General features: G+C 39.6%; 27 protein-coding genes and 4 long non-coding RNA genes across 55 annotated transcripts; 16 read left to right on the forward strand and 15 right to left on the reverse strand.

Moving 5' to 3' along the window:
• The first annotated feature begins 4,056 nt into the window (after nucleotides 1–4,056).
• mrpl52 (mitochondrial ribosomal protein L52) lies at nucleotides 4,057–6,528 on the forward strand. Its single transcript, XM_055060145.1, has 5 exons — nucleotides 4,057–4,112; nucleotides 4,370–4,439; nucleotides 4,775–4,842; nucleotides 6,185–6,249; nucleotides 6,335–6,528. Exons 1-5 carry the CDS (start codon nucleotides 4,079–4,081, stop codon nucleotides 6,482–6,484), a joined length of 387 nt encoding a protein of 128 aa, XP_054916120.1. The 5' UTR covers nucleotides 4,057–4,078; the 3' UTR covers nucleotides 6,485–6,528.
• Nucleotides 6,529–15,147: 8,619 nt separating this feature from the next.
• On the reverse strand, nucleotides 15,148–31,101 carry mmp14a (matrix metallopeptidase 14a (membrane-inserted)). Its single transcript, XM_055060276.1, has 10 exons — nucleotides 30,615–31,101; nucleotides 20,860–21,008; nucleotides 20,498–20,620; nucleotides 20,031–20,338; nucleotides 19,785–19,946; nucleotides 19,062–19,201; nucleotides 18,769–18,907; nucleotides 18,535–18,685; nucleotides 17,594–17,709; nucleotides 15,148–17,441 (listed from the first exon to the last, which is right to left on the reverse strand). Exons 1-10 carry the CDS (start codon nucleotides 30,684–30,686, stop codon nucleotides 17,134–17,136), a joined length of 1,668 nt encoding a protein of 555 aa, XP_054916251.1. The 5' UTR covers nucleotides 30,687–31,101; the 3' UTR covers nucleotides 15,148–17,133.
• Nucleotides 31,102–33,026: 1,925 nt separating this feature from the next.
• Nucleotides 33,027–41,533, forward strand: lrp10 (low density lipoprotein receptor-related protein 10). The gene is made up of 10 exons (XM_055060307.1): nucleotides 33,027–33,072; nucleotides 34,579–34,752; nucleotides 34,856–34,888; nucleotides 35,311–35,455; nucleotides 35,908–36,101; nucleotides 36,171–36,721; nucleotides 37,201–37,637; nucleotides 38,008–38,202; nucleotides 39,362–39,491; nucleotides 39,663–41,533. Exons 2-10 carry the CDS (start codon nucleotides 34,704–34,706, stop codon nucleotides 40,335–40,337), a joined length of 2,409 nt encoding a protein of 802 aa, XP_054916282.1. The 5' UTR covers nucleotides 33,027–33,072; nucleotides 34,579–34,703; the 3' UTR covers nucleotides 40,338–41,533.
• A 1,169-nt stretch (nucleotides 41,534–42,702) lies between these two features.
• Nucleotides 42,703–47,608, forward strand: LOC129379419 (ciliated left-right organizer metallopeptidase). Its single transcript, XM_055060193.1, has 13 exons — nucleotides 42,703–42,750; nucleotides 42,882–43,008; nucleotides 43,402–43,604; nucleotides 43,805–43,930; nucleotides 44,041–44,122; nucleotides 44,681–44,841; nucleotides 44,892–45,075; nucleotides 45,146–45,215; nucleotides 45,639–45,735; nucleotides 45,921–46,025; nucleotides 46,297–46,428; nucleotides 47,227–47,333; nucleotides 47,470–47,608. The coding sequence occupies exons 1-13, from the start codon at nucleotides 42,703–42,705 to the stop codon at nucleotides 47,606–47,608; spliced, it is 1,581 nt and encodes a 526-aa protein (XP_054916168.1).
• Nucleotides 47,609–47,805: 197 nt separating this feature from the next.
• On the reverse strand, nucleotides 47,806–50,860 carry LOC129379542 (uncharacterized). Its single transcript, XM_055060378.1, has 5 exons — nucleotides 50,773–50,860; nucleotides 49,985–50,088; nucleotides 49,684–49,778; nucleotides 48,722–48,892; nucleotides 47,806–48,638 (listed from the first exon to the last, which is right to left on the reverse strand). Exons 2-5 carry the CDS (start codon nucleotides 50,079–50,081, stop codon nucleotides 48,186–48,188), a joined length of 816 nt encoding a protein of 271 aa, XP_054916353.1. The 5' UTR covers nucleotides 50,082–50,088; nucleotides 50,773–50,860; the 3' UTR covers nucleotides 47,806–48,185.
• On the forward strand, nucleotides 50,824–55,921 carry LOC129379541 (ubiquitin carboxyl-terminal hydrolase 47-like). 2 transcript variants are annotated; one of them, XM_055060376.1, is made up of 12 exons: nucleotides 50,824–51,027; nucleotides 51,928–52,078; nucleotides 52,160–52,256; nucleotides 52,384–52,502; nucleotides 52,588–52,658; nucleotides 53,292–53,417; nucleotides 53,507–53,602; nucleotides 53,688–53,816; nucleotides 53,896–54,024; nucleotides 54,102–54,142; nucleotides 54,255–54,289; nucleotides 54,980–55,921. In XM_055060376.1, exons 2-12 carry the CDS (start codon nucleotides 51,982–51,984, stop codon nucleotides 55,633–55,635), a joined length of 1,596 nt encoding a protein of 531 aa, XP_054916351.1. In that variant the 5' UTR covers nucleotides 50,824–51,027; nucleotides 51,928–51,981; the 3' UTR covers nucleotides 55,636–55,921. The 2 variants fall into 2 exon arrangements, with proteins under 2 accessions (XP_054916351.1, XP_054916352.1); XM_055060377.1 differs by lacking the exon at nucleotides 50,824–51,027 and adding an exon at nucleotides 51,035–51,129.
• A 4,905-nt stretch (nucleotides 55,922–60,826) lies between these two features.
• LOC129379483 (uncharacterized) lies at nucleotides 60,827–62,939 on the forward strand. Of its 2 annotated transcripts, none has more exons than XR_008608185.1 (3): nucleotides 60,827–60,875; nucleotides 61,455–61,696; nucleotides 62,441–62,939. It is a non-coding gene; the product is annotated as an uncharacterized LOC129379483 (long non-coding RNA). The 2 variants fall into 2 exon arrangements; XR_008608184.1 differs by having other exon boundaries at nucleotides 60,858–61,226.
• A 2,667-nt stretch (nucleotides 62,940–65,606) lies between these two features.
• LOC129379461 (uncharacterized) lies at nucleotides 65,607–69,153 on the forward strand. Of its 2 annotated transcripts, XR_008608183.1 has the most exons (4): nucleotides 65,607–65,689; nucleotides 65,964–66,198; nucleotides 66,553–66,713; nucleotides 67,892–69,153. It is a non-coding gene; the product is annotated as an uncharacterized LOC129379461 (long non-coding RNA). The 2 variants fall into 2 exon arrangements; XR_008608182.1 differs by lacking the exon at nucleotides 67,892–69,153 and having other exon boundaries at nucleotides 66,553–67,381.
• Nucleotides 69,154–73,720: 4,567 nt separating this feature from the next.
• LOC129379471 (ubiquitin carboxyl-terminal hydrolase 47-like) lies at nucleotides 73,721–77,284 on the reverse strand. 5 transcript variants are annotated; one of them, XM_055060274.1, is made up of 12 exons: nucleotides 77,189–77,284; nucleotides 76,996–77,098; nucleotides 76,385–76,497; nucleotides 76,127–76,197; nucleotides 75,916–76,041; nucleotides 75,635–75,730; nucleotides 74,799–74,930; nucleotides 74,594–74,722; nucleotides 74,455–74,489; nucleotides 74,243–74,373; nucleotides 73,942–74,038; nucleotides 73,721–73,808 (listed from the first exon to the last, which is right to left on the reverse strand). In XM_055060274.1, exons 1-11 carry the CDS (start codon nucleotides 77,196–77,198, stop codon nucleotides 73,959–73,961), a joined length of 1,026 nt encoding a protein of 341 aa, XP_054916249.1. In that variant the 5' UTR covers nucleotides 77,199–77,284; the 3' UTR covers nucleotides 73,721–73,808; nucleotides 73,942–73,958. The 5 variants fall into 5 exon arrangements, with proteins under 5 accessions (XP_054916249.1, XP_054916247.1, XP_054916248.1 ...); XM_055060272.1 differs by lacking the exons at nucleotides 73,721–73,808; nucleotides 73,942–74,038 and having other exon boundaries at nucleotides 74,120–74,373; nucleotides 74,799–74,903; XM_055060273.1 differs by lacking the exons at nucleotides 73,721–73,808; nucleotides 73,942–74,038 and having other exon boundaries at nucleotides 74,120–74,343.
• A 2,059-nt stretch (nucleotides 77,285–79,343) lies between these two features.
• LOC129379475 (E3 ubiquitin-protein ligase RNF144B-like) lies at nucleotides 79,344–81,793 on the reverse strand. Its single transcript, XM_055060279.1, has 4 exons — nucleotides 81,534–81,793; nucleotides 81,299–81,399; nucleotides 80,437–80,592; nucleotides 79,344–80,351 (listed from the first exon to the last, which is right to left on the reverse strand). Exons 1-4 carry the CDS (start codon nucleotides 81,607–81,609, stop codon nucleotides 79,767–79,769), a joined length of 918 nt encoding a protein of 305 aa, XP_054916254.1. The 5' UTR covers nucleotides 81,610–81,793; the 3' UTR covers nucleotides 79,344–79,766.
• A 3,154-nt stretch (nucleotides 81,794–84,947) lies between these two features.
• On the forward strand, nucleotides 84,948–87,377 carry LOC129379494 (uncharacterized). Its single transcript, XR_008608187.1, has 8 exons — nucleotides 84,948–85,196; nucleotides 85,282–85,383; nucleotides 85,479–85,591; nucleotides 85,806–85,876; nucleotides 85,962–86,087; nucleotides 86,273–86,366; nucleotides 87,057–87,188; nucleotides 87,266–87,377. It is a non-coding gene; the product is annotated as an uncharacterized LOC129379494 (long non-coding RNA).
• Nucleotides 87,378–87,753: 376 nt separating this feature from the next.
• LOC129379473 (uncharacterized protein DDB_G0292642-like) lies at nucleotides 87,754–90,266 on the forward strand. The gene is made up of 5 exons (XM_055060277.1): nucleotides 87,754–87,807; nucleotides 88,013–88,111; nucleotides 88,246–88,346; nucleotides 89,043–89,198; nucleotides 89,288–90,266. Exons 2-5 carry the CDS (start codon nucleotides 88,036–88,038, stop codon nucleotides 89,912–89,914), a joined length of 960 nt encoding a protein of 319 aa, XP_054916252.1. The 5' UTR covers nucleotides 87,754–87,807; nucleotides 88,013–88,035; the 3' UTR covers nucleotides 89,915–90,266.
• Nucleotides 90,267–92,294: 2,028 nt separating this feature from the next.
• Nucleotides 92,295–96,552, forward strand: LOC129379454 (ubiquitin carboxyl-terminal hydrolase 47-like). 3 transcript variants are annotated; one of them, XM_055060237.1, is made up of 10 exons: nucleotides 92,295–92,476; nucleotides 92,567–92,669; nucleotides 93,157–93,269; nucleotides 93,456–93,526; nucleotides 93,612–93,737; nucleotides 93,923–94,018; nucleotides 94,717–94,848; nucleotides 94,925–95,052; nucleotides 95,156–95,190; nucleotides 95,272–96,552. In XM_055060237.1, exons 1-8 carry the CDS (start codon nucleotides 92,467–92,469, stop codon nucleotides 94,970–94,972), a joined length of 699 nt encoding a protein of 232 aa, XP_054916212.1. In that variant the 5' UTR covers nucleotides 92,295–92,466; the 3' UTR covers nucleotides 94,973–95,052; nucleotides 95,156–95,190; nucleotides 95,272–96,552. The 3 variants fall into 3 exon arrangements, with proteins under 3 accessions (XP_054916212.1, XP_054916213.1, XP_054916214.1); XM_055060238.1 differs by having other exon boundaries at nucleotides 94,744–94,848; XM_055060239.1 differs by lacking the exons at nucleotides 92,295–92,476; nucleotides 92,567–92,669 and adding an exon at nucleotides 92,830–92,975.
• Nucleotides 96,553–99,734: 3,182 nt separating this feature from the next.
• LOC129379387 (ubiquitin carboxyl-terminal hydrolase 48-like) lies at nucleotides 99,735–105,718 on the reverse strand. 3 transcript variants are annotated; one of them, XM_055060150.1, is made up of 14 exons: nucleotides 105,507–105,718; nucleotides 105,314–105,416; nucleotides 104,670–104,782; nucleotides 104,412–104,482; nucleotides 104,201–104,326; nucleotides 103,920–104,015; nucleotides 103,079–103,210; nucleotides 102,874–103,002; nucleotides 102,746–102,780; nucleotides 102,627–102,664; nucleotides 102,154–102,252; nucleotides 101,919–102,019; nucleotides 101,084–101,239; nucleotides 99,735–100,994 (listed from the first exon to the last, which is right to left on the reverse strand). In XM_055060150.1, exons 1-14 carry the CDS (start codon nucleotides 105,514–105,516, stop codon nucleotides 100,533–100,535), a joined length of 1,671 nt encoding a protein of 556 aa, XP_054916125.1. In that variant the 5' UTR covers nucleotides 105,517–105,718; the 3' UTR covers nucleotides 99,735–100,532. The 3 variants fall into 3 exon arrangements, with proteins under 3 accessions (XP_054916125.1, XP_054916124.1, XP_054916122.1); XM_055060149.1 differs by having other exon boundaries at nucleotides 102,459–102,664; nucleotides 103,079–103,183; nucleotides 105,507–105,716; XM_055060147.1 differs by having other exon boundaries at nucleotides 102,459–102,664; nucleotides 105,507–105,716.
• A 2,030-nt stretch (nucleotides 105,719–107,748) lies between these two features.
• Nucleotides 107,749–109,725, reverse strand: LOC129379420 (uncharacterized protein DDB_G0292642-like). The gene is given in 6 exon segments (XM_055060194.1): nucleotides 107,749–108,604; nucleotides 108,607–108,757; nucleotides 108,847–108,917; nucleotides 108,920–108,955; nucleotides 108,958–109,000; nucleotides 109,660–109,725. Coding segments are annotated over 6 exon segments (786 nt in total). The 3' UTR covers nucleotides 107,749–108,185.
• Nucleotides 109,726–123,254: 13,529 nt separating this feature from the next.
• Nucleotides 123,255–126,015, reverse strand: LOC129379514 (uncharacterized). 3 transcript variants are annotated; one of them, XR_008608190.1, is made up of 6 exons: nucleotides 126,003–126,015; nucleotides 125,722–125,817; nucleotides 124,898–125,029; nucleotides 124,693–124,821; nucleotides 124,554–124,588; nucleotides 123,255–124,472 (listed from the first exon to the last, which is right to left on the reverse strand). XR_008608190.1 is itself a non-coding variant. In XM_055060326.1 (5 exons), the coding sequence occupies exons 1-5, from the start codon at nucleotides 125,827–125,829 to the stop codon at nucleotides 124,319–124,321; spliced, it is 558 nt and encodes a 185-aa protein (XP_054916301.1). In that variant the 5' UTR covers nucleotides 125,830–125,975; the 3' UTR covers nucleotides 123,255–124,318. The 3 variants fall into 3 exon arrangements, 1 of the variants encoding a protein (XP_054916301.1); XR_008608191.1 differs by lacking the exon at nucleotides 126,003–126,015 and having other exon boundaries at nucleotides 123,255–124,442; nucleotides 125,722–125,975; XM_055060326.1 differs by lacking the exon at nucleotides 126,003–126,015 and having other exon boundaries at nucleotides 125,722–125,975.
• A 4-nt stretch (nucleotides 126,016–126,019) lies between these two features.
• Nucleotides 126,020–131,298, reverse strand: LOC129379515 (potential E3 ubiquitin-protein ligase ariadne-2-like; the record flags this gene model as incomplete). The annotated part of the gene is made up of 8 exons (XM_055060328.1): nucleotides 126,020–126,129; nucleotides 126,214–126,284; nucleotides 126,497–126,612; nucleotides 126,711–126,813; nucleotides 126,899–128,352; nucleotides 128,451–130,286; nucleotides 130,376–130,531; nucleotides 131,218–131,298. Coding segments are annotated over 3 exons (699 nt in total), but the record flags the coding sequence as incomplete, so codon positions are not given.
• A 2,775-nt stretch (nucleotides 131,299–134,073) lies between these two features.
• On the reverse strand, nucleotides 134,074–136,855 carry LOC129379453 (uncharacterized). Its single transcript, XM_055060236.1, has 4 exons — nucleotides 136,702–136,855; nucleotides 136,447–136,556; nucleotides 135,617–135,790; nucleotides 134,074–135,543 (listed from the first exon to the last, which is right to left on the reverse strand). The coding sequence occupies exons 1-4, from the start codon at nucleotides 136,790–136,792 to the stop codon at nucleotides 135,088–135,090; spliced, it is 831 nt and encodes a 276-aa protein (XP_054916211.1). The 5' UTR covers nucleotides 136,793–136,855; the 3' UTR covers nucleotides 134,074–135,087.
• Nucleotides 136,856–137,907: 1,052 nt separating this feature from the next.
• Nucleotides 137,908–140,169, reverse strand: LOC129379474 (uncharacterized). Its single transcript, XM_055060278.1, has 4 exons — nucleotides 140,007–140,169; nucleotides 139,740–139,840; nucleotides 138,705–138,878; nucleotides 137,908–138,603 (listed from the first exon to the last, which is right to left on the reverse strand). The coding sequence occupies exons 1-4, from the start codon at nucleotides 140,095–140,097 to the stop codon at nucleotides 138,148–138,150; spliced, it is 822 nt and encodes a 273-aa protein (XP_054916253.1). The 5' UTR covers nucleotides 140,098–140,169; the 3' UTR covers nucleotides 137,908–138,147.
• Nucleotides 140,170–140,940: 771 nt separating this feature from the next.
• zgc:194655 (uncharacterized protein LOC794380 homolog) lies at nucleotides 140,941–142,279 on the forward strand. Its single transcript, XM_055060280.1, has 2 exons — nucleotides 140,941–141,151; nucleotides 141,915–142,279. The coding sequence occupies exons 1-2, from the start codon at nucleotides 141,007–141,009 to the stop codon at nucleotides 142,037–142,039; spliced, it is 270 nt and encodes an 89-aa protein (XP_054916255.1). The 5' UTR covers nucleotides 140,941–141,006; the 3' UTR covers nucleotides 142,040–142,279.
• A 914-nt stretch (nucleotides 142,280–143,193) lies between these two features.
• On the forward strand, nucleotides 143,194–150,929 carry LOC129379383 (uncharacterized). Its single transcript, XM_055060144.1, is given in 14 exon segments — nucleotides 143,194–143,281; nucleotides 143,364–143,433; nucleotides 144,942–145,044; nucleotides 145,121–145,236; nucleotides 145,437–145,507; nucleotides 145,612–145,737; nucleotides 147,422–147,517; nucleotides 147,630–147,761; nucleotides 147,860–147,991; nucleotides 148,111–148,151; nucleotides 148,885–148,922; nucleotides 149,023–150,057; nucleotides 150,060–150,320; nucleotides 150,323–150,929. Coding segments are annotated over 13 exon segments (2,466 nt in total). The 5' UTR covers nucleotides 143,194–143,281; nucleotides 143,364–143,405; the 3' UTR covers nucleotides 150,610–150,929.
• A 977-nt stretch (nucleotides 150,930–151,906) lies between these two features.
• On the forward strand, nucleotides 151,907–157,766 carry LOC129379452 (ubiquitin carboxyl-terminal hydrolase 17-like protein C). Its single transcript, XM_055060235.1, is given in 15 exon segments — nucleotides 151,907–151,985; nucleotides 152,068–152,123; nucleotides 153,526–153,628; nucleotides 153,710–153,825; nucleotides 154,014–154,084; nucleotides 154,187–154,312; nucleotides 154,599–154,694; nucleotides 154,817–154,940; nucleotides 155,038–155,177; nucleotides 155,298–155,338; nucleotides 156,050–156,087; nucleotides 156,185–156,364; nucleotides 156,367–157,096; nucleotides 157,098–157,702; nucleotides 157,705–157,766. Coding segments are annotated over 14 exon segments (2,460 nt in total). The 5' UTR covers nucleotides 151,907–151,985; nucleotides 152,068–152,095.
• A 15,616-nt stretch (nucleotides 157,767–173,382) lies between these two features.
• On the forward strand, nucleotides 173,383–177,624 carry oxa1l (OXA1L mitochondrial inner membrane protein). Its single transcript, XM_055060207.1, has 11 exons — nucleotides 173,383–173,500; nucleotides 173,913–174,047; nucleotides 174,347–174,445; nucleotides 174,525–174,783; nucleotides 174,908–175,051; nucleotides 175,141–175,226; nucleotides 175,714–175,878; nucleotides 175,959–176,063; nucleotides 176,155–176,317; nucleotides 176,403–176,483; nucleotides 177,395–177,624. The coding sequence occupies exons 1-11, from the start codon at nucleotides 173,390–173,392 to the stop codon at nucleotides 177,496–177,498; spliced, it is 1,452 nt and encodes a 483-aa protein (XP_054916182.1). The 5' UTR covers nucleotides 173,383–173,389; the 3' UTR covers nucleotides 177,499–177,624.
• Nucleotides 177,625–177,685: 61 nt separating this feature from the next.
• Nucleotides 177,686–191,133, reverse strand: slc7a7 (solute carrier family 7 member 7). Of its 4 annotated transcripts, XM_055060203.1 has the most exons (11): nucleotides 190,819–191,133; nucleotides 190,025–190,167; nucleotides 187,931–188,548; nucleotides 182,265–182,390; nucleotides 181,980–182,124; nucleotides 180,380–180,503; nucleotides 180,195–180,298; nucleotides 180,019–180,115; nucleotides 179,265–179,414; nucleotides 179,006–179,189; nucleotides 177,686–178,295 (listed from the first exon to the last, which is right to left on the reverse strand). In XM_055060203.1, exons 3-11 carry the CDS (start codon nucleotides 188,421–188,423, stop codon nucleotides 178,225–178,227), a joined length of 1,494 nt encoding a protein of 497 aa, XP_054916178.1. In that variant the 5' UTR covers nucleotides 188,424–188,548; nucleotides 190,025–190,167; nucleotides 190,819–191,133; the 3' UTR covers nucleotides 177,686–178,224. The 4 variants fall into 4 exon arrangements, with proteins under 4 accessions (XP_054916178.1, XP_054916179.1, XP_054916181.1 ...); XM_055060204.1 differs by lacking the exon at nucleotides 190,025–190,167; XM_055060206.1 differs by lacking the exon at nucleotides 190,819–191,133 and having other exon boundaries at nucleotides 190,121–190,180.
• A 2,435-nt stretch (nucleotides 191,134–193,568) lies between these two features.
• On the reverse strand, nucleotides 193,569–200,089 carry si:ch211-212k18.5 (sal-like protein 2). Of its 5 annotated transcripts, none has more exons than XM_055060339.1 (5): nucleotides 199,760–200,089; nucleotides 197,371–198,159; nucleotides 194,819–197,295; nucleotides 194,579–194,723; nucleotides 193,569–193,831 (listed from the first exon to the last, which is right to left on the reverse strand). In XM_055060339.1, the coding sequence occupies exons 1-5, from the start codon at nucleotides 199,830–199,832 to the stop codon at nucleotides 193,686–193,688; spliced, it is 3,630 nt and encodes a 1,209-aa protein (XP_054916314.1). In that variant the 5' UTR covers nucleotides 199,833–200,089; the 3' UTR covers nucleotides 193,569–193,685. The 5 variants fall into 5 exon arrangements, with proteins under 5 accessions (XP_054916314.1, XP_054916312.1, XP_054916309.1 ...); XM_055060337.1 differs by lacking the exon at nucleotides 199,760–200,089 and adding exons at nucleotides 198,256–198,331; nucleotides 198,425–198,524 and having other exon boundaries at nucleotides 194,819–198,159; XM_055060334.1 differs by having other exon boundaries at nucleotides 194,819–198,159.
• Nucleotides 200,090–202,571: 2,482 nt separating this feature from the next.
• Nucleotides 202,572–205,799, forward strand: LOC129379545 (E3 ubiquitin-protein ligase CCNB1IP1). Its single transcript, XM_055060384.1, has 6 exons — nucleotides 202,572–202,670; nucleotides 202,751–202,806; nucleotides 203,682–203,988; nucleotides 204,073–204,219; nucleotides 204,431–204,605; nucleotides 205,221–205,799. The coding sequence occupies exons 3-6, from the start codon at nucleotides 203,683–203,685 to the stop codon at nucleotides 205,385–205,387; spliced, it is 795 nt and encodes a 264-aa protein (XP_054916359.1). The 5' UTR covers nucleotides 202,572–202,670; nucleotides 202,751–202,806; nucleotide 203,682; the 3' UTR covers nucleotides 205,388–205,799.
• Nucleotides 205,800–205,921: 122 nt separating this feature from the next.
• Nucleotides 205,922–209,469, reverse strand: ttc5 (tetratricopeptide repeat domain 5). Of its 2 annotated transcripts, XM_055060383.1 has the most exons (10): nucleotides 209,403–209,469; nucleotides 209,126–209,221; nucleotides 208,304–208,436; nucleotides 207,982–208,193; nucleotides 207,747–207,897; nucleotides 207,576–207,667; nucleotides 207,295–207,495; nucleotides 206,653–206,867; nucleotides 206,325–206,469; nucleotides 205,922–206,244 (listed from the first exon to the last, which is right to left on the reverse strand). In XM_055060383.1, the coding sequence occupies exons 2-10, from the start codon at nucleotides 209,186–209,188 to the stop codon at nucleotides 206,137–206,139; spliced, it is 1,320 nt and encodes a 439-aa protein (XP_054916358.1). In that variant the 5' UTR covers nucleotides 209,189–209,221; nucleotides 209,403–209,469; the 3' UTR covers nucleotides 205,922–206,136. The 2 variants fall into 2 exon arrangements, with proteins under 2 accessions (XP_054916358.1, XP_054916356.1); XM_055060381.1 differs by having other exon boundaries at nucleotides 209,126–209,421.
• A 168-nt stretch (nucleotides 209,470–209,637) lies between these two features.
• Nucleotides 209,638–214,115, forward strand: mettl3 (methyltransferase like 3). Of its 2 annotated transcripts, XM_055060142.1 has the most exons (11): nucleotides 209,638–209,910; nucleotides 210,444–210,634; nucleotides 210,722–211,171; nucleotides 211,273–211,448; nucleotides 212,276–212,489; nucleotides 212,573–212,760; nucleotides 212,914–212,952; nucleotides 213,030–213,138; nucleotides 213,230–213,295; nucleotides 213,377–213,489; nucleotides 213,911–214,115. In XM_055060142.1, the coding sequence occupies exons 1-11, from the start codon at nucleotides 209,805–209,807 to the stop codon at nucleotides 214,020–214,022; spliced, it is 1,764 nt and encodes a 587-aa protein (XP_054916117.1). In that variant the 5' UTR covers nucleotides 209,638–209,804; the 3' UTR covers nucleotides 214,023–214,115. The 2 variants fall into 2 exon arrangements, with proteins under 2 accessions (XP_054916117.1, XP_054916118.1); XM_055060143.1 differs by lacking the exon at nucleotides 212,914–212,952.
• Nucleotides 214,116–214,716: 601 nt separating this feature from the next.
• si:ch211-237l4.6 (uncharacterized protein LOC446130 homolog) lies at nucleotides 214,717–222,380 on the reverse strand. The gene is made up of 3 exons (XM_055060229.1): nucleotides 222,183–222,380; nucleotides 216,186–216,285; nucleotides 214,717–215,695 (listed from the first exon to the last, which is right to left on the reverse strand). Exons 2-3 carry the CDS (start codon nucleotides 216,268–216,270, stop codon nucleotides 215,523–215,525), a joined length of 258 nt encoding a protein of 85 aa, XP_054916204.1. The 5' UTR covers nucleotides 216,271–216,285; nucleotides 222,183–222,380; the 3' UTR covers nucleotides 214,717–215,522.
• Nucleotides 220,029–235,847, forward strand: LOC129379446 (uncharacterized). 2 transcript variants are annotated; one of them, XR_008608178.1, is made up of 4 exons: nucleotides 220,029–220,172; nucleotides 221,802–221,868; nucleotides 227,667–227,767; nucleotides 235,622–235,847. It is a non-coding gene; the product is annotated as an uncharacterized LOC129379446 (long non-coding RNA). The 2 variants fall into 2 exon arrangements; XR_008608177.1 differs by lacking the exon at nucleotides 221,802–221,868.
• Nucleotides 230,482–237,676, reverse strand: tm4sf5 (transmembrane 4 L six family member 5). 2 transcript variants are annotated; one of them, XM_055060228.1, is made up of 6 exons: nucleotides 237,322–237,676; nucleotides 235,636–235,716; nucleotides 234,739–234,878; nucleotides 232,043–232,235; nucleotides 231,715–231,772; nucleotides 230,482–230,716 (listed from the first exon to the last, which is right to left on the reverse strand). In XM_055060228.1, the coding sequence occupies exons 1-5, from the start codon at nucleotides 237,493–237,495 to the stop codon at nucleotides 231,764–231,766; spliced, it is 597 nt and encodes a 198-aa protein (XP_054916203.1). In that variant the 5' UTR covers nucleotides 237,496–237,676; the 3' UTR covers nucleotides 230,482–230,716; nucleotides 231,715–231,763. The 2 variants fall into 2 exon arrangements, with proteins under 2 accessions (XP_054916203.1, XP_054916202.1); XM_055060227.1 differs by lacking the exon at nucleotides 231,715–231,772.
• Between the last annotated feature and the right edge of the window lie 16,168 nt (nucleotides 237,677–253,844).

Consider the following 253,844-nt stretch of genomic DNA (forward strand, 5'->3'; position numbering starts at 1 on the left):
TCCTCCCAGCATGCCGGAACACCTTTTTACGGAGCCCAACAAGTGCCGGGATGAAATAAAAACACAGAGGAGAAAAAACACGGCAAGTCACTTCAAACTGTGAACAGGGAGTTAAAAAACGTGCTCCAATGGCTCTCGTTGTTTTAATAATATTCTCCATGTCAGTAAATATTTAGTGTTTTACCACAACAATGAGCTGAGACCTGTTTTCAATTTTAAAGCAGGTGATTCAAGAGTTATTGATGATTTTTGTTGTAATATCTTCTATTTTATTAATGCCATACCACCACAGCTATTGCACATCATTGTGTTGAGTTTACAGAAGTAATGGGCTGCCCCAAGATCATTTGTTTCTATCTTCTTCTTCTTCTTTTTTTTTTTTTTTTTTTGCACACTGGCACTTATTAGGCTCCACATTCTCACAACTTTACATTTGTGCTTGATCAAAAACTTTCTAGAGAATGTAAATAAGTACAACTGATTGAGTTATTAATTGTTCAGCATATAAAATAAGGCACTTCCTCATCTTTAAAGTCAATATGATGAGGAGTATCCTGGAAAGGGGAAAGCTTTATTTCAGGTGAACCAAAGGCTGACCTGGCTGGAGACGGCTGAAGAGGAAGAGTCCGAGGATGAAGATTACTGAGGGAGATCAGCCAAAGCCGTGTTATTAGAAAGCAATGTAGTTTATCTATAAACTACGTGGCAAAGTCTGGAATAGAGAGAAAAGTGAAAATCTGTGCTAAAAATACAGGAACCACCATTAGCTTACGGTGGCAAGAAGAAGAAATCCTTGTATTTTTCAAACTGCCATTCAATTTGGAAGAAAATTCTCCTGTTTTGAACTGATTCATCTTTGTAAATAACTTGAGGATAGGTTCACTAGTTGCATGTTCACCGTTGCTTATCTACATTTGGAAAACAAGCAGCCATTCGAGAGCCCACTGCTTCACGGTCAATGTTACGATTGTGATTCATCTCAGGATATGTGGCCTATCGACTCATTTCAAAGCACAAAATAACTACCAAAGCCAGACCACCATAAAATACATTTGGACTTTGTTTACCTCATGGAACTATTTTCTGCTGTCTTGGCTGTTTACTGTAATATAAGAAACTTCTGTTTTAAACAAATGGTTGGCTTTCTCTAAACATCTCTACTTGAAGGAAAAAAAACGTTTCCGGCCATGTCAACCGCTGACGCAGACATTTTCTGAAACTGAACATTTATTGATTGTTAGTGTTACTAAGAACCTTAAGGAACTTTTTGAAAAAGGTCTCCAAACAGATCGAAGGTCACAAACGCCCTCTGGGAACCTCTGAACAGCAATAGTTCCCAGAAGGTCATCCTATGAAGGTTTTCTAAAAGTTAGAAAAAGTTCCATGTTTTAAATATTGTGAAGGAAACGTCCATGTTTTGCAGGCCTTTTTTTCAATAAAGATTGGGGCTGGGAGATTGAGCTCTTTGTGGATGTTCTTCACTGAATGTTCCTGTAAAGTTTCTTGCTGAGAAGTTACTTATTTACATTTCTTAAGTTGTTGTTAAACATGGCACACTGTCATTTTTACACTACACTGTTGTGAGTGGTTCCAATTCTCTATCTAATAAATAAAATACACAATATATTTATGCTAAGTTATTTTACTAGCCATGTGGGTTTTATTTAAAATTTAAAGCAACTGTGATAGACATTTCAATTGAAATAGCTTTAAACCTGCTATAAATGTAAAAACAAAAAACACAAAAAAATAAACAGGTTCAAACTGTAACTTTTTCTGTTTAGCCTATTAATTAAAATAAAACACACACACAAGATTTGAATGTGATTCCCCAGAGACATGGCGTTGTTTAGGCAACGGGACTACTTTATAAGACCAGGCTGTGGAATGCGCGCAGGGACACAGCGGGGCGTGATGGGACTTGTGGATTTTTGCGGCGTGTCTGAGTTCTCCAAGGACGATTCAGAGTAAACATCCCGCCACTGTGTGAGGGCCACCCGGCATTAGTCAGGCCCGATTCCGGCCGTTTGGTGGCAGTTAACGGACACGCCATAACTCAGCAAGCGCCGATAAAGCGAAACTGTGTCCGGCCTGGCGAGTCTGAATAAGACTCGCTGGCTCTCCGCGTCCCCGGAGCCCACCCTTCCAGAACGGGCCTGCGGTTCACCGGGGAGGCTCGCGGCAGCCTCCGCCGGCTCGGGCGCTCCTCCCCGGGCTGCGAGTGGGAACTTGTCTGAAAAGCTAACAGAGAAAATTCTTCAGGGCTTAGCCCCGGAGCTGCTCATTCAAAAGCAGCACTTTGAAGAGCTTCGAGAGCGACAGACCTCTGTCAGTCATTGTTCCAGCACCATTCACTCAGGAACGTCATATTTGCAGATGAGGTGCAGGCCTCTTCCACCTGCCAGTGGTTATCTAATTATCTTCAAAGGGCAGTTATGCACGCACAATTTCACCACACACCCTTTCCATAATTAAACAATAGGAATGTTGGCTGTTTTGAAAGAGACATTCATATTTCAGATTGCCAATCAAAAATAAAACCTGCTTTCCATGTGCATTTAAACTCCAAACAAAGTACCATTAGATCAGACTGAGCTTTTCGTGCTGTAGCTCAGTCAGGACTGGCTAAGTTATTTCTATCTATTTGTCTAGAACCTTTCTATGGGACAGAGTTTCTGAGGCCTAATACAATCCCAAGCCGAATTGGAGTTATTTTTGCAGAAAGTTTGGGGTTATTGTCCATTTTAAAAACCCATTTCGGACTTAGCTTCCACTTCTTGGCTGATGTTTCATTATGTTTACATCATGTTCTTTCCTCATGTCGCCGTCTATTTGTTTTTTTACAAGTATAAATTGATAAGGCCAGCACACGTACTGCAATAACATGCAAGGAGTAGAGATCATGTTTTTTTCCCCCCAGTAATTTCTCCAACATTAATCTAAGAAAATGCAGCATGAGTGTAATGTTAATAGGTGGATTTACTTGTTGGATGCAGGTAAATTCAAAACTTGTTCACTGATAAGAAAATAACCACAGATGTGGCACACACCATGCTCAGAGTTATTCATGCTTCGTTATATTGATGAGACAACTGACATGTTTGAGGAGGACAGATGTCAGAACTGGTTTAACTGTGATCGTCAGGTTGTGGTCTCAGACAGTGTTGAATCATATAGGTCTAAATGTGCTAAGACAACAAACAGTTGTTGTGTTTTCTGTTATTAAAAAACAGAATAACAGTGTTTTCTCGGGTGCGTCTTTAAGCCCCAGTCTTCACAGAAGAACATTTGATCTACTTTTGAAAAATGTAGATCAAAAATCAAAGGCTGTTAATGTTCCCTTCATCAACATTGAGTTTGGCCATTTGATGATATTTTCATCTCTCAGTGGAATGAATGTACAACCTACGGCTTCAAAGAATTTGCATTTAAGTATGTTTGAATTTAATTTATTATTTTTATGTAAATTTCCCTTTGTGAGAAGCAGTGAAACCATGCAGAATTGGGTTCGAAACAGATAAACAGACTATTGTTATTCTTCTGGATTGTTCTCAGTTCACAGTTTAAATTTGTGTGCAAATACAAACTTTTGCACACAATTCTAGGTTTTAAAAACAATTCTTGAAGTTCCTTGTTGTGTAAAAAAAAAAATGTAGTAATAAAAATGGTCCAAATGCTAAATTATGGGCCAAAGATTACTCAAGAAATCCATGTCTCAACGTAGCTATGTGTGATTATATTTACAGGGTACGATTTTGTAACGAGATAAAGTACTGTAGATACTAAAAGAATGCAAAGAATAAAAACAATAAAACAGTAAAAAATAAAATTAAAAATAAGAATGGGGTAAAATTGTGTCACAAAATTGTTTGATTTGACTGAAAATTTGTGCAAACTAAGAAAATAAGTTAGGTAAGAACCGAAGACAAATGATGTAAACAGTAACAAAAGGACAATACTGTACAGATATTGATAAAAACCGATTTATTTTCTCCGATTTGATGACAAATAGGATCAAATAGGACCTGAGCGAATCTTTAGCGGCCCCTGCTGGTCGGTACTGAGTAGTACAGACAACATGGCGGCGCCCATCAGAACTTTGTGCTGTTCAGGTGAGACAGAGGTTAAACTTTAAATCTCTCGTATGCGCTGTCAGCCCAACATAGAAAGAAGAGATTTGTTACCGTAAACAGTTTTGCTCGTCGGTCGTTGCTTTTTCTACTATTATCGACCAACAGTGCTGCTTAATTGCAAATGCTAACGTCGATGCTAATCGTTAGACAGCAAGCTTCTACTCAGTTGTGTTAACAAAACAGCTTGTAAATGGTCTTAATTTGGTAATTCTGGTTTCTTCTTGTTCTTTTCGAAGCCCTGAAGCTTTCAGGAAGACACTTCAGCTCCACATGTGGAGTACAAGCTGGACAAAAATGGAGGCTCGAGTAAGTTGTGCAACCTCTGCCAAACTTAATTGAAATTTCCTTCATTTTTAAAGACAATAGGTTCAGATCTTCAGCAACATTTAACAATGTCTTTCTTTACCCAGTTCATTACGTTTAACCAAATTCGGCCTAGCAATTGCTTTGTAATCTCGTTTTGAAACTCGTTGAAAACGCCACTTAGTAGGTACACAAAATAATCTGAAAACCTAATGTTAGTCTGTTGACACCTGTGGATTCAGCCTCATCACCAATTTAACTTCTTTGCAATAATATTTAAGACATTTTCTGTACCTATGAATAGTTGTGTTTAGTTATTTGCGTGCTTGTGCTTGCAGACATGGACTGGCCAGAAGTGGGACAGAATACGGACCATTGACAGATCTGCCTGACTGGTCTTTTGAAGGTACTTTATTGTCACTGTGTGTCAAATGGAAGCTGCTTCCTTTGCTACTGAGCACGTCTGCAATTTTGGGCTCTGAACCAAAATGATACATCTTTGTGATCGAAAGAACAAGCCGTGATTTCTGTGTATTGGAAGTCAGCATTTTCAAATCGTTGTTTAGTGTTTTAAAATGAATTCGTATTGATTTTACTATAAGCTAATGTTGTTGTTAGTTATTTCAAGTAGCAGTCACTCAGCCACAACTATGCAAGTAAAGGGAATTATTGGATGTCCAAAGCCTTGGAAAAGTGTTCATGCCTCATGAACATTTTCAGACTTTGTCTTGTTCCAACCGCAAACTTCAATATGCAGCTCTGGGGAAAAAAATGAAGAGCCCACTTTACTGAACCCCATTAAAAACCTCCTGATTGTTGATCTCTGAACTCTTCCTGAGTTAAAATGTTAGTATTGTTTTGTTTTCTTTGCATTATTTGAGGTCTGAAAGCACTACATGTTTTCGTCATTTTGACCATTTCTCATTTTTTGCAAATAAGTACAAAATTTTTGCTTGTAATTTCAGAGACATGTTGCAAGTAGATCATAAAATAAAATAACAAAATTAATTTTACTCAAACATTTACCTGTAAGGAGTAAAGACAGAGAAACTGATCATTTAAAGTGGTCTTTTGATTTTTTTTTCCAGAGCTGTATCTTGTTGGAGTTTTATGTAATAGAGCAGAAGTTAGGGCTTATTTAATTTTTTTCCAGAATCAATCTGTGAACTGTTTTTGTGTTCACTCCCCTGAGTCAGTACTTTTATAGAACCGCTTGCTGCTGCAGTTATGGCTGCCAGGCTTTTCTCTACCAGCTTTGTACATCTAGAGTCTGACGCTTTAGAGCAACTTCTCCATGCAAAGAAAAAAAAAAAGAGCTTCGTCTCAGTCAGGACAGACTGAGAACATCGGCAAACATCAATTTCTTAGCTCAGATATCTCCACATATTCTCAATTCCATTTCAACACATAAAGAGTTTTTGATAAAGCATTTCATCGAAGCTCTGACTGTATCAGGACATTGTGAGGTGAGCCTAAATACCAGTCTCAAGCTTCTTTTCCAATCTCCTAAAGGTTTTGCCCTGATTTAGTTCTATTCAACAGTGAAGCTAACTCTACCCAGCTGCACTGTCCCCTCTGAAGAACAGCATCTGTTCTGCATGATGCTTCACCGTGAATGGATGACGTGCAATGCCAGTTTCTGCCCCTTTTGCAATATGTTCTCCTTGTCCCTCCTTCTTGACTGACATGTGACAAGCCGGCTTCACTTTGTTTCCCGTTTGTGCTCAACATGATAATTCTGCTGACAGACGGACGCCCAGCACCTCCTCTGAAAGGCCAGATGAGGAGAAGACAAGAGAAAGAAACATTGGCTGTGAGCATCACTGTTCAAGTTTCTCTCATTTGCTGCTGTTTAATTTGACCTTCGCACTCACGGGTTCTGCGCCGTCTCTCCTCAGAGGCGCATCGTGATGCTGAACTCGGAGGTGGATCACGGAGTAGACGCCTGGAACAAGAAGCAGGAGGAGGCCAGACAAACGGAGGAGCACAGAAAGTCTCTTTTACTCAAACCTAAAGGAAAGCTGTTAATGAAGAAATCCAAGAGTTAAAAGCCGATTATTCATATAAATAAACCTTGCCTGTTTTGTTACAAGTGGCTGTGTACATTTTTTATGTTTTTGGGGGAAAACAGAAATGATGCAACATTTATTAAATGTTTGAAATATACTCTGAATCCACCAGATGGCAGCATTCCTCCTTCCTGAACCAGATTGAAACTATTTGGCTCCAGAGGAGTTTTTGTTTTGCTGGAATACGAACCGATGGACATAAAGAATCTGATTCACTTCCCAGCTCAGTGCGTCACGTGATATCTTCTGGACGAGATTGTATTTTACAAATTCCTAGTTGTGTAAATTTGTGTTGTCTTTATTGAGGATTTAGCTAAAAAAAACAACACAAAACCAAAGCAGCAGAACGGAGCACTTCTTCTGACTTGATGTCTGCAAAGACGCTTAAGTGCTGCTGGCAGGAAGTTCAATCTGACATTTTCTGGCGTCAATGCGACTCTTTCCGTGCATAAACCCTGACTTAAGCTGGTAAAAAGCATTCGAAGAAACCAACCGCATAAAGGTGGTGTATAATGGGATCGGATCAGACTTTGTGCCCTTTCAGAGTTTTCCCTAATCGTAAAATGTTCTGTATTTCTGCATCACGCCTAAACGTCTGCGTTTCACGTAAGTCCCGAGAAGATGAAACAAACTAAGTGGGGCTATTAAAAGCAGACCGAACCCGGCCACGTTGAGCTAAACAGAGTGTGATCTTTGCAGCGTGCTTTTATCGTTCCCTTGAGCAAAATGAATTTCTAAGAATCTTAGTGTCCCAAAAACTGTTGGAGGTAATTGGTTCATCATTGAGCGTTCAAAGTTTTTCCTCCACCATCGTGCAGTCAGACCGATGGAGCACAAATGGAGCAAAACTTTGACTCATGTTTTTCCTGGGACTAAATCAAAACGCTTCAATCCAGGAGCATGTTGTGTAACAGCTTGAGCACAGAGAGAAACCCTGTTAAACCTCTAAATAAAACCCTCTCTCACACCAAGTAGTAGTAGTTGTTATCAACTATTAGCAACCAGCAATATACTGCAGAACTGCAGTCTACAGTTTGGCCAACTGTAAGTGTTTTGGTTTCAGAATGCCAACCCCTTTCCAGCTTTGAAAACACGGTGGTGGTTGTATCATGACATGAACTGTTCCACAGACGGTTCATGAACTGAATCTCAGCAGAGATTTTTGAGTTCATTTGTCACACAAAGGGTTTCTGAAACGGTCTGCGTCACATTGGCTCCAATCTGATGAAAATTCCCTGAAGTTGTGGTTACCAACATTTTCCACCTTCTGATTCCCAACAGTGGAGGAAACAAGTGGCTCAGACTTGTTTTATATATCGTTTGGTTTGTTTTGTGCTGGTTTCCAAGCATTTTCCCCCCTATCATTCTCTTAGCAGCTGCATTTCCCCACCGTTAGATAAATAATGTCTCATCTTTGTCAAAGAACGGTTCGAGACTCCAGCATTAATTACCCACAAGTCAAACGTAAACAAAAATAAAGCCTGCAACATTTCCTGATTTTTCTGATCAGGAAATGGGATTTAATCTTTGTAAACCAATTAATACATGGAAAATACGTGCTGTCGGTTGTTTCTCCTTTTTTTTTGGTTTCTCTCAATTGTTTTAGATGATAAAGCAATTTTAGTGTTTGGCAAAACTAACCCGACTGTTTATTATTGCGAATAAGAAAATAATTCTGTAAAGAAGAATGGATCAAAGTTCCTGAAGGGTCAGTTAGTTTCCACATTAAATCAGGTCTTTTCTCATTTTCCTTTAAAACCTGCTTTGTTGCATTATTTGTAATAATATCTTGAAATGAGTGCAATGACCAAAAGCAGGGGAGTCAAACTCAGTTTTATTTTGGTCCGAATCAAAAATCTGAATCTTCTTAAAGGTCTGTTGTGCCAGAACACATTGACGAAACCCATTGAACTGTTAAAATGACAATAAATAGATGTTTGTTTCAGCACTCAGTAAGCGTTTCTTGAAAATAAATAATATTGAACATCTCACAGTCCATCCAGGATTTTGTGATTGTTTTTGTGTTTGTTTTTTTCCAATCAAAATCACAAATTTTGTGCCGCTCATTTAGGAATATTTGTAGGGAATTTTTGTAATATTTGCACTAATGTATGATGTTAAACATGACTTTTTATTAATTGTCGTAGTGACTACTATCAGACTATCAAGTAAGGCTGAGGCAGCAATCACTTTAACCCAATGTTTTTGGCCAATTTTGTGTAAAACGCGCAGTAAAAATCAGAAAAAATGTGGGAAAGTGTAGATTTGGAGGGACGTGTTGTTGTTATTTGAAGTGTAGAGGGCCACATAAAAAGCTACACCGGGGCCACATTTGGCTTCCGGGCCTTGAGTTTTGACACATGTGACCTGCAACATGAAGGTGCGAAACAGAAGAGATCTTGTGGGAGGTGGAACCTCCACACAGCTCTGGATTTTTAAAGTTCAGCAGAGAACTCAGGGTTTCCTTTGACCCTCTTTCAGGGTTTCTGTAAAACTCAGAGGAGGGTTCCTCGTCATGTTGTTTGCCTCCAGCAGCGTATCAGCAGTTTGTGGGATGTTTTCCTGCAGTCAGCATCAAATCGGTGTGATTTTAACTAATAAACCGAATGTTTACAATCTAAACTAGCCCTCTGCGCCCCTCTGCCCACTGACTCTGCTCACCCCGGCTTTCAGGTTCCTTCTCCGTTCCTCGCGGTTTTCTCCCTCTTTGCCCTGACTTTTTGTTGCAGACTTCAGCAAAGCCTCACTGTAATTAGGGCCGCTGCAGCCGCTGAGTTGCAGATTCTTTCCTGTGGATATGGGAGTGTTCTTCCCACCTCCCCTGCCCCCTTATTTCAGTTTTTTTCTTTCTTTTTGCTTAAAGAGTTGACCTAAAAGAGCTTGAGTGTCGCGTTGCAGAAATGGAGACAGTGATCCAACGTGGGGGGAGAAAATATGTTGCCTTCAAAGCCAGAAGTGCAACTCCTCGTTCTCTTCTCATGCGAGCCACCCCCCCCCCCCCACCTCCCACCCGTCTTTCTTTTTCCTCCGCTTCTTGTGTTGTTTTGGTTTTTTGGGGAAATGAGAAGCAGATGTTGCTTATTGTGCAGAAGTCAGCGCTGAAGGGAGGCGTAAGGGCAGGGGGAGTTAGGTGAGGCCGTTCCTCCCCAGGATGAAGTGTGTGGGGTGGGGGGGCTTGAAGGACGATGTGGTTGCATCCGCGGATCCAGATGCAGGGCGGCTTTCCTGGCAGATCTGACGCTGTGTTGTGCCGGAAGTGAAACGTTGTGGGGGGTGCAGTGAGGGGGCTCTGATTCAGCAGCCTGGTCATAAAGGCCTCTTCCTGACCTGGGTGTTCCTAGAATAACCATGGGGTAGCCTTTGTAGCTCGTCTGACGAACTGCAGTGTCTGAACACTTTGAACTCTATGTGACTTTTGAGAACTGGCTCTGCGGCCTATAATTATCCCCGTTTGCTGCTTTGTGCACAAAAGCGCGGCGTCAAAAATCCTTATTTCGATCCACAGAGACGAGAGTTTCTTCTAAATCGTCTAGCAACGTCATCAACGCCTTTAGTCTGTAACTGAAAAGGCTGCGGCTACGACAATGAGAGTCGAACTGAAGCTAAGGGCGCCAATAGAGCAACAGTGGAAAAGCATGTGGTGCCAGAATGTAGGTCACCCAGTCAGAGACCCAGGTTGAATTGCAAGCAGCCCATCCCGGCCACTTCCTGCCCGGCGTGGAGGAGGCGCTGCGGTTCCTGCACCGCCCAGCCACGCCGTACGACGGGCTCTGAGGTAAAATGGCCGACAGTGACAGAAAAGCAGAGGATGGAGGTGAGGGAGGATTAAAAAAGAAACTGGATTGCAAGTTTGCTGCCAAATGTCTCACTTGTGAGACAAAAAGCAGAGCAGATCAGTTCGGGAGGATGGATACGAGTCCAGATGAAAACAGACGGACTGAAGCTGGACGGCGTCACAGGAGTTTTTCTGTAAATCATCTTTCATTGCTGTGATATAATAAAACATCACCTCGTGTTCGACTGCTGCTCTTTAGATGTGAAGGGCTAATTTGGAGCTAATTTGGTAAACATGGAGATCAGTTTTGAGGAAGGAAAGTATCTGATAGTATGCAAACCCACAATTTCACCCCCATTAAAGTCCATAAAGCACTCATAACGCCATCTATGAAACATCTTCGATGCCTGACCACTTTCTGTCATTGTTTGGGTCGACTGTCAGATGTATGGGACAGTAATGCAGTCGACTTCACACACCTCCATCACAGCTGTGTCTGTAGATCACAGCCAAGCCGAACCGTCTCCTCTCTAATTGTTTAACTTTATTAAACCTTACATTTTAGATCTCACTCATATTTATTATCCCAACTTATATCGGTTTGGCTCCTGATTTCCATCACATTTCAGTGCTTTATTGTGATTTGACAAATGACTGATAGGCAAATTAGCAACACAAACAGAAACTTTTATTGTCATATACATAAAATCATCTATCCAGAATGATATTTGTTCATTTCTATTTGATGTTGCTTGAATCGTATTCTGGGAACAACGGGGCATCTTTCCTGTTGCAGTTAATTTAAAATAGATTTATTAAATATTAACCAATGATAAATGGTTAGATGTGGGGGTTTTCATATTACCAATTGTAACTATACTCTTACAGTATCCTGCAGTCTTTGAATTGCTCGAGTTTTATACAGTATTGCTCAGAAATGTCCCATGAGAGACATTCAGTGAAACAAATGGAAACTCCAGGTGACAGAGAGACGGAAAGAAGGCAGGAAAGAAATAAACCAGATGCTGAGAGAGAGAGAAAGGAAATGAACTAAATGTGGTTTAAAGCAAGGGCGTAAATCCCATCTCATTTTTGGGGGCAGGGGGGGGACCATAAACAGGAAAACTTCTTAAGACTAATTCTGGGGGCATCAGCAAAGTTACAGTAAAATGTAACTTAAAATTCAAGCTGCAGGACCAAAAATGACTTGTGATGCACATCAAACGCTTTTTATTCTCAGTAAGCAAACAGTTGAGAAATAAAAGTGAAATTCAAATGTTGCTTATATGTGAGTTTTGTTCAGTTTGACTGATCTAATCTCTGCCGCACCTTTACAAACATTTAAGGTTCTAAGTAAAACTCCTTTAATGAGAAATCCCTCTCTGTAAAATTCCTCATAAACATTGACTCCCAATACGAGTTATGGCCTATTTAATTTATAGCTTAACTTGCTTTATTTTTAGGCCTTTTTTAGTTTTGTCATGTCATGGGTGACAGAGAGCAAACAAGTACATAGAAATGAATATCTGGGGAGTATCATAACTTAAACATAACATTTAAAGCACCAAGGTTTAAATAGAAAAATATTCAGATTTGATTCTGTGGTTTTAAAGGCTCCAGATCCCACTAGATACAAGGGTGTTAGAAAATGGATGGATGGATCTAAAGGCTCTACATTGAAGACAGTTCTCAGCTCCCAGACTCTAAGCTGGGCCCACTTGCTCAGCCCATCTCTCCCTTTTCAAACTGTTCTAACTAAAAGTTAAAGAGCTAAATATGAATGTTTGCTACCTTTGACAAAAAAAGTTTAGGTCTATAACAGCAGTGTAGCAGTTTTGCTAATAAGGCAGTTTATGATTCAGCCAAAGTAAGAAAATAACAAACTGCGGGCTGATTTTTATTGTTAATGTGTTTCACTCTATTGAGCAGTGAAAGTGAATAAAATGTTCACATGTCTTTTGCTGTGAGTATTTACTTGCTGGAGGGGTTTTGGTTTGTGCTACAGAGCAACAGCTAACAGCTAGCTCCTCACTTCTAGCCTGTGCAGTTCAGCGCTGCTGTTGCTCCGCCCACACTTTGGACTGAACCATTGTTCTAATAATGGTAGGGGGGGGAACCTAAAATGTATTCTTATTTCTTTCTGAAATAAATGGCAGATTGTTTTTGTTATTTGTTTCTTTCGCCTTTTCATATTGATTTTATTTAATTGCAAAAGTTTTTATTTGTTATTCAATTGTTATTATTATTATTTTTTGGTCGGAGATCATTCGAGTCTTTTCCAAGAGTGGAGGGGTCCGGGCAGCGCTTCGCTGAGTTCACACGTAACCTCTGTGGGTTTTAGAACCGCAGCCCACCGCTTCTTTCCTGAGGAAGCAAAGTAGTTTCAGGTGGTCTGACCGTCAACAGGAACACGGTCCTTATTTGTGTCCGTCTCATCTGCGTGGGCAAATGGGAGGAAGTTGAGTCAGCCTGAGCTCAGCCAATGGGAGGACGGACTCATTTATACAGACTCAGCGAAAAAGAGTTTTGTGAAGAAGAGAAAAAAAAAACCCCACACATTTTGGGGGAAAAGAAAAAACTTAAAATACTTTGACTGGAATTTTTTTTTTATGTCTTCTTCATAGTTGGAAGAAGAAACTGTCATCATGAAGCTGCGTTTGAGCCGTTCTGAGGAATAAACCAAAAGTGACCAAAAGTTGTCCAGATTGATTAGAAACACCCCAAAATTAAAGTATTTATAGTCATTGGACCACAAATTCCCGTGAATTTCCATATTACACTCACTGTTAAATGAAACACAACTAAGAAATGGGTTTAATTTTTTGTCTTTCCAATAAAAAAAGTGTTTGATCCCCTGTAAAGAAAGCCATGTTGACTCCAAAAGTCACATAACTGTGAAACGAAGTCCACATAAGAATGCATGACCTCTTCAGAATGAATCAATAGAAATGAAGCTCTCAAAGTGTGGGATCAGGACGGCCATCAGAGAGCAGGAAACTCGAGATTTGTTTCTGGACACAACAAACAATATGCCACTGAAATGAAATGGGACGCCGAGCCACAGCCTCATACTTTCCTCTTCTGTTTGTAACTCTTCACTTGGAGTTTGTGGTTGTTTATTGCGCAGCCGGCAGCACATCAGGAGTTAAAGCGGAGAGGAATGAAGGGATGGAGAAAACAGAGAGCAAAAACAGACAAGACATAGTTGCGGATGGAAGGAGTGGTTTGAGGCCGAAGCTCATAAAGAGAATCGTTTCGCAGAGGGTGAGGAAATAATGGAGGCAGGGAAAAGCCTGAGCTTCGCCTGTCATCGTCTGATTCTGCAATATCTTTTCACAATCGGTTTCGCTTGATGGTTTTTAGCCATAAGTTTCAAGCCACCACACAAAAACTGTCTATACAAACACAAGCTGCAGCAGGCCCAGCTGAGGGGGGAAAGATGTTTCTAAAATACCAGATGCTTGGCCGGAGCACATTTTTCTGGATGCTGTTGGCGTTCCATCACTTTTTCCAGCTCGGCTCCTCCGACACAAGCCTCTGGCTCGGAGCGGCCCGCGGAGTAAACCGTGTCCAGACCGCTCCGCTGTGGGTCAGCGTCACGTGAGCGCCGCAGGAAGAACACCTGGAGTCAAGCTGCTGCTGCTGCTGCTTGTTTATTCATGCCACTCGGTCAAGATACTGTGATTTTCCTCATTGCAGCTGAACAAAAAGTATATTTTTCTTCTCTGTGTCTTCATTTCGAGATGTAAAGCACCAACATAGGCTGTCAAATGAGCTCTGAAGAATTACTTTTATGCATGGGCTCAATGTTTTTACTTAAGTTTGATGTTAGTGAATCGTTCACCTTTTGACCTTTGCAGTTTTTCCCCAGATTGATATCTACCTGGAGGATGTAAACTACTTTTTTCTCTCCTTCACCTCTAAGTTTAAGTAATGTAAATAATGTCAAAACTGCACCTGAGGTCATTTTAATTGAATCACAGAGCCAACATAGTTTAGAAGACACATTTTATTTTATTTTTTTAAATAAATTAATTAACTAATGAAAACAGTCAAGGTGATTTAAGTGATTTGATTTATTTTCTATTTAAACAAAATAAGCATGCAACATGGCTGTCCTTTAAACCATATAGGAATGAATGACAAACTATCTGGGACGTTTTTACAGCTCTGGAAAATTTTCAGTTTCTCTGATTTGACTTTTTAGAGGTAAATTGAACATTGTCCTTTTATTCTATCGGAATGTCTCCGAAATTCCAACCAATGATTTAGTATTTATTAGCAAAAAATGAGAAATGGTCGAATAACGAAAAAGATGCAGCGCTTTCAGACCTCAAATAATGCAAAGGAAACAAGTTTATATTCATTTCTAACTCATGTTATGTTAATGTTTTAACTCAGGAAGAGTTCAGAGATCAATGTTTGGTGGGGTAACCATGAGCTTTCAGTGGAGTGGGTTCTTCTTTTTTTAAGTGGATTCATTCATGTTGGAAGTAAAATCTGCTGGTTTTCTGGAAATCTGCTCTTTCACTTCTCAGTCCTTCCGTTGGCTTCGTTTTGTTGGAATAAGAAAAAAGAAAGGGAAGCCGGATAAAAACAAAACTGACCTTTTTCAATGCAGTTTTCCCTTTTTTTGAGCTGTTCATTATTTCTATAACCGCAGCAGTCTGAAGCAGATAAACGATCCGGGCGGAGCGAGAAACGTCCCCCAGCTCAGATAAACAGCAGATGTTGATCCCACACTGAGGAGGGAAGCGAATCAGGGATGGCGTCATTCCCCAAATTTGCTTTTTGTTTGTTTTGAGCTGTTAAAAAGTAGTTTATTTTTATTAAAAAAAAAAAAAAAATCACAACAAAAACAGACAAATGAAAAATCTCATTCCGTTTTATTTATAAGATCATCACAAATATCATCACCATTATCACTGTCATTGATCGCTGAGCGCCGTCGGAGCTGAAATCTGCCTGAACTCACATTTCTCTGATCTGATTGGAAGCTGGGCTTCATTTCCCTCATTGCCATGGTAACGCCTCTGTCCAGCAGGACACCTAATGACAACACATAAAACCAAAACAAAAACCGGACTTTCCCAGCACAACAACAACAACAACAATAGCAATCATATTTATAATGACAATTTAAAATGAAAAAAAAAATAAAATAAAAATTGCACCGTATCGTGGAAACCATTATTAGCTCATGTTTAAGAAAAAAAGCACTGGATGTTCAAGTTAAAGCATCACATTTGAAAATCAATTTTCCATCTGACTGCTTGCACTGAGTCTGTTTTGATGCACATTTTAATGCCTGAAGTTTGAAATGGGTTTTTACAATTTACAGAAGTCAGGAAGGATTCCTGAACTGTTTTATTTTATTTATATATATATTTTTAGACATTTTGTTTACTGGATCCATTTCATTTTCTCCAGCACCTCACATGAAGTCTGACCGACTGATTACAAAAGTTCAAGTCTGCATAAGTTAATACCAATGTCCAAAAGTGATAAGCTGCTACACACAACTCCATCAGTCCCATCAATCTTTACAAATAATAATATTTATCACAATGATGATAATAAATGAGCATTTTTATTCAGTAAAAAGAGAATGGAGTAATAAAAAAAAAACACGTCAGTATCAAAAAACTAAAAAAAAATAAAAAAATTAGTACCTTCTTTTTTTTTTCTTTCTTTTTTAATAAAGCTTCTTTTTTAAAACATTAATTGTTGGAAAACTTACACTTAAATTTTGGATCAGATACTTACAGTTGAAGCCAGATATTTATAACGTTTAATTATTAGTGCCTGAAATGAAAACGTTCCTCTTATGTCAGTTCTAATAAGCAATAATATTTATACTAAGTAGGTAATAAAATAAAGGGAGATCTTGGCCGTTAATCCAGTGGGACGAAAGTTCAGTCAGTGACGAAGAAGAAATATCTCTAGACATCGGCCAGGAATTTAAAGTTTGATGAAAGTTTTTGACTGAGCTCGCTTCAAAGTGGATTTAAGGAAAGTAAAGTAAGAGTTTTGAAACGCGATCGACCCGATTCAGCTCAACCGGGTCAGTCAGGAGGAATGGGACAAAATTCCTGCAAACTAGTGTGAGAAACTTGAGCAAGTCATTTATTTCGAATGACAATCCGAGCAAATCCTAAGAAAATGTATTTAATCTCCTGAAATGTAACACGTTAAAAACAGCAAACAAAAATGTCCCGCTTTCGGTTTATATAGTGCATGTAAATATCTGGTTTCAGCTGCATCTCTGAATCTGATTGCATGAAAAATACTGGCGTATTTTTGGTGCTGATTTTGTACTAACTGTCTCATTTTAAGCATTTTAGCATTAACTGTAAAGCAACAATGTGAAGATAAAATGTTTTGTTGCAGAACCTAAAGGAAAACAATGTCAAGACGTTTAACCTCTGAGGAGAGCTGAAGAGAAACAAAAGTAAATTGAGAGTCAGAAGAATCAGGCAGCAGTTCAGCTGGAGTCGTCAAGATAAAAATGAAGGAACGGGTCTCTGATCGTTTCCCTTGTTATGCAGGTCTGAATTTCTCAACACAAACAAGAACATGTAAATAGTTAAAATACAAATATACTTTTTCCTGATTTCAGTTTCATGGGCGTTTTTTTTTTCTTTCTTTCTTTTTTTTTTTTTTTTTTGTGGCACTTACAAACCTCCCAACATGTCGTCTCCCTTCGATGCCCCCCAGTCGGTCATCCTCTCCCCACAGTTGCATCGCTCTCCTCGATCCTCGCTGCGCTCTCGGTTCCTTCAGACTCCTCCCGTTCGTTCGCTCTGTCCCTCTTTGTGCAGTCTGTCTGTCCGTCGGGCCCCCGCTGCGCCGCCTACACCTTGTCCAGCAGCGATCTCTGACAGTAGAGGAGGCGTCGGGGCGTGCCGTACTTCCTGAAGAACAAAAGCGCTCCCAGCGTGAGCAGCACCAGCACCAGCAGGAGGAGGGGGATGACCACGCCCGCCACCCAGGAGCCGCCCTCCGCCTCCTCGATGATGATCACCGTCCGGCCCTTCTTGGGCTCCTCGCTGTCGCAGCCCATCCAGTCGCGCAGCACCGACTTGGGGTAGCCGGACTCCACCTTCATGTGCTGGTTGTTGAACTTCCAGTACTTGTTGGCCTTGTAGAAGTAAGTGTAAGCTGGAGGAGCAGGCAATGCAGAAGAGGACAAATCTTAATTTCCATACATTGCTCAGTTGTGAAAAGTCAGGAAATTGGTCAAATGAATTACAGCATCTTCATATCTGAGGAATATTTAGCTCATGCATTGACAGTAAAACGTCTGCACTCACATCCATCTCCACTCATGAATGTAGCTTTAATGTTATCTGGGGCTCCGCTCCACTTGCTGATGGGCTTTGGGTAGTCGCTGTGCACTCTGCGGGTCTGTTCGTTGAACCGGTAGTACCTACATGTGATGGAAACAACAAGCTATCAATGTAAACAGAAACAACCGCAGCAAATTAAAGACATGACACATTGAAGAAACAGCTGTTGTTTTTTTAAGGTTATATGAGTTTTAAAGGAGTAATGGGACACCTAGTGGCAAAAATGTATATTGCAATCAACTAAATATCATCCCAAAGGTTAACTCTGTGTCTGGTCAACTATTTTGGTCTTGATTTAGCCATGTGTTTTTGATCTTAATCATGCTAAATGACCAACACATTTTAATGGAGAGCCATTTTGTTTTTTTTAAAAAATATCTTCAAAAAGTTTGTGATGAGTTTTGTCCTGATTGGGTCTTTGGGAAGGAAACAGACCCACAGCTTTTTGAATCCACCATGAAAAGCTCAAAAAGCCAAGTTTTTATTACACTAGGAATAAGTCATTTACGTTTGTGATGGTAGTAAATCTGATGGTTAGTACGAATACTTGCTAACTCCAACTTATTGCTGCGGATTTCTAACAACCATTTTATACTAAATCTGACCTAAAACATGGAAAACCATTCAATGCTCCTACTTAAAGAAAGGTCGAAATTATTTAGCTACATTTCATTTTAAAGGGATTGTTAGGTGTGTCAATAATGTGCAGAGGGATTTTGTTGAAAAATTACATTTCAGGCATTTTTCAGCGATTGAGCAGCTGCAAAAAAAAAAGGATCAATTCATCAACAACTTTATCAGGGAGGGCAATACATCTGTACCGATGTATTATGTTCAAAAAGTGGAAATGAGGAATCCTGAGCTTAGTGAAACTTCATCTTAAGTTCAACAGAAGCAAAACTCACTGAGTTCCCTTAAAGAAGTACGTCTGTCCTGTTGGTGTGTAGAAGAGAGCGGCGTCGATCTTGTCTTTGGGGAGGCCGGTGCCCAGGTCTTTAATGCTCTTGGGATAACCCTTCTCCAAGGTGGACTCGCTGTAAACCCAGTATCTCTCACCTGGACACAAATGTAAACGACAACACAATTGTTCAACTTGCAATGAAAGCAGCAGAGGTAAGCTTATTCCAGGAAGAACTTACCCTTAAAGAAGACAAACTTCCCATCATCCCTCTCGTACGCGGCGTTGATGTTGGAAGGAAGGCCCTTCCAGAACTGACCGGCTGGCCTGGGATAGCCGGGTAAGACCTTGTCGTTACGCAGACGCCAAAACCACTTGTCCTGCAAACAGAGACACGAAGGTTCATTTCACTCCTCTTCTATCATCAGACATGTTGCTACAATTGTTTCAATGACGACTGACGTCCAAAAATAAAACAGAATAAATGAGCTGATGCAGTTTGAGGTTGCAAGGCAATGACTTCACTTCCTGTACCTTGAACACAAATTTTTCCCCTCTCAGAATGGCGATGGTGTCAAAGTGTCCCTCGCATATGTCGGGACCTTCGTCGGGTTTGTCAGGCTTGGACGGCTTTGTGGGACGAGGGGGAGGAGGGGGAACTCCAGATTTGGAACCTGAAGGGAAGATTTAGAAAGAAATGAGAAATAGTTGGTTTGATGGCAAGATATTTATACGCAAGGCTGGTTTTACGTGAAACATGACCGACAGGAAGAACTTAAGGAAGGAAGTAAAGTAAGAAAGGAGACATGGAAGGAGGAAAGGAAGGAAAAATAAGGAAAAAGAAAGAAAGGTGACAGAAGGTTGGATCAATTTAAGGAGAGAATCACACAAGGAATGAAGAAAGGAATGTCAAGGAACAAAGGACACAAGGCAGGAAGGACCCAAGCAGACCGTTTACAAATTGTTAATAACACCGGGGGAGATGAAAACAAGGAAAGAAGAAATTCAATATATAACGAACAAATTAGAGGAAGTGAGGAAGAAATGACTCATGGAAGTTAGAAAATTGTCTTTGTAATTCAGTCTGGAAATACAAATATTTTCCACGCTTCCCCCACCCCACCTCGCTTCTCCAAACCAGGGAAATACTGAAGTCAAACTCCGGACTGAACCCGGAAAGTGTTTTATTTTAACGCTTAATTTTCAGATCCTCGTCATTAACTCATCAGCAGATCATCCTGGAAGTGAACCACCAACCATAAATAGCCTGGATGCCGCGGCGGTCATCGTCCGGCAGCTGGAAGTTTTCTGTTTCAAACCACTGGTAGAAGGGGGCCATGATGGCTGAAGGGTCGTCGGAGTGCTCCAGACCCAGAGCGTGGCCCAGTTCATGGACCGCCACCAGGAAAACATCATTTCCTGCAGAGAGATAGCGAGACAACAGGTGAGAAATGCATAGGCAGATTCAGAGTTTCTAGCAGCAGGTCCTCGTTTGCATCTTACCTCCCTGATCCACGGTGCCGGTGGTCCACGGTTCGGCCAGGTCGAAGTGCGTGTCCCCCCCGATGCCGTTACCAGGAAAGTAAGCGTGTGCCAGGAAGCCGCCCTCTCCGTCGAATGGGGTGCTGTCGCCGTGAAAGCCGTCGGCGAAGGACAGCATGATGTCGGCGTACTTGTCGACCTTCCCTCTGATCTGGCTGAAGGGAATCTCTCTGAAGGTGAGCGGGATGGCGCTCTCCCAAACCTTAAAGGCCTTTCGGATGGCGTCATGCGTGGCTCTCTCGCCCACTTTGGGGGTGTAGTTCTCTATGCTGCCGGGGAGAACGGAGGAAAGACCGTTTAAGAACAAACCAGATCACTGACCTGAAAATGTGTAACTTGGTATTTGTTGGAGCAAAAGCCATTAAATCGTCTTCATTTGCACCAAAAGACAGTTAATAAAGGAGAAGGAAATAAGTGGAAATTCTGACCTGAAGGTGACCTCGGACTTGTCCCACTTCAGACCTTGCCTCGCGTATCTCTTCCTCCTCAGGTTGGTTTTCAGCTCTGGACCGAACTTGTCCGGGACGCCACACCGCGGCCGACTCATTGCTCTGGAAACATTTTAGTAAACGTTATATCTAGGTTTAAAAACAGGAGTAGCTATAAAGAAGAAGAAAAAACTCTTTATAGTTACATTTCCTGCTATTTGGAATGCAGAAAATAGCTATTTATCATTTTTGAAAGAAAAGCAAAAAGCCCTAAAGTATAAAGGACTTTTTTTTAAAAAAAACAAACAAAAAAAAAAAAACACATTTCTCTGAATGACTAAAAGTTCAGAGTCAGAACTCACTCTAGAGTGTTGGTATCTATGGTTCCAGTGACGGTCAGTCCGTAAAACCTCTGCATGGCTGAGATCGCCGTCTCAATCGACTGCGGTGAGCGGATGGCCTGCGCTCTGACGTCACCTGGAGGCAGGTAGCCATACTTCTGCAGCCACGCCTACGAAAGAGAAACATCAACAAAGAAGAAGAAAATAAACACTGATTAGACAAATTCTTGTGCACCTCCTTACATTACAAATTTAGACTTATTTCATTGATCTCAGTGGGGAAATTCATTGCTAAGGCAGCGCACACCACAGAAGGAGCTGCAAGTGAATGACACACATGGGCAGGAAATAAATTGCCTTTCCTCTTGGCGTTGGCTGAACATAAATACCTCAACTTGTGTTTGAGTCCCTTGTAAAATCATGAATTAAATGTTTTTATTTTATTTTTTTTAAATTAAATCTTACTAGTTACACCCAGAATTAAGAAACCATCCATCCAGCCGATGCAGCTGCCTGTCTCCAGTGATCACTGGCAGCCCGTCACAGAGCAACACGGAGACACACAGGACATGACTCAAGAAGGCACTTAAATATATATTTGTCTGACAAAACGGAGGAGACCAAAAAGCCTCAAAAGGCAACACATGACATTCGACAAGACGACGATCTGTCCGTTTGGGGTCATGATGTCATTTCTACAGCTTTGTGAAGCCACTGTATGCAGATGGAAACATATGATACGTTAACATGAACGACCAGCCAAACAGGAAAAACTCAATGAGAGTCCAGAAGGTTGAAAAAGTACCAAGAACAACATCTGAAGCACTGCAGGCCCCACCGGCCTCAGTTACAGTCAGAGTTCATGTTTCAACAATACGAAAGAGAGACGGAGTCAAAATGGCAGATTGAGGCCAAAGGCCCTGCTGACCAAAACAAACACAAAGGACACGTGGATCTTTTTGAACGGCTTGTTTCTTCTCACTCGACAGAACGTGACACAGATTAGAGGCGGTGTGATGGTCTGTATTCTGTTTGCTGCTTCAGGATCTGAATGACTTTCTGCAACTGCTGGACGAACAAATTCTGCTTTCTCTGCAGAGTTTTAATTATTTCAAACTGTAAAAGCAAAACGTACGCTGGCGTGTGTCACTATAAATGCTCACATAAAACAAACACAACATAACATTTGGAGACGCAAGTCAAAAAGTGCTCCAAATAAGTTGATGGCATCGATCAACACCAAGCAATAGTGTTTTTGGAATGCCTTGATCAATCGTCTTTTAAGCGAAAACTCCTGAAACATAGCAATTATGTGATTTTGCGTAAAACAGAAGGGCTGGGCCTCATAAGTGAGAAGCGTGGGCATTTGTCTGATCTGCCTCGGTTCTCAGAGTTTGCCTGAACCTGCTTCTCTCGGCTCAGACGAACATTACGAAGATGCTGGGAAACAAAGTGTTTGTGTCTCTGTGTTGAAATAACTGGTTAACCAACGCCAGCATATTAACTATGCTAAATTCCAACTCTTATTCCTTTCTTGTGATTCATTGCCCCGTTTACAAACCCTTTAAAGCGAAACCAGCTCCTAAAACGGCCCTGTGATGGATGCTGAACTCGTTGAGGGAAACTTTATTGTGGGTTAGAACGAGACAGAAGAACGAGAGCCAAATTAGACACACACTCTGTAAACACTGATGTCATTTTAGTCACCATGACCCAGAAATCTGTCTAGACGATCCTTGCCAAAGACAACTGGCCGCTCCGATGATGGAAAAAGTAACATTTCAGCAACATTTGAGTTCTTCAAAGCTTGACCTGCAGCTCGAGCTGCTACCATCTTTGTCTGCTGTCCTCTGTCGACGTGTCAGCCAAAGCCACAACTATTTGCGTTAGCACATTAAATGGTTAGCCCTCTCTTTCCATCGTTTACAGCTGGTGGTCTACCAACACACTGTAAAAGAAGAAGAGAGTTTAAGATTCAAAGACATGTAATTATCCAACTCCTGGATCAGTCAAGACACAGTTAGCTTAGCATGAGGGCAGGTCATGGGCAGCTAGGCTAATTCCCTTCACCCCCCTTTTTCTTAAAGTCTCAGAGAGAGATATTGTATCTGAATTTCTCCTAAAAGTAAAACACGGGGTTTAACGAGGGTTTGTTGAGAAAAAGATTTCAGTAGGACAGATTTAGCTAGGCTAAAGATGCTAACGACAATGCAAGGTCTTTCAACATCCACAAGCTACAAAACAGCAGACTTAGAAACTTGCACTTTATTGTCATCGCACAAAGACACGGCAGGGAAGTTGACAACAACATGTAGCTGCTCTGCTAACAGAGTAGCCGTTAAGAAATATACTGAAAAACTATAAGTGGCTACACACACACGGCTACACGGTGTAGGGACAGAAAATGTCTGTCTGTGTGTCAATAGAAGATCAATATTCTAATATCTATGTAAATATAGCTAGATGTAGAACTACCGTTTGCTCTGGTTACGGCTCCAAGTCTGTTGGGATAACTATCGGTTTGAACGACTGGAAATGCTTCGCTCGTGCCTTATTGAAAAATATTAAAATCTCAGTCAGATTGGATGGAGAATGTCTGAAAGGCATAAGTTTTAAAAGTCTTGCCACAGATCATCAATACTTTGATTTTGACTAGGCCACTCTTCCAGTATAGTTAGATTTTTTTCCGAAGAGTTGACACACATTTGCTTCTCTACCGCAAATTATCCAGAGCTATTCCGACGGATTCCTTCTTTAGCATCCTCTAAACCTCAGCTATCTCTCTTTTTCCACCATATGTGCTGCTTTTCTCTTCGGGCCCAGGAAACAAGGAAGGCGAAGCAGAAGGATGGAAATGTAGAAACCGACTCGGACTACCGGGCCGTAGAGTCCACAACCTGTGCACACACAGCCATGTGACAGTGGTGATGAAGGTCATTTAGACAGGCTGCACCACCTCCCCCCTCTCTCACCTCTCCTCACTCAGTCTAACAAGTTCTCCGGGATTTCTCAGGATTATTTAAGCACCTAGTAAATTTATTTCATCCACTGACTCGCACAAGTTTACTTTCTCTGTCTCCAGGCTGACTGCACCTAGTGTGCCCTGTGGCTCCAGTCTGATGACGTGTCTGCTTCTATAAAAACACCCTTCCCACAAACCATCAAGACCTCCACTTCTCTCCACTGCTCCCAAACTACTCTGCACACCGCCGCCACCTCCGGCTGGCCATCCAGGTATCCCAGCATGCCCGCCCCTCTCCCCTGCTCTGGGACTCCCAGCAGCCTCCATCAAAGCTCCTATTTATCCAAGCTTCTACATGGCGGCCTTTGTTGGCCAGATAGCTTACTACACGACCATCTGTGGTCAAAGGGCTGGCTGCTAGTTTGGTAAACACAACGCCGGGTCTTACTCTGACGTGTGGTCTAGATATATATAATGCACCAGCAGCGAAAGAAGACCAATCTGATGAGCAGATGCTACAAGTCAAGCAGCTACGATATGTATGGATCCTGTAGCGCCACCATGACTGCATTCTGGGAAGAATAATTCAGAATCATCCTTTTCTTGTCGCTGAGCAGGAAAACCTGAATCACAGCAGCAACAATGCACAAAAAAAAAATGAATTGTACAAAATAGAAGATAGGAAAGAATTCATGGAAAGGTGGAAAATGTAATTTGGATTAACGTTAAGGAATGTGTGCAGGTTTTCTTGTAAGACAGAACACAAAAAACAAGCTGTGAGGTCTAAGAAAGTAAAATCTGGTGCCTTTTACAGGTTGTTTTTAATAAAAAGTCTAATTTTGACTTGTTTCATGCAAAACATGCTATGTTTGCTTCCTGACGCTTTTGCAAGATGAGTAATTCTTGGGTGTGGACCGACAACAGCAAAACTGTTTGTCTGCTTTAGAAAGTGGTGTCCAACACCAGTCCACCATGTTGGGAGTCCTGTCTGTTTTATGTGTTTATTTGGTGTAGCAGAACTAAATCAATCCCATGGTTTATTACCAGGCATTTGAAGAACTTGTTGATGTGGAAAAGAGGGAGTCCAGTTGTGTGAACCAGCTGGATTGGAGCAGAATCATTTCTAAAACCTTTGGATTCAGAAACCCAACACTTAGGATGCAAGTCAAACAATATACTTATATTTACACAAACGTTTGTCTCACTTATAAATTCAATACAGGTGGTTTATTATTTAAACCACCATTTTTTTCCCCATTTGCCTAAATATATCATAAGCAACCATAAACAGATATTGTTTATTAGTTTGTTATGCTTCCAGAACTACTGCTTATGAAACATGTCAAAGGTTTCATTCAGTAGCCACTTAAAAATGAACACTAAATTTAGGATGTTGTTATTTGGGCAAAGTCAGTGTAAGCATGAAGGAAACTATTGAACTGATTGTCGCTACATGCTGATCAACTTAATCTAACAAGATTGTTTTATAACTAGTGTGATTGATCTGAATGAAATATTTCTGTACATAAATTGAATTTTGTGTTTACTATTTTTGTATTGTACCTTTAGACATTTGCATTGAGTATTTTAAAAATGTATCAAATTTAAATAACATTTTTTTTAATGGCATCAAATGACACCATGGAAAGCCTTATAATAAATATAATAATCAGTGTAAACAGTGAACAACTGGTGCTTTTCTGTTCTATATAATCATGTTACAGACTTTTAAACTTTACTATACATCATTGTGATTCTGTTACTCAAAATAATAATTCAATGGAAATTTGATACTGACGAGTGTTTCATCATTTTGGCTGTTTAGACGCTAACAGGCTAATTTTACTGCAAGTTCACTACTTATCTATTGTTAATGCATTCAGAGTACTTCAGCAACATTTTATGACAGAAAAAAATCTCAAGCATTTTTGTCACCAAAGTAACAACAAAAATTTGCCCCCTTGTCCAGCATTGATTGGTGCGATAAACCAACGTCGCTCCACCAGAGTGGCATCTTTCACACAAACAAGCTGGATGTTTCCAACAGGTCTACAATTAAAAAAGAAAAAAGTGAAAAAAACACCAACCCTGAACCACCAAATTGGTATTGTGACCATGATGTCGTGCATGACAAATGTTATTCCCCCGTTGGCTGTCAGCCATCACAGGACCTGCAGGCGGGCGCTACGCCGCTCTACGAAATTACTCACATTCTTATGAGAACGGCTTGTTTTCCTGAATCAGAATAACACAAAGTCAACCACAAGTTCCTGCAAGTTCTATGAATTAAAAAAAAATCCCAAGCACTTTTATAGGTCTTACTGAAAAAGGCGACACGTGGGAGTTCGCCATTTGTGCAAGAGGAACCATGAGAATGCGACTGGAGATGAGATAGAGATTAGGTAAAGGCTTTTAAGATTTCTTTTTTTCTCCTAAATGCCGTTGAGAAAACAAGCACAGACAGGGAGAAGATGATCCAAAAGACAGATTAAAGGCGGAAAGGCGCAGAAGTAAGAGTATTTTAAGGAAGAGTGGACAGAGACAGAGTTGGGATTAGTGTTTAAACTGACTCAGTTGTTCCTCTCTCTCTGTGCCAGTGGAAAAAAACCCACAGGATTCAGCTCATGAGTGCCCGACTTTTATATTGCCCTCGTTTCTTGGCATCGTTCGGCCAGTTAGCACTCACATCAACACTATCCAACATGGTTTCCAGTTTATATATGTATATATATCCTGGTCAAGCTGGTCAAATAGTTCAGTCTATTTGATGATTCGTTCCACATGATGCGCAACTGGAAATATTAAAAATACCACAAAAAGTCGGTTTATTGAGTCTCTGACCTTTTCACACAAATACTGCATTTAAACATAAAGAGATTTACCCTTTAATTCACTTTATGGAATGCCTTTTTAAAAGAAATACACGTACTGATTTTTTATGTACTTTCACTCAGTTTCACCATATTCCATCACAAAAACTCTTCCTTTTGACAAATATTCAAAAATATTCCAAAAGTAGATTCAAAGTGATTCAATTTAAAGAAATAGTCTTAAATTTGACCGCTAATTAATTTGATTTTTCTGTTAACAAATTGCTGTAGTTTTAAAGTTTTGCTTAGAGTTTAACGCCTTTTAACGATGTGTAGCTTCGCTCGTGTGTGTGTCGTGTTTCAATGTCATTTTGAGTGATTCCCTTGTAAATTTGATTTTTAATTTCTCTCTGTCTTTCCTGGTTAAATAAAAAAAAGACATGGTGGGGAGAAATAAAATGAAGATGTGAGCTGTTAGGAATTTCCCCTCTGTGTGACTCTATTCGACGGTGCTTTATGGCATTTCATCATCACAGAACAACTACAAATAACTAATATTGCATTATTACTGATACTGACAGCTAGAATGTTGCATATGTGTAATAAGCTTTTCGCCAATATGTATTTAAACACACGAAAGTGGGCGTTACATATTAGTATTGGTTTCACAAAACTTCATTTGAAATGATCTATGTTTGTTTTTTTGCGTTGTATGAAAAACGCCAAAAATAGCACTTTAACACATCGGTGATTTCTTTTGGTCAGTAAAATCTTAATAAAGGAACAGAAAGAAGAATGAGTGAAATGATGACCTACATGTGTTTAGTTGACTTGATTATTATTCAGCAAAGGAAAAACCTTCCTAACAGAAACCTTCCAATCTGCTTCTACAAGCTGTTATTTAAAGTAATTTTCTATAATTTACTCGTGTTCTACTGTAAGTAAACGCGGTTATATTTCTGCAATAAGCAAAACTTAACCGTAAACATTTGTGCAGTTACTTTAATTTGATCAGGAGCAAATGCACTATGAGTTCAGAACCACAATCTGTAGAAATAGGAAGCAATATAAAGACTTTGGAAATCGATATATTGCTAATTAAATGTCTGATTATTGAGAAATAAATTTAAAAGCGGAGTCAACAGACATTTGTTGTTAAACCAGCGCACTCACTTCTTGTTGTGCATCTCTCTGTCCTCGTCAAGCAGTGTGTTATTCTAGAAACTGAAGCAACTGATGGATCATTTTTATTTTTCAATTAGGACTCACTTAGACTTAATTTGGTTTCAGATTTGTGCATTAAATTATATCTATGTGCATTTAGGCCAGATGCTGCGTCAGCAGATCTGGACCACTGATGCAAACTCAACCAGCTGAGAACAAAAACCCAAAACCCCCTGAATGCAGCTTTTAGTCAAAAATCACCCAAGAATAAACGTCTAGATATATTTTTCATGTATCCATGCTGGACCTGATCCCTCCTCCCCCAGCAGCTCAGATATTGACGTCTCTTCCTTGAAGTGCATCGGTTTCCAATTAGCCCAGCTCCAGATGATTATTTTCACAAAGTGACAGCAGCTGCCTGTCAAATCAGCAGGCATCAGGCCCTGAGCAAAGCTTTCCTTTCATGCGACATCACCAGTTGTGATAAAAGCAACCCAGTCCAGATGTGGTTTGAACAAATCTCCTATCCCAAGCCGGGGTCGTAACACGTGTCTCCAAATGCTATTAAGAAATCTCAAAACCTCTTTTTCTAGCCAGAAAGCAAAGTTCCTGCCGTGTAAGACGTGTTGTTTTCACGACTGACCACTTCCTTTGCCCACCAGCTCCAACTAAGCATTTTATTTAAGTCGAGAAAGCTTACAAAGGCAAAACGGGTGAACAAAAACAGATGCTGGAGAAACCTTTTTTTTTTTATTTTCTGAGAATCTTAAAAGCTTGCTCTCTCTCATGGTGGCTCCTCCTTTTACTCGGCCTGGATTAAGCGTGTCTGCTCGTCATAATGAAGTCAGAGAGGGAACGTCTGATGTTGAGAAACACAGATAAGTCACGCATCTTTTCTGCCACTTCAGCTTTTTTCCCCCCTTAAGTCTAAATTAAGAAATTTGTTCCTTCAAAAACAGTTAAAAAAAAAGAGAGAGAGAGAGAGAGAAAAAGAGAGAGAGAGAGCATCACTTCCCTTCAGCTGAACATTTATTTTAGCTGAATTGTTGTGTTGTCGTCGTTTGGTCCAACCCAAACAGGAACGCATCTAACTTTTTGGATTACAGGTTTTGTGCAATGACGTAATCCTAAAGTCATAATTAAAGCCTATCTTCATTCTGCATCAACGCTGAGTGAAGCAGCATCTGCAAACAACAAACCCCATTCTGATCTGATTCGTTCTTGAAAAAGAAAAAAGAAAAAGAAGCAACAAAAAAAACACAACACATTCCCTCCAGCGTTATCGTCCCTCAGAGGAGCTGTGTTGGTGCAAGGCCGGCTCCAGGTGCCGTCCTGCAGCCCTCAGCTGCGTTGTTCTCCCCGCTGTGTTTACAGATATTCATCAGTGTGTTAGTGTGTGTGCTGCAGGCCTCTTGTAAACCGGCTGACTTATCCACCTCGTCTGGCTTGACTCACACGCCAGCCGCTTGCGGTCAGTGACTAAAGTCTTCGTTGGCTCTTTCATGCATCCTGTGTCCAGCAGGAACTGCACAACATACGTCTGGTGATGTTGATGCTTAATTTGAATTTTTTTTGTTTTTTTGAGGGGGTGGAAATGGAGGGATATGCAGCAAATGAAGTGTTTGGTTTGTGAGATGGATTGTTGTGACATGTTATTCCTAATTTGTGCTGAATGCTGCATATTTCAGCAGAAACAGCTGCCAAACACTCCTCCACTGATGCTGACCCACTTTCACGTTTCCACATCCATCCATCCATCCATCCATCCATCCATCCATCCATCCATCCATCCATCCATCCATCCATCCATCCATCCATCCATCCATCCATCCATCCATCCATCCATCCATCCATCCATCCATCCATCCATCCATCCATCCATCCATCCATTTTGTGTTTAAAACCTGACCACTGTGGGCTGCATATTTACATTGAACTCTTGTATTTATTCATCAAAAATGTGCAAAAAAAGGTGACACTTTCATGAATGACTTTATGAATGCGATCATGAAGTGTCGTTCAGTAAATACTAACACTTTTAATGCAAAGTTGTGCGAAAAGTTGCATTAAAAGTCCATTAAAATTGACAACTTTGCATTACTTTTTCAATGCAAAGTTGACTTTTTATTGGACATCAACGCATGTTTTAGCACAACTTTGCATTAAAAGTGTCAGTATTTATCAAATGACACTTTATGACAGCAGTCATAACCATTCATGAAGACTTCTTTATGTTTATGTCAATCTTATGTACATCCCTATAATTAAATAATTGAAAAATCTGGTTGTTTGAGTCTGGAAAAATACATAAAATCCCAACAATATAACATATGTTTGACTTTATTTCTACTTGTGTACCTTATGAACCGGGAATGGCAAAACAGAGAACCGATTGGTGACGATCGGGATGCCCACAGTCATTTGCAGGAGAGATTACAGATTTAGGTTTATTGAAGGGGAACCAAACTGCAGCCTGGAGTCTCGATCCTGTATCCATATATTTGGACTGTATCGTGTTCACTTTGTTGCTTTGCTGTGAATTCGGAGCAACTTCCAGGCCTCCAGTTTATACAGTCTGGCAGATGAAACCCATTACACCCCTCCTCACACACACACACACACACACACACACACACACACACACACCACACACACACACACACACACACACACACACACACACACACACACACACACACACACACACACACAACACACAAAGCAGCTCAGCAGAGACTTCCTCAGAGACATTCAAAACCTCACTGAGTGCAAGATCCCAAAGAAAAACTGTAAATGTAACAGTTCACAGTTTAAAGAGAACATATGACATCTTCACTTACCTCAGCTTTTAGTACATTTGCGTTGACAGAGTGCAAGCAGAAGAGACAGCAGGCCAGGCCGAGCAGCTGCATTCTGGAGACTGCGAACTAGACTAAACCTCCCAGAGACACAAAGTTCTGGAAAGTAGCGCCGAGCTCCCCTCAAGACCCAACGACGATGGTTGAAAAAGAGAATAAAAATTTGGGGAGGGCGGAATAAAAAAAAAGGACCGACGTTGCGTCAAAACGTGGCAGGAAACTTTTGTCGACTCCGAGCGGACACTTGAAGCAACCGCTGCACAGTTTTCCCTGCGCCAAAAGCCGCTCCGCCGCAGGCAAAAACGCTGGGAAAACAGACGAGTCGCTGATCGACCTAAAAGCGTAAAGTGAGGCGCTGGAAGTGCCGCAGGTTGGCCTCAGCTCTGCTCTCTTTGGCTGCCAGCAGCTCGTGTGGACGCCGTCCGTCCACAGAGAGAAGACCCAGAGAAGACCGAGAGATGAATTTTCCCTGAAGGTCCTCCTCCAGATGTGCGCACTTCGTTTGCGCATTGCACGTTTTTACGGAATCGCTCTGTTTTTCTTCATAACAACACCCAGCAATGAAATGCTGAGTGAAACATTATATATAAATATATAAATAATGAATATTATATATTAATAACACTCACTATTAATAGCGTTTTCACTCTCATACTTTAATCAGTGGTCTTTAATTAGGTCAGCTGTGAAAAGACAAAATACATTTCCTATTATTTAGCAGTTTTTTGATCAATTTTCTCATTGATTTACTAGCAATGATGAAGTAGTACAGGAAATAATGTAACATAACATTATGTGTACATCATGTTTAAATAATGTTTTAGTTTCACACTTTCTCAAAGTCATTATGTGTCTTTAGCCATCTATAGATACTAAGTTTGTGTATTAGACCAGGCCTGGAAGAGACTGTTGTGCTCAGCCTTTAACTGCTTGCCTGATGTCTTTAAATGTTGCTTTATTATTTCCCCAGGAAATTGTTTATTTTCTGAAGAGCACCTCACAGTTTCAATGGTGTTTTGAAACTTTCCAACTTCCTCCCTGCCCCCCCATTTCTTCTAAATAAGCTATTAGTCATTCTGGTCTCACACTTCAAATTTAGTTTGATCACTTCACGGTGCAGATCTACGCAGATTAAGATGCCTTTTTTCTTTCCGTGCATTTGCAGACTGTAATCCGGCTTTTTGTGCTGATTTTGGAGCAATGGCCTCTTCCTCTCTGAGTGGCGTTTCAGCTTATATAAGTACAGACCTTGTTTCACTTTGGACATTGAATCTTTCTCACCAGCTTCAGACTATAACGTTGCAAGGTCTCAGACTGATCGACACATTTTGCACCAAAACACTGGGCTTCTTGCTTCCTGAGCAGCTCAGTGGTTTGACTTCTGCTTCTTTTTCGTGCTTGTAGGCTTGTTTGAACAGGTATGCATGGCACATTCGGGCACCTTCAGGTATGAGGTTACCATTTTTTAAGAATGAAGGAGATTCGTGGAGGTCCACAGATCTCCTCCTGACATCTTGATAGATTTCATTTCTCAAACAGAATACAGTGTTTAACATTTTCTGCATGTTTTATTCAGTATAAATATCTACATAAACATAAAGTTCTATCTAATATTTCGATAAGTAATAACAGATTGAGATGGATGTGATCAATCAGTATTTCCCTCTATAATGCATAAACAATGACATCATGAGAGCATCAATACATGAGAAAACGAACCAAGGGTTGTTTCTCTTTGACGGTTTTATTTTGTTGTTTGCTTAAAGCTAAAAAAGAAGAAGATGAAACAACAACAACAAAGTCCAATTTCTGTTTTGGCCACAAAACAGCTTGTATTTCAATTTAATATTCTGCATTTCGAAAAGGAAAACCAAATAACTCCTTATTTTGTTGTCATTACTGGTTTCTGATGGGAAAGAACAATGACCAAAACATGCCCAATTATTATATATAATAGAAAAAGGCAAAAGGTCGTTAGAAGGCAAAACAAAGAGTTTATATTTATTTTAGCTATAAGAAAACTAAAGTAAAGATGGATGTACTTCGAAAACCATATGGAATTAATAGGGAAGTAAATTACTACTTCAATACTTTGCTCATTGAAGTATTAAGTTTATAATCATTTCCATGAATGAAAATGACAAGACGCTTATCCGCGGTGACACTGACACCTGGTGGCGAGAATTCAGCATTTCACCGTTCACATCCAATTTAACCAGTCAGTACCGTCCCACGAAATTAACGGATGAACTATCAGTGGTTGCAGATATGTAAAAATTAAGAATTGGCCTTTGACTCTCACTAAAATGAGCCACACGTTTACTTTTCATGAATGAAAAGAAAGCCAGTTTGTGTGCGTCATATGCCCCGCCCATCCTGTGATGACGCGCGACACACGGAAGTAGCTCAGAACTTGACAACAACAGAGGCCCGCAGCACGGTAACGCTTTCGTTCCTCGTTTTTAATGGTTTTACTTCGTCCCTCCCGCATGTAACCTACATTTTGTGGTTTCTGTGGGTTCTAGAATGTTTCGTGTCGTGTTTTAAAGACCTGTCTTGTTGTTCTGTGTTTTATTAACGCGACTGAAAGGGCTGTAAAAAAGCAGAAGATGTTAGCAGCTAGAAGCTAGCTCGCTGTTAATCCTTGAATCCGAAACTGTTTCGTTAATCTCGCCTCACGGGGCAGAGTCTTATCAAAAAACACAAATGTCTGTAGGAAATTACTCAAACGAGACAGAGATTAGTTATATTTTAGAAATAGCCACGTAGAATGTTTGTTACGGGAGGATTTGTTCACGGAAATTGTGTAATTTTTTTTTTTTGGACCGACGTTGTTGAGTGGATTAAAGGAAGGAAGTCTCTGTGTCTGCTGGCTGCTAACCAGACAAAAATAACCTGTTTGTGTCGTGGGCGTGGAGAAAATATCGTCCTATTTTCATTTATTGCCTAAAGCTGTTAAATTACCTATCATTACACGCTCTTTATATTTTCAGTATTTCCAGTATCTGTGGGTTCACAAATTGATTTATAACAAGAACTGTATTAACTGAAGATATGACATATATATAAAATTCAAAAAAAATGTTTTTTTTTTGTGATTTTTTTTAGTCATTTGTTTTTTTGACTGAACAAATTTTATTTTTTAACATAAGTGATAATCAATTAAGCCTAATATATATATATATATATAGCTTGTTTTTCAACATTTACTCTTTGGAGGCTCTCTGAATTATTTTCAGCTCTGCTGTGTTTATATAATACTCATATTTAATTAATTGTTTTCTTTACATCATAAATATACAACTCAGTCATTCCAATGCATGTCTTGAACCTAACTTAATGTGAAAACAATGCAGTGTTATCTATAAGCACCTTGTTGCATCACACTCCCTAGTTTTGTGCTTTGCGCTAGTATTTTGGAATATTTGTAATGAGGAATGAACGATATGATGGTAGTAGATCACGTTAATGATGCCAAAGCATATTCTGTCAATTACTATTCATCAGAAATGGGTCAGTGTTTTCCTCTCCCTTTCCTTTAGCTTCATAAATTACACTTTTTGTTGGAAGAGTTGATTTTCCTTGAGTGTTTTTGTTTACATTTTTATTTTAAAATAGTGGCTTTGGCTTTAAATTGTAAGTGGAACGAGTTGGCAAAATTGTAAAGCCTGATTTAATTGTTTTCCAAACTATTCTTGAAAATAGTTTGAAAAAACTATGTGTCTTTGCAAAAGGAAATGATTTAATTGTAAAAGTCTGGACATTTCTGATGCATCGTCGACATCTATTTCTAAAACTCATACTTGTGATTGTTCAACCATCGATTTTGTTAAAATATGTTGCAGCATATTCAGAGAAAATGTCACTTCTGTTTTGTTTTTAATCAGGTAAACTTGTATCCCTCCATCATGCCTCTCATGTATGCTCTGTTTTTTCCTATTTGCAGGTGAAGTCTTCCTGAATCTGTCTCACCCTCTAAAATGGGACTTCTCTGACATGTTTTTAAATTTATTTTTAAACCTTCCAAGTTTTTTTTAATTCATTTTAAACACGAAGAGCAGATCTGCAGCGATGACAGTCAGTCACACATTGTCTGTGCTCGTCATAATTTCCATAACAGGTGAGTGAGGTTATGAAAGTTATTTATACGCTTATCAAAACTATCAGATTTAATGCTCTGGTGTTTGTTTGACTGGTTCTGTTTTTGCTTCTTCCCCTCTCAGCATGCAGCCATTTTGAGCCTGCTTCCTGCTTTAGTAAGTACATGAGCGACCCACAACAAATTCATGGTTTTGGCTGGATTTTTAAAAATGTTTTTTTTTATGATTTTTTTTTTTAATTTATTTGTTTTTTTGACTGAACAAATTCTCTATTTTTAACATAAGCGATAATTAATAAATTAAGCCTAAAATGTTTTCTATTATTTTAATGATATAAGAAAGCCATGTTTGTCTAGCTTCATTGATTAAATGATATAAAATGAGATAAAAATGGAAAAACATGGCAGTGATTCTTAGTAAATCCTTCCCCATTGTACTCCTCTATATAGACTATCTGTCTTTTTCATGGGTTGCTTTCCATAACATATTTATAACTGTAAATCTCAATTAAATTTTATTCTGGTAATGTTGCTGTCTGAAAATTGACGAGTGCGTTAATTTAATGTTCTGTTTGGCAGCCCCGTGTGGGCGCGGCTCCCAGGTCATCGACAGTAAAGTGGGAGAGATCCGGAGTTCTGCGTACCACAGCTGGTCCTACCACTTTGGAGTCATCTTTGACTGCTGGATCATCAAAGGCTTGGAGGATGAGCCCATTGTTCTCAGGTACTGATGCTGACAAGGTTCAGTTTTCTTTCCGTCAATAAAAAACTTCAGCAGAGCTCAGATAAATTAGATTATCGTTGACGTGTTTAAATACTTCAGTAAACTCATTCAAAACGTGAAATGCAGAATGATGAGAGTGATGCATTTCAAGTTTCTATTTCTCTTTGATTTGATGATTATTTTACAGCAAATATAAACCACAAATTCAGTTTTCCAGAACATTGGAACATTACATCATATCAATAAAAAATATCAATTTCATTGCAGCAGCGGTTATCTGTGTTTCTTGTGCACTCCTTGAGCGCCACAAATAAAACCATATTTCATGTTGCATTTTGTCTTTGAAATGTTTCTGTCCTGCCGGTTCAATGACTTGAGCTGCTGATAGATCAAACTTTGTGTTTGAGGTTTTTGCTAATTTGCCCTTTCCTTGTTTCCACATTCTCCCTCAGCTTTACTCAGTTCTCTGCTCAGTGTGAGAAAGAACGGCTGTCCATCAGATCCTCGTCCGGAGGACAGCCGCATGTCCTCTGTGGCGGCAAGCTGCCACAACCGATGGAGTTCCCGGGGGGAAATATTACCCTGGTCCACCAGTTTTATCCCCACTCCTACCCCGTGTCGTCATTTATACTAAACTTCGCCAGAGGTAGTTTTTATTTTTCTTGTCTTTCTTTTTCTGTTGTTTTGTCTGAAATTCCTCTTTGCCTCCGTCCAGATTCGGGTCACTGTCCGTCGGAGACGTCGTTCCGATGTCCCAGCGGCCGCTGCCTGCCTCTCTCCTGGCGCTGCAACGGGCAGGTGGAGTGCATCGACGACGACCTCCGTTCAGATGAGGAGGACTGTGACGATTACATCGACTACCCAGAGCAGAGACCTTTGACCTACACTGACAGGAACACGGGCCGGGACCCTGAGAAAAGCAGGACCGTCGACAAAAGCTGGGTGAGGTCAACGGAGCGGTACATCTTCCCCGACGACTGGTCGCTGCTGAGGGATTCCGGCCGGACCGGTCCGGAGCAGCCCACCCAGAAGGAGCTCGTCGTCACTCCCACCCCCATCGAGTGGCCCTGCGGGGGGCTGTTTCAGACCTTTTATGGCACCTTTTCCTCCCCGTCGTCTGAGGGCGGCAGGATGTTGTGCGTCTGGACGCTGGACCCGCAGGACTCGCGGCCCCTCAGGCTGGACCTGCAGCAGATCGTGCTGGGCTCCTGGGACAGACTCACCATCTTCAACCGAGAGGGAGGCAAAGGAGACGTCATCAAAAACGTGAGTTTACGTCACGGAAAAACTACAACCAAAAGTTTTTTATTACCCACACTGTTTCTTTTTAATATATTTGTTTATTCGTTGCGTTTCTTTGCTAGGGACTCGAGCTGTTGCAATAAATCACAAAATAACTTAAAACAAAGCCAGTCATTTCCATCTGCATGTGTTGTTGTTTTCCTCCTTTCTCTCTCTCTTTCTGTCAAACAATAGATGATAAATGTCGTCAGTCTCGTGCTTTGATCTCAACTTTTATAAAGGATAATCTTGATTACAGAGACTTCATAATTCATTTTATTTGTTGATTTTGTTGTTTTAATTTATTTGGGAAATTTAAAATGTCTTCCAGTTCCAGTGTTAAATGTTCATTATACTTTATAGTTTCAGAATGTGTTAAATTATCATTATATGACTTGAAAATGGTCTCAATGTAACATTCGGCAAAATTTGTTATATTTTGATGTGTTTCTGCATTCGAACAGATCACCAGTGCGTTTAATTACAAATCTCTCAAAGTGGAGTCCCACACCGGCGTCATGTCGCTGGTGTTCGAGAAGGCGGCCGGCTCCATGAGGACCGGCTTCAAGGCCACGTTCCACGTGGGCAGCTACTGCCCGCCGTGGGAGAGCCGGTGCGGCGGCGCAGCGGGCGGCTGCTTCACCAAGGAGCAGCGCTGCGACGGGAAATGGGACTGCCCCGAGACCGGCAAGGACGAGCAGGGCTGCAGGGGCTGCGGCGAGAACCAGTTCGCCTGCGGCTTGGCGGGGCAGAGAGCGCCGCCGTCCAGCCGCTACCCGGGAGCGACGGTGTGCTACCATGTGGCGGACAGGTGCAACTACCAGCTTTACTGCACCGACGGCAGCGACGAGAAGGACTGCAGCGTCTGTCAGCCCGGGACCTTTCATTGTGACAGCAACAGGTCAGAGTTCACACTGGCACAGAGATCTTTATAAATACATCTGACATGTTCTGACAAGGTTATTTATAATATTGCTTATCATTTAAATTCCTTATAAAAATGTTGATTTATTGCCTTGTTAAATCCCAATTAACAACGTTTAAAATCCCCCAAAGCTGTACGTTTTGTCAAGATTTTCTCTTCACTCTTCGAATTACAGTTTTAAACCGGTTGTTCACATCACTCATCTAATTACAGCCTCTAACGTAGTGTGTTGAAATTGGTCGTTCAGCATCTCTTCATCATTTCCTGTTGAGTCTTGCAGCGAACAAGTCGGTGGATGAATTTCCTCGCACTTCGGTAAACATGCAGCCCTTCGTTCCCCCTGCAGGTGTGTGTTTGAGAGCTGGCGCTGCGACGGCCAGGTGGACTGTAAGGACGGCACGGACGAGCTCAACTGCCCCGTCATGCTGCCCCGCAAGGTCATCACCGCGGCAACCGTGGGCAGCCTTATCTGCGGCCTTCTGCTGGTCATCGCCATGGGCTGCACGTGCAAACTGTACTCGCTCCGGACCAGAGAGTACAGGTAACCTCTGACCTGGGATACACTTTGTTTTTTAGAAAACCGGTTCGGCTTTCGGAATTTGATTTTGGTGTTTCAAGAGTAGAAAAATGAAAAAAAAAAAAAGTTTCCACACTTCTTTCTTATTACATAAGTGTTTTGTCACTTTTCATTGCTTTGTGTCTGTTCTGCCTCTGTTTTGTTTATGTTTTGTGCCCTTCCTTTCCTTCCTTCCTTTTTTCAATCCTGACTGTTTTAACATCCTTCCTTCCTTTGCTTGTATCTTCCTTCCTTCCTTCTTGGTATTCTTTCTTTGTTTCCTTGCTTCCTTCTTTTGTTTGTCTTTTCAATTTATGGCTATTTTTCTTTCATTACTGTAATTTCTTTCCTTGCTATTTTTCTTGGAGGAATTTCTAAACTCTAGAAGGCCCCAGTTAGTATGTTTACAGGCATTAATCCTGAATTCAAATACAGTATTACTGTCATATTATTGTAGAATTATACTAAGATTTGGAAAAATGCCAATGATGACTAATGAAGATTTCCAGAAAAAAAATCAGAAAAGAATGACTCACTCATTCAGAACAACTTGTATGCATAGTCGCTACACAAGACTCCACTGCTGAAGAAAAGGCCATTTTTAAGTTCGCTGACTAACATTAAACAAACTCTGATGACTGAAAAATCTGAAATGTTTAATTAAAATATGACACAGTCTTGTTTGATTGATTTTGTTAGTTTGAATCATAAATTTAGGATGTTTCTTACGAGACCTGAAACTGCAGTTCCTGAACTACTTTATGATTGGGTTGCTAGTTTGAATCAGCAGATGTACCTTTAGTTTCCCATTAGGACCTGCAGATGAATCCTCACAGCGGTGTCTGTTCACTCTGCAGTCAGTCACCTCAGGAAAGCAGGAGAAGTTTGTTATGTTCTGGCTCGTCTTGGACCAATGAGTCACGATGACTGTGCTTATAAAAGTGGACAGCACTTTTTACCAAATCATTAGGGCTTATGAAACCCTCTAAACACACAAACATGAAATTAGACTACAAAGCAAGGCTAACCACACTAGGATTTTGTGATTTCTCGAGGTTCATTTTTCTGCTAAATGAGAGATGTGTGCTGACATTTCCTGACGTTGTGTGAACGCCTCTGAAAGCGTCTGTGTTTCTTGTGGCAGCATGTTTGCTCCAATAAGCCGCTTGGAAGCAGAGATGATCCAGCAGCAGGCTCCTCCGTCCTACGGCCAGCTGATCGCCCAGGGCATCATCCCCCCGGTGGAGGACTTTCCCACAGAGAGTCCTAATGAGGTCAGAGGGCAAGACATGACATCAGCTTTACATCTGATAAAGATTCCAATAATACCTGGCCCTTAATTCCATAAAGATCCAATTTAGCTGGTATTTAGCTTTATGGCATGCAGTCAGGTGATGATGTCTTTTTTGACCAGTGTCCTTGTCCCCCGTTTGCTCCTCCTTCAGACCTCGTCTCTGTCTTTGAGGGGAATCCTGCAGCTCCTCCGTCAGGACGCCTCCAACTCGCCGCACCGCAGGCGCCGGCCGCGCTTCGTCCGCCGCGTCGTTCGCCGCATGAGGAGATGGGGCCTCATCCCCAGGACTTCCAGCAGACAGAACCAGACTTCCGGCTCCAGCCAGCAGGAGGCGAACTCTGCTGCCCCCGGCCAGGAAGCGACCCAGTCCGCCCTGGTGCGGTCGTCGCTGGCCGTGGAGGCCGTCAACCAGCCGGTGCCTCAGAAACTGGGCCTGCTGGCTCAGACTGAGCAGCAGCAGCTTCGGGGGGAAGAGGCGTCTGCTCCTCTACTTCCTCTCCCCTCTCCGCCCGTCTTCTCCACCCCTCCCCCGCCTTACGCCCCCCCAGCTCCCCCGCAGACCCCTCCAGTCGCCGTCCCCCCCAGCAGCCCCTCCCTGGCCTCCATCTTCCACACAATAGGCCTGAGTATTTCCCTCTTCAGAGCCTCACCCCCTTCCTCCTCCTCCACCAACTACATGCCTCTTTCGGCCTCTCCTTCCTTCTCCTCTTCCTCCTCCTCCTCAGACGACGAGGTGCTGCTCATCCCGCTGTCCGAGGACAACGCATCAGAGGACAACGCATCAGAGGACAACGCCTCAGAGGACGACGTTCCCATGCTCACCTAAAGTGATTTCCTCGCGCCTCGTCTTTCTCTCCTCTTAACTACAACCCAGTCTTTCCACCTCTGTTTGACTCTGAGCACAGGAGCGTCCCCTAGCGAGACTCTTCCTCCCTGTGCACGTCCGGTGCCTTTTTTTAAATCGTTCCGACTTGTCGACACTTTAAATCTGTTTTTGAGGACCTCCCTTAAAAACGAAAAATAAAAACGACGGCCATAGCTTACGTACGTGGAGACGAGTTAGTTTCGGATGCACTTAGTTAAATAAAGCTTGGCTGCAAAGAGAAGGGAGGCTTTTGCACAGAAGGATTTCCCCTGATCCAGCTACTGAGGCAGGCTACTGTCAGACTGAATGATGGCGTCTGTGTGACTGCAGCTGCGTGAATGAGGTTGCATTTTAGTCTTGCGATAGACTGTGTGACTGCGTGAACTTCTGCCACTCGCATCCAGTCTGTTAGCTGAGAAATGTTAGCAGAAAATAGTCGTTTCCCCTCCGTCTAAGTGCCTTTTAAGGAGTTTCCTGTAGACAGCTGAAGTAAATCAAGACGTCCTGGATTTTCACCAACGCACACAGAAACACCCGCAGGCTCGTACTTTGCTTCACGTGGATGCACGTTATCGACACTTTAGAGGCTTTATTATAACTTAGAGAAGAAAAAAAAACAATTGCATGTGTACTCCTCTGCAAGCCGGCAATAACTTTTCAAAACGTTGTTTTAGTGCAAACCCGTCGAAGTGAATCTTTCCCATGTGGATGAATGTAACCAACAGAAAGTAAACGTTTCCAGCGACAATCTATTCGGTGCCTGACGTAGTGGCAGGTGTGTGCAAGTGTGACGAAGAGGGCCCCGAATCCTCTAGACGACCTCAGCATCTTACAGGACTCGATTGCTTTCTGACACAGGAGACTTGTGGCGTGCCATCCGTGTTCTTACCGTACATTTTAAGGTGTTTTAATTCCAGAAACAACAGATCTTTGTTCTTTTGTTTGTTTTTTTTTCTCTCCCCACCTCCTTTCAGTTCTTCTTGTGTTTTAATCTTTGCTTTGTTGAATGTATTAGGATCGATGTGGGGTAGCCAGAAGTTTTCAAATTTGCAATGTATTTAGGTAAATAAAAGAGAAAGTGGTTTTATGATTTAATAAGGTCATCTTCACTGTATATAAGTAAAAACGTGGCTCAGATTAAACAATTTGCACTTTTATGCGTCGTCTAATGTTTGTTTTTAAGGGGGGGGGAGTTGCTCTCATGCTGCATTGTTCCTTGTATTCGGGAATCCTGTGAAAACAAACGCATACTGATGAGTTAACTCCGTTTGGAAACGTCGGAAGGAAGACAGAAGCATTTCAGGATAGATGGAGTCACATCTGTTTTCCAGCTGAGTAATGGAAACATCTGGAGCTGCAGAGGTAAAAATCCAGGTACGTGATCTCTGTCTGTCTCCTTTAGAGCATGCGGGTGCTACCTGCTCGATTGTATGAAAAGCTGCCTTCCTTTAGCTGATAAAGCAGGAAGTGTAGTAACATCTGAGCTGATGTGAAGGAATGCTTTTGTATAAATGTTTCAGGTTTTAAAGTTGGACCCATTTTCACTCCCGTGTTGCACACAAAGACTCTTACAAGTAAACCATGTTAATGCGTCCACAGAAAAATAAGTTTGGATGATTAGCTGCATTTTTAATATGGATTTCAAAGTCTAGTTCATCGTTTCAATTTTGCAGAACTAAATATTGCAGATTCTATGGTATTTTTTAGTTTTAGATTTTTCCCACAGTACCAGCATTTCATCATGATACGAAGCACCAGGTTCTCTCAGATCTTTATGAGTTATACTTTTTTTTGTAACTAACAAATTTTCTTCCAGGATTTCTCTGTATTTTACTGCATCCATTTTTCTCAGCTCCATCCCTGTGAAGAAAAACCTTCCCACAGGATTCTGCTGCCACTGCTGTGTTTTACTGTACAATGTGGCCTTTAATTTTAATTAATTTACATCAACATCATTCATACACTGAGAAATTCAGTGCTTTACAAAAAGAAAACTAGATCAAACACGCTGAAAACTTCAACATCACCAAAAGGGGGAGAATAAAATGCAAAATAAAATGCTAAGAAATCATAAAAATGTAATGATAAATCAATATTTGACTTAAATTAATTCAAGAAACAAAGAAGTTCAGAAGGTAAATGTAAATATGTAGTGAAATGCATTTTATTTATAATTTTTTATTGATTGGATGTTTAGTTTTTCACTGTTGACAGGCATTCAGCTGCATCCTGATCAAAACTGAAAATCAAAGTCAAGCTAGCATCTTTAGCCTCAACTTTTTCTCCGTCTCAGAGGATCTGGGTTTGGACACTGCTGCTGGTGGCCATGTTGGAGGCTGCAGCCAAACAGAGCCGTGTTTCTGATGAAGCTCAGGTCAGCGTGACCAGAGCAGCATCCATGGAGCCAAGAACCCAGCCAAGCTCTGGACACCAAATCAGACATTCGAGACCTGAAGTCAAACAGAGGACATTTCTGGAAAACATAACCCGTCCACTTCCCTCCAGCATTTTGCAGCCAATCCGGATAAAAACCTGGAGGCCAGAGAAAGCTGCAAACTGTCTGAACCTGAGAGCGAGAGGCTGGAGGAGGCTCTGGAAGAGGCTGTGAGGGTGGTGTCGTCTTTGCTTTCAGGTAAAAAACAGACAAAAACACACCAACACATAGATGAAGACAACTAACTCAATCTATCTGATAGTGAACAGAACCGTGGGAACCTTACTGCTGAGCAGAGACATCAACAAATACTGCAAGTTTGTCTGGAGGAATTCAAGCCTGCTGAACTACGACAGGTTAGTGTCTAGTGTGTTAATATGCAAAGTCACCAGTGTTTAATATTCACTAAGAAATGCTCCAAAGATGCACAGTTCCAGGGCAGAAATATTATTAATCCATCTTTTTCTATTGAATTTACCAATAATGGTTTTCTGATACCAGATGTGGAAGAGCAAACAAAAACTACAGAACTGAAACGTGTCTGGACGTCACAGTGAGCAGCCAGTCCAGTAACTCTGCTGTTTTCTCCAGATGTTGTCGAACTAAACATCCATCATGTTTCTACCTTCCCTCTGCATGATCAGATCCCAGAAGAGCATCTGTCTGGATGCTACGTTTACCCAGAGGCCGACTCTTCGCGCAGGACCGTCATCAAATCAGAAGGAGCCGGACTCCCTGACACCGACTTCCTGCTTTACATCCATGTTCAAGCCACTGACAAATGTAGAGCAGAGGTAGACGTCTAAGTTGGTCCAAGTTTGAGTTTGATTATATCTCAGAAATGTTTTTGTAGTCTCTTCAAAAGAAGTCAAACTCTGATTGTCAATAATATATTTAACCAGATCAATAGACACCAGGTGAATGTGTGTAGTGTGTGACATGCTGAGAATCACTAATCAACAATTTGGAAAAGTCTGTTTTCCTGCTCACTCAGCCTGGCGTCCTCGCCTACGCCGTCCACTGCCAGACGGACGCCGGGGGACGTCCTGTGGCCGGTGTGGTGGTCCTGTGCAGGGACAGGCTGAGCGGCGCTTCCTGCAGCCACCAGGCTACAGTTCAGGTTCAAACACAGTTATGTGTAATTTCATAATCTCCTGAAATAATGTGTCTGAGTCGGTAAAGCAGAGATCAGGTCTCTGTGGTTGTGGTGCGTGATTTTCTGCTCTCCAGACTCTGATCCATGAGATGTTTCATACACTCGGCTTCTCCAAAGATCTCTTCAGCTCCTGGCAAGACTGTTCACCAGATCAAGGTTTTTATAAAACATCTGCTTCTCTCCTTGTGTCTTTTATTTTCTTGCAGCCTTGAAAAGCACAATCTCTTTTAAAGGGGCAGTATAATTTAAAGTTGACATTTTTTTTAACTTTACATTAAGTCATAAAATTATTTCTCATCACAAAACATGTTGGCTGGATTCTTTAATGCATGTTTGAGAAATCCAACCATTCGAGGTGCAAGCGTCTCAGCTCCTGCAGATTAGCCAGGAGCAAATTAGCAAACCTGGTGAAACTGCACACAAGCTGAGCTCATTATACAAACAGTGCATTGCTGGTAAAAATGTTGCAGAGATAATAATCGCGGAACAATGAGGTGATGGCTTGAATGGAGGAGTTTCTTAAAGAGACAGAGGCCCAATTTCAAGGTGTTAATTCACAAAGTCACTTTTCTTTTAAGTCATCCCTGACTTAAAAGTCATTTTATTGCGCTATAAAATTATTCTATGTGGCTGGAAAATGCAAACTGCCTCTTTAAAACTATCTGCTTCAGTTTCATTTCAGATAAAATAACTTCTGTTTCTTTTCCAATGTAGGAGCTTCATGTTCTCCTCGCAACAAAGTGATTCACTCAGACGGATCAGGACAGACGAGGATTTACACGCCGGCCATCGTCTCAGCCCTGCAGAGACATCTGATGTCCTCTGACCCTGAGCTGGGCGGGCCGCTGGAGAACCTGGTGCTGAGAAGGTCAAAGGTCAACAGCTCATTTATAACACCTGCCTGACTTTGACCTCCGGTCCTCAGGACGAATCTGCAGGCAAAGTTTCCTCCCACTGGGAGTCCCGGGTCCTGCAGGGATCCATCATGGCGGCGGCGCTGGGAAACCCGACCACAGTCCGCATCGACCCGGTCACGTTGGCGGCGCTGCAGGACACGGGCTGGTACTCTGTGAACCTGAGCCGGGCTCAGAGTCTGGTCTGGGGAGACGGTAAGAATCGACCTCCAGCGTGAAACAGACGAACCTGCAGGCGGATTCAGGTTGAATTTTATTTTATCAGGTGAAGGAGCCAAATTTGGTTCTGTGTCCATCTGCAAGGACGACTCCTCAACCTTTTTCTGCTCTGGAAGGTATTACGGTTTATTGAACTGGTACATCTTAACCTTTACCATTTTCCTTGCTCATTTTAGTATAAGGTTAAAGTTGCACTGCATTTAGATCTCAGCTGTAGTTTTGTTAGTCTTGCTATTATATTCAGTTACGCACACACACTGTTGCCAGTTAAGAGACTTATTTCTCATTGTTAACTTTTTGATAGAGTGTAGGTCAGAATCTGTGCACTGTTCATGGAAAAACTGGAACAGTGATTACACTTACTGTTACTCTGTTGTTTATATGGATTTCATTCAATGCAGCCCTCACTTCATCTGCATAAAACTGCAGAGACGCAAATGTTGCATCAACTATTTACATAATAATAATAATTTTTAAAGAACTGATGTTTAGCAGGAACATCAGTTCTTCTGAAGTATGTTTTTCCTGATTGCTCTTAGTGGAGTTGGATGTCACTTCCTTCACCTCCACAAAGGGAAATGTCAGACCGATCCGTACCTGGAAGGTTGTCGGGTCTATAAGCCGCTGGAGACTGGAGTAAGTTGCCATCTTTAGCAAAGAGGAAAACATTTTTTATTTCCCTTCTGTTTACTTTTATTATATTTTCCTTTTTCCGTATATCCACATATGCGTTTTCAAGTTGTTGAACTGTCACGGTTGGTCCTGTTACTTCTGTTAAAGTTTTTTTTGCTTTTGTTTTGCATCATTTTCCTCTTCTTCAGAGTGAATGCTGGAAGAAAGAAAACGCAAGATGGTCTGCAGAAAACTGGAGCGGAGAGATGTTTGGCTCTGACAGCCGCTGCTTCTTCTCCAGCCTCACCAGACAGGTGTGTCTGGTTTCTGCTGAAAGATATGAAAACCTTACAGGATGATGATGTCAGAGGAATATCAAAATACAATTCCCAGAATTCCAAACTTGGTTTTAGGTTTGAGCTTAATTAGATATTTTTATTATATTTTCCTTAAGTTTACGTTTTTGTGCATGTAGAGGAATAGATCTGGTAGTATTTTAAATATTGTTCCAAATACACTGACTGCAAAAAAGAAGCAGACATATTTTTTGTTTTACATAATTTCCTCTTCCTGTCTTTGTGCCAGGGAGGCGACGTTTGGACCAGCAGCTCTGTTGAGGGTCGCTGCTACAGACACAGATGTTCTGGACCCAACAGGTACCAGATCCAGGTGTCTGGCTCTGAATGGGTGGACTGCCCAGCAGGGGGCGCCATTCAGGTAAAATGACATTATGTGAACACAGCTTCTGTAGGGATTTCTAAAAATTATTCTTTTGGAAAATAAATGAATCTAACAATCAAACAAACATCATCTCTCCAAATAAAGACAGGTTTTCTTTGTCTCTGCGAAGTTAATATTATACATGAGCATTTTATTAAATTTTATTTGTAATTTAAAAATTGTGAAAGCATTGAACATGTGCGATCAAATAGTTTAACCCTGACAGGTGTGTCAAACTTAGGTGCATTAATTTTCCCTCTTTTTTGTTTTAAATATCACATTTAAGATTTTTTTTTTACATATTTGAACAGAGTAGACAGATTTATGTTTACCTTAGTATCTGAAATGTCTCATCAATCCAAAACCAGCCTGCTGAAAGAAAGACAGATGTGCTTAGAAAACATTCTTATTTTACCAATGGGTATGTTCACACAAAAAAAGAACAAAACATGCAAATGCAGTTTTTGTTCTGAAATAAACTCAAATGCAGTGAGTTATCACCTGCTTTACCTCAGATTATAATGTTTTTGTTGAAACCTGAAGGTTTTGTTTTCAGTAAAAAGCTTTAAGATTCAGTTTGGGTCTCAGTGGTTCTGTTTTTTGCAACACTGCAGAGCTTCACTCTGTACCGAGTGATATTCATATAAATTCCATATATGTGCAAATGAAACTTTTATCATGAATTTTATATCTTTATTGGTCTTTACTTCTTTATGGAAACATAAGAAATGTGTGAGACTTTTGGCTGAAACTCCACGTCTAACCATTTTCAGGATTGTGTTCCTGTACTCTCAGGTTAAAGGACACAGAGGCGAAGTGTTTTGTCCTGACAGACGGTTGTGTCTCTACCCTGATGTTTCTCCTCCTATAGACAGAAACTCGTCCTCTGGTTTCACCACATGGCAAGTATGACTTCAACCAGAGACTGGTCTGCTCTGCAGCATCACGCTGCCTCCACTGAATGAATATTTCTGGTTTCAACAGCGACCCTGATGGGACAATCATTTCACCCCAGGATGTGACCTGGTCTCCTCTCAGGTCAACTGCACCGGCCATATGGCTCTGCTTCGGTGCTGCTGTGTGCGTCTTGGTCGCTCTGCTGGTTTCGTACTGGAAGTGTCGGACCTGCGTGTTCAGGAGCGGCTCTGTGGCTCCGGAGGATCACAGCCAGCTGTAGAAAACCAACTTAAACAACAAAAAACAGAACCGTGACGCTGAAATCTGAGATGTTTTATGAAAAGGACAGGATGATTTTAATAGGTTGTTTATTTCTCATTTCAGTGGCAGTTAGTGAAAGTTCAATGAAAACACTGTGAACCTGACAGTGAAGTGATAAATGATAATATTTGAACAACATTCAGAGCAAACAAAAGACTTCCGTCAAGTAAAAGTCATTTTATTTGACAAAAAAAAAATGTTGCAATAACATTTTTTGATGAAGATGGAATCACTGTTGGTAGCATCTGTCTTAATAAATGTGTCTATCTTGGTTGATCCTCAAAATGCTACTTTCTTTCACAAGGTGCTAAATAAAATAATCACAGAAGTTAGAAATGTGATTAAGAACAAAATCAGTACAAAGTATTTCTAAATATATTTTACTTCTAGACAAGTTATAACTACAGTTTTAACGCTTGAATATTCACAAATGACAAACATTTTCTGTGCATGAAATAATTTTTAAGATATCCTAAACTCCAGAAATCGTCCTGTATATTTCTGGTGAAACTGTCCACCAGACAAACCGTCCTCCATCACTTCTTCCACACGGGGATGCGGGTCTGTCTCGGCGCCACGCCGCCGGGACAGACCCGGTACGGCGAGCTGCTCTGGCAGCACTCGCTCTTCGGTTTCAGGCAAACGAAGCAGAACATCAAGCGACAGCGAGGACACGTCACATTTTTACAGTACATCCGGTTGTGCTCCACCTTCAAGCCGCAGACGGGACAGGCCCGGACGGAGGGGCAGCTGGTGACGCCCTCCACGTCAGGCAGGCTGACGTCCTTGCAGGTCTGCAGGAGCTGCAGGTCCCTGTTGATGCAGCCGTCGTTGCTGCAGCGATCCGACCGAGGCCCCGAGCCTTTCCACTCCTTCTGACACTGCCAGCAGAACTGGAAGGTCTTCTTCTGGTCAGCGGTACAAATGACGCACTGGACACACAGGTTGGACAGGTCCTTCCTCTCCACGGTGGTTTTACATTTCGGACACTGATGCCAGGAGAAAGGTTCAACCGCTGAGTTTCAGTGTTTCACTTAGTTTTAAAAAATGTGTGGATCATTTGACGACTCACCGACTGAACCTCACAGTACTCTGAAACAGACAGGGAGGCCATCTTCTGCTCAAAATACTCCATTTCATCAACACTCAGGTCAGCCAGTCTGCGCACCTCCTGGTACGACCACAGCTTGTTGCACAGCTTGGTTCCCTCCAGCACCGCAGGACATCTGAATTTATGATTGCCCTTAAAAAAATGAAACGCGGTTAATTTGGAACAACAGGACAAAACTTTATTAAAATCCAGACTCAGTAAAATCCCTGGTGTGAGGTGAAACTACCAATAAGTTTGTTGCTTCTCAGCCTTTATTTAACTGAACTCTGTAATATGAAATATTACAAACTTGACCTGCAGGTATGGGTGGAAATAAAACACATGAACTAAAAGCAACAAATGTAAAGATATATTAAACTAAAATGTTTCACTTGAAAAAAGCATAGTGTGAAATCTCCATCACAAAGAGGGAGTTAAGAGAAGCTAACAAATATTTTCTAGTCTTTAAATGTTGAGTATCTGTAAACTGTGTATCTACTGCAGCAAGTCAATAGTTTCTACATTCTCACAATGTTTTCAGACGTCCTTTAAACTTATTCTTACTACAACAGCAGACGTAACTTTTCTCATTTATGTGAACTAAACTTTATCTGCAGGTCAATGCTCCTGTTTAAAATGAGAGGTTTTCAGCAAAACCACGTTATTACTGCGTTATATAACAGTATAGTATCGATTCAACCTAAATTTACTTCTTTTATTGAATTTTGCTAATGCTTGTACCTACAGGAGATGTCATAATTTGAGAACCAGATTAAGATTAAGATATTCAGAATTATCTGACAGATGTAGAAATTGTATTTTTATTATTATTTTTTATTTCTAACATATAAGCCTGTCATCTATCTTTTCCTTACGCTTTGGTTTGTTGCTGGTCAGATAGTCTAGATAGTTTTTAAACTTTGCATGAAGAGTCTTTAACGTACCTCGTCCAGCTGACTGCGACACCACTGGGTCAGGGAGTCAGGAGTGACCGCATGGCCGCAAGACATTTCAGCTCTGAGAGAATTAAAATCAGAAGCTGTGGAGATTAAAAAGTCATACATCAGACATATGGTGAAGGTTGTTACTAATTTAAATAGAAAACGAGGCTGTGTGGGGCCCTTTCAAGTACCAGCAATGGAAAACAGCTCACTCTGTTAAGCTACTGCTTAGTTTGCCTTGGGCTTGTTTTGTGAGCCATCTTGTTTTATTGCTGAGTCACAGAAAAAGAAAGACGTTTCTTACACACTGGATCCAAGTCATCTCCCCTGTTCACGAACTTCAGAGTTTTGTCAAGTGGATCGTATTTCTTCTCTGGTGAGTCCTGCTCCTGAATGCTCATGTTGATCCTAAGAGAAAAATAAAGACACATAATTCATCCTGTTGCACATAATAAATAGAAAACAGACTTAGAGATCCAAACAGATTTAATATGATAAAAGCGAAGGTCAACAATGCCTGTGTTTTAACACCCACAAGACTTTATGTGTTTAAAATGGTTTATAAACTCCCTACATTGAGCCAATGATTTTCAGAACACACACAAAGCTGATATGATTTTAAACAGCTGAAAAAAGTGGCTTTGATAGTAAAACTGTGATCATTTACCACCAGAAATAAAAATAAAATAGTTTTTGGTACTTGTTTTAAATCTGAGTATATTCTAAAGGGGACAGTTTGATTCAAATAAATTGCACCAAATGCAAAAATAAAGAATCTTTTTTGGTAATAGTGAAACTTCCTGAGCTGTCTCACTGTAAACAATAAAATGGATTCACTCAGGGAAATACCTGCTCCTCCACAGTGACATTGAATCATACAGAGAAAAAGTCATCAATAGAACTGGTTAAAGATTTGAGGAAACGAGAAAATACCCTTAAAATACCAAAATAAAGCTCTTATTTGAAGATAGCTGCTAATAATTTACATATTTACATAGATTTATTCAGTGATGAGCAGTTATAATTTAGGTTTATCCGATGCTGTCCATACATTTAATATATTAACTATAAAGCGTTGGGTGTTTTAATTACCTTTTGTCCAGTTTGTAGTTCTAACAACTTCCCCTTTAATTCGCTGGTAAAACCCGGAAGTAGATCAGCGAGCCTTAAAAGTGCAGCTCTGGGGAAATATTTTACCCAGATTCTCAGGTTTTCAGAGAAGTTTTTAAAAGTCTGTCCAGCAGCAGACGGTCCTGTTGGTTTCGGGTTTACGTCTCCTCTCTCTTCCTGTTCGGACTGATAGTGAAAGTGAAAGACAGCAGCGTTATAACGTTTTCTGTCCGCTCGGTGAGAATCCTCGGTTTTGTTGCCTCCCTTGACTTTACACACAGTTACAGTTATCACCGCTCTCATCCGGACATTGTTGCAGTTTGCTGCATTCGCTTTGTGGTAAAGTGTTTTATCATTTTTCTGGTTTATATTTGTGCATAAAGTTAACTCGTTGAAGTAACGGAGGGGAATCTGCGTGGGTTTCAACAACGACCCCAAAACACAACAGCTGCTTTCACTGACCTCCAATCTGTGCTGACATTCATAACGGCTTAATTTACTCTAAACATGTATCAAGTATTTCACCGTGGTTGTAATATGGGGGTATAAATCGTACTTTATGACGCTGTTGTTATCATTTAGGCGGGATAAAACCTGCGGTTGTTACTGGTCGACTGATCGATATTTTCAAACGCCGACTTAAAAATCAGTTCATAAAAAAAACCCCAATGATCTGAAAGTTAAAATTAGCAGTTTTTTCCACATTCTTGATTTTCATAACCTTCATTGCTTCCAAATATTTAAAAAACAACTTCATGCACTTTTAAAAAGTTAATTATAAAGTTAAACTTTTGTGTAGAGGTTGGTAGAGTAACTCTACCTAATGTTGCTTTAACATATTTTTATTCAAGTGAGAATAAAAGGCCATCCATAAAATTACTCTTTTAATTTTTTCGTATCTCGCCTAAATTCTTAGTCTGACGAACCTCAAACTGAAGTGTTTGTCCATTTTCAATATTTTTGAGCCTGGTAAGCAGCTATGCAGTACTAGAGCAATAGCATCATGTTGTTATTTTCCTTCAAGAGGGAATACCATGCGATTATGTGCCATGTCTTTTATTGGTTTTCTTAATTATTTTTTCTTAATCCCTGAAACTGTTTTATGCTAAAATCTGCTTCGTCTTTTTGTCTTGATAGGATGAATCATTGTATGTAAAAAAACAAAATCAACAACAAGAAAAAACAACTCAAATGCCACGATGTCCAAACCTCGATTCAAAATACGGAAGCATAAATCATTACACTGTAATGAAATTCAGAGAGAAGCTCGATAACTTGTCCATCTCAGGTGGGTGAGGTTCAGTAAACCATTCAGATTCAGTTGGTTTACAATATCGTGAAAGTCATTTTGTTTCTGTGGTGTTTGTAGATTACCAGGGCCTGAGCAGTCCTGGGCTCACCTGCTATCTGAACAGCATCCTGCAGGTGCTCTTCATGACTGAAGAGTTTCGGGAAGCAGTGAAAAGGTTTGGGAGCGCAGTCGAATATTTAAAAAGAAATTAGATCAAAATCAAAAACATTCAGAATAGTTGACACTTGCAGATTGTAACTTTAAGTGTTAATAGTCACTCTTTGCTTCTCTCCTAATTGCAGAGATTGGAGTAAAAGTTCAACAGCGACCATTGATTTCTACCTGGGGGAGCTGTTCCACACTTTAGAGGGAGACATGGCCAAAACACACAACATCACAAAAAAATTGGGCATCAAAGACGGTAAGTTTGGATCCAGAAGTGAAATTTTTTAAAGTCCTGAGAAACATTGAAGCTATTTTTTTTTCTTGCTCATTTGTGCTTTTAGTTTTTGAACAACGTGACGCTGCTGAGTACTTAGAGAAGATCCTCTGTCGTACCAATCCAAACGCCTCCAAGGTAGAAAATATATATTTATATTTATTATCAAAAATGCAAGATGGTATTTACTTCATATGTTAACAGTATTATATTGCAGAGGAATAATAAACACTAAAAAAACTAAATTGATTTGTCACAAATATCATATAAATTTCTGAAATATTTTGATAATTCCTTGAATATACATGTAATTAAATATTTCTTTTCAGTTTTCTGTATCTTGCTGCATTAAAGAAACATTTTGACTTTGTTTACAGTAACATCCCTCTTTAAATGAGAGATGTTGTAAATATTTTTACATTTTTGTGATGTAAAAATTTGAAAGCATTATCATTTATTTGAAAGAAGTAAGAAAAAAGCTGCAGGTGCCATGTTGCATGAATATACGTGCCTTTGGGCTGATACTTAATAGAATCCCATTTTGATTTTATTTTAGTATCCATCCTATTATTTTTACTGAATCTGTTTAACTGCAAATTATTTTTATGGACTTTTATTTTTCTATCATCTTATTTTTCTTCATTAACTCAAAAAGTGGCAGCTTTTTTGCATTTGATAGTTTTGTATCTTGAAGCAGAATCCATTATCACTGTTTTTTCTTAAATTTTTAAAGTGTCACTAAGACAACAGTAATTTCTTTCTTCTGCTTAGATATTCAAAGGGGAGCTGAATCATAAAACTACGTGCTTAAACTGCAACAACACAAACATTTCGACAAACTTCTTCTGGGTTCTACCGCTGTCGATGGGAGACTCAAAGTCTGGAAGCTACAGTGTGGTACTAGTTTATTTTTATTATAGTTCATGTTTAACTCACATTCTGGAGCAAAATAATCTGCAGGATTAACCAGTCTTCTCTGTTTCCAGCTGAAAGGTTGGAGGAGTTTCTTTAAGTCACAAAGAGTCTGCAAAGAAAACCAGATGTTCTGCAGTCGCTGCAATCAAAAGCACGACGCCGACATTGTAAGTCAGGCTTTGTTTTTTAATGTTTTCATTGCAAATGGCAGCTGTCTCCTCTACATGAAGCTGTTTTGATTGTACAACTCAGGAGTACGAGATGATGCACTGCCCAGATGTTCTGACGCTGCTGCTGAAAAGGTTCTCCTTCGACTACCAGCAGAACCGTTACGTCAAGCTGAACGGCAAAGTTGATGTGGCCCAAACTTTAGAAATCAAGGTGTTTACCAGTAAATTCACATAAAGGAGATCAGTTTAAGCTTCTTTTTATTTTAACTTGATGTGTTTCTATTCTTCAGAACTGCAGGTACGACCTCTACGCCGTGGTTCATCACTTCGGTGATCTAATGGGAGGCCATTACACTGCAGACATCAAGTCCTTTGAAACTGGAAACTGGTACTGCTTCAATGACAACACTGTTAAATGTGTAAGTCTGTTCTTTGTTCATAAATAATTGAATTTTTAACATTGTGAAGGTTAAATAATGTGTTTAAAATCTTGCAGATCAATGAAGTGTACGTTAAATCTGGACAAAACCAAATAAGGTAAAATAACTTTAACACAATAATGATTATATTTTCTGATGTCATCGACATCTATCCTTGTTCTGATTTCTAAAGGTTTTTGTTTTTCTTTCACTTTGATCCCTTGAAACAGATCATCGACAGTTTATCTCCTGATGTACAAAATGGGTAAGTTTGCAATTATTTAACCCCAATACTCCTTGAGGTTATAGATTTCCTTTTTACTACACTTGAAAATGTGAAGTCATTGCACAGCAACAACGATAAATGCCATTTTATCATCAGTGTTCTAGATCTGGTGGTTAGAATTGGATGATTGCTTTCATACTTATTAAAGGTCTCAATAAAAATTCCTGCTATAAGGAACATCCTTTTAAAATCAAAACTAAAAAAGGTTTTATAAAGTTTGGGAATAACCTGTTTGTCCCATAGTCAGGATTATTGGGCATGATTTGAATCCCGTTTATACTTAATAGGAATAATATTGTTGATATTGAAAACATGCTGTTTGAAAAATCAAGTGGGAGAGCTCCCCCTTCTGGACACACTAAAGAATGCAGGCACTTGTGGCATAAAGTTAATCTAAACTCGCTGGTATGAGAACAACTTTGCTGCTACATTCATCTAGATGGATAAAAGAGCATTTTGATATGTTTCCTTCTCTTTGTTTCTATTGTTTATATAGGTCATATGCAGAAACTACAGCATATGATAAGATTGTCTTACCTAAACTAAAGAATGAGCATTTCTTATCAAATGCTACTTCCATTTTTGTTTTAATCCTACCAAAGCTTGTTTTTTGTTGGATGCCCTCTGCTGTTTGTTTTGATTAATAACTCTGGCTGTTTCTGTTCAAAGTGAGTGGACGGCCCAAGGAGACGGATGGGAGCTCTCTGGAAGATCGTTTTCTTCTGTCACCTGAAGCTGAAGACAGATGTAATGAGGCAGAACCAAAAGATGATTTTGTCTTTGAAGATCTCCTGAAAACTGAAAGCCATAGAGAAGACATGTGGCATTTGAATAATATGATCAGAGACGATGAGTTCAAGAAGAAACATCCAAACTCTTCCAGAAGAGGGAATGAACAATTGAACGGAAAAGCCTCACAAAGGAAACCAGAGGCTTTCACTACTGAAGCAAAGGATTCAAAGGAGCAAATATGTTATAATAACACAAATAAATCCTCAGACTGTATGTTTCACCAAAGCTCCACCCCTCCTATTAAAGGAGGAAGAGTGAATGAGTCCAGGGACAAACAGGGTAACTATAAGACAAACAAACATCTTCATTATCACAGCCCTATAAGAGGAAGAGTCGAGTCTGGAGGAACCACAGATGTGTTTTTTTACGGGGAGGATTCAGCTGTGGCATCAACACACAGAAATGGCCTGACAGTTACTAAAAGGACTTGTAGCAATGGTGGTTACTCTTCAGATTTATCCAAGATCCTGGAAAAGGAAAAACCTCGTAGCCCAAGCAAGAGGAGTCAAACAAAAAAACAACTCTGGAAATGAAAGAACCCATGTTTATTTTAAAGTAAGGTTTGATTTGCCACAGAAAAAACTAAACTTTTATATTTATTCACAGAGAAACTTAATTATAATGTTAGCTGTCCTTGTGTAGCTGCTAAAAGTGACCATTGAATTCTGGGTTCTTTGATTTTGGTTGTCCTGGTTTTTTATCATTTCAAATGATGATGTCCAGGTTTTTGTTCAGCCAAACATGTTTTAAGAAGATTGATTGATCCAGGAGAACAAACCATTTCTACAGCATTATGTAAATAAACTAGATTAAAAGAACTGCAAGTTGTTCATGTGCTATTTTTTTATGAGCATTTATAGTTGGAAGGTTTTGTACAAACAAAAAAGTATAGTTGCAAATTCTTAATTTTTCTAACAATGTGAAGTTAGTAACAATGTTGATGTTTTAGTGATTTCTTCAGTTGTACAAATGGCTCGCATTGTTATATAATTTACCTCCAAATGCCTCTTTTCTCATACTGTGTCTTACTGTAACATTGCAATGGTTAGCAACAAAAAAAAGTCAAATGGTGTTTGAAAGAAAAGAATTTGTGCTTTCAAGTCTGCATAGTGTTACGGTAGTTTCTTTCCCTTCACTGTGGGAAGCCAGTGAATTGTGACCAAGGCTATGCTTAGTATCAAACAATAAATAAAATCCAAGCCAACAAAGTGGAGCATGACATTTTTTGTGTTGGCAGATGTAAACGGGTACACCGTTGATTTTCAGTTGTACTCTGGCAAATAATCTAAAACAGTGTCAGGGAAGGGGCTGCCTTTCGATGTTGTCAACACATTAGTCAACAATGTATATATTATATAGACTGAAAACTTTTACAGCAGTCCCCTTCTCTTCAGACACCTGAAGCTGCAGGGATTCGGGGTTTGCTGGATGTAGTGGGAGGGATGTGTTGGCGTCCCCACTGTCCAGAAGAATGCCCTCAGCGAAAGGTTCCTCAGAGTTGTTGCATTTCAGCAAAGCACAGCTTAATGGAAATTAGCAATTCAATGATTTTTCCTTTATTATAATACATAAAATTAGCTTTTTTTTTTGTCACTTTTACTTTCATTGTCACTTTTACTTTAGCCTAATTTGAAATCCTAAACACAAATCCAACTGTCTTTTGCTCTGTGTACTCTTTCTTTATTTCAAATAATTGAAAGTGTGATTCTGTTTACAAGACCTGCTTCAAGGTATTCCCATCAAAATAAAGTTTTATCCTAGTGAATTGTCAGCAGAGCTTAAGCCCGGCCTTTCTTGTTCACTAAAAGGAATTGTGTCATTGGTAAACAATACATCACTTATTCTCAGTGATAAATTGTCTTCAGGTCTTTGAAGACAAGGAAGTGGAAGAGCCTCACATTCCTGCTTGACGACAAGCAGAAGTGAAGATGGCTGTCAGAGTCGTTGTTGTCAGTTCTAATGTAAATAACATACTTGATGAAGGCCAGAAGTTGTTCGTTGACCTGTGCGACACCGAGGAGGAACTGGGGAACACGACTGTGAAGGAACTCAGGGAGAAGATTAACAACAAGCTGTTACAGGAGTTTCCACCAAAACCAGGTAACGCCAACCTGAACCTGAGAACAGCAACGTTGAGCTACTTGAGAGTGCAGAGACAATTTAAAGTGATATCATTATTCTGGTTTCTGAACATAAACGAATCAAAGTCATAACTTCACAGAGTTCAAAGGAAAAATAAATTATTTCTTAATGGCTTTTGCACGTATTTAATTTCTGTGAAACATCAATTAGTTTTTTTTATTGTGCCAATTCACAGCTACTGTCGTCTCAAGAATCTTTACAAAACCAAGCAAAACAAAGCAGGTTCTATTCAATTGCTTGTACAAAAAGTGCAGGATTAATAAAACTCAGTGTGATCCATTGTTATTTTATATACCTTCAGTTGAAATGAAAATGGTTTCAGATATCAAAAATAACTTAGAAAAAACTTGTTTTCACTCCAGGCAAGTTATTCATGAGAAAGTAATATAACATGAATTATAACATGATGTAAAGCTAAAAAAAAGATTTTATGACTCCAAAAGAAAGTGTTCCTAATTAAAGTAGAGATCTAAAGGTGCATGTCAGTGTGAGTATATGCTTCTTCTCTGCCCTGTTTTCTGACTTGTAAAAATCTCGTGCCACATTTTTTAAACAGCTTTTTCCACTTAAACACAACAAAGTATTTCTACAAAAGAAGACATTGTACATGTTTTATTGTTTGATTTTTGAGCAAAGAAAATGATTGATTTAAAAGTATAATATGAAATCAAAGCTTTATAGCTTGATGTTTAATTATTAAACCATTCCCAGTGACAAAGTTCAGTTTAGGGGAAATACTTGTAGGATGTAATAAAAAACTACAGTTCAGTTATGAGAATCGGGACACAAAAACAGACACGGGTTCATGTTTTTTCTTCTCTAGATTATTTTATTAGCATCCTGTTTTTATATTTAATGCTATTATATTTGACACAGTTTACTCTTTATCCTTCTCTTCAGGTTGTTTTGCTGGATCGGTCTATGAAGTCCACTTTAAAGAACAAAAGCTGGAGGAAGACTCCTCTCTGTCTGATCATGGAATACAGCACATGTCGATGGTTGAAGTAAAAATTTCTACAGAGAGTGATGTTTCAGGAGATGTGATCTATCGTTCAGGTGATTTGACTGAGGACAAAACACATAAAAGACGCAGAAGCAAAGACCTTCATTTGGATATGGAAAAGCCAAAAAACTACAGATCTTCTAAAGATTGCTGTTTATCTTAGACAAAACTGTTTTTGAGCTGCAGCACTAACAAGAATCCAGATCAGTTGATGCTTCAATGATTTCTGAAGGAAAGCAGCAAAATACTTAAACAAAATAATGCAGAGAAAGCAAAGCCAGATCATGGTTTGCTTTTCAGAGAACCACAATCACATGATATAGCATAAAATAACGTAATATCATTTCATGTCAGCATAGAAGCAGTAAAACTCAACACTCCTGAAAACCACAGCTTGTTCAGCCACCAAATAATTATCCCCCAAATGAATTGTCAAAGGAATACAGAACCGCTGTCTCTTGGATATGTCTTAGAGGAATATGGGAAAATATTTCATTCTATAAAAAAGTTCAAGTAGGACAGATGGTGTACACCAGGGAAATTACTTGAGCCCAGGTATTGAGGAGCCCTAACATAGAACAAGGTTATAATACTTTTATCACATTTTATTTTGTTCATTTTTTGTTTGACTAACTCAGTTGGTTTTAGTTACTTTCTAATGTGTGTTTTCCAATGCTGTTCAACATGACTTTTATCAGATGAAAAGAACAAAAATGGATGAGTGGATTTGGTCTGAAACAACTTGACTGGCCTGCACTTCAACCTGATTGTGGTTGAGTTATTAGAGCTGAGGCTTTGAGCAAGACATTCATGTCCAACATCAGAGTCTGATCTCATAAATGTTCTTCTGCAAGACGGGAAAATAAAAAAATACAGGAAGCTTTTCCAGAAGAGATAAAATGGTGATAGCTGCAAAGGATGGACAAACATCATATTATCATCTATAGATTAACAATTAGATCCCACTCAGGTTTATATGTGTGTGAAGACAACAAGCATAAACTTTTGGCAATGAAGTGTTGCTTTATGTAAATATTGAACATAAAAGAACAACTGTGAAAAATACACATGTTTTAAATAAAAGGCTTTGCTTCTTACTGATTTATTTACCGTCTGCTTTCAGGTGAAGGTTTAATATTTCTCTGAGTTTAGTCTGATGATGAAGCTGAAACTGAAATGCTTATAAATAGTAATCTGTGCTCTACACAGTCAACTCTTTGACTGTAAACTATAAAGTTGTCTGTTCTTGTGACTGTACATATGTACATATTTTATATTTTTCTATGTTGAGGCATTACTTATGTTGTATAACGTATCTATAAACCCACATTGCTGCAGAGTTAATTTTATTTAATGTAAGTGCTGTTCTGGTTCATTGATCAAAAGTTTCATCAATAGATTCTCACAATAAAAAATTTTGCTGAGCAATTAATTATCTCTCAAATAATTATTGCAATTAATGATAATATTGTTTGAAAACCATTTTAAACTGATGTAATGGTAATGACATAATAATACAAGTCATATCCTGCCAAAAATAAATACATTTTATTTTCAAAAGAACATTTAACACTGGAACTAATAAAATAAACTAAAACAAAAATAAAATGGACTCTGAGTTAACAAAAAATGCACTTGAATAAAAACTAAACAACATAAAACCAAAGTAGAAATAAGAACTGCATTCAACCAAAAGAGTGCAGATTACTATATTGACCTTCAACAATCATTAGATATAGTCAGAGAAGACGGGCATGTCCGACTACCGGATTCAATAGTTCACTCCTCCCTTATGCTGAGGAAATGAGGACGAGACGATCAGTTGAATCTTTTTTCATCCACTGTCATCAATAGAAACAGAAAAAGGCAGGAAGAAACAAAAAAGCTGATAAATGAAAATGAGGTTGATCATTTTCATTTATCATGCGATTAATTGATTTATTGTTTATTGCGACAGACTTAGTCACAACCACAAATCACACAAAGTGTTACGGGTTGTAGAAATAAGGCGGATTCAATCATTTTATAAAACTAATTTTGCTTCCAAAATGATCTCCAGGTATTCAGTGTTACTTTCTCACTGTTCCTTCAGAAGGCAATTACATAAGGATTCATGTTTTATGCCATTCCACATTGCATCATGTTTGATTTCAATGCATTGCAGGACACAACTCACTGTTTACGGGACAAACTCCTCCCTCTTGATCCACCATAATCCCATATATTCCATGTTTAAACATTTAAACCTTTATCTACTTGGTGTCCCTTTGTTTTTGCAAACCAAAATGCAGAAAAGTATTTTTTTTCATTATTGGTTTTTTTTTTTTTCATTTTTATGATTTTTAGCTTTACATTGTGTTATAATTCATGTCATAATATTACTCTCTCATTCATAACATGCCTGGAGTGTTGCTCCAGGCATGTTATTAAAGACTAAATAGCAGCTAAATATTCTGGGGCTAATGAGTAAGAGTGATGGCAAAAAAAGCCTCAAACTATCTTGAAATTATTGGTGCAAAGTTCACAATCCAACACTGACACACCTTAAAGTGACAGAGTCCAAGAGTCCAAAGATCATGTTAGAAAGTTTTACTGTTTTTCAGACACCATAGGAAGTAACAGCTGAAGGTAAGTTCACGTTTCTCCTTTTCTTTTAGACAAATCAAAAGAGCGATTAAAGTATGATTGATGTTTTATTTTGCGTGATTTTTGTGTTGTTTTCCTTTTCTTTAAGAATCTTTCATGTAACCAGTCAAACCAATTCAGGAAGTCAGGGAATATATATTGTGTATTTTATCTTCTTTATCATTTTGACAGCAAGAACGCAGCATCTGGCTGGACGTAACCAAAACAGAAAGTGAATTTTTTTAGACAATTTGTCTCACTCAAAGGTTACTCAAAAATAAGGTTAGAAAAAACCAAAGAAGCTGTAAATATCCTGGGAACATCTTTACACAGTCATTGATGTAACAACTCAGGGTAGGTTAATATATATTGCTCAAAAAAATAAAGTACTGCTTGTCTTTTCCTTACGAAGCTGTAATGTAACCAGTGAAACTAATTCATCTGAACAGGAATGTTGAGCATCTAGAAAAGTTTAACATCCTATAAAACATGTTTACTTCAACTTTTGTGTGAATAAAACTCTTATTTGTAAATAAGAATTTTATGTTTGTAAAAGTGATACAACTCTGTTTTTTTATTCAGGTTGTTGAAAGGTGTGAAGGATTGTAAGATAAAACTCTAAAGTTAAGAAAGAGTTTCTTTCTATCTGACTGAAGCTGCTGCTGGAGATCCACAAACGTCTGAGATGATCTACCAGGTTGTGATCACAGGATTAGATGGAAGGAAAATGACGATTGACCTCTGTGACAATGAGGAAGACATGCAGAGAATAACGGTGGGAGAGCTGAAGGACAAGATAATTGACAAGATGCCTGGATTCACAGGTAAACTAATTTACTTCACCTATCTCCATATTGAATGAAAAATAATAAAACCTGTTTAAAAATGAAGAACAGACATTTACCAAAATATACATTTAAGGATAAAATACAAAGTAGATCCTGTTGAATTCTCTCCTGTGGAGTTTGTTCAGGTTTAGGACAAGAACAAAGTTGAAGTCAGAAGAACAAAATTATGTAATGTTTTATGTTTTTTCTTTAAGTTTGTTTAACTTCCTGCATTGTGTTTCAATAAATAGTGAGAATCAAATCTGGTGAAGCAGATAAACTATAAAACTGAAAATATGATCAAATCCAAGAATAATAACTTCACTGTTTCAGTGAAATTAACTTTAATTTTAGAAACTGCTGGATTTAATTTTGCTTCATTATTAAACAGTCAGTAAACGTTGTTGATGTTACCAATAACACACATTCCTGTCTACTGCAGAGTTCCTGTTTTTATTGTTATGGATCAGAGAAATGTAATGTAAAGATGTCTGGTAGTTTTTGTTTTTTAAAAAGTATTGACCTGACTTAAAAACACACAAAACTTGCATAATTAAACTCCAGATGGATCTTCTTTCAATATAAACAGAAATCACAAACAAATAAATTAACTAAAGCTACAATGAGAGCAGCATCATAGATCTCTGCTGCTCCTTATCAGACTAGAATATCTCTGCTGTTTATAAATATATCTTTGGTGTGTTTGTATGTAATTATGATTCTGGATTTGTATATTTGCAGTGAGTAGAAAAGAGGACCTAAAATTGATCTTTGGGAATAAAAGATTGGACAACGACACAGACAAGCTGGTTGACTATGGAATCCAACACAAGTCCAACATAAACATGGTTGAACTTCTTGAAGGTGGAGGATGTCCTGAAACGGATCATACAGGTGATGGGATGGGAGACAAAGAGGGTGAAACTCGAAGAAGTAAAGAGGAGCTTAGGTTTAATTTTTAAAACTCAAAATACATTTTTGGGTCCAAAGTGCTTCATTCCACATGTTGGAATATTTCAAGCATGAACTAAAATCACATCCCTTCTCATCCTCATTTAAACTCTTTTAAGCAAACAAAATATTTCTCACTTCCTGCCATGTTGTCTTTGTACTGTATTTATATCAAAACTGTCTAGAAGATCAGCAGAAATATTTTTTTGTTTCTTGTTATTTTCATTGAGTCAAACAGAGAAAACAATTGTGGAGCAACTTTATTGTGTTTTGTAAAAATAAACTAAATGTGGGATTTTAAAACTGATCTTTTGTTCTCTATACAATTTAAATAATGAAGATTTTCTGAAACCCAGAATGTAGGAAAATGTGTAAAAAGCCTCAATAGAAAACTCAAGTGAAGATGTTTCAAATTGACCAAATTCTAGTTTAATAGCAGAATCAAAGTGTTGAGATAAGGATGAGCTGCAGGATATCATTTTAACTCCAGTCCTGAATATCAAAAAGCTGAAACACAATAACATCAACACTTGGTGGCTCATAGAAACAAGACTTATTTTCTCAAAAGATAACTAACTTTTTAAGACCAAATCCATAATCTGCAGCAAATGATTGTAAAAGATGCTGTAAAACATTTTAATTCTTAAAAAAATATAAAACAATGAGGCAACTGTCATCCACCTAATTTACTTTAATTGGGGGATATTTGATTAGAAACTTGATGTCATAGAATGATGTGGTGGTGGTGAAGCAGACGCTTGGAGGCCCAAGATGAGGTGAAGACGAGATTTAATGGTGAAAATGTCCAGAAACAAACAGTCAACAGCTGAGTCTGCGGCCAGGCAGCACGGCTGAGTGGAAGCAACAGGTGAAACAGGCAGAGAACAAAATAAACGACGTCAACAGACAACAACGTACGACGACGATGACAAGGACCCCACGAGGAACAAAGGACACAGGTGGGATTAAATACACTGAAGGTAATCAGGGGAACAAGACACTCCTGGAAGTGATCAAAGGGAAGACAGGACAACAAGGAAACTAGGACACAGAAACTCAAATAAACACAACAGAAACACATGGAACACAATCCTTGATTTCATGATAATCATTACATAATGACCATAATTTCTCATGAACCTGAAAGATGTCATGAGAAAAATGATGTTTGTGTTTTTATGATGTGAAGCACTTTGAAATGCCTTGTTCTAAAGATCTAAATTAGATCTATAGAAACTCATCCATGCATTTGCCTTTAGTTGCTTTGATTGCTGCAACAGCGTCTTCACATGTCTGCCTAAAAACAATTTAGGCAGACATTTCAATTTCAGCTGTAGCTGATCCAGAAGCTGCTGCTCGCGTTCTCACTAAAACCAGGAAGATAGAGACATAACACCAGTTTTAAAGTCCCTCTGCTGGCTCCCTGTAGCTCAGAGAATAGACTTTAATATTCTTTTAGTTTATAAATCACTGATTTATGGCTCCACAACACAGTAAAGATTTGCTGTTGTTGTATCAACCTTCCAGATCCATCAGGTTCTAGTTCTGGTTCTGCTCTACATCCCCAGAACCAGAACCAAAACGAGGAGAAGCAGCTTTCAGCTTCCACGCACCACAAATCTGGAACAAACTTCCAAAAAACTGTGAAACAGATGAAACTCTGACTTCCTTTAAATCTAGACTAAAACCCCAAATGTTTGGAGTTTCTTTTGTGTCGTAATTAATGAAACACTGAGCAACATTTTGACGTGTAATGACACAACTTGACAAAATGTAATGAGTTCTGGTTTTCTCAGTTGTTGACTTGGTGTTTTCTGACTTTGTATTGTTGTGTTTTTATGATGTAAAGCTCTTTGAACTGCCTTGTTGTTGAAATGTGCCACACAAATAAATTTGATTGATTGATTAATTGATATTCATAATATTCTAGTGAGTTAAATGCATCAGAAACAAATCTAACAATTACATTTATAATCTCAAAGTAGATTCTGAACAACAGAATAAATCATAGAGGTTCTGAGTTTTGAGTCATGGTTCAATAATTAATTTCCTTTTTCTTGGATTAACTGACATTAATCTGTATTACTGGATTAAACAGGAAAACGAGTCACTGCTGACATGAAGACTTTCAGACATAAAGCTCAACAGCGCCTCTCAGTGGTCAGAAAAACGAAGGGTTACGGAGGTTAAAGATCTTTTTTGGACCATTGTTCAATGGGAATTACAGAAAATAAGTCATTATTTTCTTGCTGTGAGATTATTTCTGTTTAACTTCAGCATCTTAACGAAGTTAAATACGTCTGATGATGTCAGTATTTTCATCTTAAGTCAGTATTTTAACTCTGGCTGCTCTGGATTGATCAAAAAACAACAAGTTTCAAACTGTCATGTGAAACCATTGGTGCAAATTTCATGATCCAACAGGTTGACACACCTTAAAGTGAGAGAGTCCTCAAAATGAAGTTTCAAAGACATGATCAATCATGTTTTCTAGACGCCACAGGAGATAAAAACATCAGTAGAAACGAACGATGAGTCTTTGTGAATCTGAAATCACATTAACCAGCTTAAATATCATACTAATGACCTTTAATCACAAAGGTTTGTCGAGGTGAGAAAACCTCACAGTTATTTGACACTATTAACCAGTAACAAATTAAATGCACCTTATGCCAACAAACTATTAAGAAAAAAGGTTTCATTATTCCTTTTGCCAGAGTAAGTTTATCTATGTGACGTCTGTTGAGTACATTAGAACAATGGCTATGACTTCTAATACATTATGTTAATTATCTTCTTTTATAAGTTTGTAGAAAGATATTAAAGGAATTACACCTTCCAACCAATCCACATTTAACACCTTTTGAAAGTGATATTTTCAACGCGTCTTGAATGCAGCATCTGCCTGGGAGTGACCAAAACAGAAAGAGAAAGTATGCAGACATTTTACTTCACTCTAATAGTAAAATAAACTCAGGTAGCGTCAATTAAATATGTCCTGGAAACACCCTGAAACTGTACTTACTGTAACGGCCGAGGGTAGGTTCATAGATTTGCTCTCCTCTCCTTTCCTGTTTCAGTTTTTTGTAGCATTTGTCTTTTGTTTAAGAGTCTTTAAAGTAATCATGATTATATAATAAAAACAATTAGTTAAGAGAAAACACATCTGCTGTTCAGGGATGTTTATCATCTCTTACAGAAAGGTTTAAAATCTTTTAAAACATGTATTAATATGTAGTTAGTGTGTATCCCTCTGTTTTTGATCTCTGCTATTGTATGAAGAAAACATTACAACATATGTTTTCTCATTCAGGTTGCTGAAAAGTGTCAAGGATTATAGGACTCCAATGGCTAGGAGTTTTTTTTTGTCTGACTGCAGCAGCTGCTTTAGATCTGTAAACATCTGAAGATGATCTACCAGGTTGTGATCAGTGGGATAGACGGGCAGAAAACCACGATTGACCTCTGCAACACAGAGCAGGAGATGAAGACAGTAACGGTGGATCAGCTGAAAGAAAAGATATTTGAGAAGTTGTCTTGGTTGCCAGGTAAACTCACTGAAATAAAACATCCCAGCAATCATTTACTTCACCTTTCTCTGTTTTCCGTAAAACAGAATTGTTGGAAAATCAGGAAAAACAATTTTAATCAAATGAAATGCAAAAGGAAATTGTTTTCAATTCTCTCCTGTGGAGTTTGTTTTGATTTACGGTGAGAAGTTTAAGTCAGAAGAATAAATTTATGACATTCTTACAATATTTTCTTTCAGTGCTTTGACAAAATGTTACAAAGCCTCACAAACATCTTCTCCTTTTCAGACTAGAATAGTTCTGCAGTTTAAAAACAAGTCTTTGGTCTTTTTGTATTTATTGGAGTATGATTCTGGATCTGCATATTTGCAGGACATGCTAAAAAGGACCTACGGTTGATCTTTGCGAGCAACAGACTGGATGACGACACAAAGAGGCTGTTTGACTATGGAATCAGACACAAGTCCTACATACAGATGGTTTTAAGCTTAGATGGTGGAAGAGGCCCTGAAGTGGATTTTACTGATGATGGGGTGGGTGATAAGGAGGGTGAAACTCGGAGAAGTAAAGAATGTCTCATGCCTGATCTCTAAAACTCAAACCAAAACGCTTTGTTTCTCACATCCCTCCTCATTCTCAATTAAACTTTTCAAAATAAATTTAAATAAATACTATATTCTTTGAATAAATAAACTATAAACTCTGAATGTGTGTTACATTATCACAACTCTCTGTATGATCAGCAGAGATTTTGCCTGTTTCTTGTTATTTTCAGTGAGTCAAACAGAGAGAACAACAACTTCTACAAACTTGTGTTTTGAATTAATGAACAAAATGTGGGATTTAAAAACTGCTCTTTGCAGTTTAAACATTGAAAACAATGAAACACAGCACATAATGTAAGGCAATTTGCTGCAAACATCAAGAGGAACATTGTTTGCAGCAAATTCTGGATTAAGAGCAGAATCTAGATTAAAGTGATCTGCAGGATCTTCCCTCAGCTCCAGTTGTTTGTGTTGACCAGTTTAATGTCAACACAAAGTGGCAGAATAATCACATTATTCTGCCACTTTGTGTTGACATTAAACTAGTTTATCCAGGCAGGTTTGGAGTCTCTCTCCTTTATTTTTTAAGTTTTTCTTTACTTTTGCAGTGAAAATTACTATACAAATAAAAACATTAAATAAGTGCAAAAACAAAGTATTTTAACATTTAGCAATTTGTTGGTTCTGTTTGTGATGCCGTGTTTTCTCATGGCAGCAACTCAACATGTTCTAGAAACTATTATAAGTTTCTGACCAGAGTCTGGTTCCTGCAGTGGCTCAACACATCTCAGTCAAACTGTAGCGTCAGAAACAAATGTAACAATTAAGTTTATTATCTCAGAGTAGAATGTGAAGGAATCATGTGGTGAATATGGTTCATTAATTCACCTCCTTGTTCTTGGATTCACTGACATCCTGTATGACTGGAGGAAACAGGAAAACGAGTCACTGCAGTTACGAAGAGTTTCATACATAAAGTACAACAGCGCCTCCTGGCGGTTTCCGCAGCTGCCAGTAAATTAAAAACCAGGATTGTTGAATTAGACCAAAATTAATTGCATAAAGAGAATCAAGTTATCATCATCTTTGTGTGATTATTTTTTGTTTTTCTTCAATAGTTGGATATAACGATCAGCTGAAGTTTTTTTTTTTTTTTGTCAGTGCAGGTTCATAACTCCTGTCTTTTCACATCTACAGGTTTATAACTTCAAACAGACCTTATTCTGTGGTGTTGATATCATCCATTTATGTAAGTTTTCATCTACACTAAACTGAACACAAATAGACAATAAACTAACACACTGAAAAACTGATGATTAAAACAACTAACATGTAAGGATTGTGTTGTAAACAGCCGATATGTTCTTAGACAACAAACATTGTGATAGTGCATTAATAAAACATTACAGACATTCAAATAAGTTGGTTTTTATATAATTACTATCTGGAACATCAAACAGTTCTGACAGGTTTTTTACAGTGGCTGCAGACGAAGTGCTTTTTCTATTCAGGGCTTAAATTGCTCAGCAAAACAACCTCAGCTGTTTGATGCAAACATCACCTTATAAACTCCATGATAATCCAATAATACACGTCAAACATGGTTCAGACTCATATTACAAACATTTCATATTCATTCTGAAAATGTATCTTTACCTTTCTGCTATGAGCAGCGCCACCAAGTGGATGGATGCAGACAGTGAGGCTCTTAGTGCAATAACACAAACTGATCAACATTAAACCAGAGAGGGACTTTAATTCAGCAGCAACTAAACATGTAAACATCAACAAAGAAATAGAGAGAAAATTCAAGAGAAGTGTAGAGCGTGGGTGAAATTTGATGCCTTAGTGACACAGAAAGGTTGATGCAGATGGTATTTTTGAAAGTTTGTGGGGCAGAGGAATGACTATTGAGATCATTTTATTGCATGTTTTTTGAAACCCTCAACATATCATATTCTTCAGCTGGGTAAAGGAGTTTGACAAATAACTGCAAATTGCCACACGTTAAAGTTTCCCAAAAGCCAATCAAATTTGGAAGAGAATAACACACATAATTACTCTGATTACGATTTAACCACGACAGATTGGGGTTTGCAGCCGGGTTTGTCTGTCCTTCATTTTGTCCTTCATCTTGTGAACCGATACCTGAAATTTATATTAGAAAGTATTGACAAACTGGACCCACTGTAAAGTATTAAAAAGTCTGATTTCTACTTGCTTTTCCTCCTGTAAAAAAGAAGGTGGACACTTTGAGATCTGGTGAAGAAAGTGAAGTTAGTTTATGATAAACAGTGAAAATAAACAGAAGAACAAAACTGGACAGGCGCTTACTTCTCAAACTTTCTCTGGACTCTGTTGTTATCAAGCTGTTATAAAAGAAACAACAACATATCAAACTGGCATTGTGTTGTTATGACAAAGAGAAATATTGACTGTAAAAAATAAAATCTTTCAAATCTTTAAAAGCACTGTAATCATTCTCACCAGTTTCACACTGGAGTCATTGAACTCATACCAGTTTTCTTCATCCTCAGGCTTGATTGTTGCTGTGTAATGGCCTCCGCTCAGAGTCCCAAAGTGATCCACCAACCCATACAGCTCATATGTCTGGTTCTGATCCACAAAACGTTTCATTTCACACATGAAATGAAATGAAACTTTATTTCGAACATGATGGTAGTATAAAATGATGCACAAGAATAAGAAATGCAGAAGACATATACTTTTGTACCACAGTAATCTAAACATGCTCGAAAAGGGCAAAGTGAGAAACCATCTAATATTTTCAGATGGACCCTCATTAATAAATCTGATCAACAATGAAAATAAATGGGTTTATTAATTTTCCATTTTATCTGGATTACATATGTCTGAATGTATACATCCATACTGTTACATAAAAGAAAATGGGCAACAATCACAATAATCTGAAATGTACCTCTGGTAAGTCGATGGTGTGACAAACACCCACAGCACGGTTGTCTTTACTGTATGACATGCGGTGATAGTTGTATTCAAACCTCTTCAGCAGCAAAATCAAAATCTGTGGATGATGCTTTAGTTTATATTTCTACATGAAACACAACATTAATATGATTAAAAGCAGATATTTACAGTAAATGTATATAATGATGCATCACATTTTTCACAAACTTCTGAACAAACTGAATTTTTTCTGTTTTATATTAGTCACTGTGATTTTTTTTACATTTTTGCAAAGTGTTTTATTGCTGGAGGAAGTGGTGCAGTTTGTAAAATAGATGAAATCATAACAATAGAACCCAAAGTGAAAATATTGACGCAACATCTAAAGACATCGACCAGGAAGTTAAAGCCTGGGCACAGATTGGTCATCCAACTGGACAATGACAATGCAGCTGAAGTAAACAGACAGTAAAAGACACTCTCATGAGAGAGGGAGTCAGAAAACAGCTTTCTCTTTCACTTAGCAACTAGAGCATTTCATTCAGCTGATAAACAACACTGCATGAAGTCATGAAAGCTCACAAGTTAGAATTCATCTAATATCCATTCTCTTTAATCCGTCCTGAAGGCTGCAAGTTTTGGAGTTGTTGTGATTTCAGAGAGACGAAACAATTATTTCGTCCATAAAGACATTGTCAAAATCTGTTTTTGATACAACGGGGATAAACATCTGCTGTTTTTCTTTTCTTCTACAGTATTATTTCAAGAAGAGTCTGTCAAGAATCTTCATAAATGTAGCTGCAAAAATCCAAATTAAAATGCACTTTAAACTGCAATGACAGAAACTGATAGAGATTTCAAATGCCAAAGACATTTACAACCCCTGTCCTCTCTAACAGTGAGGATCAGCAACAGATAGAAAAAGAAGCAGATGCAAATGTTTTACTGCTTGGTGTCCAATAACAGGAAGAAAGATCAGAATGGAAGCTCAGGGGAATTCAGGCGTCACTGAAGAAAACAATGTTGGCTTCAGATTATAATCAAACAAACAAAATGAAACAAAAACTGAATGAGGATCTGGAAGGTACCTAAAAATCCTGGACTCATGATGTTTAGTTTCTGTTAGTCTTCTACTGAAGAGCCATTCAATAATGTTGCAGCAGCTTTAAACGAAAGAGTCACCTGCCTTCAGATCAGAAGAGTCAGAATTTGACTTAAATAAGATTAAAAGCATGGAGGCATCTTTGTCTTCAGTGGTTCAAACTAAATGTCGGGTGATGATTATGTTTCCCTTCACCTCATTAGCTATAGCCAGTAGAAAGAAGAAAAGGTTTAGGGGAGAGTGTGGCTTATTAATCTGACTAGTTTAATTAATCTGTGCAAAGGAAATATATTCTCACTTCACCTCGTGAAAATCTTTCACTGCTCAGTGATTTGGATGTTTCTGGAAGCTGTTTGTCTGGTTTGGTGTAAATTATTTACCAACATATTGATTTGTCACAATTTATCAAACTGATTACCAAGTTTTTATAGCAGCATTCAGGTCTTTTAAATTGTTGGATCTGGTGACGTTTTTTCTCGACTACCATAAATTCGGTATCAGGTTTGGGTCAGGTCAGTTGCCTAACCACTCCAGAACAACCACTTACCAGAACACTGATACTGTGGCCATTAAAACCAGCAGGTTTTATTTTGTCAGTGGGGAGAAGAGCCAGGAGCTGCTGGGAAATCAAATAATCAGCATCTCCATAAAGTTTATCAGCAGAGAGTGCTCTAAAATTTCCCAGTCAAAGACTGAACTAAATTTGAACTTGATAAACACCAGCAGGTCAATATCACTGACTGTGGAAACGTCACAATCCACGTCAAGAAACTTGTCGACTTCCTCACTCTGGTACCTTGATTTCCAAGTGAAATGCAAAATCATGTGAAAACAAGACTTTAGGCTACTGAATAATATTCCAGTCGTCTTTCCCCTTCACCCACGTCAGACATGTCTGAAGTTTTCTTTGGTTCAAAGGTCACAAGGAACATAACAGTTGTTGCCCATGACCTGGATACATTTTGAGTTCTGGCTCCTTAAACACTGTCAAAGTATTCAAACTGAATAATTGTACATGATTTGGTTTAATTTTCACTCTTTATTTAGTCAAAACAACAGCAAAATTTTTATTTGTTCAACAATTTCTGCTTTCAGTTTGTACTATTGAAAAAATGCAAACAAATGACAAAGATTGGTTAATAAATGATAAGAGTCATACAATATGATAGGATTAGTTGATACAAATATAAATAACAGAGGCATCAAAACAGCACAAAAAGCTACATGTTTGTTTGGACATCCTTTAAAGCAGACGTTCCCAAAGACTTTCTTCTGGTTCCCCCTATGGATTACAATAAAATCCCATCGTTCAACCAGACATAAACCTCAACATATTTTGTTTTCAAACTCCACTGAAGTTTATTTCACACTTCATTCAGGTTGCAACGAAACAAACTACATAGCATCTTTACAGTGAATCACTTTTGTGTAACTGTTTTTGGGTTTTTTTTAATCCAGGCTGCTTCCCGCAACCCCAACCCCCCAAGAACAAACTGGAAAATAAAAAACACAAATCACATGGACATAGAGTGTAGAATAGACACTCTATGTCCATGTGATTTGTGATTCCACACAGGAATGAACGTCTGCCTAGGAGCAATGCCACTGGGGCAAAGTGAATGGCATTGTACCAAGATTTTCTGTCACACTACAGCTTTGAGCAGACTTTAGGCAGCCAAAACAAAACGTCATCTTACATCGGGGACATGAAACGTCTTTGCATCCTTTCCCAGTGTGCTGCAGCAGTGAGCCGCAGGTGGGACAGGCACGGACCGACGGACACCCTTTGACTCCTCCTGCTAGCTCAATTTGGACTTCGGACACTCTCTCAGCGTCTTCAGGGCAGAATTGTGGCAGTCGTCGTTTTCGCGGTTGGATCGAGGCTGTGGACCTTTCCACTCCCTCAGACACTGCCAGCAGAACCCAAAGCTGCGTCCGTCTTCGCTGAGCAACCTGAGCAGCAGACATAGAGGTTCAAGCTGCTCCCTCTGGTCACAGGAGTCATGCAGCCTGGACACTGTTTGGGGATAAGAGAGAAGAAACAGGGATTTGAGTCAGACTCAAGTCTGTGTGCAGTTTATAATTACACCATCAATATGATACTTACAAACTTTCTGTTAGGATCTTTGAGGGCAGCATTCTGGGCCAAGGTCGTCTCAAAGGTCTTCATTTCTTCAGGGGTCAACATGGCCATTTTACAAACCTCCTGATAAGACCACTCAGCATGACAGCCAAACTGACCGCATTCAAACCTGGGTTTTCCCTGTATTTAAATAATCACAGAAATTATCAGGACCAAAGGTAAAGAAAAAAACACTTACATGTTCAACAATTTAATAGATGGGTTCCTCACTTCCTTTTCCAGTAGTTAATATTCTGTTAAAAATGTGACGTCAACACAGAAAATACACTGATGTATTAAGATGCTCTTTAACTCTAAATTTCACAGTTGAAAATTTGAAAGTCAACTTCAAAAAGAGTCACAGCGAATCTGTCGAAGGTAAATAAACTAAAAGCAGCAGAAACAGCAAACATCCATGTTTAATTCAGTTAAAAAGAATAAAAGACATGGAATAAAATATTTTACATTTCACATTTGAAAGCAAAAATGATGCAGTGAAATTACAGACATTATCCTGAACATGTGAGTTTGTAGTGAATTAAAAGATTTGTGCAGCTTTTGTTTATGATGACTCTGTGTTTCTGTACATTGAGTATCTACAACTCAAATAAACATGTTTTGAAAGAGAGGAAGATACAGTTTCTTCAATACGATTTTCATATTTATGAAAAATTAGATTTTAAATGAATTTAAGGACAAGAAAACTAGATAAAAAAAAGAAGCAGAAAATACATGTGGAAATACCTCATTACTTTTCATCTGAATCAGAATAAAACTAGTTCTAGTTCTTTTTCTATTTTGAATAAGATTATATTTGAATCATATCTCACCTGTTTGAGCAATTGTTGGCACCACTTAGTGAGGGACGTCGGGGTCACTACATGGCCGCAGGACATCCGGGCTCTTGGGGAATCAAACCCTTCACACAGAACTGCAGAAGCATCCAGTGAGATCCTCCAGCATGTTTAAATACTGACTATACAAACTATACATGCTCTAAACAAGACAACAAATGCAGTGAAACTTGTCGCTGCAGCGCTGATGAACTGAAACGAGCCACTTACAGTCAAACTGATCCTCTTCATCCACTAGTGGGATTGTAGTCTCTCGGGTTGTAGCGCTTAGTTTTATCGTTCATCTTGAAAAGTCTCCTGGTTTCTGCTGTGATTAAAAACAGTCAACTTTACATTGTATTTAGTCGAATAGAAGGAAACTTTCGATTTCGAGCCTGGTTAGTCTGTACGAGTCACGTGACTTTGGCTTTCAGAATGACCGTCATGCCAATAATGACAATCCAGATAATTACAAGTACAAAAAGTAACAAAGCTAACAAAGACAAACAAAAATTGTTGTGATTTTTATTACAGTCTGAAGTGATTTTCCTCGTATCGTCGTTTTCACTCTTGTCATCGTCTTGTGACCCATTATAAATCCTTGTATGGTCTGTTTGCATCTCACTTTTCTTTCTGTAAAACAGAAGATGGGCACTTCGGGATCTGGTGAATAAAGAACGCAAATTCCAGTTATGATGAACGGTAAATATAAACAGAAGAAGAAAATGAAGGACGATTACTTACCTCTCAAACTTTTTCTGGAACATCTGGTTACTAACCTGTTATTAAAAGGAACAATATTAAACTTCTGCTGTGCTACAACCAGGTGAAGTATTGATTGTCAAAGTGAAAAACACCCACAGTTGCAGGATAATTATCTCACCAGTGTCACACTGGAGTCACTGAACTCATACCAGTTTTCTTCATCCTCAGGCTTGATTGTTGCTGTGTAATGGCCTCCGCTCAGAGTCCCAAAGTGATCCACCAACCCATACAGCTCATATGTCTGGTTCTGATCCACAAAACACACACATTAATCTGGAATCTGAAAAGAAAATGAGCAACAATCACAATAATCTGAAATATACCTCTGGTAAGTCGATGGTGTGACAAACATCCACAGCACGATTGTCTTTACTGTATGACATGCACTGATAGTTGTATTCGAACCTCTTCAGCAGCAAAATCAAAATCTCGGGATGATGCTTTAGTTCATATTTCTACATGAAACACAGAGTTATTAATACAGTCAAAAACTGATATTTATGTTAACTGTATATAAAGACACACAACTTCTTTTTACTGCCTGATATTAAATCAAACTAAGACTTTTCTGTTCCAGGTCTGCAGAGATCATCAACATTTATTTACTTATTTTTCATTTTTGGGCATGCATCATATTGTGAGAGGATCTGTTGCACTTTACAAAGCTGATAGCATCATGAGGAGAGAACATACAGTGGAAATTTTAAGTAACATATATAATGTTGCTTAAAAATGTAGATATGTTGTTTAAGAAATCGACCTGGTAGTTAGCTTTAGTACAGGGTGGTCTTCCAAAATGGACAATGACCCTAATTACACTGCCCAATTAATTAGGGATAACAAAGTCAGTATCTTTGAGAGGCCATCAAAAACCCTTGAGCAAGGCAGCCTGCTAAAAACCTGATTTAAAAGAACAGTTCTGTGAGGAGGAATGGGTCAAAAATCTGACCCAGGTTATGACGTTTTAAAGACAATGCTACCAAACTCTAATAAAATATATGTGAACTTCAGAATTTGACAAATATTTAGTTTCTCTTTCATTATTTGGGTGTTTAGCTAATAGCTAAACATTCTTAATACATTTTAAAATGCTGTCAAAATATCTGTTTTGTTTTGTTTTTGTTTTGTTTTTAACCAAAACAAGTTTCCCTTTACTTACAACAGTAGTGTCACGATTGTCTTCACATTTATCACAGTACAGCTGGTCTTCTCCATAAAACCGTACATCCTTTAAAAACTCCCGAATTGCGTCTTCCTGGAAACACATTTTCTGTTACTGCACAAACCTTCACCAGGTTCTTTCCAGCATTCTGCCAACACAGCAGATTGCTTATTACTACTAAGTAATAATCAGAAATTGTTGATTATTCCAGATGACTTTTATGAGCAGAGTTTTGTTTGTTTTATAAAATGGTTTCCATTATGCAGGTTGTTTCTTACCACACTGTAGTTTCCATCACTAGAATCCATCAGAGGGAGAGAAAGAAACCAAAATGGCACCAAGTCTTCAGTGTCTGAGTCACATTGATCACAAACAGTCCTGTGAACCAGCTCTCCTCTGAATATCTGAAAATATAATTTGATTTAAAATCTAACAGCTTTTAATTTTTTATTTACACTTTCTCCAATCTGACTTTCAGGAATAATTTACCTGTGACGCTTCATCGCTGACCAGAGATAAAATCTTCTCCAGGTACTGACCAACATCCAGCTGTTCATACACTGAGAGAACAAAGAAAGAAGGAGACATAATATACTGTATTTCTATATTGTCTATATTTGTTATACTTATTCATCCATGTTTCTTATTCAGCCTGTCAGGATTTATGCATCTTGACATCTAAATTGCAAAGGAAAGTCCCATCTTTTTAATCAAAAAAAGTTAAAAATTGTTAAATTAAGTGTATACCGTTTTCAAATTGCAGCTTCTTTGTAACTTTTGTGGTTTCTGCAGTGTTTCTTCCTACATCTTCAAACAACGCATTGAGTTGAACATTAATGTCTTCATTTTCTTTTGGACATCTGTTAACAGGATTGACAGAGATTCAGAAGTTATGCTGAACAAAACATCAAACATTTCTTACATGTGATTTGATTAATCTGAAAGTAAAACCTTTCAGTTATTACTATGACTTCTTCCATCATATTTGTTGGCCAATATGAAATAGAAAGTCCACTGAAGGATACTTTACTTTCAGTACCTAAAGTCCAAACTTTTTTTCTGCTTCATCTTCTTGGAACCAGTTGCAGAAATGCATGAACCTAAAGGTGATGTTGTCTCTAAATGGTTTTAAATTCTTCTTTCTGATCTTGGGAAGGAATCATCTGTCTGTAAATGTTTCAACTGAAAAATGTTTTAATTATTTTCTTTATGACGGTTTAACTTGTCCTGTTTTTGCTGTGAATGTTCTGTGTGCTGCTGCCAGTCTTTGCCAAGATTCTCTTGCAAGGAAATTTTTAATCTCAAATGTATTTTTCTTTGGGAAATAAAGGTTAAATAAATAAATAAAACATTCTAACCTCTTAACAGCCTCTCTGAACTCTCTGGTCATGAACAGAACCTGCAGAATGCTGTTCAGGTGACATGTTGCTCCTTGGTTCCTCAACCCGTCGTACTTAATGTCTGTGGGACATTTTGTTACGAAACATCTTACAATATTAACAGAAGAAGATCAATTACGTGATTATTGGAAACTCAGAATTTAGCCCTTACCTTGGTTCATTCTGAATCACTCCACTGATACGGTTTTTCTTCACAGAGCAGAAACAATTTCTGCTGCTGCCGCTGAAGTAAACAGACAGTAAAAGACACTCTCATGAGAGGGAGTCAGAAAACAGCTTTCTCTTTCACTTAGCAAGTAGAGCATTTCATTCAGCTGATGAACAACACTGCATGAAGTCATGAAAGCTCACAAGTTAGAATTCATCTAATATCCATTCTCTTTAATCCGTTTTGGAGATGCTGGGATTTCAGAGGGACGAGACAATAAAGAAATGGTCAAAATCTATTTTTGATACAACGGGGATAAACATCTGCTGTTTTTCTTTTCTTCTTCAGTATTATTTTAAGAAGAATCTGTCAAGAATCTTCATAAATGTAGCTGCAAAAATCCAAATTAAAATGCATTTTAAACTGACAGCAATAGAGATTTCAAATGCCCCTGTCCTCTCTAACAGTGAGGATCAGTAACAGAAAGAAAAAGAACGAGATATAAATGTTTTACTGCTTGGTGTCCAATAACAGGAAGAAAGATGAGAATGGAAGCTCAGGGGAATTCAGGCGTCACTATAGAAAACAATGTTGGCTTCAGAATATAATCAAACAAACAAAATGAAACAAAAACTGAATGAGGATCTGGAAGGTACCTAAAAATCCTGGACTCATGATGTTTAGTTTCTGTTAGTCTTCTACTGAAGAGCCATTCAATAATGTTGCAGCAGCTTTGCACGAAAGAGTCACCTGGGTGCATTTAAGGTGAACTGATAAAGTTCAAAGCCAGCGTCAGAATGAGGAAGAGTTATTTTAAGAAATCTTGGACCTGACGTCTTGATGCCAGACTGACTGGAAGAATATTTCAGAAACTACTGAGGTTTCCATGCACATTTTCTCTCTGTTTGAGAGAATGAGTTCAAATAAGAGAACAGCAGCTGTGGATAAAAATACCTCAATGATGTAAATTATTTACCAACATATTGATTTGTCACAATTTATCAAACTGATTACCAAGTTTTTATAGCAGCATTCAGGTCTTTTAAATTGTTGGATCTGGTGACGTTTTTTATAGACTACCATAAATTCGGTATCAGGTTTGGGTCAGGTCAGTTGCCTAACCACTCCAGAACAACCACTTACCAGAACACTGATACTGTGGCCATTAAAACCAGCAGGTTTTATTTTGTCAGTGGGGAGAAGAGCCAGGAGCTGCAAGGAAATAAAATAATCAGCATCTCCATAAAGTTTATCAGCAGAGAGTGCTCTAAAATTTCCCAGTCAAAGACTGAACTAAATTTGAACTTGATAAACACCAGCAGGTCAATATCACTGACTGTGGAAACGTCACAATCCACGTCAAGAAACTTGTCGACTTCCTCACTCTGGTACCTTGATTTCCGAATGAAATGCAAAATCATGTGAAAACAAGACTTTAGGCTACTGAATAATATTCCAGTCGTCTTTCCCCTTCACCCACGTCAGACATGTCTGAAGTTTTCTTTGGTTCAAAGGTCACAAGGAACATAACAGTTGTTGCCCATGACCTGGATACATTTTGAGTTCTGGCTCCTTAAACACTGTCAAAGTATCCAAACTGAATAATTGTAAATGATTTGGTTTAAGTTTCACTCTTTATTTAGTCAAAACTGTAGCAACATTTTTATTTGTTCAATAATTTCTGATTTCGTATTATTGCACAAATGAACACTCTCTCAGCGTGTTCAGGGCAGAATACTTTCATCACTTGTCTGAGAAGACAAACACAGCCAGAGAGGCACAGAATAAATAGCATGATGATGAGTGTCGGACTTCGGGGTTTGGGGGTTTCACTTGAACAGCAGGTCCTCGTCTGTCTCCTCTGTCAGCATGTTGGCGGACTCGGTGATGGGTCGACTCTCTTATTCTTCATTAGTAAATGAAGAATAAAAGAGTCATACAATATGATAGGATACAAATACAATATCAGAGGCATCAAACAGCACAAAAAGCTACATGTTTGTGTGGACATCCTTTAAAGCAGACGTTCCCAAAGATTTTCTTCTGGTTCCCCCTATGGATTACAATAAAATCCCATCGTTCAACCAGACATAAACCTCAACATATATTTTGTTTTCAAACACCACTGAAATTTATTTCACACTTCAGGTTGCAACAAAACAAAATACAAAGCATCTTTATAGTGAATCACTTATGTGTAATTGTTTTTTTCATTCATCCAGACTGCTTCCCCCCATTCCCTCCTGCCCCTGCAATGGCACTCCGTCCCCCTTAGGGGTGCGCCCACTGCTTTAACGGGTGTTTTATCTGTAGTAGTTTCATAATAATACATTTCACAACATGACAAGTTTTATTTGGAAGGTACTTTGTAGTAAACAAAGGTCAAAGATTGTTCAAATTGTTGCAAAAGTTGGATTTTAAAGATTATAGAAGAGTAGCAAGAACAAGCAGGTAGAAAAAAAACAGTGGTAGCTCATGTATCACTATCATGAGCTGCTATGATGTGATACAGCATCATGATGTGATGTAACATCATAAATGCATCACATCATGGACATAAAATAGAATAGATGTCTATTCCTTATTGGAATTGACATTTATCCCTATGTGGACGAGGACGTTCATTCAACATACGATGTGGAAGAGGACGATCAATCAACATACGATGTGGAAGAGAACGATCAATCAACATAGGAATGGACATCCTAGGTGGAATAGTTTGTCCATTCCACATAGGAATGGACGTCTGTCTGGGGGCAATACCACTGGGGCAAACATCAAAGTCATCTGTTATACATTCATAAGCAGACTTTAGGCAGCCAAAACAAAACGTCATCTTACATCGGGGACATGAAACATCTTTGCATCCTTTCCCAGTGTGCTGCAGCAGTGAGCCGCAGGTGGGACAGGCACGGACCGACGGACACCCTTTGACTCCTCCTGCTAGCTTAATTTGGACTTCTGGACACTCTCTCAGCGTCTTCAGGGCAGAATTGTGGCAGTCGTCGTTTTCGCAGCGGTCGGATCGAGGCTGTGGACCTTTCCACTCCCTCAGACACTGCCAGCAGAACCCAAAGCTGCGTCCCGTCTTCGCTGAGCAACCTGAGCAGCAGACATAGAGGTTCAAGCTGCTCCCTCTGGTCACAGGAGTCATGCAGCCTGGACACTGGGGATAAGAGAGAGGAAACAGGGATTTGAGTCAGACTCAAGTCTGTGTGCAGTTATAATTACACCATCAATAAGATACTTACAAACTTTCTGTTAGGATCTGTGAGGGCAGCATTCTGGGCCAAGGTCGTCTCAAAGGTCTTCATTTCTTCAGGGGTCAACATGGCCATTTTACAAACCTCCTGATAAGACCACTCAGCATGACAGCCAAACTGACCGCATTCAAACCTGGGTTTTCCCTGTATTTAAATAATCACAGAAATTATCAGGACCAAAGGTAAAGAAAAAAACACTTACATGTTCAACAATTTAATAGATGGGTTCCTCACTTCCTTTTCCAGTAGTTAATATTCTGTTAAAAATGCAAAGTCAACACAGAAAATACACTGATGTATTAAGATGCTCTTTAACTCTAAATTTCAAAATTGAAAATTTGTTGTTGGAAAGTCAACTTCAAAAAGAATCACAGCGAATCTGTCGAAGGTAAATAAACTAAAAGCAGCAGAAACAGCAAACATCCATGTAGTTTAATTCAATTAAAAAGAATAAAAGACATGGAATAAAATATTTTACATTTCACATTTGAAAGCAAAAATGATGCAGTGAAATTACAGACATTATCCTGAACATGTGAGTTTGTGGTGAATTAAAAGATTTGTGCAGCTTTTGTTTATGATGACTCTGTGTTTCTGTACATTGAGTATCTACAACTCAAATAAACATGTTTTGAAAGAGAGGAAAGATACATTTTCTTCAATACGATTTTCATATTTATGAAAAATAAGATTTTAAATGAATTTAATGGCAAGAAAACTAGATAAAAAAATAAGAAGCAGAAAATACATGTGGAAAATCAACACCTCATTACTTTTCATCTGAATCAGAATAAAAGTAGTTCTAGTTCTTTTCTATTTTGAATAAGATTATATTTGAATCATATCTCACCTGTTTGAGCAATTGTTGGCACCACTTGGTGAGGGACGTCGGGGTCACTACATGGCCGCAGGACATCCGGGCTCTTGGGGAATCAAACCCTTCACACAGAACTGCAGAAGCATCCAGTGAGATCCTCCAGCATGTTTAAATACTGACTATACAAACTATACATGCTCTAAACAAGACAACAAATGCAGTGAAAACTTGTCGCTGCAGCGCTGATGAACTGAAACGAGCCACTTACAGTCAAACTGATCCACTTCATCCACTAGTGGGATTGTAGAGTCTCTCGGGTTGTAGCGCTTAGTTTTATCGTTCATCTTGAAAAGTCTCCTGGTTTCTGCTGCGATGCTGAAAACAGTCAACTTTACATTGTATTTAGTCGAATAGAAGGAAACTTTCGATTTCGAGCCTGGTTAGTCTGTACGAGTCACGTGACTTTTGCTTTGCAGCCGATCGCTGCAGAAACGCCTACAGGAAAAGACGAGCTGATGGATGGATGGATGGATGGATGGATGGATGGATGGATGGATGGATGGATGGATGGATGGATGGATGGATGGATGGATGGATGGAATTAAATGAACGTCAGTGAAAAATATCGACCACATAAAGAATAAATATTATGTTTTATTGTTCGCAACTTCATGAAAACTAACTGGTGTGAATATTTTGCAGTTTATTAAGAAGAATGAATAATCAGACTAATATCCTTTATTATCCTATCAGGGGGACATTTATGTGCAACAGCAGCAAAGTGAAAAACAAACAAATTAACTAAATTCACACACAGATCGTGATATTTGGTACTTTATTTATTTTTTTTAGCACCAAACATGTAGACAAAGTAATTATTCAAATTAAGTAATTTACAGTTATTTTCTCTCACCACTTTTTATTTTGCATGTGACGCAATATTTATGTTTTCAACGAAACTGAATTGATTAAAGTTTTACTTACAACAGACGATGGTGACAAAAAAAATAACAAAACCTCAGCAATTATTCATTTAAGAGAATAAGAGTTTTATATTGGTGACGTTTCCAGTAAACAGGAGGACATTTAAATACAGATCATTTTTACATTTTTCACGATTATCATGAGCTTGGTGATGATATTCAGTAATATATTATAATGATATTATCTCTCCAGTAAACAGGAGGACATGATGCAGTGGAATCAGGTGTTCAGTGTTCAGTGGATCAGAGTGGAGGGTCGTGGATGATCAGCTCCAGTCCTCCGTTACAGCGCATCACTGCGTGGATCTCAGACTTGTGCTTGATCCCGCAGTCAGCCAACATTTCTGTCTCCTGCAGAGTTTTTCCTTTGTAGATCAGAGACATCATCGTCACCGCTGAAACCGCTGAGATCGCTGCGAAGGCTGAAACTGCTGCGACCGCTGCAAATATAAAATGCAATAAATCATCTTAAAGACCGACACTTTGCGCAAAACAAAGCAGAAAACGCAGTAAGACGATGTCCAAAACCAACAAGAGTGGATTTTTGTTTCTAAGAGAAATGCCATGAAACCTAAAATAAATAAAATCCTTTATATGAAGTAATGACAACATCAGGCAAAATGCATAACATCTTAAATTAGTTCAAACTGTTCAGAACAAATAGCTGCGCATCTAAAGTCTGATATAAATGATAATTGTGGATTTTAAAACTGAAAATTGGCTTTTTAAACTACATGTCATGTTTTCATGTGCTCCATGTCTCAATGCATCTGAAATGAGAATTTCTCAGCAGGTTTATTTACCTACGTCACGGCGCAGCTCCTGCACTCTGTCTAAAAGAAACTTCACAGCAATGTGTTTAAGCTCCTCTTCGCGTTGACACACGCCGATCGGTTTCTTTAAGTTCTGTTCAAAACAAACGAAGACCTGGACCTTGCAAGCCATGGCTTCTTCTTGTGACGACTTTAAACTCTGCTCCGGATTTAAAGCTGCAATGTGAAGAGACTGAACAGGTGGGAGGACTTTATGTGAAAGAATTTGCTTTCATTTTTGTTCAAGGCGTGGCTTGAAATGAAAAATAAAAAAAAAGTGGATCTGAGCAGGATTCGATAAAAACAAAACAAACAACAACCCTATATGCTAATTTATAATTCTTTGGTTTAATAATAATACAATTAAAATTACTTTTTTAATTTTTTCACTTAGTGAATTTATAAAGAAAGCTTTTGGACTTCCTCTTTAATCAGTATAAATAAAGTATGCAGCTAAGACAGATGGTGATTTATCCACCAAGTTTCTCTGTTTTACATTTCTGTCTATTTGCAATTGAAACAATAAAAAGCCTCTTAACGTTCAGTTTCAAACATAAGAGATTATAATTTTCCACAACATTTTAACAGAATGATTTTATAGATGATTAAAAGAAATAAATCTCCATTTACGATAGACGCCCTACTTTGAGTGAGTGCATTCTCTTCAGACGGTGTTTCATTTTATCCACATGACCTCAGTTTTCTTTATTTTGGACATTCTCTCTAAACAGAGAGGAAAATGTGCGTGACAATCGTAGTAGTTTCTGAAACACTCATTCCAGTCAGTCTGGCTCTAAGAAGCTATCAAATCATAAACTCTTCCTCATTGTGATGCCGACTTTGAGCTTCATCAGTTCATCTTTGCTGCACCCAGATGACGAAAGTATTGAGTTGCTGCCATGTTATTGATTGGCTCTTCTGTTATTTAGTCATAATCAATAAACTAGAAAATGCTTTCAGATGAAGCACATTTTGTCGGATTAAAAGTACTTTTTGCAAACAGCAAACTTTAATGGTTTTCTCTGATTTTAAATGTCATGTTTTTATTAGCTGCAAGTGGAAAATTACATAACAGAAATAATGATTGAGAGTAATGACTTATGTCATTACTCCATCTAATCTGTGATAAAGTTCATGAAGCAAATGGACTTTTCTGTAGTATTCTAATTATTGAATTGATTTGTATGTTGAACGATCGTTAAATTAAACTCTCACCATCTACAATAACTCTTTAAAGAACTCTGAGTTAAAATGAGTAATAACATTTTATTACCTTTTGGGATTAATAAAATATTTTTGATTTGATTTGAGCTGACGTAAGAAAGCGGTGAATAAGTGGCCTATGTTCCATATTCCAAGCTTTATACATTAGCAGCAAACTCTCCTAAGAGTTATACTAAACCTTCCGCATTTCTTTTAGTAGGAAGCTGATAGAAAATAAAAATCATGAGCCACGTATTTATTAGGTGCTTTCCAGATCCTCACTCAGTTTTTGTTTCATTTTCTTTGTTTGTTGGAAACGTGAAACCAGTGTCATTTTTACAAGTGACACCAAAATTCCCCAAAGTTTGCCATTTGGCATTTCTTCCTGGAAGCAGCAGGAATTGTTTTTCATTTATTTATTTTTTGGTTACATTTTCCTCTTGGAAAATATGTTAGGATGTCGATCTCCTTAAGTCATTTGCCATCAATCTCTGTAATTTCTGTTTTTAAAGTGCATTCAAGTTTGAGATTTTGCAGGTATTTAAATTCTAATTCAATTTAATTTATTTGAAACAGTTTTTTCATAGAAAAAGGCTGCAAATGTTTACCACAGTTCTGTTAACAGTGGATGTCAGTGTTATTTTACAGATTTGTTCACTCATTACTCTGAAGAAGTAACATCCCCAAAACCTGCAGCTGTCAGGTTGATACAGTATTTATATCTGTGAGCATTATTGACATTACTAGTGTTAGTCAGCTTGATGAAATGTTTTAGTCGCTAAGTGAAAGCGAAAGCTGTTTTCTGACTCTCTCTCATGGGTGCCTCTTACTGTCTGTGTATTTCCACGGTGGCTCAGCAGCAGAAATCGTTTCTACAATGGCGTGAAGAAAAGTCCTATCTGTGCCGTCATTAGTGATTCAGTATGAAGGAAGGTAAGGCTTCCATGCTGCTAATAATTATTTGTTTGCATGTCTTTTATTAATTTTGTGCATTGTTCCATAACAAAACATCCCACAGACATTAAGTACCACGGTTGAGAAACCAAGGAGCAACATGTTACCTGAACAGCATTCTGCAGGTTCAGTTCATGACCAGAGAGTTCAGAGAGGCTGTAGAAAGGTTAGTGAATAAATCATATAGCGTGTTTTGTGTAGGGAGAATATTTGCTGTTTTTTTTTATATATTCTGTATCTCTGACAATATCCTATAAATAGTTGTTCAAAACACCAAGAAGACAAATCAATGTTCGACTCCATACTTTGTTTGAGAGTCTAAAGAAAAAAATCAGAAACCACAGAAGTTACAAAGATGCTGAGAATTGAAAAAGGTACGTAATCAGAGACATTTATAAACTGTTAGCTTGTTTCTAAATAATGGAGGACACTTTCCTTCATAATGAGGATGTGTGAATGCATTAGCGTCAACATAAATCTAGACGAGCTTCAGAAGAAACATGGATGAACATAAAATATGAGCTTAAGCATTAAATGTAAACATAAAAACATATAATTTTATGTCTCATTCTTTCTTTGTTCTCCCAGTGTATGAACAGCAGGATGTTGGTCAGTACCTGGAGAAGATTTTATCTCTGGTCAGCGATGAAGCGTCACAGGTAAAATATTCATGAAAGTCAGATTGAAGAGAGTGTCAATAAAAAATTAAAAGTGTTTTGATTTTAAATCAAATTATATTTTCAGATATTCAGAGGAGAGCTGGTTCACAGGACTGTTTGTGATCAATGTGACTCAGACACTGAAGACTTGGTGCCTTTTTGGTTTCTTTCTCTCCCACTGATGGATTCTAGTGACGGAAACTACAGTGTGGTAAGAAACAACCTGCATAATGGAAACCATTTTATAAAACAAACAAAACTCTGCTCATAAAAGTCATCTGGAATAATCAATGATTTCTGATTATTACTTAGTAGTAATAAGCAATCTGCTGTGTTGGCAGAATGCTGGAAAGAACCTGGTGAAGGTTTGTGCAGTAACAGAAAATGTGTTTCCAGGAAGACGCAATTCGGGAGTTTTTAAAGGATGTACGGTTTTGGAGAAGACCAGCTGTACTGTGATAAATGTGAAGACAATCGTGACACTACTGTTGTAAGTAAAGGGAAACTTGTTTTGGTTAAAAACAAAACAGATATTTTGACAGCATTTTAAAATGTATTAAGAATGTTTAGCTATTAGCTAAACACCCAAATAATGAAAGAGAAACTAAATATTTATCAAATTCTGAAGTTCACATATATTTTATTAGAGTTTGGTAGCATTGTCTTTAAAACGTCATAACCTGGGTCAGATTTTTGACCCATTCCTCCTCACAGAACTGTTCTTTTAAATCAGGTTTTTAGCAGGCTGCCTTGCTCAAGGGTTTGTGATGGCCTCTCAAAGATACTGACTTTGTTATCCCTAATTAATTGGGCAGTATAATTAGGGTCATTGTCCATTTTGGAAGACCACCCTGTACTAAAGCTATAACTACCAGGTCGATTTCTTAAACAACATATCTACATTTTTAAGCAACATTATATATGTTACTTAAATATTTCCACTGTATGTTCTCTCCTCATGATGCTATCAGTTTTGTAAAGTGCAACAGATCCTCCCACAATATGATGCATGCCAAAAATGAAAAATAAGTAAATAAATGTTGATGATCTCTGCAGACCTGGAACAGAAAAGTCTTAGTTTGATTTAATATCAGGCAGTAAAAAAGAGGTTGTGTGTCTTTATATACAGTTAACATAAATATCAGTTTTTAACTGTATCATAACTCTGTGTTTCATGTAGAAATATGAACTAAAGCATCATCCACAGATTTTGATTTTGCTGCTGAAGAGGTTCGAATACAACTATCAGTGCATGTCATACAGTAAAGACAATCGTGCTGTGGATGTTTGTCACACCATCGACTTACCAGAGGTATATTTCAGATTATTGTGATTGTTGCTCATTTTCTTTTCAGATTCCAGATTAATGTGTGTGTTTTTGTGGATCAGAACCAGACATATGAGCTGTATGGTTGGTGGATCACTTTGGGATTCTGAGCAGAGACCATTACACAGCAACAATCAAGCCTGAGGACGAAGAAAACTGGTATGAGTTCAGTGACTCCAGTGTGACACTGGTGAGATAATTATGGGTCGTTTTCACTTTGACAATCAATACTTCACCTTGTTGTAGCACAGCAGAAGTTTAATATTGTTCCTTTTAATAACAGGTTGATAACCAGATGTTCCAGAAAAAAGTTTGAGAGGTAAGTAATTGTCCTTCTTTTCTTCTTCTGTTTATATTTACCGTTCATCATAACTGGAATTTGCGTTCTTTATTCACCAGATCCCAAAGTGCCCATCTTCTGTTTTACAGAAAGAAAAGTGAGATGCAAACAGACCATACAAGCATTTATATTGGGTCACAATATTGTAATATAAATTCAGATACTGAAGAGGAAGATGAAGGAACAGATGGAGACGAAGAGCAGAAAAACTGAGAGACGATGACAAGAGTGAAAACGACGATACGAGGAAAATCACTTCAGACTGTAATAAAAATCACAACAATTTTTGTTTGTCTTTGTTAGCTTTGTTACTTTTGTATTTGTAATTATCTGGATTGTCATTATTGGCATGACGGTCATTCTGAAAGCAAAAGTCACGTGACTCGTACAGACTAACCAGGCTCGAAATCGAAAGTTTCCTTCTATTCGACTAAATACAATGTAAAGTTGACTGTTTTTAATATCGCAGCAGAAACCAGGAGACTTTTCAAGATGAACGATAAAACTAAGCGCTACAACCCGAGAGACTCTACAATCCCACTAGTGGATGAAGAGGATCAGTTTGACTGTAAGTGGCTCGTTTCAGTTCATCAGCGCTGCAGCGACAAGTTTTCACTGCATTTGTTGTCTTGTTTAGAGCATGTATAGTTTGTATAGTCAGTATTTAAACATGCTGGAGGATCTCACTGGATGCTTCTGCAGTTCTGTGTGAAGGGTTTGATTCCCCAAGAGCCCGGATGTCCTGCGGCCATGTAGTGACCCCGACGTCCCTCACCAAGTGGTGCCAACAATTGCTCAAACAGGTGAGATATGATTCAAATATAATCTTATTCAAAATAGAAAAAGAACTAGAACTAGTTTTATTCTGATTCAGATGAAAAGTAATGAGGTATTTCACATGTATTTTCTGCTTCTTTTTTTTATCTAGTTTTCTTGCCATTAAATTAATTTAAAATCTAATTTTTCATAAATATGAAAATCTTATTGAAGAAACTGTATCTTTCCTCTCTTTCAAAACATGTTATTTGAGTTGTAGATACTCAATGTACAGAAACACAGAGTCATCATAAACAAAAGCTGCACAAATCTTTTAATTCACCACAAACTCACATGTTCAGGATAATGTCTGTAATTTTACTGCATCATTTTTGCTTTCAAATGTGAAATGTAAAATATTTTATTCCATGTCTTTTATTCTTTTTAATTGAATTAAACATGGATGTTTGTTGTTTCTGCTGCTTTTAGTTTATTTACCTTCGACAGATTTGCTGTGACTCTTTTTGAAGTTGACTTTCCAAAAACAAATTTTCAACTGTGAAAATTTAGAGTTAAAGAGCATCTTAATACATCAGTGTATTTTCTGTGTTGACTTTGCATTTTTAACAGTATATTAACTACTGGAAAAGGAAGTGAGGAACCCATCTAATAAATTGTTGAACATGTAAGTGTTTTTTTCTTTACCTTTCGTCCTGATAATTTCTGTGATTATTTAAATACAGGGAAAACCCAGGTTTGAATGCGGTCAGTTTGGCTGTAATGCTGAGTGGTCTTATCAGGAGGTTTGTAAAATGGCCATGTTGACCCCTGAAGAAATGACGACCTTTGAGACGACCTTGGCCCAGAATGCTGCCCTCAAAGACCCTAACAGAAAGTTTGTAAGTATCTTATTGATGGTGTAATTATAACTGCACACAGACTTGACTCTGACTCAAATCCCTGTTTCCTCTCTCTTATCCCCAAACAGTGTCCAGGCTGCATGACTCCTGTGACCAGAGGGAGCAGCTTGAACCTCTATGTCTGCTGCTCAGGTTGCTCAGCGAAGACGGGACGCAGCTTTGGGTTCTGCTGGCAGTGTCTGAGGGAGTGGAAAGGTCCACAGCCTCGATCTGACCGCTGCGAAAACGACGACTGCCACAATTCTGCCCTGAAGACGCTGAGAGAGTGTCCAGAAGTCCAAATTAAGCTAGCAGGAGGAGTCAAAGGGTGTCCGTCGGTCCGTGCCTGTCCCACCTGCGGCTCACTGCTGCAGCACACTGGGAAAGGATGCAAAGACGTTTCATGTCCCCGATGTAAGATGACGTTTTGTTTTGGCTGCCTAAAGTCTGCTCAAAGCTGTAGTGTGACAGAAAATCTTGGTACAATGCCACTGGGACTTTGCCCCAGTGGCATTGCTCCTAGGCAGACGTCCATTCCTGTGTGGAATCACAAATCACATGGACATAGAGTGTCTATTCTACACTCTATGTACATGTGTTTTTTGTTTTTTATTTTCCAATTTGTTCTTGGTTGGTTGGGGTTGTGGAAAGCAGCCTGGATTAAAAAAAAACAAAACAGTTACACAAAAGTGATTCACTGTGAAGATGCTGTGTAGTTTGTTTTGTTGCAACCTGAATGAAGTGTGAAATAAACTTCAGTGGAGTTTGAAAACAAAATATATGTTGAGGTTTATGTCTGGTTGAACGATGGGATTTTATTGTAATCCATAGGGGGAACCAGAAGAAAGTCTTTGGGAACGTCTGCTTTAAAGGATGTCCAAACGAACATGTAGCTTTTTGTGCTGTTTTGATGCCTCTGTTATTGTATTTGTATCAACTAATCCTATCATATTGTATGACTCTTTCATCATTCATTAACCAATCTTTGTCATTTGTTTGCATTTTTTCAATAGTACAAACTGAAAAGCAGAAATTGTTGAACAAATAAAAATGTTGCTACAGTTTTGACTAAATAAAGAGTGAAAATTAAACCAAATCATTTACAATTATTCAGTTCGAATACTTTGACAGTGTTTAAAGAGACAGAACTCAAAATGTATCCAGGTCATGGGCAACAACTGTTATGTTCCTTGTGACCTTTGAACCAAAGAAAACTTCAGACATGTCTGACGTGGGTGAAGGGGAAAGACGACTGGAATATTATTCAGTAGCCTAAAGTCTTGTTTTCACATGATTTTGCATTTCACTTGGAAATCAAGGTACCAGAGTGAGGAAGTCGACAAGTTTCTTGACGTGGATTGTGACGTTTCCACAGTCAGTGATATTGACCTGCTGGTGTTTTATCAAGTTCAAATTTAGTTCAGTCTTTGACTGGGAAATTTTAGAGCACTCTCTGCTGATAAACCTTATGGAGATGCTGATTATTTGATTTCCCAGCAGCTCCTGGCTCTTCTCCCCACTGACAAAATAAAACCTGCTGGTTTTAATGGCCACAGTATCAGTGTTCTGGTAAGTGGTTGTTCTGGAGTGGTTAGGCAACTGACCTGACCCAAACCTGATACCGAATTTATGGTAGTCGAGAAAAAACGTCACCAGATCCAACAATTTAAAAGAGCTGAATGCTGCTATAAAAACTTGGTAATCAGTTTGATAAATTGTGACAAATCAATATGTTGGTAAATAATTTACACCAAACCAGACAAACAGCTTCCAGAAACATCCAAATCACTGAGCAGTGAAAGATTTTCACGAGGTGAAGTGAGAATATATTTCCTTTACACAAATTAATTAAACTAGTCAGATTAATGAGCCACACTCTCCCCTAAACCTTTTCTTCTTTCTACTGGCTATAGCTAATGAGGTGAAGGGAAACATAATCATCACCCGATATTTAGTTTGAACCACTGAAGACAAAGATGCCTCCATGCTTTTAATCTTATTTAAGTCAAATTCTGACTCTTCTGATCTGAAGGTCACTTGAGGAAACAAGCAACATTCTTCAGATCTCAGCGTTTTATTTTGGAGAACGAAAACTATAAACTGTGGTCAAAACCTCCTGATTGTAGCAAAACATCATGTGGTTTTCTGCTGCTGTAGCTCACCTGCTTCAACATCTATAGCATTATGAGATGATGTTCTGCCCAAATTTGACATGAGCTGCCGTTTCCTTTTTTTCTCTAAAACCAGTCTGTGCTCTCTTCTCACATCATTGAGGTATTTTTATCCACAGCTGCTGTTCTCTTATTTGAACTCATTCTCTCAAACAGAGAGGAAATGTGCATGAAAACCTCAGTAGTTTCTGAAATATTCTTTAGTTTCTACTAATACTCTTTCAGAAACTACTGAGTCTGGCATCAAGACGTCAGGTCCAAGATTTCTTAAAATAACTCTTCCTCATTCTGACGCTGGCTTTGAACTTTATCAGTTCACCTTAAATGCACCCAGGTGACTCTTTCGTGTAAAGCTGATGCAACATTATTGAATGGCTCTTCAGTAGAAGACTAACAGAAACTAAACATCATGAGTCCAGGATTTTTAGGTACCTTCCAGATCCTCATTCAGTTTTTGTTTCATTTTGTTTGTTTGATTATAATCTGAAGCCAACAATGTTTTCTTCAGTGACGCCTGAATTCCCCTGAGCTTCCATTCTGATCTTTCTTCCTGTTATTGGACACCAAGCAGTAAAACATTTGCATCTCCTTCTTTTTCTTTCTGTTGCTGATCCTCACTGTTAGAGAGGACAGGGGTTGTAAATGTCTTTGGCATTTGAAATCTCTATCAGTTTCTGTCATTGCAGTTTAAAGTGCATTTTAATTTGGATTTTTGCAGCTACATTTATGAAGATTCTTGACAGATTCTTCTTAAAATAATACTGAAGAAGAAAAGAAAAACAGCAGATGTTTATCCCCGTTGTATCAAAAATAGATTTTGACCATTTCTTTATTGTCTCGTCCCTCTGAAATCCCAGCATCTCCAAAACGGATTAAAGAAATGGATATTAGATGAATTCTAACTTGTGAGCTTTCATGACTTCATGCAGTGTTGTTTATCAGCTGAATGAAATGCTCTACTTGCTAAGTGAAAGAGAAAGCTGTTTTCTGACTCCCTCTCTCATGAGAGTGTCTTTTACTGTCTGTTTACTTCAGCGGCAGCAGCAGAAATTGTTTCTGCTCTGTGAAGAAAAACCGTATCAGTGGAGTGATTCAGAATGAACCAAGGTAAGGGCTAAATTCTGAGTTTCCAATAATCACGTAATTGATCTTCTTCTGTTAATATTGTAAGATGTTTCGTAACAAAATGTCCCACAGACATTAAGTACCGTGGGTTGAGGAACCAAGGAGCAACATGTCACCTGAACAGCATTCTGCAGGTTCTGTTCATGACCAGAGAGTTCAGAGAGGCTGTTAAGAGGTTAGAATGTTTTATTTATTTATTTAACCTTTATTTCCCAAAGAAAAATACATTTGAGATTAAAAATTTCCTTGCAAGAAAATCTTGGCAAAGACTGGCAGCAGCACACAGAACATTCACAGCAAAAACAGGACAAGTTAAACTGTCATAAAGAAAATAATTAAAACATTTTTCAGTTGAAACATTTACAGACAGATGATTCCTTCCCAAGATCAGAAAGAAGAATTTAAAACCATCACCTTTAGGTTCATGCATTTCTGCAACTGGTTCCAAGAAGATGAAGCAGAAAAAAAGTTTGGACTTTAGGTACTGAAAGTAAAGTATCCTTCAGTGGACTTTCTATTTCATATAGGCCAACAAATATGATGGAAGAAGTCATAGTAATAACTGAAAGGTTTTACTTTCAGATTAATCAAATCACATGTAAGAAATGTTTGATGTTTTGTTCAGCATAACTTCTGAATCTCTGTCAATATCCTGTTAACAGATGTCCAAAAGAAAATGAAGACATTAATGTTCAACTCAATGCGTTGTTTGAAGATGTAGGAAGAAACACTGCAGAAACCACAAAAGTTACAAAGAAGCTGCAATTTGAAAACGGTATACACTTAATTTAACAATGTTTAACTTTTTTGATTAAAAAGATGGGACTTTCCTTTGCAATTTAGATGTCAAGATGCATAAATCCTGACAGGCTGAATAAGAAACATGGATGAATAAGTATAACAAATATAGACAATATAGAAATACAGTATATTATGTCTCCTTCTTTCTTTGTTCTCCCAGTGTATGAACAGCAGGATGTTGGTCAGTACCTGGAGAAGATTTTATCTCTGGTCAGCGATGAAGCGTCACAGGTAAATTATTCCTGAAAGTCAGATTGGAGAAAGTGTAAATAAAAAATTAAAAGCTGTTAGATTTTAAATCAAATTATATTTTCAGATATTCAGAGGAGAGCTGGTTCACAGGACTGTTTGTGATCAATGTGACTCAGACACTGAAGACTTGGTGCCTTTTTGGTTTCTTTCTCTCCCACTGATGGATTCTAGTGATGGAAACTACAGTGTGGTAAGAAACAACCTGCATAATGGAAACCATTTTATAAAACAAACAAAACTCTGCTCATAAAAGTCATCTGGAATAATCAACAATTTCTGATTATTACTTAGTAGTAATAAGCAATCTGCTGTGTTGGCAGAATGCTGGAAAGAACCTGGTGAAGGTTTGTGCAGTAACAGAAAATGTGTTTCCAGGAAGACGCAATTCGGGAGTTTTTAAAGGATGTACGGTTTTATGGAGAAGACCAGCTGTACTGTGATAAATGTGAAGACAATCGTGACACTACTGTTGTAAGTAAAGGGAAACTTGTTTTGGTTAAAAACAAAACAAAACAGATATTTTGACAGCATTTTAAAATGTATTAAGAATGTTTAGCTATTAGCTAAACACCCAAATAATGAAAGAGAAACTAAAATATTTGTCAAATTCTGAAGTTCACATATATTTTATTAGAGTTTGGTAGCATTGTCTTTAAAACGTCATAACCTGGGTCAGATTTTTGACCCATTCCTCCTCACAGAACTGTTCTTTTAAATCAGGTTTTTAGCAGGCTGCCTTGCTCAAGGGTTTGTGATGGCCTCTCAAAGATACTGACTTTGTTATCCCTAATTAATTGGGCAGTATAATTAGGGTCATTGTCCATTTTGGAAGACCACCCTGTACTAAAGCTATAACTACCAGGTCGATTTCTTAAACAACATATCTACATTTTTAAGCAACATTATATATGTTACTTAAATATTTCCACTGTATGTTCTCTCCTCATGATGCTATCAGCTTTGTAAAGTGCAACAGATCCTCCCACAATATGATGCATGCCCAAAAATGAAAAATAAGTAAATAAATGTTGATGATCTCTGCAGACCTGGAACAGAAAAGTCTTAGTTTGATTTAATATCAGGCAGTAAAAAAGAGGTTGTGTGTCTTTATATACAGTTAACATAAATATCAGTTTTTAACTGTATTAATAACTCTGTGTTTCATGTAGAAATATGAACTAAAGCATCATCCCGAGATTTTGATTTTGCTGCTGAAGAGGTTCGAATACAACTATCAGTGCATGTCATACAGTAAAGACAATCGTGCTGTGGATGTTTGTCACACCATCGACTTACCAGAGGTATATTTCAGATTATTGTGATTGTTGCTCATTTTCTTTTCAGATTCCAGATTAATGTGTGTGTTTTGTGGATCAGAACCAGACATATGAGCTGTATGGGTTGGTGGATCACTTTGGACTCTGAGCGGAGGCCATTACACAGCAACAATCAAGCCTGAGGACGAAGAAAACTGGTATGAGTTCAGTGACTCCAGTGTGACACTGGTGAGATAATTATCCTGCAGCTGTGGGTGTTTTCACTTTGACAATCAATACTTCACCTTGTTGTAGCACAGCAGAAGTTTAATATTGTTCCTTTTAATAACAGGTTGATAACCAGATGTTCCAGAAAAAGTTTGAGAGGTAAGTAATTGTCCTTCATTTTCTTCTTCTGTTTATATTTACCGTTCATCAAAACTGGAATTTGCGTTCTTTATTCACCAGATCCCGAAGTGCCCATCTTCTGTTTTACAGAAAGAAAAGTGAGATGCAAACAGACCATACAAGCATTTATATTGGGTCACAATATTGTAATATAAATTCAGATACTGAAGAGGAAGATGAAGGAACAGATGGAGACGAAGAGCAGAAAAAACTGAGAGATGATGACAAGAGTGAAAACGACGATACGAGGAAAATCACTTCAGACTGTGATAAAAATCACAATAATTTGTGTTTGTCTTTGTTAGCTTTGTTACTTTTTGTATTTGTAATTATCTGGATTGTCATTATTGACACGACGGTCATTCCGAATGAATTCATTCTCTTTGGTTTACTCTTTCTTTTAGGGTTACCCTTATTACTTTGGTGGAAATGCATTAAAAAAGACAAAATATCGGCGAGCCACTGTGTTTCACCACTTGTTTGTCAGAAAGGACTAAATCATGGTTCGCCTTAGAACGGATCTATCAAATTAACTAAATTCAAATTTATTTAGCTCACAATTACCTGTGAACAAATCAGTTGAAAAATGTTCCATTTTAACAAAACAAAAATTTAAAAGGGGCAGCATTATGCAAAATGGACTTTTCTGAACCTTACATCATGTTATAATGTCTTTCCTTCATCAAAACATGCCTAGAGCCTTGATTAATATCCATGACAACCATTCAGCTCTTGGTTGCATGGAGCGCCGCCGTCAAGTTTCCAAGTTTCCACCTCACAGAGAAGCCTTTCCCTCTCAGTCCCCACTCGGCTCCTTCAGACTAGCTAGTAGTAATTAGCAAACACCTAATAATGAGCATCAGCTGAGCTCTTTATACAAATTGCTTCTCAGTAAAACACTGTTAAACACACTTTGAAAAACGTTGATAAATAGATAAATAGAGGAGCCATGTTGTGATCACTTCCTAAAGGTGGAGTTTCAGAAATGGAATCAGTTTCCAGAGAAACAGAGGTCCAATTACAAGGCATTAAATTGCAAAGTCAATTTTTCTTTGAAGTCATATTTATATTGATAACATTTTAACAATTGAAGATAACATAGTTATTTGACTAGTTATTGTGATATAAAATGGAAATATGTGCCTGGAAAATACACAGTTCTGCTCCTATAAGTTCTCACTTCTGTTGTTTCTTCTAATTTCTTCTTGTCTTATAAACAATTTATAGAATCAACAGATCCAAGTAATCAGTTTGTCCCCTTGTGACATTGTAAATATATGTTTAGTGAATGATTTGTATCTTTTGTTTATATGTGAATAAAACATTATTCATTTTTCATGCTTTTTTTGTTTCTCTTTCTTAAACACTAAATTATTTTTTTCTTACATGTTTGATTTTGAAACATGGAGGTTGTTGTTTTCTACGCTATTAATGTTTCACATTTTTAAAATAATCCGTCATCTTTCATTGACCTAGAAGAAGACAGTTGTTTCCAAAGTCAGGTTAAGTTCTGGTTTTCTCTGAATTTGTCCTCTGCACTAAAAGTAAAGTTTTGCATTAAATAAATTTAATTTGCTCATGAACTCAACAAAACAAACAACACTCAATCAAAACTGCATCCTTACTTAATGTTGTTATGTTTTGCTGTTTTTATATGCAGGATTCTGTATATGTTGTCAACATCATGTTGTGCTTTTTAAATGATTATTACTTCATGTTTTACTAGTCTTTAGATGTACCGTTTAAAAAGCCCATCTAGATTCAAGGGCTGTGAATTAACTGTTGCTATAAGCACTTTATGCAAACATGGGACTGATGCTCTGTTCAGTTAGTATAGGTCGATGTGCATCTGTCCCCATCAAATGAACTTAAATTAATTAAATTAAATTAAGGAAGTTCACTGTCATGCAGACTGACTGGTTGTAGTAACTCCAGCAGGAGAAACCATGGATGAAGAGTCTTGTGGTCACATTGTAGAGCCTTGCCTTATCACTGTACTGCCACCAGATATCAACAAAGCATCACAACTCAGAAACAAATACTGTTATATTTATTATGCTGTATTACATCATATTTAACTACTTTGATTGCCGTTATTATCGATCTCTCTCATTTTTTATCTTTCACTTTTGGGGAAAATGTGTGAAGAAAACGTATCGTTCTCTAAAACTGTGATGAACACGCTTGTCCCATTCAGAGAAATTAATAGTTAACAGAGCAGTTGTATCTGTAATTATAGTAGATCCAGGATAATAATGAATTGATCTTGTAGGTACAGAGGTTTTAAAATGTTACTGTATTACAAAATGACTGTTGTTGTTTTTAAATGAACTAAACAAGCTAACTTTTTACAACGGCTCACTGGAAACACATAATTAAATCGTATTCTTTATACATTTTAGCTTTTTGCAAAAAAACAACCCCTAATCGTATTGTTGTTGAGGAGACAAGGAAAGCCGGGCATTCCCTGTGATTAGACAACATGCTTCTAATCAGAGGGATTGAAATGTTAAAGTAAAAATATGTCTGCTGATATCTGAATGCAGGTAAAGGACAGTCAGTTTGTTGATTCTGACCCAACAAATAACAGAGACAGAAAAAATAAAATACTGTAGACAGCAGCAGGATTTTAATGAAACAGTTTAAATAACTTGCATTGTAACATCAAGCAGACTTGGACAGCTGCATACAGAGGAAATCCCTCCTGATGAGTCAAATCAATAGTAATCAATATGTATATAATCTACTATATATATATATATATCTATATATAGATATAGATAGATATATATATATATATATATATGTAACGTATAATGTAATACATAATCAATATATACTATATAGTATACTACATAAATTATATGTCTATAATCAGTAGATTATAGACATATAGTTTGATTTTTGTTCCAGTAATCTTTTCAACAAACCAATTGTAAATATTACTTTATCTCTGTGTTTCTTTGCTATTGTCTAGTTGTTGTTGAACTCCATTCATCTGTCAGGTTGGTTTAATTTGATGTTGATCAGTTTATTTTCTCTTCAATAAAGCCAGTCACCCTATTTATTTCCAGAGATATTGGCTAATAAGCATCTATCCACTTAGTGGCGCCTCTCATAATGCTGAGGTAATATAGTAAGATACATTTTTGGAATGGAAAATGGAAACTGGAAAATGGAAGAAGGTGAGTTGTAAAGCAAGTCTGAACCATGATGGATGTGATTATTTGATTATCATTTATGTGTTGTCGATTGTTTTCCGTAATAATGTAAGCACTGAATAGATCAGCACTTCTTTTTCTTTTTCTTCTCCAGCGAGTGTAAAAAAAGAAACATTTTCTCAGAATTGTTTGATGTTCTAAATCTAATCCTTAAATGTTGGTTGATCCAATCATCAATTTTTCAGTGTATTAGTTCATCATTTAATTGTGTTCAGGTTTTCAGTTTAGTGTAAATGACAACTTATATGAATATGTTTGCTCATCTCAACAGCACAGAATAAAGTCTTATTTACCTCTGAAAAGGACAGGAGACATAAACCATCATAAACCACTAGTAAGTCAAACACGTTGTAAAAAAACCACAGTAAAATAAAACAGGACATGTAGATAAATGTCAGGGCATCCATAAATATCAAAGTATGAAAATGAAGGAGTGATTCAAGTGTCTTGAGTAATGTTGAAGAATAAGTTGCTCCACTGCAAGCAGTGAAAGCAAATACTCCTTTACTTTAAAGTCTGGTTCTGAGAACATGTAACAGCACTTTATTATTTGAGTTAAGATGTTTCTTTTAAAACACAGAAAACAAGAAACTAATACGTTTACCAAAGGAACATCACAAAAAAATGTATCTGCAGTGGGTAATTGGAAAGCAAACTACAAACCCTATCCGTAGGGCGGGGGTAGAGTCCAGTCCTCGAGAGCTGCAGTCCTGCAACTTTTAAATGCCTCCTCACTCCAAAAGACCGGGATCACCTCTGAACAGGCCTGGCAACCAGCAATTTATTTGATTCAGGTGTGTTGGAGCAAGGATGCATCTGAAAGAAGCAGGAAGGCTCTGAGGACTGGACTTGAGGACCCCTGCCCCACGGTTAAGTCCCGGTTCACATTGATTTCCTCCATCTAAGCTTAAAATGTTGCAGTTTAATGTTCATCAACTGTGAAACTTCTTTATTTTATTAAACATCAAATGATATCTGCAAAATTTTTATTCTCATTGTACATTTTATGCCGTCCAATTAACTCATGAAACATTATTTTTGACTGTATAAAAGTGTTTCACTCTTTCTAGAGTTAGAGTTAGATTGACTAAAGTAAAGGCAACCGCATCTCTTAGCTGTTTAGAATTGTATTTGAAATGTAATATGTAACAATCTATTGTTTATTCTATGTTTCATACATCATAAAAAGTGTTTATGATGTAAAACACTTTGAAATGCCTTGCTGCTGAAATGTGCTATACAAATAAAATTTGATTTGATTTTAGCAAATTTCTTCATGCGCGTTAGATGTTGAAGCTTGAACGAGGTGGCAGCAGCAGAAGACCACACTGGGTTTAGCTGTGAGGCTGTGCTCAGGTTCTCCCAAATCAGACACTGACAGATTTGAACAATCTTTCACAAAACCAAAATGATCTTACAGGGCATCTCAAAGTTCAAGGTCACATTATGGAGAGTGATGTGGAAAAAAGAAAACTATTACCAAGCACTGTCAGGTGAAATCACTCAATCGGGTCTATGTATTGTGCACAATACATAGACCTTGTAATCAATAATGAAGAAGTTCTGGGTGAAAAGCTCTGCCAGGCAAAGACAACACCAGTTTTATACCAAGGTAAGGAGTCCAAAACATGGGAGAGTCCGGTTCCCTTGCAGCTGCAGCAAAACAATTCCCAATCTTGTGTGTTTAGCCTAAACAGGTTCTTTTAGTGAAAGTTCACAAGCATTTAATATGGCATTATCAGCAGATGTTAACTTGTGGTAATTTTCCACCACAGAGGGCACAGAAAGTCTTTGAATATTACAGAATTGCATGATGTAAATATAATTTAAAAAAGCATCAAACAACACAAAATAGCGACATTCAATGTGATAATCCTTCACACATCAATAGGTGTTCAAGTTGTTGTTCCAGGGAAACTGAAAGTCTCATTACTTTAACAATGATCATGAAAAGATCTATCTGCAAGCTATTTTATAATGAGCAGAGCACAAATATAATTGGAATTGTCATAATTGCTGCTTGTTGATTTGAAATATAATTAATGAAAAGCAAAGAAGAAGCAGGTTGCATAAGAACAGTGGCAGTTTACATAATTGACATCATTTCCTCTGCCACACAGGTATAGACGTCTGTCTGGGAACAATGTCAGTGGAGCACACGCCGTAAACATTGTTGCTTCCTGTGGTCCTGCATTCACTAGTTGTCTTTAAGCAGCCAAAACAGAATATTATCTTACATCGGGGACATAAAATGTCCTTGCATCCTTTCCCAGTGTGCTGCAGCAGTGAGCCGCAGGTGGGACAGGCACGGACCGACGGACACCCTTTGACTCCTCCTGCTAGCTTAATTTGGACTTCTGGACACTCTCTCAGCGTCTTCAGGGCAGAATTGTGGCAGTCGTCGTTTTCGCAGCGGTCGGATCGAGGCTGTGGACCTTTCCACTCCCTCAGACACTGCCAGCAGAACCCAAAGCTGCGTCCCGTCTTCGCTGAGCAACCTGAGCAGCAGACATAGAGGTTTAAGCTGCTCCCTCTGGTCACAGGAGTCATGCAGCCTGGACACTGTTTGGGGATAAGAGAGAGGAAACAGGGATTTGAGTCAGAGTCAAGTCTGTGTGCAGTTATAATTACACCATCAATAAGATACTTACAAACTTTCTGTTAGGATCTGTGAGGGCAGCATTCTGGGCCAAGGTCGTCTCAAAGGTCTTCATTTCTTCAGGGGTCAACATGGCCATTTTACAAACCTCCTGATAAGACCACTCAGCATTACAGCCAAACTGACCGCATTCAAACCTGGGTTTTCCCTGTATTTAAATAATCACAGAAATTATCAGGACCAAAGGTAAAGAAAAAAACACTTACATGTTCAACAATTAGGTTCCTCACTTCCTTTTCCAGTAGTTAATATTCTGTTAAAAATGCAAAGTCAACACAGAAAATACACTGATGTATTAAGATGCTCTTTAACTCTAAATTTCACAGTTGAAAATTTGTTGGAAAGTCAACTTCAAAAAGAATCACAGCGAATCTGTCGAAGGTAAATAAACTAAAAGCAGCAGAAACAACAAACATCCATGTTTAATTCAATTAAAAAGAATAAAAGACAGAATAAAATATTTTACATTTCACATTTGAAAGCAAAAATGATGCAGTGAAATTACAGACATTATCCTGAACATGTGAGTTTTTGTGAATTAAAAGATTTGTGCAGCTTTTGTTTATGATGACTCTGTGTTTCTGTACATTGAGTATCTACAACTCAAATAAACATGTTTTGAAAGAGAGGAAAGATACAGTTTCTTCAATAAGATTTTCATATTTATGAAAAAGATTTTAAATGAATTTAAGGACAAGAAAACTAGATAAAAAAAAGAAGCAGAAAATACATGTGAAATACCTCATTACTTTTCATCTGAATCAGAATAAAACTAGTTCTAGTTCTTTTTCTATTTTGAATAAGATTATATTTGAATCATATCTCACCTGTTTGAGCAATTGTTGGCACCACTTGGTGAGGGACGTCGGGGTCACTACATGGCCGCAGGACATCCGGGCTCTTGGGGAATCAAACCCTTCACACAGAACTGCAGAAGCATCCAGTGAGATCCTCCAGCATGTTTAAATACTGACTATACAAACTATACATGCTCTAAACAAGACAACAAATGCAGTGAAAACTTGTCGCTGCAGCGCTGATGAACTGAAACGAGCCACTTACAGTCAAACTGATCCTCTTCATCCACTAGTGGGATTGTAGAGTCTCTCGGGTTGTAGCGCTTAGTTTTATCGTTCATCTTGAAAAGTCTCCTGGTTTCTGCTGCGATATTAAAAACAGTCAACTTTACATTGTATTTAGTCGAATAGAAGGAAACTTTCGATTTCGAGCCTGGTTAGTCTGTACGAGTCACGTGACTTTGGCTTTCAGAATGTCTGTCATGCCAATAATGACAATCCAGATAATTACAAGTACAAAAAGTAACAAAGCTAACAAAGACAAACAAAAATTGTTGTGATTTTTATTACAGTCTGAAGTGATTTTCCTCGTATCGTCGTTTTCACTCTTGTCATCGTCTCTCAGTTTTTTCTGCTCTTCGTCTCCATCTGTTCCTTCATCTTCCTCTTCAGTATCTGAATTTATATTACAATATTGTGACCCAATATAAATGCTTGTATAGTCTGTTTGCATCTCACTTTTCTTTCTGTAAAACAGAAGATGGGCACTTCGGGATCTGGTGAATAAAGAACGCAAATTCCAGTTTTGATGAACGGTAAATATAAACAGAAGAAGAAAATGAAGGACGATTACTAACCTCTCAAACTTTTTCTGGAACATCTGGTTATCAACCTGTTATTAAAAGGAACAATATTAAACTTCTGCTGTGCTACAACAAGGTGAAGTATTGATTGTCAAAGTGAAAACGACCCATAATTATCTCACCAGTGTCACACTGGAGTCACTGAACTCATACCAGTTTTCTTCATCCTCAGGCTTGATTGTTGCTGTGTAATGGCCTCCGCTCAGAGTCCCAAAGTGATCCACCAACCCATACAGCTCATATGTCTGGTTCTGATCCACAAAACACACACATTAATCTGGAATCTGAAAAGAAAATGAGCAACAATCACAATAATCTGAAATATACCTCTGGTAAGTCGATGGTGTGACAAACACCCACAGCACGATTGTCTTTACTGTATGACATGCACTGATAGTTGTATTCAAACCTCTTCAGCAGCAAAATCAAAATCTCTGGATGATCCTTTAGTTCATATTTCTACATGAAACACAGAGTTATTAATACAGTTAAAAACTGATATTTATGTTAACTGTATATAAAGACACACAACCTCTTTTTTACTGCCTGATATTAAATCAAACTAAGACTTTTCTGTTCCAGGTCTGCAGAGATCATCAACATTTATTTACTTATTTTTCATTTTTGGGCATGCATCATATTATGGGAGGATCTGTTGCACTTTACAAAACTGATAGCATCATGAGGAGAGAACATACAGTGGAAATATTTAAGTAACATATATAATGTTGCTTAAAAATGTAGATATGTTGTTTAAGAAATCGACCTGGTAGTTATAGCTTTAGTACAGGGTGGTCTTCCAAAATGGACAATGACCCTAATTATACTGCCCAATTAATTAGGGATAACAAAGTCAGTATCTTTGAGAGGCCATCACAAACCCTTGAGCAAGGCAGCCTGCTAAAAACCTGATTTAAAAGAACAGTTCTGTGAGGAGGAATGGGTCAAAAATCTGACCCAGGTTATGACGTTTTAAAGACAATGCTACCAATCTCTAATAAAATATATGGGAACTTCAGAATTTGACAAATATTTTAGTTTCTCTTTCATTATTTGGGTGTTTAGCTAATAGCTAAACATTCTTAATACATTTTAAAATGCTGTCAAAATATCTGCTTTGTTTTGTTTTTGTTTTGTTTTTAACCAAAACAAGTTTCCCTTTACTTACAACAGTAGTGTCACGATTGTCTTCACATTTATCACAGTACAGCTGGTCTTCTCCATAAAACCGTACATCCTTTAAAAACTCCTGAATTGCGTCTTCCTGGAAACACATTTTCTGTTACTGGACAAACCTTCACCAGGTTCTTTCCAGCATTCTGCCAACACAGCAGATTGCTTATTACTACTAAGTAATAATCAGAAATTGTTGATTATTCCAGATGACTTTTATGAGCAGAGTTTTGTTTGTTTTATAAAATGGTTTCCATTATGCAGGTTGTTTCTTACCACACTGTAGTTTCCATCACTAGAATCCATCAGAGGGAGAGAAAGAAACCAAAATGGCACCAAGTCTTCAGTGTCTGAGTCACATTGATCACAAACAGTCCTGTGAACCAGCTCTCCTCTGAATATCTGAAAATATAATTTGATTTAAAATCTAACAGCTTTTAATTTTTTATTTACACTTTCTCCAATCTGACTTTCAGAAATAATTTACCTGTGACGCTTCATCGCTGACCAGAGATAAAATCTTCTCCAGGTACTGACCAACATCCAGCTGTTCATACACTGAGAGAACAAAGAAAGAATGAGACATAATATACTGTATTTCTATATTGTCTATATTTGTTATATTTATTCATCCATGTTTCTTATATAGCCTGTCCAGATTTATGCATCTTGACATCTAAATTGCAAAGGAAAGTCCCATCTTTTTAATCAAAAAAAGTTAAAAATTGTTAAATTAAGTGTATACCGTTTTCAAATTGCAGCTTCTTTGTAACTTTTGTGGTTTCTGCAGTGTTTCTTCCTACATCTTCAAACAACGCATTGAGTTGAACATTAATGTCTTCATTTTCTTTTGGACATCTGTTAACAGGATATTGACAGAGATTCAGAAGTTATGCTGAACAAAACATCAAACATTTCTTACATGTGATTTGATTAATCTGAAAGTAAAACCTTTCAGTTATTACTATGACTTCTTCCATCATATTTGTTGGCCTATATGAAATAGAAAGTCCACTGAAGGATACTTTACTTTCAGAACCTAAAGTCCAAACGGAACTTGGAAATAAATATTTTCAGTTTTCTGCTTCATCTTCTTGGAACCAGTTGCAGAAATGCATGAACCTAAAGGTGATGTTGTCTCTAAATGGTTTTAAATTCTTCTTTCTGATCTTGGGAAGGAATCATCTGTCTGTAAATGTTTCAACTGAAAAATGTTTTAATTATTTTCTTTTAGACAGTTTAACTTGTCCTGTTTTTGCTGTGAATGTTCTGTAACTTCTGTGTGCTGCTGCCAGTCTTTGCCAAGATTTTCTTGCAAGGAAATTTTTAATCTCAAATGTATTTTTCTTTGGGAAATAAAGGTTAAATAAATAAATAAAACATTCTAACCTCTTAACAGCCTCTCTGAACTCTCTGGTCATGAACAGAACCTGCAGAATGCTGTTCAGGTGACATGTTGCTCCTTGGTTCCTCAACCCACGGTACTTAATGTCTGTGGGACATTTTGTTACGAAACATCTTACAATATTAACAAAAGAAGATCAATTACGTGATTATTGGAAACTCAGAATTTAGCCCTTACCTTGGTTCATTCTGAATCACTCCACTGATACGGTTTTTCTTCACAGAGCAGAAACAATTTCTGCTGCTGCCGCTGAAGTAAACAGACAGTAAAAGACACTCTCATGAGAGAGGGAGTCAGAAAACAGCTTTCTCTTTCACTTAGCAAGTAGAGCATTTCATTCAGCTGATAAACAACACTGCATGAAGTCATGAAAGCTCACAAGTTAGAATTCATCTAATATCCATTCTCTTTAATCCGTTTTGGAGATGCTGGGATTTCAGAGGGACGAGACAATAAAGAAATGGTCAAAATCTATTTTTGATACAACGGGGATGAACATCTGCTGTTTTTCTTTTCTTCTACAGTATTATTTTAAGAAGAGTCTGTCAAGAATCTTCATAAATGTAGCTGCAAAAATCCAAATTAAAATGCACTTTCAACTGCAATGACAGAAACTGATAGAGATTTCAAATGCCAAAGACATTTACAACCCCTGTCCTCTCTAACAGTGAGGATCAGCAACAGATAGAAAAAGAAGGAGATGCAAATGTTTTACTTATGCTTGGTGTCCAATAACAGGAAGAAAGATCAGAATGGAAGCTCAGGGGAATTCAGACGTCACTGAAGAAAACAATGTTGGCTTCAGATTGTAATCAAACAAACAAAATGAAACAAAAACTGAATGAGGATCTGGAAAGTACCTAAAAATCTTTGACTCATGATGTTTAGTTTCTGTTAGTCTTCTACTGAAGAGCCATTCAATAATGTTGCAGCAGCTTTAAACGAAAGAGTCACCTGGGTGCATTTAAGGTGAACTGATAAAGTTCAAAGCCAGCGTCAGAATGAGGAAGAGTTATTTTAAGAAATCTTGGACCTGACATCTTGATGCCAGACTCAGTAGTTTCTGAAAGAGTATTAGTAGAAACTAAAGAGTATTTCAGAAACTACTGAGGTTTCCATGCACATTTTCTCTCAGTTTGAGAGAATGAGTTCAAATAAGAGAACAGCAGCTGTGGATAAAAATACCTCAATGATGTGAGAAGAGAGCACAGACTGGTTTTAGAGAAAAAAAGGAAACGGCAGCTCATGTCAAATTTGTGCAGAACATCATCTTATAATGATGAAGCAGGTGAGCTACAGCAGGAGAAAATCACATGGATGTTTTGACCACAGTTTATAGTTTTGGTTCTCCAAAATGAAATGCTGAGATCTGAAGAATGTTGCCTGTTTCCTCAAGTGACCTTCAGATCAGAAGAGTCAGAATTTGACTTAAATAAGATTAAAAGCATGGAGGCATCTTTGTCTTCAGTGGTTCAAACTAAATATCGGGTGATGATTATGTTTCCCTTCACCTCATTAGCTATAGCCAGTAGAAAGAAGAAAAGGTTTAGGGGAGAGTGTGGCTCATTAATCTGACTAGTTTAATTAATTTGTGTAAAGGAAATATATTTCCACTTCACCTTGTGAAAATCTTTCACTGCTCAGTGATTTAGATGTTTCTGGAAGCTGTTTGTCTGGTTTGGTGTAAATTATTTACCAACATATTGATTTGTCACAATTTATCAAACTGATTACCAAGTTTTTATAGCAGCATTCAGGTCTTTTAAATTGTTGGATCTGGTGACGTTTTTTCTCGACTACCATAAATTCGGTATCAGGTTTGGGTCAGGTCAGTTGCCTAACCACTCCAGAACAACCACTTACCAGAACACTGATACTGTGGCCATTAAAACCAGCAGGTTTTATTTTGTCAGTGGGGAGAAGAGCCAGGAGCTGCTGGGAAATCAAATAATCAGCATCTCCATAAAGTTTATCAGCAGAGAGTGCTCTAAAATTTCCCAGTCAAAGACTGAACTAAATTTGAACTTGATAAACACCAGCAGGTCAATATCACTGACTGTGGAAACGTCACAATCCACGTCAAGAAACTTGTCGACTTCCTCACTCTGGTACCTTGATTTCCAAGTGAAATGCAAAATCATGTGAAAACAAGACTTTAGGCTACTGAATAATATTCCAGTCGTCTTTCCCCTTCACCCACGTCAGACATGTCTGAAGTTTTCTTTGGTTCAAAGGTCACAAGGAACATAACAGTTGTTGCCCATGACCTGGATACATTTTGAGTTCTGGCTCCTTAAACACTGTCAAAGTATTCAAACTGAATAATTGTAAATGATTTGGTTTAATTTTCACTCTTTATTTAGTCAAAACTGTAGCAACATTTTTATTTGTTCAACAATTTCTGCTTTTCAGTTTGTACTATTGCAAAAACACAATCAAATGACAAAGATTGGTTAATAAATGATGAAAGAGTCATACAATATGATAGGATTACTTGGTACAAATACAATAACAGAGGCATCAAAACAGCACAAAAAGCTACATGTTCGTTTGGACATCCTTTAAAGCAGACGTTCCCAAAGACTTTCTTCTGGTTCCCCCTATGGATTACAATAAAATCCCATCGTTCAACCAGACATAAACCTCAACACATATTTTGTTTTCAAACTCCACTGAAGTTTATTTCACACTTCAGGTTGCAACAAAACAAACTACATAGCATCTTTACAGTGAATCACTTTTGTGTAACTGTTTTGGTTTTTTTTAATCCAGACTGCTTCCCCCAACCCCAACCCCCCAAGAACAAACTGGAAAATAAAAAACACAAATCACACGTACATAGAGTAGAATAGACGTCTATTCCCATTCCACATCGGAATCGGAATTGGAATAGGAATCCAAATCTGAATCTAACTCTATATCGGATTCAAAATAGAAATCAAAGTTCATTCCTCTGAGAAATAGATGTCCATCCCACACAGGAATGGACGTCTGCCTAGGAGCAATGCCACTGGGGCAAAGTCCCAGTGGCATTGTACCAAGATTTTCTGTCACACTACAGCTTTGAGCAGACTTTAGGCAGCCAAAACAAAACGTCATCTTACATCGGGGACATGAAATGTCCTTGCATCCTTTCCCAGTGTGCTGCAGCAGTGAGCCGCAGGTGGGACAGGCACGGACCGACGGACACCCCTTGACTCCCTTCACAGAGTTGATTTGGACTTCTGGACACTCTCTCAGCGTCTTCAGGGCAGAATTGTGGCAGTCGTCGTTTTGCAGCGGTCCGATCGAGGCTGTGGACCTTTCCACTCCCTCAGACACTGCCAGCAGAACCCAAAGCTGCGTCCCGTCTTCGCTGAGCAACCTGAGCAGCAGACATAGAGGTTCAAGCTGCTCCCTCTGGTCACAAGAGTCATGCAGCCTGGACACTGTTTGGGGATAAGAGAGAGGAAACAGGGATTTGAGTCAGAGTCAAGTCTGTGTGCAGTTATAATTACACCATCAATAAGATACTTACAAACTTTCTGTTAGGGTCTTTGAGGGCAGCATTCTGGGCCAAGGTCGTCTCAAAGGTCTTCATTTCTTCAGGGTCAACATGGCCATTTTACAAACCTCCTGATAAGACCCTCAGCATTACAGCCAGACTGACCGCATTCAAACCTGGGTTTTCCCTGTATTTAAATAATCACAGAAATTATTATGGGTTCCTCACTTCCTTTTCCAGTAGTTAATATTCTGTTAAAAATGCAAAGTCAACACAGAAAATACACTGATGTATTAAGATGCTCTTTAACTCTAAATTTTCACAGTTGAAAATTTGTTTTTGGAAAGTCAACTTCAAAAAGAGTCACAGCGAATCTGTCGAAGGTAAATAAACTAAAATCAGCAGAAACAGCAAACATCCATGTAGTTTAATTCAATTAAAAAGAATAAAAGACATGGAATAAAATATTTTACATTTCACATTTGAAAGCAAAAATGATGCAGTGAAATTACAGACATTATCCTGAACATGTGAGTTTGTTGTGAATTAAAAGATTTGTGCAGCTTTTGTTTATGATGACTCTGTGTTTCTGTACATTGAGTATCTACAACTCAAATAAACATGTTTTGAAAGAGAGGAAAGATACAATTTATTCAATACGATTTTCATATTTATGAAAAATTAGATTTTAAATGAATTTAATGGCAAGAAAACTAGATAAAAAAATAAGAAGCAGAAAATACATGTGGAAAATCAACACCTCATTACTTTTCATCTGAATCAGAATAAAACTAGTTCTAGTTCTTTTTCTATTTTGAATAAGATTATATTTGAATCATATCTCACCTGTTTGAGCAATTGTTGGCACCACTTGGTGAGGGACGTCGGGGTCACTACATGGCCGCAGGACATCCGGGCTCTTGGGGAATCAAACCCTTCACACAGAACTGCAGAAGCATCCAGTGAGATCCTCCAGCATGTTTAAATACTGACTATACAAACTATACATGCTTTTAAACAAGACAACAAATGCAGTGAAAACTTGTCGCTGCAGCGCTGATGAACTGAAACGAGCCACTTACAGTCAAACTGATCCACTTCATCCACTAGTGGGATTGTAGAGTCTCTCGGGTTGTAGCGCTTAGTTTTATCGTTCATCTTGAAAAGTCTCCTGGTTTCTGCTGCGATGCTGAAAACAGTCAACTTTACATTGTATTTAGTCGAATAGAAGAAACTTTCGATTTCGAGCCTGGTTAGTCGTACGAGTCACGTGACTTTTGCTTCTGCAGAAACGCCTACAGGAAAAGACGAGCTGATGGATGGATGGATGGATGATGGATGGATGGATGGATGGATGGATGGGATGGATGGATGGATGGATGGATGGATGGATGGATGGATGGATGGATGGATGGATGGATGGATGGATGGATGGATGGATGGAATTAAATGAACGTCAGTGAAAAATCTCGACCACATAAAGAATAAATATTATGTTTCATTGTTCGCAACTTCATGAAAACTAACTGGTGTGAATATTTTGCAGTTTATTAAGAAGAATGAATAATCAGACTAATATCCTTTATTGTCCTTTCAGGAGGACATTTATGTGCAACAGCAGCAAAGTGAAAAACAAACAAATTAACTAAATTCACACACAGATCGTAATATTTGTTTTTTTTTTTTTTTAGCACCAAACATGTAAGTAATTATTCAAATTAAGCAATTTACAGTTATTTTCTCTCACCACTTTTTATTTTGCATGTGACGCAATATTTATGTTTTCAACGAAACTGAATTGATAAAAGTTTTACTTACAACAGACGATGGTGACAAAAAAAATAACAAAACCTCAGCAATTATTCATTTAAGAGAATAAGAGTTTTATATTGGTGACGTTTCCAGTAAACAGGAGGACATTTAAATACAGATCATTTTTACATCTTTCACAATTATCATGAGCTTGGTGATGATATTCAGTAATATATTATAATGATATTATCTCTCCAGTAAACAGGAGGACAGTGGATGCAGTGGAATCAGGTGTTCATTGTTCAGTGGATCAGAGTGGAGGGTCGTGGATGATCAGCTCCAGTCCTCCGTTACAGCGCATCACTGCGTGGATCTCAGATTTGTGCTTGATCCCGCAGTCAGCCAACATTTCTGTCTCCTGCAGAGTTTTTCCTTTGTAGATCAGAGACATCATCGTCACCGCTGCGACCGCTGCGACCGCTGCAAATATAAAATGCAATAAATCATCTTAAAGACCGACACTTTGCGCAAAACAAAAGCGAAAACGCAGTAAGACGATGTCCAAAACCAACAAGAGTGAATTTTTGTTTCTTAGAGAAATGCCCTATGAAACCTAAAATAAATAAAATCCTTTATATGAAGTAATGACAACATCAGGCAAAATGCATAACATCTTAAATTAGTTCAAACTGTTCAGAACAAATAACTGCGCATCTAAAGTCTGATATAAATGATATCTGTGGATTTTAAAACTGAAAATTGGCTTTTTAAACTACATGTCATGTTTTCATGTGCTCCATGTCTCAATGCATCTGAAATGAGAATTTCTCAGCAGGTTTATTTACCTACGTCACGGCGCAGCTCCTGCACTCTGTCTAAAAGAAACTTCACAGCAATGTGTTTAAGCTCCTCTTCGCGTTGACACACGCCGATCGGTTTCTTTAAGTTCTGTTCAAAACAAACGAAGACCTGGACCTTGCAAGCCATGGCTTCTTCTTGTGACGACTTTAAACTCTGCTCTGTAATTAAAGCTGCAATGTGAAGAGACTGAACAGGTGGGAGGACTTTATATAACAGAATTTGCTTTCATTTTTGTTCAAGGCGTGGCTTGAAATGAAAAATAAGAAAAAAAAAGTGGATCTGAGCAGGATTCGATAAAAACAAAACAAACAACAACCCTATATGCTAATTTATAATTCTTTGGTTTAATAATAATACAATTAAAATTACTTTTTTAATTTTTTCACTTAGTGAATTTATAAAGAAAGCTTTTGGACTTCCTCTTTAATCAGTATAAATAAAGTATGTGTAACCGGGTTCTGCTTCACACCACTGTACCAGGCCGACCCAAGTAACCCCTCGACTCTGCGTTGTGTAGATGTTTTAATGAAGACCAGGAGTTCTGGGTGAACAGGCAGTTTATTTCCTGAATGAGAACAGATCGGGTTGGAATCAATGCAATGGTTCAGCTTCCCTCAGCACACTCTCGTGCAGCTTCCATAGACTGGCACTGATTACAGTACATTAATATTTTAACATTCAATAAAAAAATACAATAATACATGATGTACCTGAATGAGAACAGATCGGGTTGGAATCAATGCAATGGTTCAGCTTCCCTCAGCACACTACAACAGAGCGTCATGTTGACTTTAACTTAGCACAGAAAGTGTTTTACAAAATATTAACAAAACTAAAAGTGCAAAATTGATGCCAGACACACAAATCATAAATAGTAGTTGCACACTATTGATGTAAGTTATTAAAAAATGATATTTTATGTGTTTCTAACACTTTTCCGTGCTGTGTGCTGAGGAATGAAACTCACCTCTCGTGCAGCTTCCATAGACTGGCACTGATTACAGAGGCCAGCAACATATAACCAGCCACACAGAGAGGAGGCGCTATTTCCCATTGCACTGATAATATATAAAGCAAGTGGGATTCTACAACATAAACTCTGTTACATTCCCCCCTGCTGAATTCCACTTGCAGCCCGAAATAAACAAATACAAATAAAAGAAACAACCCCATGAAAAAAAAAAAAAAAATCAGATACACCATAGCAACCAGAAGAGAAAAACAAGCCGAATGAACATTTTAGACAATTCCCCAATAGCATACGCACAGCCATCGAGGTGTGATGAATCTGCTCAGTAAATTCCAGGCATTACAGTTACAAAGAAAATCCAGTCAGACGACTATTCTCAAAAGAACCAGTGTGAGAAGAAGTTGGCCAGACCCCTTCATCACACATATGGGAAGCAGAAAAAAAAACATGCCCATTACATATTTTGTCATATTATAACCATACGCCATCCTGAGACAGACAGATGAAAACAAAAGCACTTTGTTGGTTCTGAAACACCATTGTCCAATACAAGTACAATAAAACAACTATATCTTCACCCTAACAAGACTCAAACTTTTTCAGTTTTCTGATGCATTATCTCGATCAATCGAGAAACAGGCTTAAGTAACCTCCCCACCCTCGATCTTTTGGAAGTCTCCACCGCCCCGTCAACAACAGTACGGTCTTCAGCAGGAACAACAATTTCAGCTGAGACAGGAACTGCAACTAAAGGCAAACAGGCTGGATCATGTTCAGCAGTGGTTGCTGCCTCCAAAACAGAAGAGCATCTACCTGGATCCATGGACATGACCAGGTCAGATCCTTGCTCATCACTGGTTGAATTTTCTCGCACATCAGTGCCAATAGCGGGAGCACAGCCAGAGGCCAGTTGATGGCCCACATCAGTGCCTTCTGGGTCAATATCCTCAGTCAGCAGGGCCTCACTGGAGGCTACAGATGGCAAGTCAGAAACCCAAGCTCTTGTCCTGTATTCAGCAGATGTTACAGACATGTCAGACACAGCATCTCCATCGCCTTCAGCTATCAGCGAGCCAGATTCAGAAGACACATCCACCCCATCCTGCAGCGCCGCATCCTCGACAGGGAGAAAGTTCACTGGCATTAACAGGTTACGATGGACAACCTTCACCTGCCCAGTGGAGACATCCTGCAGCTTAAAGGTGTGACTTGTGTCATTCTTGTCCACAACTGTATAGACTACATTCTCCCAGCAATCAGCCAGTTTCTCTTGCCGCGTCCCTTTTTGTTGGCTAGAAGAACACGGTCTCCAATCTCCACTGGAGCTCCCCGGACTTTACGGTTGTAGAGATCCGTGTGGCGCTGCAATTGTTTGCTCGCCATCCTTTGTGCAATGTCCATTGCCTCCTTGAGGTCTTTCCTAAGCGCCTGGACATATCGGTCGTAATCTGTGACGTCATGATGGTCAATGACAGAGCCGAAGACTATATCAATTGGGAGTCTCGGCACCCTGCCAAACATCAACAGAAATGGAGCAAAGCCGGTTGTTTCATGGATAGTGCAGTTGTATGCAAAGGTGAGGGCTTTCAGCACATCAGGCCATTTTTGCTTAGCTTTCGGGGGCAAGGCACGAATCATATTGCCCAAGGTCCGGTTCATCCTTTCACAAGAACCATTACCCATTGGGTGATATGGAGTCGTGGGACTTCTGGACACCAGCAACACTCAGTAGTTCAGAGATAAGTGCACTCTCGAAATTTGCTCCCTGATCAGAGTGTAAGCGTGCTGGAAAGCCATAAACGCAGAAATAGTTATGCCACAGTTGGTGCGCCACTGCCTTGGCAGACTGGTTGGGGCACAAAAAGGCATGCGCCATCTTTGTAAAATGGTCTGTGACCACAAGCACATCCACTGATTTGTTAGCAGAGTCCTCAGCTGACCAAAAGTCTATGCAAACCAGTTCAAGGGGCTCTGATGTCTTGATGTTCTCTAAAGGTGCTCTAGCCTCTGGCTCAGGGGACTTGCTAACAATGCATCGCTTGCAGCACCGCACATACTCTGCCACATGTTTAGCCATGCCAGACCAGTGAAATCTTTGCCTAGCCAGATAAAGGGTTCGTTGCTGGCCTTGGTGACCTGCCTCATCATGGACTCCCTTCAGTACAGCAGGACGCAGGGCAGGTGGGACAACATACAGGTAGGTTTTTGTCTTTGTTACAGTATTCTTGGCGACTCGATACAATACACCGTTTTTCACAGTCAGCTTGTGCCATACCTTCAGAAGTCTGTTTGTTTCAGTCGCTTCTTTGGCACGCTCTCTCCTTGATGGTCTTCGCCCCTTCCTACATAAAAGATTGCTCTACACAGTGCATCATCACACCGCTGCTGCCTCACCAGCTCCTCATGCGATAAGATGTCAGAATCAATATGGTTCGATGTGAGCAAAGTCTGTGATAACTGAGGCAGAAGAAGAGCGTGTGGCCACACCTTGGACTCATGTTCTTTATGAACCTGAAGGACAGCTCCCACCTCAGAAGAGGTCAGCCCTCCTGCCTGTGCAACAACTGTGGACTGACAAACAATAGGTTGGTCATCACCTGAGGACTCTTCAGGTGAATGAACTGTCCATCTGAAGGCCTCCTGCACCCCCCCTGTGGCAACTGCCTCTGCTTCAGCCAGCAGATCATTGTATGGGACTCTTATTAAACGATGGGAGGCAGTGGGCTGCACAAAGGGTTCCCTGCTCAGCGCATCAGCAACTATATTTTAGGACCAGGGATGTATTTTATATCAAACTGGAAAGGTGCCAGTTTCGCAATCCATCTTTGCTCGCATGCATCCAATCTTGGCTTAGACAGTATGTAAGTCAAAGGGTTATTATCGGTCCATACTGTAAACTGATGACCCCTCAGCCAATGATGAAACTTATCGCACACTGCCCACTTCAAGGCAAAGAACTCCAACCTATGTGCTGGATACTTGGACTGTGCGTGACTAAGTGTCTTACTAGCAAAGGCGATTGGCCTTGATGTTGAAGCTCCAGCCGGAACTTGTGACAACACAGCACCAAGGCCACCGCTGGAGGCATCAACTGATAGAAGGAAGGGCTCCTCAAAGTTCGGATGAGCCAGGAGCACTCGATCCAACAAAGCCTGCTTCAACTTGAAGAAAGCCGTCCTGCAGTCATCTGTCCAATCCTCCTCACGCAGCCTTGCACGTGCCTGTCGGCGCTTTCTCCCTGGACCACGTGGGCCTTTTTCCCCAGATGTCATCCGGAACAGAGGTTTTGCAATGGATGAACAGTTCTCAATAAATTGTTGGTAATGCATGACCATTCCCAGGAACGAGCGGATCCTCTGCTGAGATGGAACCTTAGAACCATCTTCCATGAGGTTTGCTTCCGTAAGGGATGTAATGGAAGCTATTTTCTCCGGATCTGACTGAATCCCATCAGCACTGACAATGTGTCCAAGGAATTTCACAGTCTGCCTCAAGAAATGGCATTTCTTTGGAGCCAACTTAAGATTGTGAGCCTGCAGCCTCTGGAACACCATATGCAAACGCTGCAGTGCCACTTCTTCAGTGGGGGCAAAAACCAGGACATCATCAAGATAACACAGCACTGAGGAAGTTCTGATCTCCAAAAATGCCCAACATCATCCTCATAAAGGTCGCCGGACTGTTGCATAGTCCCTGAGGCATACGATTGTACTCATATAACCCAAAAGGTGATGTGAAAGCTGTGTACTTGCGGTCCTGTTCATGCACCTCCACATTATAGTAGCCTGAAGTCAGGTCCATTGTAGAGAAAAATCCATTCCCTCCTAAAGCAGCCAGTGCATCTGCTGGATGTGGAAGGGGATGGGCATCTTTGACAGTTCTAGCGTTGAGCCAGCGAAAGTCGTTACATATCCTTAAATCACCAGACTTCTTCCAAACTAGGACCAAAGGTGATGCAAAACTGCATGACTTTCGGATTATTTCCCGTTCCTCCATTTCATTCAGAGCTTGTCTCAATTTGTCATAATGACTTGGTGGCACACGTCGGCAAGGCAACCAGAAGGGCTTGTCATCCACCACTCGAATCCTATGAAGGTACCCTGTGGCTTTTCCGCAATCTAGCTTGTCTCTCGAGACAATGGACTCAAACTGGGCTATGAGGTGAACTAGTTTCTCTTGCTAGCTTGTGACACTTCACAGGAGTTGATATCAATGTCAGACAGTCCCAGATTTTGCAGCACAGTATGTACAGAGCTACTATCACCTATTCCTCGCTCTGAAGTTGGACGATCAGGTAAGGTAGAGACGTCAGTGACGAGACTCTGCTCATCGTTGCACCTTACTGAGTCAGTAGTTGGCAGTTGTACATTCTGTTGTAAGCAGGAATCAGTGGAGCTGAAGCTCGTCACTGCTGAGCAGGTGAACACATCAGCTAACCTCATGTTTCGTTTTAAAGTCATTGGTTTGTCACAGGGATTTAACACTTTTACAGGGAGCCACCCATCACTTCCAAGATGTGCCACAGTTCTTCCGACCATAACTGACCTTGGCCTTGACCTTGTTGCTGTGGGTTCTATCACAACAGCACTGCCCACCTCCTCATTATCTCCTAGCTGCAGCCTGCCCCAGACCAGGTGCTCTGTCAAAGGTTCCAAGGTTATGGCTCTCTTTATCTTGACAGTTCCAATCTTATCATTGACACTCTCTGGAACCACCACTCCTGACATTAAACTTAGCACATTGTGCTCAGACACATCCTCTGTAGTCAAGACCTTGCTGCATCCCACCCCCAACTTGTCCTTCGTCTTCAGGCAACTGACCAAATGCCTCATAAGGTTGCTGCCTATGATGAGATCCTCGCTTTGTCCTGCAACCACCAGCATAGGCACAACAACTTTGCAGCCATACATTTCCACTGTAATGTCACACACACCTGATGGAATTGTCCTTGAACCACCACAACCAATCAGTACAACATCAGTGGGTTGCAAGGTGGGGGTCTGCAACACTGCATGATCTAAGAGGTGGGGCATCAGATCAGTACTGAGGGTGCAGGCCATGGAGCCACTATCAAGCATTGCTTTGACAGATACTTTGCCACCAAGGGTCACATTTTCATAGAACAGTTCATCATGTTGTTTCAGTCTTTGGGTGTTCTGAAGTACTGGACGATGACCAAGCTGACGTTCCTCATAGACAGTTTGGTATACTGATTCCAGATCATCAAAATCAGTCTTTTGGGGTGCAATTTCAGGCCTAACACTTGCCCCCTCCACATGTAGGCCAACTAGTTTCCCAGTTGCTGGGCAGCTGATTCAGGCCCTCTCGCTTTGTTAGTCACAGCCCTGGGACACCGAGCCCGTGTGTGATCAGCTGCATAGCAGAGGAAGCACAGCTGATTGGCCCTACAGTGGTAAAAGGTAGAGTGTTCAGTGTCACCACAAATTACACAGGGCATGACTTTGTGTGCGTGGTTTCGATGAGTTCTGACATCATCTTTAGCAGGTGGCTTTGTTTGTCGAGGCAGACCCTCCAGGACTTTCTCCAGCCGAGCTATCAAATGATCAAGACGATCAGCAGGCGCCGGTTCATTAAGTCCAGTAGATAGCACTGATGTAGAGGCTGGTGATGGTGTGGTACATTTACTGCCGCATTTAGCCTCTGGCACATGAAGACTCACCTCCTGTCGCTGAAAACTTAAGGCACTGGATGCACTCAGCTGATGGCCACACTTCTGATCTTTGCTATGCTCCAGCAACTTCTCGTGTACATCAGCAGGTGTCCACTGCTGTAAGGGCTTGCATTTGAAGATAAGAGACAGTTCTGAGTCTGGACAGTGACAAATGAACATTGCAGTCAGTTCTTTTGTCAAATATGCAAAGGACTTATTTTGTCTTTTGAGACAGTCCTCTGTGAGTTCCATGGCTCTGTTCAGCCGGAGCCAGTAATCGAAAGGTGTTTCACCTAAGTTAGGTAATGTTGCATAAAAATCAGCCAAAGGCATGCTTGAACAGGCAGTGTCACTGAAGTGCTGTTTTAAGATCTCAAAAATAGGTTCTGGGCCTACCTTAAGACATAAGGATGGATTACTTCGTATGCCCACCCTGATTACCTCTTTTGCCCTCCCTGCCAGTTTACTGAGCACTTCATCAGCTTGTTCAGCTACCTGTATCCCTTTTTTCTTCAAATAGGTCATCATCATTTCTTCCCATTCCCGAACACTGCAGGTGTCACAACCATCCCCTCTAAAACACACAGGTTCCTTAACATCAGATTTCACAATCACATTCAAAAGTGAAGGTTCAGAGAGCACATTACTGGCAGACCCAAGAACGCTGTTCCCCAGTCCACATCCCAAGCGAGACTCAATACAAGAGGCAATACTTTCTCCAATAGAAACCCAATTTGCGTTGCTATCTCTGCATAAAGGCTTTCTTTAGTAGGTCTGGTATCTGATTCAGAATGATTGGAATCATCACAGTCACCATCAACAGGTTTATCATTCAGCTCAGCAAAGGTGGGCCTCGGTGTGGATGAGACTGGGGCTGCCAGCAAACCTGCTCTACCCTACCGAGCGACTGAAGCGGGGTAAAACTAACTGTCCCCCTCCCTCTGCCAAAACCAGGAAAGTCTGTCATGATTCAGATCAGTTCTTTTTTTTTTTTTTTGTAAACAACCAGATGTGCAGAATCCCACCTCAGTGTTCCAATAGAAAACAGAAAATGGTGGAAAGAAGGGAAATTCCACGGGGTTTCCCACCGTCCATGTGGTGACTCCAACGACTGCCCAGGAAATAGACAGCACCGCTGCAGATACAGGATTGCAGAAGCTCGGGTCACGGCACCAATGTAACCGGGTTCTGCTTCACACCACTGTACCAGGCCGACCCAAGTAACCCCTCGACTCTGCGTTGTGTAGATGTTTTAATGAAGACCAGGAGTTCTGGGTGAACAGGCAGTTTATTTCCTGAATGAGAACAGATCGGGTTGGAATCAATGCAATGGTTCAGCTTCCCTCAGCACACTCTCGTGCAGCTTCCATAGACATGCACTGATTACAGTACATTAATATTTTAACATTCAATAAAAAATACAATAATAAATGATGTACCTGAATGAGAACAGATCGGGTTGGAATCAATGCAATGGTTCAGCTTCCCTCAGCACACTACAACAGAGCGTCATGTTGACTTTAACTTAGCACAGAAAGTGTTTTACAAAATATTAACAAAACTAAAAGTGCAAAATTGATGCCAGACACACAAATCATAAATAGTAGTTGCACACTATGATGTAAGTTATTAAGAATGATACTTTATGTGTTTCTAACACTTTTCAGTGCTGTGTGCTGAGGAATGAAACTCACCTCTCGTGCAGCTTCCATAGACTGGCACTGATTACAGAGGCCAGCAACATATAACCAGCCACACAGAGAGGAGGCGCTATTTCCCATTGCACTGATAATATATAAAGCAAGTGGGATTCTACAACATAAACTCTGTTACATATGCAGCTAAGACAGATGGTGATTTATCCACCAAGTTTCTCTGTTTTACATTTCTGTCTATTTGCAATTGAAACAATAAAAAGCCTCTTAATGTTCAGTTTCAAACATAAGAGATTATAATTTTCCACAACATTTTAACAGAATGATTTTATAGATGATTAAAAAAAATAAATCTCCATTTACGATAGACGCCCTACTTTGAGACAGAGTGAAACACTTTTATACAGTCAAAAATAATGTTTCATGAGTTAATTGGACGGCATAAAATGTACAATGAGAATAAAAATTTTGCAGATATCATTTGATGTTTAATAAAATAAAGAAGTTTCACAGTTGATGAACATTAAACTGCAACATTTTAAGCTTAGATGGAGGAAATCAATGTGAACCGGGACTTAACCGTGGGGCAGGGGTCCTCAAGTCCAGTCCTCAGAGCCTTCCTGCTTCTTTCAGATGCATCCTTGCTCCAACACACCTGAATCAAATAATTGCTGGTTGCCAGGCCTGTTCAGAGGTGATCCCGGTCTTTTGGAGTGAGGAGGCATTTAAAAGTTGCAGGACTGCAGCTCTCGAGGACTGGACTCTACCCCCGCCCTACGGATAGGGTTTGTAGTTTGCTTTCCAATTACCCACTCCAGATACATTTTTTTTTGTGATGTTCCTTTGGTAAACGTATTAGTTTCTTGTTTTCTGTGTTTTAAAAGAAACATCTTAACTCAAATAATAAAGTGCTGTTGCATGTTCTCAGAACCAGACTTTAAAGTAAAGGAGTATTTGCTTTCACTGCTTGCAGTGGAGCAACTTATTCTTCAACATTACTCAAGACACTTGAATCACTCCTTCATTTTCATTCTTTGATATTTATGGATGCCCTGACATTTATCTACATGTCCTGTTTTATTTTACTGTGTTTTTTTTTTACAATGTGTTTGACTTACTAGTGGTTTATGATGGTTTATGTCTCCTGTCCTTTTCAGAGGTAAATAAGACTTTATTCTGTGCTGTTGAGATGAGCAAACGTATTCATATAAGTTGTCATTTACACTAAACTGAAAACCTGAACACAATTAAATGATGAACTAATACACTGAAAAATTGATGATTGGATCAACCAACATTTAAGGATTAGATTTAGAACATCAAACAATTCTGAGAAAATGTTTCTTTTTTTACACTCGCTGGAGAAGAAAAAGAAAAAGAAGTGCTGATCTATTCAGTGCTTACATTATTACGGAAAACAATCGACAACACATAAATGATAATCAAATAATCACATCCATCATGGTTCAGACTTGCTTTACAACTCACCTTCTTCCATTTTCCAGTTTCCATTTTCCATTCGGAAAAATTATCTTACTATATTACCTCAGCATTATGAGAGGCGCCACTAAGTGGATAGATGCTTATTAGCCAATATCTCTGGAAATAAAGGGTGACTGGCTTTATTGAAGAGAAATAAACTGATCAACATCAAATTAAACCAACCTGACAGATGAATGGAGTTCAACAACAACTAGACAATAGCAAAGAAACACAGAGATAAAGTAATATTTACAATTGGTTTGTTGAAAAGATTACTGGAACAAAAATCAAACTATATGTCTATAATCTACTGATTATAGACATATAGTTTATGTAGTATACTATATAGTATATATTGATTATGTATTACATTATACGTTACATATATATATATATATATATATATATTATATATATATATATATATATATATATATATATATATATATATATATATATATATATATATATATATATATATATATATATATATATATATATATAAATAATCAGCAGATTATATACATATTGATTACTATTGATTTGACTCATCAGGAGGGATTTCCTCTGTATGCAGCTGTCCAAATCTGCTTGATGTTACAATGCAAGTTATTTAAACTGTTTCATTAAAATCCTGCTGCTGTCTACAGTATTTTATTTTTTCTGTCTCTGTTATTTGTTGGGTCAGAATCAACAAACTGACTGTCCTTTACCTGCATTCAGATATCAGCAGACATATTTTTACTTTAACATTTCAATCCCTCTGATTAGAAGCATGTTGTCTAATCAGAGGGAATGCCCAGCTTTCCTTGTCTCCTCAACAACAATACGATTAGGGGTTGTTTTTTGCAAAAAGCTAAAATGTATAAAGAATACGATTTAATTATGTGTTTCCAGTGAGCCGTTGTAAAAAGTTAGCTTGTTTAGTTCATTTAAAAAACAACAAAAAAACAGTCATTTTGTAATACAGTAACATTTTAAAACCTCTGGGCCTACAAGATCAATTCATTATTATCCTGGATCTACTATAATTACAGATACAACTGCTCTGTTAACTATTAATTTCTCTGAATGGGACAAGCGTGTTCATCACAGTTTTAGAGAACGATACGTTTTCTTCACACATTTTCCCCAAAAGTGAAAGATAAAAAATGAGAGAGATCGATAATAACGGCAATCAAAGTAGTTAAATATGATGTAATACAGCATAATAAATATAACAGTATTTGTTTCTGAGTTGTGATGCTTTGTTGATATCTGGTGGCAGTACAGTGATAAGGCAAGGCTCTACAATGTGACCACAAGACTCTTCATCCATGGTTTCTCCTGCTGGAGTTACTACAACCAGTCAGTCTGCATGACAGTGAACTTCCTTAATTTAATTTAATTAATTTAAGTTCATTTGATGGGACAGATGCACATCGACCTATACTAACTGAACAGAGCATCAGTCCCATGTTTGCATAAAGTGCTTATAGCAACAGTTAATTCACAGCCCTTGAATCTAGATGGGCTTTTTAAACGGTCCATCTAAAGACTGTACACTAAAGACTAGTAAAACATGTACAAACGGTACATCTAAAGACTAGTACATCTAAAGACTAGTAAAACATGAAGTAATAATCATTTAAAAAGCACAACATGATGTTGACAACATATACAGAATCCTGCATATAAAAACAGCAAAACATAACATTAAGTAAGGATGCAGTTTTGATTGAGTGTTGTTTTGTTGAGTTCATGAGCAAATTAAATTTATTTAATGCAAAACTTTACTTTTATTGCAGAGGATAAATTCAGAGAAAACCACACTTAAATCAGAACTTAACCTGACTTTGGAAACAACTGTCTTCTTCTAGGTCAATGAAAGATGACGGATTATTTTAAAAATGTGAAACATTAATAGCGTAGAAAACAACAACCTCCATGTTTCAAAATCAAATATGTAAGAAAAAAATAATTTAGTGTTTAAGAAAGAGAAACAAAAAAAGCATGAAAATGAATAATGTTTTATTCACATATAACAAAAGATACAAATCATTCACTAAACATATATTTACAATGTCACAAGGGGACAAACTGATTACTTGGATCTGTTGATTCTATAAATTGTTTATAAGACAAGAAGAAATTAGAAGAAACAACAGAAGTGAGAACTTATAGGAGCAGAACTGTGTATTTTCCAGGCACATATTTCCATTTTATATCACAATAACTAGTCAAATAACTATGTTATCTTCAATTGTTAAAATGTTATCAATATAAATATGACTTCAAAGAAAAATTGACTTTGCAATTTAATGCCTTGTAATTGGACCTCTGTTTCTCTGGAAACTGCTTCTACTTCTGAAACTCCACCTTTAGGAAGTGATCACAACATGGCTCCTCTATTTATCTATTTATCAACGTTTTTCAAAGTGTGTTTAACAGTGTTTTACTGAGAAGCAATTTGTATAAAGAGCTCAGCTGATACTCATTATTAGGTGTTTGCTAATTACTACTAGCTAGTCTGAAGGAGCCGAGTGGGGGACTGAGAGGGAAAGGCTTCTCTGTGAGGTGGAAACTTGGAAACTTGACGGCGGCGCTCCATGCAACCAAGAGCTGAATGGTTGTCATGGATATTAATCAAGGCTCTAGGCATGTTTTGATGAAGGAAAGACATTATAACATGATGTAAGGTTCAGAAAAGTCCATTTTGCATAATGCTGCCCCTTTTAAATTTTTGTTTTGTTAAAATGGAACATTTTTCAACTGATTTGTTCACAGGTAATTGTGAGCTAAATAAATTTGAATTTAGTTAATTTGATAGATCCGTTCTAAGGCGAACCATGATTTAGTCCTTTCTGACAAACAAGTGGTGAAACACAGTGGCTCGCCGATATTTTGTCTTTTTTAATGCATTTCCACCAAAGTAATAAGGTAACCCTAAAAGAAAAAGTAAACCAAAGAAAATGAATTGATTCAGAATGACTGTCATGTCAATAATGACAATCCAGATAATTACAAATACAAAAAGTAACAAAGCTAACAAAGACAAACAAAAATTGTTGTGATTTTTATCACAGTCTGAAGTGATTTTCCTCGTATCGTCGTTTTCACTCTTGTCATCGTCTCTCAGTTTTTTCTGCTCTTCGTCTCCATCTGTTCCTTCATCTTCCTCTTCAGTATCTGAATTATATTACAATATTGTGACCCAATATAAATGCTTGTATAGTCTGTTTGCATCTCACTTTTCTTTCTGTAAAACAGAAGATGGGCACTTTGGGATCTGGTGAATAAAGAACGCAAATTCCAGTTTTGATGAACGGTAAATATAAACAGAAGAAGAAAATGAAGGACAATTACTTACCTCTCAAACTTTTTCTGGAACATCTGGTTACTAACCTGTTATTAAAAGGAACAATATTAAACTTCTGCTGTGCTACAACAAGGTGAAGTATTGATTGTCAAAGTGAAAACGACCCACAGCTGCAGGATAATTATCTCACCAGTGTCACACTGGAGTCACTGAACTCATACCAGTTTTCTTCATCCTCAGGCTTGATTGTTGCTGTGTAATGGCCTCCGCTCAGAGTCCCAAAGTGATCCACCAACCCATACAGCTCATATGTCTGGTTCTGATCCACAAAACACACACATTAATCTGGAATCTGAAAAGAAAATGAGCAACAATCACAATAATCTGAAATATACCTCTGGTAAGTCGATGGTGTGACAAACATCCACAGCACGATTGTCTTTACTGTATGACATGCACTGATAGTTGTATTCAAACCTCTTCAGCAGCAAAATCAAAATCTCTGGATGATGCTTTAGTTCATATTTCTACATGAAACACAGAGTTATTAATACAGTTAAAAACTGATATTTATGTTAACTGTATATAAAGACACACAACCTCTTTTTTACTGCCTGTTATTAAATCAAACTAAGACTTTTCTGTTCCAGGTCTGCAGAGATCATCAACATTTATTTACTTATTTTTCATTTTGGGCATGCATCATATTGTGGGAGGATCTGTTGCACTTTACAAAGCTGATAGCATCATGAGGAGAGAACATACAGTGGAAATATTTAAGTAACATATATAATGTTGCTTAAAAATGTAGATATGTTGTTTAAGAAATCGACCTGGTAGTTATAGCTTTAGTACAGGGTGGTCTTCCAAAATGGACAATGACCCTAATTATACTGCCCAATTAATTAGGGATAACAAAGTCAGTATCTTTGAGAGGCCATCACAAACCCTTGAGCAAGGCAGCCTGCTAAAAACCTGATTTAAAAGAACAGTTCTGTGAGGAGGAATGGGTCAAACATTTGACCCAGGTTATGACGTTTTTAAAGACAACGCTACCAAACTCTAATAAATATATGGGAACTTCAGAATTTGACAAATATTTTAGTTTCTCTTTCATTATTTGGGTGTTTAGCTAATAGCTAAACATTCTTAATACATTTTAAAATGCCGTCAAAATATCTGTTTTGTTTTTAACCAAAACAAGTTTCCCTTTACTTACAACAGTAGTGTCACGATTGTCTTCACATTTATCACAGTACAGCTGGTCTTCTCCATAAAACCGTACATCCTTTAAAAACTCCCGAATTGCGTCTTCCTGGAAACACATTTTCTGTTACTGCACAAACCTTCACCAGGTTCTTTCCAGCATTCTGCCAACACAGCAGATTGCTTATTACTACTAAGTAATAATCAGAAATTGTTGATTATTCCAGATGACTTTTATGAGCAGAGTTTTGTTTGTTTTATAAAATGGTTTCCATTATGCAGGTTGTTTCTTACCACACTGTAGTTTTCCGTCACTAGAATCCATCAGTGGGAGAGAAAGAAACCAAAAAGGCACCAAGTCTTCAGTGTCTGAGTCACATTGATCACAAACAGTCCTGTGAACCAGCTCTCCTCTGAATATCTGAAAATATAATTTAATTTAAAATCAAACACTTTTAATTTTTTATTGACACTCTCTTCAATCTGACTTTCATGAATATTTTACCTGTGACGCTTCATCGCTGACCAGAGATAAAATCTTCTCCAGGTACTGACCAACATCCTGCTGTTCATACACTGAGAATGAAGAAAGAATGAGACATAAAATTATATGTTTTTATGTTTACATTTAATGCTTAAGCTCATATTTTATGTTCATCCATGTTTCTTCTGAAGCTCGTCTAGATTTATGTTGACGCTAATGCATTCACACATCCTCATTATGAAGGAAAGTGTCCTCCATTATTTAGAAACAAGCTAACAGTTTATAAATGTCTCTGATTACGTACCTTTTTCAATTTCCAGCATCTTTGTAACTTCTGTGGTTTCTGATGTTTTTTCTTTTAAACTCTCAAACAAAGTATGGAGTCGAACATTGATGTTGTCTTCTTGGTGTTTTGAACAACTATTTATAGGATATTGTCAGAGATACAGAATATATAAAAAAATAAAACAGCAAATATTTTCCCTACACAAAACACGCTATATGATTTATTCACTAACCTCTTAACAGCCTCTCTGAACTCTCTGGTCATGAACAGAACCTGCAGAATGCTGTTCAGGTAACATGTTGCTCCTTGGTTTCTCAACCCATGGTACTTAATGTCTGTGGGATGTTTTGTTATGGAACAATGCACAAAATTAATAAAAGACATGCAAACAAATAATTATTAGCAGCATGGAAGCCTTACCTTCCTTCATACTGAATCACTAATGACGGCACAGATAGGACTTTTCTTCACGCCATTGTAGAAACGATTTCTGCTGCTGAGCCACCGTGGAAATACACAGACAGTAAGAGGCACTCCCATGAGAGAGAGTCAGAAAACAGCTTTCGCTTTCACTTAGCGACTAAAACATTTCATCAAGCTGACTAACACTAGTAATGTCAATAATGCTCACAGATATAAATACTGTATCAACCTGACAGCTGCAGGTTTTGGGGATGTTACTTCTTCAGAGCAATGAGTGAACAAATCTGTAAAAATAACACTGACATCCACTGTTAACAGAACTGTGGTAAACATTTGCAGCCTTTTTCTATGAAAATACTGTTTCAAATAAATTAAATTGAATTAGAATTTAAATACCTGCAAAATCTCAAACTTGAATGCACTTTAAAAACAGAAATTACAGAGATTGATGGCAAATGACTTAAGGAGATCGACATCCTAACATATTTTCCAAGAGGAAAATATGTAACCAAAAATAAATAAATGAAAAACAATTCCTGCTGCTTCCAGGAAGAAATGCCAAATGGCAAACTTTGGGGAATTTTGGTGTCACTTGTAAAAATGACACTGGTTTCACGTTTCCAACAAACAAAGAAAATGAAACAAAAACTGAGTGAGGATCTGGAAAGCACCTAATAAATACGTGGCTCATGATTTTTATTTTCTATCAGCTTCCTACTAAAAGAAATGCGGAAGGTTTAGTATAACTCTTAGGAGAGTTTGCTGCTAATGTATAAAGCTTGGAATATGGAACATAGGCCACTTATTCACCGCTTTCTTACGTCAGCTCAAAAATATTTTATTAATCCCAAAAGGTAATAAAATGTTATTACTCATTTTAACTCAGAGTTCTTTAAAGAGTTATTGTAGATGGTGAGAGTTTAATTTAACGATCGTTCAACATACAAATCAATTCAATAAATTAGAATACTACAGAAAAGTCCATTTGCTTCATGAACTTTATCACAGATTAGATAGAGTAATGACATAAGTCATTTGACATGTTGGGTTTTAGCTTTCTGACCCACATGCAGAAACCACACGTCTCTTAGAAAATAGTGAGTATTTATTTTTTCAACAGGACACACAATATATCAATCCGCAGAACTTCAGTGAGGGGGTGAGAATGACTCGACCAGGTGGGCCTGAAATGAGAAGCGGTTTAGACGGCTGGGAGTGAACGGATAGATTTGAGAGGGAAGTGGAACGGGCTTACTTCACGGTGGTTTGCTGTAGCGTGGGGGAGGTGCCAGGATTCTGAGTGGAGGGTAGTTCGGCGGTCCGAAGGTGAGTGCGAGGAGGGGGGTGTTCGGAGAACCGGAGGCTTGCAGGAGTGAAGCTGCGGCGGGGAGAGCAACGGAGCAGGCAGGCTGGTGCTCGCAGGAGAACTCACGAGCGGAGAGACAAAAACCCTAGAAGCGGCAAAAATACAAAGGTCAGGTAACTTCTGGTAAGCTCAAACACTATTCTTAAGCAACATGCAACGACAGGAGACGACCAGAGTGACTACCGATGAACGTAATCATCTAGCACTGAAGGAAGGATCTGCCGCTCCTAAATCCCCCGCACGCTCTGATGAGGCAGATGACTTCCACCTGTGCAGACTCCTCCGGCTCCTCACCAAGATCCTCTCTGGACGAGATGTGACACTCGCACTCACACACATGCACTCACACAGAAACCCTGACATCATTACTCTCAATCATTATTTCTGTTATGTAATTTTCCACTTACAGCGAATAAAAACATGACATTTAAAATCAGAGAAAATCATTAAAGTTTGCTGTTTGCAAAAAGTACTTTTAATCCGACAAAATGTGCTTCATCTGAAAGCATTTTCTAGTTTATTGATTATGACTAAATAACAGAAGAGCCAATCAATAACATGACAGCAACTCAATACTTTCGTCATCTGGGTGCAGCAAAGATGAACTGATGAAGCTCAAAGTCGGCATCACAATGAGGAAGAGTTTATGATTTGATAGCTTCTTAGAGCCAGACTGACTGGAATGAGTGTTTCAGAAACTACTACGATTGTCACGCACATTTTCCTCTCTGTTTAGAGAGAATGTCCAAAATAAAAGAAAACTGAGGTCATGTGGATAAAATGAAACACCGTCTGAAGAGAATGCACTCACTAGAGTTAGAGTTAGATTGACTAAAGTAAAGGCAACCGCATCTCTTAGCTGTTTAGAATTGTATTTGAAATGTAATATGTAACAATCTATTGTTTATTCTATGTTTCATACATCATAAAAAGTATTTATGATGTAAAGCACTTTGAAATGCCTTGCTGCTGAAATGTGCTATACAAATAAAATTTGATTTGATTTTAGCAAATTTCTGTAATCAATAATGAAGAAGTTCTGGGTGAAAAGCTCTGCCAGGCAAAGACAACACCAGTTTTATACCAAGGTAAGGAGTCCAAAACATGGGAGAGTCCGGTTCCCTTGCAGCTGCAGCAAAACAATTCCCAATCTTGTGTGTTTAGCCTAAACAGGTTCTTTTAGTGAAAGTTCACAAGCATTTAATATGGCATTATCAGCAGATGTTAACTTGTGGTAATTTTCCACCACAGAGGGCACAGAAAGTCTTTGAATATTACAGAATTGCATGATGTAAATATAATTTTTAAAAAAGCATCAAACAACACAAAATAGTGACATTCAATGTGATAATCCTTCACACATCAATAGGTGTTCAAGTTGTTGTTCCAGGGAAACTGAAAGTCTCATTACTTTAATAATGATCATGAAAAGATCTATCTGCAAGCTATTTTATAATGAGCAGAGCACAAATATAATTGGAATTGTCATAATTGCTGCTTGTTGATTTGAAATATAATTAATGAGAAGCAAAGAAGAAGCAGGTTACATAATTCACATCATTTCCTCTGCCACACAGGTATAGACGTCTGTCTGGGAACAATGTCAGTGGAGCACACGCCGTAAACATTGTTGCTTCCTGTGGTCCTGCATTCACTAGTTGTCTTTAGGCAGCCAAAACAAAACGTCATCTTACATCGGGGACATGAAATGTCCTTGCATCCTTTCCCAGTGTGCTGCAGCAGTGAGCCGCAGGTGGGACAGGCACGAACCGACGGACACCCTTTGACTCCCTTCACAGTGTTGATTTGGACTTCTGGACACTCTCTCAGCGTCTTCAGGGCAGAATTGTGGCAGTCGTCGTTTTCGCAGCGGTCGGATCGAGGCTGTGGACCTTTCCACTCCCTCAGACACTGCCAGCAGAACCCAAAGCTGCGTCCCGTCTTCGCTGAGCAACCTGAGCAGCAGACATAGAGGTTCAAGCTGCTCCCTCTGGTCACAAGAGTCATGCAGCCTGGACACTGTTTGGGGATAAGAGAGAGGAAACAGGGATTTGAGTCAGAGTCAAGTCTGTGTGCAGTTATAATTACACCATCAATAAGATACTTACAAACTTTCTGTTAGGATCTGTGAGGGCAGCATTCTGGGCCAAGGTCGTCTCAAAGGTCTTCATTTCTTCAGGGGTCAACATGGCCATTTTACAAACCTCCTGATAAGACCACTCAGCATTACAGCCAGACTGACCGCATTCAAACCTGGGTTTTCCCTGTATTTAAATAATCACAGAAATTATCAGGACCAAAGGTAAAGAAAAAAAAACACTTACATGTTCAACAATTAGGTTCCTCACTTCCTTTTAACCAGTAGTTAATATTCTGTTAAAAATGCAAAGTCAACACAGAAAATACACTGATGTATTAAGATGCTCTTTAACTCTAAATTTCACAGTTGAAAATTTGAAAGTCAACTTCAAAAAGAGTCACAGCGAATCTGTCGAAGGTAAATAAACTAAAAGCAGCAGAAACAGCAAACATCCATGTAGTTTAATTCAATTAAAAAGAATAAAAGACAGAATAAAATATTTTACATTTCACATTTGAAAGCAAAAATGATGCAGTGAAATTACAGACATTATCCTGAACATGTGAGTTTGTGGTGAATTAAAAGATTTGTGCAGCTTTTGTTTATGATGACTCTGTGTTTCTGTACATTGAGTATCTACAACTCAAATAAACATGTTTTGAAAGAGAGGAAAGATACAGTTTCTTCAATAAGATTTTCATATTTATGAAAAATTAGATTTTAAATGAATTTAAGGACAAGAAAACTAGATAAAAAAAAGAAGCAGAAAATACATGTGAAATACCTCATTACTTTTCATCTGAATCAGAATAAAACTAGTTCTAGTTCTTTTTCTATTTTGAATAAGATTATATTTGAATCATATCCCACCTGTTTGAGCAATTGTTGGCACCACTTGGTGAGGGACGTCGGGTCACTACATGGCCGCAGGACATCCGGGCTCTTGGGGAATCAAACCCTTCACACAGAACTGCAGAAGCATCCAGTGAGATCCTCCAGCATGTTTAAATACTGACTATACAAACTATACATGCTTTTAAACAAGACAACAAATGCAATGAAAACTTGTCGCTGCAGCGCTGATGAACTGAAACGAGCCACTTACAGTCAAACTGATCCTCTTCATCCACTAGTGGGATTGTAGAGTCTCTCGGGTTGTAGCGCTTAGTTTTATCGTTCATCTTGAAAAGTCTCCTGGTTTCTGCTGCGATATTAAAAACAGTCAACTTTACATTGTATTTAGTCGAATAGAAGAAACTTTCGATTTCAAGTCACGAGTCACGTGACTTTCGCTTTTTGCAACTGATCGCTGCAGAAACGCCTACAGGAAAAGACGAACTGATGGATGGATGGATGGGATGGATGGATGGATGGATGGATGGATGGATGGATGGATGGATGGATGGATGGATGGATGGATGGATGGATGGATGGATGGATGGAATTAAATGAACGTCAGTGAAAAATCTCGATCACATGAAGAATAAATATTATGTTTTATTGTTTGCACCTTAACTTCATAAAAACTAACTGGTGTGAATAATTTGCAGTTTATTAAGAAGAATGAATAATCAGACTAATATCCTTTATTGTCCTTTCAGGAGGACATTTATGTGCAACAGCAGCAAAGTGAAAAACAAACAAATTAACTAAATTCACACACAGATCGTAATATTTGGTACTTTATTTATTTTTTAGCACCAAACATGTAGACAAAGTAATTATTCAAATTAAGTAATTTACAGTTATTTTCTCTCACCACTTTTTATTTTGCATGTGACGCAATATTTATGTTTTCAACGAAACTGAATTGATAAAAGTTTTACTTACAACAGACGATGGTGACAAAAAAAAAAATAACAAAACCTCAGCAATTATTCATTTAAGAGAATAAGAGTTTTATATTGGTGACGTTTCCATTAAACAGGAGGACAGTGGATGCAGTGGAATCAGGTGTTCATTGTGGAGTGGATCAGAGTGGAGGGTCGTGGATGATCAGCTCCAGTCCTCCGTTACAGCGCATCACTGCGTGGATCTCAGATTTGTGCTTGATCCCACAGTCAGCCAACATTTCTGTCTCCTGCAGAGTTTTTCCTTTGTAGATCAGAGACATCATCGTTGCGACCGCTGCAAATGTAAAATGCAATAAATCATCTTAAAGACCGACACTTTGCGCAAAACAAAAGCGAAAACGCAGTAAGACGATGTCCAAAACAAACAAGAGTGGATTTTGGTTTCTAAGAGAAAAGCATCCCCAACATCTTAAATTAGTTCAAACTGTTCAGAACAAATAGCTGCGCATCTAAAGTCTCACATAAATATTTGTGGATTTTAAAACTGAAAATTGGCTTTTTAAATTACATGTCATTTTTTATATGCTCTTTGTCTCAATGCATCTGAAATGAGAATATCTCAGCAGGTTTATTTACCTACGTCACGGCGCAGCTGATGTATGACGTCGATCAGAAACTTCACAGCAATGTGTTTAAGCTCCTCTTCGCGTTGACACACGCCGATCGGTTTCTTTAAGTTCTGCTCAAAACAAACGAAGACCTGGACCTTGCAAGCCATGGCTTCTTCTTGTGACGACTTTAAACTCTGCTCCGGATTTAAAGCTGCAATGTGAAGAGACTGAACAGGTGGGAGGACTTTATATAACAGAATTTGCTTTCATTTTTTATTAAAAGGCGTGGCTTGAAAACCCCCCAAAACAAAACAAAACAAAAACCACCCACTATTCAAAAAGTGGATTTTAATAGGGTTTGACAGAAAATCATATGGTAATTTCTAATTCTTTGGTTAGAGGGATAAGCTTATATGGTAATGTAATCAGTGATTACAAAATGTTACATGCTATGGACATGAACTGTGCCTACCTTTGACCAGTTTAATAATAATAATAATAATAATAATAATAATAATAATAATATTACATACATCTCATAATGTCAAATAAAATTCTAAATAAATAGATAAATAGAGAAGGTTACAAAAGTCATGTCAAGGGTTCAATATGTAACTGAATTAATCTGGACCTAAATTTACACAACAATATAAATAATATTTATCATGTGAAAGCATGAAAGTATCACCAGTGTTGATATACTGATATACTCAAAACCGTAGGAACAAACTCTTAAAAGTTTTCTTTCTATCAGAGATGATAATATAAAATATCAAGTTCCTTCTTTAAAACTTTACTTAATTCAGGCTTGGGGTTTTGGGAGAGAGCCAGCAGCTAACGAGAAAATACGATTCTTCCAGATAATCCTGCCAACATTTCAGGAAATAAGAGCTGGATTAATAAAAATAAAATGAATTTAATTGTTCCTCTTAAACAGGATTTCCCCTAAAAGTTCCCAAGTTAATTGTTAAGATCACCTGGTGGTAAATGACCTGAAATAACTTCCTGGTACTTTCCAGATTCACCAAAACCCAACCTGTCAGAGTGTCGGTCTGGTTTATTATAAACATGTAGAATCTGTGATGTAACTTTTACTTTCACTCTGCAACATTTCCAACATCCATTAATATACAAGATCAACCTTTTTGAAGAAGCCTCCAAGTCATCAGACATGATCATTAATGGTTTAGTCCAAGTAAATAATTCTGTACTTTTCTGTTTGTTAAATCAGTTTAATGAATGCAGATTATTGAATATTCCTCATCTGTCAGCACAAACAAACAGAGTAACTCTAAAACAATAAACAGTTTTAGTCATACAGCGCCTGTTAACCATTTATTAACACTATTGTACATGTGATGATGTTGAGACCAAAACCATCTCGTCTCTTCTTGGAATTACAGAGTTTATGGGAATGCAGGATTGTGAGTCAGAGCGCCACCCAGCGGCCAACAGTGTGTAGGAGTTAATCATCATCCTGGGAGGACAAACATTTCATGGTGTTGTACGGAAAACTCACAAACACAGACTAAATAGCTGAATATTGGATTAAAGCTAAGAAGAAATGCTGAGTTCAAGTAATCTAGAACAAACTTTAAAAACAAAACCCAAACTTAGAATACAAAAGATAAAAACAAAAGACACATGAACTAAGACAGACTTTGCACAATTGCCTTCAAGAACATATATTAAGAGCATCCCACTGCAGATATGATAGAAATGCATAATCTCTGTCATATCTGACAGAGATTATTCTGTCAGATATGACAGCTGCGTCTTAGAGGGATTCATTTGTCTCATTGAGGGAAGATAAAATGTATTTCTTTCTGGTGGGAAATTAATTTTTTCACTTAGTGAATTTATAAAGAAAGCTTTTAGACTTCCTCCTTAATCGGTATAAATAAAGTATGAAGCTAAGACAGATGGTGATTTATCCACCAAATTTCTCAGTTTTACTTTTCTGTGTATTTTCAATTGAAAACAATAAAAAGCCTCTTAACGTTCAGTTTCAAATATAACAGATTATAATTTTCCACAACATTTTAACAGAATAATTTTAGAGATGATTTTAAAAAAAATCTCCATTTAAGATGAACGCCCTACTTTGAGAAAGAGTCAAACACTTTTAGTAAAAAATTATGTTTCATGAGTTAATTGGAGTCCAAAGAAGAAATTATTGTTAATGTACAACGTAACAAGATATCAGTTGATGCTTAATAGAATAAAGAAGTTTCACAGTTGATGAACATCAACAATAAGAACTGCAACATTGTTTAGATTATTTCCTCCATGTTTCAGTAGCAAGAGCTCAACAGGAAGCATCAGTTTCTACAGGTTTACTTCCTGTGCCACACAGGTATGGATGTCTGTCTGGGAGCCACACCATCACTGCAGGGGATGAAGTAGGAGCTGGTCTTCAGACACTCAGGAGTCAGCTTCAGACACACGAAGCAGAACTCCACCTGGCAGCGAGGACAGATGATGTTCTTGCAGCCCGTCCTGTCGTGCTCCACTGTTTGTCCACAGGTGGGACAGGCCCGGATGGAGGGACAGCCCTCCACATTCTGGACCTCAGGGAAGGATGTGGTCTCGCAGGTCCTGAGCAGCTCCAGGTCATGGTTTTTACAGTCGTCATTGTCACAGCGGTCAGAGCGTGGAGCCGGACCTTTCCACGGCTTCAAGCACTGCCAGCAGAACTGGACCTGTTTCTTCTGGTCTGCAACGCAAACCAAGCACTGAACGCAGAGGTTAGTCAGGTTCTTTCTTTCAACGTAGCTCTTACACCCAGGGCACTGCAAGAGGAAGACATAATGATTGAAGCAGAGCTGTTAGAGTCAAGACTGACCTGAAGTTAGAGACACTTACTTCTCTGAACTCCTGGTACTCTGCAGCAGCCAGGCGAGCGATGGTCTCTTCAAAGTATTCCATCTCTTCAACGCTCAGATCCGCCAGGCGACGCACTTCTTGATACGGCCACACGGCGCCACATGTCTCCTGGGTGTCTTCGTCTATAACAGGACACCTGAACTTGTACTGACCCTAAAACAAACGCAACATATAGCCTGGAAGATGCAGAACAACCGGTTTGGTGTTTGAACTGGGTTTAAACCCCGGTGGGTTTGTGTCGTTGTCCAGTTTTAAACTCATGTACTTTTTAAGAAATACTGAGCTAATGTCTGTTTTTAGGAAGGCAGGTCAAAAAGCCTCCAGTTTACTGAGGACTCTGATGTTTTAGTCAACATCTGAACCTTTTTGCAGCCAGTGACACCCGGTGCCTTTTTTACAAGAAGAAACACAAAGAAATGAAAATGAAAATGAAAAACATGAAACCTTCAAGAAAGGCTGACAACTATGTCTTCCTGTCTTTAAACTAAAAAATACACCAATCCCTGTTCACTGTTCACCTAAATGCATCACGGCTGCATGAAGGCTGCATCCCAGATGGACAGATAGAGAACCAAATGAAATATACAGCCTTTGAAAGCAACTCTATGTCATTAATGAATCCCACAGTTTGGACTGAGATGGAAACAAGCTAAACTAAATTTGACTTTGGAAATTTTCCCCTCTTATGTTCAATGTCTTTAGTTGTGCATTGAAACTGTTTAAATTTCAAAATAAAAGCACGTTAGAAGATATAGCAATGAAAAGAAATAAAATGTTGCTTGTAAAACATGTGTGATGTCACTGCTTACCTGGTCCAGCAGGCTGCGACACCAGCCAGTCAGAGACTGTGGAGTGACAGCGTGTCCACAGGACATTTCAGCTCGAAGACCCTCATCTTCATCATCATCATCATCACTGACTAATAGGACAGACAGTAAGTTGGACACTGTACTAGTGGACATTATACTGAAAAAAGTAAAACCTGACCACCCCTACTTTACAAATGATTGAGAAACAAATACATAAATATAACAAATACTGACATAATAGCTTTTAGTCCTTACATGGAGGGTCCAGGTCATCAGGTCTGTCCACGAAGCTCAGCGTGGCGTCGTGGGGGTCATATTTTTTCTCGTCCTGATCCAAGTTGTCCATTTCAGACCTACTTTGTTCTTCCAATTTGTCGGCTAAAAGCGTCTGCCCTCAACCAGGAAATGATCTGAGTTGGCCGCCTGTAATGACTCTCCTAGAGCAAGCTTTCACTTTCAGTTTCTTCTCCTACAAATTTAAAAGTACAGAATGTAGATTCAATCAAACTCCCTGGTTGAATGTTACATTTCTCTCATGTTAATGTAATGCAACGAAGAGCAAAGGGAATAAAATTAAAACATAATTTTTCAGAGGTTTTTGGTGAAGCAGTTCTAGAGGAAAACAAAATACACCCTGGTGTTACATACAGTTACATCCTGCAGATGTCACTAAAGGCAAAACTATTTAAATCATTTTGGCTTCCATTGTATTTAATGCAGACGTAATCAATTTATAATCAATTTACCCTCAGTAGTTATCAAAAATCAGATCAGCTTATGAAACTAATTCAATCTGAAATATGAAGCCTCTTGTTCTCGTTAACAACTGGAAGACAATCTTTCTTATTTGCTGTTCACTGAAGGATTTATCCGTCTTCATGGAATAATCTTTTTATTAAAGATCAAAGTGACTTCATTAATAAGTGACTAATGTCTTCTCAGAAATCTACAGTGTTGATCCAGGGCCAGAAAAGAAGAACATCATCAATCTTAGAAAAGCAACAGTTACTGCCCATCAACCTGTAAGTTAAACCAGTTCAAAATGTGTGATTGTCCGTCAGTCTGTAGAGAGAAAGATTATTCACAAATCAAAACACTTCCAGGGTTATGAGCCTTAGAGGCGGTGAAACAGAAAGGGCTCTCTGATGTGCAGTGCTTATGTCATCCCAGTAAAAGTCAAAGTAGTTCAACTGGACCCAGTCCCCAACTGGAGTCAAAATGAAACAGAAGGTGAGAATCTTCTCTCATATGAGGATATAAAAATGTTTACCAGTCAGAGAAGTTGCTTTAAATAACTGAGTTCAGCATTTAGTAAGTGATAAATAAACACATTGAATTACTGGAGACTATTTAATAGTGAGCACTAATAAAACAATGAAACTTATCTGTGATTATAAGAACCTTTCATCATTATGTAAATATAATAATGTTTATGTCACAAACTTTTGTGCTACATATGCCATTTTTAGATATTCTGAATAATAACTTCTGGGCCTTGCCTGCTGAAAGATTAATTTTATGCCCAACTGAACTTAATACAGACCAGACATTACAATTTAAAATTAACTTTGTTTGTTTTATAGAAGAGAAAATCAGGTCACTTACATGTTTGAAAACAAGACATTCAAGGTGATGAACATACCGAGAATAAATGGAACATTCTTAATCTTACAAATTAACTTTGTCAAGAAGTAACAACTTTTAGTTCCTGTGCCACACAGGTATGGATGTCTGTCTGGGAGCCACACCATCACTGCAGGGGATGAAGTAGGAGCTGGTCTTCAGACACTCAGGAGTCAGCTTCAGACACACGAAGCAGAACTCCACCTGGCAGCGAGGACAGATGATGTTCTTGCAGCCCGTCTTGTCGTGCTCCACCTTGTGTCCGCAGGTGGGACAGGCCCGGATGGAGGGACAGCCCTCGACATTCTGGACCGCAGCAAAGGATGTGGTCTTGCAGGTCTTGAGCAGCTCCAGGTCATGGTTGATGCAGCCGTCATTGTCACAGCGGTCAGAACGTGGAGCCGGACCTTTCCACGACTTCAAGCACTGCCAGCAGAACTGGACCTGTTTATTCTTATCTGCTGTGCAAACCAAGCACTGAACACAGAGGTTAGTCAGATCCTCTCTCTCGATGTAGGAGCTGCAGCCAGGACACTGTTGGACAGAAAAGAGTAGAAAACAAAACAAAAGGAAATAAGTTACTGCCCTGCAGAACATTGTTTCATGAATTCATCTTGAGTTAGCGTGATGCTCACTGTTTTAAAGTCACAGTACTCTGTCGCAGCCAGACGGGCGATGTTCTCTTCAAAATGCTGCATTTCTGCAGCGGTCAGGACGGCCAGGCGGCGGACCTCTTGATACGACCACAGAGCGTCACACTTGTGCAGGGTGCCGTCCTTCAGAGCTGGACACTTAAATTTATACTGGCCCTGAAATTTAGTAATATTTAGAGAACAACATCATTAACTTGGGTTATATTCTTGCTATCAAGCATCATTTACATTCACTACGCAAAGCGTAGTCCTGAAAGATGAATCTGATGAGTGAAAAGTTCACAGTCTCTGATTTTTCAATATGACACAAGTTTATAAATTAGTTTTATGTTGTACTCAGTGGCATTTGCTGAATTTAACTGGAAATCTATTTAAATCTTCAACTCAGAATAAAAGATATTTTAATGCTGGTTGTCAAGAACTTGCAAAGCAAGAAAACCTAGAAAGTGAAATGAGCTCTTTGGTCTCCTACAGAGGATCTCTGGCTAGTTAACTGCAAAACACGTTACAGTGAGAAAGATATTAAAATTAAAAAGGTTATTATTATTATGGATTATGACTAAATTGGGTTTGAACTGTGGGCATCACATTTCTGCTGCTGTTTGTTTTTACTGTTTAAAATCTTCGTCCTGTTTTGTTTGTCACCAACATTAAACCACAAACTAAATTTGATCATTAATATGAAGGTTGAAAAGAGAATTGGATTGAAGAACGGAAAATACAGCACTGCATTAAAACTGCTGGATAATTTAGTGGACATTGTAGTTGCTATGAATGTTTCTTAGCTTTATGGCATTAAATATGAGTCCCTACTCCATCTTGTATTGGTTACATTGTAATCAACGGTGGCTCATATTAACTGATTATTGTTAAAAAACAAGGAAATGCCTAATTAAATTATTTAATTAAATGGCCCAGTTTATGCCCCACTTGTCGAATTGGACTTCATGCTGGATCTTTGCAGTCTTCTCTTTAAATGTGCTGGTGAGAAAACAAAAGTTAACTGTTGGAAAGTACCTGATCCAGCAGGCTGCGGCACCACCCAGTGAGGGACTGCGGGGTGACGGCGTGACCGCAGGACATTTCCGCCCGGAGGCACAGATCTCCCTCATCCGGGGCTAGAAGAGAACAGACTCAAATCATAACAATAATAATAATAATAAACATGTCATCTTGTGTTTTTAGCTGATGACATATGTCCTCATGCACCCATTGAGTTGAATATAAGTGTCTCCAAAACCAAAACGCTTCACTTCAACACAGTAACATTTCGCAGGTTCTTACGCATCGGGTCCAGAGCATCTGGTCTGTTGACGAACTTCAGCGTCGTGTCTCTTCGGTCGTATCTTTTCTCTTCGTGGCCCTGAGTGGTCATTTTGTTTCCGAACCAACTTCTCTCTGTCTGCAGGCAAAAGGTGCGTTAAAGGAGCTGCTGCTGCGTCACTGTCAGAGCCAACAGCTGCTGTTACTTTCAGTTTCCTTGCCTTTTTTCTTTGTGCGCTTAATTTGGCGATGATGAAGACGAACCAGTGACGATGAAGAAGAAGGACACACAAGAAAGTTAAAACCTCATCTTGGCGGAATTCATTTTATATTGTCACTTTAAACATGGCTGAGTTTAATTCACTGTCTGCACTGATTTTAGGTTAAAGTGACCCTTCAGATAACTGAACTGTCTCCTGCTTTTTTCCCCTACCATAGTCGAAAGCAGCACGAATAATACATACATATTACTATGCAGTTTTTATTCACAGTTTGAGAAACAACCATGTAAAGAGTTTGCAAATAACCACACAGCCGCATCACGTGATCTCTGCTGGAAAACAAGGCGATTTCCTGCAATTAATCGTCCATATACAGCCTTCGACAACACGATGTATTGTGTTCTATGTACACGATTCATGGTGTCCATAAAACCATTAGTATATGAGTATAACATTTTCTGCAGTCTTTTGTTGCCACTGCTCAGATGTGCGTGCTTTATTTATTTATCTCAATTAAATTATTGTTGAATCAATAAAATAAAGCAATAAAATATATATGGGGGATAAAACAGTGCAGCACTGTGTTGAATATGCTTCTCAAAATATACCATCTGAAAACAGTCAGCAGCTCACGTGGAAGAAGATAATAATGAACAATAATAACAGCAAGAGCCCTAAACAGAAAATAGAAAGTAAAGACTGCTCTGACGTCAGATCCTGTTGCTGTTCGCCCGCATTTCTGTCAGCTGTTGGGACGGAGCACCAGCGCCAGAAAGGAGCGCAGCGCAGATTGCGGGAAGATGGGGAAAATCTACCAGGTCGTGGTTCATGGGCTGAGAGGAGAGAAGCTGATGATCGATCTCTGCAACACCGAGGAGCAGATGAAGAGCATGACGGTGGGGCAGCTGAAGGGAAAGATCGCAGAGAAACTTCCTCAGACTGCAGGTAAACGAGGAAAAGCTCTAAAGGCAACTTGACTGGTGAACTGTTCAATATGTCTGGTCTGTCTGTCAGCCAGCAGGACGTAAAGCTACTGCTTTCCAGCTTTATCAGCTTTATTGGTCGACAGGTTTTGGGTTAAGTGGCCATGGAAACAGTTCAAGGCTTGTTTTTCTTAGAATAAAGCAGATTGTTAAAGGAGAATGTTTTACCTAATTCAGAGGCGCCTGACTCTTCAACAACAAACATGCTTTTTGAAACCAAACTTTGCCTGGAAATCAAAATTGAAAGTAAATTTCATGGTGACTCATGTTTTCCCTGTTGGCTTATCAGTGCTGTGGTGGTTAAGCTCAGTATTAACTATATAATTAATACTTGGGTTTCTGGTTTGTTTCAAGGAAATAAATAAAACAAATAAGCCAAATGAGATGTGTTTAAGGTGCATCAGAAACTTGGTACTTTTGAGAATGAAGATCCAGATTAATCATGGTTAAATATTAAACTTTTTGATAAGTTTAATATCTGTTCTGACAACAATACAAAGGTTTAAAGAACTTGCTATCTAATCTTCTTTATGACCTTTTAAATTAGCTTCTGATTTGAGTTTGGAAATAATTTTGTTTCCTCTGCATATTTTTTTTACTTTCACTTCTTACCATTGTTCAAACAAACAACTCTCCAAAAAATGTAGGGATTCATCTGGATTATAGAAAATGTAATATTTGTAAAAATCTATTTTATATCTGTTTTCTTGTTTGTGTTTCTGCAGGAGAGGAGAACCTGCGGCTGATCTTCACGGACAAGCACCTGGAAGGAGACGCCACGCTGCTGTCGGAGTACGGGATCCAGCACATGTCCGTGGTCCAGCTGGTGCTGAAGGTTCCTGGAGGATAGATGGCGTAACTGGGACCGTTTGGATCTTCTTCTTATACTGCCGTTGCTGCTGCCACCGCCTGCAGGGAATTCTGTTCACTCCTGACTCTTGTTTACAAATATGAAAGCCATAATCATTGACAAAAAAAAAAGGAAAAAGAAAAATTATTGATAATGTTTTTGTGTATTCACTTGTAATAAGCTTCAGATGTTCAAATGTTTTCAACTGTTGCATTAAATAAACACATTTTTGTCATTTGATATCGCTTTTCTTGTGCTGTACACCAAACATAAGCATAGCTCAGAAAAGATAACAGACTTGAGCAAGAGGATCCAAATTTAGCTTTCAGTTTTATGCTACAACATTCTGACGTTCACCGTTGAATCCAAATCCCATCAGGTGCTTTTTGAGCTCCAGCAATCTGTTGAAACAGTTCAGCAAACTGTGGTAAAGTGTTTTAATGATTTTGAATCAGTGTTCAGAGATAAAAATAAGTAAATAAATAAAAACGAACAAACAAAACACAGATTTTCTTTGACAAAACTACATGTTTCAGAGATAAAGCGTAGTTTGTGGGTGTTCTTAACTAAAACCAAATTTTCCTCTTGATGCAGAAAAAAGTCAGGTAATTCACAGAGTACCACTGAAAATCATCAGAAAATCTGACCTATGACTTATGTTGCATCTTAACATTAGATCAAATCACTGTGATATCCTCATGTTCAAAACTTTCATGCATTAAAAAACCTATGCATCGCACATCCCCCAGAAAAGTACAGGAAGTTACAATATTTTAAATATGGGAGGAGAATAAACTTGTGTCTTTAAGGGAGTTTAATACAGAGACAGTATTAACTCAAAAGGTCAAGAGGTGATGTTATAAACGAAATACCATTATATTCCCCTCGATGTTTTGTCTTAAGCTAAAATTAAACTTGCTGTCATTTCCACGTCTTCCATGCAGTAAATGTTCATTTCGGCTGAATCACAATCTGCGTGTCAGAGTTTTAACATGAAATCAAAAAGTCTCGACTGTTTAGTTCTCTTCTTCTTCTTCTTCTTCTTCTTCTTTTTTTGAGGATTTTTGCAACATGTCCGACCGTCCCTGAATGCAACATCGCTTCTGGCGTCAACAGAAGAGAAACAGAAAGTATCAGGAGAGTTTCAATTACACATTAACATGTAAGAAATGTCGGACAGCGTCTGAGAGAAGTTGGGGTTTTTGTATCGAGTGGATGTCAACAAAAAGTGTCAATCTCAGGGTGAGTTTGTTGTTTTCTTTTGCGTTTGAGTTTTTGCTGTCCTCACATTAGAAATACATTTGATTCCTCGATTTTGTTGCAGCCTCCACAGCCGATGGGCTGATCACCAGCGGGAAGAAAAAAAATGAATCGCTGGTGGAATAAACCTGCAGGTAAAACCTGAATAATATCCTCAGTAACTAAGACAAGAGAAGTAGCCCAGCTATAAACAAACAAGAGTGGAATTAATTCACAAATATATTACTCAGGTAAAAGTAAAATACAAACAAAAATTTATAAGTGTGCGAGGAGATTTTGATTATTAAGTGTCTGAAGACAAGATCCAATTTATTGGCTTGCAGTGATGTGATTAAGCATAAATCTCAGAACACTTTGCCACTAAATAAACACATCTACAAATTCATTCAGTACAAACTACCTCAAATGGTGAGACTTTCTGTATAAATTACCTTTTGAAAATTCAGATGCATAGATGGATAGAGCAACCAGAAATTGTACTTACGTAATAGAACTGTAACTGAAGAACTTAAATGCTGTTACTTAAGAAAAAAGCAAAAAAAAGAAAAAAACATTATGCAATTAAACATTTTCTCTACCAAAACCTCACCATAGTAAATGTAACTCATTACTATCCATGTCATATGAAATATTTGACGTTGTGTAGCTCATAACCCTTTAACTTTATTTTGTCACATTACTACTTCTGGGTATTTTGTTGGGAGTTTTGGGAGATGCGACAGACGAGCACAATGCAGTGAGCAAATGTTAGGTGAAAGGGAAATAATAATTGTCTTTCTAATGTTTGTGCAAATAAAACCGTGCCATGCATTTGGAATCACAAGTAAGCCAACTTGTTACTGGAGTTAGACAAGTATCATTGCCATTTTCCTACCAACTTTGCGGATCTTTGGTCAGATTTTTCCATTCCAAAGCAGCTCTTTGTCAGTCAGACTGAATAGAGATGCTTAATGCTTGCAACAATTGTATGGCAACCTCGCTTCTGTCAGTCTGCCTGTGGCAGCTGTGGCTGCATTATACCTCACCACCATCAATCAGCTTCTGAATGTGTGAATGACTGAAAGTAGTGTGAAGCACCTTGGAGTGACCCGCCGATTACAGAACAAAATCCTATTGCCGTTGCCACCATCACCAGAAGATGTGGCATCGACTCGAGCTCCTGAGTCAATGCCGCCCCAATCTGGTTCTCACACAACAACTGGATTTATACTGAGATTAAATTGATATGAAACTATTTATAAACTGGGTGACTTCTCAAGGCAGATGGTGGCACTGGATTTTATTTCTGGGTTTAAGAGTAAATATATATGCAGAATATTTTTTTTAGATTTGTAATTGTAAAATAATGATAATAATGATAATAATCAAACTGCACTTCATTTTATTCACAATGTCAAAACTGCTCTTTTGTAAAGCTGAACGTTAGCTCGTTCTTAAGTAAAGACAGGTGAGCAGAACATCGGTGTGGTATTTCTGGATAACAAGCAGTCAGTCTTTTTCATCAAAGAGTTGCTTCAATTAAAAATCATGACTTGCTATGTTATTGCTGTTTTATTAATATTTTATGTAACAGAAGATCTTTCACTAATTTCTGACACTCAGTTCTGAAATTTTATTGACATTTTCAATCTAATTCCTCCAGATGTTAAGTACCACGGTTTGGTCAACCATGGAGCAACATGCTACCTGAACAGTGTGCTGCAGGTTCTGTTCATGACAGAAGAATTCAGAGAAGCTGTGATCAGGTTTGTTTTTAGTTTGTATCTGAAGGGGAAATTTCTGAATCCACCTATTTGATATTAATTTGTATTTTGTTTTTAGACTTACCAGTCCCAGTCAGGAATACATTGATCATCATCTTAAAGGATTGTTTGAAGAATTACTGCAATGGAAAGCAGATCCATATCATATATTGAGAGCTTTAGGAGTCAAATATGGTACAGTTTGATATTAATCAGGATGATCCGTTTTTATGTTTCAGTAAAGATGCAACATTTTGTAGAAAATAAATTGATGAAACATGACAAGATATTTTATAAAGAATAATTATGGATACAAAAGCACAACTGTTATATGATTTGCTGCGTCTTTAACTAAAGTTCCTCAAAAACATTTCGAATGTCTTGACTTCTTCTAGTGTATGAACAGCAAGATGCAGCAGAATATTTTGAGAGGATCTTAAGGAAGACCAGTGAAGATGCAGCACAGGTACATTTACCAGTTGGAAAGAATAACTTGCATAAGGTATGAAAGGAAACATATAATCATGCTCATATATCCATTAATGCATGGTATGTTTGTATGTGTTAAAGATCTTTCATGGACGGCTGAGTCACAGGACGACTTGTTCAAAATGTCAGACAGTGACTGACAGTATAGGTCCGTTCTGGCATCTTCCTCTTGAACTGGAAGATTCACCTGGTGGAAACTACAGTGTGGTGAGAATCTGACAAGTTAATGTTTTACTGTCACAAAGGGTTAAAGTTCAACAAAACTGACACTTTTTCCCACAGTAGAACAACATAAAATATAGCATGTTTAATTTTGAAAAATAAATCAGGAAAGAGGTGTAATTTAGTCAGATTTAAACTCTGGAATATGGCTTTGAAATCCATGCTGGTCATACAGAACTAAAGGAACTGACCATCGATGGTTAGCAAATGGGTTTAACTGCACTGCAGCACATTGCAGTAACGTGTTGCAATGTTTCCTTATCACAAAGTTTATTATAGAACAGGGCGTTACGTTTACACTTCCGTATTGCCTGAAAAACTGAACAAAGAATAGCAGTAAATACTCCACTTTACCATCCAAATACTGGGAACCCATAGAGATGGTTTTAATGGTTTTTAAGAGAGAGCTTTCATTTTCCCTATTTAACTTACAAATAGAAGTTCAAATTAAACTTTCTTAATCTAGCCTGGCAAACTGGTCTCTTATGTAACTTTTTAACATTTTGAGACTTTAAGTGACAGACCTATAAAAACAGAGCATAACTCTGTCATGAAAAGAAAATGTTTTTCACAGGTTTGCATGCAGACTTGTTTCTTTTGAAATTGTTGTTGTACTTGAACCAGTTTAATGAACAAGTGGTTTCTGCTTTTGAGAGAAAGTTGATGAATTTGTGTATCTTAAGAAATTAAACTGAGAGCAAAAAGAACTTTAAAAATATTTTGTGTTGAATGCAAGAGTTTGACGGTTTTGGGTAGCTTACTTTCTCTTCATGATCCTATTTGTTCACTAATGCTCTGTAACATTAGAGCATTAATGTTACAGAGCATTAATGATTTGTGTCAAGCACTAAGCCTAAACAAAGACACTATATGTCTTGGCTGGAGGTTTGAGCATCTCTAACAACATCTCCAGAATTAGAGAATTAATGTCTCAGCAAGATCTAGAGAAACTCATCCATGCGTTTATCTTTAGTCGCCTCCATTACCGTAACAGCGTCTTCACAGGTCTGTCCAACAAATCAATCAAACAGCTGCAGCTGATCCAGAAGCTGCTGCTCGCGTTCTCACTAAAACCAGGAAGATAGAGACATAACACCAGTTTTAAAGTCCCTCCACTGGATCCCTGTAGCTCAAAGAATTAACTTTAAAATACTATTAGCTTATAAATCACTGAACGGCTCAGCACCACAATATATTAAAGATCTGCTTTATCTGGAAAACTGGAAAACACCTAAAATACTGACTTCCTTTAAATCTCGACTGAACCCCGCCTGTTTAGAGTTGTATTTGAAACTTAATCAATTACGAATTTAATGATGGCGCATGACTTTTTGTTGTTGATTCTATGTTGCATGACTTTGTGTTTTTGTGTTTGTGATGATGTAAAGCACTTGCTGCTGAAATGTGCCATACAAATAAAATTTGATTTGAAATTAGTTTCACATTTAGATATAAACATACTTTCTGTTCTGTGGGTAAAACTCTAGACTACATGTACATTTTACATGAAGGCTTATGTTTTTAACAGAGGTATTAATTACTACCATATGTGATAAACGCTTGTCTCAACATATAACTTGGTAAAATCAGATCAAAGCTTTTTTTTAACTGTCAAGTGTTTCTTGTTGAGAGTTTTGTTAAAGACATAAATTCAGTTTCATCTTCTTAGGAAAATGGCATCAAGATGTTTTTCACACCAACGATATTCGATGGCGATAACAAGGTGTACTGTGAAATCTGTGACGCTAAAGTTGATGCTACCAGAGTGAGTGAATATTAGAAATGATCAGATTACACAATACATGGTGAAGTAATGAAAACACAACAATATTTTAGGAATATTCTTAATAACTATGAACATCTGTTTTGTCCTTCAGAAATATGTAATAACTCATCATCCAGATGTTCTGCTTCTGATGCTGAAGAGGTTTGACTTCAGCTATCAGTTCATGTCTTACATCAAAATCCACTGTAATGCTGATGTTCCTCACACCATTAGGATACCAGAGGTAAACATATCCAATGTATTTTATTTAGTACAAGTCATAATGAGGAATAGTTGTTTTGTTTTTCTTTATTCTGATTAATATTCTTACTTGTTGATCAGAATCAGACATATGAGCTTTATGCAGTTGTGGAGCATTTTGGTGATTTAAGAGGAGGACATTATCAGGCAGTGATTAAGTGCAAGGATGAAGGAGACGAATGGTTCATCTTTAATGACGGATCAGTCACACAGGTAAAACTAATTAAAGCTTTTTTGTTTTATCAAAGAACTTTGTTCAACATTCAAGTTGTTAAAAATGCATTAAAAGAAAAATAAAAGTCATTTAAATCCTTTGCTTTTCCTTCTATCAGCTAGGCATAAATCCTTTTCCTGATGATGTGAACGTTGCACCGTGAGTGTTGAAGAGAGATGAAAGTTGTTTTTATTATCCTGCACAGAAGATCCCATCACAGATTTTCAACTTTTCATTTCTTGGCTTTAAAAACCCATTTGATGGAATGAATTAAAAATCACCTGAGATCAAACATCAAAAATGTTCAGAGGCATTTCTGAAAAAATCTCTAATACACTCAGTTATCTGAATATGTTTTTTCTTTGGCACATTTCAGATTTGCTTCATTTCCTGATTAGAGATGAAATAAGACATTAGGAAGGACTAGGGATAAACATCACTCTCAGTGCACTGTGCAAAGAAAGACATAAGCTGCTATAATTTCCATTCTAAAGCCACCAGGCAGCTGTCTTATCTCTCCATGATGTTCTCTTAGCGCACCATACTTAATGTTTGAGGTTGAAGCAGCAGCTCAAAACGTTGAGCAATGATGCACTAATTATGCGTATGGTGTCCTAATTTGTTCCTTACATGAAATTACCTTTTCATTTACTGTGGTTTAATGTGTTGTTGCCCGGGTTGCTTTAAAACACAGTAAAACATTTGATCCAAAAGAAAACAAAATACTACTCCACCACACTGCGCTGCAAACACTGAGTTATGTTTGTTTATGAGGAAACTGTCAAAACCTTTAGTGGGTTTATTAGTAGGGTTGGGGGTGGATTGTTGCAATTTGTTGGTTTAGTTAATTGGTTGAATAAAACAGTTTTCTTTCTTTCATTCCCTCTTCTAGGTCTGTAAGCGCCTATCTTCTATTTTACAGAAAGAAAGGTGAGAATCAACATATTGAATGAAATTGTTCCACTTTTCAAAAAGTTTATTGGATTAATTCACAGAATGTCTCAATTTAAAATGTTTTAAATTGTTATAGTTGCAGATTGTGTCATCAGTGAACCGTGTTCAGTCAGAGATTACAACCAAAGCGTAATTCAGGACCAAAGTCCAAAGGAGGAGAATCTGCAGCCAGGTGAAGAAACAGAAACACTTAATGGGAATATTTCTGATGAGAAGATAAAAGTTGATCACATGTCCTTTGAAGCTAAACCTGAAAAGAGCGGAATAATTGAGTCAGAAGAGATTGATGCAGATGAACAGAGATTACCTGAAGAACAACCAGCCAGAGAGAGACAGACTGAAGAATTGAGTCAGGATGAGACAAAATATCCTCAAGACATAATAATGGAGAATCCAGAGGAGCAGGAGAAAAACAGAAATCATCTCACTGCAGAAGATCAAATTCAGGGAGAAACAGAACCAACAAATTTTGGAAATATGCAGCCAGACATAAATTATGATCATAATATAAACAGTGCTGAACCTGCAGCGTTTCACAAAAACCTCTTGGAACAGCAGGAATCAGCAGAGGACAGAATAGATGAAGAGAGGAGGAAACATGAGGCGGAAAACAGCAACAAACTGATCACAAAATCAGAGGAAACAGGGGCTGATGATGAGGCTGAAAATATGAGATATAATCGTAATGAAGCAGAAAGAGCTGCACTTAATAAACTAGAAGAAATGAAGCAGATTGGTGAGGCAGTCAGTCATTTGAAAGAAAGCTTTTCTTCACAGGATCCTCAGAGTAAAGGATTCAGTAAAATACCACAAAGTTTAACTTCAGATGAGCCAAATATTGATGATAAACACCAAAGGAGAAAAGAAATGACAGTCGATGCTGCTAAAACACAAGAAACAGAGAATGTTGACAAAACTTATGTTCATGAAGACAAGCCAAAGGTAGATGATGGTGGAAAAAGCGAACAAAAGAGTCAGATAAGAGGAAAGAGAAATAGATCAGATCAAGGAAAGAAAGAGAATCAAGATAACACTGACAGGACAGTGGGAGCGTATTCTGACAGTCCTCAGGAAAGCACAGTAGATATGCAGAAGGAAAACACTGAACAAAAATCCATTCTTGTCATGATACACAAAATGAACGTAATTTGAAGAAAACCAGAAGAAATGAAAATTATAAGATAGCAGCAACACTGACAGGAAACCAGGAGGCTAAAAGAGATGAAGAAACAAGACAAGAAAACTTTCAGAGTTACAGAAATAAAAGGTCAAAGGGCGCTGAGGTCGAGAGACAAGGTTCAAATCAGGCTGCAGTTGAGTGCAAAACCATAGAAGTAGATATTAGGGAGTTTTCTCCTGGTGGTAAAGGTAAAACTAAATGATAAAAACAATTACTGAGGAAATCACAACTGTTAACAACAGCAGCAATAGAAAATCAATAAGCGATGAAGGAAAAGTTGACTGTGACTTGGAGGATGGTGTATTTCTTTCTGAACCTCTTTTACACCAACAACAAAATCCCACATCGAAGGAAATCACCAGAGGAGCAAAAGAAGACGAATACAGGGAGAACTTTCCCTCTGAGACTGATCTGGAAGCACAACAAAAAAGGAATGATATGAAGAAGAAATGTTCATGTAGGTGCACCTGTGCAATTCTGTGAGCAGAAAGGAAGGAAGCAACAAAAAAAAGTGACACTTCTTTGTTTTTTTTATTTCTAGGACATGAACAATGCAGATCAGGAATCAAATGAAAATGACAATAACAGTCATTGTTTGCTGCTCCTTAAGTTTTCCTGAAGGCCTTTATAAGCCTCACGAAGAAATACGGTGAAAGGCTGTTGTTGTTTGTTTTTTTTTACCAAATAGCAAAAATTGTTTTTCATAGCTTGAAAATAATATCAGCTAAATTTAATGTTTTTCATAAATTCTTTTTTTTTTCTTTATCTGTCAATGTTTTGACCTTTTCCATTTTAACTTTTATTTCCAGCATTGTGTTCTGCAATAAATTGTGTAAAAAATGTAACAGATTAGTTTCCTTTTTTTATTAAATGCCCATATTGTTTTTTACAAAACAGCTACATGAGATTATTCAAAACAATAGAAAACACAGCAAGTACAACCTATTGTTCTGATTAGCCCTGTCATTTGAACAGCTGTGGACATTTAACATGTGATGCAACACCTGCAATAATTTAAAAATTGATACAGAATGTTTGATCTTAATTTATATTTTTTTCCAGTGTTGGACAAAGTACTCAGTTATAGTTCTTGAGTAAAAGTATTGGTACTTGTGGTCAAATATTATGCAACTACAAATAAAAGTCGCTCATTCAAAAGTTTATTCAAGTCAAAGTACTAAATATCTTACTTTTGAAAATACATAAGTAGTCATAAGAACACATATTTAAAAAGAAATACTCAAGAATTCAAAAGTACAAATTATATTTTAATATCTCTATGTTGCTGTTTTGTTTTTGCTGAAACCACCTTATGATGTAGTGACATGTTGAACCACTGCTACCAAAAGTAGCAGAGTGGTTCAATAGCTGACAATAAAATAAAATGTCAGCTATTTTATTTTATTTTTTAAAGAATTAATACATACTCCCCATATAAAACCAGCTGCAGTGAACGACAAAGCTATCTGTCAAGAGGAGTGACAACCTTTCTGAAATGTGGTGGTGTCAAAAGACTAAAAAAAAAAGACTATAAAATAAAAGCTGAATTCTTCTTAATTTCCATTCAATTTAGTCCAAAATGTGGCTTTTACTTCCCTTTCATATTGAGAAAGTTTGTCAAACTGTTCATAGAGCGAAACATTATCTGCGTATCAAAGTTTTAACACGATTTCAACGAGCGGGTCTACAATTATTTATTCTTTTTAAAATGCAAAATTCCCGACCGCACGTGAATGCAACATGATCGCAGCAAAACACCAAACGAGAAGAGAAACAGAAAGTGTTCAGAAAAACAAAGTATAACAAAGATTGAGCGTCTAAAATCAGTTGGAGTTTTTGCTCAAAGTGTGAATATTAAGGTACGTTCATTATTACATTATATTGATTATTTTCTTCCATCTAGAAATTAGAATAGCTCTACACACATTGATTTTGTTGCAGCCGAGCTGATCGCCAGGAGGGAGACAAAATGAATCGCTGGTGGAATAAACCTGCAGGTAAAACCTCCTTTATGTTCTGAGTAATAATTATGGCAAGAGAAGATCAGTGCTGTAATCAAACAGGAGTGGCGTTACTTCACCAATGTGATACTCAATTAGAAGTAAAAAACGTCAACAAAAAATGTCCAAATAAAAACAAATCAGTATTAAGTAAATGTGAAAGGAGATTTTAAGCACCAAGTGTTTGAATGTAATGTCCGATTTATTTCTTTGAGATTATGTAACTTGACGTGATGTGAAATACTGTTCAATCTGTGTTGTTTCAAATAATATAAGTTTTAAAAAATGACACAAAAAAGAAGTTTTACAAACAGAAAAAGCGAAGGCAAAAAATAAGAAAAAAATCAAACAATAATTGTCTTATTTCTCCACAAAATAAAACATATACACCAGTACAAACAATGCAGATTGCATTGAGTGGTGGCATTTCCCTCCTAAAATTCCTGCAACTTATACATCAGGCTTTTGGCTGCTTCTCTGATGCTCTGCTTGTCTGACCCATCAGGTTTCATTAGTGTTGCAGCTTTTCCATACTCTTTCAATTTCTAGATCAGGAATTCAACTGGACTCATTGGATGTTGTATTATCTGACAACTTTCTATACATATTCTTAAAACACATGATCATTTGTCTACCAATAGGGCAGCACTATTATTTCTGCTATTTGACTCAAATACTTTACATATATTCATCAGATTAAATCAACTTTTTCATTTGTATGGTTTGAAACACAGAATTTGTGACCACATCGATATCAAAGAGAAATCATGTCTCTTTTGGGTTTGGTTGAAGTTTATATGTAAGCAGAGAGGTGCAGGTGTTGAATAATGGAAAATGAGGATTAAACATCCTGTTTGTGTAGAGCTGAGACACAAAACAGGAACCTGGTAAAATGGAAGCATGATGAGACTAAAATGAGAAACCACTGAGGAACGAGAGAAGAATCACAATCTGAAGTTTGGCAGACTCCTGTAATTGTTTGGACATGATCTCTAAAAACAACAAGAGTTGAGGTGGAAAACACAGCAGGATGATAACGACACATCACTCTCTCACTCCTGTCCACGTTTTCCTACTCAGCATTATTTCTGCTTTTGTTGACAGTGATCAGAGCAGCTGACTCGGTTGTGGCTATGAGAGAGAAATGGGAAGAATCATCTCAAGTATTTTACTGTTGTAGACAAAAATGCAGTAAAGTTTGACTTTATATGCAGTTATTCATGACTGAAGCAACTAATGGGAAGAAGTTCAAAGGGAGTTTCAGAGCGTTTGTGATAAGAGCACCAAGTGGTCAGCACAGGTTCCTGTAACCCAACATTTCACGCTACAGACAACCTTTGAGTAATTTCTGACAGTCAGTTCTGAAATTTTATTGACATTTTCAATCTAATTCCTCCAGATGTTAAGTACCACGGTTTGGTCAACCATGGAGCAACGGACTACCTGAACAGTGTGCTGCAGGTTCTGTTCATGACAGAAGAATTCAGAGAAGCTGTGATCAGGTTTGTTTTTAGTTTGTATCTGAAGGGGAAATTTCTGAAATCCACCTGAGTATTTGATATTAATTTGTATTTTGTTTTTAGACTTACCAGTCCCAGTCAGGAATACATTGATCATCATCTTAAAGGATTGTTTGAAGAATTACTGCAACGGACAGCAGATCCATATCATATATTGAGAGCTGTAGGAGTCAACAATGGTACAGTTTGATATTAATCAGGATGATCCGTTTTTATGTTTCAGTAAAGATGCAACATTTTGTAGAAAATAAATTGAAGATATTTTATAAAGAATAATTATGGATACAAAAGCACAACTGTTACACAATTTGCTGCGTCTTTAACTAAAGTTCCTCAAAAACATTTCGAATGTCTTGACTTCTTCTAGTGTATGAACAGCAAGATGCAGCAGAATACTTTGAGAGGATCTTAAGGAAGACCAGTGAAGATGCAGCACAGGTACATTTACCAGTTGGAAAGAATAACTTGCATAAGGTATGAAAGGAAACATAATCATGCTCATATATCCATTAATGCATGGTATGTTTGTATGTGTTTCAGATCTTTCATGGACAGCTGAGTCACAGGACGACTTGTTTAAAATGTCAGACAGTGACTGACAGTATAGGACCGTTCTGGCATCTTCCTCTTGAACTGGAAGATTCACCTGGTGGAAACTACAGTGTGGTGAGGATGAGTTTCTGTAGATCGTTTTGGCTTTTAACAGTTTAATGAATACTCCCACCTTGGTCTGCATCTGAGTAAAAGTCCCTGTGATATATCCAACGTTTTCAATGTAGAAAGATTTCCAGCTTCATTTCAATGGAAACTTTGTCCTAAGATTCTGACAGTTATTAATTATTGTAATATGCAATATTTGCTTGTCTGAGAATATAACTTGATAAAGTCAAATTTTGTAATGTTAAGGGTTACAGTTTGTTTTCCCAGTATCAATCCATTTTCTTTTTTTTAGGAAAATGGCATCAAGATGTTTTTCACACCAACGATATTCGATGGCGATAACAAGGTGTACTGTGAAATCTGTGACGCTAAAGTTGATGCTACCAGAGTGAGTGAATATTAGAAATGATCAGATTACACAATACATGGTGAAGTAATGAAAACACAGAAATATTTTAACAATATTTTTAATGACTATATATACATATATATACCTGTTTTGTCCTTCAGAAATATGTAATAACTCATCATCCAGATGTTCTGCTTCTGATGCTGAAGAGGTTTGACTTCAGCTATCAGTTCATGTCTTACATCAAAATCCACTGTAATGCTGATGTTCCTCACACCATTAGGATACAGAGGTAAACATATCCAATGTATTTTATTTAGTACAAGTCATAATGAGGAATAGTTGTTTTGTTTTTCTTTATTCTGATTAATATTCTTACTTGTTGATCAGAATCAGACATATGAGCTTTATGCAGTTGTGGAGCATTTTGGTGATTTAAGAGGAGGACATTATCAGGCAGTGATTAAGTGCAAGGATGAAGGAGACGAATGGTTCATCTTTAATGACGGATCAGTCACACAGGTAAAACTAATTAAAGCTTTTTTGTTTTATCAAAGAACTTTGTTCAACATTCAAGTTGTTAAAAATGCATTAAAAGAAAAATAAAAGTCATTTAAATCCTTTGCTTTTTCCTTCTATCAGCTTGGCATAAATCCTTTTCCTGATGATGTGAACGTTGCACCGTGAGTGTTGAAGAGAGATGATTGTTATTATCCAATCACAGATTTTCAACTTTTCATTTCTTGGCTTTAAAAACCCATTTGATGGAATGAATTAAAAATCACCTGAGATCAAACATCAAAAATGTTCAGAGGCATTTCTGAAAAAATCTCTAATACACTCAGTTATCTGAATATGTTTTTTTCTTTGGCACATTTCAGATTTGCTTCATTTCCTGTTTAGAGATGAAATAAGACATTGGGAAGGACTAGGATAAACATCACTCTCAGTGCACTGTGCAAAGAAAGACATAAGCTGCTATAATTTCCATTCTAAAGCCACCAGGCAGCTGTCTTATCTCTCCATGATGTTCTCTTAGCGCACCACTTAATGTTTGAGGTTGAAGCAGCACCTCAAAACGTTGAGCAATGATGCACTAATTATGCGTATGGTGTCCTAATTTGTTCCTTACATGAAATTACCTTTTCATTTACTGTGGTTTAATGTGTTGTTGCCCGGGTTGCTTTAAAACACAGTAAAACATTTGATCCAAAAGAAACAAAATACTACTCCACCACACTGCGCTGCAAACACTGAGTTATGTTTGTTTATGAGGAAAACTGTCAAAACCTTTAGTGGGATTATTAGTAGGGTTGGGGTTGGATTGTTGCAATTTGTTGGTTTAGTTAATTGGTTGAATAAAACTGTTTTCTTTCTTTCATTCCCTCTTCTAGGTCTGTAAGCGCCTATCTTCTATTTTACAGAAAGAAAGGTGAGAATCAACATATTGAATGAAATTGTTCCACTTTTCAAAAAGTTTATTGGATTAATTCACAGAATGTCTCAATTTAAAATGTTTTGTGTTATAGTTGCAGATTGTGTCATCAGTGAACCGTGTTCAGTCAGAGATTACAACCAAAGCGTAATTCAGGACCAAAGTCCAAAGGAGGAGAATCTGCAGCCAGGTGAAGAAACAGAAACACTTAATGGGAATATTTCTGACGAGAAGATAAAAGTTGATCACATGTCCTTTGAAGCTAAACCTGAAAAGAGCGAATAATTGAGTCAGAAGAGATTGATGCAGATGAACAGAGATTACCTGAAGAACAACCAGCCAGAGAGAGACAGACTGAAGAATTGAGTCAGGATGAGACAAAATATCCTCAAGACATAATAATGGAGGATGCAGAGGAGCAGGAGGAAAACAGAAATCATCTCACTGCAGAAGATCAAATTCAGGGAGAAACAGAACCAACACATTTTGGAAATATGCAGCCAGACATGAATTATGATCATAATATAAACAGTACTGAACCTGCAGCGTTTCACAAAAACCTCTTGGAACAGCAGGAATCAGCAGAGGACAGAATAGATGAAGAGAGGAGAAAACATGAGGCAGAAAACAGCAACAAACTGATCACAAAATCAGAGGAAACAGGGGCTGATGATGAGGCTGAAAATATGAGATATAATCGTAACGAAGCAGAAAGAGCTGCACTTAATAAACTAGAAGAAATGGAGCAGATTGGTGAGGCAGTCAGTCATTTGAAAGAAACCTTTTCTTCACAGGATCCTCAGAATAAAGGATTCAGTAAAATACCACAAAGTTTAACTCCAGATGAGCCAAATATTGATGATAAACACCAAAGAAGAAAAGAAATGAGAGTCGATGCTGCTAAAACACAAGAAACAGAGAATGTTGACAAAACTTATGTTCATGAAGACAAGCCAAAGGTAGATGATGGTGGAAAAAGCGAACAAAAGAGTCAGATAAGAGGAAAGAAGAAATAGATCAGATCAAGGAAAGAAAGAGAATCAAGATAACACTGACAGGACAGTGGGAGCGTATTCTGACAGTCCTCAGGAAAGCACAGTAGATATGCAAAAGGAAAACACTGAACAAAAAATCCATTCTTGTCATGATACACAAAATGAATGTAATTTGAAGAAAACCAGAAGAAATGAAAATTATAAGATAGCAGCAACACTGACAGGAAACCAGGAGGCTAAAAGAGATGAAGAAACAAGACAAGAAAACTTTCAGAGTTACAGAAATAAAAGGTCAAAGGGCGCTGAGGTCGAGAGACAAGGTTCAAATCAGGCTGCAGTTGAGTGCAAAACCATAGAAGTAGATATTAGGGAGTTTTCTCCTGGTGGTAAAGGTAAAACTAAATTAATGATAAAAACAATTACAGAGGAAATCACAACTGTTAACAACAGCAGCAATAGAAAATCAATAAGCGATGAAGGAAAAGTTGACCGTGACTTGGAGGATGGTGTATTTCTTTCTGAACCTCTTTTACACCAACAACAAAATTCCATATTGAAGGAAATCACCTGAGGAGCAAAAGAAGACGAATACAGCCTGAAAATTTCTGATCTTGAAGCAAACAAAAAAGGAATGATATGAAGAAGAAACATTCATGTAAGTGCACTTGTGCGGTTCTGTGAGCAGAAAGGAAGGAAGCAACAACAACAAAAAAAGTGACACTTCTTTGTTTTTTTTATTTCTAGGACATGAACAATGCAGATCAGGAATCAAATGAAAATGACAATAGCAGTCATTGTTTCCTGCTCCTTACGTTTTCCTGAAGGCCTTTATAAGCCTCACAAAGAAATACGCTGAAAGGCTGTTGTTGTTTGTTTTTTTTACCAAATAGCAAAAAATGTTTTTCATAGCTTGAAAATAATATCAGCTAAATTTAATGTTTTTCATAAATTCTTTTTTGTTTTCTTTATCTGTCAATGTTTTGACCTTTTCCATTTTAACTTTTATTTCCAGCATTGTGTTCTGCAATAAATTGTGTAAAAAATGTAACAGATTAGTTTCCTTTTTTTATTAAATGCCCATATTGTTTTTTACAAAACAGCTACATGAGATTATTCAAAACAATAGAAAACACAGCAAGTACAACCTATTGTTCTGATTAGCCCTGTCATTTGAACAGCTGTGGACATTTAACATGTGATGCAACACCTGCAATAATTTAAAAATTGATACAGAATGTTTGATCTTAATTTATATTTTTTTCCAGTGTTGGACAAAGTACTCAGTTATAGTTCTTGAGTAAAAGTATTGGTACTTGTGGTCAAATATTATGCAACTACAAATAAAAGTCGCTCATTCAAAAGTTTATTCAAGTCAAAGTACTAAATATCTTACTTTTGAAAATACATAAGTAGTCATAAGAACACATATTTAAAAAGAAATACTCAAGAATTCAAAAGTACAAATTATATTTTAATATCTCTATGTTGCTGTTTTGTTTTTGCTGAAACCACCTTATGATGTAGTGACATGTTGAACCACTGCTACCAAAAGTAGCAGAGTGGTTCAATAGCTGACAATAAAATAAAATGTCAGCTATTTTATTTATGTTTTAAAGAATTAATACATACTCCCCATATAAAACCAGCTGCAGTGAACGACAAAGCTATCTGTCAAGAGGAGTGACAACCTTTCTGAAATGTGGTGGTGTCAAAAGACTAAAAAAAAAGACTATAAAATAAAAGCTGAATTCTTCTTAATTTCCATTCAAGTTAGTCCAAAATGTGGCTTTTACTTCCCTTTCATATTGAGAAAGTTTGTCAAACTGTTTATAGAACGAAACATTATCTGCGTATCAAAGTTTTAACACGATTTCAACGAGCGGGTCTACAATTATTTATTCTTTTTAAAATGCAAAATTCCCGACCGCACGTGAATGCAACATGATCGCAGCAAAACACCAAACGAGAAGAGAAACAGAAAGTTTCCTGCAACTTATACATCAGGCTTTTGGCTGCTTCTCTGATGCTCTGCTTGTCTGACCCATCGGGTTTCATTAGTGTTGCAGCTTTTCCATACTCTTCTTTCATTTTCTAGATCAGGAATTCAAACTGGACTCATTGGATGTTGTATTATATGACAACTTTCTATACATATTCTTAAAACACATGATCATTTGTCTACCAATAGGGCAGCACTATTATTTCTGCTATTTGACTCAAATACTTTACATATATTCATCAGATTAAATCAACTTTTTCATTTGTATGGTTTGAAACACAGAATTTGTGACCACATCGATATCAAAGAGAAATCATGTCTCTTTTGGGTTTGGTTGAAGTTTATATGTAAGCAGAGAGGTGCAGGTGTTTAATAATGGAAAATGAGGATTAAACATCCTGTTTGTGTAGAGCTGAGACACAAAACAGGAACCTGGTAAAATGGAAGCATGATGAGACTAAAATGAGAAACCACTGAGGAACGAGAGAAGAATCACAATCTGAAGTTTGGCAGACTCCTGTAATTGTTTGGACATGATCTCTAAAAACAACAAGAGTTGAGGTGGAAAACACAGCAGGATGATAACGACACATCACTCTCTCACTCCTGTCCACGTTTTCTCCTACTCAGCATTATTTCTGCTTTTGTTGACAGTGATCAGAGCAGCTGACTCGGTTGTGGCTATGAGAGAGAAATGGGAAGAATCATCTCAAGTATTTTACTGTTGTAGACAAAAACATGCAGTAAAGTTTGACTTTATATGCAGTTATTCATGACTGAAGCAACTAATGGGAAGAAGTTCAAAGGGAGTTTCAGAGCGTTTGTGATAAGAGCACCAAGTGGTCAGCACAGGTTCCTGTAACCCAACATTTCACGCTACAGACAACCTTTGAGTAATTTCTGACAGTCAGTTCTGAAATTTTATTGACATTTTCAATCTAATTCCTCCAGATGTTAAGTACCACGGTTTGGTCAACCATGGAGCAACGGACTACCTGAACAGTGTGCTGCAGGTTCTGTTCATGACAGAAGAATTCAGAGAAGCTGTGATCAGGTTGTTTTTAGTTTGTGAATTTATTGTATCTGAAGGGGAAATTTCTGAAATTCACCCGAGTATTTGATATTAATTTGTATTTTGTTTTTAGACTTACCAGTCCCAGTCAGGAATACATTGATCATCATCTTAAAGGATTGTTTGAAGAATTACTGCAACGGACAGCAGATCCATATCATATATTGAGAGCTTTAGGAGTCAAATATGGTACAGTTTGATATTAATCAGGATGATCCGTTTTTATGTTTCAGTAAAGATGCAACATTTTGTAGAAAATAAATTGATGAAACATGACAAGATATTTTATAAAGAATAATTATGGATACAAAAGCACAACTGTTATATGATTTGCTGCGTCTTTAACTAAAGTTCCTCAAAAACATTTCGAATGTCTTGACTTCTTCTAGTGCATTGTGAAGTGCACAATTCAGAGACTGAGATCCAGACAAAAGTTAGGGAGCAAAAACAATCTTTAATACGTCTGCAGACGGAGAGCAAGAAATCCACTGCATTAGGCACAAATTAGAATCCGCTCTGAGGAACCCAGAGTTGCATAGTTACTTTATTCATCTCTCTTTACTACCGAGGCGGAGACTCGATCTTCGAAGACCAAACAAAAGAAACAAAGGAAAACATACGAAACCTTGTATGCTCATTCACTGTAATGTCTATGGGAGGTGAAAACTAAACACTTTATCTTCATGCAGGGAAGGCCACGGGAAAAACAGCGAGTTCCCAAATAACTGTCTGGGGAAGTTCAGCAACCCTGGAAACTTACTTCAGTAGACACATCTTGTTTCATTAGTTTGTACACCTTTTCCAGCTGCACAGAAAAACACCTTGACTGTGATGCAAAAAAAACATTACATTTATATGACACATAAAGGAACATCATTTAATACGAATAAAACCTCTTCACAATTTCACCCTTTTTTTTTTTTTTTTTTTTTAGGGAGCAAAAAACAATCAAGTGAATGAAATCCATAAATCTTTCGCCATCAAGTAATGGTTGCAAATATGAACATCATAGGAGTGTTTCAGCAAGTAGTTTGACCTCTTGTGACATTAAGCAAAGCAAAACCTGGAAGCAAAAATTTCACATTAAAGATAAAAATCAAAAGAAAGTGTCAATTTACTTGTACTTGGGATAATGAGAAAATCTTGGTCGCTGGAGAAAACAAATTCAACCTCAACATCAGGCGATTTAGGAGGCCCATGGTACTGGGCCACAGTTGTAGTCAACAAAGCATTTGAGACAGAATCAGAAACGGACGACTGCACAGGATTATTATCCAACCGGGCATAAGTATGCACAGTTTTTTGCAAGGGGGTGTTGAGAATATAAGTCTAGTTAGCATAACTATAGAGATAGTAAACCTTTAGACGTATGAAATATTAGATATAGCATGAACATTTAGAGTAGATTCCAAGTTAGGGAAACTTAGATAAAGATCCAAACTAATATAACTGGTGTCTCTCGGAACTTACATAAATTTCTAAGGAGGGTTTTTTTGTTGTACGATGCCAGTTAGATAAGAGAAACTGGAAACGGTCCAGACCATTAGTCGCATCTTTAACCTGCATCCTATAAATAGAAACTGGTAACAAGAGTGTTACGAGTGCACACAGACCAGCTGAGTTTTTTGGTAACCCATCAAATAATCTGTAATAATCACCACACCACCAAACATCGCTTCTGGAAATTGGTTTAAAATCTGCTGGCACCCGAATTATATTTGAACAATTTTGTGAATAGAGATTTCCTAATTTAAGAGTTCTGGTCATAATAATGCATGTGAAATTAGCTTCGGCTAGTTTTTGAAAACACCGGTTTTCTAAGATCAGTTTTAGTGAGAGGGTAAACACTGTCCCACTGGTTACAATGGGAAGATGGATTAGTTTTAGACATGACATCGAGAAAGAAAGAAGAAAAGAAAGAAGGGCCAGAATTATCCTAAGCACAGGACGCGGTCCCATGCAGACAACACAGATTAGTATTAGATACATTCACAGCACTTTCAGCCAATAATAACCAAATATTTGTAGAAAATGATATACCTGTCGTTACTCTGAACCAGTCATCAGCCGTGAGTTTGTCTAAAACAGTAATACCTGTGGGAGAATATGGTGAGACAACAGTAACATTCCCCCCTCACAAAGAACAAAAAGAAATTGTGGATCCTTTCCTGATGAATGAGTATAGGTAAAACCTCCAACAGTTAGATAATATGGGCAAAGATGAGGGTGGTATGATTGAACCTTTCACTGTGTTTACCATGATGTGTAGTCTTTGTGTCGTTTTACCCATCGTAAAAAGTTTCATATGTTGTCTGGCGTAGGGAGTTGTTCCCCATTTCGGCGTCCAGATGTTTCCCTCATCTGCTACGAGTGCAGACGTGATCCTAACCTCATTCGTCATGTACCACTTACATTTTTTGTAGTTCTGTCCGTTACCTGATCCAGTATTGGTGTTCAAGGCTGACCAGGGAATCATGAGGCCAACTGAAGAATCAAAGGGCACACACACCTGAAGGCCCCCTTTTGAAGCCTGCTTTTGTCCACACAATTGTATCTCACGGTTGGTAGAGCGTCTGCTCCTGTTGAGTTCTGCTGGGCCTACTGGAACTGCATGCATGTGATCAGCATAGTATGGCATCCTTGATCCATGTTGGTGTTCTGTGACGCTGCCTCGGCCGATCCATGTTCTTAATGCTGCCTCAGCTAGGCGTGGTCCAACCTACTGAGTGAGCTGTGTTGGCAACTCTACTTTTTCAGAGGTGCTTGGTGGAGCCTCGTTCTCTAGGCTCTGGACTGGTCCCGCAGGATGTGACGATGGAACCCGCAGGATGTGAACTTCTTACAGTGGCTGGTGTGAACCCAGGTCGACCCCTCCGCGACCTTAAGAGTGGTGTGTGTCGTCAAAAGCACTTGAAACGGTTCCAGCCAGCTGTGGAAACGCCGGTTCTTCCTCCTGAAATTTTTAGTAAACAAAAAATCTCCAGGCTGGACATTATGTAATGGTTTGCTCGCTGGCCCAAGTCATCCTCCTTGGGCCTGTCGTCTTTAATTGATCTGTTAGAGAAATTCAGTAGTTAATCATGTTGTCATTACATGTTATTAAAACAATTCCAGGTTTCATCAGCGGTCCCATTCCGGTGTTTGGGAAATCCTGCAAACAAGATTTTGTTTTCATCTTCTTCGCATACGCATATTAGTTCAATGTTTATTAAACACAGAACATGTAGACAAACATTACATGTAAACAAACATTACATGTAGACAAACATTACATGTAAACAAACATTCACTCCAACATGAAACAGACACAAACAAACGTTGGACGCCATCAGAAGTCAGTCAGTCAGTTTTGCATTACAGTCAAATATTTACAGTCAGTCTTCATTTTATATACATATTTTCTTAAATTGAAATGGCCAAATTTACATGAAGCTTCAAATAGAGAAAAGTACTTTTAACAACATATATCAATGTTTAAATTCAACTCTAATGTACAGGATCCCGTTTTAAAATTCAGCTTTGTGTACACATACAGAAGAGATCTCAATATAATTTAGAATTACAGCAACTAATTTATCATGTTCCTGCTGAAGCGCTTCATTAATTAAAAAAACAGTTCTGTTATAACTAATAGTCCCTGGACAACTAAAGGTATTTAAATCTAAGTTCAAATTTATCACAGCTGTATGTTATAGGAATTACCTCTGGTCAATTGAAATGTAACCAAAATATGATATGGTATACCAACGCGTATATAATGCAGCCTATCTGACAGCAGATAGGTGCTCAAAATTAGTGTGACATCGTAGGAAGCGTACAAAATCAGATTAGAATACCACGATGTCTGGAGATGCCATAACAGCCCTTTCTGCACTTGCCACTGCGCGCAAACTTTGTAGCAATGCGGCTGCTACAGGATCTAATTTGGAAAATAGGTGACCAATTTCAATTTATCACCATGTTTTTGGAGCAAAACAAAAAACCCTCTTCTCATCTAACCATCTCTATAAAACATTCAGGAAAGATCGGGAAAAATCCCAGAGTTTGAGGTGTCTGCAGGTGTTTTTTCAGCGCTTGAATGACGTCAAACCAACTTCAATTCACATTTTACTTCAATCCTATGTAAAATGTGTGAGCTCATTAATAATCCAAATCCCTTGTCATGACATACTTCTCTCAGAGGTTTCTCAATCTCAGCATAACCCGGTATGAAATGCCTACAATAGCCACAGAGTCCTAAAAAGGACATCAGTTGTTTCTTCGTTTGAGGGAGAGGTATGTTCACAATCGCTTCAATGCGGTTGCTGGAGATAGCTCTGCCTTCGGAGGAAATCACATGACCCAGAAAAGACACAGAAGGCTGCACAAACTGCAATTTGCTTCTTTTAACTTTATGACCATTTTCTGCTAGGAAATGAAGTAATTTCATGCTTTCAGAAACACACAGATTTTGATTGGGAGCCGCCAATAATAAATCATCAACATACTGCAAAAGAGCTGTCTGTGGTGCGAGTGTCAAATGTGAAAGATTGTCATTTAATGCTTGGTGAAAAATGGTTGGACTCTCATAGTAGCCCTGACAAAGTCTTGTGAATGTGTAGAGTTTATCGTTAAATTGAAAAGTGAACCAGAACTGGCTTTCTGGGTGAATTGGAACACTGAAAAAAAAATTTGCTAAATCAATGACTGTGAAAAACATGCTGCCTGTTGGAATTTGTGATAAAATAGTGTATGGATTTGGAACAATAGCTGCTCTGGCAATGACAGACCTGTTAACTTCTCTAAGATCTTGAACAAACCTCCACTCAGGTTGATCAGGAGCACTGAGTTTTCTTCACAGCTTCTGGTTTGAAAGTGTATTGTTTTTGATTGGGATAGTAACAATTTGATTTGGGCATTATGTGAAATTAGTTTTTCATTTTTTATAATTTTTTTTTATTATTAAGCCCACATCATATTTGTAAGAAGCAAATCATGGTGATGGCAAAAAATAAATACTTTCTGAGTGACATATACAATCAGTTGTTTCATATGTTGCTTTTGCTAGAGGGCCAAAAGTTTTCCACCCGTCTCCTGGATGTTTTGCCAAAGAGACATAAGGAAATAAATTAAAAAAAAAAATGAGTCAGTGTGAAGAAGCTCAGTTGCTCAGGTGACAATCAGCAAAAAACAGGTCTCAGCGGACCAGCATATTTGAGTTGCATGCAGCAAAGATGGGCGTGTCAGAAGGGAGGAGTCACCCAGCTCATCAACTGGATCTATCTACATCACAGTGGAAGTGGGAGGGACTCTTTCACAAGCCATTTGCAAAATGGCCTCAGATTGTCGGTCTGTAATCAACCATTTAAAAATGTAGAGCAGACTTGGTGTTTTGAACAAATTAAATCAGTTGAAGTTTGTTTTGGACACGGAGCCCCGTGTCTGAACATTCAATAGACAGAAATAGTGAGCATAGGAAGGACTTTGTGTATTTCAGTTGTATATTTTACATATGTGTTGTGTGTGTTGGTACTTGCGATTTGCTGAACCAGAGGTTGCTCCAACGGCACCAGGTCTAGTTAGCTGGAATACCCTCCACGATGTCCTGTAAATCCACCTCTTAAAGGAAAAACTTGACCCATCTGGGGAAGCCTCTATGGTTGACATCAAATCTTCCTCCTCGGGCTCTGTGCAACCTCCTGGTTGTTTCTGAATTGTCTCTGGAAGCAGTCTCTGGCCCAATGTCCTTGTTGTCCATGGATTAAACAAACATCAGGCAGTGTGTTGCTTTGTGACTGCCCACTGTCCTTGCTGTGGCTGTGGATGTTCAGGGCAGCCTGATGAAGCATGGTGAGTTGGCTGAATTGTGTAGTTGGGTCTCTTCAACCTCACGGTCCATACATGGGACACTGAAGATCAGTCGAAGCACCTGGTGAAGGCTTAGGCTGGTGTTGTAGAGTTTCTTGCTGTTTCTCTCTCCGGGTGTCTCAGCAACTGCAGTAAAAACAGTCTTTTCTTCTTCCCCCTCCAGGGGAGGCATAGTGTCTTCATCCTCAGTCTTCGGGCCGTAGGGATAATGGTCATCAATGTCCAAAAAAAATAAAAAATCTTTCCTCAGTGAGGCTGATGGTTGGTAAGGAGGAAGAGCTGGATAGCGTCTAGCGATGCCAGGTGGACCTGTTGGTGCCACTGGAAGCAAGCTCATCGCAGCAGGTTTACATGTTGGGAAGAGAGAAAAACAATCATTAGCTTTCTCATTTTTCTGCTCTTGTTTGTTTTGTGATTCCTGTTTCCAAACTCTAAGTGTGTCCGTGTGTGCATACATTATTTGTAAATGGTCAAGTGAGATTTTTTTTTTTTTTTGTTTCAGCAGCTGTTGTTTCTGTAGCACTAATTTTTCTTCCAATTCCATCAAATGCTCGGGTTCAAATGACCCATGTTTAGGAAATCCAAATTTAAGATGCCATTGTGGCAAATACTGAACACATGATTCCCCATGTTTTCTAATCATCTCTTTACAATCGGCCCAAGAGGAAATTATTAATTATTGTTATTAATTTAAAAATGTATTTTAAATTAATAACACACTTTAAGCTCACAAGTGCATATGATGACAGAAATAAAACATATTTAATATATTTTGTTAGTCAGGTTATTTATTACATAAATATGATGAATGGGCCTCAGAAACTGATTATATGGACTAAATACAGATATTATTGTAACTTTTACAACTATGACGCACATCCAATAAAAATCCAGGATTCATTTTAGTTCATGAGAATTTTATGGAAGAGCAACAATAATAATGATATTTATAAAAAGCTGTCCTTACACCTGTTGCTTTTGCACCTTTATCTACCACAGTTTTCCTTCCACTCAATTTTCTACTACTGTTCTTGGATATAACACTGTCTGAACACAGTGTTTCACACTAACTGCAAGAATCTCCTTTTTAAAAGAAAAATGAAAAAATGAATTTTTTTCAAAATGACAATACTAGTTGTTAAAAAAGGAAAGAAAAAATGAATTTGACCGGATGTTGGTTTGTAAATGTCCTCCAATATAAGGTTTTGTTCATGTTCTCCATGTCCATACAGGCTGTGACTTTTACATATAAATGAATACAAATTCCCCATTATCTTTCGTTTTATTTTATTTATGTTTTTTCTTACCTCTTCCAGCTGCTGCAGACACCAGTTAGTGAGAGACGTGGGGGTCACCGCGTGACCGCAGGACATCTGCGCCCTTTGCGACTGAAAGCCTTCGCACAAAACTATAACAATAAAACAAGCAACTCAGTGGATCCCCGTTAAGAGGATTTCCAGCATTAATCCACAGATGAGTTAAAACAGGTGAGGAGCAGCAGCTTACTTACAGTCCATATCGTCAGGTCCATCCACGAATTTCAGCGACGAGTCTTTGGGATCGTAGCGCTTCTCCTGAGATGCGGCGGAACCCATTTTTATCCCCAGCAAAAGCCTGAAGAGAAATGACACAAACTGAGCAAAAAAAAACTTTCGCTTTCCTTCTCCGGAGCACAGGTTTCTTGGTGTGCGTAATCGGCCCCCAATAAAACGGACGTAAAGGCGAAACTGCGTCTTTACGCAGCAGTTTGAACGCAGCGACTAACCTTGACTTGAGACCAAACGTTGGGCACATGCAGCATAAAAAACATAAACACAAGTTAAAACGCGGTTTACCTCTCCAGCGCTGCGTAAGAAGAGGGATCGACGGACATCTTTTGGTTTTTGGACTCGACGCGTCCACAACCCAAACAGAGACTCACTTTGACTCAGACGTCACCGACTAGAAAACAGGTCATGGTCTGAGTTTGCGCCAAGCGCTCTCTATTTGTAACTTTTTTTATACATGTGTTTTTTTATCCCCTTAATATTCAAAGTCGGAAGAATAAAGTGCAAAACGTTACATGCAGTCAGAAAAAAAAACCTACCTCTTAAGCTAGTTTTAGATCGACATAAATCAGAGAGTAAATAGTTTAGGACAGATTTGGAGGTTTGATATGACGCATCGCTGCTGCGCTTCAAGCAGGATGTTTTCTTTGTGTCTGGTTAATTCAAATTAATTGCTTCTAACCAAAAATGAAAGTTAAAGTGTGCACAGCGGGGATTTCCCGGAGTCAAAACTGCCCCTAGAAATTCCCGATTTGCTGGAGAGGTGATCTGAACACCAGACGGAGAGGCAGGAGGATTTATCTCGTTCACCAGAGAAAGGTGTGGATTTCCCCTGAGTTACCAAAGTCTCGTTAAGCCACACACTGTAAAAAAGGAACCTCAGGGGTTATCACATTAACAAAAGAATATCATGTACTGTTAACTAAATAATTGCATGTTTGAGCCAAAAACATGATACAATCATGTTGCATAAACAAGATATTCCACAACTTCAACGTTTATAAAATTGAATCATGTTGAGCGAACATGATTCATTATAGTCAGACCGATCCTATGCTGAAGACCACGAGTGAGATCACGCGATATCACGCAAGTTCACGCAAGATTACGGGAAATCACGGGATATCACGCGAGAATACGCGAGCAATCGGTTTTCTCGCAAATGGAATAAAATGTATTCAAGGTGAGATAACGTGATTCAATTACGTCAGCTAGATCTTCCGCCAAAAAAAAAAAAAGAACGTCGGGGCGTATTACATTAACAAAAGAATATCATGTACCTTTCACACAATAATGTTGGGTTTGAAGCGAAAACGTGATAAAATCATGTTGGATAAACAAGATATTCCACGACTTCACATTTATAAAATTGAATCATGTTGAGCTAACATGATTCATTATAGTTAGACTGATATTGTGCTGACGACAACGAGTGAGATCACGGCATATCACGCGAGAACACGCGAGACAATCGGTTTTTTCTCTCAACTGGACTAACGTGATTGAATGACGTTATCTCAACTTGAATACATCTAATTCCTCAAGCTCCCAGGCATCTACCAGAGGCCTGGGAGCCTACTGCGCAGTATCTTGGCTGTGCCAAGATATATATATATATATATATATATATATATATATATATATATATATATATATATATATATATATATATATATATATATATATATATATATGTTTTTTTTATTTTATTCAATATCAATATTTGTCAAAGTTAATCTAATAAAAAAAAAAAAACAGGGACGTCAGTTCCAAAGCGCTATTGTGTCAGACTCATCTCCCGCTGAGGAGGATCCAGCGACATCAAGAGATTACGGAAAATCACGCGAGATAACTGGCTTGCACCTTGTTGGGTTTTCAAGGGCAGGGGAGATTCCTGGCGTGCATCTACTTAATTTGAGGAAGGTAAGAGTCAAACTATTTTCATCTAAATCCATATAAAAATATGTAACTTAAAATTTCTCTACCATTTGCACCATTTTCTACTTGTTCCATACTTGTGTCACATTATTTCATGTTCTGTAAATTAAGTCGGTTAGGTTAAGGCAGATAGCTATATGTGATATCATTGGTAAGTTTACATTTATCGCCGCACCATGTTAGGTATAGTCTCTGCAGAGCCATATGTAGTGTACAAAGCTGCTGCCAGAGACACAAATGGAGCCCAGAAATGTCACAGTTTTGCTCCTCCTGAGCTCCCTGGAGGTTTAGTGGATTTTTAACACACTGATCTAACATCAGTCTATTTCTAACTTATTTTAATTCTATTTCAGTAATGTTACTATGGAGATAAATGTAGATACACACACTTTGGTACCTTTCTATCATCATCGAGATTCTTAATTAATTATGGTAATAAAAAGTCCTACATTTCAGTCGGTGAAACCTGCAGAAAGCATTGCTTTCTGAGCTTTGTTAAATGTTCCTTAAATACCTGTTAGTTATGGATTTCTAGTATATTTTGTTAGGCTAAAACTCTCAATGGATTATCCATTATTACAGACTTGAGCTTTCTATTTTTTTCTTTAAAATACATATTCCTCTGCTGTAAAGATGTTGGGGTTTTTTGGACTCTTCTTTGTTGTCCCCAAATAATTGTAGCTCAGAAACAATATTGAAGTTCATTGGTTTAATTTTGAAATGTTGATGTTTTTTGTGTTGATTGTTTGTGCTCATTTTGACCTTTGTTACTATTGCTTTCTACCATGTTCAATTCACCATTGTTCTGCACATATGTGCTTGCATACAAGTGTCCAGTGGTTATATTCATGAGGCATTCAAGGGACTTGTACTAAAAGATACAACTCAGTTCAGTATGAATTGCATATTTTAATGGCTGAAAATATATCTGATCTCTTTCAGAACATCACCTGTCTGTAATCCACCTGCGTAAGTACTGGTCAAGGGGCTCATCGGCTATCAAGTTATAGATTGCAGTGGCTAATAGTAAGTTTTGCCAGATCTAAAGTGACTGAATGTAGTGTTAGAGAGCTTATAAAGCTAGGGTTCAGCTAAACATTTATTTGGCCAGTCTGTTTTATTTGTCTTTATTTGCGTGGGGATGTGGAAATGTAAGGAGTGTAGTCTCTCTGTCTCGTAGATATGACCTGTTAAAACATTTTACACTTAAACACCGGCATATGACGTTATCCATGCCCACACATAGACTGTCCATGTACTTGTAAGACATGGAATGCTTTGCATATTCATTTAAGTAGAAGGATATAGACTGTGTTGACCATTCTGTACTTTTCACATATTTCTTTGGTGATATATTCATGTCTTTATTTAAACCTCTAACAGCTTCAGTTAGATGTTTAAATGAGATGTTAAACTCCATTTTAGTCATGGCATAATGAAGGGATACTAACAATTTTAAATATCTTTCAAATAGACTGCAAGCCACTGATCACTTTTGTTGTGACTTCCTTTGAATGCAGCCATGTTTTCAAGTGTGTGAACCTATACTGCTGGAGTTTTGAGATTGTTCTCATTGTTTTTTGATCTGCATATTTAGGAAGATGCTGAGGTCAGACGAGAGTGCATCCTCAAAGGTCTGTGTGTACCTAAATGAAGATCCAGAGAAGCTGGTGAGGGAGTACATGGTATGTTAAATTCTCTTTGTGTTTACAATAGAACTCCTAAGAGTTGTTAAATACTTTCACCAACTAAGGTCCATGAGTGACTCAATCAATGTCAGTCTTAATTTATTTATTTAATTACATGTGAATTGTCTCCCCCCCAATACCCTTCCCTAACGCCCTTAGGACGTTGATGAATGAAATGGCCAAAGCCGAGACTGTCATTTGAGCAGAGGCTGCCGATGCACATCTGGATGTTGGGATTGTCTTGGAGGAGGTGGAAGTTATGAACAGCTTGGGCAGTGTATCTTCTGCAATAGTGATGCTGCTGGGACTAATCTACGCACTAAACTTGAGCTACCCTCAAGTTTAGTGCGTTCAGCACTCAACTTGCTCAGTAACTCAAGCATACCTTTGAAGTAATACAGAAAACAATAATGAAATTGGATGGAAAGAACTTATCAAAGAAAACACAAGTTCTCAATATGAAACTCGCTGCTAAGTTGAGTAAAGTTTCATATGGAAAATGAGTGTTTAAAGTCTGCAGTAGAAAAGATTTATATTGTTACAGTTCTCTAAGTTGAGCAACTATACTGACATGTTTTATGTTGTAAAGAATTGGCTGGGAAATGAAACTGTAACCTTTTTGTAGTTGTTTTTCTATTTCAATGTCCAACTCAGCTGTGTTTTGTGCTGTGTAAAAAAACGATGTATAACAATTCTGAAAATACAATTGTGTTGTACCTTTTCTAATTGTTGAGTGTTCTTCCTACACTTTCACCTAGTGCTGTCTTAAAATGCTTGATTAACGCTTGAAAATATGTCTTTGAATTAACGTCATGAAATAATGGAAAGGATTTCCACACGATTAACTAGCTGTCTTTTAGCATGAAGCATATTTGTTGAGCTAACTTGCTTTTAGTGAGTTGGACCTACTGAATCAGGTAGTGTGAAGGTACCACTGTAAAATAAGGTGGTTTCAACTAGATTTACATTCATCTTAATGAAGTTACATCAATGATTTGGTCCTAAACATTGCAGATTAGTTGGGCTGGCTGTATTGCATTACACTGGGTCACACTATAGTAACTGAGTTAAAGGAACCTTTAAAAAATATGTTGAGCCAACACATTTCATTTGAATTTGAATAACCTTAATGAATGGAGTTGAGCCAACTCATTTGATTTACAATCATCCATTGCCTTACCATAATTCTGGTTAAGCCAACATATTTGGTTTAAATTAGAACAACCTTAATGAATTATGTTTTGCCAACTCATTTTATTTATATAAGAATAACCACAATATATTACGTTGAGCCAACATGTTTGATTTAGAATCACCCATTGAATCACCATTGTAACAAGTTGAGCCAACACATTTGCTTTACATTGGAATAATCTTAATAAATTAGGTTGACCTAACACATTTGCTTTAAATAGGAGTAACACAAGTACATGGTGCTGAAATAAAGCAAAGTAATCAGGTGGAAATCCTTTCCATAATTTTTTTATGTTCATCCAATGACTTATTTTTTTCAGTGCAAGATAACGTGACTATTTCTAAAAAGGAAAAGAATAGAAAACATGCTAAAAGGAAATGCAAGCGAATTTATTTGAATGAGATATTTTTTTTATTGTAAATTCAGTATTTACTTTACCCAATGAGCAACTTCGTGCAATTTTAAGAAATTCATTTTGCAACACCGTTCAGAAAAAAGTACAAAAAATAAAAAAATAAAAATAATGAAAACGTTTCGCAATTATTATAAGAAGAAAAAAAATTTTTAGTCCATAAACAACCCAGCACGTGGGTTGTTGCTATAGTCAAACAAACAAATAAACAACAATAACAAACCCTGATGACGTCATATCATTTTTGAAGTGAAAGTAAATTAGGAGCTAACCATATAACAACCATCAGCAAGTTAAAGGAACTGTTAAAATGTACTTTTTAATTTACAACATGTATTTGTTTATTATGTTCGTCAGCATAATGATTTTCTGGGATGTACACTACAATAAAAATAAATAAATTTAAATTTGGAGCGGAACTTTAGTCCAGGTCTTGTGTCCCGGTACAGTTCAATATGCAACAAGGAGCCTAGACTTTTATTATGTCTATGATAAATGAGGTTTCTAAAAAGTAGGAATTGCACTTCTTACTCAGAGAAAAACACGTTCGCGGTTGGGCATGATGTCCCTTCACGCGCTCCGTAGTGCTATCTCCTCCCTCCCAACATGGCTGCCATCAGAAGCGGGGTGACACCGATCTGCTTGGCGAGATGTTTCCTGCGACAGACTGGGAAACTGAGCCGGGGCAGTCCCGTTCTTCCAAGCATCCAGAACCAAGTATGTTCGGTTTACAGTTCTGCTGGAGAAGTTCAGCTGCTGCTTCTAAAACAGTGGCAGAACCGACAGCTTTCGACGGCTAACATGCTAGCCGGCTAGCCTCCTCACTGCGTTATGAGTGTGACTTTGACATTAGCGACGTCAATATAAGTCGACTAAATGCTGCAAATAACGAATTTTCCACTTTCTTGTAGTTTAGTCGGTTGTTCCAAACTTCGCTGTTGGAAGTTTTATAAACCTTATTTGAACCTTTAGTGCAGCTTCAGACATTATACATAGATTTTAGGTGTCAGAACAGCTTTGTTGACCATTAGCGTACAGACTTAACTTCTTTTTAACTAAAGTAAATCGATGTGTAGCTTGAAAACCTGCCTTCCATTTTGTGCTGACTGTCTTGTTTCTGTGCGTCCAGCTGCTGCTCCAGAGCTCCAGCCTGCACACGCTGCTGGGCTGCCGCGGTCCTTTCAGCAGGTCTCAGATCAGCCGCAGACACCGCGGGAAGTTCGTCTGGGTCAGCGCTGTGGCGGTCAGGCAGAACAGCTCGCTGGTCAGTGAACACATGCCTGTCAGCTATTAACGTGGCATTGATTACTTCCATGTTTAATAAAACTGCTGTTGTAGTTAGGAAGCTTCAAACAGCTGGACCTGTAGCATCATGTAGTCCCCTTAGCAACCACTTCTTTTAAGATGTTAAATATGTTTGATTAAAAAAAAATCTCACAACGTCTGCATGTTGACCTCTCTCCTGCCACATAAATTCATGACTGTTCATTTTTTATCAGTCTTTAAATGAACTCTGTTCGGTCACAGACAAGTTGAATTTCTGATGGTTTCCTCCTGATCCAGCCTGTCGATGGGTCGACATCAGCTGCTGTCCTGCAGTCGTCTGCAGCGTCCCTCCCTGCTGACCCGGTCCCCGCCCTCACACAGACGGCCTCCCAACAGGTCACAGAATAATAAAGCAGCTCTCGCTCATCTCTCACCCGGTTTTTCCATCCTGACTCTTCGTATCTCCCACCTCCAGATCCCGGCTGAAGGCGTTTCTGCGGCCGCCTCGGTAGCAGACGGCTCCGCCGCTCTGCCCGCCGACGTCTTGCCTGTTCTGACGCAGCTGCCGGCTGACGCAGCTCCAGTTGCAGCAGACATCCTGCAGGCCGTGGCTGCAGAGCCCAGGCTGGCAGAGCTGGGCCTGGCCAGTTACACGCCGGTGGGTCTGATCCAGAGTCTGCTGGAGTTCTTCCACATGGACCTGGGCCTGCCATGGTGGGGCGCTATTGTCGTCGGTGAGCAAAAGAACCTTTTTGAATCTTGAGTTCTGCTTTCAGAAAATTTAAGGTGTCTGTTGTGAAATTCTCATCCAACATTGTGTGTTTTGCTATTTATATGTTGCTCTGTTGTTGGTTCCAGGAACGGTTCTGGCCCGATTGGCCGTGTTTCCCGTCATAGTGAAGGGTCAGAGAGAGGCGGCCAAACTGAACAACTTCCTGCCTGAGATGACCAAGCTAACCACCAAAATGAACGAGGCCAAGCAGAGCGGAAATAAATACGAATGTACGTCTCCTCACTCTCTGCTGTATTCGCCGTCTTTCTGCTCTTCAGTCGTCTCCCTCATTCTAAGCTGCTGATCAATTGTTTCGCAGTCGCCAAGGCGTATTCTGATCTGAATCTGTTCCAGAAGAAACACGACGTGAATCCTCTGCGAGGCTTCCTGGTTCCTCTGGTCCAGGTCAGTTTGCCTGTTTAGGTGCATGAGGATTTATTGTTGTTTATGACAACAGGATCAGGATCACCTGCCCTGGTTAAGATGATTTCAGTCCCTTATGAGGCCTGACATGGCAGGCTGGGTTAAGAACTGACTCAAGGATCTTCCTAAAAGCTTGAATCATTAGTGTTGAGGTTTAAAACAGAGTTTTTTATATATATTTACATGTAGACATGGATAATTTATTAAAGTCATCAAAACTTGATTATCTAATCTAATGTAAAAAAATCTAATTGTGATTTAAATACCTCAAGATTTCTAACCCTGTTGAGCACGCCACACTGCAAAAACACAAAAGTATTTTCTGTCTAGTTTCTTGTGCAAATGCTTTAGTACATTTGAAATAAGACAAAACATTCCTACAAACAACCTTTCTGCAAGATATAGTAGCTTATTTTGAGTCAGTAATTCCTTAATACTGATAAATAAAGTGCTACTTGATCTCCGATAGGCGCCGATCTTCATCTCGTTCTTCATCGCTCTGAGGAAGATGGCGTATCTGCCGGTGCCCAGCTTGCAGACAGGAGGCGCCCTCTGGTTCACTGACCTGACTGCAGCTGATCCGTTTTACATCCTTCCTCTCGTCGTCACCGGGACCATGTTCTTCATCCTGGAGGTGAGATGAACTTTTTTTTTTCTGTCCCATCAACAGAATCAGGGCAACGTTTTCTTAAAACTGTGAGTTAAACGTTTCAGCTGGGAGCGGAGACTGGTATCGACAACCCAAACCTGCGAACCATGAAGACCGTCTTCAGAATCATGCCTTTGGTCATCTTCCCTCTCACCATCAACTTCCCCACGGTTGGTGTGGATTCACCCCAAGAACTCAACCCTGATAACTCAAAGCTTGCCTTACGTATGTGTGTGTGTGTGTTAAACTATCTGTTCCCAGGCGGTGTTCACCTACTGGCTCACCTCCAACTGCTTCTCCCTGGGTCAAGTGGCTCTGCTCAGGCATCCTGCAGTCAGACGGAGGTTCAACATCCCAGAGAGGGTCAAACACCCGACCGCAGCGCTGCCTCAGAGCGATGGACTGATTGAGAGCATGAAGAAAGGTCAGAGATACAGAAAGAAATGGGTTGAGGCTTAGTTTGGGCAGCAGATTTAGTAAAGCCCAGCTTGGTTTGGTCTGGTCTCCAGGATGGAAGAACGCTCAGCTGGCTCACCAGCTGGAGGAGCGGGAGAGAAGGATAAAGAATCATTTGGACATCGCAGCTAAAGGTCTGAGCCGCCACGCTTTGGTGTTTTCAAAACTAGCTTTCTGTGAAGGATTAAATGAACAAAAACACTGGAGCTGCATGAAAAAAATATGAAAGACACACAAGGGCATGTTTTTCTCTTATTTCTTAACAATTTTTGATAAATTTGTACCCAAATATTGTTTAACTCAATAAAAAAGAAAATAAATAGGTCAACATATTTCTGGTTTAAAATTGTAAACTGCAGGATTGAGTCACACCTCCTCAAAAGCAAAAGTGCAGCCTGTTCAGGATTGTGTGTGAAGATTATAGAACATTATAAAAATAATCTTTTAAGATATTCAAACTGTTGAAACCAGTCCTGATGTAAACTTTGCAGAAAATGGCTCCCTCTTGTGGTTAGTTTGACATCCTGCAGACAAACTAAAGATGTAACATCTGCAGGCCCTGTGGATTTTTTTCTTTTATTGCTATGATGCATGGTCGCTATAAAGTACCTTTTAAAATTTGTAGTGGTTTTAGTGGTCAGTATGACTGGAAAGCTCTCTATGTATTCAGTTAATTCATAATTCTTGTACAATCCAAGTAAATTAAACCAATAAGTTGAGTTTTATCAAGAAAGATTTCAGGTGCAATGTTCTGAAACCGCTTTAGAGCTGAAATAATTTTGGAGCAAAGTTCTACTGTTCAGCGCCTTGATGAATTGATTTCCAGTCATTCTGCTCTTGACTGTATGGACTTGAAAATGGTGAATGATTCATTTGAAGATGTATTAAGGAGAAGCTTCACTTTGTGTTATTTTTTTTTCTGATCTTTTGTCCAAGGGTTGCCTAAGATGTCAACACCAGCTCTAAGAGATGGGAGGGTTTTTATTAAGGATATAGTAAATGTTTTTCTCCAAGTATTTCTAAATGTTTCTGTTTGGCCTGACAGGTCCACTGAGGCAGACTTTTACCCATAATCCTCTGCAGCAGACGTCTCAAGGCGCCAAGCAGCAGGAAATCAAAGCAAAGCCATGGAAGGACACGATTGGATGAATCCGGCCGTTTTTTTGCTCCTCTGTAGAGAATTATGTACATATTTATGGAGAGAAGAGAGAGATGAAGTGTTGGGATCTATTATGTGTTCTAAGCAAATATAAATTCTGCTTTAACATTTCACAATGTTTGATGTTTTATTGTGCTCACAAACAAATCTCTGCTTATTACAGACAACCCTGAGTCGTTTGAAGTTTTAGTCATTTTTATTATAAATAGATTTTTCCAGCTGAACGTGATCAAACTCTACAATTTTTCTGTAAAAATAGCCCTTAACAGACTTTATAGCTGACAATATAAAACATTTTCACAAACATAAAGTCACACACTTTATTTAGTTTCTCTTCCTTCTGTGTGCAAATAACATTGAGGCTGTTTGTACGCTCAGCAGTGCTTTCGGTTTCAAAAGTCCTAACTTAAAAAAACAATTTCATCAATCATTTCTAGCCTTTAAGTAAAATCAAACATTTCAATGATTTCACACAAAATACTTGGTTTAGTTTAATGTTTCGTCACTGAGATGCTCAGATCTTCTGGAGTTCATGTCAATGTTCTTCCTGAAGTTGCTCCAGCCACCGCGACAAACGAATTCCCAATAACTCAGAGATGGCTGACGAGGCAGAGCGCTGCGTCCAGCTCCGGCCCAGATGTTCGTCCTGCGGGGTCTTTCAGCAACCAGCGTCAGAGTTCAGACTCCTTCTGTCAGGGTGTGGAAAGCGAGCGTCTCTACTCTGATTTGTCGTCCATCTCGGTCAGAACCGAGTAGCACACTTTCTGAATCAGGATGCCACACTTAGCTGAAAGAAACGGACAAGAGGAAGATTTCCATGGGGGATGGTTTGGTCAGTAAAATAATTTAAATGGACTACAGATATGGCTGACAATAAAATGATCCATTCAGATCATTTGACCAAAGTGGGGAACTACTGTGTATAAGTTTGATAAATGTGGCACATTAAATTCGGGGAGTTAGGAAAACTAACACCACACATCAACTTGAACACACCATCCTGAGTAAAACATGGTGATGGCAGCAGCGTGATATAGATTATTCAACAACCTGGAGTTTAAAGAAAGATGGATACATGGCAATCCAAGAGGAAATCGTGGTTGAGACTGAAAGTGAATTGTGTCTGTGACAAATTTTCACCTTCCACTTGATCTGATCAGTGTTCTGGTCCTCAAGGCTCACTGTCCTACATGCTTTAGAGGTTTCCCTGCTTTAATGTGCCTGATTCAACAAATGCCTGTTAATCAGTCGGCAATTGAAATCAGCTGGACTGAAGCAAGGAAATACCGAGGCTGAATATCTGTTTGGTTGAGCTGGAGTTCTAGAAAATAAAACTTTACCAAAAAACCTGCATAAATAAATGCTTGAGGTAATAAAATGTCTCCATTTGGACCCCAACAGACTCACCAAAAAGACTGCAACCAATTCACGACAAAAACCTCCTTCCATTTATGATTGAATTGTTCTTAATTCGAGGGACTCCTGGGTTTGCCTTACCGATGAAGCTGCGCAGCCACAGCGGCCTCTTGGTGGCCGGAGTGTAGCAGCAGAGGAAGTAGACAGGAACTCCTGACAGGGCGATGCCAATGCCGATCAGAGAGTTGATGGTGTCGCTGTAGAGGGGCACCACCACCAGGAAGATGGTGAGGAGGCAGAAAATGATGGGGTAGATCAGGCTGAGCTGTGAGAGGGAAAGACGAGAGATGAAGACTCGAGTCTTTAAACTGAAACTACACCTGGCCTGGCACTGATCTACCTTCAGCGGTCTCTCTCTGTCGGGTTGCTTCCAGCGAAGGTAGAGCTGCCCTAAGATAGACAAGCCAACGAAGAACCAGTAGCTGAAACTGTAGTAGTTGATCAGCCTGAAGACGTCTTCCACGCACAGGTAGATAAGAGCCATGAAGCCCTGAGAAAGGGAAAAATAAAACCCAGTTACATCAGGAAACTGGTGATAAGCAGATGCACTGATCTGATATGAATATCTGTATCTGCCCTGATATTGAAAACAATTCTAGGCCTGATCCATGAGGGCAGATCTACTCAGTATAGTTCTATGCTTTGTGCTCTGACCAATGTCATGCTTTACTATATTTATAATGCCTAATTGCTCTTTCTGAACTATTTGAAAGAAGGTTTGTTGCCGTTTATATATAGAAGTTGTTTTTGTCTGTTTTAGTTTCTTTATAATCTAATTTGCATCGGCTGTTATACACCTAAGTTGTGTCGTTTTTATATATTTGACCAAACTTGTGAAGCTATTGGTGTATTCAAGTGGGCTGTACTGGTGCAACGTTATCAAATACATTTGGATTTCAGAACATTCATGTGTTTAAAAAAAAACAACAACAAAAAAACTATGTTTTAAACCAATTCAACACTGTTTTTCTGCATTGCATGGTCAAAGCTCAGATATCAAATATTGATATTGGTATTTGAAGTGAAAAAAGTGGATCGGTGCACCCCCAGTGATAAAGTTAAGATTCGGTTAAAAGTTCTTGTAGATGACTGACATTGAAGAGGAGGGCAGGAATGGGAGTGTAGCGATGGACATGGATCATGCACAGGAAGTCAGGCAGGTGTCCCTCTCTGGAGCCCACGAAGAACAACCTAATCATGAAAGGAAACAGAAAGCGGGTTTGTCCGGGTTTGCTTCATGACTGAGGTTCTGTCGCTCCGAGCGCCTCACCTGGAGGCCGCCACGATGGAGGCGTTCAGCCCGCCAAAGCAGGAGAGAGCCACCGCTAGAGGAATGGTCCAGTTCATCACGCCAAACACCTGATCTGCAAAGGTCTGCAGCGCAACAACAGCAGGTTTTACTGCTGTTGTTCCGTCTCAAAGGTCAAGACTTACCAAAAACATCCAGGAACTCACCACGGCGACGGCGTCGCTGTCTAAGATGGCGTTGATGGGGAGGACGGTGTAGTACGCCACGTTGGTCAGGATGTAGATCACTGTCACGATGGGCATGGAGATGGCGATGGCCAGGGGAAGATTCCTGCAGTTCGCGGAGACGACCAGCAGGGGGAAGCAAAGCAGAAGAGATGCACAACAAGTTCAGCTCAGAGAGGGAGAGAGAGGAACTGAGATGAGGACGTTTGACACCTAATCTGCCTGGGAACCCTGAGAGTCTGGAGATCGAGACGTAATCAGGCTGGCCTTTGTTCGAATTAAAGCAACGACTCTCTGGTAATAGGTTTCTTTGAATTTGATTTGAAAGCCTTGCTCTTCTTCACAGATGTCAAACAAGACAGAGGAAACGATATAGTCCAAGTAGCATCAGTGCAGAACAAAGCACTGAGAACGAGGCACTAAAATCAATGCAATTAGGATCTTATCAGAGAAACAGAGGCAAAAAAGATTTGTTAAAGGTTTCGTATCAGCAGGTATTGATTTGAATTTTTATTCAAATTTTTAAATTAGATTTACTGACTATATGTGACTTTCTTTATTCAGTCAATCATTTTAAAATGTGATGATTTAGACAAAGAAGTCAACTCTTCCCGAGTTCATGCAGCCTTAATTCATGTCAAATGAGCCACCAGCACGACTTGCAGCACAACTCTGTGAAAAGCTCCACGGCTAAAAGCTTTTTCATGCCATTAAGAAACTCAATTAATCTGACTGAGAACAGTTTGACTGCTAATCAGAATTTTAAGCTGAAATTTTCGTTTTGATACAGCTGAAAGTTGATTATTAATCTGAGGGTTTTAATTATTTATTGAAGATATTGTTTTTCTTCCAGGGTTAAAAAACAAAACAAGCATAACTGCAGTGACTGTAAAAAGAATAACAACAGTAGCTGTAAAACTTGATATTTACTGTGGGCTTCTATCATTTACACGTTACATAACACATATATAAAAACACTCCCCTGCTGAAATTATATTTTCTGGTTAACAGTCGCCCTGAGATGAAAGAAATTGATCAGGATGTTCAGGAAAAACCAAAGAACCACAAAAGCTCTAGTCTATGATAAACTGTTGGAACAGCAGTGTGATTCTCTACAGTTAAATATTATCATAGTGTGGCGAGTAGGAAAGAAACTGAAATCTGCACCAACTGTCAGGCACGGCAGTGGTAGCATCATGCTTTGGTGTGATTTTGCTGCAACAGCAACTGGTGCATTGCACAGCATGACCAACTAGGAGGACAAACTCAACATTCCCGATTCCCACCTCAAACAATCAGCTTGTTTGAGGTATTATTTGGTTTTTCCAGCAGGAAATGACTTGAAATATCATCAAAACCTGTTTTGACATGGATAAGATCCTGACCTAAACTTGATTTAATCAATTATGTTTATTAGGGTGAGTCCAATGTTATCTAGACTGACTCTGGTAGTTCTGTCAGGAGGAGGAGTCGACACTTCTGTCAAAGCTGATTGTTATTCGTACGATAAACTATTTGGGGTTCTACTAATCTAATAAAGGACCTGCGCAGCCCTGTAGGCCGTTTTCCCTGGCCTGCCCACCTCTCTGGGTTTTTGATCTCCTCTGTGACGAAGTTGAGCGTGTCCCATCCGGAGTAGGAGAACAGAGCGGAGTACAGAGCCAGAGCGATGTGTCCTGGGTCCTGAGAGGAGCCATCAAACATACCGTCAAAGTTCTGGGTGTAACCTGGGAAATTAAAATATGTTTTTTTTAAAAAAACACTTTGAGTAATTATTAAGCTGGTTTTAATGAGAAAACAGCAGAATATTCTGCCAATCATCTAATCATTGACGCTTATTGTCAGCTCGGCGACTCGCTCAGCTGACCTTGTCCGATCTTCACCAGGCCGGTGATGATGACAGCGATGAGGGCGATGACCTTGGCGTAGGTGAAGAAGTCCTGCACCCTGGTGCCCCACTTCACGTAGGCGCAGTTCACGAAGGTCAGCAGACCTGTGAGGGAAGCCGGCAAACAGTCAGTCAGAGAGGAGAGTCCGCGGAGACTCGTGGTCTGTAAACTCCAGCGTGTGCCAGCATGTTTCCGTGTGGCTGATCTAAGGAAACGCTGCTGCTGACTCAAGCGGAGCGGCCTGTTGTTTGTCAGGCGAGGAAACAGCTGAGAGCAGCACATACAGGCGGACGCTCACACACAGAGACACACACACACACACAGACACACACGCAGGTACAGCTCCTCGGATTCAGGACCTTAAACGTTCTCACGTTCTGTCACAAACCTCAGTGGATTCAGCTGGGATTTAAAGGGTAGAACTGATGCAGCGTTTTAACTTTTGGTCCATATGAGAGAAACATCTGAAAAGTGCGGCTTGAATTTTAATTTACAAGACGAGTTTGAATCGAAGGCATCTGCGAAACTCAAGATTAATATTTTTGTACATATTGTTAACTGGATGTAGAGCTGGACTTTGACTGGACCACCAATAAATGTACATGCTTTGATCTAAACAAATCTTCCGGAGCTCTCGCTCTATTTTCGGCTGTTTCTGCCCAAGTCGTAAGTCTTTTTGTAGCTTCTAGTAGTTAAACGTCTGGCATTATATATATTCTCGTTAACTCTACCCAGCTTCCTAGTCACAGCAGAAAAAAAAAAAGCATTTCCATTGCATAATGCTGCCACCGCTATGCATCACCCTGGGATTTCTCTGTTCAGAACGAAACTGTCCTCCAAGGATAATGAATGAGTCACACACAGAACAGAAAGTTTCCTTTTGCTAACATCTGACCAAAGCCTCTTTGTCACACTTTAGCTACTTCCCCAACTTGGTTTGAGCCAAACTGAAAACTAAATTCAGCTTTCTTCGAACATCAGCTTTCTTCCATTAAACCCAGATTTGTGGATGCCACAGATATTTCCTCTCATTTTATTTTGATGAGCATGTTTTTGCTCGGACCGCCGTCGTGCCAAACTCCTCAACTTTTTGCACTTAATGAATTCAACATTCTCTTTTTGCGAGACGTGGATGCCGTTTCATTAATGTTCCCTAACAAAACGTCTAAGGCTTGCAGAGTTAAACACGACTCTGTTTGTAATTCACGTTACAGTGCGTTGAATATTGAATAACATGACAAAATGTGACAAGACTCAAAGGGGTTGGATACTGTTGCAAAGGCAGGTTTCAAAAGGTTGGGAGGAAGATTTGTAATCCCAAACTGACCTCACGAGTTTACACTTCAGCCCAGTATTTAAATTTGTAACTATTTACGCTCCTATCAAACCAGCGATGGAAGAAATTGATTTCAGCTGCTCTCCTTAGACATGCTGTCTTCCTTCACCTTGAGCAGCATCACAATGTTTGTCTTCTTATCAGCAGCTAATCCATAAAGACAGAAACTTGAAGATCTCCACATAGTTGTACTTTTTTTTTTGCAAATGTCCTTTTTTATGACATTCCCTCTTCAGAGGGAGTGTTGGTTGTTGTGCAAGTTTTGTGAATGCTGATAGAATAAGTCTCCCTCCAAAGCAGCTGACAGAGCGGGTTGAGTCTTAGCGTTTTCACTTATCACGCTACAGCGCTTGCGTAAAATGTTTTTAGAAGAGTCTGAGACATCGTTTAATTACTGTGTCTCTAGTTTAACAAACTTATTGGGGAAAATGTCGTCGTCTTTTAAACACTTAAACACAGATCACAACAGGCCTGAGATCAACAGGAAGGCTATTCAAAGACAAAAATAAAAAAACAAGCATCGCATATTTGTGAGTTGCTTTTAAGTGTATGCTTAAAAGTCAGAATCCCGAAAACACTGTAGAGTTATATTTTGAAAGAAGCTCCAAAACAATCAAATATAAACTACATAAAATGAACATAAGTAAAATATTTTTTCTTCAGTTTGATTAAAATGCTTAAAAAGGTTTAGAATAAATAAATATTTAACTTTCCAGACACGTGATGCAGGACTGCAACTAAAGATTACTTCAATAATCAAAAATTCAGTCCATTATCCTGATGATTAATCGATTAATCTAAAAACGTTTTGGCTTATTATACAGATTTTTCTTAAGCTTTTATTATACAATATTAGAAACAGATTAATAATTCAAATAAACAATTATTTCAAAAAAATACAACATAGCATTCATCTAGTCAATGCTAAATCGGGCTGATCTGGACATTATTTTTTGGATCAACTAATTAATAATTCTGGATGCCAAAAGCAACTTAATATGAGTCTGTTTTGTAACGTAATTTGAATCAGGTGAAGCTAAAACAACTTGAGAAGTTCTGGATGGAGCATCTTTGCAGACAGTTTTTATTTGATCTTAAATGTAAAATGTTCTTGTAAATATTTGGCTTGATGTCTGATCTGACTGTGTTGCTCTTTCAGCAAATGTCCTTGTTTTGAGCCTGTGTACTCTAGTTAATGAAATCATTTAATTAGTTCAATAATCGATTCATCACGATTGATTGCTTCAGTCCTAATGTGATGCCAACTTTGCCTTTAACATTAAAAGATTCAAGCGTTTGCCGGCTCTCGGTGCCGCAGGCCCTGACGTCAGGCCTCTGTCTGATATGAAAAGACCTTCAGATTATTGGACTCAGGTGATTCGGTTCGCAGCAAGCAGAAGCCACAGAAAACGATTCAAGGCCAGGAGAGGGGGAGTCGCGTGGCGGTGGACGGAGGAGCTTCCCACAGGTATCCAAGGAGACGGGTGAAACTGAGATACGAACAGAAAGCAACTCTATAAAAGGCATCAAAACATTCTCCCTCCGCTCAGAGACTCTGCTCTCACTTGCTCATGTTTCTCTGCAACCCCTCCTCACATGTTAATCACACAGATCCACTCATATGAAAGCTTAGAGAACTAATGTCGGTCAGGAGATTTTAGTTTTTGCAAAAGAGTTTTTGTTTGGAGCATTTTGAAGTTGCGTTTCGAGGCTGGGCTTCTCTTCTGTTAGACGACTGCTGAATGTGAAGGAAGGATTTTGGTTTTTTAGGATGTACTTTTGTTTTGGAAATGCCAGCCTGTAACTGCTTTTTGCTTGTATAAGTTCATTGTTCTTTGTTTTAACACAAATCTTTGTATCTGAGAGTTTTTGTTTGGTAAGTGTCCTGCAATTTATAATGCAAGTTTCTGCTTCCCAGGTAATTACTAAAGAGCATTTGCTGGGGTTTTACAGTGACTTAGTTTAACCCCTGTGGGTTAAAGTAAATCACTTTACTGTCTCTCTGCAGTTTTCTGACTGCAGAGAGACAGTCAGAAAACTCTTAAATAATTAGATATAAAGATCACTTTATATCTAATTGTAATGTGATCTTTATAATAAGAAACCCTTTGAGGCCTCTCGTCACTTTAAATCCAAGCTGCTGCTGGCCATGAACCTCCACTTCAACGTTTACACTGAAGTTTACTCTTAAAAATGCGCAATTATACAACCGTACATCTATGAAAAGTAGAAGCAGAACTTTCTGGGGAACTAACAAGAATGCTCATTGGTTTCTGGATTGCAAACCAGAACTTTTCAAAATCAAAAAACAAAACTTTTTTTTTTCCAGCAGCCATTGTACGGCAGGTACAACGGTAAAACCAGCTGACCAAACATGCTGGAGCTCAGAGTGGGCTGCTAGGTGACAAGCAACCTACACTGATGGGTTACTTGCCTACCTAGCAACCCTCGCTGGGGTTGCACTTCACAATTGGCTGGTTTTTGAAATGCCTTATTTTCCAGACACCAAAAAAAAAACATCAACTTATTGACTTGGTGGGTGTTTTTGAAACACTTGGGATGTTTTTAGAAACAGTTGAGACCTAAATGGAAATATGGCCGCCCTTTAATGGTACTTGACCAAATTCCTCACAGTCTTACTTCTTTACCCAGTTTCAATAGTTTCAGCAATCTCCTTAGATGTGTCGTTTTTTTTTTTTTTTTTTGTTATTTTTTGCATGGCTTCAGTTTATCATCTTTTCTATGGTGAAAGTATTTGTCTTCCAACATGACTGTTTAAAAAAAGAGAAACAATTAACGGAATCAGTTAGGGTTAAATATAATTTGCTGCCAGCAGAAACAGTAATTATCCAATGGGATGATTACCTCATGTATTTGCTTAGTTAAATCCCGGTAAAGAACTTTCTGAACCCAGTCGCAAAAGGAAAAACAATATGCTTTAGGCTAACTGGAGAAGACTGAATAGATTTCATCTATCTGATTTAAAGTATCTAAATTTAGCAAGTTGAAAACATAAATTACTCATCATCAATAGATCCAGATTATATTGTTTGTAAAAGATAGTCTGGAGTTAAATTAAAGCTGAGAATCATCTGTTTTACAGCAGATTAAGTTGCCTTTGACAGAACGAGTTGATGTAGCTGATCTAGATAACCCACAATCAGCTGCATAAATCAAAATTATTTCCACCTAAAATGTGACATAAATCCTGCACAAGTCAACTGAAAAATAAACAAAGATATCTGTAGCGTTAAGCCAATCCTTAACTGAAGCAATCATTAATAAACATTTATGTAGCTGCGTCTAAATACAGGTTGGCTTCAGTGTCGTCCAGCTGAACTTTTTCCATCAACCAGAGTTATTGTGTGTTGGGGGTCTAAGCTTAAGAAGGCTGAATTTAATTTAAATGAACCAATAAGTTTAATTTGAAAGAAAATGCTGGCTTTACAACTGTTTTTGTTTTTCCAGTTGAATTCTACCAGATATATGTCACACTAAAAGTGTTTTTAAATGGACTTTTTATTACAGGCTGATCATAAAACCTGGCATTTGATCAGGGGTGTGAATACTTTGAGGATGACCAGCGTTGATTTTGTTGTTTTCAGTGGAACCAACAGGAAGTGGGTTTTTATGGTTTGCCGTTGTGCTGAGCTGTCAGCTGCCTGTTAGCCTCTCAGGTCAGAGTCTCCCTGCAGAGAGGACTTTACCTCGCCGCTATCTGCTCCGCCTTTAAGTGCTGCTTATCGCTGAATGCAGCGCGCGCGCACGTGTGTGTGTCTCGGTGCTCACATTTGAAGTGCGTGTTTGTTAATGCATTCCTTCCAGGCAAGAAGGAGTAATTCTGACCGCTATCGCGCACAACGTGAGCGCATGTTATCTTGAATCCAACATCTTATCTGTGAGGCCATGTTTTAATAGACATTATTAAAACATGGAGGTGAGCAGTCTGATGAGTTACTGATTGTTTTATTAACTGTTTTGCTCTAGTTACCTGAACTAACATCTATTAGGAACCTTGCAGTGTTTCTGACTCAGTAGAAAAGGCCCACCTGTGAACGTGGTTTTTAAATTTCTTAAATTGAGTAAAGTAACTTTTCCCCTTGTTGGTCACTCCTGACTGAGGTTTCAGGGCGGCTCAGTTCCCTTTTCTTCTGAGCTCAGCAATTAATTCTGCTCCAGACTTGCTGACTGCAGCCATGGTGTCACCATCTTTCACTTCTCCACTCCCTAAAGCTCACATGATTTCTCTCCGATGTGCAACCACAGCGATAAAATCCACATTTTATTCTCCCACTTGTGTCCACTTACATATACAAGCGGCAGCCAGGAACCGGTTGGCCACGTACGGCGCGATACAGGTGGGGAAGATGGGCTGCACCATGTAGTTGGAGAACGTGATGGCGATCACGGCCTGGCTGGTCGGCTCGATGATCAGCAGGGACGTCCACAGACGGATGAAGGCCAGGAACCCACCGAAGGCCTCCAGGATGTAGGCGTAGGAGGCCCCCGATTTGGTGATGGTGGTCCCCAGCTCGGCGTAGCACAGGGCCCCAAAGATGGAGAAGATCCCACCGATGGTCCACACCACCAGGGAGAGGCCGTAGGAGGCGCTGTGGATGAGGACGCCCTTGGGCGACACGAAGATCCCCGAGCCGATCATGTTCCCCACGATGAGGCAGACCCCGTTCAGGAGGGAGATCTCCTTCTTCAGCTTCATGGACTCCTCGGCGTTCTCGGATTTAGCAGACGTTGGGCCCCCGTTGGTCCCTTCCTCCATGGGAGATGGGATGTAGGTCGCCATTGTTCAAGGTCAAGTTAGCAGTTTCTTAGGTTGGTTTTGGAGAGCCAGAGGTAACCTTTTTGGCCCAAAAATGGGGTTGAAGATGAAATTACTCCCTTTGGTTATCTTCGTTTATCTTCCGCCATCTGCGCAGGAAACACACAAGAAGGTATCAGTGAGACTGCGACCACGGAAACTGATTCCCGGCAACAAAAACACCCAACAAACTCTAAAACCTCACAAAGGCCAGCCAACTAAAAACATATTTCCCACACCCGGGACGCCAAAAGCAGAACAAACACACATGAAAACATATTACACCACCGCTGTGGACACTGCTGGATTGGAGAGCAGTTTTGTGGATTGGAGAGCCATTAGGGGCCCACCGCAAATGGCCTTTTAAGGTTGAGTGTATTTACAGAGAGCTGGGGAGGGGAAGCAAACACGCTCCTCGTTGGTGACCAAAAGCTGAGGAAGGAAAACTGACCGAGACGCACGTTTGAGCCTCAGAGCTGCCCACGCACTGAGAGTATCAGCACAGGGGATACAGGTCACATGACTTCCAAAGTTCATCATCCTCAGCAGGCAAAGTCTGATGATGATAATGATGATGAGGCAGACATCGCAAGAAGCAAATCCTCTCACATTTCTGATTGGGTAATCAGCTCTCAGATGTAGCTAATCACTTGACCTCCAACAAGTGATTAGCCTTATAAGTTTGATTGGTGAAAGGAGTGAAAGAATTAGGGTAAATGCATTTGCATTCAGCCTCAGCGCGACCAGCATGATGAACTCTTTGGCCTGGAAAACGAACACTTCGCTGTACCCAGAAAACACCATCCCCACTGTGAGACACGGTGGAGGCAGCGTTATCCTGTGGTGATGTTTTTCTTCTGTGGGGACACAGAAGCTCTTCAAAGCTCCTTGGCAAATGGATGAAGATAAAAATAGGGCAACGCTGAAAGAAATTTTGTTAGAAGCTGCACAGATTTGAATCTGGAGCTTCCAGCAGGTCGGTGACCCTCTAACACACAACAAGAGCAACAAGGGAACAGCTTTCATCAGATCATATCCATGTGGTACAATGGTTCAGTCAGCATAGGCCTAAATCCCACTGGGAATCTGTGGCAACACTTGAAAATAGTCATTTACAGATGCTCTTCATTCAATTGTTCGTTCAGCTTAAGACGTTTTGCAGAGAATAATAGGCAAAAATGTAGGTATTTACATTTGCAGAGCTGGGATGAGACATATAACGACATGCTGTTCTACAAAGTGTTGACACAGACTCAGATCAGGTTTCATTACAAGTTTGGAAAACATCTTTTTCCTTCCACTTCACAATCAAGTGCTTTTGCTGGTCTGTCTCATGAAATCCCATTAAAATACATTCAAGTTTGCAGCTACAATGTGATCAAATCTGGAAACATTCAACACTTTCGTAGGGTGCTTCATGTCTGGAATTTAATTACTTCTTATGCACATTTTAGCCTTTATTTCCTCTTGGTGAAAAGAAAAAAGGCTAAAAAGGATTAAAAAAAAAAAAAGAGTTCCTCAAACAGACAGATTAAGATTTAAGGATTCACTCAAATACAATAAACACAAAATAAGGGTAATCTGACCTGATTTGAGCAATGACGGGATACTTTACTCCACACCAGAAACTGAAAAGCAGCTGAGAGAGAATCTCAGAAGGAGAGGGTAAAAGCCTTGGATACCTGGAGGGAGCAGCAGACCAGCAGCACGTGGCTTCATGAGGGAGTCTCTGCGAAGAAGGACATGTGCCAAAGACACAGAGAGCTGAGGCTCTCACAGAAACAGAGAGCAAGGTCCAAAAGCTGCTGATAAGTACGCGAAGGTTACATCCTGGAGCCAGAATAATTCCTCTCCACTCAACCAGACACCAGCAAATCAAAACCAAAGCACACTGACATGTTATCACCCATGCATCAATCCATTCATTCAGTTTTCTAATACCCTTGTCCCTGGTGGGGTAAGGAGGGGTGCTGGTGCTTATCTCCAGCTAACAGAGGCAGGGCACACCCTGGACAGGTCACCAGTCTGTTGCAGTGATGTTACTATTATCCCTTTATTTCCTACATGGCAGCTCAGCTGTGACAGATGGACCTGAGGCAGCAGCACAACACCTGGCTATCCCAGTCCAACAAATCTGCACATCTCAAGTCTTTCGCCTTGAAAAGCAACGCGAATCCAAACCCAATCCCTATAACTCTTAGCAACACATGCAGAAACCAATCAAACATGTGTGCAGTGGCACCGCAAGTTAATAAATGATGGGCTAAATGGAGCCAGTGTTGTACTCTCACTGTCCTCTATCAGCTTCTCCCGTTTGGATCAATTTGGGGGGGAGGTCAAATATGTCAAATCACAGGCCGCTGTGTAGAGGAAGACTCACCTTGTGCCAGGAGGACCAGTCCTGCTGATGTCCTGGAGGCTGGGGGGTCAGCAGCCTGGCTCCAACAGAGGTGAAGTCCTGGTTCTGTTCAGTAATGGGAGCCAGCTTGAGATATCATTGTTCCTCCTCGGTGCTACAGTCAATAATAAGCCCCCCGCCCCCCTCTCATCCCCTCCTCCTCCTCTCTTTCTGCCTTTGTGCTGCTTTGTGCTGCTTTGTGCTGCTGTTTCCTCTTGTTTTGACTCTGCTCACAGCCGCTCCTCTCCTCTGCCCTGCTCATGATGCACTTGTGGCTTTTATTTGCACTTCTGCTTTTCTGACGCGCGAGCAGGAGGAAGACTGAGACGCTGCGTCTTCTCGTCAGTGAGTTTCGGTCGGGCGTCAAAAAGGCCTGCGACGAGATCAGTACTGATTAATGACAAGCGTTTTGATTCAAGTCGATCAGGAAACTTATTATTGACGAAAAGCCGTGCGACGTCCTGCGTCACGTGAACGACTGATACACCCAGTCCCGTTAATAATGACGTCCTGAGATTTAAAACTAACAAACATTAAAAAAAAAAAAAAAAAGATTTAAGAAACTGTTGTTTTAAAGCAGACATCTTATAAATGACTTTAGAGAGATAATGGCCCTAATATCAGCTATAATTATGCTAAATACTGGACAGTAGGCCCATACCTGAATACAAGCCTAGAAATATATATAGTTTAATCTGGGTTCATAAAAATAACACAGTTCAAAAGTCACGTTTTTTTCACCCACTGAACAAAACAGTGAGTTTTATGACGTAGCCAAAGTGGCGTCATGTTTTACTCAAACTTTTCCCTGTTACAGCAGCGAGACCAAAATAGTTGCTGTGCTATGGCGCCCTCTGGTGGCTGCAAAGTGAAGCCGAATAACTTGGATGCTGCGTCGAGGTCATCAAGTCTTCAACTCCAGACCTGCAGTTTTTAGATGTGCCACAAGCACAAAACGCTGGAATGAAATGGCTTAATTACTTTCTCTTTGTGTAGATCAGTTCTCCAGAGCCTTAATGACCTAATTATTCTGTTCAGGTGTGGTGCAGCAGAGGCTCATCTAAAGGTTGCAGGACACCGGCCCTCAAGGACTGGAGTTTGAGACCCCTGGTCTAGGTGTTTTGTAGATACAGAATATTTATTTTATTTTCTAACACAGCATGGTGTTCGCTGCCTTTAGCTTATATGGCTAATAACAGCTCATTTTTGTTGTTGGATGTTAGTGGTTTTGAATCCAAACATAGAGAATGGCTATGTTGGGTTTGACGTTATTCTCCAAAACTTCAGAGGGAAATAGAAAACAGGAAAAATCTTCCTGGGGCATGACTTCAGTTAATGCTGGGAGTTTGCCAATATTTTCCAACTTCACTCTTGAGAACCTTTGAAGCAAAAATCAAGACTCAAATAGACGAAAACATGAGCTGAAGCAGTTCCTCTTTGGTGATAATGTGTTCACAATAGTATGCAGTAGGACTAAGTGACAGAAATTTTGCTGCGACATCTGCAGCTCCATTTTTTTCCTCAATAAATAAGAGCACCCGCCCTCTTCCTTACCTGTAACTGATCTGAGGATGTGCTCATGTCTCGCTTGAATGGCAGCTTTAATCACTGTAATCAAATCCAATGAAGAGATAGCAGCCACTTTGTCTTCTCAATTGGGGTTGATTCGTCTTTAAAGGGCTCTAGATGTGTCCTTAAAGACCTTTAATAAGTTTTATTTATGGCTGGTGATTAATGCGTGTGGATGAGTCAGGTAACCTGTGATCAAAGCTGGGACACCAGAGGGCCTTCGTGGTCACCTTCTCTGGGATTCTCAAACCGCCGACTTTCTCACTCTTTGCCGTTTGATTGAGACACGTCTCTTGTCACTCATGAACGCATGTGGACAAACTTCTCACACATGGCTCCTTTCACAGCTTTTGTCCTCCTCTCTGCTCTCGGCCATTCCTTCCCCCTGGTTACTGGTCGTCATGGTTTCTGGATCCCCTACAGGCTCAAAAAAGGGAAGAAGAAGAAGAAAGAAAAAAAAAAGCCACTACGGAGGGGGTTGGCGGATTAAAGGCGGCCATTTTGGGGACAGCTGGACCAGGTTGGTCCCTGTTGCCCCCTGTCCCGTTTCCAGTCACTTTTTTTTTTTTTTTTTTTTTTGATGGGGGAGCGGGGGAGGCATTGTGAGAGGATTAGAGCTTCCTGTGTGTCAGCTCATTACATGGGGTGGGGAAGGAGGGGATGAGAGGGTGAATGCAGAGAGCGATGGAGGGAAATGAAAGAGAAAATGAAAGAGACTGCGTATGAAAGAGAGAATGACACGGGGAGCGGGAGGGAGGGAGGTGGCTGCCTCTCCAGCTGCACCCTCAATAACACTCATACAGGCTCTGATTATTCTTTTCACACACACACACATACACACAGTGCTGGGGAACTGAAACATATTATAAGACATTGAGGGCTTAAAAGACAGAATTAGGAGACAGCCAGCCCAGCTCCTCAAACAAAGGAGACCCCCTCAACCAGCCTCCCTCCTCCAATCCCGACACACAGAGAACTGGAACAAACAAGAGAAAACTGACCAACAGGGTGCATACAGGCTCACCGAGAACAAGAGTCATGCAGCCAGAATGCTTAAACAGATAAACGAATTCACAGAGACAGAGGCTTACACAGGAACATACACACACACACACACACAAAAAGCAACAAACCAGTCTCCACTTCATATTGCCATTGTTTTATTTACTTTTTTTTTTTTTAACATCACATGGGAAGCGTGGGAACACATTCTGTCATTGCTACAAGAAACAGAGAAGGGGATTTGGGGGGCAGCAGGGAGAAGGCAACGCATACAAATACTAAACTGAGCAAAGCAGAGAATCCAGTGAGTGCATGCGATTCGCGAAGCAGTGAAGCACCCTCAAGTGCGCTGAGAGAGAGCAGCGGATCGGGTGGAGGGGAGCAGGAAGAGGATGGGGGCTCGTCCTTGCTGGAGGTTTCGGAACTGCAGATAGCACCACAAAAAAATAAAAAATAAAGAGAGAACAAAACGGGGAAGACATTCACCATCATCAGAAAGGTTTTACTGTAACCACCCGGAGTTGATAATACAATCATCATAGTTACAGTCATTGCAGGGGTGAGTTTGTTCAGCAGATGTTTCGGCAGCGTGGGACACAGTGCAACTCACAGTGCAACTCAGTACATAAGAAAACACTCATTAAGCAGCATTGAAACAAACGAAAGAAAACAGTAGCGATAAAAAAAAAAAGGCAACCGCAGTTTTTATGTACAGTTCAGTGGCCATTTTAAACATGGCCTGTTTTGGTATGAAATTTCTGGACACTCCTTTTAAAAACAAACAAAAAAAGAAAAAAATCAAAGTACACTTCTTGTAGGAAAGATATGATACAGTTCATGCTAAAATGTGTCAGCAAAGTACAAGTGGACAATGCGTTGAAGGGCGTAGGATAAGGCCTCACTGTGGTCTTTGAAGTACAAAAATAGACAGCAGAAATACTACATTCAACTTTTTTTTTTTGTCATAGTACTAAAAATAAACTATACCTATTTTTTTTTTTCAAATACTAATTATGAGTTAGAATTACAGACTCTACAAAACAATTCTCATTCTATTAAAAATACATTCCCTTTGTCAGGATCTACTGAAACACATCCTATGTTGTAGTGTCCAAGGTGAAAGTGGTCACATCAGAGCCACCACTGGTTGGGAGCAGATCTGTGCTGTCACCTTTCTCAGGGGCCAGTCCCTGCTTTTCCTCCTGCTGTGTGGAGATTTTATTTGAAGTACCGCGCTCCTCTGAAGGGTCACTTTCATTGGTTTGAGCCTTGCTAGGGGTAGTCGTCAACACTCCAGGATGCGTTTTCATGTGACCCTGTTGATGAGAAGAAACACAACAACGAGTTACCAATAGGTTTGAATGTGTTACTTTAAAGACATTTTAGCAAATGTTTATTTGTTTGACTTTACCTTAAGTCCACTTCGGCTGGCATACGCCTTTCCACAGTGGGAGCAGCTGTAGGGCTTGTCGGGTCGAGCAGGTTGGGCATGTGGTGTTGATGCCCCTGCAGGAGTCTCTGGGTTATCCGGCAGCTTTTTTAGGGCAGCTGAATCCTCCTTCACTGGTGCTTCTTTACCCGGTTCTGGCTCAGACATGGAAAGAGACTCTCTGGATGAGGTAGCGTCGCTTTTCCCTTTACCACTGGAAGTGTTTCTCCCTCGCAGCTCCTGTTTAACACCACTACCCGTCTCCTCTGCCTCTAGGGTAGCCCCAGGGCTGGTGGGCGGAGAAAGTGAAGGTACAGGATCCGCAGATGGGGCGTCTGCAGTATGACTGGGACTCTGTGTATGCTCATTTGGGGAATGTTGTACATCACTGCTAACTAGTCTAGTTGTGGTATGATCAACACCAGGCTTTGAAACACAAAGGGAGAGAGGAGTATCATCAGAAACAGATTCTACCTTGTCTACAACTGAATGAGAGCTAGGTAAGGGTGCTTTGAAAGGACTGGCAGAACCCAGATCAGTCTGGGTTTTCTCCTCTGTGGGGCTTTCAGCTGAGGCAATTACTGCAAGCTGCAGAGTTTTATCAGCTCCTGCTGAGGGGGGATTACAGCTTAAAGGTGGACTAACACTTGGAATTGAACGCTCAGATTCCTCATTCTTGACAGAATCTGAATCAGTGGCTTTGGACTGCTTAAAACTGGATCCTGAGCTGAGAGCATCCACTGGGGACTTGGACCCTGTTGTTAAGGCAAGTGGAAGGATTTGCACTTTTGATAGGGAGCTAATAGGCTCGCCGTGACTGTCTTTAAAGGTAGCGCCTTCTGCTTCTGCTCCATCGTCAGGAGGAATCTCCTCATCAGGTGGTATTTGCCCTCCAAGGTGCAAACGAATGTGGTGTTGTAGAACTAAGGCATTAGTGAACTTGCGAGGACAGAGTGGGCAAGAATTCAGGGCACGAGCATTTGGGGGCCTGGCACGATGAGTGGCCAGGTGTGCCCTAAGGCTGCCCTTTGTGGAGAAAGAACGGCCGCAAAGCTTACAAGGAAAGGGGCGCTCTCCCAGATGTGTGGCCTGGTGCAACCGAAGAGCTCTGGGGCAGCTGAGAACACGCATACACACTCCACACTGATTAGCAACTGGGGCTGTGGGCAGGGCTGAAGTGATAGTTGTAGGACCTGAACCGGAGACTCCCTGACCAGTCACTGCAGCACTGACGCTAGGGCTCAGTCCGAGAGCAGCCAACATCTCTCTGCGATAGGCACTTGAGGTGGTAGTCAGGTCACGTACATTTGTGTCACCATTAACATCAGCAGAGGTTTGTGAGGAGGTGGAAGGAGAGGAGGCAGAAAGGCAGGAGGAGGCGCCGCCTTGTGGCTGCTTTTCTAGCTTCTGCACCAGCCGCTGCAACTTGGAAGTGTCTGAGGTCTGGGTGGAGGTGGTGGGAGAGGAGGAGGACGAGGGGGAAGAGGTGGGCGGTTTTGGGAAAGGAGGGAATGGGAATGGTAGCTGATGAGATAAGGAGAGGTGGGAAGTGGATGGGTGACCTGGAGGCCTGAGAAGTGCAAGGTGGTGGGGGGATGCACCTCCTGGAAAAAGTATCTTGGGGAGGTGGGCAAGTTGGGAGTATGGGGAAGTTGTGTGAAGAGCAGAGTGAGGAGGAGTGTTTTCATCAAATCGTTGTTGTTTAGCTCCTTTATACTGACTAGAAGTCGAAGAGGAAGATGGAGATGAAGAAGGGAGAGCAGTGCTAGATGTGCTAGAAACAGCTACTGATGCTCTGTTTAACTGTAACAGTGAATGGGCTGTGGACAGAAGAGCCATGTCCACTGAGGGAGGCAGAGGTAGAGAGGAAGGTGAGGGCCTAGTCGAACCACCAGACAGTAATCCTAAAGCCATGCTCTCTGTTATACTGGGAACACTTCCTTTCACTCCGTTATATGCTTCGTCATCATCAACTCGCCGTTTTCTTCTCCTTTGAACTGAACCCGGGGCTGATCCACCCTGTGTTTGCTCTGACAGCGCAGGGGGTAGCAGCGAAAGGGACAGCTCTGGGTTCTGCTCTCTGTGTCTCAGGAAATGGGCCTTGAGGTTTCCTCTGGTTGTAAAACGGCTCAGGCACACCGGACACTGATAGGGCCTTTCACCTGTATGTGACCTCAGATGAATCTGGAGGGAGGAATCACTGCTCAAGACTTTCCCACAGAACCTGCAGACATGTTGAGGCCGTCCTGACGAGGAGGCAGAGATAAGAGATGAGCTTGACTGAATGTCCTGTGAGTGGCTGGTCGTGGGAAGGGAAGGAGTCTGGAAACTGATGTTATTGCTGTGACCAAACGAAGAGGTGTTGGATGATTTCTCATGGAGGTAGCGTGGTGACAGGCCCAGGGACAAGGACAGAGGGTGCAGGGAGGCAACAGATGAATTGATGCTGGAAGAAATAGCTAAGGAAGAGGATGATGAAAATGAGCTAGAAGTTGAGGAGGATTGGGGTCTATCTCCATTGATTAGTGAAGTACCTGATTTGGAGATGGCTGGCGGAGGAAAGAGGGAAGAAGGAAGTCCACTCAACAGGGATGAAGCTGTGGATACTGGAGTATTGGTTGAAGGATGTGTAGGTGATGAAGATGCTGTTCCAGTGGACTTCTGGTTGCAGTCTGCACCGCTAGCTTGTGCATTATCATGGCCAAAGACGGCTCCTCCGAGCCTGAGGACGTGCCGACAGATCTCTTCTGTGATCTGCATCTGGTGAATTTGTCGCTGCTGCAGGACTCGCAGTTCTTCTAAAAGCACCGCCAGGGTTGGGGGCACCTGGATCTGCCCCTGCTCCCCTGATGAGGTGGAAGACTGCTGCTGGCCTGGACTGGAGCTGTCTGGTTGAGGTTGCTGGGAGGAGGAGGAAGAAGAAGACGAGGAAGAGGTAGTAGTGGCGGCAGAGCTGCCCATTGGGGGAGAGGTCATGATGGAGAGAGTGTTAACTTGGTGGTTCAGGCTGTGGCCACCAGAGGATTGATCCAGGGGAGGAGGTGAGTGTGCCTGGGAAGACAACGAAGGGTGAGGAAAGTCAGGGGAGAGGGAGGAGTGGGTGTTGGGGAGGGAGGTGGTAAAGGGAGCAATGTGACTGGGCCAGTGGGGAGGAGGTGAGCTCTCACTGGGCAAGGAAGGCGCGTGGAGCCCTCCAGGAGACGGGCGAGTGGCCAGGGGCGGCTGGCAGTCTTGCAGTGAGGTGGGGGAGGAGGAGGAAGAACCTGACGAAGTTAGGTCAGATCCCAGAGATGTGGATGGTGACTTTAAGCTCAGGTGGTCATCTGAAGATCGATTAGAAAGAAACAACACTTATTAAAAACCAGAAAATGGGGAAAAAGGAACAACCGTGTAAAACTCTGTTCCAAATATCAACTCACGTATCCAGTCACGTTCCATGACTGTTTATCTCAGCGACTTTAGTTATTGTTTACAAAATGTAGTTTGCAAACTTGCCTACACACCACAAGATGCAGTTTCAGCTTCAAAAGAAAACGCTCGCCTGGAAATGACCTCCAACAAGCAAATAAACAAGTGGAAGAAACTCACAGTCCGCCGGTCTTTGAAATGTCTTGTCTCAATCTGTGCTCCCTGGAGCAAAACTCTTCAAACATCTTGTGCACACAAAAAAAGCTCACACACCACCTTGTTGCTATGGCAGCACATTTTAAAGGACAATGGACATCACCTAGACAACCCATAACCCCTCTTAACCCAGCCCCCCTCCCTGCGGCAGTTACGTCTTTCATCTCCTCATTCACCCTCCCCCCTTACGTCACAGTGGAGGTCGAGGGTCAGGCCATGCTAAGGGTTCTGGGTACTGTCCACATGCTCTGATTGGTCAACTAATCTGACCTCTGCCGCCCCGGGGTCAAATTCTTTCAGAATCTTGAGCACAGAGTGAGAAAGAGTAAAAAGGAAGAAAAAAAAAAGAAGGGGGAGGGTAACAACAAAGGAGAGACAAACTAACTACTCCCTCCTGGAGAGGTATAGTGATGGAATGAAAGACTGTACCTCGCAGAAATTCCCTCCTCGCTATTTAGAAACAAACCTGCACCTGCAGGAAACCTATCACAAAACTATAAAACTGAACTTGCACTTCTGATTTCGAAAATGTTTTATCTGCAAAGCATTGTGCGCGCACGCTGCGTGAGGGACGTCCTAAATTAACTTGGCAATAAAGCGTGAAACCTTTTCTTATCCATCTCAACCCCCCCCCCCCCCCCCCCAGCTGTGCAGAAGTATACAGTCAATAGAGCAGGGAAAGAAAAGGGGAGGGGAGGAGGCATTGTGAGGGTTGAAAATGGGAAAAGAGGGGTGCATGAGGAAGAAAAGTATGGATGGATTGCAAAGACTGAAGACAATTCAGGAGTGGAAGATTAATCTTTACCTCAAAAAAAAAAAAAAAAGAAAGAAAGAAAAAAGCACTGCCTTCCCTTCCCCCTGACCACGCAGGTTATTGTGAGTGCTTCATGCTAATAAAAGAGCTCCAGCAGTCAGCCTGAAGCAGCCTGTTAGTTTCCTAAAGGATGGGCAGCTCCTGAAAATGACCACAGATGTATGTCGGCTAATCCTGCTCCATTCACTTCACAGAGAGGAAATTTGTAATCATCCACCCAAGTGACTCTGGCTTCTTTTAGAGGGAACGGATGCACGAAACAATTAGATAGACAGCCTGCCTCATTTAAACCTAAGTCGCAGGTGAGAACTTTTCTCGGTCCATCAACTCAGATGCATTGTTTGTAATATGATCAACACCGGTGCGCGTCAGTTTCCCTCTAGTTTTGTTGCCATCTCTAAAGGAGAATTGCTCTTCCAGCTTCACTCTTTCTGAATTAAAACAACATTTGAACGACAAAACCAAGATAAAGGTTAGCCTCTCACCTTGCAGCAACTTCGGGCCCCCCGGATCTGAACTGACGAGTTGCTGGGGTCTCTTCTGTTTCCGGCGTGACATGATTCACGGCGAGTCAGACAGAGAGGGGGGCATCAGTCGCTCGAATGGCACCAGACGCTTTTTTTTCCCCCTTCTTCTTCTTCCCCCTTTTGCGCACTTGAACGAACTCCTGCGCGCATTCAATCTCCCAAACGAGCACAGTTGAAGTAAAACCTCAAAGGAGAAATCTCTGCAGCGCCGGATTTCATAGAAGAAAGTTAAAGACAACAACAACAAAAAAGAGTTGCTGTATGGAAATCCGCCTGGCCGCACCGTGTCATTTGGAGCTGCGGTGTGTGTGTGGCTGTTTTCTAAAATCCCTTCTCTCTCTCTCTCTTCAAAAAGAAAAAGAAAAAAAAAACTTGTCCAATTTGCGCCCCTCCTCTCCCACTGCTGCTCCGCTGCACGCACACACACACACACACACACACACACACACACACACACACACACACACACACACACACACACACACACACTGAACCACTCCTTGTTCTATGATATTTGCATTTCAATAGCGTGTAACTCACAACCTCCCTAGGTTCTCTCTTCCCTTCCCTCTCAGCTTCATTTATTTATTTATTATTGGATTTTTTTTCTATAAACTATAAATAAAAAGTGACAATAGGCGTTAAGGCTTCTGGACGTCCTTAAAGAAAAAAAAAAATCTTAAGAGGACATAAGTGCTGACTTTTTAACCAGGGGGGCGCTGTGATCACTCCATGATGGTGACGATCTAATATTTGATCAAACTATAAGTAAAGAGTGAAACGAATCTAACAGGTCCAAGTTTATTAAAGAAAGTGAATCTCGTTGTGAGCATGGCAGGTTTGCCTCATCACCTGATCTCTATAAAACTCTGCCTTGGCAGCGCCGTCAATATTCCTAACCTTTGGATTTCCATAGGGCCAATTATCAACAGCGGCGCTGTGCGCAAAGTGGGGCCATTCCACATCCACGTATGTAGTTCGTGTGTTATCAACGAGCTCATAATACAAACCCCCACCACCAACACCACTAACACAACCCCTTCAACAAAAAAAAAAAAGCCCGCATCTTACACTGGAGCTCTATTTAAAAGGAAGAGAATAGACGGGGAATCATCGACAATGGCGCGCTGGACACAGTTGAGTGAGCATCTCCCCTCTCTCACTATGAACCCCCGGATCCACTGCTGCACAGCACAATGCCCCTCTTTCACCCCCTGCCTTTACTCCTGTACCACGTGGAGGGATGGATGAAAAAGCTACAGAGGGGGGGAGAAAGAGAGAGAGAGAGAGAGGAGGTGCCATGTTTAAGTAACATTTAAAACACGCGGAGCAGCTATTACAGTTTAACCTGCTCTTTATTCTTCAGAACACGGCTGCTGATTTATCGATGTCATTCAGCTCCAAAAGGGAAATCCCTCCTAATTATCACCAGATACAGCATATGAGAGAAACAACAGGTCTTTCTATTAAACCAGACTAAACCTTTCATGTTTAGGTCTATTTTTTTCCCCCCCTGAATGCCATCAAAAGAGAGATTGTTATTTCTCTTCAAAGATTACAATTTGGGAGACTGTAGACAATTATCCGAGCTGATCACAATCAGTTGAGTTCATTTGGAGACAGGTATATGGATCTTGCATCGAAACACGTTGCTGCTGTGAGCGACATCATGGAAAATCAAACTAAATCAGGCTATTTATCAAGAAGAGGACTGTGAACCTCAGTGAGTTTTGTGACACTTTCCAGCATTTTGAACAATTGTGTGAATAAACGTCATGGGAATGTTCAGCCATTGTACCGTTCGCCAAGAAGACAGAATCCGCGCCCCAGACATGAACGGATTTTGGTGCAAAATGTGAAAATCAACCCCAGGACAAAAGCAAAAGACCTTGTGACGAATTTGGATGAAGCTGGTAAGAAACTGTCATTATCCACTCAGAGACGAAGAGGCCAAAGCAACATAGAAAAGTCTAACTAACTAACTAACTAACTAACTAACTAACTAACTAACTAACTAACTAACTAACTAACTAACTAACTAACTAACTAACTTTCTTATATATTTATAGTTTAAACGTCTTGATTGAGAGCAAAATTGTAACAATTTGAAATGCCCTGTGAGTGTACACAAACTTGTCAAATAAAGTTGATATATAATCATCCCAAGGTCATTTTCATTCTGTAAAAATGAAAATGACTCAGCTGCAGGTCAGTAATGTATTCAAAGAGTTCCCAAACGTCCCTATGCCATGACCAAACAACAAACAGCATTAGCTTCTGGGTGGAAACCCCCAATAGGCAAAATCACAGATAATGCTACAAAATAAGTTAAAAAAAACAAAAAAACAAACAGAAAAAAAAAACATCACATTGTAGAATTTTTTTCCCCTCATTTTCAATCAGTGTTCAATAATTATTACCTTAATTTAGCACAAATGCTGCCTCATGCCTTCTGATTTTAGTTGGCCATAAGTTCTTCAGTCTTTCTTGCCAGAAACGTGTCCTTTTCACACTTGCTACATTAGCCTGAGGAGCAAAGAAGCTTAATAAATTTGATTGGCAGCCAATCAGAAAGATGAGCATGTTAGATAACATTTCAAAAAATTACTCTAATTTATTGAAGTAATTTATTTTCATTTTATTTATGATTAAAACACATTTAATTTCATGGTTTAAAATATGATTCAAAATTTATGGTTAGTACATTTAATAGATTATTTATTTATTTTTTGCTTTCATCTTTACTTTAGCTTTCTCTGGCCCCCCTTACTCCACCTTGTGGCCCTCCAAGGGCCGCGGCACCCATTTTGATTCACACCATATAGGTCACATAGTGCGGCTTGCTTGGAGTAGGCTATCTTAGATCAACGTTAGTTGTTTGAACATAACTAATACTGAGGTGTATTAGTTATGTTTATATGACTAATATATAACTAATATAATCTTCAGTATCAACAGTCAGAGTCAATCTTGATGCTAACAGCTGCTAGAGGAAGAGTTAACTGGTAAGAGTTAGCCGTTGAATGATAAAAAAACAAGTTTTACGCCTGTTTTATTTTTTTATCTTAGTATTTTAATGTAAACCGCTGTAAGAGGTGGCGTTAAAACGTGAATATTAAATAAATAATATAAAACGCCGTTAATAAGCACAGAAGCGACATGACAACAACCAACCCTGATTAGCTTTAGTTAGCGGGCATGCTAAACCACTGTTAGCTCTCTGGCTAATTTTAGCATTTAATTGCCTGAAGCCATATTGACCTTAATTTTAAATGTATAAATATCGTAATTTACTTTATAACAACAGAATGTAAATTTATATTGTAGCTCTCCTGCCTTAGAAAATTACAAGTTGGTAAAAAAAAAGAAGCATAAAATATAAAAACCTACATTAGTAAGCATTAGCAGCATTAGCAGCTAAAGTAGTAGTTGAAAAGCAGTCTGAACACTGAAGGGTCATTATTTGATGAGAAATACTGTGGAAAAAATACTTTATATGAGCATTTTTAGTACTTTATAAATTCCGTACTAACTTATAGTAAATTATTTTCACTTGACTTTTTTTTTTATTTTGAAAGCAACAGATATTTTGCACAATTTGGGAGAATTGGCAGGGTTGTTATATATTTTTTAAAACTGGTCAAAATTGAGACAAATCGTTTTTCAAAATACTCTACTTATGGATACTGATGATATACCAAAAGAAAATATTAAAATCTACATTTTACTTCTTTAATAAAATCTGAACTTGTTGAAATTGAGCTGTCAACTGTTATATATTGCCCAGGATTTTTTTTTTAGCTCACCTACTCTAGGTGTATTTTCCCAGCATTAATATTTTGGACTCGGAGAAAGTTTGCTCTTTTTTTTTTTCCCCCAGAATGATGGCCATGTCTCTCGGTGACGATACACTGCTGTGCAATTACCCAAAGTGTCGGGCAAAGCTTTGCGGCTTCGCCTGGGTCACATCCTGCTCCCATGTGTTCTGTGATCAGCACGGGTCCGGTGAGTTCAGCCGCTCTCCTGCCATCTGCCCGGCGTGCTCCACTGCCCTGTCCGGGAAGCTGGACATTGTGAGGACAGAGCTGTCGCCCACTGAGGAGTATAAAGCCATGGTGCTGGCAGGTCTGCGACCAGACATAGTCCTGGACATCACTTCTCGTGCTCTTGCCTTCTGGAGCTACCAGGTCAAGTATCTCATTATTTGCACATAAAACGTGCTGTTTTCTCCCGTAAAGCAAAGCCTAAGATGTTGAATTTTGTGAGTGCAGGTCCATCAGGAACGTATGTACCAAGAATACAGTCTATCCCTCGCTGACAACCAGCTGAAGCAGATGGAGAAAGTTTTGAACCAGCAGAACCAGAGCAGAGAACTAGAACTCACTTCAATGAGGGGGGAGATCGCCTCGCTGAAGAAAGTACGCTGCAAATCTTCTAGCTGCAGCTTACTTTAAGAAACAAAGTCTTCATCACATCCTCCAATTTCTAATTGAAAAAAAAAATCACTATTTGTGTGATGCAGTTTGCACGAAATCCTGAGAGATCAATAGAGATCATAGTTTCATCTCCAACTCAGCTTTGAACTTTTGGAAATGATATGACTCTTTGGATTTTTTTTTTTTTTCTCAGGTGATGGAGGAGTACAAGAGGAAGTACAGTGAGGTGTCAGAGAGGCTCATGGAGAGGAACAGGCAGTACCAGAAACTACAGGGCTTGTACGACTCCCTGAGGCTGCGTAACATGGTGGTGGGAGCCGGGGAGCGAGACATGCCACTGCTACATGGAAATCGAGACTTGAGCATCGGTATTGCAAACACACCGTCCCGTTTTTCATGTTTTTAAACCAGGTTCCCTAAATGATAGGAAAAACTCCAAAGATATTAATTAGTCACTATATCACCAGGTCAAACTGGAATCAGAACTTCCAGACGATGTGGTTTGCTTGTGCTTTACCTGATCATAGTTTCGGATCCTTCCTGGTGTCATGCAGTGACGCCCATCAGTGTGCTGCTTCCAGACCATTAGGAGCCAATAAATTGTATTTTTTAGCCCCTTTAAAGAAACATCTATGAAAATAATACTTTACCATTAGGTGTTACAGGTGTTAATTGCCCCAAATCTTAAATAATTCTGATGATTGTGCATGATGTTAAAGCTGTGTATTTTTTGTCCATTTAAAAAGAGTAACAGAAGTAGCATGGTTTTAGCAGCTTTTGCTCTATATCTGAGCAGTTTATTTATGCCTTTAGATGCAGGCCAAGCTCTTTAAACAATAGAAGCAATAACAAAATAACAAACTCACAATGCAAGGCAGGGACGAGAAGACGCTTTTATAAACTCTTATCGTTTCATCGAAGTTGTCTTCTTTCATCGGCGCAACAATAAATGCCACCTGTCTTATTTCCTGGGCTTCACTTAGCGACGGCCCGGCAGGCGACCCCTCAGAGAAGCCCTCAGTTCCTCTCAGCTGCCCCTCTCGGCGATTCTCGTTTCTTCTCCTGCCTGGAGGGCGACGGGGCCAAGACCTTCTTCCAGTTCAGCTCTCCGGCCAGGGATAAGAATCAGTCCTTCATCAATAAGCACTGAAAGCAAATCTTCACTTTTATGCTTGATGTCCAATTTATAGATGTTTTTCCAGGTGCGTTCTGGTGATTTATAAATACTGTAAGTGTATTTCTGGCATTAATTGACTATATTATATGTTCTAGATACAATAGTAGATTTTTCAGTTTTGGTAACTTTTATTTTTATCTGTGTAGATCATCTTGTTCACATTGACTAATAGAACTCAGTAGTTATACATACATTTTTTTATGTAACTGATAGACTTATTGCAAAAGATATCAACTGTAAACATGTTTACCAGTGCACCATAATAAACAACCAAAGCTGATGGTTATGTAAAATCCAGGGTGGGACTGAATGTTTGAGAATATTAAATAAAATGTTCTGGAAGTAGTTTCACAGAATGAAACATGAATTGCACTTAGTTTTACAATTTATTTACCTATTGAAAATCTGCAAACAGCTGTGCCACATGTAGAGCTGTCTTTAAGATGTCCGGCTTTACACTGATTCAACCTTAAGGACTATTTTTTAAGATACCACACAAACAAAACCTTCACAGAAAAAATTTTTATTCTTTACAAGTAAAGTAAACTGAATTCAGGACTCCACATTACAAGCTTATTCATTTATAAAATAACCCTGTTAAGAGCATAAATATACACAACCAAAAAAAGTGAGGGGTATATACAGAAAAGAAGGTGAAAAATCAGGCACAGAATTGCAAAATTTGAAAAACCTAACCAATCGACTCACTCCAGCCGAAGATTTCAGTGGTAGCTGATAGAGACCGGGATCTGACTTTGGGCGTTCTGTAACTTCCCGTTGACGATGAGGAGCAGCGGAGAATCCACGCGTATGCTTTTAAAGTCGTACGACTGTCGCAAAGAAGATATGAGGAGGTTAGACCCACAGGACCGAAAGTGAAATCTGACAAAACGACGCAGGAAATGCTGACCTTGTCTTTATGTGTGATGCTGTGACGCTTGACGTTGGGTTCGGGGATGACCACCGAGTCGCCGATCAGAACCCCCCAGTTGTCCGCCGTGTTGTAAACCATCACCACCAAACACGTCTCCTCACTGTCGACCATCCCAAACGTACTGCAAGGAGCAAGCAAGGTGGTAACAAAAACCGGAATCTCACAGAGTGTAACAGCAGTGGTTCTCATTTCTAAGTACCTGATGATTACTCAGGAAAGTTTTGACTGAGAGATCAAACAAGAAAGCCTAAAGTTTTTTGTTTTTTTTCATTCTGTGGTAAAGTTTGAGAGTAGTTGCACTTACAAGGCCATGCAACCCTGAGAGGCCAGGCTGAACACCACCTTCCCCAGGGCGGCCACCCCGCCATTGTGGCCATGCGTGAGGGAGGAAAGGGGCCGCGGCTCGAGGCTGCCCACTCGACCAGACGGAGCGCGGAACTGCGGGGACGAGCACGGCCCCAGAGCGGACGTGTTGAGGTTTGACAACATCGTCTTCAGCCGACGGGTTTTCACCTTGCCCTGCACATATACACACAAAACAAGCTTGGGCTAAGAAGGGATGAAAAAGAACCACAGCTGCACTTTGCTGCCACCTCGTGGTCATAAATAACTTCTTGAACATTAAACAGGGATTGCGCGCTTTTTCCACAGTACAACTGAAGCACTTTTCAAGCATTCTTAATGTAAATAATCATATAAAACAATACAAACGAACCAAAGAAGACAGGGTCAACTCATGATTTAATTACATCATTATTAATGTTAATGTTCTATGGTTGCATTTCAACATAGCAAACTTTCTTATGTTTTAGAAAACCCTGCAATAACTTGAAAAAACACTACGAAGCAGCTTCAAAACGTTTTGCTGTAGAACTACTGAACTGTTCTTAAGAAACAACAATAAATCACAGGGTAGTGTTGGGACAGAGCAGCATGTTTATCATACCTTGTTCTGGATGAGTTCTGTCATTTTCTCCAGATACTCCAGCACCTGCATCTCCTTCTCCAGCGGCTCCTTCCAGTTTGGGTCCAGTGCCGCCGCTCGGCTGTAGCCTTCGAGCGCGCAGCCGAACATCTCCTCGTAGTAGAAGAGGTTGGCTCTGTTGAAGTGCAGGTCTGGCATGCTGCTGGCAATCCTGTCCGCCGCCTTAATCAGAAGGAAACCGTATTAGCAAATCTTTCGGTTCTAACAGCGGGAATAATGAGGGTATCCTTGTGTACACTCACAGACTTTGCATAGGCACTTAGAGCTTGTTGGGAGAATTGTGGGTTCTGACCGCAGTTGAAAAACAGAGACAAGTAGGCGTTTCCAAGAATGCCTGAAAAAAGTGGGACAATGAATTAAAAGTAAAGCGTTTAAAGAAGCACAGAGAGATTACTTGCTAGTATTCTACTCACCCCATGAAGTCCCATCACCAGCATCCAGCTGCACCGCTTCCCGGGCCAGGTCCACACTCTCCAGAACATGCTTCCCGTGTTGATCTTTGTTGGGTGTTGGCAGCTGCCTCAGCACCATGGAGAGGTTGCGTAGCGATACCTTATTCTTCTCCTGCAATCAATAAAAAGATAAAGAAGCAATGAAGCGGAGCTTTACAAAGAAAACAATCACTGTTGCCTGTCTTAAGTGACGTACATGCTGCAGTGCACCAGTGAAGCAGTTCTTGGATGCAACCAGGTCTCCCTTTTTCCAGTACTGGTCCCCCAGTATGTTCCAGGCCTCGACCAGGGAGGGATCCAGCTTCACAGCTCGGGACAAGCACTCCTCGGCCGCAGCGCTGAAGTCCGGGGTCACGTTCAGACACCTGCCTTTCTGCAGCAGAAACTCTGCGTTGTGTTTTAAGATGTCTGACGGAAACAGAAACAAAAAAATCAATCAATAAATAAAAATGAACTTCTGAATGATATTTTACAGTATTAATCTTACGAACATTTTGATTATGAAAATCAAGAGCCACCTTCTTTCTCCTCCAGCCTCTTCAGTGTTTCCTCCATCTTCTGTTTGACGTCACCGTCTCTCCGACTGGCCTCCTCCACGCCGTGCGTCTCAAAGTAGCAGTCTCTGAAGTTATGCAGTTCGTCCACCAGCTCCTGTGTTGGTAGAGGACAAGTGGTGAGAGGAATTCAGGCCACTGATACGAAAAACATACAATGACAGGAAAAAAAACCCAAACAAGACAAGCCCTTTGGATTACATAATTGCAGTAATCAATGTGACTAGAGACAGTCCATCTAATCCTGGAAATGCAGGACATTTCCAGGATTAAATGCTGACTTTACAACTGCCTTTATACTGTATGTCTGAGGACGTCTGAGTGAATCACTATATCCACATTTCAAGCCTGATCACTAGTTTATACATACAACAACAACATCTGATTTGTTGTTACTATTTGTTGTGGAGAAAACTGGCAACTATCTGCTCAACATTTGAACAGGTTCATAGTTACCTGGTGACATTGTCTCAAAAATCTCTTTCTTTACATCTTTTAACACCAGTGACATAAAATGTGGAGAAAACGGCACGAAACAGAGCTTTAAATTGAGTGTGACTTACTAAATGATAAAACTGTCCCGTTATGATGCCGACAATTATATTAGCCTTTAGAGTTCACTTTACATTTCCGCAATTAAAGAGTTTCTTACGAATGTTATTTAAGCGTGTATTTTAAGAAGGCAATAGCGAAACAGTATAACAACTGACTGACTGAAAATGTCAAACTATGAATCCATATCATTGCTTACAAGGAACTGAGGGATGGTGATCCAGGATAACCTACCTTGATAATCTGCAGCTCAGTTTTGGCTTCTCCAGCTCCACTACTCTCCTCTTTCTCCGCCATCTTTGCTAACAACTGGCTTGGCTTGAAAAACAGCTTCGGAGGAACCCAACGAGTAACGGAAAAAATAATTATAAATTCTCAGACGTTTTTTGAACAATTGCTACATTCAAACATAAAATGTGGCTGTATGAACAGCTATTAATGTTGCTTTTTTATTATAATTATTATTTTAATATTGCAGAGCAATTTTTCAACAAAGGAAAAGGGATTTTACTTTTAGGGACACCGGAAGTTGTCTTTGATAAGTTTCTTCTTCTCGCTTGCCCGCAGATGTTTGGAAGAACGTTTTTGGCGCATTACCGCCACCAACCGAGAAGGAGTGTAAATCAGGTCATGCAGTGTAAAAGTGTTTTTATTTTAAGAATAGCCGTTATATTTTTAATTAATGCTAAGAAGGAAAAGTCATTCTTAAGATTATAAAATAACAACCCGGGCCTTTTTGTCATAACCGTTCCGTTACGACAAAACGGAACGGTTGTTTTCGTGTTTCATTCCGGCGCTGTTTTCCCTGTGCGCCACGCATACTTCACTGTCTAGAGCGCGGATTATTTTCACCGTGTTTTGGTGCACTGTGACCAGTTTTTACGATCGCACCGCTCAGGTGGTCGAGCTCACCATGTCGGACACATGGAGTAACATTCAGGCCCACAAGAAGCAGCTGGACTCGCTGCGGGAAAGGCTGAAGCGACGGCGGAAGGACCCGGCGCAGCTGTCCGGGACGGGTACGTGGGGTTCGGGATGTGCACGGCGGCGGGAGCGGGGTCTGCAGCTTGCGGACACCGTTGCGCTTCCGGTTATTACTGCGCTAAAACAATAGAAAGCTTGATTACAGCGAGATCGTTGCTAGGGTCAATTGAAACAGACAATTATTCAAAGAGCCTTTTATTGTGTGTCTGTTAAAAATGAAATATTTGTCACTAACTTATAATGAATGTACACCTTCTACATTTTGAATATTTCAAAACTGAAGCCACTGTTCGATCCTCTGATCAGCTGATCATCCACCAATCTACTATCCATCTACTATCCAGATTTTGTATTACAAAATATCAACCCACAAAACACTGACCAACACAATAGGCAATAATTTACATGTAGATTAAAATATTTCCATTCAGACATTGCAAATAGTTATGCAATGAACCAGTAAACGTGAATCAAAGTTACGGAATACTGACATGAAAAGTGATTCCTTTCCTACAAATGGAAACATATTTTCTCCATACAAATGCCATCAGTCTTGTTCTCCACTCAGACGGCGGGCTCAGCGCTGAGGGATCCACCGCCAGGAGTGACAGCCCAGCTCCATCAGCTCCCTCTACTTCTCAAGAGGAGACGGAGAAGCCACCGGACCCCGAGCTGGAGAAGAGGCTGCTGGGATACCTCTCCAATCTGAGCCTCTCACTGCCCACAGACTCGCTGGCCATCACAAATCAGCTCAAAAGTGTGAGTCTCCCAACAGCGACTTAAGGCTATTTCACTGCATCTTTTGTCCCTTTATTTAGTGTGTCCATGTTGCGTTTATCATCACAGGCAGAAGGTATGGTTTCTCACGGATGCATCCAGAGCCTGCTGCTCAAGTTCTCCGCCCAGGAGCTCATTGAGGTCCGGCAGCCTACCGCCATCTCCTCCTCTTCCACGACTTCCTCTCCGCCCACCACCGTCGTCGTAGCCGTGGACCACACGAAGCTGTGGGCCATGATCGGCTCTGTGTCTGGAGCCCAAAGAGCCGGGGTCAAGAGAAAGGCCGAAGACCAGGCCCTCGGCGGCTTTTCGCCTAAACTTCAGAGCTCTGCGTCTCCTCCTCACGCGTCCTCCTCCTCCATTACGCCGGCTTCCTCCCTGCAGCTGGCGGGGTCCTCGGCGACAGGAAGCGGAGCCGAGAAGAAGGGCCGCAGCAGCAAGAGCCAGTCGTCTCACGTGGACATGGAGATCGAGAGTCTCCTGAACCAGCAGTCCACCAAGGAGCAGCAGAGCAAGAAGGTTAGGAGTTGTTTTAGATATTTCAGGAAGCACCCGAATAGGCAGGAGAGTGACCAGAGGAGTCTCATTCTCAGCGCTTTTATTTCATATTTGTCTTAAAGATGAGCCAGGAGATCCTGGAGCTGCTCAATGCCAGCACGGCCAAGGAGCAGTCCATCGTGGAGAAGTTCAGGTCTCGTGGTCGAGCTCAGGTCCAGGAGTTCTGCGATCACGGGACAAAAGAGGAGTGTGTCCGCTCCGGAGACACACCACAGCCCTGCACGAAGCTCCATTTCCGGTGGGTTGTTTACACCTTCTGCTTAACATACATTTTAGTTTAGTTATGGTCTTCAATTTGTTTTCATGGTGTTATTCTGAATATATTGACTTTCTCTTACAACATTTAGTTCAAACATATACCGGTATATGCTTTAAAAAGTATATGGAAATAAGAAATTAAACACCACATCTTCACAGTGCAATATAAATGCAAAATGCCCTTTTCAGCCAGAAGATGGAACTGTGATTGTTCTTTAAATATATATTTATTCTACACCAGCATCAGAACGAACAGCGTACATTTTCACTCCGTTATTGAAGTAGGAGGATGTTTTTGCTGTCAAATATCTGTGTAAACAATCTAAAGCTGCTTAAAAATATTCATTTGAAAAGTTTTGTGGTTAAAAGAAAATAAATAAATAAAATGTAATATCAAAACAAACTCCAAAATAAAGCATTTTTGTGCTTTTGTTTATTATTTGCTTCTTTATTTATGGAAACTCTGTAGAAGAATCAATAGTGAATTAGTGCTCAGCAAAGAAAATAATTCAGAAAAAACATGCCTCCCTCTCAGACAGTGTTGTGTTTTCTGTGAGTTTATCTACATGGTTTTGGGCATGTAGGCAGTTGTGAGTAAGAAAATAGTTTTGATTTAAATCCTTAAAATGAGGCTCATTTTAGAAAGAAAAACTAAACTAAAATCATCATCAAAGGAAAAGGCTGATAGCTCAGTTTTTTTTTTTGCTAGCATTTAAAATGATCATTTAAATACACATTTTTAAATATATGGCAAAGATTTACAGCACCAAGCGTTTTGTCACCTAGCTTCCGATTTCTGTCTTTCAGCCGCATCATCAACAAGCACACAGACGAGAGCCTCGGCGACTGCTCCTTCCTCAACACCTGTTTCCACATGGACACCTGCAAGTACGTGCACTACGAGATCGACAGCCCCCCCGAGGCCGAGGGGAGCCTGATGGGGCCCCAGTCGGGGACCCCGGAGATCGGGCTGCACGCCGAAGACGGCGACAGCAACGTGGGCAAACTCTTCCCGTCGCAGGTGAGCAACGGGAAAAACCTACCGCCGGGAAGGACGAGGGGATTTCTCCTCCACGGATCGTAAAGCTGCTGTTTGGTCCTCAGTGGATCTGCTGCGACATCCGCTTCCTGGACATGTCCATCCTAGGGAAGTTCTCCGTGGTGATGGCCGACCCTCCCTGGGACATCCACATGGAGCTGCCATACGGTACGCTGACCGACGACGAGATGAGGAAACTCAGCATTCCCGCCCTGCAGGATGATGGTTTCCTCTTTCTCTGGGTCACTGGGAGGTAAACAAAGTAACCCTCTACACTCAGGTTACCAATAAAACACACACACAGAAGACTGCTCCTCCATTGATACACATCAAGTGTGTATTTAATCTCAAATTTAGGCCAGTTAATTCATACCAAATTTAACAGATGGCTCTTGGCCTTTCACAGGGCCATGGAGCTGGGCCGGGAGTGTCTCAGCCAATGGGGGTAAGGTGTTGCTGTTCGTCGTGTTACCCGCTCTTTATTTCTCCCCTCCTCATTGTTTCAACATGGCGTCCCCTCAGCTACGAGCGCGTCGACGAGATCATCTGGGTGAAAACCAACCAGCTGCAGCGAATCATTCGCACAGGCAGGACGGGCCACTGGCTGAACCACGGGAAGGAGCACTGCCTGGTAAACTTAAAGTCAAATCAGTCGTTCTTCCTGCTGCTGCAGAAAGCGAACGTCTGAAAGCCACGTGCGCGTCCTGTTTGGTTGTCTTCAGGTGGGCGTGAAGGGAAGCACGCAGGGGTTCAACCGAGGTTTGGACTGCGACGTCATCGTGGCCGAAGTAAAGCACCGTTCATCTTCCGACACGGGTTATTATTTCCAGTTCCTGTCAGCTCGTAATCATCTGCGTCCTCTGACTCAGGTCCGCTCCACCAGCCACAAACCAGACGAGATCTACGGCATGATCGAGCGGCTGTCGCCCGGCACCAGGAAGATCGAGCTCTTCGGACGACCTCACAACGTCCAGCCCAACTGGTAACGCTTTACTGGTTTAGGAAGAAACAGTTTATCTGAACATCCTCTTTGTCGCTGAGCGTCTCCTTTTACAAATCAGGGTTTAAATCAAAACATTAAACCTCGATGCTCACTTTTTATGAAAACAAAAAAAAATGTCAAAAATTACTAACAATGCTGCAAAGAATCCTGGGATGTTTTAAATGTTAAAATAAATCTTATAAAAGTCAGTCCAGAGGCCTTAAAGCGGTGATTTAACGTCTCGCCGCACCGCCTGATCAGACTGGAGTTTCGGCATCGTGCCGTGTCATGGTTCCTGGTAAACGTTTTCCACTCAAGAATGTCAAGACTGTTCCAAAAATATCTGGAAATGTGAGTGTGGAATTTTGAAATGTAAACCTATTTTAAGGATTAAATGTTGGCCTTCTCTCACTCTGTCCAGGATAACTCTGGGGAACCAGCTGGACGGCATTCATCTCCTGGACCCGGAGGTCGTGGCCCGCTTTAAGGAGCGATACCCAGACGGAGTCATCTCCAAGCCACACACGCAGTGAGGACGTCACTGTGTGTGGAGTTTGATTCTGGACTGATTTTCTTTTTCTTTTATAACTGTGAATACTCTTTTTAATAAATACTTCAGGACAAGATGCCTTGTCAGTGTTGTGTTTTTTGTTTTTTTTTTGCTACTTGGTTGGAAAATGTTTGTGCAACCCAAATATTTTACATTCATTTTGGGCATTTAATGACAGATTTGAGTCTGTTCTACGCTGCGGGACGATTTAACAATAAACAACTCTTCTAAATGCAAGATTTGGAAGGACAAGTTTAAATTTATTTTGGATTTTTCTCTAATCCACACAAGGGGAAAGTGATCCACTAAAGCCCAAATGTATGCATACACTCTCTTTTAAGATGTGTTCATTTTTTCCTCACCAAATTACTCAGCAGTTTGCATCATTTGTATCCAACTATAATATTTTGTCTTAGTTCTGGTTGGATCCTTCAACCTTCAACTCTCTTTGTGGCTTAATTTGTTGCTCTTTCCCAGGAGTTTATTTTCAGTTTTTTCATTTCCAGGTGCAGGTGAGAAACAGAGAAATTGATTTTGACCATTTTTTTTCAGTCAGCTTCTTAATATTAAGTCCTCACTGGAAAAAAAAAGACCCACAAATCAATTATGTCATTACCCTGGATGAGTGATTGTACATTTCTGACTGAAAATGTAAAATAAAGCAAAATGTCAGAGTCTCTTGATATAAAAACAGGTTTTATTACAAATGTTAGCAGACCTCTGCAGCTCAGAATATATTAATTTAGGTTGTCAGTGAGAAAACTATCCCCGCATATATCGTCATGTAGGTTCATTGTAGGAAAGCACATTAAAGTACCATTAAAACATTCCATATTTGAGAGTTTGGAAATAGAAAAGTCGCAGTATGGCTCAGTTTACTTTGTCCTTTTCAAAACATTGCATAAAACAGCTGGAGTGACATTCTCATGTGCGATTTCAGGGACCTTTTGACCCTTGTAACAAAAAAATATGACAAATCATTTCTTACTTTTTTAGCAATTCACTATAAGCTTGTGAATTTAGAAAGTGAAATGTTAATGTTAGTTGTTGTGTGCTTCAGATCCAGTTAGTCATGACAATCTCTACAACTACAAAAATAAAAAAACGGTTAGTTTAAAATCAGCCGTGACGAGCAAAGAGAAAACAGCCTTTTTTTTAAACTCACAAATATCAAAACACAAAAAGCGGAATACAAAACTTGCTCAATGATGATAATAATAACAAAAAAAAGTAATGCACTTGTTGGTGAAGAAAGCTGTAAACGACCATCCTTTGCTCTCCCATAACGAGTCCTTTTTCTCTCACACACACACACTCTTGTTGTTTTTAGAGATGATCTGACACATCCAGTCTGTTTTCCTCTCACTTAAAGCCTCCAAGAGTTCTCAGCATTTCAGGGGAAAGGCAAAAGCTCCGGCCTGTAGACTCCCAACCCATCCATGAAGCGCAGTCCCTTTGCCTCCCTTGCAGTTCTCCGCTCTGCTCAGTAGGTGGCGTCCACCGCGTTGATGTTGCTGTCCAGCTGGTGCCTGAAGGACAGCCGGGCCTTGGTGGAGAAGTAGAGCTGGGATCCCCGGCTGAGGCTCCCCGCTCCCTCGCTCTCGCTGCCCCAGGACGTCGTGGAGGAGAGACGAGGCTTCGCCTCATCTGTGGGAACTGTGGGGGAAAAAAAGGCAAAACAATGAAGCACTTCACTCTTTTTTTTTTCTTAGTGTAAAAGAGAGGAACAAAAAATGAAGCAAATTTTAGACTCATTTTTGCTTTCATACTAGTAGTATTTTGGTTTGCACTGGCATTGCCTTGCAAAAGTGTTCATCTGCTTTAATTTTTGTTGTTTACATTTTGTTGTTTTTATTGTTTTGCATTGGAGTTGTCCATGTATTATATACATAACAAAAAAAAATGCTACAATGCTTTGAAACGATTCTATCAATGATTTGGCATTTTTATACTCTCTCTTAGAGACGGAAACTTTTGCACATTCCTGGCCAAATAGCTGAAGCTCCGTCAAGCTGATTGGACAGCGTCAGTGTCATCATTTTTCACATATTTTCTCCTCGACCTGACTTACTACTGCTGCCGTTTGACTTGAAATCCCAACAAAGAAGTTTGCATTAACCTGACAAAATGTGCACAGTTTTCCCACCTGCTGCCGGGGGGGCCTCCCTGCTCTTGCAGCGCTCTTTGCACCGTCTGTAGAAAGGAAAACACTGCAGCATCTTCACACCCATGACCGACCGCGTCGTCTGAGGGCAGAGAGGAAATGAACAGATGTTAAGTGTACAAAATGAATGACCAGAACTCAACAGTGACTTTCACTTCCTCTCCAGCTCTTGATAAAGCAGGTTAATCTGCCTGCAGCTCGGCTGGCATGCAGTTCCCCGCCTCGTCCCCTGGTCACAGTTTAATGGGATTATGATGCTGCACTTCAGAGCCACGGCAGCTTAACGTGGGCTGACAGTATCACTGAATGGCAGTGTGGCCCAGCAACCCGCCACTCAGACGCTGTTTACTGTGCCATCACCACCGCCGTCCCTCCCGCTCCCTAATCCCGGCGAAGGGACGTCAGCGCTCTAATGCACTTCAAGGAACGGATCAGCTACCCGGTAACAGTGGATTTACGCCGAGGTGACGCGATGCAAGCATGTCCCAGCTAAAACAGGAGGACAGGCGCAGGTATCTGCAGGGAAACAAATTTCTTCCCAACCAGCTTGTTTTATTCATCCGAGCTTTCTTTTGTTTCGACGTTTAGTTTTTGACCAGTCAGTCAGGATAGTTCCTTTTCCGGACCAAAACAAGTCAGACCAATTCTGAAGATGATGGAGTCCTTCGCCTGGAGACAGACTGTCTTTTCTTAATTTTAGTCTAATTAGGTTAACAAATGGGTCATTAAAAATGGAGCACAGGGACGAGAGAGACTATTGCAGTTTATTTTTACGGTCTGCAAGGACTCGATGATTGTCAGACTTGTCAGTACTCCTCTAATAAATCATGTTAACTGTTGGATGATGACAAAAAAAAAACCCTGCAAGAATGTGTCCTAGTGATCCATAACTTAAATATAAACAGATCCAGTCTATATTTTTACATTTATTTTTCTTGGAGTTTCTTCCAAGCATTTTGCAAAATGATTTCTTGTGTTTGTTTATGATATTTAGGAACAGTCTGCATCCCTAAAAAGCCCAGAGTACTGTAACATTTTTAACATTGCTTATAAACTCATCATCCCTGTTCAAAACACTCATTTTCTGCTGTCGCTTCAGTTTATGAACAACAAAGGTGGCCGATCCAAATACAAGAGACATAAGGTAACAAAAGCGTTGAGGACGTTGTGTAATTATCTCTTTTTGTAGCGTGAGCGACGCTTCTGGGTTACGGGTCACAAAAATCTAAAGGAAAAGTTCCTGAAGTTTTCTCATCAACTCCAACCTCAAACATCCAGCGACGTCTCAAGACATAAGACATAGAGAAAGATACGGTTTGTTTGTGTTTCTGATGGTTTTTGTCTGATCTCATCTCTTTGCACTCGTAGTATTTTCCACATTTATGAACAGAGTCGCAGCTCTGGAAGGGTCCACTGGTTGACATATTGCTGCCAACAATCTCATGTTCTCCTGAGACGGTGCACTTGGTCCCACTTTTTATCCTACTTCTTGTTCCACTGGCTCATAATTTATCAGTTTAGCTGCTCCACCGACGAAGCTACTACTGCTGTCAGCGATGTGGACACAGAAAGGTGTTCATGTGTCTCTCTTCTTCCTATTAAAAGGATGAAATTGCCTTCCCGTGGTTGCTCTGTATGAGGAATTGCTGCAAAGTCAAAGACTCCCTGCAATCAGCCAACTTTCACCCATTTAACTGTACTGTCTAATTAACTCGGATCAATCTTAGATCGGAATTTCAATCTATCTTCAAAATGTGTGTTTGACATTGTCAGTGCTGGGTACACCAGTGAGCGAATCACGTTGATCTTCCGACTTCAAGCAGGGTCAGAGAGTTGTTGCCTAGGTGCGATTTCTTAAGACATTTCACGCCACAAACACCTGGTGATCGAAGGGGATTTGCAAATGAAGCCTTCGCGTCTTTTTGAAAGTCACAAACAGGAAGCACAAAGGTCGCTGCAGATGCCTGGAGGATGCATTTGAGCTCTTCCCAGGCCTCCCTGAAATAAAACACCCACCTCGGCGCTGGTCTGTGGGAAAACCTTCGAGTGTGTTAAGCCCCATTGTTCACAGAGGGACAGATTTGGATATCTAATGACAAACACTAAAGTGTGATTGCAACATGAAGGAGAGCAGTGTGCTTTTTTTTTTTTTTTTTTTTTTTTTTGCTGGCGCTTGACTCAGTGAGGCGGTTCCATTGGAGACGTGACAGCATACACAGACTCTGCTGCTGCTGGGACATTACAGGTTTTTTCCCAATAAACTCGTCTTTACTTTCTCGTCCCTCCTCTCTGTTTCACACAGGTGTGGCTCCGTAACGTTAGACGTCTTACAGACGGCGAGTTCTTTTTGTTTAGCTGGATTTATACATTCTACCCGAGAAACAAGGGGCTCAGAAAGTATAGCACTTGTTTTAAAAGACCAAAGGAAAAAAAAAAAGAGGTCGGGTCAATCCCAAGTTTGTATTTGTCTGCTCACAAACACCCAGAACATGAAGGCCCTGGTCAGTGGTGAGGAATTTTTGGGCACAGATCCGGATTGGCTGTCAGGATCTGGCAGCAAACGCAGGAGCTGGGATGTTGGAGGGGGAAAAAACAACCTCAGATTGCACACTGGCCACAGACGGGAAGGGGGGAAAGAAAAGTTGTGAAGAAAAAAAACACAAAACAGGCCAGTGGTAGAGGACTGGAGAGATTAGAGTGAAGAATATTGATGCTTAGACTTAAAATGTGGCTTTAGGTTTTCATTGAGCAGCGGCAATGCTGGAGGCCTGATTGTGATCTGTTCCAATGTATCGTAACAGGTTTTCATCACTTTCATAACATGTTTATGCCTGTCTGTGGAGGTATTCACCTGAGCAATTAAGCCACTTTCAGTTCAACCTGTCTGCGACAATCACCGTCCAACCGTTTCAAAATGTCTGCAATTGCATAAAAGTAGCTAAAATACTAATATTTGCATCTAGGCTTCTACTTGCATGTAGAGTTACAGTAACATAATCTGTGCAATGTAAAAATGTAATGTAAAACCTGGATTCTGAGTAAGACAGAAACATTCCCCTATTGCTTCTGATGAAATCCAAACCTTTTATGGTTCCTGAGAAATCAACATTTGTTTGGAGGCATTGTTTACAAGGTGACTACAAAAACATGCCACATGCAGCACGAAGAAAACAACAACAAAAAAAACAGCTCAAACTATTCCCAGGTGTTAAACACCATAAAAGCTGTCAAACTGCCCAACTTCAAAATGGCCACTGCCTTGTTTCTTCCATCAGACCTGAAACTGGATGGTTGATTGGCATTAATAGGCAAAACAAACACATTTTATATTGTAATTCTCAATTCTGCCACAGGGCGGAGCAGTTTCCCCGATGGGGTGAAAAATTTATAGGAAGCTGAATATTAGAAAAAGTATGAAGGCTAATGACTACCAAGAGATATAGCCGGCATTAGTAGAGCAAGGTGAACAGTATAAAAGATGAATGGTGGAAATAGCACAAAGAATGGAGGAGAAGAAGTGGAGGGAACAATGGTTCCCTGGCCCCCGTTCCAGCGAAGCTACGCAGGTCACTTTCATTTCAGACTTGTGGGAATAATGTATTTAGTGCCCACAGATTCTTTCTTTTCATGGCACATGCTCACTGTGTGCTATTATTACCCCTAGCAACACAGCATCACTTCAAATGATGTCTGTCTCATGAGGCCCTTCTGAGGATAGGGGCGCTGCACTAGAAGGGGCGCCGAAACGATCTGGGGAAATTTGTTCTAGTCTGCATTTCCTGTATTTAACCCTCGTGTGCATCAGTCTGAAGCGGTAGAGTTGCTGCCGAGGGTCCGAGCGGAAGCCCGCCGAGTGAGGTAGCTGTAGGGGTCCGAGTGGACCACGTCGAGGCGGAAACGAAAGAAGAGGAAGGATAAAGATGTCGGAGAGACGAAGAAAAGCTTTTCGAAGTGGTTGAAAGACAGTAGGTAAGTGACGTCAGTGTATCAGCAAGAGAGTTGTAAATATTCAGGTGAGCTGAAGCTAGGTTAAAATGACAGGGGGTTGTTGTTGTTCCATAAACTACGGAATCGTCTCATATTTGACTGTTTGCCGTATTGAACCGATACCGGGCCCAATTTGTTCCGTATTTCTATACATGTCTGATACACACCTGCCACACAGATCTCAACGGTAATGACCAAAACATAACAGGCAACGTTAAGGTCAGCTAAATTCTCGTGGCGGGTGCAATAGGACCCCCGGTTGCTTAGAGACGGACACTGCGCAGCCGCAGTGAGCTGCTATGAACCCGCGTCTTTTTAAAAATGTCCGCCGATTCACCACCGTCCTTAGAAGCAAAACCTCTGGCAAAAATGCAGACGTGAGTCAGGCTGAACAATTTCAGTGAAGTTAAGTAGGGGCGATTTAAAAAAGAAAACGTGTCGGCTTCATTCGGTGACGCTGACACACCGACAGACACACGCAGATGACATGTTCGCATACACCTCAGAAAGTACGCAGTTGCGCCCCTGTCTACAGCAGTAGCGCCAGCGCAAAGTGGCATAAACCCAAAGTTCAACCAAGTGTTTGGGGGTGGAAGCCATATCATACAAATTAGGCACAACATTGCTGCCAACATTTTCCTTAAATCACCCAAGCGTAAATAAACACAAGAGCTTTCTGCTTTACAGGCATTTTTAGTTCACTAGTGAATTCTTAGATGCATATTAAATTCAAAGCATTAAACAAAAATTGCCAAAATAAAAGGTTGTATCAGTTATCAGCAGCCCCAAAACAACTAAAATGAGAAAAAAGTCCACACTTTTATGTTCTTTTATGACTGTGTTGCTCATAAAAGCAATAGTAAACCTGTTGGTGGCACAAGTTACCGTTTTAATGTGTTTTTTTCATTTATTGTTTTACACCTTATTCATACTGATCTGGGCAATTGCTCAGAAGTTGTTGCAAGTGACAAAATCCAGCAGTGCGTGTACATTTTAATACAAATTATAGCAGCAACAGCGACATTCTGGAAAACACACGACTCCATGACAGACACACGCAAAAATAAATGATTGAACAACGTGAAAATAATTTGGACTGTCAACATTGCGTTTATATAAACATTTGTATGATAACAGCTGATTCATTTCTCAAGTTTTTAAAATGAAATTGAGCAAGAGATCTGTCAATTGTTTTGTAAGTGGAAGTATTTGATGAATATATAATGATGCCTCGCTGGAGCACATCTCTGTGACATAATGAAAAGAAGGAAATTCTTCCTCTTTCAAAGTCCCTCCTTTCTAATCTGCAGTTTCTTTTTGTAAGTACCGTACTTACTCATCGTGATGTAACACATTTACTTAATCAACACAAGTAAAAGAGCAGCAAAGCGTCATCAGTCACATCAAGAATCGGCGTTTCAAACATTTGAGGTTGTCTTTGATGAAATCATTCGCCTTCTTCTGGTCCATTTTGGTGGAGTTTAAGAGGTTGTTCTCTGCTCCGGGTGACAATTGGGAAAGTGTGAGCTCTCGCTCATCAGACACCGTTTCGGTAATCTCGTCATCTGCATGAATAAACACTGCAATACGTGTCTGTGTTTGCATTTTCAGCTTTCATGTTTGCTTGTCTAAGAGAGAGAGGTGACAGCGGAGGGAGGCCTAAACATCTATGAAAACGGTCAGTACTGCTGGCGGACAAGTTAACTGGAATAATAAGTGACTGATTCAGGCGTAAAGAATGAGGCTTGACAAGACCGTTTCCGATGAAACAGTTACCGAGCGGCTCTCATTGTTAGATCAAAACCCGAAACATCTTACTGACACGCCTCCTTCTTTCTTAGAAACTAATCAATGCATAACCTCATATTGCAGCAAACACGACATCAGTTTTGTAACAATCGACGCCACATCTATTGTACTGATGTCACGCTTAAAAGGTGATGCTAGTCAGAGTTTTTTAATTACAAATCCAAAGAAAGTTGCTTTTCCTACCTGGTCTGTTTAATGTGTGGAGGGGGGAAAAAAATGTAAGTATTTAGTGTGTTTTCCAGCTCTGATCAGTCAGTCCTTCTCCTCTGCCTTCCCTGTAACTGCACACTCTAAATTAAAAACCCTCCGGAGCGTCAAGCAGCTCTGCCTCGTCCTGCACGTCCCGGGGTTCTGCCTCCCGTCCTCTTGGCGTGGGGGAAGCTTCCGTGGCGCTGAACTTTAAATAGGCTGCTGTAATCCCCGGAGCATGCTGAATGGGCACGCCTGCTCCCTCCTCCCCTCCATTCAGCTTTCGCCTTGCGCCGCCGACCTGCATGCTTCTTCCCGCATGCTCCGCATTGTTTTGCCTCCATGTGATCTGAAATAGCATTATAAATAGCTGTTACTGTGTGAACTTTCCTATAGGTTTTTTTTTTCATAAAAATCCAGACTTGTTGTATTGAAGAGCTTGATTATCAAAGTTTAACCTTGTGATCATTTAGTGAGGTCAAAGGTCTAAATTAAGAGCAATAACTTGACCCTCATCAGGTTTTTATGTGTGACAGCTCTGAAATACACTGGGGCAGCAAAAAGGTGGATATTTCAACATTTTCACAAAGCTGAAAATAATGAAATATAAGAAGAAGACGTCTGCAAGAATCAGTGGAAGCCCATCCTTGTTGGCATGACGCTTTCAGTCCTGTGAAGATTTATTTCTTCTTTTCTATTTAACCACAAACAGAACGTCAGCGTGACTTTCATTGTAACATGGTGTGTGTCATAACACATACTGCGAATTATATATTTACAACCATCCTGTTGATTACAGGAGAATAAGGTTTCCGACTTTATATGAACGTATTTCTCGTCAGCGTAAAACTTACTAAAGTTGAGCCAGGAAGTTAGTCTGGCACTTATTGTTTCTTAAGTGGAAACTTTTTCATAAAAAAAGTGGGAACATGTTGTTACGGTTTCAAGAGATAAATGAATCAGATCCTGCTTCTCTGAATATCTTAGGAACATCCCAGCAGGTCAATACCGAGTGCAATCAGGAGGAGCTGTGAAATTCTGCAAACTGCCTCAACATCAACTTTCCGTGGATTTTCCTGAAGCTCCTGAATGTGGGCTGACGGATGCGGGTCATTTCGCTCCGTCTCCGTTCTGCGCTTCAGCAGGTTCCTTGTTTGCTTCCTGTCGGACTGTGTGGGGTTGGAAATGACAACAAATTATTCAGTCCCGTTTTGCATAATCTACTTAAAGTCGACGAAAACGACTGTGAGATTCCAGCACATAATGCAAATTATAAGAGTTGCACTGGTTTGTAAAGTTGCAGCGAAAGAAAATGTCAAACATTTTCAGAAAGTATTGCATAGTTAAAATGTACAAGAGATTTATTTAACTTGCACAATAATTCTAATAACTGGAGTTATTATAATTATAATATCTGCAGAAATCAAATAAAATAGGTACAAAAAATCCTAATTAGAGAAAGAAAAGCAATCCTTAATGTGTGTGAACAAGAGTTTAAATGATAAACGAGTTCAGGTGTTGAAGGAGAAGCATTTTAAGTAACCTGGTGTCGATCATCAAGAGGCAACAGCGAGGCGGAGAGGAGGGTGGAGGTCTTGGAGACGTGTGTCAGCAGACACTTCTGATAAAAGGACGGCTGATACTGTGAATATTTCTGTTGTGATTATTCTTTGCAAGACCAAAGAAACTATCAAGAGACACCAGACTCTGAGCGTTTACTCGGACTTGAGTTGAACATCAGCGGCAAATGTCCAAGTCGTTCAGTTTTGATTCGCCTGGTGTTGTGACCTCACAACACAAAGACAAACCTGTTTCTATATCGATCTGCATCAACCAATATTATAGAGTCACTATCAGCTACTAATGTTAAAGGAAACCCTAAAGTCATTCTGCTGTTGCTGAGTGTTTTTGTTGTTGTTGTTGTTGTTGGTTTAAAACATGTTTTTTGCATCTATTGAGTCTTTCTGTGGGAAGCACAGAAAGCCCAGAGGCCCGATTTAGAGAAATATTGAGGGGAGGCGAGTTAGTAGTTCAGGCCAGTGGAAATTTACCCGAACGATGTCTGAGACTGAGTCTGATCCCGCTGGTCTGAAATCAAAGGAATCGATTTGAGAGAAAGCAGGCACGGCTCAGAGAGCCGCTGCTGCACTGTGCCCTCAAAACGCTTTTAATCCGTGTGTGGACGTCCATTTTCGCAGCTTTGTTCACCCCGATCCAAACATGTTCGCATGGACATTGTGTAATCACAACAAGAACTCTTATTAAAACGGTGTGGTGAGAGGCTGTTTTAACAAAGAGCTTTTGTTGTCAAAATCACAAAGACGCTTAAAAAAATGCTTTTGTTTATTTGCTCAACATTTGTGCTGGTTCACTGTCTTCTGTATGATTATAGTTAAGTGTTTTTTTTTTAAACTTAGTCTAAAAATAACAGTATTAAGGCAGGAATTTGACAGATTTAAAGTACATTAACTAAGACACAAAAACTAAGTCTGTAATTTGGGAAAACAGCGATGCAGTGCCTCGCTAAATTGTTTACGTTTCATAAAACTTTTTCACGTGTTTTGACATTAAATCCAAAAGCTTCAGCACATTTAATCAGGATTTGATGTGCTGGAACAACACAGATCTGAGCTTTGACTAGGACATTCTAACACAGGGATATGCTTTGATCTTTTTGACTCTGAACCTCTTGGTTGAATTGGATTTTGTTGAAACAATGTACTCTTTTCCCTCACCTCACAATCATGTTTTGGTCTATTGCATAAAATCCCTCTAAATATGCAGAAATTTCAGTTGTATGTAAGGACATATCAAAAAGGCACACATTGTGTTTCGAGGTCACGGTGAACATGTTTTACTGATTACTCATTGTGTCTCCTGATTGATGTTTTACCTCTTTACACTCCAGGTCTGCAGCTGTGGATGTGGGTGAAGGACAGGCATGCTTCAGTGGAATATTGTGTCTAATTTTAAATCTGCTGTCTGATGATTAACTGCAGGCCGGTCAGGATTCAAATTAGCTTACCTCATCATGACCTCTAAAAAGAAAAAGCTAAAATTATTAGACAATCTCAAATGAATGCTTAAATTACTAACTAAAATTGAGGATTTTCTCTTCTTTTGTTCATTCGTCGACATTCACATTTTCACAAAGATTTTTGCCAAGTGATGGCGTAGTAATTTTGCTACCTTGATGCATTCATGCAGCTCCTTCTTGTCCTTCAAAGGTGACAGTGCTGCTGCCTCATAACTGAAACATTGCTATGAGGCAACAGCATGTAGCTTCACGTGAGTCGTAAGTTCAGGTATCAGGATCTAATAAAACCTGACCCATTGGCCTCAAGCGGCCTTGTGATATCAGGCACTGTGAGCTAAAAGTGGAAACTAGCATTGTCACATTTCTGGACGCACAACCTGAGGGAGTTATTGGCCCTCTGCTCAGCTGACCGAGAGCCTGGAATATAAGACGAGTTGAAATATCCATCAAAACAACTCATGCAAAGATGGAACAATTCAGGCAAATTTATTAGTTATAACTCTTATGCTTTACCTTTTTATGCACTAAATGCACATGTCAGTTTTGGACAAAAACATTTGATTTAATTATGAAGTAATAATCGGTCCCCTCTACTGTTGTTTGTGCAGCTAAAGGTGTTCCCCAGGGATCAGTTGTGGGGTCTTAATATGTGCTAGTTTCCATCTTTATGCTGACGACACAGTTAGATCCACTCCTTATGCTTCAACAGCTCCAGTATTTTGATAATGTTCAGCAGACTTTATTCTAAGCTAGTTTTGTATGCTGGAAAGCAAAAATAATGCTTTTTTTCAAGTCAAATCAAAACTGGTGCTTCAAAGATTGAGTTAGTGTTTACATAGAAATAGGAACAACCAGTGAGCAACTGGTAGAAATACACTGGAGTTCAATTTATTGATTATATTTGATCTTATCTTTATTTTGTGGCTCATTACAGTGACTTTTATGACTTATAGTGCTTAAATACATCTCAGTGATGTCTATTATAGAGCTTGAAGATTTATCAAAAACCTGACTATTCAGGTTTATTCCTTCCACTGTCAGTCGCCCTTTCTATTTTTCACTGCGTGTGTGTATCTGTGTCGGTGTCAGGTGACTGTCGTCATTTAGATTTTAACCTTGTCATATAAGGCTGATGTTTTAAAAAAAACTAAATAGAACATTTAGTGAACATGCAGCCACCCTGTGAGTTTAAATTCAAATCAGAAATAAATTAAAACGTCACTCAGATGAGGTGTTTTTGAGGATCAGGATGAGACCGGTCTTTTCTGCCTGCAGCCATACGTCTCTCCCTCCTCCTCTCGGTTTGTTCCCACGCTCGCAGCCTGCTGTTGTTCGGGCTCCATGAAGCTGGGACGAACTGGTTGAGGTCGCTCACTGCTGGTTCCCTTTCTGTCTCCTCCCTCAATACATTTTGTCTCACCTCCGTCAATTATCTGGAACGCGGTGTGCGTTAGCAGCCTGCTTATGGAATTGTTACTGATTTCATAAATCAAAAAAACGTGACTGACAGCTTAGTTTTTATGTGGTGTGTATTTTCACCACATAAATACGGTGAAAACGAGATGTAACGTTGGCCGTACAGGTCTGTATATCTCACTTTAAGTTCTCAGACGCTTTGAGTCCAAACAGTTTGGGATTCATTGGTCACACAGAAACATTGAACTTCCTTTAACGTAATTGTTTTTTGTTGTTTTAATGTTTTCCTCCAACAGTTCAAATTTCCCAGCTGGTGAGTGTCTTAACTGTAGTTACAGAGGTATTGTATTGCACATCATAAAGAAAACAAAGGAGAGATGGAGCAGGTTGCTACTGTGTTAGCAATCTTTACAAAGGACAACCTTTTACTATTATACTGATATTTAGTTATTCTTTGCACAATTTGTCAACCAGTGACAAATTATAAATGACATTTTCAGTAAGCGTTATTTTTTCTTTTGTTGCCGGTCAGGATAAGGATAAGGCTGATGTGGCTTTTTAGACTTTCAAGAAATATGTCTACATATCAAAGTCACCACCAAAGAAAAAAAAATAGTTAACAGATTATAACACATTGCTATTATTATAATATAATAATGATGAATTTTTCAGAGTTGAGTACAGATAAAAATAAAAGTGAACTGACCTGACGTGTCAATAAATCTGTGACAAGTACATTTGTCATATATCCTTCAGTTGTTCAATTTCTCCTGAAGCTGCATTGTGCAACTACAAACACTGGTGTTCTTTAAAATATTGAAGAGTTTTTAACAGATCTGATCCGTTATGTTTGACTTCATGATTAAAATGGTCTGAGGACAAAGTCACACAACAATAAAGACTGAAGAACTGAAAGAAAATCCTACTTTGTTAGAGCAAATCAATCTTTCAGTTCAACCAGTCTTAAAGTCAAGTATTGTCTGAAAATGTGCAATTAAAACAAAACCTTTATATTTTGTCTTCAGATGACGTCTCGGTGAGCTGCAAACACACTATTCCTCACGTCAGCCTGGCTGGCGATAGTATCAACATCCATGGAGAACAAAGTTGGTTATCTTTGTCCACGGTAAGTTGTTTCACACTTTCTCTGCATCTTAACATCTAAAAAAGAAAAAAAAGTTCAAACCATCCATTTTGGTGTGCGCTAATTCACACTTTGGCCAAACGCTTGCATAATCTGAGACCGAATGGATTTGTTTTGGACATCGAGTCGCTTTGCAGTTCAAGTCTGAGTCACTCGGCGAGAGGCTGAAAACAAATTACTGGGTGTTTGACGCTGCTGAGCCATCAGATGTGAGTGTTTTGGTCAAAATGTGAGTGAAGCTGCAGGTGACAGCATGACTGAGCCGCGAGATTTCATCCAAAGCACAAAAAAGGGGAGCAGTGCAGAACTTCATGAGCATCAGGTGAATAAAAGTTCATATTATCCTTTTTGAAGACATGCAGGCCAAAATGTTTTGTTTTTACTTCTCTGGTTCAAACCAGTCCGTTCTTCACTGGCTTGTTATTCAGGCCAGAAAACAAACCCTGTCCCCATTTCAGCCTCTTTTGTCCCGCTGTTCTTTCATTCCAGATTCTTCACACTTCCTCGCTTTGAGCTCCACATTATATAAGAGGACTGCACAGCACTGGCTGATCAGCAAAAAAAACCCAATCACACTGTTTAACTCTTACTGTGTGAAACAGGACACGTGACGTTTTTCCTTTTTCCCTCTTGAAAATTTGACCGACTATTACTATTACTGAGGCTGCATGTATATGCAGCATGTGAACCTGTATGCATAATTTAGACTCCTTTTGGATAACTTCATCCAAACACATACACCTGTTTCTTGTGTTTGTTTCTCAGATATTTCCCTCTATTTTACCTTTTCAGACTTAGTAATATAGGATAATCTTTTTTTTTTTAACAATTACAACACACATGCGTCTCGTTTTGATCAAATCTGTCTTAAAAACATAATTCGAAAACAATTTCAATGAAACAGTTCCAGGCTGAGGGAAGCGTTCACCTAGGCGTCTCCTACTTTCTGAGAGCTTTGGGTTATTTGGCCTCTCGGCAGACCCGGTCTATATTTACGTCGGCTTTATAACAGGGTTTTAACTTGAAAGTTAGGTAACAATTACCAAGAAGCGGCACCATGGCAACAAAAGATTATGAGCTTAACCTGCACCGAACTAACAGGAACTGCGTGTGCAGATACAGCGTCGGCTGCAGCGCTCACAGTGGCCACGGGAGGCGCTCTGACCTTTTGACCCCGTCTCGATCGGTAATCCTGTTATAGCCGGCTCGCCTAACTGCAGGGGCCAGATGGAGGGGGGGGAGCGGGGGAGAGCAATTGACAGAGATTCCTCTGAGCGAAGGAGCAGAACGTCCCAGACGGGATAATCACAGCGAGGGGACGGAACAGACGATTCATAGCTGCATCAATGAACGTGTTCACAAACACGCATGTGCACGTTTGTCCTGGCACAATGTCACGTGGACTAATCTGCGCACGATGCACGCAGCCAGGTCCAAACCCAATTAATGGAGCTTGGAGAAAAAGAAAAAAACTGGATTAAATTGAGCAAGATTTGACAAATTCTGTGTTTTTATTTTAATTCTCTGTTTCAGTATTTTTGACGTTTAGCAAATAAAAAGCATGTTTTTGTAAAGGTGGACGTTTTTAATGACAGTGAGAGAGAAAAAGGGGAGCAAACGTTTTATACGGCGTGTGTATAAATATGTGGTTTCTGCGGTCACCAGCGGCTAAAAATAAACTGATAAACTATGGTTTAGTACCGCTGAGTTAGGAGGAGGGAAATTGTTGTTTATAGCTACGAAGTGACACCTGAGTGTTAAGTTAGCAGGCCGTCAGATATGAATTTTCAGAAAAAGTAAAAAGATTCATACAGAACTCAAGAACCCCAAACGAGGCCAAAGCTCATTAAATGAAGATGAAATGTTCAGGTTGATGATGACAAGTCAGATTTCACAAAAGTGACTCAAACTGAACAGATTGTTCTTTAAAGTCGATGAATAGTTTAAAACATGCGTGTAAAACTCACAGCGCTTTTTCAAGCAATCAATGGATCTTAAGGCAACAACGCTAAAACTGAATAAAAGCAACCAGAAACAAAATCTTCTCAGAAAGGCTCGAGACGAGTCAGTTTTGCACTTAAATACCTACCTGCCATGTGCAAAGGTTTAATTTAGGATTATTTTTGTGAACTTAGCAGAGCTGGAGCTTCAATTAAAATGTTTGGTTCGGGTTTCTTGCTGGTCCTGACGTCTCAAACTGACCTTCTTTATTGTGTTTGAACACAACAACTGTTTTGTCTGCATCAGTAAACACGACACGACCTTCTAACACCACCAGGCTACAAACGGACATAGTTTTGGCCTCTTCGACCCCAACAGCTATGTTATGTTTGAACTCGGTTCAGAGATCAATGTTTGGTGGAACAACCAGGAAGCTCAGTGGAGTGGTCTCTTCATGTTTTCCAGAGCTGTATGTTATATTTTCCAAAATTTGCTCATTTATTTATCTACAAAAAACCCAGACAGACGTCAAAGGAGCATTTTTTTTGACTCCGTTTTAAGGTAAAACAGGGCAACTTGAAAAGAGAGCTAATTTCAGTCTTTTGTTGGCTAAATATAGCTAATTCTTTGGAGAAAAAGAGAAATCTGAATTTCTCATTCATGATCTAAATGAGTCTTGTGAGGTTTCAAGCATATGGATCCTCGCCCAGTCATTTTCAGCTGATCAACATTGAGGTATGAAGCTAAACACATCCTGACATGTGAAGTTTTTATTGGGCTCAGTACCTGCCACCAGAACACATGAGCAAAATAAGAAGTACAAAATGGAGTAAAAGGGTGGACATTTTTGCAAAGTGAAACAAATTAAAAGAAAATAAACATATTATAGGTTATTCAGCCAAACATTTGAACCAGGAGTCACATTGCCAGAGGCGATGGACGGTCTCTGCAGGATTCTCCTCTTCTTTACCTTTATAGTCCACTTTCACTCTGCAATGGCACAAAAGACATGTTTACATATTTTTCTTTCCATTGACAGGCATTTCAGGTTGTGAGCTGTTAATAAGTGTGAGCTCGGTGTTACTGTGTGCCATTTTGACGGCGTAGTTCAGTCATGAATGTTTTGACGTGCAGCCACTGCTGGACATCTGGACGTGACGTTTTAGACACTAATCTCGGATCTGAAGGGTAACCGTTAATCTCGAAGCAGTGCAGACAGGTTTCTCTTAGTATTTGACTTGTACAGAAAGAAATCCATCTCGATTGCTTATTTTTGTCAGCATTTAAAGTCCTACAAATTGAAATTGGACAATTTCACTCATATTTCTGAATTTGAAATTTGCGTTTCAAAAATGGCGTAGTCTTTATTAATGACTGACACATATGAAAGATGTGTCTTTTCACAATATTTTGAAATTTCAGACATATTCTTTTCTGCGTTATTGCACACAAGAAGAACTTCTACAGCAAAAGCACCGTTTTTAAATACTGATACCTTTGTGAAGCTTTATTTCTTACACAAAACACTTAACATCTTCTTTCTCATGCACTTATTAATTAATTTCTCTTTGTAATCAGGTCATTTTAATGAAGTCGGGGATAAATAATCATGATAAATTGATATTGATGACATGCAATTTTTTTATCACTCGATATTTTGAATTTTGTTGATTCTGATCCTTTATGGACTGGTTGATTATAGGAGTTGCGGTGGTTTGCGCAATACCTTTTTGCAACAATGTGCCGGCATTGTGTGTGTGCATGATTACAGATAAGAGCACAATAGATCAATTATGTTGTCATCAAACAATTACATGCATTTAAATTTCAGTCCAGGAGTGATTTAGAATCATGCAGACATGCTTGAAAATAAAACTGGACACAAATATGAGACATTTCTTTCCTGCTTAATGTTTGATTTTGTTTGCTTTTACAGAAATTTGCAACTAATTGATTTGTTGACATGGATTGTTTTTCATGGAACTCACCTGACAGGATGAAGCATGCTGTCAAAGCTCCATAATGTTTTTTTTATTATTATTTTTCCTGTGTAAAATATGGCAATAAATGAGAGGATGTCAGGTAACTGTTTCCTGTCTAGTGGAACGATTCCTACCAACTCACCCACACAGAGATAAGACTGAATCAAAACTCATACGCCTATTTTTTCCTCCGTCTTGTTTCCTCTGATAAGAACTAAAATCTGTGATAACACCACCATCTCTAAAACTCAGACATGTTCTTAGTAAACAACTCATTCCCATTCTTTCAAACCGATCCGGATGTTTGGTTTGAGTGCGGATTTATTGGACTCACATCGCTGTCGTCCCGGCAGTCGCCGCAGATGCATCCAATGCAGCCGTTGATCACCTGGACGGCACAGAGCACAAGCTGCACCAAGCCCATCCCCAGCAGTATGGAGAACAACACGATGTGCCACAGAACTATGTTCTCAGGCTTCTGGCAATCTGACCACATGGTCTGGTCCCAAAGGTAGCTGCCATTACCCCTGAGAAAGAGAAGTGAGGAGAGGATTGTTCAGGATGCACCACACTGACACAAACATGCTCAACAGGTAAGATGTGGGAATCTTTTGGCCTTTTTTCTCCTTTTGACAGAAAAAAAAAAGAGGGAAATGATTGAGTTAGAGACCATGTTTTACTCTAATGAAACCAAAAAAAAGAAAAGTAAGAAACTCGCCTAGCATAAATTGCTGCAATCTAATTCAAAGTGACGTTTTTGTTGGCACTTAAAAAGACTTTAAGATGACAACTTCTTAAATCAAAACTTGAAAACACATCTTGACCAATGATGTGGTCAAGATGTGTTTTCCATCTTGACCACATCATTGGAAAAAAATTTATGTTAAGGAATATTTTCAGAGAGAAGTATCAAAATGTTTTTTTGTTTGTTTTGTATTTAGAGTGAGATCCTCATCCTGTGACGTGTTATTAGTTTATTCAGCCAAATTATTTGATTCGATGTTGAAACCTCTTGATTCTGTGACAAGTATTAAAATTCTCGTAAAAAGTATAATTAATGGGATGAAAACAATACATTACAATACATTGTAGAAAACAATACATTACCTCCACTTACAGAGTTTAAGTGGAGGCTCGCTGCTCAGTTTAGATGCATCCTGTGCAGCTTCAACAGGATCCTTGGATAGTAACGATCAAAAGGGCTTTATGTAAGGATAAGGTCAATACAAATGTTATCAGTTTGAGATAAAATCATGCGTAATCTAGTTATGAGTGCGGGAGTGATTTTTCCTCATAGTCATCATTATGCACGACCCACCTGGAGTGTTTGCTGCTAAGAGGCTCAGTGGGATTGGACCAAAGCACATTCAGTATTCACTAGTTTTTCTGTTGGAAGTAAATTTGACAAAATTTGTGGGTCTTTTTGTGCAATGTATCCAAATATTCTGAAGAAAAACACACTTGAGAAGCTGAGACACCGAGGTACAATGCTGTTTGCAAAGAAGTCAATCCAGTAATGCCATTTTTCTTTTTCTAATCTCCGATTGGCTCCGATCCACCTGTAGATTTTAGATAACATTGGTTAACATCTATTTGCCTAGAAACGTTTGTGATAGTAGGACTTAAAAGACTTTTTCCTTCTACTCCTCCTAAGCAACCAGTTTGCTTTCAGATGACATCTGATGGTTGTTTTGGAGACTCTTTTTATAAATGTTGAACTTTGGCCGTTTTTCACCCTCTCTTGATGTGCGTAGCATCAAGATAAACTTGTTCTTCCTTGCCCAGCATTGTCACAGTTCCAACTCCTTAATTATTGCTCTGGTTGTACATGTGGTCAACTTTGTACACGCAGCGATTTCTGTTTAGTCATTTTCCGCCTGGTGAAGATCAACACAACGTCGATTTACTTGAATGGCACGTTTCCTTCGCCATGAGATATTGAGAAGTTGTCTGAAAAATAACTAATGACACTAATGATCAGTAAAAAGTGATCCATACTTCAAAACATACTTTGGTTCCATCTTGTTTTGTATCAGCGATTTTGGTCAAATTTGTCATTTATGTTGTTTAATTTGATTCCCCACTGAATAAATGTACTGAAGTTACAGGTTATATTTTTGTAAGAATTTTACCGTCAGATTATGCCGCTGAATTAAAACATAAATTGATTTCAACACACACACAATGTTGCCAAGAAACGTGGAGAGTGTCTAAAGTTAAACTACTCCAGTTATTGGTGCAAACAAGCGATTATATCTTGTGATCAGAAGGACTCAGTTCTTGTTTTTCCACGTTGTTCTTTTTGGTTTGAGAGAAGCACAGGGTCACTGTGAGTTCTGCCCAGGATCCTGTGCTGGCTAAACCAAAAACAAAGAAAGAGGAAACTGGGGTTTTCTGCAGGAAGCACAAGTGCAGGCTGAATTATTACACCCTTCCATAAATTGCGCAATATAAAAAGGTCCCTCCCTGTAAACAGTGGTGGCTTTTAAACAACCTGCAGGCTCCGTTCATATTTATTGGACTGTCGTTTTTGCTTGATAGCGTTAATCTCCACATCAGGTGTGTTAAATCATATCTACTGTGACATTAACCACTGATGCCAATGACGTTGTTACTGGGTGGATCTTGCATCGACTCATTCTTTATTGGCCGCCAGGGTTGCAAAGGTAAACGGCATTAAGATTATACTTTTCCATTTCATATTTGCAGATGGAATGAGCGCAACGCGTGCATTTAAATGCTGTCTGTTTCGGATTTTGAGCGAGTCTCAAATAGAAGTCGACTTAGAAAAGAAATCATTGGCTCTGTACGCCTCCTGCTGGATGTTAAAGGCATTGCATTTATAACTTTTTCCAAGAAGAACTAAAACTGTCCTTTGTCTGATAAGAGTGATATAACCGATCAGACCACTGAGATAGCAGAACAATAACCGCACATGGAAATGTGCAGCTATCGCCTCGCAAGTTTCCAAAGTTGCAGCAGTTATTGTCGTCAGTGGAAGTGACACAGCAGGATGGGAGGAACACTCACGTGCCCAAGTCCTCAAAGGGGTATTGCCATTTGCCTTCAACCTCACACTTCGGTCCCACCGCCAACGCAGCCGTGGCCACACTGGTGCAGTAAATCGCCCCAATCAGACCGAAGGCAGAAGAAAAGACTGAGTTCAGCATCTGAAAGAGACATGAGATATCCACGGAAACGATATTTATGATTTGAAAGATGTTTTTGTCGTTGGTAAATTAAGATAGAAATAGAAATCTAGCATTTGACTTCTGTGGGAGTGAAATGCTAGATTTAACAGAGGGCATACTTTCTGTTTTTATGAATATTTTATGTGATTTCATTTTCACAGCAAGGGTGAACTGAAATTGGAATGTTTTTTTTTTCTTCGTCGTTGATGTGAAAGCTGTATTTTACATGGGCAATATTTCAGTCTGCAGAACAAGAAAAAAATAAAAGTACTTATAGTTAAAGAGATTGATTGATTCAATTTTTTCTGTGCTCATTTATAGATTATTTATTGATTAATATATTGCATGTGATTGCTTGTTATTTATTATTTTTTTTATGTAATCATTTCGAACTTATCACTCTTAGGTATATATATATTTTTCAAACTTTGTATTTATTACCTAAGATACAGTAGCTTTCAACAAATAAACATCTATCTATTTTATTCTATTCTACTCTCTTAATTCTTGATAAATAAGAAGTGGTGTAAAAATGAACGAAGCAGTATCAGTTCTTGAACAATATATTTAGAAAAAGAGAAGACCTGAAGAGAATGATGTGAAAAGTGAAGGCTACGTATTCCTCTAAGGATGCAGCTGAATGTTTCTTGGTTGTAAACATGCTGCATAATTTAGCCGTTATCAGACCAGTCCCCACAACACCCACTGTGCTTCTTTTTCAGACGACTCCACTCACCCTGCAGCGATTGCCACAGCAGCCTTGTCCACAGCAACCCTTGCCCCCGGCCCTGATAGCTGAGCAGCTCGGGCACAGCATCTATAAGTGCACAAAAACAAACGATCATCAGTGCTGTTGAACTGAAGATGGGATTCACAACAAAAAAAACACAACAACTGTTCAGTGTGTCCTGCAATGCTGATGTTGCCTAATAAATGCGTGACTCTACACTTTCAAGTTTCTGTTTTATGACTGAAACACGTCTTTAGGATGTTCACTCGTGATGACAAAAGCTTAAACTACGAGATTAAATGTTATGCCAACATCAAATAGGCCCCAGTAAATGCATGAGTCTGTGTTCTTATCTCCTTGGGCAAATATTTGTGAATCCTGAAGCCGGTTGTGTCTAACTGGGCCCAACATTCACAGTTAGAGGTAGGAAGGGATCGAACTTCCTGGTCTTTGTCTCACATGTTTCTATCATGTGGAAAAAAAACAGCAGCTAGAGGCGGCACTCATTGCTTTAGCAGATTAAATATTTATGAATTATCTTGATAACCTCTGAATGTTGAGATAATGTCCACAAACATTCACAGATTGACGCTTTTCTGTGGGAATTGTTGGTGTTTTCTATAAGCAGATTCATTGACAACACGCTGACCTTCAACAACGTCATAAAAACTCAACTTTATGTTCAAAACTTAAAACAACTGAAATTTTCAAAGTGGCATCAGAAGAAACTTCTGGGAGAATTTGTGGACTTTTGAGACCAGAGTTAGGCGACCAATGTTATTTTTTTAATGCATGGCTTCACTTTTGGAGACAATTAAACACTATTATTATATTATATTATATTATATTATATTATATTATATTATATTATATTATATTATATTATATTATGGAGTTGTGATTGCATAATACTTTTGTTGCATTTGCATTAACTTGTTCAAATCAAACTGAACTAAAATGAGCTTGAAAAGTTCACATTTGTGAAAAAAAAACAAATAAATTAACAGTTCAATTTAGTTTTTCTTTTACATTCAAATGTAAAATTTGTGACCTCTTTGCTTCAACAGTCATTTAGATTTCCTGTTATTTAATGTTGATAAATTTATAACACTGGTATTAAAAAATGCATGCTTGTTGTTGATTTTTTTTACTGAAAATTTATTGTGGGTTTTGGTCCAAGAATTTCAGAAAGACTTGTGATGTTTTCTGCATCTTTTCTGTCATAAAACTCAGAGATTTGGCATTTTCATTTCACATGCAAAGTAACTTTTGTTAACAGATAAGTATGGCAAAAATAAATTTAAGAATGTTGATGCTCAGACATTGTTGAACTACAATCAATTCTTCTGACCTGGCAAAAGTTTTCCTTTTGCTTTTTGATTTAGGTTCCGCTTGCTTAATGATCTTGTTTTAATTTTTTTTCTTTCTATTTAACTTTCCAACAATGAAACCTAAATGCGGCAACGATCAAAAAGGTTTTAAAAGAAAAAAATGACCACAAATTACAAAAAACAGAAAACAGGATTAAGGGACTGAAATGATCGTCCACTTAGAGGAATAATGCCTCATTATTCTATCAGGCTCCTCAGAAAAACTCCATAAAATCAGGACGTTTGAATTTACAAGTTTACACAAGTACACTTTAAAGACCCAATAAAAACTGTATAAAACTGAAAACACGCTGAAACTCACAAAGAGGCCTCCGCCGATGATGCCCCCCATGAGCCAGACCTGCAGGGTTATCTGGTCACTTTCCAGCTTTTCCCCGTTGGGGAAGAAAAGGAGCAAGTTGGAGATCATGCAGATGAAGGCCGACGGCAGCAGTATCAGGCCCACCAGGCGGGCGCACTTCCCAGCACAACACATCCTGTCAGAGTTTTCCTCCGTCTGCTCCTCAGCCGAACCAGCTGTGCGCTTTCTCTCTCTCTCTCAAGCTGAATGCGACTAGAGGTGATTTGGACCGAGGAAGGCTGTGAACGAGGCAGGAGATCGCCGCCGACTCTGACGAGGCGAAAGTCAAACACAGCCGAGTGACGGTTACAGCAGGAAGGGAACAAAGGCCAAGAGTCAGTGCAGCCGCCCCAATCTAATCAGATATGTTCACCTGCCCGATAGTCGACAACGCAAAAATAAACATGAAAATACTCATCTGTGTGTCGGTGCACAGCCACATGTAGGTTTGGTGATTGTTTTCTAAAGACGGTAGCCAAAAAACAAAACAAAATTAAAGCTGCAAGCAGCCTCGAACGGCCCTCGCAGCCAAGCGCCGCTCCGGCCTATTGCCACCGCGGGGTACGAGCAACCGCCGCCTCACGCCAGCCACCACAGAAGCTCTCACGCAGTTTTCAGCTCCTCCGCCCGCACCGCGGAAGCTGTTGCTCAGATTCCATCAACGCTGGCCACGTGCTAACACAGAAGTTGTTGTGCAGTTTCCGTGCCCGTCCACCAGGCGGTACGCACTGATGCGTTCGGAGGCGCTCCTTGACGATGCAAAAAATGTGGTGCAGATTCATTGGTTTAGCGAGGAAATATAGCTGGCGGATTAATGTAGGACGCGCAGTGGAGTCAAAATATATTTCAATGCTGTTGTTCTCTTTAGAGGTCAACAAAGGTCATACGTATCCAATTTGGCGTCAGTCGGATGATCCACGTGTCATTTACAGCCGATCATATGCACATGGCGAAGTACTACAGTTCGTCATTTTTCATCATCTTCAGCTGTGTTTCTAAAGCACTCTATTTCATTGTTGGAGTAATACTTAGTCAGTGTCGAATTACTGAAATGGTTTGTAAGAAGTAAGAAAACGCTACATTTACTGCATGATTTAATTCAACAAAAATTATCTGAGACATTTCTATCCTTTTAGAATTTCATGGCAACGCTCTCACAAAGTTTTCACGCTCATCCGCCCGTGGATTGGTGGAGGAACACTGACACCTACTGGCGAAATATTGATATTGTTCTTCATCCTGTTTATCTGCTGTTTCATTTGTGGAGCAATACTGACCCCAAGTGGCGAATTACTGAAATGATTTATAAACGCCAAAAATGGGGTCAAAATCTGAACTTCAATCTAAAATGGCCGACTTCCTGTGGGGTTTAGACCATGGCTCCAAGAGACTTTTTTGTAAGTCCTGACATGGTACACATGTGTACAAAGTTTTGTAATTGTAGGTTAAAGCATGGCTTGGGGCTGATCATTTAAAAGTTTCTAGGGGGCGCTATAGAGAAATTAGGCCACGCCCACCAAATATTCTGATGGATTCCTGTCAGGGAGTGGATGAGGATCCATCCTTGTGAGTGTGGAGCAGCTGGGCCTAAAAATGTGGAATTGAGCCAAATGTATGGCGATGGCGTTACAGGTCACTTCGCCACGCCGCCATGCCCACCTGCTCCATCGTAGCTGGTAGGGATTAGAATCCTCAATACACCAACATGTCTTCTGTGTCTGGGCACAGTTTCATGTTGATGAGGTCAAAGGGGTGAGATAGCGACCGTTAACAGTAAAACATTACACTTCCTGTTCTCAGGGGGCGTGGCTTAAGTGATGTCATCATTCGACCATAGGGTATTCTAGGACACCCGATGATGATCAATCACAGTAACTTTGGTGCCTCTGTGAGTTTCTGTGTAGGAGATATAGCAGTTTATTTTTTTACGGCGAGTAGGTGAACTTTGACCCCTGCTAACCCCCCTTCAGCATACTCAAAAACTCACCGTTTTGATAACTTTAGATGGGACATGCCTTATGAAAGGACTGACCGAGTTTGAAGCCGATCAATCGAAATCCCTAGGAGGAGTTCGATCAAATACGGAGGCTGTAAACGGCCAAAATGGCCTCAAAATTGGACCTTCAATCCAAAATGGCCGACTTTCTGTGATACTTGCACTATGACATTAATTGTAAATTTTGAGCGTCCTGGGGAGCTCTACAAGTGTACCAAATTTCATGTCTCTAGGATAAAGTAAGTGAATAGCAAAGGGTCCTTTGAAAATTTCTAGGTGGCGCTATTGAGCCATTTCTTGTGGGATTTTTGTGATGACCTTAAAAATCAAAATTTTTAAACAGGCTTAAGGCCTCCGCCAAGTTTGGTGAGTTTTCCAATATGATAAGGCCCCCAAAAAGCCCCCCAAAGAGGTGGGAAGAAAAATAATAATAATAATTAAAGCTGCAAGCAGCCTCGAACGGCCCTCGCAGCCAAGCGCCGCTCCGGCCTATTGCCACCGCGGGGTACGAGCAACCGCCGCCTCACGCCAGCCACCACAGAAGCTCTCACGCAGTTTTCAGCTCCTCCGCCCGCACCGCGGAAGCTGTTGCTCAGATTCCATCAACGCTGGCCACGTGCTAACACAGAAGTTGTTGTGCAGTTTCCGTGCCCGTCCACCAGGCGGTACGCACTGATGCGTTCGGAGGCGCTCCTTGACGATGCAAAAAATGTGGTGCAGATTCATTGGTTTAGCGAGGAAATATAGCTGGCGGATTAATGTAGGACGCGCAGTGGAGTCAAAATATATTTCAATGCTGTTGTTCTCTTTAGAGGTCAACAAAGGTCATACGTATCCAATTTGGCGTCAGTCGGATGATCCACATGTCATATACAGCCGATCATATGCACATGGCGAAGTACTACAGTTCGTCATTTTTCATCATTTTCAGCTGTGTTTCTAAAGCACTCTATTTCATTGTTGGAGTAATACTTACTCAGAGTGTCGAATTACTGAAATGGTTTGTAAGAAGTAAGAAAACGCTACATTTACTGCATGATTTAATTCAACAAAAATTATCTGAGACATTTATATCCTTTTAGAAATCTCACGGCAACGCTCTCACAAAGTTTTCACGCTCATCCGCCCGTGGATTGGTGGAGGAACACTAACACCTACTGGCGAAATATTGATATTGTTCTTCATCCTGTTTATCTGCTGTTTCATTTGTGGAGCAATACTGACCCCAAGTGGCGAATTACTGAAATGATTTATAAACGCCAAAAATGGGGTCAAAATCTGAACTTCAATCTAAAATGGCCGACTTCCTGTGGGGTTTAGACCATGGCTCCAAGAGACTTTTTTGTAAGTCCTGACATGGTACACATGTGTACAAAGTTTTGTAATTGTAGGTTAAAGCATGGCTTGGGGCTGATCATTTAAAAGTTTCTAGGGGGCGCTATAGAGAAATTATGCCACGCCCACCAAATATTCTGATGGATTCCTGTCAGGGAGTGGATGAGGATCCATCCTTGTGAGTGTGGAGCAGCTGGGCCTAAAAATGTGGAATTGAGAGCCAAATGTATGGCGATGGCGTTACAGGTCACTTCTCCACGCCGCCACGCCCACCTGCTCCATCGTAGCTGGTAGGGATTAGAATCCTCAATACACCAACATGTCTTCTGTGTCTGGGCACAGTTTCATGTTGATGAGGTCAAAGGGGTGAGATAGCGACCGTTAACAGTAAAACATTACACTTCCTGTTCTCAGGGGGCGTGGCTTAAGTGATGTCATCATTCGACCATAGGGTATTGTAGGACACCCGATGATGATCAATCACAGTAACTTTGGTGCCTCTGTGAGTTTCTGTGTAGGAATTATAGCAGTTTATGTTTTTATGGCGTGTAGGTGAACTTTGACCCCTGCTAACCCCCCTTCAGCATTCTCAAAAACTCACCGTTTTGATAACTTTAGATGGGACATGCCTTATGAACAGACTGACCGAGTTTGAAGCCGATCAATGGAAATCCCTAGGAGGAGTTCGATCAAATACGGAGGCTGTAAACGGCAAAAATGGGGTCAAAATCTGAACTTCAATCTAAAATGGCCGACTTCCTGTGGGGTTTAGACCATGGCTCCAAGAGACTTTTTTATAAGTCCTGACAAGGTACACATGTGTACAACGTTTCGTAATTGTAGGTTAAAGCATGGCTTGGGGCTGATCATTTAAAATTTTCTAGGGGCGCTATAGAGAAATTAGGCCACGCCCACCAAATATTGTGATGGATTCCTGTCGGGGAGTGGATGAAGATCCATCCTTGTGAGTTTGGAGCAGCTGGGACCGAAACTGTGGAATTGAGAGCAAAACGTATGGCGATGGCGTTACAGGTCACTTCGCCACGCTGCCACGCCCACCTGCTCCATCTAAGCTGGTCGGGGTTGGAATCCTCAATACACCAACATGTCTTCTGTGTCTGGGCACAGTTTCATGTTGATGAGGTCAAAGGGGTCAGATAGCGACAGTTCACAGTAAAACATTACACTTCCTGTTCTCAGGGGGCGTGGCCAAAGTGATGTCATCATTCGACCATAGGGTATTGTAGGACACCCGATGATGATCAATCACAGTAACTTTGGTGCCTCTGTGAGTTTCTGTGTAGGAGATATAGCAGTTTATTTTTTTTACGGCGAGTAGGTGAACTTTGACCCCTGCTAACCCCCCTTCAGCATACTCAAAAACTCACCGTTTTGATAACTTTAGATGGGACATGCCTTATGAACAGACTGACCGAGTTTGAAGCCGATCAATCGAAATCCCTAGGAGGAGTTCGATCAAATACGGAGGCTGTAAACGGCAAAAATGGCCTCAAAATTGGACCTTCAATCCAAAATGGCTGACTTCCTGTGATACTTGCACTATGACATTAATTGTAAATTTTGAGCGTCCTGGGGAGCTCTACAAGTGTACCAAATTTCATGTCTCTAGGATAAAGTAAGTGAATAGCAATGGGTCCTTTGAAAATTTCTAGGTGGCGCTATTGAGCCATTTCTTGTGGATTTTTGTGATGACCTTAAAAATCAAAATTTTTAAACAGGCTTAAGGCCTCCGCCAAGTTTGGTGAGTTTTCCAATATGATAAGGCCCCCAAAAAGCCCCCCAAAGAGGTGGGAAGAAAAATAATAATAATAATTAAAGCTGCAAGCAGCCTCGTACGGCCCTCGCAGCCAAGCGCCGCTCCGGCCTATTGCCACCGCTGGGTACTAGCAACCGTCGCCTCACGCCAGCCACCACAGAAGCTCTCACGCAGTTTTCAGCTCCTCCGCCCGCACCGCGGAAGCTGTTGCTCAGTTTCTATCAACGCTGGCCACGTGCTAACACAGAAGTTGTTGCGCAGTTTCCGCGCCCGTCCACCAGGCGGTACGCACTGATGCGTTCGGAGGCGCTCCTGGACGATGCAAAAAATGTGGTGCAGATTCATTGGTTTAGCGAGGAAATATAGCTGGCGGATTAATGTAGGATGCGCAGTGGAGTCAAAATATATTTCAATGCTGTTGTTCTTTTTAGAGGTCAACAAAGGTCATACGTATCCAATTTGGCGTCAGTCGGATGATCCACGTGTCATTTACAGCCGATCATATACACATGGCGAAGTACTACAGTTCGTCATTTTTCATCATTTTCAGCTGTGTTTCTAAAGCACTCTATTTCATTGTTGGAGTAATACTTACTCAGAGTGGCGAATTACTGAAATGGTTTGTAAGAAGTAAGAAAATGCTACATTTACTGCATGATTTAATTCAACAAAAATTATCTGAGACATTTCTATCCTTTTAGAAATTTCATGGCAACGGTCTCACAAAGTTTTCGCGCCCATCCGCCCGTGGATCTGTCATTGGTGGAGGAACACTGACACCTACTGGCGAAATACTGATATTGTTCTTCATCCTGTTTATCTGCTGTTTCATTTGTGGAGCAATACTGACCCCAAGTGGCAAATTACTGAAATGGTTTATAAACGCCAAAAATGGGATCAAAATCTGAACTTCAATCTAAAATGGCCGACTTCCTCTGGGGTTTAGACCATGGCTCCAAGAGACTTTTTTGTAAGTCCTGACATGGTACACATGTGTACAAAGTTTCGTAATTGTAGGTTAAAGCATGGCTTGGGGCTGATCATTTAAAATTTTCTAGGGGGCGCTATAGATAACTTAGGCAAAACCCTACAAATATTGTGATGGATTCCTGTCGGGGAGTGGATGAAGATCCATCCTTGTGAGTTTGGAGCAGCTGTGCCCAAAAATGTGGAATTGAGAGCCAAACGTATGGCGATGGCGTTACAGTCACTTCGCCACGCCTCACACACCAACATGTCTTCTGTGTCTGTGCACAGTTTCATGTTGATGAGGTCAAAGGGGTCAGATAGCGACCGAGAGTAGAAAACATTACACTTCCTTTTCTCAGGGGGCGTGGCCTAAGTGATGTCATCATTCCACCATAGGGTATTGTAGGACACCCGATGATGATCAATCCCAGAAACTTTGGTGCCTCTGTGAGTTTCTGTGTAGGAGATATAGCAGTTTATTTTTTTACGGCGAGTAGGTGAACTTTGACCCCTGCTAACCCCCTTCAGCATTCTCAAAAACTCACCGTTTAGATAACTTTAGATGGGACATGCCTTATGAGCAGACTGACCCGATTTTGAAGCCGATCAATCGAAATCTCTAGGAGGAGTTCGATCAAATAGGAAGGCTGTAAACGGCAAAAATGGGGTCAAAATCTGAACTTCAATCCAAAATGGCCGACTTCCTGTGGGGTTTAGACCATGGCTCCAAGAGACTTTCTTTTAAGACATGATACAAAATGTGTACAAAGTTTCGTAATTGTAGGTCAAAGCTTGGGGGCTGATCATTTAAAATTTTCTAGGGGGCGCTATAGAGAAATTAGGCCACGCCCTACAAATATTGTGATGGATTCCTGTAAGGGAGTGTATTAGGATCCATCCTTGTGAGTTTGGAGCAGCTGGGTCCGAAAATGTGGAATTGAGAGTCAAACGTATGGCGATGGCGTTACAGGTGACTTTGCCACGCCGCCACGCCCACCTACTCCATCGTAGCTGGTCGGGATTAGAATCCTCAATACACCAACATGTCTTCTGTGTCTGGGCACAGTTTCATGTTGATGAGGTCAAAGGGGTCAGATAGCGACCATCCACAGTAAAACATTACACTTCCTGTTCTCATGGGGCGTGGCCTAAGTGATGTCATCATTCGACCATAGGGTATTGTAGAACACCCGATGATGATCAATCACAGAAACTTTGGTGCCTCTGTGAGTTTCTGTGTAGGAGATATAGCAGTTTATTTTTTTTATGGCGAGTAGGTGATCTTTGACCCCTGCCAACCCCCTTCAGCATACTCAAAAACTCACAGTTTTGATAACTTTAGATGAGACATGCCTTATGAACAGACTGACCGAGTTTGAAGCCGATCAATCGAAATCCCTAGGAGGAGTTCGATCAAATACGAAGGCTGTAAACGGCAAAAATGGGGTCAAAATTGGACCTTCAATCCAAAATGGCTGACTTCCTGTGATACTTGCACTATGACATTAATTGTAAATTTTGAGCATCTTGGGGAGCTCTACAAGTGTACCAAATTTCATGTCTCTAGGATAAAGTAAGTGAATAGCAAAGGGTCCTTTGAAAATTTCTAGGTGGCGCTATTTAGCCATTTCTTATGGGATTTTTGCAATGACCTTAAAATACAAAATTTTGAAACTCCCTTTACGCGTCCGCCAAGTTTGGTGAGTTTTTGAAAATGATAAAGCCCCCAAAAAGGCCCCTCTTTAGGGGGGCAGAATAATAATTAAAGCTGCAAGCAGCCTCGAGCGGCCCTCGCAGCCAAGCGCCGCTCCGGCCTATTGGCCACCGCAGAGTACTAGCAACCGCCGCCCGACGCCAGCCACCACAGAAGCTCTCACGCAGTTTTCAGCACCTCCGCCCGCACTGCGGAAGCTGTTGCTCAGTTTCCATCAACGCTGCCCATGTTCCAACACAGAAGTTGTTGCGCAGTTTCCGCGCCCGTCCACCAGGCGGTACGCATTGATGCGTTCGACGGCGCTCCTTGACGACGCAAAAAAATGTGGTGCAGATTCATTGGTTTAGTGAGGAAATATAGCTGGCGGATTAATGTAGGGGACACAGTGGAGTCAAAATACATTTCAATGCTGTTGTGCTCTTTAGAGGTCAAAAAAGGTCATACGTATCCAATTTGGCGCCAGTCGGATGATCCATGTGTCATTTAGAGCCGATCGTATGTACATGGCGAAGAACTGCATTTCGTCATTTCTACACCCCAATGCGGTTCGGTCAGCAGCCAGCATTCATAGAGTTCATCATGTTATCGTTTTTAGTCAGTATTCACATGATGAAACCCATATAAATTATAGAATAACAGTAAAATATACAGCAGAAAAAACATGTGACTGCCTCTTAAAAGTGGGCGGGTCTACAGTAAGTTCATCAAGTCACCATGGAAATGTGTTCAGGGCTGTTCTCTAGAAAGACAGAGGAAGTGTGATGCAGCTGTGATCTTGCATTTGGAAGTAATTTAATGTTGATGTTTCATGGTAAATAATCAAAAGTTTTACACTAAGCCACGCCCACATGCTTGATGTGAACTACAACTGAGATGTAAATGCAGTGCAACTTTAACGTTATCGTGAAATAAGTCAGGAAAATGGTGAAGGTTAAAATGTACCAGTTTAATAAATCGTACTGTTCAGTAATAAACCAAGGGCAATGCACATTAACTTTCAGCACATTAGAACAACAGCACAGGCTGAATCCCACCCATTAATTAGGTATTAATCACAGGAAGTGCTGCAACTAAATATTACAACCCCATTGGGTCGGTAAAAAGATACTTAGCATTTTCTCAGAGCTCTTTTAAACGACATTTTAAACATCTTCTATACATAATAACAAGTCTGAATGTATGAAACTGGATGTATCAAACACACTATTCAGTTTATTGAATTAGTAAAGCGCTTCGTTAGCATTAAAAACGTTGCAGGCCTCAGGCATTGGGTTAGCATCCTCCTCAGAATAACTGTTCCAAACATGACGGCTTCCAGAACCAGCAGGAAGGAATAAATTACTCACCGCACCGCGACTAACGACTGTTTAAACGAACAGCAATGGGCTCTTTGCACCTGCCGCGCTGACGTCACAACTGTATACCCGAATGCCGCTCTTTTTTCCACTTTCAGAAACTATGACTGCTATAAAACACAAAGTCGTACTTAAGACACAAATAAAACAATACTATGTACTTTGTTTAAGTTTTCATGAATTTCCAAGCGATCCTCAATTAAGACAGCTTGTAAATATTCGTTGCTACAAGTTAAAGCTACCACTTGAAGCTAACGCCGTACACACCGCTCTAAGCACCGTCTTAATGAGCCCTTCACAACAAGCATGCAAAAGTAATAAAATGAAATAAGACAGAAATCTTAAGCAACACGGCAATATTTTTCTAAAAGTAATAACTCTCAATCTGAACAGTCAGCTGAACTATGATACCAGAGTAAACTCTGTGCTCGTTTTTGTTCGTCATAATTCAAGCAAAAACTCTGAACTGTAATCTGCCCCCCCCCTCCCCGCTGCTTTATTGTCGTTAACAATAAACACACGTAATATGCTTGAAAATAAGGCACAAACAGTGTCCGTTAGAATGGCTGAGAAATCTTTAGATAATTAAATAGCAGATTTTTACAAGAAAAATGTCTGAGAATAATCCCTGCTAGCACAAGCTAGCTGGCTTGTGCTAGCAGTTTAGAGAAAATAAAACTCACCTTCATATCTGTGAATGTATAACGAGGCAAACATCTTAAAACTTTTCTCCGGCTTACTTGTGTGGGCTTCGGATCGATGTACATTATTAATTGTTACCTTGGAAAAACATTTGAGCCGTATTTCCGGAACGCGGAAGCTCAGGTGCAAAGAGCGCATTAAAACTGCTCCAACTCCGGTCAAACAGAGCCTTCTTGCTCAAAAGCGTGGTTCGGATTTCCAACTCCAAAACACAAGCAAAATGTTGAGCGTAGTCCAGTTCTGTGGCTCCTAAAAGCAGGCAAAATGTTCAGGAAAACTTCGCAGCTCCAGCTGTCGCCGGCCGACTGCTATGACGTAGCAGCTCCACGACAGTTACACTTAACTGACCAGTAAGGCACAGACGACTGGAATTGATGCATTTACTTGCGGTAGTAAATAACAGTTATTAACAAAACGCTACATTTACTCCGTGTTTTAAGCCAACAAAAATTATCTGAGGGCTTACATATAACATTTCAGGTTAAATGTAACAGCTTTCTTTTGGAAATCTCACGGCAGACGCGCTCGCAATGTTTTCATGGCCATCCGCCGTCGATCTGTTTGTCATTGGTGGAGTAACACTGACCCCTGCTGACGCAATACTGGTATTGTTCTTCATCCTGTTTGTCTGCTGTTTCATTCGTGGAGTAAGACTGACCCCTGCTGGCGGAATACTGATATTGTTCGTCATCCTGTTTATCCGCTGTTCATTCGTGGAGTAAGACTGACCCCAAGTGGCGAATTACTGAAATGGTTTATAAACAGTTTTGCTGAATTACGTTTTCTTTATTTCTAGCCAAAATTAATTAATATTTGTACTCTCACCCACAAAATAAACTTATATATATATAAAAACTTATAATACTATATTTAAATAATTAATAACAAAACATAACCTGTATTTCATGGGCTGCTGTTTTCTAGGGGGCGCTATAGAAAAATTAGGCCACGCCCTACAAATATTGTGATGGATTTCTGTCGGCGAGTGGATGAGGATCCATCCTTGTGAATTTGGAGCAGCTGGGCCCGAAAATGTGGAATTGAGAGCCAAACGTATGGCAATGGCGTTACAGGTCACTTCGCCACACCACCACGCCCACCTGCTCCATCGTAGCTGGTCGGGGTTGGAATCCTCAATACACCAACATGTCTTCTGTGTCTGGGCACAGTTTCATGTTGATGAGGTCAAAGGGGTCAGATAGCGACCATTGACAGTAAAACATGACACTTCCTATTCTCAGGGGGTGGCCTAAGTGATGTCATCATTCGACCATAGGGTATTGTAGGAGACCCGATGATAATGAATCACAGAAACTTTGGTGCCTCTGTGAGTTTCTGTGTAGGAGATATAGCAGTTTATGTTTTACAGCGAGTAGGTGAACTTTGACCCCTGCTAACCCCCTTCAGCATACTCAAAAACTCACCGTTTAGATAACTTTAGATGGGACATGCCTTATGAACAGACTGACCGAGTTTGAAGCCGATCAATCGAAATCCCTAGGAGGAGATAGATCAAATATGAAGGCTGTAAACGGCAAAAATGGGGTCAAAAACCGAACTTGAATCCAAAATGGCCGACTTCCTGTGGGGTTTAGACCATGGCTCCAAGAGACTTTTTTGTACGTCCTGACAAGGTACAGATGTGTACAAAGTTTCGTATTTGTAGGTTAAAGCATGGCTTGGGGCTGATCATTTAAAGTTTTGTAGGGGGCGCTATAGAGAAATTAGGCCACGCCCACCAAATATTGTGATGGATTCCTGTCGGGGAGTCGATGAGGATCCATCGTTGTGAATTTGGAGCAGTTGGGCCCGAAAATGTGGAATTGAGAGCCAAACGTATGGCGATGGCGTTAGAGGTCACTTCGCCACGCCGCCACGCCCACCTGCTCCATCGTAGCTGGTCGGGGTTGGAATCCTCAATACACCAACATGTTTTCTGTGTCTGGGCACAGTTTCATGTTGATGAGGTCAAAGGGGTCAGATAGCGACAGTTCACAGTAAAACATTACACTTCCTGTTCTCAGGGGGCGTGGCCTAAGTGAGGTCATCATTCGACCATAGGGTATTGTAGAAGACCCGATGATAATGAATCACAGAAACTTTGGTGCTTCTGTGAGTTTCTGTGTAGGAGATATAGCAGTTTATTTTTTTACGGCGAGTAGGTGAACTTTGACCCCTGCTGACCCCCCTTCAACATACTCAAAACTCACCGTTTAGATAACTTTAGATGGGACATGCCTTATGAACAGACTGACCGAGTTTGAAGTCGATCAATCAAAATCCCTATGAGGAGATAGATCAAATACAAAGGCTGTAAACGGCAAAAATTGGCAAAAATGGGGTCAAAATGGAAACTTCAATCAAAAATGGTTGACTTCCTGTGATACTTGCACTATGACATTAATTGTAAATTTTGAGCGTCTTGGGGAGTTCTACAAGTGTACAAATTTCATCTCTACGATAAAGTAAGTGAATAGCAGAGGGTAAAAAAGGGTGTTTTTCCAATTTCTAGGTGGCGCCGTAGAGACATTTCTGTTGCAATTTTTGCGACGACTTTAAAATACGTAAATTTTAAACAGGCTTAAGGCCTCCGCCAAGTTTGGTGAGTTTTTGAATATGATAAAGCCCCCAAAAAGCCAATTCATTTGGGTGGAAGAATAATAATAATAATAATTAAAGCTGCAAGCAGCCTCGAACGGCCCTCGCAGCCAAGCGCCGCTCCGGCCTATTGCCACCGCGGGTACGAGCAACCGCCGCCTCACGCCAGCCACCACAGAAGCTCTCACGCAGTTTTCAGCGCCTCCGCCCGCACCGCGGAAGCTGTTGCTCAGTTTAAACTTCTCCAACTCCGGTCCAACAGAGCCTCTTGCTCAAAAGCGTGGTTCGGATTTGCAACTCCAAAATCCAAGCAAAATGTTGAGCGTAGTCCAGTTCTGTGGCTCCAAAAAGCAGGCAAAATGTTCAGGAAAACTTCGCAGCTCCAGCTGCCGCTGACTGTTATTACGTAGCGTCGATCTGTTTTCTCATTGGAGTACCACTGCCTCCTGCTGGGGCAATACTGGTATTGCACTAGCAGTACCAGTATATCGCCACAAGGTGCCAGTGGTACTCCATCAACACTGACCCCAGTGTGTTCTTACTTCGCTGTGTCATAAGTTGCTGAATGACTTTGTATTATTTCTAGCAAAAATGAATGAATGTTTGTACTTTAACCCACAAAATAAACTTATATATATATAAAAAGTTATAATAATGTATATTTAAATAATTAATAACAAACATAACCTATGGGCTGCTGTTTTCTAGGGGGCGCTATAGAGAAATTAGGCCACGCCCTCCAAATATTGTGATGGATTCCTGTCGGGGAGTTGATGGGAATCCATCCTTGTGAGTTTGGAGCAGCTGTGCCCAAAATGTGGAATTGAGAGCCAAAACGTATGGCGATGGCGTTACAGGTCACTTTGCCATGCCGCCACGCCCACCTGCTCCATCTAGCTGGTCGGGATTAGAATCCTCAACACACCAACATGTCTTCTGTGTCTGGCACAGTTTCATGTTGATGAGGTCAAAGGGGTCAGATAGCGACCATTGACAGTAAAACATTACACTTCCTGTTCTCAGGGGGCGTGGCCTAAGTGATGTCATCATTCGACCATAGGGTATTGTCGGGCAGCCGATGATGATCAATCACAGTAACTTTGGTGCCTCTGTGAATTTGTGTGTAGGAAATATAGCAGTTCATGTTTTTATGGCGTGTAGGTGAACTTTGACCCCTGCTAACCCCCCTTCAGCATTCTCAAAAACTCACCGTTTTGATAACTTTAGATGGGACATGCCTTATGAACAGACTGACCGAGTTTGAAGCCGATAAATCGAAATCCCTAGGAGGAGTTCGATCAAATACCAAGGCTGTAAATGGCAAAAATGGGGTCAAAATTTGAACTTCAATCTAAAATGGCCGACTTCCTGTGGGGTTTAGACCATGGCTCCAAGAGACTTTTTGTAAGTCCTGACAAGGTACACATGTGTACAAAGTTTTGTAATTGTAGGTTAAAGCATGGCTTGGGGCTGATCATTTAAAGTTTTCTAGGGGGCGCTATAGAGAAATTAGGCCACACCCACCAAATATTATGATGGATTCCTGTCGGGGAGTTGATGGGGATCCATCTTTGTGAGTTTGGAGCAGCTGGGCCTCAAAATGTGGAATTGAGAGCCAAAACGTATGGCGATGGCGTTAGAGGGCACTTCGCCACGCCACCATGCCCACCTGCTCTATCGTAGCTGGTCGGGTTGGAATCCTCAATACACCAACATGTCTTCGGTGTCTGGGCACAGTTTCATGTTGATGAGGTCAAAGGGGTCGGATAGCGAACGTTCACAGTAAAACATTACACTTCCTGTTCTCAGGGGGCGTGGCCTAAGTGATGTCATCATTCGACCCTAGGGTAATGTAGGAGACCCGATGATGATCAATCACAGAAACTTTGGTGCCTCTGTGAGTTTCTGTGTAGGAGATATAGCAGTTTATGTTTTTATGGCGAGTAGGTGAAATTTGACCCCTGCTAACCCCTTCAGCATACTCAAAAACTCACCGTTTAGATAACTTTAGATGAGACATGCCTTATGAACAGACTGACCGAGTTTGAAGCCGATCAATCGAAATCCCTAGGAGGAGATAGATCAAATATGAAGGCTGTAAACTGCAAAAATGGGGTCAAAAACCGAACTTGAATCCAAAATGGCTGACTTCCTGTGGGGTTTAGACCATGGCTCCAAGAGACTTTTTTGTACGTCCTGACAAGGTACACATGTGTACAAAGTTTCGTATTTGTAGGTTAAAGCATGGCTTGGGGATGATCATTTAAAGTTTTCTAGGGCGCTATAGAGAAATTAGGCTACGCCCACCAAATATTGTGATGGATTCCTGTTGGGGAGTGGATGAGGGTCCATCCTTATGAGTTTGCAGCAGCTGGGCCCGAAAATGTGGAATTGAGAGCCAAACGTATGGCGATGGCGTTACAGGTGACTTCGCCACGCCACCACGCCCACCTGCTCCATCGAAGCTGGTCGGGGTTAGAATCCTCAATACACCAACATGTTCTCTGTGTCTGGGCACAGTTTCATGTTGATGAGGTCAAAGGGGTCAGATAGCGAACGTTCACAGTAAAACATTACACTTCCTGTTCTCAGGGGGCGTGGCCTAAGTGATGTCAACATTCGACCATAGGGTATTGTAGAAGACCCGATGATGATCAATCACAGAAACTTTGATGCTTCTGTGAGTTTCTGTGTAAGAGATATAGCAGTTTATTTTTTTATGGCGAGTAGGTGAACTTTGACCCCTGCTAACCCCCCTTCAGCATACTCAAAAACTCACCGTTTAGATAACTTTAGATGGGACATGCCTTATGAACAGACTGACCGAGTTTGAAGTCGATCAATCAAAATCCCTAGGAGGAGATAGATCAAATACAAAGGCTGTAAACGGCAAAAATCGGCAAAAATGGGGTCAAAATGGGAACTTCAATCAAAAATGGCTGACTTCCTGTGATACTTGCACTATGACATTAATTGCATTTTGAGCGTCTTGGGGAGTTCTACAAGTGTACAAAATTTCATGTGTCTACGATAAAGTAAGTGAATAGCAGAGGGTAAAAAAGGGTGTTTTTCCAATTTCTAGGTGGCGCCGTAGAGACATTTCTGTTGCAATTTTTGCTACGACTTTAAAATACGTAAATTTTAAACAGGCTTAAGGCCTCCGCCAAGTTTGGTGAGTTTTTGAATATGATAAAGCCCCCAAAAAGCCAATTCATTTGGGTGGAAGAATAATAATAATAATAATAATAAACAATAGGAAAACAATAGGCCTTCGCAGCGCTTAGCTGCTCGGGCCTAATTAAAGCTGCAAGCAGCCTCGAACGGCCCTCGCAGCCAAGCGCAGCTCCGGCCTATTGCCACCGCGGGGTACTAGCAACCGTCGCCTCACGTCAGCCACCACAGAAGCTCTCACGCAGTTTTCAGCTCCTCCGCCCGCACCGGAAGCTGTTGCTCAGTTTCCATCAACGCTGACCACGTGCTAACACAGAAGTTGTTGCGCAGTTTCCACGCCCGTCCACCAGGCGGTACGCACTGATGCGTTCGGAGGCGCTCCTTGACGATTCAAAAAATGTGCTGCAGATTCATTGGTTTAGCGAGGAAATATAGCTGGCGGATTAATGTAGGGGATACAGTGGAGTCAAAATACATTTCAATGCTGTTGTGCTCTTTAGAGGTCAACAAAGGTCATACGTATCCAATTTGGCGCCAGTCGGATGATCCATGTGTCATTTAGAGCCGATCGTATGTACATGGCGAAGAACTGCAGTTCGTCATTTCTACACCCCAATGCGGTTCGGTCAGCAGCCAGCATTCATAGAGTTCATCATGTTATCGTTTTTAGTCAGTATTCACATGATGAAACCCATATAAATGATAGAATAACAGTAAAATATACAGCAGAAAAAACATGGACTGCCTCTTAAAAGTGGGCTGGACTACAGTGAGGTCATCAAGTGACCATGGAAATGTGTTCAGGGCTGTTCTCTAGAAAGACAGAGGAAGTGTGATGCAGCTGTGATCTTGCATTTGGAAGTCATT

This window comes from Poeciliopsis prolifica, unplaced genomic scaffold, assembly GCF_027474105.1.
Source record: "Poeciliopsis prolifica strain line A6 unplaced genomic scaffold, Auburn_PproV2 SCAFFOLD058, whole genome shotgun sequence".
NCBI lineage: Eukaryota > Metazoa > Chordata > Actinopteri > Cyprinodontiformes > Poeciliidae > Poeciliopsis > Poeciliopsis prolifica.

What these genes read in the sequence shown, in the direction of transcription:
- mrpl52 (XM_055060145.1), top strand. Translation starts at nt 4,079, where the DNA reads ATGGCGGCGCCCATCAGAACTTTGTGCTGTTCAG. An exon ending in CAGAACTTTGTGCTGTTCAG is followed by an intron (nt 4,113 to 4,369) that starts GTGAGACAGAGG and finishes TTCTTTTCGAAG; the next exon opens with CCCTGAAGCTTTCAGGAAGA. An exon ending in AAGAGAAAGAAACATTGGCT is followed by an intron (nt 6,250 to 6,334) that starts GTGAGCATCACT and finishes GTCTCTCCTCAG; the next exon opens with AGGCGCATCGTGATGCTGAA.
- mmp14a (XM_055060276.1), bottom strand. Translation starts at nt 30,686, where the DNA reads ATGCAGCTGCTCGGCCTGGCCTGCTGTCTCTTCTGCTTGCACTCTGTC. An exon ending in TACTTCTTTAAGGGAACTCA is followed by an intron (nt 17,710 to 18,534) that starts GTGAGTTTTGCT and finishes CATCACATGTAG; the next exon opens with GTACTACCGGTTCAACGAAC. An exon ending in ATTCATGAGTGGAGATGGAT is followed by an intron (nt 17,442 to 17,593) that starts GTGAGTGCAGAC and finishes CTGCTCCTCCAG; the next exon opens with CTTACACTTACTTCTACAAG.
- lrp10 (XM_055060307.1), top strand. Translation starts at nt 34,704, where the DNA reads ATGACAGTCAGTCACACATTGTCTGTGCTCGTCATAATTTCCATAACA. An exon ending in CGTCATAATTTCCATAACAG is followed by an intron (nt 34,753 to 34,855) that starts GTGAGTGAGGTT and finishes TTCCCCTCTCAG; the next exon opens with CATGCAGCCATTTTGAGCCT. An exon ending in TTTCATTGTGACAGCAACAG is followed by an intron (nt 37,638 to 38,007) that starts GTCAGAGTTCAC and finishes TTCCCCCTGCAG; the next exon opens with GTGTGTGTTTGAGAGCTGGC.
- LOC129379419 (XM_055060193.1), top strand. Translation starts at nt 42,703, where the DNA reads ATGTTGGAGGCTGCAGCCAAACAGAGCCGTGTTTCTGATGAAGCTCAG. An exon ending in GGTGTCGTCTTTGCTTTCAG is followed by an intron (nt 43,009 to 43,401) that starts GTAAAAAACAGA and finishes TGTTTTCTCCAG; the next exon opens with ATGTTGTCGAACTAAACATC. An exon ending in GAGTCTGGTCTGGGGAGACG is followed by an intron (nt 45,076 to 45,145) that starts GTAAGAATCGAC and finishes TTATTTTATCAG; the next exon opens with GTGAAGGAGCCAAATTTGGT.
- LOC129379542 (XM_055060378.1), bottom strand. Translation starts at nt 50,081, where the DNA reads ATGAGCATTCAGGAGCAGGACTCACCAGAGAAGAAATACGATCCACTT. An exon ending in AGATGACTTGGATCCAGTGT is followed by an intron (nt 49,779 to 49,984) that starts GTAAGAAACGTC and finishes TAATCTCCACAG; the next exon opens with CTTCTGATTTTAATTCTCTC. An exon ending in GTCGCAGTCAGCTGGACGAG is followed by an intron (nt 48,893 to 49,683) that starts GTACGTTAAAGA and finishes CATTTTTTTAAG; the next exon opens with GGCAATCATAAATTCAGATG.
- LOC129379541 (XM_055060376.1), top strand. Translation starts at nt 51,982, where the DNA reads ATGCCACGATGTCCAAACCTCGATTCAAAATACGGAAGCATAAATCAT. An exon ending in TTTCGGGAAGCAGTGAAAAG is followed by an intron (nt 52,257 to 52,383) that starts GTTTGGGAGCGC and finishes TCCTAATTGCAG; the next exon opens with AGATTGGAGTAAAAGTTCAA. An exon ending in AGTCTGGAAGCTACAGTGTG is followed by an intron (nt 53,418 to 53,506) that starts GTACTAGTTTAT and finishes CTCTGTTTCCAG; the next exon opens with CTGAAAGGTTGGAGGAGTTT.
- LOC129379471 (XM_055060271.1), bottom strand. An exon ending in GTGATGGAAACTACAGTGTG is followed by an intron (nt 75,731 to 75,915) that starts GTAAGAAACAAC and finishes ATGTGTTTCCAG; the next exon opens with GAAGACGCAATTCGGGAGTT. An exon ending in TTCCAGAAAAAGTTTGAGAG is followed by an intron (nt 74,374 to 74,454) that starts GTAAGTAATCGT and finishes TTTATTCACCAG; the next exon opens with ATCCCGAAGTGCCCATCTTC.
- LOC129379475 (XM_055060279.1), bottom strand. Translation starts at nt 81,609, where the DNA reads ATGAACGATAAAACTAAGCGCTACAACCCGAGAGACTCTACAATCCCA. An exon ending in TGAAGTGGATCAGTTTGACT is followed by an intron (nt 81,400 to 81,533) that starts GTAAGTGGCTCG and finishes ATGCTTCTGCAG; the next exon opens with TTCTGTGTGAAGGGTTTGAT. An exon ending in GCCAACAATTGCTCAAACAG is followed by an intron (nt 80,593 to 81,298) that starts GTGAGATATGAT and finishes ATTTAAATACAG; the next exon opens with GGAAAACCCAGGTTTGAATG.
- LOC129379473 (XM_055060277.1), top strand. Translation starts at nt 88,036, where the DNA reads ATGAACGATAAAACTAAGCGCTACAACCCGAGAGACTCTACAATCCCA. An exon ending in TGAAGAGGATCAGTTTGACT is followed by an intron (nt 88,112 to 88,245) that starts GTAAGTGGCTCG and finishes ATGCTTCTGCAG; the next exon opens with TTCTGTGTGAAGGGTTTGAT. An exon ending in GCCAACAATTGCTCAAACAG is followed by an intron (nt 88,347 to 89,042) that starts GTGAGATATGAT and finishes ATTTAAATACAG; the next exon opens with GGAAAACCCAGGTTTGAATG.
- LOC129379454 (XM_055060237.1), top strand. An exon ending in TCAGCGATGAAGCGTCACAG is followed by an intron (nt 93,527 to 93,611) that starts GTAAATTATTCC and finishes TTATATTTTCAG; the next exon opens with ATATTCAGAGGAGAGCTGGT. An exon ending in ACAATCGTGACACTACTGTT is followed by an intron (nt 94,019 to 94,716) that starts GTAAGTAAAGGG and finishes TGTTTCATGTAG; the next exon opens with AAATATGAACTAAAGCATCA.
- LOC129379387 (XM_055060147.1), bottom strand. An exon ending in TTCCAGAAAAAGTTTGAGAG is followed by an intron (nt 102,665 to 102,745) that starts GTTAGTAATCGT and finishes TTTATTCACCAG; the next exon opens with ATCCCGAAGTGCCCATCTTC. An exon ending in TGAAGAGGATCAGTTTGACT is followed by an intron (nt 102,020 to 102,153) that starts GTAAGTGGCTCG and finishes ATGCTTCTGCAG; the next exon opens with TTCTGTGTGAAGGGTTTGAT.
- LOC129379514 (XM_055060326.1), bottom strand. Translation starts at nt 125,829, where the DNA reads ATGTGTTTCCAGGAAGACGCAATTCGGGAGTTTTTAAAGGATGTACGG. An exon ending in ACACCATCGACTTACCAGAG is followed by an intron (nt 124,822 to 124,897) that starts GTATATTTCAGA and finishes TTTGTGGATCAG; the next exon opens with AACCAGACATATGAGCTGTA. An exon ending in TTCCAGAAAAAGTTTGAGAG is followed by an intron (nt 124,473 to 124,553) that starts GTAAGTAATTGT and finishes TTTATTCACCAG; the next exon opens with ATCCCAAAGTGCCCATCTTC.
- LOC129379453 (XM_055060236.1), bottom strand. Translation starts at nt 136,792, where the DNA reads ATGGACAACTTGGATCAGGACGAGAAAAAATATGACCCCCACGACGCC. An exon ending in TGATGACCTGGACCCTCCAT is followed by an intron (nt 136,557 to 136,701) that starts GTAAGGACTAAA and finishes CTGTCCTATTAG; the next exon opens with TCAGTGATGATGATGATGAT. An exon ending in AGTACCAGGAGTTCAGAGAA is followed by an intron (nt 135,544 to 135,616) that starts GTAAGTGTCTCT and finishes TTCCTCTTGCAG; the next exon opens with TGCCCTGGGTGTAAGAGCTA.
- LOC129379474 (XM_055060278.1), bottom strand. Translation starts at nt 140,097, where the DNA reads ATGACCACTCAGGGCCACGAAGAGAAAAGATACGACCGAAGAGACACG. An exon ending in AGATGCTCTGGACCCGATGC is followed by an intron (nt 139,841 to 140,006) that starts GTAAGAACCTGC and finishes GTTCTCTTCTAG; the next exon opens with CCCCGGATGAGGGAGATCTG. An exon ending in AGTACTGTGACTTTAAAACA is followed by an intron (nt 138,604 to 138,704) that starts GTGAGCATCACG and finishes TCTGTCCAACAG; the next exon opens with TGTCCTGGCTGCAGCTCCTA.
- zgc:194655 (XM_055060280.1), top strand. Translation starts at nt 141,007, where the DNA reads ATGGGGAAAATCTACCAGGTCGTGGTTCATGGGCTGAGAGGAGAGAAG. An exon ending in GAAACTTCCTCAGACTGCAG is followed by an intron (nt 141,152 to 141,914) that starts GTAAACGAGGAA and finishes GTGTTTCTGCAG; the next exon opens with GAGAGGAGAACCTGCGGCTG.
- oxa1l (XM_055060207.1), top strand. Translation starts at nt 173,390, where the DNA reads ATGGCTGCCATCAGAAGCGGGGTGACACCGATCTGCTTGGCGAGATGT. An exon ending in TCACCATCAACTTCCCCACG is followed by an intron (nt 176,064 to 176,154) that starts GTTGGTGTGGAT and finishes ATCTGTTCCCAG; the next exon opens with GCGGTGTTCACCTACTGGCT. An exon ending in TTTGGACATCGCAGCTAAAG is followed by an intron (nt 176,484 to 177,394) that starts GTCTGAGCCGCC and finishes TTGGCCTGACAG; the next exon opens with GTCCACTGAGGCAGACTTTT.
- slc7a7 (XM_055060204.1), bottom strand. Translation starts at nt 188,423, where the DNA reads ATGGCGACCTACATCCCATCTCCCATGGAGGAAGGGACCAACGGGGGC. An exon ending in CCTGGTGAAGATCGGACAAG is followed by an intron (nt 182,125 to 182,264) that starts GTCAGCTGAGCG and finishes TTAATTTCCCAG; the next exon opens with GTTACACCCAGAACTTTGAC. An exon ending in GTGGCTGCGCAGCTTCATCG is followed by an intron (nt 178,296 to 179,005) that starts GTAAGGCAAACC and finishes CGTTTCTTTCAG; the next exon opens with CTAAGTGTGGCATCCTGATT.
- si:ch211-212k18.5 (XM_055060334.1), bottom strand. Translation starts at nt 199,832, where the DNA reads ATGTCACGCCGGAAACAGAAGAGACCCCAGCAACTCGTCAGTTCAGAT. An exon ending in CCAGCCGAAGTGGACTTAAG is followed by an intron (nt 194,724 to 194,818) that starts GTAAAGTCAAAC and finishes TCTCATCAACAG; the next exon opens with GGTCACATGAAAACGCATCC. An exon ending in GGGACTGGCCCCTGAGAAAG is followed by an intron (nt 193,832 to 194,578) that starts GTGACAGCACAG and finishes TGCTATCTGCAG; the next exon opens with TTCCGAAACCTCCAGCAAGG.
- LOC129379545 (XM_055060384.1), top strand. Translation starts at nt 203,683, where the DNA reads ATGATGGCCATGTCTCTCGGTGACGATACACTGCTGTGCAATTACCCA. An exon ending in AGATCGCCTCGCTGAAGAAA is followed by an intron (nt 204,220 to 204,430) that starts GTACGCTGCAAA and finishes TTTTTTTCTCAG; the next exon opens with GTGATGGAGGAGTACAAGAG. An exon ending in AAATCGAGACTTGAGCATCG is followed by an intron (nt 204,606 to 205,220) that starts GTATTGCAAACA and finishes GGCTTCACTTAG; the next exon opens with CGACGGCCCGGCAGGCGACC.
- ttc5 (XM_055060383.1), bottom strand. Translation starts at nt 209,188, where the DNA reads ATGGCGGAGAAAGAGGAGAGTAGTGGAGCTGGAGAAGCCAAAACTGAG. An exon ending in TCACTGGTGCACTGCAGCAT is followed by an intron (nt 207,898 to 207,981) that starts GTACGTCACTTA and finishes TATTGATTGCAG; the next exon opens with GAGAAGAATAAGGTATCGCT. An exon ending in CAGAACTCATCCAGAACAAG is followed by an intron (nt 206,868 to 207,294) that starts GTATGATAAACA and finishes GTATATGTGCAG; the next exon opens with GGCAAGGTGAAAACCCGTCG.
- mettl3 (XM_055060142.1), top strand. Translation starts at nt 209,805, where the DNA reads ATGTCGGACACATGGAGTAACATTCAGGCCCACAAGAAGCAGCTGGAC. An exon ending in GCAAACTCTTCCCGTCGCAG is followed by an intron (nt 212,490 to 212,572) that starts GTGAGCAACGGG and finishes TTTGGTCCTCAG; the next exon opens with TGGATCTGCTGCGACATCCG. An exon ending in GAGTGTCTCAGCCAATGGGG is followed by an intron (nt 212,953 to 213,029) that starts GTAAGGTGTTGC and finishes GCGTCCCCTCAG; the next exon opens with CTACGAGCGCGTCGACGAGA.
- si:ch211-237l4.6 (XM_055060229.1), bottom strand. Translation starts at nt 216,270, where the DNA reads ATGGGTGTGAAGATGCTGCAGTGTTTTCCTTTCTACAGACGGTGCAAA. An exon ending in GGAGGCCCCCCCGGCAGCAG is followed by an intron (nt 215,696 to 216,185) that starts GTGGGAAAACTG and finishes TTTCCCCCACAG; the next exon opens with TTCCCACAGATGAGGCGAAG.
- tm4sf5 (XM_055060227.1), bottom strand. Translation starts at nt 237,495, where the DNA reads ATGTGTTGTGCTGGGAAGTGCGCCCGCCTGGTGGGCCTGATACTGCTG. An exon ending in TCATCGGCGGAGGCCTCTTT is followed by an intron (nt 235,717 to 237,321) that starts GTGAGTTTCAGC and finishes GTGCACTTATAG; the next exon opens with ATGCTGTGCCCGAGCTGCTC. An exon ending in GCTGTGGCAATCGCTGCAGG is followed by an intron (nt 234,879 to 235,635) that starts GTGAGTGGAGTC and finishes TGTCTCTTTCAG; the next exon opens with ATGCTGAACTCAGTCTTTTC.